Source organism: Coregonus lavaretus (genome assembly GCF_964263955.1).
Source record: "Coregonus lavaretus genome assembly, chromosome: 15".
Taxonomy (NCBI): domain Eukaryota; kingdom Metazoa; phylum Chordata; class Actinopteri; order Salmoniformes; family Salmonidae; genus Coregonus; species Coregonus lavaretus.
Genome location: NC_140002.1, coordinates 7634506 through 7922863, shown reverse-complemented (window position 1 = coordinate 7922863; position 288358 = coordinate 7634506). Strand labels below are relative to the sequence as shown.

Here is a 288358-nt window from a genome sequence, read left to right as displayed (position 1 = left end):
GAGAGAGAGAGAGCGCTGTCTCAGAGAGAGAGAGAGAGAACGCTGTCTCAGAGAGAGAGCGCTGTCTCAGAGAGAGAGAGAACGCTGTCTCAGAGAGAGAGAGAACGCTGTCTCAGAGAGAGAGAGAGAGAACGCTGTGTCAGAGAGAGAGAACGCTGTCTCAGAGAAAGAGAGAGAGAACGCTGTCTCTGAGAAAGAGTGAGAGAACGCTGTCTCAGAGAAAGAGAGAGAGAACGCTGTCTCAGAGAGAGAGAGAACGCTGTCAGAGAGAGAGAGAACGCTGTCTCAGAGAGAGAGAGAGAACGCTGTCAGAGAGAGAGAGAACGCTGTCTCAGAGAGAGAGAGAGAACGCTGTCTCAGAGAGAGAGAGAACGCTGTCAGAGAGAGAGAGAACGCTGTCTCAGAGAGAGAGAGAGAACGCTGTCAGAGAGAGAGAGAACGCTGTCTCAGAGAGAGAGAGAGAACGCTGTCTCAGAGAGAGAGAACACTGTCTCAGAGAGAGAACGCCATCTCAGAGAGAGAGAGAGAACGCTATCTCAGAGAGAGAGAGAGAACGCTGTCTCAGAGAGAGAGAGAGAACGCTGTCTCAGAGAGAGAGAGAGAGAACGCTGTCTCAGAGAGAGAGAGAGAGAACGCTGTCTCAGAGAGAGAGAGAACGCTGTCTCAGAGAGAGAGAGAAAGCTGTCTCAGAGAGAGAGAGAACACTGTCAGAGAGAGAGAGAACGCTGTCTTAGAGAGAGAGAGAACGCTGTCTCAGAGAGAGAGATAGAACGCTGTCTCAGAGAGAGAGAGAGAGAACGCTGTCTCAGAGAGAGAGAGAGAGAGAACGCTGTCTCAGAGAGAACGCTGTCTCAAAGAGAGAGAGAGAACGCTGTCTCAGAGAGAACGCTGTCTCAAAGAGAGAGAGAGAACGCTGTCTCAGAGAGAGAGCGAGAGAACGCTGTCTCAGAGAGAGAGAGCAAGAACGCTGTCTCAGAGAGAGAGAGCGAACAATGCCAGAGAGAGAGAGAACACTGTCAGAAAGAGAGAGAGAGAGAACACTGTCAGAAAGAGAGAGAGAGAGAACGCTGTCTCAGAGAGAGAGAGAGAACACTGTCAGAGAGAGAGAGAGAGAGCGCTGTCTCAGAGAGAGAGAGAGAACGCTGTCTCAGAGAGAGAACGCGAACGCTGTCTCAGAGAGAGAGAGAGAGAACGCTGTCTCAGAGAGAGAGAGAACGCTGTCTCAGAGAGAGAGAGCGCTGTCTCAGAGAGAGAGAGAGAGCGCTGTCTCAGAGAGAGAGAACGCTGTCTCAGAGAGAGCGCTGTCTCAGAGAGAGAGAGAACGCTGTCTCAGAGAGAGAGAGAGAACGCTGTCTCAGAGAGAGAGAGAGAGAACGCTGTCTCAGAGAGAGAGAGAGAGAGAACGCTGTCTCAGAGAGAACGCTGTCTCAAAGAGAGAGAGAGAACGCTGTCTCAGAGAGAACGCTGTCTCAAAGAGAGAGAGAGAACGCTGTCTCAGAGAGAGAGAACGCTGTCTCAGAGAGAGAGCAAGAGAGAACGCTGTCTCAGAGAGAGAGCGAGAGAACGCTGTCTCAGAGAGAGAGAGCAAGAACGCTGTCTCAGAGAGAGAGAGCGAACAATGCCAGAGAGAGAGAGAACACTGTCAGAAAGAGAGAGAGAGAGAACACTGTCAGAAAGAGAGAGAGAGAGAACACTGTCAGAAAGAGAGAGAGAGAGAACGCTATCTCAGAGAGAGAGAGAGAACGCTGTCTCAGAGAGAGAGAGAGAATGCTGTCTCAGAGAGAGAGAGAGAGAGAACGCTGTCTCAGAGAGAGAGAGAGAGAACGCTGTCTCGGAGAGAGAGAGAGAGAACGCTGTCTCAGAGAGAGAGAGAGAGAACACTGTCAGAGAGAGAGAACACTGTCAGAGAGAGAGAACGCTGTCTCAGAGAGAGAGAGAGAGAACGCTGTCTCAGAAAGAGAGAGAGAGAGAACGCTGTCTCAGAGAGAACGCTGTCTCAAAGAGAGAGAGAGAACGCTGTCTCAGAGAGAGAGAGCGAGAACGTTGTCTCAGAGACAGAGAACGCTGTCTCAGAGAGAGAGAGAACACTGTCAGAGAGAGAGAGAGAGAACAATGCCAGAGAGAGAGAGAGAACACTGTCAGAAAGAGAGAGAGAGAGAACACTGTCAGAAAGAGAGAGAGAGAGAACACTGTCAGAAAGAGAGAGAGAGAGAACACTGTCAGAGAGAGAGAGAGAGAGAACACTGTCAGAGAGAGAGAACGCTTTCTCAGAGAGAGAGAGAGAGAACGCTGTCTCAGAGAGAGAGAGAGAACGCTGTCTCAGAGAGACAGAGAGAGCGCTGTCTCAGAGAGAGAGAGAGAACGCTGTCTCAGAGAGAGAACGCGAACGCTGTCTCAGAGAGAGAGAGAGAGAGAGAACGCTGTCTCAGAGAGAGAGAGAACGCTGTCTCGGAGAGAGAGAGAACGCTGTCTCAGAGAGAGAGAGCGCTGTCTCAGAGAGAGAGAGAGAGCGCTGTCTCAGAGAGAGAGAACGCTGTCTCAGAGAGAGCGCTGTCTCAAAGAGAGAGAGAGAACGCTGTCTCAGAGAGAGAGAACGCTGTCTCAGAGAGAGAGCAAGAGAGAACGCTGTCTCAGAGTGAGAGCAAGAGAACGCTGTCTCAGAGAGAGAGAGCAAGAACGCTGTCTCAGAGAGAGAGAGCGAAAACGCTGTCTCAGAGAGAGAGAGCGAGAACGCTGTCTCCGAGAGAGAGAGCGAGAATGCTGTCTCAGAGAGAGAGAACGCTGTCTCAGAGAGAGAGAGAGAGAACAATGCCAGAGAGAGAGAGAGAACACTGTCAGAAAGAGAGAGAGAGAGAACACTGTCAGAAAGAGAGAGAGAGAGAACACTGTCAGAAAGAGAGAGAGAGAGAACACTGTCAGAGAGAGAGAGAGAGGACACTGTCAGCGAGAGAGAGAGAGAACGCTTTCTCAGAGAGAGAGAGAGAGAACGCTGTCTCAGAGAGAGAGAGAGAACGCTGTCTCAGAGAGAGAGAGAGAGAGCGCTGTCTCAGAGAGAGAGAACGCTGTCTCAGAGAGAGAACGCTGTCTCAGAGAGAGAGAGAACGCTGTCTCAGAGAGAGAGAGAACGCTGTCTCAGAGAGAGAGAGAGAGCGCTGTCTCAGAGAGAGAGAGAGAGAGAGAGAACGCTGTCTCAGAGAGAGCGCTGTCTCAGAGAGAGAGAGAACGCTGTCTCAGAGAGAGAGAGAGAACGCTGTCAGAGAGAGAGAGAACGCTGTCTCAGAGAGAGAGAGAGAGAACGCTGTCTCAGAGAGAGAGAGAACGCTGTCTCAGAGAGAGAGAGAGAGAACGCTGTCTCAGAGAGTGAGAGAGAACGCTGTCTCAGAGAGAGAGAGAGAACGCTGTCTCAGAGAGAGAGAGAGAGAGAACGCTGTCTCAGAGAGAGAGAGAGAACGCTGTCACAGAGAGAGAGAAAGCTGTCACAGAGAGAGAGAACGCTGTCTCAGATAGAGAGAGAACGCTGTCTCAGAGAGAGAGAGAGAACGCTGTCTCAGAGAGAGAGAGAGAACACTGTCAGAGAGAGAGAGAGAGAGAACGCTGTCTCAGAGAGAACGCTGTCTCAAAGAGAGAGAGAGAACGCTGTCTCAGAGAGAGAGCAAGAGAGAACGCTGTCTTAGAGAGAGAGCGAGAGAACGCTGTCTCAGAGAGAGAGAGCAAGAACGCTGTCTCAGAGAGAGCGAAAACGCTGTCTCAGAGAGAGAGAGCGAGAACGCTGTCTCCGAGAGAGAGAGCGAGAACGCTGTCTCAGAGAGAGAGAACGCTGTCTCAGAGAGAGAGAGAACACTGTCAGAGAGAGAGAGAGAACAATGCCAGAGAGAGAGAGAGAGAACACTGTCAGAGAGAGAGAGAGAACACTGTCAGAGAGAGAGAGAGAGAACACTGTCAGAGAGAGAGAGAGAACGCTTTCTCAGAGAGAGAGAGAGAACGCTGTCTCAGAGAGAGAGAGAGAACGCTGTCTCAGAGAGAGAGAGAGAACGCTGTCTCAGAGAGAGAGAGAGAACGCTGTCTCAGAGAGAGAGGACGCGGTCTCAGAGAGAGAGGACGCTGTCTCAGAGAGAGGACGCCGTCTCAGAGAGAGAGGACGCTGTCTTAGAGAGAGAGGACGCTGTCTCAGAGAGAGAGGACGCTGTCTCAGAGAGAGAGAGAGAGAACGCTGTGTCAGAGAGAGAGAGAACGCTTTCTCAGAGAGAGAGAGAGAGAACGCTGTCTCAGAGAGAGAGAGAGAACGCTGTCTCAGAGAGACAGAGAGAGCGCTGTCTCAGAGAGAGAGAGAGAACGCTGTCTCAGAGAGAGAACGCGAACGCTGTCTCAGAGAGAGAGAGAGAGAGAGAACGCTGTCTCAGAGAGAGAGAGAACGCTGTCTCGGAGAGAGAGAGAACGCTGTCTCAGAGAGAGAGAGCGCTGTCTCAGAGAGAGAGAGAGAGCGCTGTCTCAGAGAGAGAGAGAGAGCGCTGTCTCAGAGAGAGAGAACGCTGTCTCAGAGAGAGAGCAAGAGAGAACGCTGTCTCAGAGTGAGAGCAAGAGAACGCTGTCTCAGAGAGAGAGAGAGAACGCTGTCTCAGAGAGAGCGCTGTCTCAAAGAGAGAGAGAGAACGCTGTCTCAGAGAGAGAGAACGCTGTCTCAGAGAGAGAGCAAGAGAGAACGCTGTCTCAGAGTGAGAGCAAGAGAACGCTGTCTCAGAGAGAGAGAGCAAGAACGCTGTCTCAGAGAGAGAGAGCGAAAACGCTGTCTCAGAGAGAGAGAGCGAGAACGCTGTCTCCGAGAGAGAGAGCGAGAATGCTGTCTCAGAGAGAGAGAACGCTGTCTCAGAGAGAGAGAGAGAGAACAATGCCAGAGAGAGAGAGAGAACACTGTCAGAAAGAGAGAGAGAGAGAACACTGTCAGAAAGAGAGAGAGAGAGAACACTGTCAGAAAGAGAGAGAGAGAGAACACTGTCAGAGAGAGAGAGAGAGGACACTGTCAGCGAGAGAGAGAGAGAACGCTTTCTCAGAGAGAGAGAGAGAGAACGCTGTCTCAGAGAGAGAGAGAGAACGCTGTCTCAGAGAGAGAGAGAGAGAGCGCTGTCTCAGAGAGAGAGAACGCTGTCTCAGAGAGAGAACGCTGTCTCAGAGAGAGAGAGAACGCTGTCTCAGAGAGAGAGAGAACGCTGTCTCAGAGAGAGAGAGAGAGCGCTGTCTCAGAGAGAGAGAGAGAGAGAGAACGCTGTCTCAGAGAGAGCGCTGTCTCAGAGAGAGAGAGAACGCTGTCTCAGAGAGAGAGAGAGAACGCTGTCAGAGAGAGAGAGAACGCTGTCTCAGAGAGAGAGAGAGAGAACGCTGTCTCAGAGAGAGAGAGAACGCTGTCTCAGAGAGAGAGAGAGAGAACGCTGTCTCAGAGAGTGAGAGAGAACGCTGTCTCAGAGAGAGAGAGAGAACGCTGTCTCAGAGAGAGAGAGAGAGAGAACGCTGTCTCAGAGAGAGAGAGAGAACGCTGTCACAGAGAGAGAGAAAGCTGTCACAGAGAGAGAGAACGCTGTCTCAGATAGAGAGAGAACGCTGTCTCAGAGAGAGAGAGAGAACGCTGTCTCAGAGAGAGAGAGAGAACACTGTCAGAGAGAGAGAGAGAGAGAACGCTGTCTCAGAGAGAACGCTGTCTCAAAGAGAGAGAGAGAACGCTGTCTCAGAGAGAGAGCAAGAGAGAACGCTGTCTTAGAGAGAGAGCGAGAGAACGCTGTCTCAGAGAGAGAGAGCAAGAACGCTGTCTCAGAGAGAGCGAAAACGCTGTCTCAGAGAGAGAGAGCGAGAACGCTGTCTCCGAGAGAGAGAGCGAGAACGCTGTCTCAGAGAGAGAGAACGCTGTCTCAGAGAGAGAGAGAACACTGTCAGAGAGAGAGAGAGAACAATGCCAGAGAGAGAGAGAGAGAACACTGTCAGAGAGAGAGAGAGAACACTGTCAGAGAGAGAGAGAGAGAACACTGTCAGAGAGAGAGAGAGAACGCTTTCTCAGAGAGAGAGAGAGAACGCTGTCTCAGAGAGAGAGAGAGAACGCTGTCTCAGAGAGAGAGAGAGAGCGCTGTCTCAGAGAGAGAGAGAGAACGCTGTCTCAGAGAGAGAACGCTGTCTCAGAGAGAGAACGCCGTCTCAGAGAGAGAGAGAACGCTGTCTCAGAGAGAGAGAGAGAACGCTGTCTCAGAGAGAGAGAGAGAGAACGCTGTCTCAGAGAGAGAGAGCGCTGTCTCAGAGAGAGAGAGAGAGCGCTGTCTCAGAGAGAGAGAGAACGCTGTCTCAGAGAGAGAGAGAACGCTGTCTCAGAGAGAGAGAGAGAGAACGCTGTCTCAGAGAGAGAGAGAACGCTGTCTCAGAGAGAGAGAGAGAACGCTGTCAGAGAGAGAGAGAACGCTGTCTCAGAGAGAGAGAGAGAACGCTGTCTCAGAGAGAGAGAGAGAACGCTGTCTCAGAGAGCGAGAGAGAACGCTGTCTCAGAGAGAGAACGCTGTCTCAGAGAGAGAGAGAGAGAACGCTGTCTCAGAGAGAGAGAGAACGCTGTCTCAGAGAGAGAGAGAGAGAGAACGCTGTCTCAGAGAGAGAGAGAGAGAGAACGCCGTCTCAGAAAGAGAGGACGCTGTGTCAGAGAAAGAGAGATCGCTGTCTCAGAGAGAGAGAGAACGCTGTCTCAGAGAGAGAGAGAGAGAGAGCAAGAACGCCGTCTCAGAGAGAGAGAGAACGCCGTCTCAGAGAGAGAGAGAGAGAGAACGCCGTCTCAGAAAGAGAGAGAGAGCGAGAACGCCATCTCAGAGAGAGCGAGAACGCCGTCTCAGAGAGAGAGAGCGAGAACGCCGTCTCAGAAGGAGAGAGCGAGAACGCCGTCTCAGAGAGAGAGAGAACGAGAACGCCGTCTCAGAGAGAGAGAGAGCGAGAACGCCGTCTCAGAGAGAGAGAGAGGACGCCGTCTCAGAGAGAGAGGACGCCGTCTCAGAGAGAGAGGACGCCGTCTCAGAGAGAGAGGACGCCGTCTCAGAGAGAGAGGACGCCGTCTCAGAGAGAGAGGACGCCGTCTCAGAGAGAGAGGACGCCGTCTCAGAGAGAGAGGACGCGGTCTCAGAGAGAGAGGACGCGGTCTCAGAGAGAGAGAACGCTGTCTCAGAGAGAGGACGCCGTCTCAGAGAGAGAGGACGCTGTCTTAGAGAGAGAGGACGCTGTCTCAGAGAGAGAGGACGCTGTCTCAGAGAGAGAGAGAGAGAGAACGCTGTCTCAGAGAGAGAGAGAGAGAACGCTGTCTCAGAGAGAACGCTGTCTCAAAGAGAGAGAGAGAACGCTGTCTCAGAGAGAGAGCAAGAGAGAACGCTGTCTCAGAGAGAGAGGACGCGGTCTCAGAGAGAGAGGACGCTGTCTCAGAGAGAGGACGCCGTCTCAGAGAGAGAGGACGCTGTCTTAGAGAGAGAGGACGCTGTCTCAGAGAGAGAGGACGCTGTCTCAGAGAGAGAGAGAGAGAACGCTGTGTCAGAGAGAGAGAGAACGCTGTGTCAGAGAGAGAGAGAGAACATTGTCTCAGAGAGAGAGAGAGAACGCTGTCTCAGAGAGAGAGAGAGAGAGAACGCTGTCTCAGAGAGAGAGAGAATGCTGTCTCAGAGAGAGAACACTGTCTCAGAGAGAGAGAGAGAGAGAGAACGCTGTCTCAGAGAGAGCGAGAGAGAACGCTGTCTCAGAGAGAGAGAGAGAGAGAACGCTGTCTCAAAGAGAGAGAGAACACTGTCTCAGAGAGAGAGAGAGAGAACGCTGTCTCAGAGAGAGAGAGAGAGAGAGAACGCTGTCTCAGAGAGAGAGAGAGAGAGAACGCTGTCTCAGAGAGAGAGGACGCGGTCTCAGAGAGAGAGGACGCCGTCTCAGAGAGAGAGGACGCTGTCTCAGAGAGAGAGGACGCTGTCTCAGAGAGAGAGTACGCTGTCTCAGAGAGAGAGTACGCTGTCTCAGAGAGAGAGAACGCTGTGTCAGAGAGAGAGAGAACATTGTCTCAGAGAGAGAGAGAACGCGGTCTCAGAGAGAGAGAGAGAGAATGCTGTCTCAGAGAGAGAGAACACTGTCTCAGAGAGAGAGAGAACGCTGTCTCAGAGAGAGAGACAACGTTGTCTCAGAGAGAGAGAGAGAGAACGCTGTCTCAGAGAGAGAGAGAGAGAGAACGCTGTCTCAGAGAGAGAGAGAACGCTGTCCCAGAGAGAGAGAGAATGCTGTCTCAGAGAGAGAGAGAGAGAACGCTGTCTCAGAGAGAGAGAGAGTAAGAACGCTGTCTCAGAGAGAGAGAAAGAACGCTGTCTCAAAGAGAGAGAGAGAACGCTGTCTCAAAGAGAGAGAGAGAACGCTGTCTCAGAGAGAGAGAGAACGCTGTCTCAGAGAGAGAGAGAGTACACTGTCTCAGAGAGAGAGAGAAAGAACGCTGTCTCAAAGAGAGAGAGAACGCTGTCTCAAAGAGAGAGAGAGAGCGCTGTCTCAGAGAGAGAGAGAGAGAACGCTGTCTCAGAGAGAGCGCTGTCTCAGAGAGAGAGAGAGAGAGAACGCTGTCTCAGAGAGAGAGAGAACGCTGTCAGAGAGAGAGAACGCTGTCTCAGAGAGAGAGAGAGAACGCTGTCTCAGAGAGAGAGAGAGAACGCTGTCTCAGAGAGAGAGAACGCTGTCTCAGAGAGAGAGAACGCTATCTCAGAGAGAGAGAGAACGCTATCTCAGAGAGAGAGAGAGAACGCTGTCTCAGAGAGAGAGAGAGAGAATGCTGTCTCAGAGAGAGAGAGAGAGAATGCTGTCTCAGAGAGAGAGAGAATGCTGTCTCAGAGAGAGAGAGAGAGAGAACGCTGTCTCAGAGAGAGAGAGAGAACGCTGTCTCAGAGAGAGAGAGAGAGAGAACGCTGTCTCAGAGAGAGAGAGAGAGAGAGAACGCTGTCTCAGAGAGAGAGAGAGAGAACGCTGTCTCAGAGAGAGAGAGAGAGCGAGAGAGAGAGAACGCTGTCTCAGAGAGAGAGAGAGAGAACGCTGTCTCAGAGAGAGAGAGAACGCTGTCTCAGAGAGCGAGAGAGAACGCTGTCTCAGAGAGAGAACGCTGTCTCAGAGAGAGAGAGAGAGAGAGAGAACGCTGTCTGAGAGAGAGGGAGAGAGAGAGAACGCTGTCTCAGAGAGAGAGAACGCTGTCTCAGAGAGAGAGAGAGAGAGAAAGAACGCTGTCTCAGAGAGAGAGAGAAAGAACGCTGTCTCAGAGAGAGAGAGAGAACGCTGTCACAGAGAGAGAGAACGCTGTCTCAGATAGAGAGAGAACGCTGTCTCAGAGAGAGAGAGAGAACGCTGTGTCAGAGAGGAGAGAGAGAGAACGCTGTCTCAGAGAAAGAGAGAGAGAACGCTGTCTCAGAGAAAGAGAGAGAGAACGCTGTCTCAGAGAAAGAGAGAGAGAACGCTGTCTCAGAGAGAGAGCGCTGTCTCAGAGAGAGAGAGAACGCTGTCTCAGAGAGAGAGGACGCTGTCTCAGAGAGAGAGAACGCTGTGTCAGAGAGAGAGAATGCTGTCTCAGAGAGAGAGAACGCTGTCTCAGAGAGAGAGAGAACACTGTCAGAGAGAGAGAGAGAGAACAATGCCAGAGAGAGAGAGAGAACACTGTCAGAGAGAGAGAGAACACTGTCAGAGAGAGAGAGAGAACACTGTCAGAGAGAGAGAGAGAGAACAATGCCAGAGAGAGAGAGAGAACACTGTCAGAGAGAGAGAGAACACTGTCAGAGAGAGAGAGAGAACACTGTCAGAGAGAGAGAGAGAGAACAATGCCAGAGAGAGAGAGAGAACACTGTCAGAGAGAGAGAGAACACTGTCAGAGAGAGAGAGAGAACACTGTCAGAGAGAGAGATAGAACACTGTCAGAGAGAGAGAGAACGCTGTCTCAGAGAGAACGCTGTCTCAGAGAGAGAGGACGCCGTCTCAGAGAGAGAGGACGCCGTCTCAGAGAGAGAGGACGCCGTCTCAGAGAGAGAGGACGCCGTCTCAGAGAGAGGACGCCGTCTCAGAGAGAGAGGACGCTGTCTCAGAGAGAGAGAGAGAGAACGCTGTGTCAGAGAGAGAGAGAGAACATTGTCTCAGAGAGAGAGAGAGAACGCTGTCTCAGAGAGAGAGAGAGAGAGAACGCTGTCTCAGAGAGAGAGCGAGAGAACGCTGTCTCAGAGAGAGAACGCTGTCTCAGAGAGAGAGAGCAAGAACGCTGTCTCAGAGAGAGAGAGAGAAAACGCTGTCTCAGAGAGAGAGAGAGCGAGAACGCTGTCTCCGAGAGAGAGAGCGAGAACGCTGTCTCAGAGAGAGAGAACGCTGTCTCAGAGAGAGAGAACGCTGTCTCAGAGAGAGAGAGAACACTGTCAGAGAGAGAGAGAGAGAACAATGCCAGAGAGAGAGAGAGAACACTGTCAGAGAGAGAGAGAGAACACTTTCTCAGAGAGAGAGAGAGAGAGAGAACACTGTCTCAGAGAGAGAGAGAGAGAGAGAACGCTGTCTCAGAGAGAGAGAGAGAGAGAGAACGCTGTCTCAGAGAGAGAGAGAGAGAACGCTGTCTCAGAGAGAGAGAGAGAACGCTGTCTCAGAGAGAGAGAGAGGACGCCGTCTCAGAGAGAGAGAGCGAGAACGCCGTCTCAGAGAGAGAGGACGCCGTCTCAGAGAGAGAGGACGCCGTCTCAGAGAGAGAGGACGCCGTCTCAGAGAGAGGACGCCGTCTCAGAGAGAGAGGACGCTGTCTCAGAGAGAGAGAGAGAGAACGCTGTGTAAGAGAGAGAGAGAGAACATTGTCTCAGAGAGAGAGAGAGAACGCTGTCTCAGAGAGAGAGAGAGAATGCTGTCTCAGAGAGAGAACACTGTCTCAGAGAGAGAGAGAGAGAGAATGCTGTCTCAGAGACAGAGAGAGAGAGAGAGAATGCTGTCTCAGAGAGAGAGAGAGAGAACACTGTCTCAGAGAGAGAGAGAGAACGCTGTCTCAGAGAGAGAGACAACGTTGTCTCAGAGAGAGAGAACGCTGTCTCAGAGAGAGAGAGAGAGAGAGAACGCTGTCTCAGAGAGAGAGAGAGAGAACGCTGTCTCAGAGAGAGAGAGAGAACGCTGTCTCAGAGAGAGAGAGAGGACGCCGTCTCAGAGAGAGAGAGCGAGAACGCCGTCTCAGAGAGAGAGGACGCCGTCTCAGAGAGAGAGGACGCCGTCTCAGAGAGAGAGGACGCCGTCTCAGAGAGAGGACGCCGTCTCAGAGAGAGAGGACGCTGTCTCAGAGAGAGAGAGAGAGAACGCTGTGTAAGAGAGAGAGAGAGAACATTGTCTCAGAGAGAGAGAGAGAACGCTGTCTCAGAGAGAGAGAGAGAATGCTGTCTCAGAGAGAGAACACTGTCTCAGAGAGAGAGAGAGAGAGAATGCTGTCTCAGAGACAGAGAGAGAGAGAGAGAATGCTGTCTCAGAGAGAGAGAGAGAGAGAACACTGTCTCAGAGAGAGAGAGAGAACGCTTTCTCAGAGAGAGAGAGAGAGAGAACGCTGTCTCAGAGAGAGAGAGAGAACGCTGTCCCAGAGAGAGAGAGAGAATGCTGTCCCAGAGAGAGAGAGAGAACGCTGTCTCAGAGAGAGAGAGAGAGAACGCTGTCTCAGAGAGAGAGAGAGAGAACGCTGTCTCAGAGAGAGAAAGAACGCTGTCTCAAAGAGAGAGCGAGAACGCTGTCTCAAAGAGAGAGAGAGAACGCTGTCTCAGAGAGAGAGAGAGAGCGCTGTCTCAGAGAGAGAGAGAGCGCTGTCTCAGAGAGAGAGAGAGCGCTGTCTCAGAGAGAGAGAGAGAGCGCTGTCTCAGAGAGAGAGAGAGAGAGAGAACGCTGTCTCAGAGAGAGAGAGAGAGAGAACGCTGTCTCAGAGAGAGAGAGAGAGAACGCTGTCTCAGAGAGAGCGCTGTCTCAGAGAGAGAGAGAGAGAACGCTGTCTCAGAGAGAGAGCGAAAACGCTGTCTCAGAGAGAGAGAACGCTGTCTCAGAGAGAGAGAACGCTGTCTCAGAGAGAGAGAGAACACTGTCAGAGAGAGAGAGAGAGAACAATGCCAGAGAGAGAGAGAGAACACTGTCAGAGAGAGAGAGAGAACACTGTCAGAGAGAGAGAGATAGAACAGTGTCAGAGAGAGAGAGAGAGAACACTTTCTCAGAGAGAGAGAGAGAACGCTGTCTCAGAGAGAGAGAGAGAGAGAACGCTGTCTCAGAGAGAGAGAGAGAGAACGCTGTCTCAGAGAGAGAGAGAGAACGCTGTCTCAGAGAGAGAGAGAACGCTGTCTCAGAGAGAGAGAGAGAACGCTGTCTCAGAGAGAGAACGCTGTCTCAGAGAGAGAGAGAGAGGACGCCGTCTCAGAGAGAGAGAGCGAGGACGCCGTCTCAGAGAGAGAGGACGCCGTCTCAGAGAGAGAGGACGCCGTCTCAGAGAGAGAGGACGCCGTCTCAGAGAGAGAGGACGCCGTCTCAGAGAGAGAGGACGCTGTCTCAGAGAGAGGACGCCGTCTCAGAGAGAGAGGACGCTGTCTTAGAGAGAGAGGACGCTGTCTCAGAGAGAGAGTACGCTGTCTCAGAGAGAGAGAGAGAGAACGCTGTGTCAGAGAGAGAGAGAACATTGTCTCAGAGAGAGAGAGAGAACGCTGTCTCAGAGAGAGAGAGAGAATGCTGTCTCAGAGAGAGAACACTGTCTCAGAGAGAGAGAGAGAGAGAGAGAGAGAGAGAATGCTGTCTCAGAGAGAGAGAGAGAGAACACTGTCTCAGAGAGAGAGAGAGAACGCTGTCTCAGAGAGAGAGACAACGTTGTCTCAGAGAGAGAGAACGCTGTCTCAGAGAGAGAGAGAGAGAGAACGCTGTCTCAGAGAGAGAGAGAGAGAACGCTGTCTCAGAGAGAGAGAGAGAACGCTGTCCCAGAGAGAGAGAGAGAATGCTGTCTCAGAGAGAGAGAGAGAGAACGCTGTCTCAGAGAGAGAGAGAGAGAACGCTGTCTCAGAGAGAGAGAAAGAACGCTGTCTCAGAGAGAGAAAGAACGCTGTCTCAAAGAGAGAGAGAGAACGCTGTCTCAAAGAGAGAGAGAGAACGCTGTCTAAGAGAGAGAGAACGCTGTCTCAGAGAGAGAGAGAGAACGCTGTCTCAGAGAGAGCGCTGTCTCAGAGAGAGAGAGAGAGCGCTGTCTCAGAGAGAGAGAGAGAGAACGCTGTCTCAGAGAGAGAGAGAACGCTGTCTCAGAGAGAGAGAGAACGCTGTCTCAGAGAGAGAGAGAGAGAGAGAACGCTGTCAGAGAGAGAGAGAACGCTGTCTCAGAGAGAGAGAGAGAACGCTATCTCAGAGAGAGAGAGAACGCTATCTCAGAGAGAGAGAGAACGCTGTATCAGAGAGAGAGAGAGAACGCTGTCCCAGAGAGAGAGAGAGAACGCTGTCTCAGAGAGAGAGAGAGAACGCTGTCTCAGAGAGAGAGAGAGAACACTGTCTCAGAGAGAGAGAGAACGCTGTCTCAGAGAGAGAGAGAACGCTGTCTCAGAGAGAGAGAGAGAACGCTGTCTCAGAGAGAGAGAGAGAACGCTGTCTCAGAGAGAGAGAGAGAACGCTGTCTCAGAGAGAGAGCGAGAGAACGCTGTCTCAGAGAGAGAGAGAGAACGCTGTCTCAGAGAGAGAGAGAGAACGCTGTCTCAGAGAGAGAGAACGCTGTCTCAGAGAGAGAGAGAGAGAGAGAGAGAGAACGCTGTCTCAGAGAGAACGCTGTCTCAAAGAGAGAGAGAGAACGCTGTCTCAGAGAGAGAGAACGCTGTCTCAGAGAGAGAGAGCGAAAACGCTGTCTCCGAGAGAGAGAGCGAAAACGCTGTCTCCGAGAGAGAGAGCGAAAACGCTGTCTCCGAGAGAGAGAGAGAACGCTGTCTCAGAGAGAGAGAGAACGCTGTCTCAGAGAGAGAGAGAGAACGCTGTCTCAGAGAGAGAGAACACTGTCAGAGAGAGAGAGAGAGAACAATGCCAGAGAGAGAGAGAGAGAACACTGTCAGAGAGAGAGAACGCTGTCAGAGAGAGAGAGAGAAAACTGTCAGAGAGAGAGAGAGAGAGAAACGCTTTCTCAGAGAGAGAGAGAGAACGCTGTCTCAGAGAGAGAGAGAGAGAACGCTGTCTCAGAGAGAGCGCTGTCTCAGAGAGAGAGAGAGAGCGCTGTCTCAGAGAGAGAGAGAGAGAACGCTGTCTCAGAGAGAGAGAGAACGCTGTCTCAGAGAGAGAGAGAACGCTGTCTCAGAGAGAGAGAGAGAGAGAGAACGCTGTCAGAGAGAGAGAGAACGCTGTCTCAGAGAGAGAGAGAGAACGCTATCTCAGAGAGAGAGAGAACGCTATCTCAGAGAGAGAGAGAACGCTGTATCAGAGAGAGAGAGAGAACGCTGTCCCAGAGAGAGAGAGAGAACGCTGTCTCAGAGAGAGAGAGAGAACGCTGTCTCAGAGAGAGAGAGAGAACACTGTCTCAGAGAGAGAGAGAGAACGCTGTCTCAGAGAGAGAGAGAACGCTGTCTCAGAGAGAGAGAGAGAACGCTGTCTCAGAGAGAGAGAGAGAACGCTGTCTCAGAGAGAGAGAGAGAACGCTGTCTCAGAGAGAGAGAGGGAACGCTGTCTCAGAGAGAGAGAGAACGCTGTCTCAGAGAGAGAGAGAGAACGCTGTCTCAGAGAGAGAGAGAACGCTGTCTCAGAGAGAGAGAGAACGCTGTCTCAGAGAGAGAGAACGCTGTCTCAGAGAGAGAGAGAACGCTGTCTCAGAGAGAGAGAGAGAGAACGCTGTCTCAGAGAGAGAGAACGCTGTCTCAGAGAGAGAGAGAGAGAACGCTGTCTCAGAGAGAGAGAGAACGCTGTCTCAGAGAGAGAGAGAGAGAGCGCTGTCTCAGAGAGAGAACGCTGTCTCAGAGAGAGAGAGAGAACGCTGTCTCAGAGAGAGAGAGAGAACGCTGTCTCAGAGAGAGAGAGAGAGAACGCTGTCTCAGAGAGAGAGAGAGAACGCTGTCTCAGAGAGAGAGAGAACACTGTCTCAGAGAGAGAGAACGCTGTCTCAGAGAGAGAGAGAACGCTGTCTCAGAGAGAGAGAACGCTGTCTCAGAGAGAGAGAGAGAGAACGCTGTCTCAGAGAGAGAGAGAGAACGCTGTCTCAGAGAGAGAGAGAGAACGCTGTCTCAGAGAGAGAGAGAGAGAGAGAGAACGCTGTCTCAGAGAGAGAGAGAGAGAACGCTGTCTCAGAGAGAGAGAGAACGCTGTCTCAGAGAGAGAGAGAGAACGCTGTCTCAGAGAGAGAGAACACTGTCAGAGAGAGAGAGAGAGAACAATGCCAGAGAGAGAGAGAGAGAACACTGTCAGAGAGAGAGAACGCTGTCAGAGAGAGAGAGAGAAAACTGTCAGAGAGAGAGAGAGAGAACGCTTTCTCAGAGAGAGAGAGAGAACGCTGTCTCAGAGAGAGAGAGAGAACGCTGTCTCAGAGAGAGAGAGAGAACGCTGTCTCAGAGAGAGAGAGAGAACGCTGTCTCAGAGAGAGAGAGAACGCTGTCTCAGAGAGAGAGAGAACGCTGTCTCAGAGAGAGAGAACGCTGTCTCAGAGAGAGAGAGAACGCTGTCTCAGAGAGAGAGAGAGAGAACGCTGTCTCAGAGAGAGAGAACGCTGTCTCAGAGAGAGAGAGAGAGAACGCTGTCTCAGAGAGAGAGAGAACGCTGTCTCAGAGAGAGAGAGAGAGAGCGCTGTCTCAGAGAGAGAACGCTGTCTCAGAGAGAGAGAGAGAACGCTGTCTCAGAGAGAGAGAGAGAACGCTGTCTCAGAGAGAGAGAGAGAGAGAACGCTGTCTCAGAGAGAGAGAGAGAACGCTGTCTCAGAGAGAGAGAGAACACTGTCTCAGAGAGAGAGAACGCTGTCTCAGAGAGAGAGAGAACGCTGTCTCAGAGAGAGAGAAACGCTGTCTCAGAGAGAGAGAGAGAGAGAACGCTGTCTCAGAGAGAGAGAGAGAACGCTGTCTCAGAGAGAGAGAGAGAACGCTGTCTCAGAGAGAGAGAGAGAACGCTGTCTCAGAGAGAGAGAGAGAACGCTGTCTCAGAGAGAGAGAGAGAGAGAGAGAGAGAGAACACTGTCTCAGAGAGAGAGAGAGAGAGAGAGAACGCTGTCTCAGAGAGAGAGAGCGAGAACGCTGTCTTAGAGAGAGAGAGAACGCTGTCTCAGAGAGAGAGAGAGAGAACGCTGTCACAGAGAGAGAGAGAGAACGCTGTCATAGAGAGAGAGAACGCTGTCTCAGAGAGAGCAGAGAGAGAACGCTGTCTCAGAGAGAGAACGCTGTCTCAGAGAGAGAACGCTGTCTCAGCGAGAGAGAGAACACTGTCTCAGAGAGAGAGAACACTGTCTCAGAGAGAGAGAAAACACTGTCTCAGAGAGAGAGAGAGAGAGAACACTGTCTCAGAGAGAGAGAGAACACTGTCTCAGAGAGAGAGAGAGAACACTGTCTCAGAGAGAGAGAGAGAACACTGTCTCAGAGAGAGAGAGAGAGAGAACACTGTCATAGAGAGAGAGAACACTGTCATAGAGAGAGAACACTGTCAGAGAGAGAGAGAGAGAGAACACTGTCTCAGAGAGAGAACACTGTCTCAGAGAGAGAGAACACTGTCTCAGAGAGAGAGAACACTGTCTCAGAGAGAGAGAGAGAGAACACTGTCTCAGAGAGAGAGAGCGAGAACGCTGTCTCAGAGAGAGAACACTGTCTCAGAGAGAGAGAACACTGTCTCAGAGAGAGAGAGAGAGAACACTGTCTCAGAGAGAGAGAGAGAGAGAGAACAATGTCAGAAAGAGAGAGAAAACAATGTCAGAGAGAGAGAGGGAGAACACTGTCTCAGAGAGAGAGAACACTGTCAGAGAGAGAGAGAGAGAACACTGTCAGAGAGAGAGAGAGAGAGAACACTGTCTCAGAGAGAGAACGCCATCTCAGAGAGAGAACGCCATCTCAGAGAGAGAGAGAACGCTGTCTCAGAGAGAGAGAGCGCTGTCTCAGAGAGAGAGCGAGAGAACGCTGTCTCGGAGAGAGAGAGAGAGAGAGAGAGAGAATGCTGTCTCAGAGAGAGAGAGAGAGAACACTGTCTCAGAGAGAGAGAGAGAACGCTGTCTCAGAGAGAGAGACAACGTTGTCTCAGAGAGAGAGAACGCTGTCTCAGAGAGAGATAGAGAGAACGCTGTCTCAGAGAGAGAGAACACTGTCATAGAGAGAGAGAACACTGTCAGAGAGAGAGAGAGAGAGAGAACACTGTCTCAGAGAGAGAACACTGTCTCAGAGAGAGAGAGAGAACGCTGTCCCAGAGAGAGAGAGAGAATGCTGTCTCAGAGAGAGAGAGAGAGAACGCTGTCTCAGAGAGAGAGAGAGAGAACGCTGTCTCAGAGAGAGAGAAAGAACGCTGTCTCAGAGAGAGAAAGAACGCTGTCTCAAAGAGAGAGAGAGAACGCTGTCTCAAAGAGAGAGAGAGAACGCTGTCTAAGAGAGAGAGAACGCTGTCTCAGAGAGAGAACGCTGTCTCAGCGAGAGAGAGAACACTGTCTCAGAGAGAGAGAACACTGTCTCAGAGAGAGAGAAAACACTGTCTCAGAGAGAGAGAGAACAATGCCAGAGAGAGAGAGAGAGAACACTGTCTCAGAGAGAGAGAGAACACTGTCTCAGAGAGAGAGAGAGAACACTGTCTCAGAGAGAGAGAGAGAACACTGTCTCAGAGAGAGAGAGAGAGAGAACACTGTCATAGAGAGAGAGAACACTGTCATAGAGAGAGAGAACACTGTCAGAGAGAGAGAGAGAGAGAGAACACTGTCTCAGAGAGAGAACACTGTCTCAGAGAGAGAGAGAGAACGCTGTCCCAGAGAGAGAGAGAGAATGCTGTCTCAGAGAGAGAGAGAGAGAACGCTGTCTCAGAGAGAGAGAGAGAGAACGCTGTCTCAGAGAGAGAGAAAGAACGCTGTCTCAGAGAGAGAAAGAACGCTGTCTCAAAGAGAGAGAGAGAACGCTGTCTCAAAGAGAGAGAGAGAACGCTGTCTAAGAGAGAGAGAACGCTGTCTCAGAGAGAGAGAGAACGCTGTCTCAGAGAGAGCGCTGTCTCAGAGAGAGAGAGAGAGCGCTGTCTCAGAGAGAGAGAGAGAACGCTGTCTCAGAGAGAGAGAGAACGCTGTCTCAGAGAGAGAGAGAACGCTGTCTCAGAGAGAGAGAGAGAGAACGCTGTCAGAGAGAGAGAGAACGCTGTCTCAGAGAGAGAGAGAGAACGCTATCTCAGAGAGAGAGAGAACGCTATCTCAGAGAGAGAGAGAACGCTGTCTCAGAGAGAGAGAGAGAACGCTGTCCCAGAGAGAGAGAGAGAACGCTGTCTCAGAGAGAGAGAGAGAACGCTGTCTCAGAGAGAGAGAGAGAACACTGTCTCAGAGAGAGAGAACGCTGTCTCAGAGAGAGAGAGAACGCTGTCTCAGAGAGAGAGAGAACGCTGTCTCAGAGAGAGAGAGAGAACGCTGTCTCAGAGAGAGAGAGAGAACGCTGTCTCAGAGAGAGAGCGAGAGAACGCTGTCTCAGAGAGAGAGAGAGAACGCTGTCTCAGAGAGAGAGAGAGAACGCTGTCTCAGAGAGAGAGAACGCTGTCTCAGAGAGAGAGAGAGAGAGAGAGAACGCTGTCTCAGAGAGAACGCTGTCTCAAAGAGAGAGAGAGAACGCTGTCTCAGAGAGAGAGAACGCTGTCTCAGAGAGAGAGAGCGAAAACGCTGTCTCAGAGAGAGAGAGCGAAAACGCTGTCTCCGAGAGAGAGAGCGAAAACGCTGTCTCCGAGAGAGAGAGAGAACGCTGTCTCAGAGAGAGAGAGAACGCTGTCTCAGAGAGAGAGAGAGAACGCTGTCTCAGAGAGAGAGAACACTGTCAGAGAGAGAGAGAGAGAACAATGCCAGAGAGAGAGAGAGAGAACACTGTCAGAGAGAGAGAGAGAAAACTGTCTCAGAGAGAGAGAGAGAGAACGCTGTCTCAGAGAGAGAGAGAGAACGCTGTCTCAGAGAGAGAGAGAGAACGCTGTCTCAGAGAGAGAGAGAGAACGCTGTCTCAGAGAGAGAGAGAACGCTGTCTCAGAGAGAGAGAGAACGCTGTCTCAGAGAGAGAGAACGCTGTCTCAGAGAGAGAGAGAACGCTGTCTCAGAGAGAGAGAGAGAGAACGCTGTCTCAGAGAGAGAGAACGCTGTCTCAGAGAGAGAGAGAGAACGCTGTCTCAGAGAGAGAGAGAACGCTGTCTCAGAGAGAGAGAGAGAGAGCGCTGTCTCAGAGAGAGAACGCTGTCTCAGAGAGAGAGAGAGAACGCTGTCTCAGAGAGAGAGAGAACGCTGTCTCAGAGAGAGAGAGAGAGAACGCTGTCTCAGAGAGAGAGAGAGAACGCTGTCTCAGAGAGAGAGAGAGAACGCTGTCTCAGAGAGAGAGAGAACACTGTCTCAGAGAGAGAGAACGCTGTCTCAGAGAGAGAGAGAACGCTGTCTCAGAGAGAGAGAACGCTGTCTCAGAGAGAGAGAGAACGCTGTCTCAGAGAGAGAGAGAGAACGCTGTCTCAGAGAGAGAGAGAGAGAGAACGCTGTCTCAGAGAGAGAGAGAGAGAGAGAGAACACTGTCTCAGAGAGAGAGAGAGAGAACGCTGTCTCAGAGAGAGAGAGAACGCTGTCTCAGAGAGAGAGAGAGAGAGAACGCTGTCTCAGAGAGAGAGAACGCTGTCAGAGAGAGAGAGAACGCTGTCTCAGAGAGAGAGAGAGAACGCTGTCTCAGAGAGAGAGAGAGAACGCTGTCTCAGAGAGAGAGAGAGAACGCTGTCTCAGAGAGAGAGAGAGAGAACGCTGTCTCAGAGAGAGAGAGAGAGAACGCTGTCTCAGAGAGAGAGAGAGAACACTGTCTCAGAGAGAGAGAGAGAGAGAGAACGCTGCTGTCTCAGAGAGAGAGAGAGAACGCTGCTGTCTCAGAGAGAGAGAGAGAACGCTGCTGTCTCAGAGAGAGAGAGAGAGAACGCTGCTGTCTCAGAGAGAGAGAGAGAACGCTGTCATAGAGAGAGAGAACGCTGTCATAGAGAGAGAGAACGCTGTCACAGAGAGAGAGAACGCTGTCACACAGAGAGAGAACGCTGTCTCAGAGAGAGAGAGAGAACGCTGTCTCAGAGAGAGAGAGAACGCTGTCTCAGAGAGAGAACGCTGTCTCAGAGAGAGAACGCTGTCTCAGAGAGAGAACGCTGTCTCAGAGAGAGCAGAGAGAGAACGCTGTCTCAGAGAGAGAACGCTGTCTCAGAGAGAGAACGCTGTCTCAGCGAGAGAGAGAACACTGTCTCAGAGAGAGAGAACACTGTCTCAGAGAGAGAGAAAACACTGTCTCAGAGAGAGAGAGAACAATGCCAGAGAGAGAGAGAGAGAACACTGTCTCAGAGAGAGAGAGAACACTGTCTCAGAGAGAGAGAGAGAACACTGTCTCAGAGAGAGAGAGAGAACACTGTCTCAGAGAGAGAGAGAGAGAGAACACTGTCATAGAGAGAGAGAACACTGTCATAGAGAGAGAGAACACTGTCAGAGAGAGAGAGAGAGAGAGAACACTGTCTCAGAGAGAGAACACTGTCTCAGAGAGAGAGAACACTGTCTCAGAGAGAGAGAACACTGTCTCAGAGAGAGAGAGAGAGAACACTGTCTCAGAGAGAGAGAGCGAGAACGCTGTCTCAGAGAGAGAACACTGTCTCAGAGAGAGAGAACACTGTCTCAGAGAGAGAGAGAGAACACTGTCTCAGAGAGAGAGAGAGAGAGAGAACAATGTCAGAAAGAGAGAGAAAACAATGTCAGAGAGAGAGAGGGAGAACACTGTCTCAGAGAGAGAGAACACTGTCAGAGAGAGAGAGAGAGAACACTGTCAGAGAGAGAGAGAGAGAGAACACTGTCTCAGAGAGAGAACGCCATCTCAGCGAGAGAACGCCATCTCAGAGAGAGAGAGAACGCTGTCTCAGAGAGAGAGAGCGCTGTCTCAGAGAGAGAGCGAGAGAACGCTGTCTCGGAGAGAGAGAACGCTGTCGTGGAGAGAGAGAACGCTGTCTCGTAGAGAGAGAACGCTGTCTAGTAGAGAGAGAACGCTGTCTCGTAGAGAGAGAGACAGAACGCCGTCTCAGAGAGAGAACGCCGTCTCAGAGAGAGAACGCCGTCTCAGAGAGAGAGAAAACGCTGTCTCAGAGAGGGGGAGAACACTGTCTCCGAGAGAGAGGGAGAGGGGGAGAACGCTGTCTCAGAGAGAGAGAGAGGGGGGGAGAACGCTGTCTCAGAGAGAGAGAGAGAGAGAACGCTGACTCGGAGAGGGAGAACGCTGTCTCGGAGAGAGAGAGAACGCTGCCTCAGAGAGAGAGAACGCTGCCTCAGAGAGAGGGAGAACGCTGCCTCAGAGAGAGAGAACGCTGTCTCAGAGAGAGAGAGAGAGAACGCTGTCTCAGAGAGAGAGAGAGAGAGAACGCTGTCTCAGAGAGAGAGAGAGAGAACGCTGTCTCAGAGAGAGAGAGAGAGAGAAAACGCTGTCTCAGAGAGAGAGAGAGAACGCTGTCTCAGAGAGAGAGAGAGAACGCTGTCTCAGAGAGAGAGAGAGAACGCTGTCTCAGAGAGAGAGAGAGAACGCTGTCTCAGAGAGAGAGAGAGAACGCTGTCTCAGAGAGAGAGGGGGAGAAGGCTGTCTCAGAGAGAGAGGGGGAGAAGGCTGTCTCAGAGAGAGAGGGGGAGAAGGCTGTCTCAGTGAGAGAGGGGGAGAGGGCTGTCTCAGTGAGAGAGGGGGAGAGGGCTGTCTCAGAGAGAGAGGGGGAGAAGGCTGTCTCAGAGAGAGGGGTAGAAGGCTGTCTCAGTGAGAGAGGGGGAGAAGGCTGTCTCAGTGAGAGAGGGGGAGAAGGCTGTCTCGGAGAGAGAGGGGGAGAACGCTGTCTCGTAGAGAGAGGGGGAGAACGCTGTCTCGTAGAGAGAAAACGCTGTCTCGTAGAGAGAAAACGCTGTCTCGTAGAGAGAGAACGCCGTCTCAGAGAGAGAACGCCATCTCAGAGAGAGAGAGAACGCTGTCTCAGAGAGGGGGAGAACGCTGTCTCCGAGAGAGAGAGGGGGAGAACGCTGTCTCCGAGAGAGAGAGAGGGGGAGAACGCTGTCTCAGAGAGAGAGAGCGCTGTCTCAGAGAGAGAGCGAGAGAACGCTGTCTCGGAGAGAGAGAACGCTGTCGTGGAGAGAGAGAACGCTGTCTCGTAGAGAGAGAACGCTGTCTAGTAGAGAGAGAACGCTGTCTCGTAGAGAGAGAGACAGAACGCCGTCTCAGAGAGAGAACGCCGTCTCAGAGAGAGAACGCCGTCTCAGAGAGAGAGAGAACGCTGTCTCAGAGAGGGGGAGAACACTGTCTCCGAGAGAGAGGGAGAGGGGGAGAACGCTGTCTCAGAGAGAGAGAGAGGGGGGGAGAACGCTGTCTCAGAGAGAGAGAGAGAACGCTGACTCGGAGAGGGAGAACGCTGTCTCGGAGAGAGAGAGAACGCTGCCTCAGAGAGAGAGAGAGAACGCTGCCTCAGAGAGAGAGAACGCTGCCTCAGAGAGAGAGAGAGAACGCTGTCTCAGAGAGAGAGCGAGAGAGAACGCTGTCTCAGAGAGAGAACGCTGTCTCAGAGAGAGAACGCTGTCTCAGAGAGAGAACGCTGTCTCGTAGAGAGAGAACGCTGTCTCAGAGAGAGAACGCTGTCTCAGAGAGAGAACGCTGTCTCAGAGAGAGAACGCTGTCTCAGAGAGAGAGAGAGAACGCTGTCTCAGAGAGAGAGAGAGAACGCTGTCTCAGAGAGAGAGAGAGAACGCTGTCTCAGAGAGAGAGAGAGAGAGAGAGAACGCTGTCTCAGAGAGAGAGAGAGAGAGAACGCTGTCTCAGAGAGAGAGAGAGAGAGAACGCTGTCTCAGAGAGAGAGAGAGAACGCTGTCTCAGAGAGAGAGAGAGAACGCTGTCTCAGAGAGAGAGAGAGAACGCTGTCTCAGAGAGAGAGAGAGAACGCTGTCTCAGAGAGAGAACGCTGTCTCAGAGAGAGAACGCTGTCTCAGAGAGAGAACGCTGTCTCAGAGAGAGAGAACGCTGTCTCAGAGAGAGAGAAAGCTGTCTCAGAGAGAGAGAGAAAGCTGTCTCAGAGAGAGAGAGAGAACGCTGCTGTCTCAGAGAGAGAGAGAGAACGCTGCTGTCTCAGAGAGAGAGAGAGAACGCTGCTGTCTCAGAGAGAGAGAGAGAACGCTGCTGTCTCAGAGAGAGAGAGAGAACGCTGCTGTCTCAGAGAGAGAGAGAACGCTGCTGTCTCAGAGAGAGAGAGAGAACGCTGCTGGCTCAGAGAGAGAGAACGCTGCTGGCTCAGAGAGAGAGAACGCTGCTGGCTCAGAGAGAGAGAGAACAATGTAAGAGAGAGAGAGAACACTATGAGAGAGAGAGAGAGAGAACACTGTCAGAGAGAGAGAGAGAGAGAGAGAGAAAACACTGTCAGAGAGAGAGAGAGAACACTGTCAGAGAGAGAGAGAGAACACTGTCAGAGAGAGAGAGAGAACACTGTCAGAGAGAAAGAACGAGAGAGAGAGATCAATGTCTCAAAGAGAGAGAAAGAGAGAACACCGTCTCAGAGAGAGAGAGAGAACACTGTCTCAGAGAGAGAGAGAGAACACTGTCTCAGAGAGAGAGAGAGAACACTGTCTCAGAGAGAGAGAGAGAGAACACTGTCTCAGAGAGAGAGGGAGAGAACACTGTCTCAGAGAGAGAGAGAGATAGAGAACACTGTCTCAGAGAGAGAGAGAGAGAGAGAACACTGTCTCAGAGAGAGAGAGAGAACACTGTCAGAGAGAGAGAGAGAGAACACTGTCAGAGAGAGAGAGAGAGAGAGAGAGAGAGAGAACACTGTCTCAGAGAGAGAGAGAGATAGAACACTGTCTCAGAGAGAGAGAGAGAGAGAACACTGTCTCAGAGAGAGAGAGAGAGAACACTGTCAGAGAGAGAGAGAGAACACTGTCTCAGAGAGAGAGAGAGAGAACACTGTCAGAGAGAGAGAGAACACTGTCTCAGAGAGAGAGAGAGAGAACACTGTCTCAGAGAGAGAGAGAACACTGTCTCAGAGAGAGAGAGAGAGAACACTGTCTCAGCGAGAGAGAGAGAACACTGTCTCAGAGAGAGAGAGAGGGGGGGAGAACGCTGTCTCAGAGAGAGATAGAGAGAACGCTGACTCGGAGAGGGAGAACGCTGTCTCGGAGAGAGAGAGAACGCTGCCTCAGAGAGAACGCTGCCTCAGAGAGAGAGACCGCTGCCTCAGAGAGAGGGAGAACGCTGCCTCAGAGAGAGAGAGAACGCTGCCTCAGAGAGAGAGAGAGAACGCTGTCTCAGAGAGAGAACGCTGTCTCAGAGAGAGAACGCTGTCTCGTAGAGAGAGAACGCTGTCTCGTAGAGAGAGAACGCTGTCTCAGAGAGAGAACGCTGTCTCAGAGAGAGAGAGAGAGAGAACGCTGTCTCAGAGAGCGAGAGAGAGAGAACGCTGTCTCAGAGAGAGAGAGAGAGAACGCTGTCTCAGAGAGAGAGAGAGAGAGAGAACGCTGTCTCAGAGAGAGAGAGAGAGAGAGAACGCTGTCTCAGAGAGAGAGAGAACGCTGTCTCAGAGAGAGAGAGAACGCTGTCTCAGAGAGAGAACGCTGTCTCAGAGAGAGAACGCTGTCTCAGAGAGAGAACGCTGTCTCAGAGAGAGAACGCTGTCTCAGAGAGAGAACGCTGTCTCAGAGAGAGAGAGAGAGAGAACGCTGTCTCAGAGAGAGAGAAAGCTGTCTCAGAGAGAAAGCTGTCTCAGAGAGAGAGAGAGAACGCTGCTGTCTCAGAGAGAGAGAGAGAACGCTGCTGTCTCAGAGAGAGAGAGAGAACGCTGCTGTCTCAGAGAGAGAGAGAGAACGCTGCTGTCTCAGAGAGAGAGAGAGAACGCTGCTGTCTCAGAGAGAGAGAGAGAACGCTGCTGTCTCAGAGAGAGAGAGAACGCTGCTGTCTCAGAGAGAGAGAGAGAACGCTGCTGTCTCAGAGAGAGAGAGAGAACGCTGCTGTCTCAGAGAGAGAGAACGCTGCTGGCTCAGAGAGAGAGAACGCTGCTGGCTCAGAGAGAGAGAGAACAATGTAAGAGAGAGAGATAACACTATCAGAGAGAGAGAGAGAGAGAACACTGTCAGAGAGAGAGAGAGAGAGAGAGAAAACACTGTCAGAGAGAGAGAGAGAACACTGTCAGAGAGAGAGAGAGAGAACACTGTCAGAGAGAGAGAGAGAGAACACTGTCAGAGAGAAAGAACGAGAGAGAGAGAACAATGTCTCAGAGAGAGAAAGAGAGAACACCGTCTCAGAGAGAGAGAGAGAGAACACTGTCTCAGAGAGAGAGAGAGAACACTGTCTCAGAGAGAGAGAGAGAACACTGTCTCAGAGAGAGAGAGAGAACACTGTCTCAGAGAGAGAGAGAGAACACTGTCTCAGAGAGAGAGAGAGAGAGAACACTGTCTCAGAGAGAGAGGGAGAGAACACTGTCTCAGAGAGAGAGAGAGATAGAGAACACTGTCTCAGAGAGAGAGAGAGAGAGAGAGAGAACACTGTCTCAGAGAGAGAGAGAGAACACTGTCAGAGAGAGAGAGAACACTGTCAGAGAGAGAGAGAGAGAGAGAACACTGTCTCAGAGAGAGAGAGAGAGAGAGAGAGAGAGAGAGAGAACACTGTCTCAGAGAGAGAGAGAGAGAGAGAGAGAACACTGTCTCAGAGAGAGAGAGAGAGAACACTGTCAGAGAGAGAGAGAGAACACTGTCTCAGAGAGAGAGAGAGAGAACACTGTCTCAGAGAGAGAGAACACTGTCTCAGAGAGAGAGAGAGATCACTGTCTCAGAGAGAGAGAGAGAGAACACTGTCTCAGCGAGAGAGAGAGAACACTGTCTCAGCGAGAGAGAGAGAACACTGTCTCAGCGAGAGAGAGAGAACACTGTCTCAGCGAGAGAGAGAGAACACTGTCTCAGCGAGAGAGAGAACACTGTCTCAGAGAGAGAACGCTGTCTCAGAGAGAGAGAGAGAGAGAACGCTGTCTCAGAGAGAGAGAAAGCTGTCTCAGAGAGAGAGAGAGAACGCTGCTGTCTCAGAGAGAGAGAGAGAACGCTGCTGTCTCAGAGAGAGAGAGAACGCTGCTGTCTCAGAGAGAGAGAGAGAACGCTGCTGTCTCAGAGAGAGAGAGAGAACGCTGCTGTCTCAGAGAGAGAGAGAGAACGCTGCTGTCTCAGAGAGAGAGAGAGAACGCTGCTGTCTCAGAGAGAGAGAGAGAACGCTGCTGTCTCAGAGAGAGAGAGAGAACGCTGCTGTCTCAGAGAGAGAGAGAGAACGCTGCTGTCTCAGAGAGAGAGAGAGAACGCTGCTGTCTCAGAGACAGAGAGAGAACGCTGCTGTCTCAGAGAGAGAGAGAGAACGCTGCTGTCTCAGAGAGAGAGAGAGAACGCTGCTGTCTCAGAGAGAGAACGCTGCTGTCTCAGAGAGAGAGAGAGAACGCTGCTGTCTCAGAGAGAGAGAACGCTGCTGGCTCAGAGAGAGAGAACGCTGCTGGCTCAGAGAGAGAGAGAACAATGTAAGAGAGAGAGAGAACACTATCAGAGAGAGAGAGAGAGAGAACACTGTCAGAGAGAGAGAGAGAGAGAGAGAGAGAGAAAACACTGTCAGAGAGAGAGAGAACACTGTCAGAGAGAGAGAGAACACTGTCAGAGAGAGAGAGAGAACACTGTCAGAGAGAAAGAACGAGAGAGAGAGAGAACAATGTCTCAGAGAGAGAGAGAGAGAGAACACCGTCTCAGAGAGAGAGAGAGAGAGAACACTGTCTCAGAGAGAGAGAGAGAACACTGTCTCAGAGAGAGAGAGAGAGAACACTGTCTCAGAGAGAGAACACTGTCTCAGAGAGAGAGAGAGAGAGAACACTCTCAGAGAGAGAGAGAGATAGAGAACACTGTCTCAGAGAGAGAGAGAACACTGTCTCAGAGAGAGAGAGAGAACACTGTCTCAGAGAGATAGAACACTGTCTCAGAGAGAGAGAGAGAGAGAGAACACTGTCTCAGAGAGAGAGAGAACACTGTCTCAGAGAGAGAGAGAGAACACTGTCTCAGAGAGAGAGAGAGAGAACACTGTCAGAGAGAGAGAGAACACTGTCTCAGAGAGAGAGAGAGAGAGAACACTGTCTCAGAGAGAGAGAACACTGTCTCAGAGAGAGAGAGAGAGAGAACACTGTCTCAGAGAGAGAGAACACTGTCTCAGAGAGAGAGAGAGATCACTGTCTCAGAGAGAGAGAGAGAGATCACTGTCTCAGAGAGAGAGAGAGAGATCACTGTCTCAGAGAGAGAGAGAACACTGTCTCAGAGAGAGAACGCTGTCTCAGAGAGAGAACGCTGTCTCAGAGAGAGAGAACGCTGTCTCAGAGAGAGAGAAAGCTGTCTCAGAGAGAGAGAGAAAGCTGTCTCAGAGAGAGAGAGAGAACGCTGTCTCAGAGAGAGAGAGAGAACGCTGCTGTCTCAGAGAGAGAGAGAGAACGCTGCTGTCTCAGAGAGAGAGAGAGAACGCTGCTGTCTCAGAGAGAGAGAGAGAACGCTGCTGTCTCAGAGAGAGAGAACGCTGCTGTCTCAGAGAGAGAGAGAGAACGCTGCTGTCTCAGAGAGAGAGAGAGAACGCTGCTGTCTCAGAGAGAGAGAGAGAACGCTGCTGTCTCAGAGAGAGAGAACGCTGCTGGCTCAGAGAGAGAGAACGCTGCTGGCTCAGAGAGAGAGAGAACACTGTCAGAGAGAGAGAGAGAGAGAGAGAAAACACTGTCAGAGAGAGAGAGAGAACACTGTCAGAGAGAGAGAGAACACTGTCAGAGAGAAAGAACGAGAGAGAGAGAACAATGTCTCAGAGAGAGAGAGCGAGAACACCGTCTCAGAGAGAGAGAGAGAGAACACTGTCTCAGAGAGAGAGAGAGAACACTGTCTCAGAGAGAGAGAGAGATAGAGAACACTGTCTCAGAGAGAGAGAGAGATAGAGAACACTGTCTCAGAGAGAGAGAGAGAGAGAACACTGTCTCAGAGAGAGAGAGAGAGATAGAACACTGTCTCAGAGAGAGAGAGAGAGAGAGAGAGAACACTGTCTCAGAGAGAGAGAGAACACTGTCTCAGAGAGAGAGAGAGAACACTGTCAGAGAGAGAGAGAACACTGTCTCAGAGAGAGAGAGAGAGAACACTGTCTCAGAGAGAGAGAACACTGTCTCAGAGAGAGAGAGAGATCACTGTCTCAGAGAGAGAGAGAGAACACTGTCTCAGCGAGAGAGAGAGAACACTGTCTCAGCGAGAGAGAGAGAACACTGTCTCAGCGAGAGAGAGAGAACACTGTCTCAGCGAGAGAGAGAACACTGTCTCAGCGAGAGAGAGAACACTGTCTCAGCGAGAGAGAACAATGTCTCAGAGAGAGAGAACACTGTCTCAGAGAGAGAGAGAACACTGTCTCAGAGAGAGAGAGAACAATGCCAGAGAGAGAGAGAAAGAACACTGTCTCAGAGAGAGAACACTGTCTCAGAGAGAGAACACTGTCAGAGAGAGAGAACACTGTCAGAGAGAGAGAACACTGTCTCAGAGAGAGAGAGAGAACACTGTCTCAGAGAGAGAGAGAGAACACTGTCTCAGAGAGAGAGAGAGAACACTGTCTCAGAGAGAGAGAGAGAACACTGTCTCAGAGAGAGAGAGAGAGAACACTGTCTCAGAGAGAGAGAGAGAGAACACTGTCTCAGAGAGAGAGAGAGAGAACACTGTCTCAGAGAGAGAGAGAGAGAACACTGTCTCAGAGAGAGAGAGAGAGAACACTGTCTCAGAGAGAGAGAGAGAGAACACTGTCTCAGAGAGAGAACACTGTCTCAGAGAGAGAACACTGTCAGAGAGAGAGAACACTGTCAGAGAGAGAGAACACTGTCTCAGAGAGAGAGAGAGAACACTGTCTCAGAGAGAGAGAGAGAACACTGTCTCAGAGAGAGAGAGAGAGAACACTGTCTCAGAGAGAGAGAGAGAACACTGTCTCAGAGAGAGAGAGAGAGAACACTGTCTCAGAGAGAGAGAGAGAGAACACTGTCTCAGAGAGAGAACACTGTCTCAGAGAGAGAACACTGTCAGAGAGAGAGAACACTGTCAGAGAGAGAGAACACTGTCTCAGAGAGAGAGAGAGAACACTGTCTCAGAGAGAGAGAGAGAGAGAACACTGTCTCAGAGAGAGAGAGAGAGAGAACACTGTCTCAGAGAGAGAGAGAGAGAACACTGTCTCAGAGAGAGAGAGAGAGAACACTGTCTCAGAGAGAGAGAGAGAGAACACTGTCTCAGAGAGAGAGAGAGAGAACACTGTCTCAGAGAGAGAACACTGTCTCAGAGAGAGAGAGAGATCACTGTCTCAGAGAGAGAGAGAGAGAACACTGTCTCAGCGAGAGAGAGAGAACACTGTCTCAGCGAGAGAGAGAGAACACTGTCTCAGCGAGAGAGAGAGAACACTGTCTCAGCGAGAGAGAGAGAACACTGTCTCAGCGAGAGAGAGAACACTGTCTCAGCGAGAGAGAACACTGTCTCAGCGAGAGAGAACAATGTCTCAGAGAGAGAGAACAATGTCTCAGAGAGAGAGAACACTGTCTCAGAGAGAGAGAGAACACTGTCTCAGAGAGAGAGAGAACAATGCCAGAGAGAGAGAGAGAGAACACTGTCTCAGAGAGAGAGAGAGAACACTGTCTCAGAGAGAGAGAGAGAACACTGTCTCAGAGAGAGAGAGAGAACACTGTCTCAGAGAGAGAGAGAGAACACTGTCTCAGAGAGAGAGAGAGAACACTGTCTCAGAGAGAGAACACTGTCTCAGAGAGAGAACACTGTCTCAGAGAGAGAACACTGTCTCAGAGAGAGAACACTGTCTCAGAGAGAGAGAACACTGTCTCAGAGAGAGAAAACTGTCTCAGAGAGAGAACACTGTCTCAGAGAGAGAACACTGTCTCAGAGAGAGAGAGAACACTGTCTCAGAGAGAGAGAGAGAACACTGTCTCAGAGAGAGAGAGAGAACACTGTCTCAGAGAGAGAGAGAGAACACTGTCTCAGCGAGAGAGAGAGAACACTGTCTCAGCGAGAGAGAGAGAACACTGTCTCAGCGAGAGAACACTGTCTCAGCGAGAGAGAGAGAACACTGTCTCAGCGAGAGAGAGAGAACACTGTCTCAGCGAGAGAGAGAGAGAACACTGTCTCAGAGAGAGAGAGAGAGAGAGAACACTGTCTCAGAGAGAGAGAGAGAACACTGTCTCAGAGAGAGAGAGAGAGAACACTGTCTCAGAGAGAGAGAGAGAGAGAGAACACTGTCTCAGAGAGAGAGAGAGAGAGAGAGAACAGTCTCAGAGAGAGAGAGAGAGAGAGAGAGAACACTGTCTCAGAGAGAGAGAGAGCGAGAACAATGCCAGAGAGAAAGAGAGAGAGAGAGAACACTGTCTCAGAGAGAGAGAGAACAATGCCAGAGAGAGAGAGAGAGAACACTGTCTCAGAGAGAGAGAGAGAACACTGTCTCAGAGAGAGAGAGAGAACACTGTCTCAGAGAGAGAGAGAGAACACTGTCTCAGAGAGAGAGAGAGAACACTGTCTCAGAGAGAGAGAGAGAACACTGTCTCAGAGAGAGAGAGAGAACACTGTCTCAGAGAGAGAGAGAGAACACTGTCTCAGAGAGAGAGAGAGAGAACACTGTCTCAGAGAGAGAACACTGTCTCAGAGAGAGAACACTGTCTCAGAGAGAGAACACTGTCTCAGAGAGAGAACACTGTCTCAGAGAGAGAGAGAGAGAGAGAACACTGTCTCAGAGAGAGAGAGAGAGAGAGAGAACAGTCTCAGAGAGAGAGAGAGAGAGAGAGAGAACACTGTCTCAGAGAGAGAGAGAGAGAGAGAGAACAGTCTCAGAGAGAGAGAGAGAGAGAGAGAGAACACTGTCTCAGAGAGAGAGAGAGCGAGAACAATGCCAGAGAGAAAGAGAGAGAGAGAGAACACTGTCTCAGAGAGAGAGAGAACAATGCCAGAGAGAGAGAGAGAGAACACTGTCTCAGAGAGAGAGAGAGAACACTGTCTCAGAGAGAGAGAGAGAACACTGTCTCAGAGAGAGAGAGAGAACACTGTCTCAGAGAGAGAGAGAGAACACTGTCTCAGAGAGAGAGAGAGAACACTGTCTCAGAGAGAGAGAGAGAACACTGTCTCAGAGAGAGAGAGAGAACACTGTCTCAGAGAGAGAGAGAGAGAACACTGTCTCAGAGAGAGAACACTGTCTCAGAGAGAGAACACTGTCTCAGAGAGAGAACACTGTCTCAGAGAGAGAACACTGTCTCAGAGAGAGAACACTGTCTCAGAGAGAGAGAGAACACTGTCTCAGAGAGAGAGAGAGAACACTGTCTCAGAGAGAGAGAGAGAACACTGTCTCAGAGAGAGAGAGAGAACACTGTCTCAGCGAGAGAGAGAGAGAACACTGTCTCAGCGAGAGAGAGAGAACACTGTCTCAGCGAGAGAGAGAGAACACTGTCTCAGCGAGAGAGAGAGAACACTGTCTCAGCGAGAGAGAGAGAACACTGTCTCAGCGAGAGAGAGAGAACACTGTCTCAGCGAGAGAGAGAGAGAACACTGTCTCAGAGAGAGAGAGAGAGAGAGAACACTGTCTCAGAGAGAGAGAGAACACTGTCTCAGAGAGAGAGAGAGCACACTGTCTCAGAGAGAGAGAGAACCCTGTCTCAGAGAGAGAGAGAGAGAGAGAGAGAGAGAACACTGTCTCAGAGAGAGAGAGAACGCTGTCTCAGAGAGAGAGAGAGAACACTGTCTCAGAGAGAGAGAGAACACTGTCTCAGAGAGAGAGAGAACACTGTCTCAGAGAGAGAGAACACTGTCTCAGAGAGAGAGAGAACACTGTCTCAGAGAGAGAGAGAACACTGTCTCAGAGAGAGAGAGAACACTGTCTCAGAGAGAGAGAGAACACTGTCTCAGAGAGAGAGAGAACACTGTCTCAGAGAGAGAGAGAGAACACTGTCTCAGAGAGAGAGAGAGAACACTGTCTCAGAGAGAGAGAGAACACTGTCTCAGAGAGAGAGAGAACACTGTCTCAGAGAGAGAGAGAACACTGTCTCAGAGAGAGAGAGAACACTGTCTCAGAGAGAGAGAGAACACCGTCTCAGAGAGAGAGAGAACACCGTCTCAGAGAGAGAGAGAACACCGTCTCAGAGAGAGAGAGAACACCGTCTCAGAGAGAGAGAAAACTGTCTCAGAGAGAGAGAGAGAACAATGTCAGAGAGAGAGAGAACACTGTCAGATAGAGAGAGAGAGAGAGAACACTGTCTCAGAGAGAGAGAGAACACTGTCTCAGAGAGAGAGAGAACACTGTCTCAGAGAGAGAGAAAGAGAGAGAGAACACTGTCTCAGAGAGAGAGAGAGAGAACACTGTGTCTCAGAGAGAAAGAGAGAGAGAACACTGTCTCAGAGAGAGAGAGAGAACACTGTCTCAGAGAGAGAGAGAGAACACTGTCTCAGAGAGAGAGAGAGAACACTGTCTCAGAGAGAGAGAGAGAACACTGTCTCAGAGAGAGAGAGAGAGAGAACACTGTCTCAGAGAGAGAGAGAGAGAACACTGTCTCAGAGAGAGAGAGAGAGAACACTGTCTCAGAGAGAGAGAGAGAACACTGTCTCAGAGAGAGAACACTGTCTCAGAGAGAGGGAGAAAGAGAGAGAACACTGTCTCAGAGAGAGAGAGAGAGAGAACACTGTCAGAGAGAGAGAGAGAACACTGTCAGAGAGAGAGAGAGAAAAAAAACTGTCTCAGAGAGAGAGAGAGAAAAAACACTGTCTCAGAGAGAGAGAGAGAGCGAGCACACTGTCTCAGAGAGAGAGAGAGAGAACACTGTCTCAGAGAGAGAGAGAGAGAACACTGACTCAGAGAGAGAGAACACTGTCTCAGAGAGAGAGAGAGAGAGAACACTGTCTCAGAGAGAGAGAGAGAGAACACTGTCTCAGAGAGAGAGAGAGAGAACACTGTCTCAGAGAGAGAGAGAGAACACTGTCTCAGAGAGAGAACACTGTCTCAGAGAGAGGGAGAAAGAGAGAGAACACTGTCTCAGAGAGAGAGAGAGAGAGAACACTGTCAGAGAGAGAGAGAGAGAGAGAACACTGTCAGAGAGAGAGAGAGAAAAAAAACTGTCTCAGAGAGAGAGAGAGAAAAAACACTGTCTCAGAGAGAGAGAGAGAGCGAGCACACTGTCTCAGAGAGAGAGAGAGAGAACACTGTCTCAGAGAGAGAGAGAGAGAACACTGACTCAGAGAGAGAGAACACTGTCTCAGAGAGAGAGAGAGAGAGAGAACACTGTCTCAGAGAGAGAGAGAGAGAACACTGTCTCAGAGAGAGAGAGAGAGAACACTGTCTCAGAGAGAGAGAGAGAACACTGTCTCAGAGAGAGAGAGAGAGAGAACACTGTCTCAGAGAGAGAGAGAGAGCACACTGTCTCAGAGAGAGAGAGAGCACACTGTCTCAGAGAGAGAGAGAGCACACTGTCTCAGAGAGAGAGAGAGCACACTGTCTCAGAGAGAGAGAGAGCACACTGTCTCAGAGAGAGAGAGAGCACACTGTCTCAGAGAGAGAGAGAGAACACTGTCTCAGAGAGAGAGAGAACGCTGTCTCAGAGAGAGAGAGAACGCTGTCTCAGAGAGAACACTGTCTCAGAGAGAGAGAGAACGCTGTCTCAGAGAGAGAGAGAACGCTGTCTCAGAGAGAGAGAGAACGCTGTCTCAGAGAGGGAGAGAGAGAGCGAGAACGCTGTCTCAGAGAGGGAGAGAGAGAGAACACTGTCTCAGAGAGAGAGAGAGAGAGAACAATGTCTCAGAGAGAGAGAGAGAGAACACTGTCTCAGAGAGAGAACACTGTCTCAGAGAGAGAGAGAGAGAGAACACTGTCTCAGAGAGAGAGAGAGAGAGAACACTGTCTCAGAGAGAGAGAGAGAACACTGTCTCAGAGAGAGAGAGAGAGAGAGAGAACACTGTCTCAGAGAGAGAGAGAGAGAACGCTGTCTCAGAGAGAGAGAGAGAACGCTGTCTCAGAGAGAGAGAGAGAACGCTGTCTCAGAGAGAGAGAACACTGTCTCAGAGAGAGAGAGAGAGAACACTGTCTCAGAGAGAGAGAGAGAGAACGCTGTCTCAGAGAGAGAGAGAGAGAGAGAAAACACTGTCTCAGAGAGAGAGAGAACACTGTCTCAGAGAGAGAGAGAGCACACTGTCTCAGAGAGAGAGAGAACCCTGTCTCAGAGAGAGAGAGAGAGAGAGAGAAAACACTGTCTCAGAGAGAGAGAGAGCACACTGTCTCAGAGAGAGAGAGAACCCTGTCTCAGAGAGAGAGAGAGAGAGAGAGAACACTGTCTCAGAGAGAGAGAGAACCCTGTCTCAGAGAGAGAGAGAGAGAGAGAGAACACTGTCTCAGAGAGAGAGAGAGCACACTGTCTCAGAGAGAGAGAGAACCCTGTCTCAGAGAGAGAGAGAGAGAGAGAGAACACTGTCTCAGAGAGAGAGAGAGCACACTGTCTCAGAGAGAGAGAGAACACTGTCTCAGAGAGAGAGAGAACGCTGTCTCAGAGAGAGAGAGAGAGAACGCTGTCTCAGAGAGAGAGAACACTGTCTCAGAGAGAGAGAGAGAGAACGCTGTCTCAGAGAGAGAGAGAGAGAGAGAGAAAACACTGTCTCAGAGAGAGAGAGAACACTGTCTCAGAGAGAGAGAGAGAACACTGTCTCAGAGAGAGAGAGAACACTGTCTCAGAGACAGATGGAGGGGGAGAGAGAGCGCTTTGTCTCAGAGAGAGAGAGAGAAAGAGAACACTGTCTCAGAGAGAGAGAGAGAGAACACTGTCTCTGAGAGAGAGAGAGAGAGAGAGAACACTGTCTCAGATTGAGAGAGAGAGAACACTGTCTCAGAGAGAGAGAGAACACTGTCTCAGAGAGAGAGAGAGAACACTGTCTCAGAGAGAGAGAGAGAACACTGTCTCAGAGAGAGAGAGAGAGAGAACGCTGTCTCAGAGAGAGAGAGAGAGAGAGAGAGAGCGAACGCTGTCTCAGAGAGAGAACACTGTCTCAGAGAGAGAGAGAGAGAACGCTGTCTCAGAGAGAGAGAGAGAGAACGCTGTCTCAGAGAGAGAACACTGTCTCAGAGAGAGAGAGAGAGAGAACGCTGTCTCAGAGAGAGAGAACACTGTCTCAGAGAGAGAGAGAGCACACTGTCTCAGAGAGAGAGAGAGAACACTGTCTCAGAGAGAGAGAGAGAGAGAGAGAGAGAGAGAGAACACTGTCTCAGAGAGAGAGAGAGAGAGAACACTGTCTCAGAGACAGATGGAGGGGGAGAGAGAGCGCTTTGTCTCAGATAGAGAGAGAGAGAGAGAACACTGTTTCAGAGAGAGAGATAGAGCTCTAGTATAGTACTCCACTCCCCTGCCTCTCTCCCCCCTCTCACTCTCGCTACACATGCTGTAATGTAGTAGTTGGCATACCATGCTTTGCATCGTGGCCCAGATGGATTACATTACTGCGGTGTGACTCCACTACGCCCCCCTTTTCAAGCATGCCTCAAATCGCCTACCTGTGAATGACGGCAAGGGATAGCGAAACTGGTAGTGCCAGTCAATCTGTTGTTGCAGTAGCAGCAGCAGTAGCAGTAGTAGTAGTAGTAGCAGTAGTAGTAGCAGTAGCAGTAGTAGTAGCAGTCGCAGTGCATTTCCATCGAAAAGGACCCATGAGCACCAACATGTGAAGTTCATAGGAACATATAAAATTGGGTGTCAAATGAAAGCTAAGAGCCTATATATTTGGAAAATGAAGGCATAGATATATTTTCCATCTTCAAAATTAGGCATAAGTAAAGGCTTTGATTTCTGGATAAACAGACGGAAAATAGGTCTTAGAATACATCTACCAGAAAAAGTATTAAAAAAGGTATTATAAATACATCAAAACACAATAATGTTGAAGTAAAGACCCCTGCCAACTAATATCAGTGTTTTCCACTAGCACTTGCTGTCGGCTATACAACCGATTACAGAGTACTTATTCCACTTAAATTAACTAGGCTACTTTTCAATTTGCTAGTCAGAAAAAAAATCTGCAGAGCCCTCTCCAGCATCTTCTAGCGATCTATTGATAGGACAAACACCTGCCAGTCACAAAGGTAGCAATGACATGGAAACACTGCTGGTTTGACAGTCTGCTCGGTACCTGGGTGTGTGTGTTGTGTGCACCGTGGTTGCAGTCAAATTTCTACACGGAAGGAGAGAGCATGAATTTGCACGTCCCATAATTTACATTTGACATTTTAGTCATTTAGCAGACGCACTTATCCAGAGCGCCTTACAGTATTAGTGCATACATTTTCATACTTTAATGCGGTAACGATGAGTCGAGATCCACTTAGCCTATTGTTTTCTGGCATATTAAATTGTTTTCTTCCACATGCAGGGTCCAAAATTAACGATGTCCAGCCGGGGTAAGTATAAACATATGTCGGGCCAGTGGATCTTGTGTCGGGCTAGTAACTTTTCAGCGCATTTTTGCATTCCAGTTCAACATTTACCTGCTCTGTCGCAGTCTACCATTGAAAACCATTGAAGACTACACGCATAAATGTCATGCTATTTGTATCTGAGCAATATGATTGGCCATTCTTTCAAGCACCACCACGCTCCTGCAAGTCACAACTTCTCAAGCAGTACATGAGTTGATGCCTTCACACAGCACACCCGAGCTGTCCAGAGCAAAAAGAAGTGTCCATCAATCTACTCGCTGAGCCTATTTATTTTAGGGAAAGTGATTTACTGAAGTAAACCTTCAATAGTGAACATACTAGCAATATGCTGGCTACTGTTGATAGTCTGCAACAACAACAAAAACACACCTAGCATTCGTCTTGACTAGCCTATTGTAGCCGTGTCGATATCTCTTTTGGGACGTTTGTCTTAAAAAGGGCCAGCGTATTATTTTCAAATCTCAAAATGACATACTGCATGCAATTAATACAATGCAATTCTAAAGAATATAGTAATGACTAGCATTGGTAAATTATATTACACAGCTTTTTAATACATATCAAAATAACCAAAGTGTAGCCTATTAATAGCTGAATATAGAGAAAGGGCCTGCCAACCTATAGGCCCTGCATGACCCCAATGCATTTAACAACTAACAGTGTCCAGGCCAGTAGAAATTCTGCTCGGGACAGTAGATATTTGGCCAACTGGGCCGACCGAGAAAGTTTGGAAAAAAAGTTTACGTTGGACCCTGCTGTGATTCATATGCATCCAAGGAGTTGTGGCGCATAGGCTATTTACTGTGTGCTTTGATTGACGAACAGCAAGCGTGACTACGTTATAAAATATGTGGAACTGACTGAATAAAGTAAATCTCCTATTTCCCTTTTCCATTCATAAATCACACAACGTAGTTATATGTCCATGGTATCGCATCGGGACAAGTCAACTAAACAGCTTGTTTGCATTAGAGTTATCATCACAATTTCAAACAATTACGCCGATCAGAATTGGATCAGAGGCCAACATTGGAATAACATTCAAATCCAAAAAAAATGATGTAGATAAATAAAAACGCCTACATGTCAAAGTGTAGGTGATATGCATACAGGCTACAGCCTCATGTCCAAACCCATGCTGACATGTGGGAGGCACCAGAAAATGGGGCCAAACTTTAAATTAGACTTTTAATTACATATACACTACCGTTCAAAAGTTTGGAGTCACTTAGAAATGTCCTTGTTTTCGAAAGAAGGCAATTTTTTCGTCCAAACACCAGTCTCAACGTCAACAGTGAAGAGGCGACTCCGGGATGCTGACCTTCTAGGCAGAGTTGCAAAGAAAAAGCCATATCTCAGACTGGCCAATAAAAATAAAAGATTAAGATGGGCAGTCTGAGATATGGCTTTTTCTTTGCAACTCTGCCTAGAAGGTCAGCATCCCGGAGTCACCTCTTCACTGTTGATGTTGAGACTGGTGTTTTGCGGGTACTATTTAATGAAGCTGCCAGTTGAGGACCTGTGAGGCGTCTGTTTCTCAAACTAGACACTAATGTATTTGTCCTCTTGCTCAGTTGTACAACGGGGCCTCCCACTCCTCTTTCTAATTGCAAAAGGGTTTTCTAATGATCAATTAGCCTTTTAAAATGATAAACTTGGATTAGCAAACACAACGTGCCATTGGAACACAGGACTGATGGTTGCTGATAATGGGCCTCTGTACGCCTATATAGATATTCCATTAAAAATCATCCGTTACCAGCTACAATTTCCATTTACAACATCAACAATGTCTACACTGTATTTCTGATCAATTTGATATTATTTTAAATGGACAAAAAAAATAGCATTTCTTTCAAAAACAAGGATATTTCTAAGTGACCCCAAACTTTTGAACGGTAGTGTATATATAGGCTTAACGGCAGTCATGTTTGACAAACATAGGCTTAATGAAGGATAATTAACATGAAGGTCTAAAGGCTTGATTCTGTCGACTGGAGAGAGTAGGACAGTGCCTTGTTGTGCACCGCACATCACACAACCTGAATCTGAGCGGAGGCATTCAGCATTTTGAAGCCATTTAACCATAAACTTAATTATGGACGTTTTGTCATTTTATGAAGCATGTCTTACCTTGTTTCAAAGTAGCCTTGCCAAAATACGACCATAGAAAGTTGAGGGAATTATTTTATTAACACTTAATATGCCATTGAAACCAGCATTTTTCTCATGTTCTATTGGTTTTCAAATGTTTATTGTCCAGCAGCCAAATACACAATCCTAGTCACAATAGTAACCAATGCTAGCTGATGAGTCTTTAGATCTCCCTTAATTTCTAACGGATATTTTTCATCTCTGTCACATGAAACCGCTCACCCATGCAGTGCGCTTTTGAGAACAGTGTTTTCCCTCCAATTGCATTTTGGAACATTCCCGCATGGCCTACAGCCATGTGCGCATTGTTGAGCTTTTAATATGAAGAAACAAAACATTATCAACATTTTAAGCTAAAACGGTCTGATCTATATGCAGATATCCTCAGTCTCACCCTTCCCCTGTGCTATAGGCTAACTACCTCTCTCTCTCTGTCCGTTTTGACCCATTGACATATTTTATCGTCACAGAGATGACAGGACGCCCTTACATCTTTAGCCCTGAAGGGAATTATTTTATAAAAGACATAAAAAGTATTTGGTTGTAATTGTAATTTTGCAATATTTTATAGGCTACCAAAAGTTGGCCAACCATCCTCCAGGAGAGCCTTAAAGGGGCAGTGTTGTATTTTGAGACAGGTTTGAATATGCAAAGAAACCAATAGGCCAACAAGATCTCACTGCAGAACTAGACGTTCATCCAAGTTCTCCAAAACGTCAAATTTCGAAGTGTTTTTGTTGCTCCTGGTGCCTTGTACTGTTCCATTTCTCCAAATGTAAAAATGTGGAGTTAAGGGTTAAGTTTTGGCATTCATTCCGAATGGTTAAGGTTTGGAACAGGGTTAAAGAAATTAAAAACGAGTGTCCACGACTGGGATCAAACACACAATCTTCTGATCCAGAGTCATGGGATTACACCCATCCACCACCCCTGTCCACAATGCCCTAGCAAAACCCAAGCCTACTTGATGGCAATAGTGCTCACTGTTGCCCCCTAGTGGCTGGTTTTGAAGGCATTTTCCGACATTCTCAGGACATGGATAGACGTTGTCGTGACGTGCCTTTCATTATTGTGATGACTATTATTTATCAAATAATTACCAATATGGACAAAAGCTGCATCTTGAGGTCCATCTAGTCTGATAATGCTTATCTCAGTCTTTTATGCACTCTGGTAAAGAGGGGCGTTTCCGTCATACTGACACGCTCTCTGAGCTCCCTCGGGCGTGGTTACGAGGCAAAAGTATTATCATCACTATTATCATCACTATGATCTTGTTAGAAAGCTAAAATCACATTCCTATCTTCACGGAAATATTGTCTTCCTCCTTGATATTTTCTACACAAGGCAAAGGATGTAAACCTGATATACAGTCGTGGTCAAAGGTTTTGGTCTTCACAAAGTTCGCTGCTTCAGTGTTATGAGATATTTTTGTCAGATGTTACTATGGTATACTGAAGTATAATTACAAGCATTCCATAAGTGTCAAAGGCTTTTATTGACAATTACATTACGTTTATGCAAAGAGTCAATATTTGCAGTGTTGACCCTTCTTTTTCAAGACCTCTGCAATCCGCCCTGGCATGCTGTCAATTAACTTCTGGGCCACATCCTGACTGATGGCAGCCCATTCTTGCATAATCAATGCTTGGAGTTTGTCAGAATTTGTGGGTTTTTGTTTGTCCACCCGCCTCTTGAGGATCGACCACAAGTTCTCAATGGGATTAAGGTCTGGGGAGTTTCCTGACCATGGACCCAAAATGTTGATGTTTTGTTCCCCGAGCCACTTAGTTATCACTTTTGCCTTATGGCAAGGTGCTCCATCATGCTGGAAAAGGCATTGTTGGTCACCAAACTGTTCTTGGATGGTTGGGAGAAGTTGCTCTCGGAGGATGTGTTGGTACCATTCTTTATTCATGGCTGTGTTCTTAGGCAAAATTGTGAGTGAGCCCACTTCCTTTGCTGAGAAGCAACACCACACATGAATGGTCTCAGGATGACACAGGACTGATGGTAGCGCTCACCTTGTCTTCTCCAGACAAGCTTTTTTCTGGATGCCCCAAACAATCGGAAAAGGGATTAATCAGAGAAAATGACTTTACCCCAGTCCTCAGCAGTCCAATCCCTGTACCTTTTGCAGAATATCAGTCTGTCCCTGATGTTTTTCCTGGAGAGAAGTGGCTTCTTCGCTGCCCTTCTTGACACCAGGCCATCCTCCAAAAGTATTCGCCTCACTGTGTGTGCAGATGCACTCACACCTGCCTGCTGCCATTCCTGAGCAAGCTCTGCACTGGTGGTGACCCGACCCCGCAGCTGAATCAACTTTAGGAGACGGTCCTGGCGCTTGCTGGACTTTCTTGGGCGCCCTGACGCCTTCTTCACAACAATTGAACCTCTCTCCTTGAAGTTCTTGATGATCCGATAAATGGTTAATTTAGGTGCAATCTTACTAGCAGCAATATCATTGCCTGTGAAGCCCTTTTTGTGCAAAGAAATGATGATGGCACGTGTTTCCTTGCAGGTAACCATGGTTAACAGAGGAAGAACAATGATTTCAAGCACCACCCTCCTTTTAAAGCTTCCAGTCTGTTATTCTAACTCAATCAGCATGACAGAGTGATCTCCAGCCTTGTCCTCGTCAACACTCTCACCTGTGTTAACGAGATAATCAGTGACATGATGGCAGCTGGTCCTTTTATGGCAGGGCTGAAATGCAGTGGAAATGTTTTTTTGGGATTAAGTTCATTTTCATGGCAAAGAGGGACTTTGCAATTAATTGCAATTCATCTGATCACTCTTCATGACATTCTGGAGTATATGCAAATTGCCATCATCAAAACTGAGGCAGCAGAATTTGTGAAAATTAGTATTTGTGTCATTCTCAAAACTTTTGACCACGACTGTACACAGTGTAAAAGCTCTTCAAGTTGCAATGTTTTCGTTATAACACCTTTATACCATTTTTAATAACATCACAAAATATACATTATTTTTCCATATTCCATTTCTCATCATTCCCAACATTTAGATGTTGAAGCATATTGTCCCAATGTTCATTGTTGGATGTTGAAGTTTTGGGCGGCAAAAGTCTCTGAAACAAAGGACATTCCTTTCACCATACTAGAGGCCAGAGATATCTCATCTCTAATGTATGGCAGTATTAAGGTGTCAAGACCAGCACAGCCCCGTGGGTAAGAGGGTCTGGTTGTTGTCGGCCATTGTCTTGGCTGACATGAGGCCTTTGATCCTCACCCAGGGAGAGTCATGACAACGTTCAATTTTGAACGATCTCCCTGAATAGGCAGAGAGTAGCCTACATTTTTGTCTGATTCTCTATGGTAAAACATATAGTAATGAATCTTATTTTGTAAAGTGGTTCCTTGCATCATACAATTATGTAAAAATGGTGTTTGAGACCTTTTGGTTTTTGTTGGGACAAGCTTTTGGACAAGTAAAAAAAATCTGTCCTACTTTTCAGAAGATCAGGGACCCATGATTTAATTCCGTTACTGTAGTTCCGTTACCGGATGTAAATCCACTTCACTTACTGTAGTTCAATAACTAAAATAGTTTTTTTCAAACTCAAGGTGTCATGTTAAAGCTGACACCCCATTCATTCTGCAGACATCTTTGAATCTTAATTTGGAGCAGATATTTAACTGAGTTTTTGTAAAATGTGGTCCCATAAAAACCTGAGGGAGATTACCATAATTCCATGTATTTTTTTATTCCGTGGAAATTGTTCAAAGAAGTCCTTGTACATAGAGTTTTTGGTTTGTTGAACTTTGAAATCAATGGTTTTTGTTAGGCAAACATTTAAAAGTAAAAAACTGAGTCAAAGCGTAATTCCATTTCCGTGGAATTGCCCAGTAGTAGTGTGTCCCCATGCCTGCTCTCTCTACACAGAGGAAAGGAGACAGGCCAAAACATGCCTGGTCATTCCCACAACAGTCTCTTCATGGTGTCACTACACAGGGCCATGGCTCTGCTGCCCCTGGCCTCATTGACAGGGTCACGCGTGAGTGTACACACACACACTATCTGACTCACTCACTGGGGAGGGCTGTGTGTGATGACTGAGCTGCATGGATGCCGTAGGCTAAAAAGGCTGCATCCCAAAACTGTCTGCGAGTGCCAAAGTGAGCTGCCTGGTCATTTCCGTGAGAGTGTGTTTGTGTGTCTGCCTGGTCTTTCAGAGTGCTGAGAGATGACTGCAAAGCTCATTAGAAGGCTAATTCTGACACAGAGCCTCTGGAATGGATACAGTTACTGCCTGCCTGTCTGCCGGCCTGGCCTGTCTGCCTGCCAGCGTGCCTGGCCTGTCTGCCAGCCCGCCTGTCTGCCAGCGTGCCTGTATGTCTGCCTGCCTGGCCTGTCTCTCCATCAACAAGCCTCGCTCTCCATCAACAAGCCTCTCTCAGGTCCCAGGATACACACACACACAGCCAGGGAGGGGGCACAGAGAGCTCCTCCAGGACCTGGTAGGTCAGGCTGTTTGATAAAGAATCCCTGCATATAAATTGCTTCATAACAACACATCTCTCTGAAGCTGGCTGCTGCAGAGGCAAGTGTGTGTGTTTGTATATGTGTGTGTGTGTTAGGGGAAGATGCAGCAGTGCCATTAGTGGCATAAACCACCAGAGAGCCGGGCAACCAAGCTCCACTATCGCCCTCTGTTTGTTCCTATTTTATTGACAGTCCTTTCCCTCCCCTCTCTCCATGGAAAAAGCAGAGGGGCGGGGAGAGGAGGGAGGATGTGTGCAGTGTTAATGCCATTTGTGCAAATCAAGGCAGCAACAAGGCAGGCAAGGACCAGCGTGTCACTGCAGTACCCCTGGGAGGCAGATCCCCGCCCGCTTCCCCTCTGCTGCTCTGCTCTTAGGGCCCTATAAAATCTGCGATACGGAGAATGTGGACGGAATCCAGATATTAAAACGGAGTTCAACAATATAAAAAAACGTACTGAACTTAGTAGGGAATCATCTAAATTAGTGATGCACTGAAACTTCAGTACAGATATGATCAGTCTTTTAGAGGTTAGCATGTCTTGGGGGTATGATATTTGTGCGTCTACCTTTCGCACTTATCACTGTCCCAATACTTTTGGAGCTCACTGTATATAGAGTGTACAAAACATTAAGAACACATGCTCTTTCCATGACAGACTATCCAGGTGAAAGCTATGACCCTTTATTGATGTCACATGTTCAATCCACTTCAAATCAGTGTAGATGAAGAGGAGGAGACAGGTTAAAAATGTTTTAAGCCTTGAGACAATTGAGACATGGATTGTGTATGTGTGCCATTCAGAGCGTGAATGAGCAGGACAAAATATTTAAGTGCCTTTGAACGGGGTACGGTAGTATATCAAGAATGGTCCATCACCTAAAGGACATCCAGCCAACTTGACACAACCGGGGGAAGCATTGGAGTCAACATGGGCCAGCATCCCTGTGAAATGCTTTTGACACCTTGTAGAGTCCATTCCCCAGCCAATTGAGGCTGTTCTGAAGGCAAACGGAGGGGGTGCAACTCAATATTAGGAAGGTGAGATCGATAGAGAGATTAAATAACACACATGGAATCATGTAGTAACCAAAAGTGTTAAACAAATCAAAATATATTTTATATTTGAGATTCTTCAAAGTAGCCACCCTTTACTTTGATGACAGCTTTGCACACTCTTGGCATTCTCTCAACCAGCTTCATTAGGTAGTCACCTGGAATGCATTTCAATTCCTTCTTAAAAGTTAATTTGTGGAATTTATTTCCTTCTTAATGCGTTTGAGCCAATCAGTTGTGTTGTGACAAGGTAGGGGTGGTATACATAAGATAGCCCTATTAAAAGACCAAGTCCATATTATGGCAAGAACAGCTCAAATAAGCAAAGATAAGTTCATTAGAGTTACCAGCCTCAGAAATTGCAGCCCAAATAAATGCTTCACAGAGTTCAAGTAACAGACATCTCAACATCAACTGGTCAGAGGAGAATGTGTGAAATCAGGCCTTCATGGTCGAATTGCTGCAAAGAAACCACTACTAAAGGACACCAATAAGAAGAGGGGACTTGCTTGGTCCAAAAAACACGAGCAATGGACGTTAGACCGGTGGAAATCTGTCCTTTGGTCTGATGAGTCCAAATTTGAGATTTTTTGTTTCCAACTGCCGTGTCTTTGTGAGACGCAGAGTAGGTGAACGGATGATCTCTACATGTGTGGTTCCCACCGTGAAGCATGGAGGAGGTGTGATGGTGCTTTTCTGGTGACACCGTCTGTGATTTATATAGAATTCAAGGCACACTTAACCAGCATGGCTACCAGCGAAACCATCCCATCTGGTTTGCGATTAGTGGGACTATCATTTGTTTTTCAACAGGACAATGACCCAAAACACACCCCCAGGCTGTGTAAGGGCTATTTGACCAAGAAGGAGAGTGATGGAGTGCTGCATCAGATGACCTGGCCTCCACAATCACCCGACCTCAACCCAATTGAGATGGTTTGGGATGAGTTGGACCGCAGAGTGACGGAAAAGCAGTGTCATGACTTGCCCTCATGGGCTGAGGATCAAACATACCGGCCAGGCAAAGGTTTGAAGACCCCCTTTCCAGTGTGGCAGTTTTATGACCGGTCGTAAATACCGTGCAGACTTTCTCTTCCTTGCCATGAAGTATTGGGAGAAAGGACCCATTTGTTAACAAAGGAAGTCTTCCCGCCAAGACTCCAACATCCAAAAGTGGATAATGAAACAATATTCCTACTTAAAAGAATGTGTGAAATGGTTGGTGGCGACTAAAAGAACAATCATGTCAAATTCGTTACTATGTTGTGATGTCATTAAAGACGGTGGTACAACATAACTGTATCTCTGGGGTGGTATACTTCCCAGTTATGAGGTTTGCATCTAATTGTGGTATAAAATGAATGATTAAGTATTATAATTATTTTGTGAAGATAACAATGTGATTGTAGCATTCTAGATGAGATGATTGTTTTCCATATTGATTTGTTCTCAGTCAGTGGCCACGCCCAGATGAGCACAAACATGATGGAACGCCCCTTTTACCCCGAGTGCATAAAAAGCCTTGAAAAACATTTAAACAAAAGACCAAGAAGCGTGAAGCGTGAGCTAAACGTTACAAAATGGTTTAAGACTAAAACTCCATTACCAAAGGAAGACCAGCAGACGTGAAGCGTGAGCCAAACGTTGCAAATGGTTGAATTTCTACCAGACCTGCAAGCCCCACGGTTTAAAATGGTTGAAACGCTACAGACCAGCAGACGTGAAGCGTGAGCTAAACATTGTAAACTGGTTGAATTTCTACAAGACCAGAAAACGTGAGATGTTAGTCCACACGTTTGAAATGGAGAAACTCTGAAACTCTCAACCTCTACACGAGGTGCAGAAGAAGACAATGCACTAGACCTTATCATTTCAGTCTGCAGCTGGCATGTATAGTCGTCTAGAGAACTTTCACTAAAGACAAGAAGTGGGAAGGACAATCGCGCTCAGACAACCGCTGGTACATCTGAAAGTATCCATTCTAACCAGCACTACGACCAGAAACTCTACCAAGGACATTGGGATCGCTGGTGGGCAAACCAGAGTCCTACATCATCAACTCAACTATCGAGGACAGCTACACGTAAATACATCCTGCATTTCTAATCCGAATTAGCGTTATTAGGGTGCATAAGTATTATGATTATTGTGAGCATAGTCTCCAAAGTAACCACGATAGTTTGAATCTCTGTCTCTCCCTTCCACTCTGACTCTCCTTAAACCCAAACAGTCATGTGATTGTTAGTACAGTCCACTAGGGACCTGTTTTCATTGTATTACGTTAGTAATCAATAACCTGTGTGTTTGTATTGTGTTATTATTTAGTTAGTTAGTAAATAAATAATTAAGCCAATTTGTGTATTGCTGATTCATCAATAAGGTTAGGGTTCTTGCAGGTTCAAGGATTATGCGACATTCAGAATGAGACTGATAAAAGGTAATTATTTGATAAGTGACTGTTATCGATATATAACATATCTTCTAAGAGTTTAATTCGGGAGATGGTAACTCGTTAAACAACTTATTCCGTGTTGCCCCAAATTCCTAATGTGTTAATTGTTACATGATTAATTTCATCGAGTGATAATTAAACAGTTAGGTGATTCGATAAATAACAGTCATACATTAAAGTAAGTCATGTCACGACAGCAGCCAGCTGAGCTTTGCTCAGCATATGTGGGAACTCCTTCAAGACTGTTGGAAAAGCATTCCAGGTGAAGCTGGTTGAGAGAATGCCAAGAGTGAGCAAAGCTGTCATCAAGGCAGCTGTCACCAGACAAACGAGCAACAAAAATATAATGGATTTCCATCATCATCATCTCCACGGCTCCGGTCCAGCCACAAATGAATTAACACAATATTTTTTGACTTGACGCTGCTGCATTATGAGAAAAGGCAGGAGGAGGGAGGTGGAAGAGGGGAAAAAAGAGAAGGGAAGGCCGGGAACACATCCTTTTCTAGTCTCCCTCTCCTGAAACTGCTGACAAACAATCAGAGGTTGCGTCCAAGGGACCTGAGCATCTGCCTGCCAAAAACAGGGAATAAGAAGAGCAAGAGAGAAGGAGAAGAGGAGATTAAACCCCCTGCTCTCACCTCCTGCCATCAGGAGTTCATTAGCCCCAGGGAGGGATGGAGGACTGTATTGTACCCTTCACTGACACTGCCAGCTACAGCCCTGTTCATCTCCTCTCCCTCCCTCCATCACATTGACCTGGCTACCGCCCTGTTCATTTCCTCTCCCTCCTTCTCTCCCTCCCTCACATTGACCTGGCTACTGCCCTGTTCATCTTCTCTCCCTCCCTCACATTGACCTGGCTACCGCCCTGTTCAACTCCTCTCCCTCCCTCACATTGACCTGGCTACCGCCCTGTTCAACTCCTCTCCCTCCCTCACATTGACCTGGCTACCGCCCTGTTCATCTCCTCTCCCTCCCTCCCTCACATTGACCTGGCTACCGCCCTGTTCAACTCCTCTCCCTCCCTCCCTCACATTGACCTGGCTACCGCCCTGTTCATCTCCTCTCTCTCCCTCCCTCACATTGACCTGGCTACCGCCCTGTTCATCTCCTCTCCCTCCCTCAAATTGACCTGGCTACCGCCCTGTTCAACTCCTCTCCCTCCCTCCCTCCCTCACATTGACCTGGCTACCGCCCTGTTCATCTCCTCTCCCTCCCTCCCTCACATTGACCTGGCTACCGCCCTGTTCAACTCCTCTCCCTCCCTCACATTGACCTGGCTACCGCCCTGTTCATCTCCTCTCCCTCCCTCAAATTGACCTGGCTACCGCCCTGTTCATCTCCTCTTCCTCCCTCACATTGACTTGGCTACCGCCCTGTTCATCTCCTCTTCCTCCCTCACATTGACCTGGCTATCACCCTGTTCATCTCCTCTTCCTCCCTCACATTGACCTGGCTACCGCCCTGTTCATCTCCCCCCCTCTTCCTCGTCCCACCTACCCGTTTATCTCCCCCTCTCCCTCCACTAACACGGACCTGGCTACCTCCCTGTTTATCTCCTCTCCCTCACTACTCCCACCTACCTGTTTATCTCCCCCTCTCCATCCCCTCCCCTCCACTCACACTAACCTGGCTACCTCCCTGTTTATCTCCTCTCCCTCACTACTCCCACCTACCTGTTTATCTCCCCCTCTCCATCCCCTCCCCTCCACTCACACTAACCTGGCTACCTCCCTGTTTATTTCCCCCCTTCCTCCTCCCACTCACACCAGGGACCCAGCGAACATCGGTCAGCATGTCCATCCATTTAAGTTTCCTGGCTGGACGCTTGTTGTGCTAACCTACCTTGAGATGAATAAAGAGTTCAAACCTGGTGGACTGATTGTTGTTTATAGTTTCCTTTCAGTCTTAAAATGTGGCCTTGACTGTTTGTTGCCGTCGGTGAATGAACACTACTTTTCGGGATGTTTATCCTTGCAAGGGTTAGCTGTGTGTTTATTAGCTGACAGCAGTAAATACAGATACAAGCACAAAGCTTGGTGCTTTTGAAAGACGACTTGCTTTACAAAGGCCACTGACTGGTGTAATCAAGCACTGCTGGCAAGCATGAAATTTACTGTTTTTCAAGCCTTTTCATGGGCCAGGAAACTAGAGAGGCTGGGTAATCTACCTGGCTTTGATGCAAGGTGAAAAGGGCAGGGGGAGAAAGGGAGCCTGACAACCACCAACTGTATCTATCACCATCAGCAAAACCCCTGATTACCTTCTAGAGCAGGAAGGGGACTAGCATTCTATCCCAAAGTCTGGTACATAGTTTGCATCCCCAGTGGAAACCTATTAAATTTATAGTGCAATATTTTTTACCATTCTATTCCTCCTGCATGATACCCTGCTTCACAATTATATTTCTATAACATTTTAAGTCACCGGGCCGGGTGAAAGACATTCATCTCCTGGTGTTCCAGAGACGTCGTCCACCCACTGCCCACTGAACAGCAGAATTCCACAGAGACCTTGACAGGCTGTGTTAATGAGCATTCATTCCAGGCCACAGCAGGGTCATCCGCAGCAGAAAACACACGGATACACACATGCGCGCACACAGACTCAAACATACAAGCACACAAATACACACACAAACAAAAGTATAAATTTAACACCCGCCAAATGCGGGTAGATTTAGGTATTGGCGGGTAAGAATGTCTATTTCACCAGCCACGTTGGCAGGTGGTCAGTTTGCAGTGCTCTACAGTGTGAGCATTACATTTGCGAATACAAATTGTCAAAAGTATAAGCACATGTGCGAGTTAAGAGTTAGAAAAATGCTGCAGTAGCTGTTTTCAAAGTATTTCTGCTGTTTCGTTGCATAGCTGCTAATTGCACAAATAAATACTAATCCTATATCCCACCTCGCGCTGCAACACTGCCTGGCAGGGGAGCTGTGCGCACTGAGTGAAGTGCTGATAGATTCATTTTAGGAGGCGCTGCACACATAAAAGTCAGTCTAATTTACTTTATCATATTTATACACCAGTTCGCCTCGACAAATTAAGGATTCTTCATTACCTCTAATATTTTGCATTGTGTTCCTAAATTTCTTTGTGTGCACCTTCATTTTTCAACTTAGGCGCACACGTGCTCCTTGTAAAAAAGGTAAGCGTAGAGCCCTGATAAACATGATGTAAGCACACGCTTACACACAAACAAGCACATGTATGCACACACAAACATGCAAGTACAGTCACACATGCACAAGCAGACAAAACAAACATGCACACCAAGGTTTCCGTTAGCCGGTAATAGCCAGCTTTTGGACAAAAATACCAGTCGATGTAAATGTATTTGACCGATTAATTTGCATACTTTAGTGGAATTATACAGACACAGAGCCTAGTTGTCAGCGTAAGAGCTACTGCTACAGCTCTTCAAACAGCTTGTTCATTGCTGCTGGATTTAAACATAAGCCCAATCATTGCGCAACAATTCTAAATGCAATCGTGTGTTAAAAGCTGTTTTGATGGCCATGATTAAAGAGAGCTACTATTTTTATTTCTTAACTGGTAATTGAAGTGTGCTTCCCATTCGCTATTCAAGTGCATAGGCAACGTAGGCAGGCTTTAGTGCATCATACACCACTTTGCAATGAGCTGGAGGCAGTATGCATTTTGAAAACATATACTTAAATTGTTTTAAACCTGAACGTTTTACTTCATATGAGGCATGTCTTTCAATAGAAACGTGGAGGCAATTATTTTGTAAAGACTTCCATATGCCATTGAAACCAGTAAGCTATTTTTCTCATGTTCTATTGCTTTTCAAATCAACTTTCTTTCATTGTCCAGTAGCCAAAGGCACAATCCTAGTCATATTAGCAACCAATGCTAGTTGTTGCATCTTTAGATTGCCCCTCTTTCTAAATTTCAAACAGATATTTTCTTCTCTGTCAGATGAAACCACTTGCATGTGCGGTGTGCTTTTGACAACGGTGTTTTCCTACTAATTGCGTTATGGAATCAACTTTCGCACATAGCCTACTGCATTGCTGTGCTTATGTGAAGAAATAATAGTTTATCAAAATGTTAAGCTAAACGTTCTGATCTGTTGCATCAGCCTCATTGCTTTTTAGTTTTCTTGATGTAGTCTAGGCCTACTGGTTGTATGAATTTTAGTGATGGACATTTGACATTTTTTGTCAAGTTCCACACTGGAAAAAAAGATGTGTACAACAATGCCTACATTTATCATAACCCTTGTAGATAATACATTCTAATTGCCATACATACATACATACATACATACATACATACATACATACATACATACATACATACATACATACATACATATACATACACATATATATATAGGGTATTCCTCAACCTATGTCATTCAAATGTTTTCAGAGACTAAAAAAACATAGCAGTTACAATGTAGCGCAACGTAACTACGTTTAGATGTATGGGTTCATTGTAACTTGTCAGGGACTGGTCTGGACCAAATTCACATTTCGCCACCCCCATTTCCATGATGAGTGCTAAAATTGAGCTTTTGGGCTATCAAGGAAAACGCTATGTCTGGCACAAACCCAACACCTCTCATCACCCCAAGAACAGCATCCCCACAGTGAAGCATGGTGGTAGCAGCATCATGCTGTGGGGATGTTTTTCCATCGGTAGGGACTGGGAAACTAGTCAGAATTGAAGGAATTATGGATGGCCCTAAATACAGGGAAATTCTTGAGGGAAATCTGTTTCAGTCTTCCAGAGATTTGAGACTGGGACAGAGGTTCACCTTCCAGCAGGACAATGACCCTAAGCATACTGCTAAAGCAACATGAGTGGTTTAAGGGGAAATGTAAATCTGTGGTATGACTTAAAGATTGCTGTACACCAGCGGAACCCATCCAACTTGAAGGAGCTGGAGCAGTTTTGCCTTGAAGAATGGCCAAAAATCCCAGTGGCTAGATGTGCCAAGCTTATAGAGACATACCCCAATAGACTTGCAGCTGTAATTGCTGCAAAAGGTGCCTCTACAAAGTATTTACTTTGGGGGGGGGGGGGGGGGGGGGGGTGAATAGTAATGCACACTCAAGTTCTGTTTTTTTGTCTTATTTCTTGTTTGTTTCACAATAAAAAATATTTTGCATCTTCAAAGTGGTAGGCATGTTGTGTAAATCAAATGATACAAACCCCCCAAAAAACATTTTAATTCCAGGTTGTAAGGCAACAAAATAGGAAAAATGCCAAGGGGGGTGAATACTTTCACAAGCCACTGTATCTCTCCCTGCGTCCCCCTTGCGTGACCGTAATGCCCCCTAAAAGTATTTAAACAAAAAAAAAAATGTATGCACTCACTAACTGTAAGTCGCTCTGGATAAGAGCATCTGCTAAATGACAAAAATATATATATATATATAATAAATCCATGCCTTGCAACCAAAGTGCCCATTGTGCCTTTGTGCTGAATATAATACACTGAACAAAAAATATAAACGCAACATGTAAATTGTTGGTCCCGTGTTTCATGAGCTGAAATAAAAAAATCCCAGAAATATTCCATACGCACAAAAAGCTTATTTCCCTGTTTGTGAGCATTTCTCCTTTGCCAAGATAATCCTTCTACCTGACAGGTGTGGCATATCAAGAAGCTGATTAAACGGCATGATCATTACACAGGTGCACCTTGTGCTGGGGACAACAAAGTTCCACTTCAAAATATGAAGTTGTGTCACAACACAATGCCACAGATGTCTCAAGTTTCAGGGGAGCATGCAATTGGCATGCTGACTGCAGGAATGTCCACCAGAGCAGTTGCCAGAGAATTGAATGTTCATTTATCTACCATAAGCTGCCTCCAATGTAGTTTTAGAGAATTTGGTGCTGAGGAGTATTTCTGTCTGTAATAAAGCCCTTTTGTGGGGAAAAACTCATTCTGATTGGCTGGGCCTGGCTCCCCAGTGGGTCAGCTGCTAAGTGGGTGGGCCTATGCTCTCCCAGGCCCACCCATGGCTGCACCGCTTCCCAGTCATGTGAAATCCATAGATTAGGGCCTAATACATTTATTTAAATTGACTGATTTCCTTATATGAACTGTAACTCAGTAAAATCATTTAAATTGTTGCATGTTGTGTTTAGATTTTTGTTCAGTATAATTAGAATTCCCTTCTCCCGGCTGCCAATCGCCCTGCTCAGAAGCACCTCTCACTCACATGGCTCTCTCAGATATCTCAATTCTTATCAGCCAATGCCTGTCACGTGATCGGGTCTTTCTCACAGGCGTCGCAGCTCCGAAGTAGGCTACTAATGAAGACAGATACATCGGGGATGCAACGGCGAGCGTCCTTCTTATCGAATTCCGAGGTGCATATTGAAGATGTTAGAAGAACTGTCCACATTTACTTTGTCAGCCAACAAGATAAGTAACGAACAGCAAAAGCACTAGCCTACTCTCCCCCATAGTAAAAAAGTTTACTTATTCTATTGGTCAGCTTGTCGTTCTGTGTGAGAAATAAATATTCCAAACAGACTCTGGGTTTTAAAATCAATTTAATTAGCTATTTTGGTTAATGGCCTTGGTGCCCTAGCAGATTGGGCACCTCTTGGAGGCCTACATTCCAGTCCTGCTTGTAAACAAACAACTTTGCTTTTCTAGGTAAGAATAGCTGGCCTCCAGGGAGAGAGAGAGAGAGAGAGAGAGAGATGTGCCCCCACACCATGACTCATCTCCTGTTTCATGCCCAGCGGGAGGGGGGGAAGGGGGTTGGAGGGAGCTGTCACAACTGGGAACATTTAACAAGTCCCCAGATGATTCAGACTTAATTGATTCAAGGAAAGAACCACTTCAATTACATCTGTGCAAAAAGAGAAGCAGGATGGATTGTTCAGTATACTATTCTAATCATGGGTGCCGGTAATGGATTGTAAGTAACAATATTTTACTGGTTTGTTTGTTATTAAAGAGGACCATAATATGGAGTAGCTATAAGGAATTACCTCAAGAGCACATTTGAATGTAATGTGCTTTAAAAGTAAACTTCACATATATTGGAAACCCCCCCAAAAAACTCCTCGTAAGAATTGAAATATCAATGGGAACCCCCCACAACTGTCAAAGATATCAATGTGGGGCACCCCCAAGAGTCAATGTGTAATTTGAACCCTGGAAATTCTCTATCCAAAACTTTTTTTATTTTTTATGTTTTATTTCACCTTTATTTAACCAGGTAAGCCAGTCGAGAACAAGTTCTCATTTACAACTGCGACCTGGCCAAGATAAAGCAAAGCAGTGCGGAAAAACAACAACACAGAGTTACATATGGAATAAACAAAACGTACAGTCAATAACACAATAGAAAATCTATATACAGTGTGTGCAAATGTAGTAAGTTATGGAGGTAAGGCAATAAATAGGCCATAGTGAAAAATAATTACAATTATAATTTAGTATTAACACTGGAGTGATAGATGTGCAGAAGATGATGTGAAAATAGAGATACCGGGGTGCAAATGAGCAAAATAAATAACAATGTAAATAACAATATGGGGATGAGGTAGTTGGGTGGGCTAATTACAGATGGGATTGATGTTCATATATCTGACTATGAACATCAAGTTCTCATTTCTTAAAATGGGAACATCAAGATGCTGATCTGTCCCTCTACTAACATTGCGCAGCACGAAATCTAGTCCCACCCCCTGCTCTATGAGCGCAGAGTTTCTGAAGGTAAACAAGAGCCACTCCCCCCTACAGTATTTCTGCACAGCATGCAGCGAGAGCCAGGGAGGGAAGAGTACCAAGCTTGTTCTAATTCTTAGATATGTGCGTGCTTAGCCTTCCAAAATACCTCACCTTTTTGGGAGCGTAATTCACATGCGCCCATAATTTCAAATCCACAGTTGAGCGAAACTGGATGACAACAGTAACTTTTGCCAACTGCAGTTTTATAGCACAATCGTTATTACCAAAATGATCCTCCTCTGTTGTAATCTTTTCAACAGGCAGATAATTTTCGATCACATTCGCTAAGTGTATTTTCAGCGCCATACGTTGGCGAGCCCGCGGTCCCTCTTCGCGACAACATGCACACACTTGCGCGACTCTTGCATAAGTAGCCAATAATTTATTAGAATTCAACAAAGAATGAAATAATTTATTTCACTGGCGAATGTAATGTAACAGCACCTCGGGAAAAAATCCCGCTACCCCTGGCTACCAAAATTATTTAATAACAGCGGTGAACATGACCGCCCGTCTATAAATAATACTCGCTGCGTAGTTGGCGTTGCAAACATTGCTCGTGACCTGGGACCTGACATTTTCATATTTTATTCAATAAAAAAAGTTGCATGATGTTCTTCCCGTGTTCGCTAGTTATCACAACCATTAGACCCATGTACACTACACATTTCCCTACCCGCTCTGGAAGTGCGTGCTTCTCACCCTGTGCTACATGCTACTGTACTGTACTTCTTGGGGGAAGCAATAAACCAAAATCCAACCCACCTTTTTATCTTGATTGCAGTCAGTGTCGGGTGGTGAAACGTCCTCGACTCTGGACGATGATGAGAAATTACGATATCATTTGAAGCTAACCACATGTAGTAAGCGACAGTGAATTTCACGGTGGTCAAATTCCAGTGTAGCCAACTTACCCCTAGCTATCCACGTTGGTGACACGACTATGCCTGCGAGGCTGTATGGTGGTGACAGCACGTCAGATGCTCTCCCAAGAGTCCAAATAAAAAGTACCAATTAACAAATTTACTCCATGATAGTCTATCCGACAGCATAATATAATATTCAACAAACCTGCGACATCCGCCTTCGCAGTTATCAGCTAAATACAGTTAGCTACATTTAGCTGACTTTAGGAGTGTCATCCTTAAATCCAAATTCTCGAGCTAGCTAGCTAACGTTAGCTTGCAAAATAGCCGCAGCCAGTAAGTCAGTTCTACTGTACGCTAGCTATGGTACAGCAAGGTAAGCTAACAAATATAATTTTGAAAGCCATGTCGCATTTCGAAAATAGTCCAAATCCAATGTGGTATCCCCCAGGTCCCGATTTGTCATGTGAGTATGTTTTCCTCAGATCCAGTAGAAAAAAGAAGATGCCTAATTTTCAAAGAATGATTCATGAAAGATTGCAAGCTGGCTAGTTTGGCAACGTTCCGCCTAAATACATATCGCCTGCTAGCTAGTTTGGCAACGTTCCGCCTAAAAACATGTAGCCTGCTCATTCGCTCCCGCTTTGCCCGCTCGTGTTCTTCTCTCTCTTGTGCGATTGCACTGGCGGGTGCACAACCTTATAACAAATAATAAACTCACGCTTTAAACTCTTTTGGCGCCATATTAATGACGTACTTTAAATTTGCGGTTACTGAAATCCGATTCTAATATCTTTAAAATGGGTTACTTTCGCCAAACATCATGCATAGGCTACAACCTGAAATAGGAAAAAGGGATTATATTCTTCACCTGTCACTCTTTTGAAAGTGAAAGCTACCGTTTAGTGGGCGGTTTGTTTGGGCGGGTTCATGATAGACATTGAACAAACATATACATGGAAATAAAGTTAGGTTTACTTGCAAACGTTTTACTCAATATTCAGTCCACTCCAATCCATGATATTGGTTCACACACAGACAAGTGATAGACCTATCAATCCACCTCATTTGCTACAATGACATGTAAGTAAAGAGTGAGCTGTACTTTGTAGATTTACAGTGTAGGTTATTGTATCAAGTAGTAATCGCACGCGCCTTCATGTGGCGAGCCCGCATCCTACTTGCAGCTCCGCGGGCACCTGCAACAGCCAAGGATGCATCGCAGGATTTTACATCAATGCTTGTTGTGTTTCTGACATGTGAACAAATACTTTGCCACGCATTTCTATAACAAAAAAAATAAAATACAAATGGTGCAGTTCTTTCTTTACCCATCTCATCCTCAGCAAGGGCAGACTATCTGACTATCACCCAATGTTCATTCCCCAATGCCCCTTACTCCCCTTTCCCTCATGACCACTAATGAAAAATAACTTGATACTGTATGTAGTTCATCATGAAACCCTATTCAGGAGACAAGGCGAAGAGGAGGGCATTCAGATGAGTATTGGGACACAGATTACAGTTTGACATTTTCATCATCAGCACACACTATGCTGGAAGGTGCAAAAATGCTCATTGCTATATCAGGGCCCATATCCTCAAAGCGTCTCAGCGTGGTCCTCTGTAGCTCAGCTGGTAGAGCACGGCGCTTGTAACGCCAAGGTAGTGGGTTCGATCCCCGGGACCACGCATGACTAAAGCGTCTGCTAAATGGCATATTATGATTACTGATCTAGGATCAGTTTGGCCTTTTATATCATAATGAATTAGATTAGATGTACAGATCCTAGATCAGCACTCCTACTCTGAGACGCTTTGTGGATAGGGGCCCTGGTGTCACTCCATCAGTAATGGGGGAATGCTCTCTTGCACAAAGTGAAATGAGGCTGTGAAGGATGCTGGATTTTTCTGGCACAGATTCAAATGTGCTGTAGCAGCCTTCCTGCCTCACACCGCAAGTGCCTTGAAAAAACATGCAATGCCTCTCCATGGCCGTTTGATTGAATGCTCCGTTAATTTACTATCTACTGGACTCATCATTTATTTAGCAGATATTCAGCCATGCTGCAATATATCTTGTGTACATCCCAAAATGGCACGTACCCTTTTCCCTATGTAGTGCACTACTTTGGACTTGGGCCCATAGGGCTCTAGTCAAAAGTTGTGCAATTTAAAGGGAAAAGGGTGCTAATTTATATACAAGACCCTCATAAGCAAGTCCCCCCTCACCCTCAGCTCACTCCTCAACATCTCCACTACCAATAGCAACCTGTGCTCTGGTAGATGTATCACTCAGGTCATTCCAAAGCCAGCACTTGCTTTGGCCTTCGTTCATTTCAGTTTTTCTGCCGCCAACGACTGGAACAAGCTGCAAAAGACCCTCACTCACATTCATCCCACCAGACTCCTTCAAAAATATATATTAACTGAGCTGCTATCTGATCAATGTACCTGCTGATCATTAAGTCTGCTGTGTTGCCTTGAACTTTTCTGCTCTAACACACTATGAATATTTCTTATTGTTGTATATTTGATGAATTTGTACCACAGGAGGTTGGTGGCATCTTAATTGGGGAGGACGGGCTCGTGGTATTGGCTGGAGTGGAATCTGTGGAATGGTATCAAATACATCAAACACATGGTTTCCAAGTGTTTGATGCCATTCCATTTGTTTCTGTTCCAGACATTATTATGAGCCGTCCTCCCCTCAGCAGCCTCCACTGATTTGTACCTTTCCTCTGGATAGTGTGTTTTATTCATTTTTAGTGATATTGTGTGTCGTCCTGTTCACTGTTGCAATGTTATGCCTCTTGGCCTAGTCGTTATTGTAAATGAGAATTGGTTCTCAATTCACTTATTTAGTTAAATGAAGGTTAAATAATTTTGTTTTTAAAAATTGGGATCCTCTCTTTAGAAGACCCTGTGGTTAGTGTAAGTTGTCGTTCTCTTTCACTCAAGGCCTATCCTTTGGGTTTGATTGTGGCTTCCAATAGTCTTTTGATCAGGCCAGGGCATCCACATGTCACCTACAGTTGAAGTTGGAAGTTTATATACACCTTAGCCAAATACATTTAAATTAAGTTTTTCACAATTCCTGACATTTAATCCTAGTAGAAATTCCCTGTCTTAGGTCAGTTAGGATGACCACTTTACTTTAAGAATGTGAAATGTCAGAATAATAGTAGAGAGAATTATTTATTTCAGCTTTTATTTCTTTCATCACATTCCCGGGTCAGACGTTTACATACACTCAATTAGTATTTGGTAGCATTGCCTTTAAATTGTTTAACTTGGGTCAAACGTTTCGGGTAGCCTTCCACAAGCTTCCCACAATAAGTTGGGTGAATTTTGGCCCATTCCTCCTGACAGAGCTGGTGTAACTGAGTCAGGTTTGTTGGCCTCCTTGCTCGCACACACTTTTTCAGTTCTGCCCACAAATGTTCTATAGGATTGAGGTCAGGGCTTTGTGATGGCCACTCCAATACCTTGACTTTGTTGTCCTTAAGCCATTTTGCCACAACTTTGGAAGTATGCTTGGGGTCATTGTCCATTTGGAAGACCCATTTGCGACCAAGCTTTAACTTCCTGACTGATGTCTTGAGATGTTGCTTCAATATATCCACATAATTTTCCTTCCTCATGATGCCATCTATTTTGTGAAGTGCACCAGTCCCCCCTGCATCAAAGCACCCCCACAGCATGATGCTGCCACCCCCGTGCTTCACGGTTGAGATGGTGTTCTTCGGCTTGCAAGCAACCCCATTTTTCCTCCAAACATAACGATGGTCATTATGGCCAAACAGTTATATTTTTGTTTCATCAGACCAGAGGACATTTCTCCAAAAAGTATGATCTTTGTCCCCATGTGCAGTTGCAAACCGTAGTCTGGCTTTTTTATGGCGGTTTTAGAGCAGTGGCTTCTTCCTTGCTGAGCAGCCTTTCAGGTTATGTTAATATAGGACTCATTTTACTGTGGATATAGATACTTTTGTACCTGTTGCGTCGTCCCATGGTGTTTATACTTTCGTACTATTGTTTGTACAGATGAACGTGGTACCTTCAGGCGTTTGGAAATTGCTCCCAAGGATGAACCAGACTTGTGGAGGTCTACAATGTTTTTTCTGAGGTCTTGGCTGATTTCTTTTGATTTCCCCATGATGTCAAGCAAAGATGCACTGAGTTTGAAGGTAGGCCTTGAAATACATCCACAGGTACACCTCCAATTGACTCAAATGATGTCAATTAGCTATCAGAAGCTTCTAAAGCCATGACATCATTTTCTGGAATTTCCCAAGCTGTTTAAAGGCACAGTCAATTTAGTGTATGTAAACTTCTGACCCACTGGAATTGTGATACAGTGAATTATAAGTGAAATAATCTGTCTGTAAACAATTGTTGGAAAAATTACTTGTGTCATGCACAAAGTAGATGTCCTAACTGACTTGCCAAAACTATAGTTTGTTAACAAGAAATTTGTGGAGTGGTTGAAAAATGAGTTTTAATGACTCCAACCTACGTATATGTAAACTTCCGACTTCAACTGTACCTACATCAATGCCACAGTATCTCCTGATGGTTAATATTGCAACAACCTACTTGTCGGGAGTGTAGACTTGGTGCCAATTACATGCCAATTCTGGTAATTCAGAAATTATTTAGGGTCATTTTCAGTCTGACAAACCTGGGAGAGTGGCAGACTGAAACACCTGCAGAAAGAGAAGCTATACATCAAATGAGGTTCATTATGGTCTAGACTCTCGACTCCTAAAATTATCTAGGCTATTTCATTGATTACAGCTCTTATCACGAATTCAGCCGAGGCTTCCCCTCCTCCTTGCTCGGGCAGGTTTCGGCGTTCGTCGTCACCGGCTTACTAGCGGCTTACACGTTGTCATCCCGAGTGGCGCAGTGGTCTAAGGCACTGCATCGCAGTGCTAGCTGTGCCACTAGAGATCCTGGTCTGAATCCAGGCTCTGTCGTAACCGGCCGCGACCGGGAGACCCATGGGGCGGCGCACAATTAGCCCAGTGTCGTCCAGGGTAGGGGAGGGAATGGCCGGCAGGGATGTTGGTAGAGCATGGCGTTTGCAACGCCAGGGCTATGGGTTCGATTCCCACAGGGGGCCAGTATGAAAAATATATATAATGTATGCACTCACTAACTGTAAGTCGCTCTGGATAAGAGCGTCTGCTAAATGACTAAAATGTAAAAATGTAGCCACTACTGCTCCATTTATCATCACTCCATTTGTCTTGTCTTGTCTTGTCAATCACACACACCTGGTACTCATTCCCTCATTAGTCTGTGTATAAGTGTTCCCTCTGCCCCCTTGTCCTTTGTGAGTCAAGGTGGATTTTTCCCTTGTGCTAGTTTCGTTTTGACGCTTGCAGCGCTTTATTCTTGTACACTGAATAAACTCTGGATTTCGGTGTTTTACCTCCTGCGCCTGACTCCGTCATTCACACCTCATCACAGAATCACTCACCTCTATGGAGTCAGCAGGAGAGGAGTGCATGCCTGGAATAGTGGCAAGGGTCCAGGAACATTCCACTATGCTGGCCAGCTTGGGGAAAGCGATGGATCGGGTTCTTCAGGTCGTCCAACGCCTGGAGAGAAGAGGAACCGATCCGTCGAGACCAGCTGGCCAACCGGATCCAGCCACCTACATCACAGCACCCGGAGGGATCCAGATATCTCGACCACGGGCGTTCGATGGGACGCCGGCTCTGTCAGGGATTCCTTCTCCAACTGGAGCTGTACTGCTCCAGTGTCAGGCCGGCGCCATCAGATCGAGAGCAGGTGTCCGTCCTCATTTCCTGCCTCTCGGGGAAAGCCCTGGAGTGGGCCAACGCAGTTTGGAGAGAAGGAGGAGCCGCGTTGGAGGACTACAGGGAGTTCGCCCGCCTATTTCGGGCGGTTTTCGATCACCCGCCCGAGGGTCGAGAGGCGGGTGAGCATCTGGTCCACTTGAGGCAGGGGACGAGGACAGTACAGGAGTTCTCGCTGGAGTTCCGGATTCTGGCAGCAGGATCCGGGTGGAATGAGCGGGCCCTGATCAACCAGTTCCGGTGCCATCTACGGGAGGACGTCCGACGGGAGCTAGCCTGCCGTGACACCAGTTTGTCTTTTACCGAACTGGTGGACATAGCCAATAGTCTGGATAACCTGCTGGCAACCAGAGGACGTCCTGGAGGAGGTCTACCCGTTCCCGCCCCGACCAACGTGGATCCAGAGCTCATGGAGCTGGGTGGTACCGTGCACCGAGAGAGCGGAAGACGACAGCGCCAGTGCCAATCGGATGGCACAAAGGGACATTCCACCACACGTTGTCGTCAGCGCTCTTTTGGGTCAGGAGGCGGCCGGCAGGGCACTCTCGCATCACCCCAGGTATTGAGCACCCACACTTGTTCAGAGCCCTCTGCTGCGCACTATACCATACCCATATACTTCCCTGATTACATGAGAGTTCCCAAGTGTAAGGCGCTAGTAGATTCAGGCGCAGCTGGGAACTTTATGGATAACATTTCGCACGCCGCAAGGGCATTTCATTAGTTCCCCTATCCATTCCACGCCCCATCAGAGCACTTGATAGTCGACCATTACGGTCTGGGTTGATAAAGGAAGTCACGGTACCAGTCACCATGATCACACAGGAGACACATTGTGAGTAGGTCACTTTTTCCATCATTGAGTCTCCTGCTTTCCCTGTGGTGTTAGGTATTCCGTGGCTAGCACTCCACAACCCCACTTTCTCATGGCCGCAGAGGATTCTCACGGGGTGGTCGCAAGAGTGTCAGGGTAGGTGTCTGGGTGTTTCCGTTGGTGCAACCACGGTGGAAAGTCCAGACGGTGCGCATTCCCCCCGAATACCATGATCTGGCACAAGTTTTCTCCAAGAATAAAGCAATCCGAGAGGGAGATGAGTGGAAGACAGCATTCAGCACAACCACGGGGCATTATGAATACCTGGTGATGCCCTATGGTTTGAATGCTCCCTCAGTCTTCCAATCCTTTGTGAACGAGGTGTTTCGGGACATGCTTGGTCGCGGTGTAGTGGTCTACATCGATGACATCTTGGTGTATTCCGCTACGCGCGCCGAGCATGTGTCCCTGGTTCGCAAAGTACTGGCCCGACTGTTGGAAAATGACCTTCATGCTAAGGCAGAAAAGTGTATGTTTTTCCAGCAGTCCGTCTCCTTCCTCGGATACCGCGTTTCTACCACAGATGTGGAGATGGAGGGCGACCGCATTGCAGCCGTGCGTAATTGGCCGACTCCAACCACGGTAAAGGAGGTGCAGCGCTTCCTTGGCTTTTCCAACTATTATCTGAGGTTTATTTTACATTTTACATTTTAGTCATTTAGCAGACGCTCTTATCCAGAGCGACTTACAGTTAGTGAGGGCATACATTTTCATACTTTATCCGGGGCTTTGGCAAGGTCGCAGCTCCCATTACATCTCTGTTGAAGGGTGGGCCGTCCCGGCTCCGCTGGTCTGCTGAGGCTGACAGGGCCTTCAGTAACCTGAGCGAACTGTTCACCTCGGCCCCGGTACTGGCCCACCCCGATCCATCACTACCGTTCGTAGTGGAGGTGGATGCGTCCGAGGTTGGGATGGGAGCAGTCCTGTCTCAACGCTCGGGCACGCCACCCAAGCTCCGCCCCTGCGTTCTTCTCAAAGAAGCTCAACCCGGGGGGGAGCAGAACTACGGCGTTGGTGATCAGGAGCTGTTGGCTGTTGTCCGAGCTCTGACCATGTGGAGACATTGGCTCGAGGGGGCGAAACACCCATTCTTCGTCTGGACGGACCACTGTAACCTGGAGTACATCCGGGCAGTGAGGAGGCTGAACCCTCGCCAGGCCAGGTGGGCCCTATTCTTCACCCGGTTTGATTTCACACTGTCATACATTCCGGGTACGAAGAACGTGAAGGCAGACGCACTGTCCCGGCTGCATTACGCACAGATCCATCTCCACCGCAGTGTCCAGCTGGGCTGCAGTACGTGCCTGCGCTTATCCGTGATCGTCTGATCTACTGGGCACACACGTCACCCAGGTATCGGTCGTACAGTGCGCTGCCTGACCGAAAAGTACTGGTGGCCTACCTTGGCTAAGGACGTGAGGGTGTATGTCTCCTCCTGCTCGGTGTGTGCCCAGAGTAAGGCACCTAGGCACCTACCAGCGGGTAAGCGTAAATGTAATGTAATGTAAGTTAAAACCTTTACCAGTTCCACAATGACCATGGTCTCATTTGAGTGTAGATTTTTTTTTTTGTGGATGACTGGTTTCGGCGTGCGGAGGAGACGTGGAACGCTGCCCATGTTCACCTCCAACGCGCTGTGCGTCGTCAGAAGGCCAACGCTGACCGTCACCGCAGTGAGGCCCCTGTCTTTGTACCGGGGGATCGGGTCTGGCTCTCGACCCGGAATCTGCCCCTCCGCCTGAGCTAGTGGTTTGTAGGGCCGTTCAAAGTCCTGAGGAGAATCAACGAGGTCACATATAGGTTATTACTCACAGCTGAATACCGTATTAACCCCTCGTTTCATGTGTCTCTCCTCAGGCCGGTGGTGGCTGGTCCGCTCCAGGAGTCTGAGGTGCGGGAGGTCCCTCCACCTCCTTTGGACTTCGAGGGGGCGCTGGCGTACTCTGTCCGTTCCATACTGGATTCGAGGCGCCGGGTGGGGGACCTTCAGTACCTCGTGGAGTGGGAATGGTACGGTCCGGAGGAACGGTGCTGGGTCCCGGTGAGGGATATCCTCAATCCCTCTCTGTTGAGGGACTTCCATCGTCGCCATCCGACTCGCCCTGCTCCGCGTCCTCCTGGCCGTCCCCAAGGCCGGTGTCGGCACGCTGCTGGAGCTGCGCGTCAAGGTGGGGTACTGTCACGAATTCAGCCGAGGCTGCCCCTCCTCCTTGCTCGGGCAGGTTTCGGCGTTCGTCATCACCGGCTTACTAGCCACTACCGCTCCATTTATCATCACTCCATTTGTCTTGCCTTGTCCTGTCAATCACACACACCTGGTACTCATTCCCTCATTAGTCTGTGTATAAGTGTTCCCTCTGCCCCCTTGTCCTTTGTGAGTGATTGTTCATTGTGAGAGTGAGTAGCAAGGTGGATCTTTCCCTTGTGCTAGTTTCGTTTTGACGCTTGCTGCGCTTTATTCTTGTACACTGAATAAACTCTGGATTTCGGTGTTTTACCTTCTGCGCCCTATAGAGATCTTCAGCACTCTGCAGTATTGTATAATGATATGGTACAGGCCTCAAACAAAAAACTGTGATTCAAAAGTGTGCAATGTTTTAAACCGAGGTGTGAAGATGTTGTTATTATTATTATCTCCTGAGGTAAAATAAGCTGAGCATCAAAAATTATGATTTAGAATAGATCTACTATAAGAGACTATCAACATCTGTATATAATTAATTAAAGTCATAATTTGTTTTCCTCTACAAGCCTAGCTAACTGTACTTCTCTCATACTTGTCCCATTTGTGAGGCATTGACCTTGTTGTAAAAAGCATTTCAAATTATGTACCAAATGGCACCCTATTACCTATATAGTTCACTACTTTTGACCGGGGATTTGGGGTGCAACCCCAGTCAGTCATATTGGAGTGGGGGTAATCCTTCTTCCTTGGCTCATCACAAGCATGATGCTGAAAAGGATACCTGTTGTCTCAATGGATCCCAATTATAGTTTTCTCCTGACTAAGCATACATTAGATGACTCATCAAAAAGATTTGTTGCCAAGCCTCTTGGAACAGTGTATTATGTCAGCACCAGTGTATATTTCATGCTGAGTGAGGGGGTGCGCTATGTGGTGGCTATAAACATAATGGTTTATTTCACTCTATAAAATGGGGGCTCGTATGGGTTGGAAGCTGCCCATATATAACATAACCAAGATTACCGATATTTTGATTGAGATTGTAATATAATTCCTTGGCTCATCACAAGCATGATGCTGAAAAGGATACCTGTTGTCTCAATGGATCCCAATTATAGTTTTGTACATATGAAGAACACAATGTCCTCTGCACCTCATTATATTTCAACCACTGGGATTTCCCCTTGTACTGAATGCACACACACCTAGAAGCAGAAGTGGCAGAGGACATTGTGTTCTTCATATGTACATCTACATATACAGTATACTTAGCTCTGTGTGACTGCCTGTATCAATATGTAAGGGTGTGTGCAAACAAAGCATTTTTCAGTGCTTTGCATTTAAACTGGGACTAGCCTTTTTCCAGGTGGTTCTATGGGTTTTTACATTTCTCTGATAAATCCCTTACAGCACTTTCCACTGCAAGTCATTTACAATACTTGACACTGCATAGATAATAGGGGGAGGATGGGCGAAGTTTGTAACACTTCACATTTTGGGGTATACTTACAATATAAGGATTTATAAAGGGTATAAGTAGTTTATAAGCTGTTCATTATTAGTAGATAGTTTATCCATCTGTAATCAAAGGTTATACCATTTTGTGATTGTCATTTTGGTGCTTGCCACTTATTTGTGGTTGATGATTCCTTCTGTTATTTTTTACTTTCTCAGGAAGATGTGAGAGAGCAGTAGTGCATTGTACTTTCACCTCGTGAATGGTTGTGTTAAAATATCTCTACATGGTGAATTACAAATTAAGGGGTAACCACTAGGCCTACTCAGCAATACAAGTCCTACACATGTTTTATTACACTTTTGCCCCCATCCCATCTTGTTCCATTCATACTTGTCAGGGTGTTGTCCCAACCTGTTCATATAGACAGAGTCAGGTAGTGTGGTCTGTGAAACACCTTTTTGGCTTGCATGCCCCTGGAATCTTACAGCATATCAATGACTTTGTGTCAAAACAAGCCCCCAACGGCTCCCTCCTTAGAAATGATGGGAGAGCGTAAAGTATTTCTCTCTGATCTTGTTCCAGGCATGTCTGTAAAGAAAAAGGGCCCCTGGTTACATGAAGAGGAAGCCAAAGAGGTGTCAGTATGTTCTTGGAGGTTTTCTATTCAACCCTGCCTTTGAAAAAAGGCCTTTATTTTTATGGGCAAGTAGCCTGGGGTACTTTTGAGTTGGGAGGATGTCATATTTTATTTTTGATAAATCACAATGTTCATTTATAGTATCTTTCTCTCTGTAGTGTCAAGTGACAAAGAAGATTATAGCTTCTTACTGTATCTGGTGTTTCTCTGTCAAAGGGGTAAAGGAGTGATGTACGTCCAGTGGCGATTTTAGCATGTAAATCTTGGGGGGGCAAACTCCCAAAATATGTTTTTTGATGCATGCCAGCAAAGCCACTGCACAACACAACACAACATTAAACAATACATTAATTGCACTATAACAGTGACAAACGGTGCCCACAATCTGTTAGGGCCTACATAAAGCTGTCCCAACAGCAGAGTCCCAACAGCAGTCCCAACACCTTACCACTACTGCATCTGGCTATCAGCGAAGCCTTGTCTGGCAGCGAAACAGTTCATTCAACCTCATTTACTGCCTTTTAAAAAAACATAGCTGATATGGCTGACTTGCTTAAACAAATGTGGTTTCTACTGACAATTGAGATGTACAAACTATGGCATAAGGGGACAATGAGCGGATAAGAGGCAAGCCGTAATTTCGATTAAGACATTAACGAGCGAGCTAGGACGGATGTAGTCAATATAACTATTTGTTCAGCACTTTTGAAATGTACAGCGTCAGAATTCAGAACATGAGCCGTTCCTACAGTATTCTTCCTGTACACCAAGTCAGAACTGTAGGATAAATAAAGAGGGCATATAAGCAGACAATGAAAACTCTTACAATATTCAATGACATTTCTCTAAAACAGGCTATAGGCTACATGTGCACCACCAAGTCAGAACAGTAGGCTAAATTATGAGGGGAAAATTGACTCAATTATTAGGGTGAGGCACATGGGCTACTAACAGCTTACTACACACTTAGTATTACTTTCTTAGTTACAGAATACATATCTCCCTGGCAGATTACATCATTTATGCAGCAGCATACAATACATTTTTGGACTGACCTTGTTGTGCTGTGCTCACTTGAACCGGAAGGAAGCGCAGCGGTCATTGTTGGCAAATTTTGTCATCAAACTGTCATCGAAGTCTGACATTCTCTGGATTTATGGTGCTTTCAAGACAACTGGGAACAAAAAAAAAAACAAGGTCGAATCATGATGACGTCAGTGATCTTCAGGTCGGAGCTCTAGAAAGAGGCCAGAGTTCCCAACTTGCAATTCCGAGTTGGATGACTGTTCAAAACGTATTTTCCCAGAGTTCCCAGTTGTCTTGAACTCACTGAAGTCTGAGATTTCCCAGTTCTAAGTTTCCAGTTGTTTTATGCGTGGCAGAAGTCATGCTGGATTGACAGCATGGCCAATGTTGAATGTTTATCCTTTTAAGCTTGGAAAAGCTAGTGATTGCTTGTCAGTGTTTGCAGTTAGCCACTGATTCCTTCCCAACCACTCATTGTTGAATTTGCAATTTCCAACTTGTGTAATATTTATGTCCAATGGCCGATGAGCACCAATATGTTTTATCTATAATTTCTCTTCATTATTTATCTTTATATGACAAGGATTGAAAATGATTTGCCAGTAGATTGTAGACTTGATTCATGATGATGACTGCTAGCTTGCTAGCTAAGATTTTGAAAGTATGATGTTGACATGATCAGTCCAATCAAAGCTACTGTAGATATGTGATATGACGTCATTTTATCTGTGGCCAATGACCTTGAGCCTTCTTGGATGGGCACTTCTAATGTAACTCTATGGCAGCACCCAAGGGGCTTGAATTTTTTAGCTCTACCTGTAGATTTTGCGGTGAGGTAGTGTCCCCATGAGTGACAGAACACTTAGCCAATCACGGCGCAACTAGAGAACATTACCAACCCCTATGCTCCGTATTTTCCGCTGGCTGCTCCACCACCACAGAAATCATTGAGCTGCCTTACTCAAGAAAGCAAAAAAGAGACGATGTTTGTATGCGGCTTTATTAACTCAATTATATATTTTTTTACATTGTTTGCAAACTTATATGTGACACATATTAATGCCAAAATAACATGCAAAACACGTTTTCTTTGTTGTTTTTAAAGCTAAACAGGTGGGGCTCAAAACAGGTAGGGCTCTGTCCCACCTGCCCTGAATGACGGGTCACCACTGTATACTTCATAAACAGTATGCTTTAGAAGGCATAGATTATTATACCAGGTATGTTGCATAACAAATAATATTTGTTTCATTTTCAAAAAATCTTAATCCAACCTCCAAACATTCTCCTACTTTCTGTTGATACTCAGACGTGATGTTTCTCTTGCCACAACAAATTAGAACGTCACAATTCCTATGTGCCCTGTCATGCCAAACAATGTCCCCCAGCCAAAAAGTGTCCCCCCGCGTCACAATGGGATTCGATACACTATTAGAGTCCGTTGCTATATAAACGGAGTGATGACCTAATTATAAAAATTTTGGAGATCATTACAGCCTAAAGTACGTTATTTTCATCATCGCTATGCAAACAAGGCTGATTTCCTCTACAATTTCGCTGTGTAAACAAGTTTTGTTTAGCTAATAAAATGAAAAGATTAGTTCAAACAACTTTTGTGTACTTTGTTAACATTACAACATGAAATCCATGTCTTAAATGTTGCTACGTTTTGGAAATAGCAAAGAAAACGTGTAATCTGCTTGACACATTAAAGTTACTTACCTTACAGATCACAAAGTCAGCTAATTTCCACTCCATTCATATCCCTAACTCACAATTAACTTACTAATTGCATTGCAGAGTTGAATTGGATAAATCCCGACTGTTCGAATAGAGTGGGAGCAGCTAAATTCAGGGTTGAACCTATAACCCTGCAATGTCAGGGCAAGTGTGCTACATCATGTGCCAAAAAAGTCCAGACTTATTAGCAAAGGCTACAGGAAGTCTGTGACCGTGTCCAGAAATCCCTACCCCCTATATATCTGAAAAACATGGATAGCAAATGGTCGCAATATATATAATGCCGAAAGGAAAACAACTAGAATTAAAGCAAGGTATTTTTGTACACAAAATAAAAAAATCCCTCAGTACCAGCAGTAGCCTACAGTCGTGGTGAAACGTTTTGAGAATGACACAAGTATTGGTCTTCACAAAGTTCGCTGCTTCAGTGTTATGAGATATTTTTGTCAGATGTTACTATGGTATACTGAAGTATAATTACAAGCATTCCATAAGTGTCAAAGGCTTTTATTGACAATTACATTAAGTTTATGCAAAGAGTCAATATTTGCAGTGTTGACCCTTCTTTTTCAAGACGTCTGCAATCCACCCTGGCATGCTGTCAATTAACTTCTGGGCCACATCCTGACTGATGGCAGCCCATTCTTGCATAATCAATGCTTGGAGTTTGTCAGAATTTGTGGGTTTTTGTTTGTCTACCCGCCTCTTGAGGATCGACCACAAGTTCTCAATGGGATTAAGGTCTGGGGAGTTTCCTGGCCATGGACCTAAAATATTGATGTTTTTTTCCCGAGCCACTTAGTTATCACTTTTGCCTTATGGCAAGGTGCTCCATCATGCTGGAAAAGGCATTGGTCATCACCAAACGGTTCTTGGATGATGTGTTGGTACCATTCTTTATTCATGGCTGTGTTCTTAGGCAAAATTGTGAGTGAGCCCACTCCCTTGGCTGAGAAGCAACCCCACACATGAATGGTCTCAGGATGCTTTACTGTTGGCATGACACAGGACTGATGGTAGCGCTCACCTTGTCTTCTCTGGACAAGGTGTTTTCCGGATACCCCAAACAATCAGAAAGGGGATTAATCAGAGAAAATGACTTTACCCCAGTCCAATCCCTGTACCTTTTGCAGAATATCAGTCTGTCCTTTATGTTTTTCCTGGAGAGAAGTGGCTTCTTTGCTGCCCTTCTTGACACCAGGCCATCCTCCAAAAGTCTTCGCCTCACTGTGCGTGCAGATGTACTCACACCTGCCTGCTGCCATTCCTGAGCAAGCTCTGCACTGGTGGTGCCCCGAACCCGCAGCTGAATCAACTTTAGGAGACGGTCCTGGCGCTTGCTGGACTTTCTTGGACGCCCTGACGCCTTCTTCACAACAATTGAACCTCTCTCCTTGAAGTTCTTGATGATCCGATAAATGGTTGATTTAGGTGCAATCTTACTAGCAGCAATATCATTGCCTGTGAAGCCCTTTTTGTGCAAAGCAATGATGACGGCACATGTTTCCTTGCAGGTAACCATGGTTAACAGAGGAAGAACAATGATTTCAAGCACCACCCTCCTTTTAATGCTTCCAGTCTGTTATTCTAACTCAATCAGCATGACAGAGTGATCTCCAGCCTTGTCCTCATCAACACTCTCACCTGTGTTAACGAGAGAATCACTGACATGATGGCAGCTGGTCCTTTTGTGGCAGGGCTGAAATGCAGTGGAAATTTGGGATTAAGTTCATTTTCATGGGACTTTGCAATTCATTGCAATTCATCTGATCACTCATCATGACATTCTGGAGTATATACAAATTGCCATCATCAAAACTGAGGCAGCAGACTTTGTGAAAATTAGTATTTGTATCATTCTCAAAACTTTTGACCACGACTGTACTGCACAGACATTTGGAGAATGTTGTTCTATCTTCAGCCACAGGATGGCACTTTATTCAATACTGGTACAGGACTTTCACACAAGCTTTGTGCTGGGCAGCGTGTTGAAACAGAGGTGTCACAGTCTGTCCTTTTGAATCAGAGTCTTTACCTGACAAAGTCATGTTAGGGTATATCAGTTATCCTGTTAGAGCTTTTGTGCCGAATCCACTGCAGTGATTCAGGTGCCACGTTTATGATCATGTAGCAGCAGTGTGTAGGAGAGAGATTCCAAGATGTGGGAAGTGATCAGAAGGGCATGGGACAGAAGATTGTGTAGTTTCTGTGGAAAAAGTTGTCTGTGTAAACTGTAGGGGTGCCCATATTGCTGGGGATCGGAATCGTCCGGAGCGAGAGAGGCAGGTTGAGGTGGCCAGAGTCAGAGTAGTGCAGAAGGTGTCGTATGCCGAGGCAGTGAAGAAAGTAGAGGAGGATGGGTCAAGGGTGAGGGATCCCTGTGAGTAGTAGATCTGTGCCAGCACAGAGGGATAGGCCAACAAGTGATATATGCTTCAGTAAGGTTGGCTTCTTAGCGTTTATAGCAATGGTTATCAACTGTACTGCAGAAATGGAACATAAATCACAGAAAATATATGTTGTGGTGGCAGCTGCAGAGAAGTACTTGTGTGTACAAGATTTGACTTCAGAAGAGTTACAAGGTGTGTTGTGTGGTGGTGTCCCATCCTCCCAGGCCGTTGGCATGGTGCAGGAGCAGATAGGGTCAAAGTAGTGGAATGGGGTACTGGGTTTTTAATGAGTGTAGGGTTAGTTGGAAGGGTGTATTATTTACAATATTTCTATCACAAAGTATAATGGATTTATACTATAGTCCAGTTGGGGGCGGTAATGCAACATATTGGATGTCAACTGCTGTTTGTGAGGAGTACTGAGGATACGAAGAGGCAGACGCAGGAATCAACAAGGTAAAGGTTTACTTAACAATGAGAAAGAGAATAACAAAGAGCGAGTAAATGACAAGACACTAACAATTACACACAACAATGACTGAACAGTCCAGGGCTATATAGTGGTGATGATGAGGTGCAGGTGCGCTGGAGTTGATTAGGGTGCGTTGGGTTTCCATTCCTGTGTTGCCGAGGTGGTGCGCTCAGACCGGTGGCTCAGTAGACCCGCGAATCAGAGCGCCGGAGGAGAGCAACGGGAGGAGACGTGACACTGTTAAAACCCACCGAAGAAGAAGCTTCCTTCATGGGTCGCGGGTTTAGAAGCAATGGCGGAAGCATTGTGCGATTCTGTTGGCGTGAGTAAAGTTGCTGAGAATGAGTGGACGATGGTGAAGAAGGGTGGAGTAAAAAGGGCTAAAGTTGGAAATGAACAGCAGGTTATGGTTGGAGTGAGATTCACGAGCAAGGATGGTTTTTTGGGTGACCCGTTTGCGGTCTGGAAGATGTTGAAGGACGACTGGGAAAAGTGGAAATGGTCCGAGTGACCAGGAGCGGTATGATGTCAAAAAGAGAAAGCTCTGTGTGGCTCTACAAGCTATCAACGTATGATGTGGAAAGCTATGATTTTCAGAGTAGGGCACCGGTAAAATGTGTCATTGCTGGCGTCTTGTTGGACATAGAGGCTGTGTGGTTTAGGGATAACATGCCAGGGGTGGTAGACGCACGTCGCTTGACCCGAATGATAGGAGGAAAGCCTATCAGTTTTACTGTCTTGATTAAATGGTTCTCCCGACTTATGTAAAACTTGGGTATGTGAGATTTGTAAAACGTTTGGGCACTTGGAAAGTGTTTGTCGAATGAATAAATATCACCTAGTTGAAGAGTCTGAAGCGCGTTGCTGTAATTGTGATGGGAATGACGTTCCCGGAGTGCCCTAAGATGGAGGTCGCAGTAGCTAGGATCAGGGCTATCTAGCAGGTCTCCTACGTGGAGGCAGTGAAAATAGCTGAAGGAGTGAGTAGAGATGAGATGGTAGTGGATGTCCCACAGCCTGCAGTGAATGCTGTTCAGGAGAAGGATCCCGACACACTAAAGCCCAAATCAAACGAAAAGCATTATTTTACTAGAGTATGCACGCTGGAATTAGAATGCACGGTTGTGACCGAGAGAAAACAGAGGGCCTCGAGCGTCAATGGCGTGACGTGCACAAAGCGCTTCAAATTAGAAAGCAAGTCTGAAGGAGGCCGAGATGGCGTCGCTGTGAGAGGGAGTGTTTTCTCACTTGTCCAAGCAACTTTGAGGGTTAGGTGGTTAACAGTCTAATATTGGCTATCAATGTAGCAAGAAACTAACTATAACTGGTTTTAGCTACATATGGCAAGTTTAGAGTTAGTTTTTGTCAAGTTGAATGGGAAGAACACGACAGATAGACAACAGAAGACGGAATATCCAAGCCTCACAGAAGACAGCAGATATCCATCTAGCTACAACGAGAGCCAGAGCAGCATGGATACACAAGATGCCGCGAGCTCAAGCAAGAGAAAGAACAAGACGGACCAGGACGAGATCCTTGCAACCTCTTTACCTCAGACACCAATTAAAAATCCACTGGAGAAAAAAGTGAAAAAGGACATTTCCATGTCTGAAATTCTCACTGAAACAATGGGAGGTGTAAGTGAAAAACCAGAAACAGGTGGTGCAATACAGAGGAATGTCCACTGATTGGTCCACCTCAGCAATCAGCAGCCAAACGGATGTCGGACAGGTGGGACACCCCAACGACCACCAATCAGGAACATAAAGGACACCTGTGATTAGGGCAGAAGGAGAGGAAAAACACAAAAATACACACAGGCTACCTGTATCCGTAACACTCCCACCCTTAAAAGAGCAAACCACAAGGGTTTGCGACACACGTACCATCACAACACCCAAAATTCAAAGATCAACCGCATCCTGACGGGATAACAAAAAAAAACGAATTCTCTAAACACGAGACAAAGCATCTGCCAACACATTATCCGACCCCTTTTTGTGGCGGATCTCCAAATTATAATTTTGCACTACAAGTGCCCAACGCATAAGGCGTTGGTTCTGGTTGTACATCTGGTGGAGAAAAACTAAGGGGTTATGGTCAGTATACACTATCACTGGTAATGCACTGGAACCAACATATATTTCAAAGTACTGCAGAGCTAACAACAAAACTAGAGCTTCTTGTTCAATGGTGGAATAGTTTGTCTGACATTTGTTAAATTTTTGTGAAAAATAACAGACAGGATGGTCCACTCCACTCTGGTCCGACTGCAGTAGAACAGCACCAGCACCTCTGGCACTTGCATCTACCTCCAGTTTAAACGGTCGTTCAAAATCTGGCGCAGCAAGAACAGAAGTACTACATAAGAGTGCTTTAGCAGTGTTGAAAGCAGTACGACAATCTTCAGACCATACAAATTTTCTCGCCAGACTGAGCAAATCCGTTAATGGAGCAACTACCGCAGAGACATTTTTACAGAAACTACGGTAGTAGCCAACCATCCCTAAAAAGCGGCGTACCTCTCTTCTGGTGGTAGGTGCGGGAAATGCATTTATAGCTGAGACCTTGGCATCTACAGGGCGCACCTGACCATGGCTGACCTGTTTACCGAGATAAGTAACAGTGGCCTTCCCAAACTCGCACTTTGCTAAGTTCAGGGTTAGAGAAGCGGCTGCTAGACGTTCACACACTAGCCTTAGAGTGTTAACATGATCAGACCACTCAGTTGAATAAATTACCAGATCATCAAGGTAAGCACTACAATTAGGAACTCCAGCCAATACTGTGTTAACCAGGCGTTGGAAAGTGGCTGGTGCGTTCCGCATCCCAAATGCCATGACAGCATATTGTAGGAAGTGGTCTGGGGTCACAAAGGCAGAGATGTCGGAGGCACGTGAGGTTAACGGCACCTGCCAGTAACCTTTTAGAAGATCTAGTTTGGTTACATAAGTAGCAGCACCAACAGTGTCAATCACTTATGTACAGTCATCCAGTCTGGGTAACGGGAACAAGTCGGGCACTGTGACAGCATTGACCTTCCGATAGTCCGTACATAACCTGGATGTCCCATCAGGTTTAGGAACCAGAATGCATGGAGAACTCCAAGGACTTGAACTTGGCATAGCCAGGTTATTCTCCAGCAAATAACCGACCTCATCCCTCATTATCTTTCTTTTAGAGACGTTGACACGATAAGCATGTTGCTTGATAGATGCAGCGTTTCCAACATTAATGTCATGTTCTAACACATTTTCTTTCACACACAACTCTTGTGATAAAAACTGATCCTTAAGGACTTTCATAGGTCCTCTCATGGTGTGTCCAAACACCAGTTCAGCTGGGTTGAACCATAGGGATTCCTGTACTGTCTCACGGACAGCAAACAAAACTAGAGGAACTCCCTCATCCCAATCCTTCTCAGATTCCAAGCAATATTTACGGAGCATAGACTTCAGTGTCTGATGCCAACGTTCAAGCGCACCCTGAGACTCTGGGTGATATGCGCTTGACATGCGGTGTGTAACTGACAAGGATTTTAACACTTGTTTGAAAAGCTTAGAAAGGAAATTCGTACCCTGATCAGTATGTACCACCTTAGGTAACCCAAAAGTTGAGAAGAATTTGATCAACGCTTTACTCACCACCGGAGCAGTAATCCTTCGCAGAGGAATGGCCTCTGGGTACCTGGTGGCCACACACATAATCGTCAACAGAAACTGGTTACCAGATTTTGTCTTTGGTAATGGTCCAACACAATCAACCATCACATGTTCGACTGGTTCACCTATGGCCGGTATGGGACAAAGAGGCGCGGGGGGAATAACCTGGTTCGGTTTCCCAGTTACTTGACAGGTGTGGCAAGTCCGACAGAACTGAGCCACATCTTGTTTTAAACCAGGCCAAAAGAAATGTCGTAAAACCTGATCATAAGTCTTGGTGACTCCCAGATGTCCGGACCACTGGTGATCATGAGCGAGGGATAAAACATTTTGTCGAAAGGCTGTAGGAATCACTATTTGGTAAACACCATTCCAATCTCCGCCAGCGTCAACATGGGATGTCCATTTACGCATGAGGAGATTACCATCAATGAAGTATGCCATGTTTTTCTTCTTTAGCTCCTCCTCTGAGACAGCACTAGAAAAACATTTAGCCAGGCTAATGTCAACCTTCTGGTTAGCGATCAGCTGCTCACGAGTGACTGGTAACTGTATTGCCTCAGCAACAAGTTCCACATACTTCTTCCTTTCCCTGGGCTGTTGGTCAGACTGCACCAGCTTACCAGAGGTAGCACCCGAGCTATCCTCTGGGTCACACTCTCTGAATAGAATCGTGTTCGACAAATCTATCACGTAACCCACTTGTCGTGCTTGAGCACGTGTGACAGCACAAGCGGGGAACACATCTGGATAACCCTGTGCCAGCTCCTCGGAGAGAGACTGGTCACTGTTATCCATTACCTCCAATACGGGTATCACCTTTCCTCCGGCAATATCGTTGCCCATTATAAATGTCACACCCTTTACTGGCAACATAGGACGTACTCCAACTCTGAACAATCCACTGACTAACTCAGAGTGTACGTTCACAAAGTGCAATGGCACGAATCCCATTTCAATTCCTTGTACTAACACACTGGAACCACAATATGTATTATTGGACAAGGGCAACACATCAGATAGTATGAACGACTGCGCCGCACCAGTATCTCTGAGGATTCTAACCGGACGCTGAGACGCTTCGTCATCTGATATGGAAACAAACCCCTCAAAAATGAACGATTCATAGCTGTGATCTGGGACTGGGACTTTCAAACCACATTCACTATGAGGCATCTGCTTTGATTCCGGCCTTACAACTGTACAAATCAGCCCAACACCCGTTGGCGGCCTGGCGTGCTGAGGCATCCCCTGTTTGCATTTTAGCAGAAAGCAATCATTAACCATATGTCCCACCTTATGACAATAGAAACAGTGACGCACATCTTTTGGGCGTACTGGATGTACTGCTGGTCGACTAGGACTAAAAGTTAGCAACTTTGCGGCCCTGCTCTCCGTACGAGCTGAAAACACGCTCTTATGCGTCAACAAAAACTTGTCTGCCAATACAGACGCTTCCGACAGTGAGGATACTTTCTGTTAGTTCAGATAAACTACAATGCGTTCGGGTAAGCAATTTTTAAACTCTTCTAACAAGATTAACTCCCGTAGAGAGTTAAAATCAGTTACCTTACTAGCAGTATGGCACGAAGAACAGTAGCTTTGACCACGTCATAATTGAGCCACATCTAAACAAAACTAAACACAAAACCACGTCATAATAAAATGTAAATTTAAATAATTCAAGCTGTCTTCAAGAGGTAGCGCTGACAGAACCTCTTGGGCTTTACCTGTTAATTTACACTGAAGTAATAGGCACCATACCTCTTAGGGCCATTTCAATGCTACTGCTATACGCTCAAAAACACTGAAATAGGAATCAACCTCTGACTCCCTAAACACAGGTACCAAGGTGATCTGTCTACTAATATCAAAAGTAGCAGACGACACAGCTGGTGAGGACGGCTCACTAGCAGGCATAGTATGAGCAGAGACTAACCTTTCTGTTTCTGCCTCCAGCTCCATTTTACGCATCTCCAGGTCCATCTTACGCGTCTCCAGTTCCTGATCAAGTCTACGCGTCTCCAGTTCCTGATCAAGCCTACGCGTCTCCAGTTCCTGATCAAGCCTACGCGTCTCCAGTTCTTGATCAAGCCTACGGGTCTCCAGTTCTTGATCAAGCCTACGCGTCTCCAGTTCTGCCTCTAGCTTATGCGTTTCCAGCTTGTCTTGCCTGATTTGTGCCCGCTCTTCCGCCTCCATTTGGAGCCGTGTCGAGCGGACATCCATCTTGGCATCACTGTCGGACAGTGGGGAGAGTGGGTCAAAACGGGGCAATGTGGCTGGAGCCTCGTCCTCAGACACCGACGGGCTTACAGGAGCAGCAGCCACATCTCAGGCGGCGGTAACTCAAGCACTTGCTCGTTCAATAATATCTCTAATACTGCTTTCCTAACTTCTGCTTTCACTAAAACCCTTGATATGGGTACAGAAAAGTGGTCAGCCAAAGCCTGTAGATCCACTCTACGGCAATTCTGAAAAACCTCCCACGTAGGGTTTTCCAAAAATGCATCCAACTCAAAAGTAGCCATCTTAAACTAGCAACACGAGCCGACGAATACTAAACACAAAACCAGTTAGTTACAGCTGCCAAGCTCAACACTGAACCAGACACTAAACCAATTTGCATGAGTAGCATGGGTATCACTGAGAATGATCCCAGATGAGCCCCCACGTTATGTTACGAACCCCGTGGCTTTAAAAGTCTAGGGTGGATGGAACAGAGACCCGTAACATAATTCATGCAAATTAGAATCATGACATGGAAACAGTGAGAACAAAAACTACACCGACAACCATAAACTACCGTCAAACACAAGATGTTTATTTTGAACACACTGTAAAAGTTTGGGAAAAAGGGCTGAGCAGGACCCAAGAAATGAAACAATAATGTAAAAAAAACCTAAACTGATCTTGCCTGCCTCAAGAACCGCTAAGCTACTGCTAATCATACAAAAATTACAGTGGGTGGTCCGCTCAGGTCTAACTAGTGTTTTTAGACAATTTTCTTCCTACGGGTAATGTATGCCCATGGGCAACTTGCTTAAATCCCCCTTTTCCCAGAAACACACAACAAAGTTACCAAACAGATTAACCAGCAAATGAGTCAGTACACAAAACACAGGACACCACAGTATCCATACTCACATACGGAAATAGTCTCTCCCAACAAACACAACTGACTGGCTTTTAAAACAATGGGAGGTGTAAGTAAAAAACCAGAAACAGGTGGTGTCCACTGATTGGTCCACCTCAGCAATCAGCAGCCAAACGGATGTCGGACAGGTGGGACACCCCAACGACCACCAATCAGGAACATAAAGGACACCTGTGATTAGGGCAGAATGAGAGGAAAAACACAAAAACACACACAGGATACCTGTATCCGTAACAACATCCATAACAATGAGCTAATGAGGCACGATTCTGCTTGGCATAGAAAATGTGCTCTCTCGTCAGGACACTGTTGTTTAGAGGAGCTACAGTAGCCAACACAGCTAACACAATAACTTCAAACGGAAGCTGGAAAGACTGCAAACTAGCTGCACTTTGTTTCGTTTTACCTTTTTACAATTTACATTTCTTTGTATATAGCCATAAAAATGATGCCAGCTGATTCATGATTTCGACTGGCTGAGAAACTCTGCCTGTCTGTCTCGTCCCGACTCCCAACAGGTGCATTACTATGGGACCGCTAGAGATCGAATTTGAATATTGAAACAATGTTGCAAATGTTGGAGAGACAGACAGCAAGGTTTATACAAATCTCCGCTGTTGAAAACTAAATGTTAGTCTAAAAGAAATGTGAGATAATGTCTAGATGCTTTTTATAGTGGAGATCAAGTTGATAAATTACTTGGCTGGGCTGATGAGACAGTGGATTGCGCAGTCAAATGGAACAGAGTAAATAGGCATTTTAGACCACTGCTCCCGAGGGGCGCAGTGGTCTAAGGCACTGCATCGCAGTGCTAGCTGTGCCACCAGAGATCCTGGTTTGAATCCAGGCTCTGTCGTAGCTGGCCGCGACCGGGAGACCCATGGGGCGGCGCACAATTGGCCCAGCATCGTCCAGGGTAGGGGAGGGAATGGCCGGCAGGGATGTAGTTGGTAGAGCATGGCGTTTGCAACGCCAGGGTTGTGGGTTCGATTCCCACGGGGGGCCAGTATGAAAAAAATAAAATAATGTATGCACTCATTAACTGTAAGTCGCTCTGGATAAGAGCGTCTGCTAAATGACTAAAATGTAAATGTAACGTCATAGATTTAGCCAGTGGTAACTTGTGGAATAGACACGGGCTGGAATGCACTTTTAACCAATCAGCATTCAAGATTAGACCCACCAGTTGTATAATATACTGTTAACCACCGCTACCTCAGTTGAGCGTAGTTTTCCGTCGGAGTAACCCTCTCAAGGTTAACTGTTTGTTTTATTGTTCACATTACTACATCTGTTGTCTAGTTTGTGTCTTTCCTTCTTTTTTATGGAAGAGTTTGTAGCTTAGTGGTTAAGAGCGTTGTGCCAGTAACCGAAAGGTCGCTGGTTCTAATGCCCGAGCCGATAGGTGAAAAATCTGTCGATGTGCCCTTGAGCAAGGCACTTAACCCTAATTGCTCCTGTAAGTCGCTCTGGATAAGAGCGTCTGCTAAATGACGTAAATGTAAAATGTTTTCAACTCACTCAATATCGTTAGCCTGAATGCTAGGGGTTTGAGAGCAGTGGCGGCTGGTGAAAAATATTCTCGGTGGGGCTGTGCCATACTTTTTTTTTCCTGTAACCATCGCGATATATTTTAACACAAACTGCAGGACAGCAGTGCTCAGTGAAACATTCAGTAATTATTTAATGCCAATATTAAAAAGTTGAGGCATTCTTACACAAAAACATATTACACAAACCCAAGCCTTTCATTTGCATTTAAAGTGAACTTTTCACCATTGGTAGTAAACAGGCAACGCAACAGGCATGCTGTCAGAACAGAGTGGAAAGTGGACAATAACATGAAATTATTATAAAGTTTATAGGAAATCTTACACTGTATAAAAGGATGTATAATATAGAAATGGATATCAAGTGGATGAACTCAAACCTTTGACTGGAAGAATAGCATACAGTATTTTATGATCATACTAAATGTGACTAATTGTTAATGTGCTCCAGAACTGCAACAATTAATTGATACAAAACAACATATATACAGTAATATTAGCAAAGACACTATTAAGACTTTCTAGAGTACCATATATAACTGGATTTTTTATGCTAAGGTCAACTATATACAAAGAAACATGCGGCCAGAGCTGCTCTGTGTGTGTGTGTCTGTCATCTTATTTGTACAGGAATTTTGCCCGTCTGTCCTTCTGAGTGGCAAACCTCTCAATGACCCTTTGATTAAAGTCAGGAATGTCCCTGACAAGTTTCTTCTCCATGGAGAGCATGGCCAGAGCGTTCAGGCGATCCTGTGTCATGCTGTTTCTCAGGAAGGTCTTGATCCTTTTCAGTGTAGAGAAGCACCTTTCTGACTCAGCAGTTGTCATGGGTGTGGTGATGAGGATCTTGAGGAGGCTGGCAGTCTCTGTGAAAGTGCTCTGAAGGTTGTTCTCCATGAAGAACTGGTACAGGGGCACTGCACCACTACAAGCCTTGAACTCACTGTTCTCATAGATGAGGGACAGTTCGGTTTTGAGCTTGGCCTTGTTCAACATGGGGTACGCCTCCACGGTTGTTTCAAGCGCTGTATCGGGGAACTTCACACTGTGTTGTGGGAACAACTCTCCGTGCAATAGTGTTGCGCTGATGAGGTGCTGGGTGAAGGAGAACCTCTCTTTGGCATGACTCAGGATGGTATCACATACCTGTAAAAGATACATCATCAGCTTTAATTTGCAATTAAGCTATTTTGATGCAAGTGATCCTGACTGACACATGCCTATGTCCAACTCAAGTATATGATTACCAAGGTGCTGATTGTTCAGGGTTTTGGCTACATACTACCAGGCCTGAAAAAAGTTCTAGGGGGAAACACTGACAATTACATCACAACTTACCTCTATAGCCAACCTCTGTTGTTCTCCTGGTCCCAGCATCCTCCGTCGCTTGATGGGCTGTTGCTGCTCGTCAGATGCGCTGTCCCCACACAAAGAGGGAATTGAGGCCCTGGGTCCAAAAAATAAAGTTTAATTTGATAACTTGCAATCAGACTTCTTAACTCACTGTAATTCCCCCTCAACACACAACCAGTGACTTTTATATATATATATATATATATATATATATATATATATATATATATATATATATATATATATAGACAGACAGACAGACAGACAGACAGATAGTGTGTGTATATACACAAACTATGTCTAGTAACTGCTTTTAACCTGTGATGTACATAATTAACTGATGTTATTACGTTTTAAAGCCTTTTTCTATTACATTTGTGAGAGGGATGCAACATCATTTTGTTCTGCTGTGCACTTAGCAATAAAGTTAATCTTCAATAACAACTAGGCCTCTTCTAGAAATTGACCTGGTGGACACCTGAATAATTATTACAAACTGTGTAGTACTTTCCTGCATTATTATCAACGTCTGATTGTGTCTTCTCTTTCCTTTTAAAATACTAAAACAAATATAATTGTGACGGCTCTATGATAATCACTCACTTTGATGACCAGACACATTTAGGCTTTTAAACTGTTGTAAGTGAACTATTCATCTTTCTAACAACATCTTTATCAGCCAATAGTAAATATAGTTATTTACCTGATTGTTAGCATGCTGTCTGTGAACCTCTGGACAAGTGCTTTAATGAAGACAGGGTCGATGTTCCTCTTCTGCAGCTGGCTGAAAAGCATGTCCACATTTGGCATGATCTTGTGGAACAGTGCCAGGAAAAAACAGAAAGCCTCGTCTTCGAGCATCCTCACAAAGCCCCCCGCCTCTCTGACAGTCGGGGCATCAAAGTTCCCAGAGTCTCTGATGGTCTGGAAACACGTTAGGAGGTCATCCCTGTACTCGTACACAGTGTTTACAGCGCGACTGTGGAAGTTCCACCGTGTTGTAGAGGCTCTGGGGAGTCTATGCGCAACCACTTCGTCAAGCACGGTGGTTCGCTTGGGAGACCTGGAGAAGAAAGCAGAAAATCCTGCAAGGTCGGAAAAGAAAGTGCCGATCCTGGGGATGCGTGAAGTAGCCTGCTGCATGATGAGGTTCAGCTGATGTGCATAGCAGTGGACGTAGTGCGCATTTTCGTACACATCCACTATTTTACGCTGCACTCCGCCCGTGGCTCCCCTCATCACACTTGCTCCGTCGTAAGCCTGGGCAATAAGTTTGGCCTTTTGTCCATGTGAGAGTATGGTGCTGAGCCTCTCCAGCAGCGCTGTAGCGATGGTGTCGGCGGTTGCGTTCTCGATCAAAATGAACTCGAAAAAACGCTCTTGGACGTTACTTTTAGCATCGATGTAGCGTATCACAAGCACCAACTGGCAGTGGGTGGAAACGTCAGTCGTCTCGTCAGCTTGAATGGCGATAAAATCAGCACTCTTTACTTCCTCCAGGATGTAATCCTTAAGCACTGACAGCATACAGTCCAACAGCTCGTTCTGTATCATCTTTGACGTGCCCTTAAAAACGGTAGCTGTCTTCAGGTGCTCCTCCAGCACACTGTCGAGGGAGGCAACAAAATCCACTAAGCCCCGGAAAATGCCGGGGTTGTCCGAGGAGTCAGTCTCCTCGTGCCCACGCAAGGCCAACTCAAAAGCCCCACAGAACTTCACACAATCGATAATTTTGGATAGAATGTGCCTGTTTTTATCCACCTCCTCATTGTGTTTCCTCACCGCAATCCTGTGGCCGTCATCCAGCTGCGTAGCAATGTTCACCCTTCCTAATACAGCTAGCTTTACAGAGTTGTCCATGTGTGCCCTGGTGTTCTCATGTTTCTTTACCTTCTCTGACAGGTGCTTCATATCCCTCACTCCGGTACCTGTCCATGCTGAATCTGACCCCGTCGTTTTAAAAAGCAAGCACGGAAAGCAAAATAAAGCATTAGCATCAGTGCACCCAGCTAGCCAAGCCTTCCTGGTGTACCAGCTACGGGAGAAGCCGCGCATATACTGCTTCCCTTTCTCGCTAGCCTGCTGTCTGATTGAGAGGTCAGGTTGATCTGGGCCCAGCTCTTTCACCCGAACTTTCTCTGACAAAGTTCTCCTCTCAAACGGATCTTGGAGGAGAGATTTCACCGAGTTAGGGTTGGGTCTTGGAGGAGTAACGTTTGCGCTCGCCATTGTCGTCTAGTAAAAATGGCGCCACTGGAGCCCGGTCCTTATTTTATCAGGGGCGAGCTTGGGGCGATAAAATAATCGCCCTCCTTGGATTCGATTTAAGATCGCTGATTGGCTACATTTTATGTCATACATTCATATCTTAAATTAGCAATTGGCTTAACTGCTACGTAGACCCGCCTCCTCGGGGCACTTTCTGTATCGCCCAGAGCTGACGAGGCGTTTGACAGGCAGAGGAAAGGTTGCGAATATGATTTTCTATCATATCTTACACATATTACTGTGTGCATTCCATATTTCAAACACACAAATATTGACATACTGATGTTTTTATTATTATTATTATTATTTTTATTTATTTTTTATTTTATTTTTTAAAATAATTTTATTTAAGGGGGCGGCGCCCTAGCGCCCTCTATCGGCCAGCCGCCACTGTTTGAGAGATCTTACAAAAAGGAAAGCCTTATTTTTATATTGTACACGCAGTAACGCAGATTCTGTCCTTCTTCAGGAAACTAATTTGTGTGAAAGTGACTTGACATTTTGGAAGTCACAATGGGGAGACATGGCCTATCTCAGTCATGGATCAAACCATTCTGCTGGTGTTTTGATGCTTATCCACATTCTAGAATCCACATCTTCACAGGATGGGAGATGGGTCATAGTAACTGTTAAAACTTGACAGTGCTATTTTCATCATCTGTAACGTGTATGGACATAACTCCACACTATCAACACCGATAAATCTACAATAATCGAGAATTTCAACAAGAATTTTGCTACGGCTGGCCATGCTTTCCACCTGGCTACCACTACCCCGGCCACCAGCTCTGCACCCTCCGCTGCAACTTGCCCATGCCCCCCCGCTTCTCCTTCACACAAATCCAGACAGCTGATGTTCTGAAAGAGCTGCAAAATCTGGACCCCTACAAATCATCTGGGCTAGACAATCTGGACCCTTTCTTTCTAAAACTAGCCGCCGAAATTGTCGCAACCCCTATTACTAGCCTGTTCAACCTCTCTTTCGTAACGTCTGAGATCCCCAGAGATTGGAAAGCTGCCGCGGTCATCCCCCTCTTCAAAGGGGGTGACACTCTAGATCCAAACTGTTACAGACCCATATCCATCCTGTCCTGCCTTTCGAAAGTTTTTGAAAGCCAAGTTAACAAACAGATCACCGACCATTTCGAATCCCACCGTACTTTCTCCGCTATACAATCCGGTTTCCGAGCTGGTCATGGGTGCACTTCAGCCACGCTCAAGGTCCTAAACGATATTATAACCGCGATCGATAATAGACAGTACTGTGCAGCCGTCTTCATCGACCTGGCCAAGGCTTTCGACTCTGTCAACCACCGCATTCTTATTGGCAGACTAAATAGCCTTGGTTTCTCAAATGACTGCCTCGCCTGGTTCACCAACTACTTCTCAGATTGAGTTCAATGTGTCAAATCGGAGGGCCTGTTGTCTGGACCTATGGCAGTCTCTATGGGGGTGCCACAGGGTTCAATTCTTGGGCCGACTCTTTTCTCCGTGTATATCAATGATGTCGCTCTTGCTGCTGGTGACTCTCAGATCCACCTCTACGCAGACGACACCATTCTGTATACATCTGGCCCTTCATTGGACACTGTGTTAACAAACCTCCAAACGAGCTTCAATGCCATACAACACTCATTCAGTAGCCTCCAACTGCTCTTAAACACTAGTAAAACTAAATGCATGCTCTTCAACCGAACGCTGCTTGCACCCGCCCACCCGACTAGAATCACTACTCTCGACGGGTCTGACCTAGAGTATGTGGACAACTACAAATACCTAGGTGTCTGGTTAGACTGTAAACTCTCCTTCCAGACTCACATTAAGAATCTCCAATCCAAAGTTAAATCTAGAATCGGTTTCCTATTTCGCAACAAAGCCTCTTTCACTCATGCTGCCAAACATGCCCTCGTAAAACGGACTATCCTACCGATCCTTGACTTCGCCGATGTCATTTACAAAATTGCCTCCAACACTCTACTCAGCAAATTGGATGTAGTCTATCACAGTGCCATCCGTTTTGTCTCCAAAGCCCCATATACTACCCACCACTGTGACCTGTACGCTCTTGTTGGCTGGTCCTCACTACATATTCGTCGCCAAACCCACTGGCTCCAGGCCATCTATAAATCACTGCTAGGCAAATCCCCGCCTTATCTTAGCTCATTGGTCACCATAGCAACACCCACCCGTATTATGCGCTCCAGCAGGTATATCTCACTGGTCATCCCCAAAGCCAACACCTCCTTTGGCCGCCATTCCTTCCAGTTCTCTGCTGCCAATGACTGGAACAAATTGCAAAAATCTCTGAAGCTGGAGACACTTATCTCCCTCACTAACTTTAAGCATCAGTTGTCAGAGCACCTTACCGATCACTGCACCACTGCACAGCCCATCTGAAATTAGCCCGCCCAACTACCTCATCCCTATATTGTTATTTATTTTGCTAATTTGTACCCCAGTATCTCTATTTGCACATCATCTCTTGCATATCTATCATTCCAGTGTTAATACAAAATTGTAATTATTTCGCACTATAGCCTATTTATTGCCTTACCTCCATAACTTGCTACATTTGCACACACTGTATATATATTTTGTTGTATTTTTGACTTTATGTTTTGTTTTACCCCATATGTAACTCTGTGTTGTTGTTTTTATCGCACTGCTTTGCTTTATCTTGGCCAGGTCGCAGTTGTAAATGAGAACTTGTTCTCAACTGGCTTACCTGGTTAAATAAAGGTTAAATAAAAAAATAAAATAAAAAATAACTCACATGCTCCAAATAAGACCCAATTTACCAGAAAATTATAGGATTTATGCAACAAATACTCAGATGCTTTTCTAATTCTCTCAGGGGATTTTAACGAAACACCTGATGACTGCTGATCATTTTCCTCCTAGAATGAGTCAAAGCTCTCAAAATAGCAATATCATCACAACGTTATGCAAGGATCTCTTTGTTGATGATGCCTGGCGTTATTTCAGTCCGGATGCAAAGGGTTATACCTGGACCAACAAAACTATGTCACGTAAATCTGGAATAGATTTACTCCTAATTTCCCCGTTTTTGTTACAATTTGTTATAGATATAGATCATCAGTTGGCTCCCTTTTCTGATCATCATTTGATTTCCCTGAATTTACAAGCTGCTAAAAAATCTAAAAGATCCTATCAAATCGTTAGCCAAATTAGGGTCATGGAAGTAGATGGGAATTCTTCAAATATATAGTCAGAGTTGTAGCCATTAAATGTGCCAAAGAGTTGAAGCACCTGAAGAACCTTAGAGAAAAAGATTTGATGAGCAAGCTTGACAGTTTTCTAAAGAAAGATAATCTATCTCAAGAAGAAGAGTCTGTATTTCAATCTTTACAACTAGAATTAGAGCAGTTTTACACGGATCTGGCAAAGGATGTCTTTGTCAGATCAAGAGCAAATTGATTGAAGAGGGGGAAAGAACACCAGTTATTTATTTGCACTTAAAAGAGAAACTAGAAAAGAAAATCTATAACGGCACTCAAGGTTAATGTGTTATGCAAAGAGCCCATTACAATATCAACATTTGTCAATTCCTTTTATGAAAACCTTTACAACTCACAATTTCAGGAAGATGGTTGTGAAAGCTAAATTTGCCACATTCAGAATTATGTCCCTGTAAATGATGATGATTTCCACTCAGTTTGCGAATAAACTGTGTCAATCGAAGAAATTAGAGAGGCTCTGAATTCAGTGAGAAAAGGGAAATCAGCTGGCCCTGATGGCCTGTCAGTTGAATTCTATAGACAGTTTGGGGAGTTACTAGAGCACCCTGTTTTTAGTATGTTTCAAGATTGCATTGAAAATTGTGAAATGGTTTCCACTATGAAACGGCATTATTTCACTGATTCCGAAGCCTGATAAAGACCCTTCTCTCAATGACAATTGGAGACCAATTACTTTACTAAATATTGATTACAAATGTATTGCTCTGGTTTATGCCAAAAGATTAAAGAAAATAATAGATACCATAATAAATGAGACTCGAACAGGATTTATGAAGGGCCGTCACAAGTTCCAACATTCGTTTAGTCTTGGACCTTTTAAATTTGTCAGGTGTTGCTGTAGATTGGTGTGGTGTGGAATCAGGCGCAGGACGCAGAAGTTAAGTCCAACAAAGACTTTTAGTAGAGCACACAAAAATACAATCCAAACAGCCCGGAGGCGAGAAAAGCGCACATAGGCGTAAACAAACGAGCGCACAAAACAAGTGCGAAAATCCTCTCCTAAAATAAACAAGGAGGAAAGCTACAAATAGCGCACCGAAACGGGTAGCGCAACAACACGACAACGGGAACAATTACACACAACACCTAAACTCACAACAAGGAACTAAATAGGGTGCTTAATGAGACATAACACAAAACAGGTGTGACAAACAGACAAAACCAATCAAACATGAAACATAGAACGGTGGCAGCTAGTACTCCGGAGACGACGACCGCCGAAACCTGCCCGAACAAGGAGGAGGGGCCGCCTCGGCCGAAACCGTGACAGTACCCCCCCCCTGACGCGCGGCTCCAGCCGTGCGCCGCCCCCGGCCTCGGGGACGACCAGGAGGACGCGGAGCAGGGCGCGTAGGATGACCACGATGGAATTCGGTCAGAAGGGACGGGTCCAGAATGTCCCTCCTCGGCACCCAGCACCGCTCCTCCGGGCCGTACCCCTCCCACTCCACGAGATATTGGAGACCCCCCATCCGGTGTCTCGAATCCAGGATGGTCCGAACAGTGTACGCCGGAGCCCCCTCGATGTCCAACGGGGGCGGAGGAGTCTCTTCTATCTCAAAGTCCTGGAGTGGACCAGCTACCACCGGCCTGAGGAGAGACACATGGAACGAGGGGTTAATATTCTTGTAATCAATGGGCAGTTGTAACCGGTAACACACCTCGTTCAATCTCCTCAGGACTTTAAAAGGCCCCACAAACCGCCGACCCAGCTTCCGGCAGGGCAGGCGGAGGGGCAGGTTTCTGGTTGAGAGCCAGACTCGATCTCCAGGTGCGTACACTGGCCCCTCACTGCGGTGGAGGTCGGCGCTCGTCTTCTGTCGACGGATGGCTCACTGCAGATGGACGTGTGCAGCGTTCCACGTCTCCTCCGAGCGCCGCACCCACTCATCCACAGCAGGGGCCTCGATCTGGCTCTCATGCCAAGGTGCCAGAACCGGCTGGTACCCTAACACACACTGGAAAGGGGTTAGTTTAGTGGAGGAGTGGCGGAGAGAGTTCTGTGCCATCTCGGTCCAGGGCACATATCTCGCCCACTCCTCCGGCCGGCCCTGACAATATGACCTCAGAAACCTACCCACATCCTGGTTGACTCGTTCGACCTGCCCATTACTCTCCGGGTGGTAACCCGAGGTAAGGCTCACCGAAACCCCCAACCGTTCCATAAAGGCTCTCCAGACTCTGGAGGTAAACTGGGGGCCTCGATCAGACACTATATCCTCGGGTACCCCGTAATGCCGGAAGACGTGAGTAAATAGAGCCTCAGCGGTCTGTAGGGCAGTAGGAAGACCCGGCATGGGAAGGAGACGACAGGCCTTCGAGAACCGATCCACAACGACCAGGATGGTGGTATTCCCTTGTGAGGAGGGAAGGTCGGTAACAAAATCCACCGAGAGGTGAGACCAGGGTCGTTGTGGAACGGGCAGGGGTTGTAATTTACCCCTGGGCAAGTGTCTGGGCGCCTTACACTGGGCACACACTGAGCAGGAGGAGACATAAATCCTCACATCCCTGGCTAACGTTGGCCACCAGTACTTTGTACTAAGGCAGTGCACTGTCCGGCCAATACCTGGATGTCCAGAGGAGGGTGACGTGTGAGCCCAATAAATCAGCCGATCCCGGACCTCGAGCGGGACGTACGTCCGACCCACCGGACACTGTGGAGGGCTAGGGTCGGTGCGTAATGCCCGCTCGATCTCTGCATCGACCTCCCATACCACCGGTGCAACCAGACAAGACTCCGGTAGTATGGGAGTGGGTTCCACGCACCTCTCCTCCGTGTCATACCGCCGAGACAGGGCATCTGCCTTCCCGTTCTGGGACCCAGGGATGTAAGTGATCTTGAACACAAACCGGGCGAGAAACATAGTCCATCGAGCCTGGCGAGGATTCAGTCTCCTAGCTGCCCGAATGTATTCCAGGTTACGGTGGTCAGTCAGAATGAGGAAAGGGTGTTGAGCCCCCTCAAGCCAATGCCTCCACACCTTTAGGGCCTGTACTACGGCTAACAGCTCCCTGTCCCCTACGTCATAATTCCGCTCCGCCGGACTGAGCTTCTTAGAATAAAAAGCACAGGGGCGGAGTTTAGGTGGTGTGCCGGACCGTTGTGAAAGAACTGCCCCGATACCGGCCTCAGACGCGTCTACCTCTACTTGGAAGGGTAAAGTGGGATCCGGGTGCGCCAGCACTGGAGCCGAGGTAAACAGGTCCTTCAGTCTCCCAAAAGCCCTGTCCGCCTCAGCCGACCACCGCAAGCGCACAGGACCCCCCTTCAGAAGAGACGTTATGGGAGCTGCCACCTGTCCAAAACCCCGGATAAACCTCCGGTAGTAATTTGCAAAACCCAAGAACCGCTGCACCTCTTTAACCGTAGTTGGGGTTTGCCAATTACGCACGGCAGACACACGGTCAACCTCCATTCTCACCCCTGACGCAGACAACTGATAACCCAAAAAGGAGACTGACTCCTGAAAGAACAGACATTTCTCGGCTTTGACATACAGGTCATGCTCCAACAATCTCCTCAATACCCTGCGCACCAGGGCTACATGCTCGGCCCGAGTAGAACTGTATACTAGAATATCATCTATGTACACCACTACTCCCTGCGCCTGCATGTCCCGGAAAATCTCATCTACAAAAGATTGGAAGACTGATGGAGCATTCATTAAACCATATGGCATGACGAGATACTCGTAATGGCCGGAGGTAGTACTAAATGCTGTCTTCCACTCATCGCCCTCCCTAATGCGCACCAAGTTATATGCGCTCCTGAGGTCCAATTTTGTGAAGAACCGTGCCCCGTGTAAGGACTCCGTCATGGTCGCAATCAGCGGGAGTGGATAACTATATTTCACAGTCACCTGATTGAGACCGCGGTAATCAATACACGGACGCAAACCTCCATCCTTTTTCTTCACAAAAAAGAAGCTCGAGGACGCGGGAGAAGTGGAGGGCCGTATGTATCCCTGTCTCAGAGACTCGGCAATGTATGTCTCCATTGCCCCTTTCTCCTCCTGTGACAAAGGATACACATGGCTCTGCGGGAGCGCAGCTCCTGCCTGGAGGTCTATCGCACAATCCCCCTGTCTATGAGGCGGCAACCGTGCCGCTCTAGTCTTACTAAACACGAGTGCCAAATCCTCATACTCAGGCGGAATGTGCAGTGCTGGCATCTGGTTCGGACTCTCCACCGAAGTCGCCCCTACGGAAACACCCAGACATAGCCCCTCACACTGAGCAGACCACCCTTTAAGAGCCTTCTCTCGCCACGAAATCGTAGGATCATGGGTAATCAACCAGGGAAGCCCCAGTACCACCGGATACGCAGGAGAGTCGATCAGATAGAGTTGAATCGTCTCCTCATGACCCCCCTGCGTCTTCATCCTAAGTGGCGCCGTGACCTCCCTAATCAACCCAGATCCCAACGGACGACTATCTAGGGCATGTACAGGGAAAGGCTTATCAACCGGAAGGAGGGGAATCCCTAACTCAACACAGAATTTACGATCTACAAAATTCCCAGCTGCGCCTGAATCGACTAGCGCCTTATGCTGGGAACGAGGTGCAACCTGTGGAAAACAAACAGGTATAGTTATGTGTACGACAGAAAGCTCTGGGTAAGTAGGGCGCCTACTCACCTGGGAGGACTCCCCAATGTGTGACCTGCCGTTTCCCTCACCAGGGGACCCTCCCCAGCACCTAGCCGCGGTGTGCCCTCCGCGGCCACAGTTGGTGCAGGAGACCGCCCCCCTCGGGCTCCTTCTTCTCCCCCCTCTAGCGCCAGCACCTCCGAGCTCCATTGGGCTCGGCTCGGAGGCGCTGGAGGGTGGAATGGGCGACCCCCACCTGGGACGTCCGCGGGTCGCGAGCAGGGTGTCCAGCCGAATGGCCATGTCCACCAACTGGTCAAATGATAGTGTAGTATCCCTGCACGCTAACTCTCTGCGGACGTCCTCCCGAAGGCTGCATCTAAAGTGGTCTATGAGGGCCCGCTCATTCCACCCTGCATCTGCCGCTAGAGTCCGGAACTCCAGCGCAAACTCTTGAGCGCTCCTCATCCCCTGCCGGAGGTAGAATAGACACTCACCCGCCGCCTTCCCTTCTGGTGGATGGTCGAAGACCACACGGAAGCGGCGGGAGAACTCCGCATAGGTGACAGTGGCGGCGTCTATTCTCCTCCATTCGGCGTTGGCCCACTCCAACGCCTTGTCGGTGAGACAGGAGATGAGGGCGGAAACGCTCTCGTGTCCCGAGGGCGCCGGGTGTACGGTGGCAAGGTAGAGTTCCACCTGTAACAGGAACCCCTGACACCCGGCAGCGGTGCCGTCGTACGCCCTCGGGAGCGAGAGCCAAATCCCACTGGGTTCCGGTTGTTGGACGGGCGGGCTGACCGATGGTGATGGTGCGGTAGGTGGAGGTGTGGGTACATCGCTGGTCTCCCATCGATGGAGAATGTTCATCACCCGGTCCAGGGCGTGCCCGATCTGGTTAATCCGATCGTCCTGACCACGGAGACGCTCCTCCATGATGTCGGTGGGTGCTCCTGCTGATTCCATGCGATGGTGTGTAATTCTGTCAGGTGTTGCTGTAGATTGGTGTGGTGTGGAATCAGGCGCAGGACGCAGAAGTTAAGTCCAACAAATACTTTTAGTAGAGCACACAAAAATACAATCCAAACAGCCCGGAGGCGAGAAAAGCGCACATAGGCGTAAACAAACGAGCGCACAAAACAAGTGCGAAAATCCTCTCCTAAAATAAACAAGGAGGAAAGCTACAAATAGCGCACCGAAACGGGTAGCGCAACAACACGACAACGGGAACAATTACACACAACACCTAAACTCACAACAAGGAACTAAATAGGGTGCTTAATGAGACATAACACAAAACAGGTGTGACAAACAGACAAAACCAATCAAACATGAAACATAGAACGGTGGCAGCTAGTACTCCGGAGACGACGACCGCCGAAACCTGCCCGAACAAGGAGGAGGGGCCGCCTCGGCCGAAACCGTGACAAAATTATTCACATGCTGTTCTTTTATTTTTGGACTTCTGTAAAGCCTTTGACACAATTGAACATGAATTTCTCTTTAGGTCTCTTAAAACTTTTTGGTTTCGGTGAACATTTTATCAAAGTCATTCGCATGTTTTACAAATATATAAATAGTTCTGTGATACTAAACCTTAACACATCCAAGAGATTCAGTATCAACGGAAGTGTACGACAGGGATGCCCAATTTTGTTAGTGGAACTTGTATCTCTAGATATTCTGAATAATGCAAATCTGCATGGCTTATCCATTTTTAACAGAGAAATCAGAATTTCCCAACTGGATGACGATAATACTCTTTTTTTTTTAAGACAAATACCAGGTCGCCCATTACCTTAATGCTATCACTGCATTCTCTATTGCATCTGGATTAAAACTGAATGTTTCTAAATGTGAAAGCTTGTGTTTATATGAAAATATTCCTGTAAAGGACTGTGTTAAATATTTAGTAATACGTCTATCAAAAAACGACTTAGTCAGACAACATATGAATTTCTCTCCTAAAATTAAGAAAACCAAGAATATAAATATATTTAATAATTAGCTACAAAGGGATCTTTCTATACTTGGGAGAGTGCTTCTGTCCAAGGCAGAGGGACTGTCTCGCTTTGTGTACCCCTCATTATCTTTATTTGTAAATCCCTCTACCTGTAATAAGATCAACAAGACCTTTCTTTACTTCATCTGGAAAAATAAGTCTCACAAACTAAAAAAGTCAGTCCTCTCAAGTAAAAGATCTGAAGGAGGTCTGGAAGTGTTGGATTTTGTTGACATAAATAACACTTTCAATATCAATTGGTTGAAAATATGTTGGGTCAATACAGAATCAATTTGGTATTTCATTCCAAACAATGTGTTTAATAAGTTGGGAGGTCTTCAATTTTTACTGAAATGTAATTATATTCCTGAAAGATTACCCGCTAAATTGGCTAGGTTTCACCAACAAGCTTTAAAGTCCTGGAAAATATGTTTCCTGCACAACTTTTCCCCACATAAAGCTATTTTGTGGAATAATTCCGACATTACTGTAAGGAATAAGTCATTGTTCTACCCTAGCTGGCATGAGAGGAATATTGACTTTGTTCTTGATGTTTTCGACAACAGGGGTAATATTCTTTCATATGAACAATTTATAACATTGAATGAGTTTTCAATATCTTTCAGAGAGTTTATTTCAGAGTTTATCCAGAACTCAGCTTGGAAGGCGTGGGCTTACTTGAGAAATCTTGTTTTAACAAATACACAAGACACATTTTGCATTCACGGAACCAACTTATGCCTAGAGGAAAATATTTCTGGAACATGCTTATTCCTGACATTGTCTGGAAAAAATCTTAGTTGATGCCTTACAAATATTGTATACAAAACACATTTAAGGAAGTGCACTTTAAGATTCTACATAAGATATATCCATGTAGTCCAAATGTGTTGATATTTACACACTTGTTCTATTAATGTAAATCTGTGATAGATTTTTGGGAAAACTTTGCAGAATACTTATTTACCTTTTTGAACACTACCCATGTTTTTGACATGAATGATATAATATGTTACTATTACAATGATAACAAGACCATTGAAATGATTGTGCATTTTTTTATTCTTGTTGCCAAATACTTTATACACAAACAAAAATTACAGAATTCTATACCAAAAGTATAAATATTTTTGATTGTATTGAATCATCTTGTTAAGGCATTATCGATAGTGAATAACAAAAAGAATAACATGTTCCTGAATTATTATGAGATTTATTTCTGAGTGAATACAATTGCACTTCAATTTGTTCATATTTTATTTATTTATTTTAATTTTTTATGCATTTAGTATTTTCTTGTTTATACCTGTGTTTTGTTTTGTTAGACATGTTTAATGTAAGGATGTAAGTTGTTTATTGCTGATCATTTTGTATAATAATAATAAATAAACATAAAAAGCTATTTTTTATTTTTAAAGCATTGAGGTGGAAAATGGTGTTTCATAAAGAAAGTATGCATATTTTCCCCATTTCTTTCCACCATCTAGCCAATAAAAACGTTGTTATTGTGTCTACGTGCAGCAATGCTGGTAAAATAAGCGGATATATTGCGTGGGTCATTTGTAGCAAAGTAATTTGAGTAATTGTTATGATCTTCCCTATGCTAAGTAGACTAGTGAAATATGTACAGTTGAAGTCGGAAGTTTACATACACCTTAGCCAAATACATTTAAACTCAGTTTTTCACAATTCGTGACATTTAATCCTAGTAAAAATTCCCTGTCTTAGGTCAGTTAGGATCACCACTTTATTTTAAGAATGTGAAATGTCAGAATAATAGTAGAGAGAATGATTTATTTCAGCTTTTATTTCTTTCATCACATTCCCAGTGGGTCAGAAGTTTACATACACTCAATTAGTATTTGGTAGCATTGCCTTTAAATTGTTTAACTTGGGTCAAATGTTTCGGGTAGCCTTCCATAAGCTTCCCACAATAAGTTGGGTGAATTTTGGCCCATTCCTCCTGACAGAGCTGGTGTAACTGAGTCAGGTTTGAAGGCCTCCTTGCTCTCACACGCTTTTTCAGTTCTGCCCACAAAAGTTCTATAGGATTGAGGTCAGGGCTTTATGATGGCCACTCCAATACCTTGACTTTGTTGTCCTTAAGCCATTTTGCCACAACTTTGGAAGTATGCTTGGGGTCATTGTCCATTTGGAAGACCCATTTGCGACCAAGCTTTAACTTCCTGACTGATGTCTTGAGATGTTGCCTCAATATATCCACATAATTTTCATTCCTCATGATGCCATCTATTTTGTGAAGTGCACCAGTCCCTCCTGCAGCAAAGCACCCCCACAGCATGATGCTGCCACCCCCGTGCTTCACGGTTGGGATGGTGTTCTTCGGCTTGCAAGCGTTCCCCTTTTTCCTCCAAACATAACGATGGTCATTATGGCCAAACAGTTCTATTTCTGTTTCATCAGACCAGAGGACATTTCTCCAAAAAGTACGATCTTTGTCCCCATGTGCAGTTGCAAACCGTAGTCTGGCTTTTTTATGGCAGTTTTGGAGCAGTGGCTTCTTCCTTGCTGAGCAGCCTTTCAGGTTATGTCAATATGTCACGGATTCAGCCGAGGCTGCTCCTCCTCCCTGCTCGGGCAGGCTTCGGCGTTCGTCGTCCCCGGAGTACTAGCTGCCACCGATCTATGTTTCGGTGTTTGAGTTGTTGTGTCTGATTGTGTACACCTGTTCCCCATTATGTTGTATTGTATTCCCTATTTAACCCTCTGTCGTGCATTGTGTTTTGTGTGTTATTGTTTGTGTCATCGGCAGTGTGCGGGTTGGTAGTTTTCTCCGTTGTTTTGGAGACTGTTTATTTTCACTGGCGACGTTTATTAAAGTACGGTTTCCAGTAGCTCTGTGTCCTGCGTGTGACTTCGCCTACCGCATTTCACTGTCGCCGTTCTGACAGAATAACACACCCCCATGGAGTCAGCAGGATCGGTTGTGCCTAGGGGATCACTGGAGGAGCGCGTAATCCTCCAAGAGGCCAGGATCCAGCACCTGGGTACCACCATGCAAGAAGTGATGGACACTTTGAGGCAATGGGAGAGGGGAGGTCCATCTCCGGAGTCCAGTGGGATTCGGCTCTCGCTCCCGAGGGCTTATGATGGCACCGCGGCCGGGTGTCAGGGGTTCCTACTCCAGGTTGAACTCTACCTTGCCACCATTCACCCGGCGCCCTCGGGATACGAGAGCGTGTCCGCCCTCATCTCCTGTCTGTCCGGCAAGGCGCTGGAGTGGGCCAACACCGAATGGGGTGGGATAGACGCCGCTACGGTCAGCTATGCGGAGTTCACCCGCCGCTTCCGGGCAGTATTCGATCATCCCCCAGAGGGTAAAGCGGCGGGTGAGCGTCTATTCCACCTTAGACAGGGGAGGAGGAGCGCGCAGGAGTTCGCGCTGGACTTCCGGACGCTAGCCGCCAACACGGGATGGAATGAGAGGGCCCTCATCGACCACTTCAGATGCAGCCTGAGGGAGGACGTGCGTCGGGAATTAGCCTGCAGGGACACCAACCTCAGCTTTGACCAACTGGTGGACATGTCGATTCGCCTGGATACCCTGTTGGCTGCCCGCGGACGTCCGGATTCGGGGCCGTCCATTCCATCCCCCAGCACTTCCGAGCCGACCCCTATGGAGCTCGGGGGGGATGGTGCTAGGGAGACTAGTAGGGAGACCAGGAGAGAGGCTGTCCCCTGCACCAACTGTGGCCACAGAGGACACACTGCTGGTCGGTGCTGGGGAAGGTCTCCTAGGAATCGAGGCAGTGGGCGACGCACTGATGAGTCTTTCCCGGTGAGTAGGCACCCAACTCACCCAGAGCTCTCTGCTGATCATATGTGTATTAAAGTGGTGTTTCCCGAGGTTTCTCCTCACTCCCAGCATAAGGCGCTAGTAGATTCAGGCGCAGCTGGGAATTTCATTGATTGTCAGTTCACCTATAAGTTAGGGATTCCTATCGTGCCTGTTGATGTGCCCTTCCCCATTCATGCCCTAGATAGCCGCCCGTTGGGGTCTGGGTTAATTAGGGAGGTCACGGCGCCTCTCCGGATGAAAACGCAGGAGGGTCATGAGGAGATAGTACGGTTGTATTTGATTGATTCTCCTGCGTTTCCCGTGGTATTGGGGCTTCCCTGGTTAACAGCTCATGACCCCAACATTTCATGGCAGCAGAGAGCTCTCCAGGGATGGTCTGATCAGTGTACTGGGCGGTGTTTAGGCGTTTCCGTAGGGGCAACGACGGTGGAAAGCCCGAACCAAGTTCCCGCCTTGCATATTCCACCTGAGTACGCCGATTTGGCTCTCGCTTTCAGTAAGAGGAAGGTGACTCAATTACCACCTCATCGACAGGGGGATTGTGCGATAGACCTCCAGGTAGGCGCTGCGCTTCCACGTAGTCACGTGTATCCTCTATCTCAGGAGGAGACGGCCGCTATGGAAACCTACGTCACCGAATCTTTGAGACAGGGTTACATACGGCCGTCTACTTCCCCTGCTTCCTCAAGTTTCTTTTTTGTGAAGAAGAAGGATGGGGGTTTAAGCCCGTGTATTGATTACCGTGGTCTAAATCAGATCACCATCAAATACAGCTATCCTCTTCCTCTGATTGCTAGTATGACGGAGTCATTACACGGGGCGCGATTCTTCACAAAATTAGATCTCAGGAGCGTGTACAACCTGGTGCGCATTAGAGAGGGAGATGAGTGGAAGACAGCATTTAGTACCACCTCGGGTCACTATGAGTACCTCGTCATGCCATACGGGTTAATGAATGATCCTTCAGTCTTCCAATCATTTGTGGACGAGATTTTTCGGGACTTGCATGGACAGGGTGTTGTGGTATATATTGATGACATCCTAATATATTCCGCTACACGAGCCGAGCATGTGTCCCTGGTGCGTCGAGTGCTTGGTAGACTGTTGGAGCATGACCTGTATGCGAAGGCGGAGAAATGTCTGTTCTTCCAGGAGTCCATCTCCTTCCTGGGACATCGGTTGTCCGCGTCAGGGGTAGAGATGGAGATTGACCGCGTTTCTGACGTGTGTAATTGGCAGATTCCGACCGCGGTAAAGGAGGTGCAGCGCTTCTTGGGTTTTGCCAATTACTACCGGAGGTTTATCCGGGGCTTTGGACAGGTAGCGGCTCCCATTACCTCTCTGCTAAAGGGGGGTCCGGTGTGCCTGCAGTGGTCAGCTGAGGCTGATATGGCGTTTAAACGCTTGAAGGACCTGTTTACCTCGGCTCCGGTGCTGGTGCATCCGGATCCCTCTTTGGCATTCCAGGTGGAGGTGGACGCTTCCGAGGCTGGGATCGGCGCTGTGCTGTCTCAGCGCTCGGGTACTCCACCTAAACTCCGCCCCTGTGCTTTCTATTCTAAGAAGCTCAGTCCGGCAGAGCGCAATTATGACGTGGGGGATAGGGAGCTGCTGGCTGTGGTTCAAGCCCTGAAGGTGTGGAGACATTGGCTTGAGGGGGCTAAACACCCTTTTCTCATTCTGACTGACCATCGTAACCTGGAGTACATCCGGGCAGCGAGGAGGTTGAATCCTCGCCAGGCAAGGTGGTCAATGTTCCTTTCCCGCTTTGTATTTAAGCTCACATATATACCAGGGTCCCAGAACGCTAAGGCAGACGCCCTGTCCCGACTATATGACACAGAGGAGAGGTCTTTTGAGCCCACTCCCATACTCCCGGAGTCTTGTTTAGTGGCACCGGTGGTGTGGGAGGTGGATGCGGAAATCAAGCGGGCGTTACGTTCCGATCCTAGTCCTCCACAGTGTCCAGAGGGTCGGAGGTACGTGCCGCTCGAGGTTCACGACCGGTTGATATACTGGGCTCACACGTCACCTTCCTCTGGTCATCCGGGTATTGGTCGGACAGTGCACTGCCTTAGTGAGAAGTACTGGTGGCCAACCTTAGCCAAGGACGTGAGGGTTTATGTTTCCTCCTGCTCGGTGTGCGCCCAGTGTAAGGCGCCTAGACACCTGCCCAGGGGGAAGTTACAACCCCTACCGTGGTCTCACCTATCGGTGGATTCTGTGACGGACCTTCCCCCCTCTCAGGGGAACACTACGATATTGGTCGTTGTGGATCGGTTTTCTAAAGCCTGCCGTCTCATTCCCCTGCCAGGTCTCCCTACTGCCCTACAAACTGCTGAGGCCCTGTTTACACACGTCTTCCGGCACTATGGGGTGCCTGAGGATATAGTGTCTGATCGGGGTCCCCAGTTCACCTCTAGGGTCTGGAGGGCATTTATGGAACGTCTGGGAGTCTCGATTAGCCTTACCTCAGGTTTTCACCCCGAAAGTAATGGGCAGGTGGAGAGAGTTAACCAGGATGTGGGTAGGTTTCTGAGGTCATATTGCCAGGACCGGCAGGGGGAGTGGTCGGGATATATTCCCTGGGCAGAGATAGCCCAAAACTCCCTCCGTCATTCGTCTACTAACCTGACCCCTTTCCAGTGTGTGTTAGGTTACCAGCCGGTTCTGGCACCTTGGCATCAGAGCCAGATCGAGGCCCCTGCGGTGGACGAGTGGTTTCGGCGCTCAAAGGACACTTGGAATGCTGCGCACGTCCATTTGCAGCGTGCCATCAGGCGGCAAAAGGCGAGCACCGATCGCCACCGCAGTGAGGCTCCGGTGTATGCACCAGGAGACCGGGTCTGGCTCTCGACCCGAAACCTGCCCCTTCGCCTGCCCTGCCGGAAGCTGGGTCGGCGGTTTGTGGGGCCCTTTAAAGTCCTGAGGAGATTGAACGAGGTATGTTATAGGTTACAACTGCCCAGGTATTATCGCATTAACCCCTCGTTCCATGTGTCTCTCCTCAGGCCGATGGTTGCTGGTCCACTCCAGGAGAATGAGGTACGAGAGGCTCCTCCGCCCCCGCTGGACATCGAGGGGGCTCCGGCGTACTCAGTCCGGTCCATCTTGGATTCGAGGCGTCGGACGGGGGGCCTGCAGTATCTCGTGGAGTGGGAGGGGTACGGTCTGGAGGAACGGTGCTGTGTCCCCAGGAGGGACATTCTAGATCCCTCCTTGTTGAGGGACTTCCACCGGAGTCATCCGACTCGCCCAGCTCCGTGTCCTCTTGGCCATCCCCGAGGCCGGGGTCGGCGCACGGCTGGTACCGCGCGTCAAGGGGGGGGTACTGTCACGGATTCAGCCGAGGCTGCTCCTCCTTCCTGCTCGGGCAGGCTTCGGCGTTCGTCGTCCCCGGAGTACTAGCTGCCACCGATCTATGTTTCGGTGTTTGAGTTGTTGTGTCTGATTGTGTACACCTGTTCCCCATTATGTTGTATTGTATTCCCTATTTAACCCTCTGTCGTGCATTGTGTTTTGTGTGTTATTGTTTGTGTCATCGGCAGTGTGCGGGTTGGTAGTTTTCTCCGTTGTTTTGGAGACTGTTTATTTTCACTGGCGACGTTTATTAAAGTACGGTTTCCAGTAGCTCTGTGTCCTGCGTGTGACTTCGCCTACCGCATTTCACTGTCGCCGTTCTGACACAATATAGGACTCGTTTTACTGTGGATATAGATACTTTGTACCTGTTTCCTCCAGCATCTTCACAAGATCCTTTGTTGTTGTTCTGGGATTGATTTGCACTTTTCGCACCAAAGTACGTTAATCTCTAGGAGACAGAACGCGTCTCCTTCCTGAGCGGCTGTGTGGTCCCATGGTGTTTATACTTTCGTACTATTGTTTGTACAGATGAACGTGGTACCTTCAGGCATTTGGAAATTGCTCCCAAGGATGAACCAGACTTGTGGAGGTCTACAATTTATTTTCTGAGGTCTTGGCTGATTTCTTTTGATTTTCCCATGATGTCAAGCAAAGAGGCACTGAGTTTGAAGGTAGGCCTTGAAATACATCCACAGGTACACCTCCAATTGACTCAAATTATGTCAATTAGCATATCAGAAGCTTCTAAAGCCATGACATCATTTTCTGGAATTTTCCAAGCTGTTTAAAGGCATAGTCAACTTAGTGTATGTAAACTTCTGACCCACTGGAATTGTGATACAGTGAATTATAAGTGAAATAATCTGTCTGTAAACAATTGTTGGAAAAATTACTTGTGTCATGCACAAAGTAGACGTCCTAACCGACTTGCCAAAACTATAGTTTGTAAACAAGAAATTTGTGGAGTGGTTGAAAAACTAGTTTTAATGACTCCAACCTAAGTGTATGTAAACTTCCGACTTCAACTGTAGTTTAAAATGTATTGGGCAGTAAGCTAAGGTTTCAGTCAAATAGGCTATATATTTGGAGAGAAAAATTGCAGCCTACCTGTGTTGATTTCGATCACATATAGCCTAGGGCAAGCTGGGCTGGAAAACTTGATGACTCTGATTTCAAGAGGTAATACTGTTAAGTAGAAAGAACGAGACTAGCTAAATTCTTTATAAACTGCTTGGGTGTACAGTGCATTCGGAAAGTATTCAGACCCCTTTTTCCACATTTTGTTACGTTACAGCCTTATTCTAAAATTGATTCAATAGTTTTTCCCCCTCATCAATCTACACATAATAACAAAGTAAAAACAGGTTTTTATTTTCTTTGTGCTAATATATTTAAAATAAATAACTGAAATATCACCTTTACATAAGTATTCAGACCCTTTACTCAGTACTTTGTTGAAGCACATTTGGCAGCGATTACAGCTTTGAGTCTTCTTGGGTATGACGCTACAAGCTTGGCACACCTGTATTTGGGGGGTTTCTCCCTTTCTTCTCTGCATATCCTCTCAAGCTCTGTCAGGTTGGATGGGGAGCATCACTGCACAGCTATTTTCAGGTCTCTCCAAAGATGTTAGATCGGGTTCAAGTCCGGGCTCTGGCTGGGCCACTCAAGGACATTCAGAGACGTATCCCGAAGCCACTACTGCGTTGTCTTCGCTGTGTGCTTAGGGTCGTTGTCGTGTTGGAAGGTGAAACTTCGCCCCAGTCTGAGGTCCTAAGCGCTCTGGAGCAGGTTTTCATGAAGGATCTCTCTGTACTTTGCTCCGTTCATCTTTCCCTCGATCCTGACTAGTCTCCCAGTCCCTGCTGCTGAAACACATCCCCACAGCATGATGCTGCCACCACAATGCTTCACCGTAGGGATGGTGCCAGGTTTCTTCCAGACATGATGCTTGGCATTCAGACCAAAGAGTTCAATCTTGGTTTCATCAGACCAGAGAATCTTGTTTCCCATGGTCAGAGAGTCCTTTAGGTGCCTTTATGCCAACTCCAAGCGGCCTCTCATGTGCCTTTTACTGAGGAGTGGCTTCCGTCTGGCCACTCTACATTTTACATTTTAGTCATTTAGCCGACGCTCTTATCCAGAGCGACTTACAGTTAGTGAGTGCATACATTTTTCATACTGGCCCCCCGTGGGAAACGAACCCACAACCCTGGCGTTGCAAGCGCCATGCTTTACCAACTGAGCTACAGGGGACTCTACCATGAAGGCCTGATTGGTGGAGTGCTGCAGAGATGGTTGTCCTTCTGGAAGGTTCTCCCATCTCCACAGAGGAACTCTGGAGCTCTGTCAGAGTGACCATCGGGATCTTGGTCACTTCCCTGACCAAGGCCCTTCTCCCCGATTGCTCAGTTTGGCCAGGCGGCCAGCTCTAGGAAGAGTCTTGGTGGTTACAAAAATTATTTCATTTAAGAATGATGGAGGCCACTGTGTTCTTGGGGACCTTCAATGCTGCAGACATTTTTTGGTAACCTTCCCCCAGATCTGTGCCTCAACACAATCCTGTCTCGGAGCTCTACGGACAATTCCTTCGACCTCATGGCTTGTTTTTTTCTTTGACATGCTCTGTCAACTGTGTGACCTTATATAGACAGGTGTGTGTCTTTCCAAATTATGTCCAATCAATTTAATTTACCACAGGTGGACTCCAATCAAATTGTAGAAACATCTCAAGGATGATCAATGGAAACAGGATGCACCTGAGCTTAATTTCGAGTCTCATAGCAAAGGGTCTGAATACTTATGTTAATAAGGTATTTCTGTATTTTATTTTGTATACATTTGCAAAAATGTCTTAAAACCTGTTTTCACTTTGTCATTAGGGGGTATTGTGTATAGATTGATAATGGGAAAAAACAATTTAATCAATTTTAGAATAAGGCTGTAACGTAACAAAATGTGGAAAAAGGGAAGGGGTCTGAATACTTTCCGAATGCACTGTATCTACAACTCTCCTCACGTTCATGAGCTAACATAACTGTTTAATGCAGGCATGCAGGTATGGTGGCTCCCATATGACATATAAGGTGAGTCAAAAGGAACACACAACAACAACAAATATATAAGGGCTACATAGCGAACATAGCAAATACAACTGTTTATTATGGATTCTCATGACAATTCAGTTGGCATACGCTACACAGTGTATTTGAATTGACACTCTCTACTCTCGCACGCAAGTTTTGACGTGGTTTCGGCTTAACAGTGAAGAAGGTGGACTTTGTAGCATTTATTAAGCAAGTGATAAATTGAATTACTCAAACTAATAATAAAATCAATCAATCATTGTGAAGGCAGCAAAAAGATTTCTGGATCTCCAGGACAGGCAAAATTGTTACAGGGAATACTGAATGAAGAGGTCCCCCCTCCCAGGTTCCTGAGCCTGTGTAGGGATCTGAATATACCTTTTAATCTGACTGAAGGAGTACAGTTTTTGTTTACTTTAGAATATTAGAAGTATCTTTTTTCACCTTTACCTTCTCACTATTATTTTGAGTAAAAATGTATCACTTTTCACCCCATCCAGTATGTTGCGGCAGGCACGTCTAAAGTTGTTTGCGGACCGCCATACTACCATAGAAGAAGAAGGAAGAACTTCCTGCCCTCTGCTGTGCTTCTGCGCACAAGCATTTTGTATTAGGAAGTCTTGTTTACTTGTCGAAATGGCGGAGGGGGATATCGAGGAATTCATTGAACAAAACAGGCATTTGTCCGAGCTTGTAGATACATATCGTGGCATCTCAGAAAGTGAAAAACATTGGAAGGCCAGGAGGGCATTCCTATTCAGAAATATAAACGACTTTGAGGACCCACACATTGATCAGCTGCTAGCTTTGTCCATGGTATGGGCCAACAACGTGTTTCTTGGCTGTCGGTGAGTTAACAATAAATACACATCACGTGCATTGACTACTTGACTTGCTATTTAGCTAAAATGCCTTTTAACAAAATATACCAAATGTATGGCATGCAATATAGGTAGCTGACTAACTAACTGCTGTTCCTTTATGTTCTCTCAGATACAGTCCAGACCTCTTGGAGAAAGTGAATGAAATGGCTGAAGGAATTGTTGTGGAGGATGCCCCTGTTTTCAAAACCAGAGATGAGATCATGAAAAATCAGGTAGGTTATATATCATACCAAAGTAATGCCTCCTCTTCCTGTCTTGCCTTCTTTCATGAACATAAATCTAAAAAAGCTAGACAGGTGAAAGCAATTAGGCCGGTGTCTAGTCTCTAGCTATGCCTTCCAAAACATTGCTTTCTGCTATCTGCTTCATTCAGGTCAGTGATCAGACACAGACCAAAGGAGGCAAGGTAACAGTGTAAGGACACACAGCCATAACCATGTTGTTTCCCTCTCCTTCAGAAACGATGATTGGATGACCTGCTCAGTTATGGATGGATGACCTTATTGTCTAACTTTACTCAGATGCATATGGTTTTAAAATGTTAGTTTTAAAATGTTATTCTCTTAACATGCAAGCTTCTTATTGTTTCTTAATCATGTATTACAACAAATGTAACACAAGCTAAACATTTTATACATTAAAATCATTTTAGCTGACTTGCCTGATTTTAATATCTAATTAAAAAAAGAAGGCCCATTATGAGAATAACATGAGTGGGAACATGTTGCAAGAACAAAGCATGGTAAGGCCAGGAATATGCCATGTGATGAGTTACGCTTTTTACATGTTCAATCAATCTCCTGAGTCTGCATCTGTGCACCTCACATTCAAATACAATTTTTGAAGGTGTCCAGAAAAGGGCTTTCCATGTGGTCTTCACCCGTTCTATCAATTATCCCAGGGTGAACCTCATTGTATTTCCTTGATTCCTCCCCTTGCCTCCTCCTCAAAATGCATTGAACCAGAAGACCAGAGGGGATAAACCTCAGATCTTCTGCTCCAATGTGCTTTCTACAGTCTATGCTCGGATGTAATTATTAGTCCAAATCGTAGGAAACTGAAAACCATTTTGCAACAAACTAGTTTCTATTGGACAAATTCAGGTAGGTCCATTCCCGTTCTGTTTAAGAAACGTTTTGCAACAGAATTGACGTAATGAATACACTCAAGGGGTGTATTCAATTCATTACGGAAACCGTTTAAGAACCAAACTGAGCATACGGAATGAAACCGGGAGGAACCTACCTGAATTTGTCCTATAGAAAGTCAAAATTGTTTTCTGCAAAACGTTTTGCAACAGAATCGGCATAATGATTACACCCCATGGGCTACTATAATCATTAAGAAACAGGGATGGACCTACTTGAATTTGTCCAATAGAAACACGTTTTGCGCCATTTGGTTCTATAAACGATATTCATAGTGAATTCACCCCATTTATCACGCCCTGGTGCTTGCCCACTGGGCATTAAGGCGAACACTGCCCCCTGCCTGCCAGTCTTATCTACCTCTGGTTGCCCATTCTCTCATTCCCACGTATCCCCGGTCTACTAGCCGGTATTTATTTGGCTATTGTGAGAAAGCCGAACTTGGAGGTTCCTGGTGGCCTGCTACTCCCCATCGAGGATGCAGTGATAAGGATTATTTACCCTAGTCCCCTCAACTCTGGACCTCTAAACCAGTTCCACTCCTTTTTGTTGTTGTTCCCCTCTGATCAGAGACTGACTTAGACCTGGGACACCAGGTGGGTGCAATTAATTATCAGGTAGAACAGAAACCAGCAGGCTCTGGACCTCATAGGGTAAGAGTTCAATACCCCTTTCCATAAAACCATCAAAGACACACACAATGCCACAGCTACACTTTTCACTTAAGTAAAACAAATTAGCTGAAATCGAAATCATCTCAAAGTCTGAAAAATGTGTTTTATGTTTATACAGCATATAAGTATACATTGTTTTTAGAGTAAATTCACAAAAATGTATAACATATCCCTTCTCCTTATAAGGTGAAATAAACCACTAGCCAAAATATGACCCATACTGTCTGTCACAAAAAACATGACTTCCATAATTATTTTGTATATGGACAGTGTGCTCGTTATTGTATAAGCATCTCAAGCTAGCTACCTTTCATTGGGTACCAGATACACTGAAGAGACAAACGCAAGCGTGAAAAAAAGAACTATGTCCAGGCTCTGAGAAAAAGCAGATGCATTGATTTTTGTTGGAATCAGCCCTTATTCGGTAGTCCTGATGTGTCCATTTTCCTAAATGAGCCAAACTCCAAATGTCCTCTTAGTACAAGTGCCACTGTACTTGAACTCGATAAAACTGTTACAGATCATATCAGCCATCTTAAAAAAAAAAAAGAAGGTTTGCCACCAGTTTCTTTAATCATCGACATGCAGAATGCCATAGTTATCGTGATCAATAGTACTGACTCCTTTCATTCAGGGAGGTAATTTGAAACTACTACCGGGATGGGGGCAAGAGAAGCGGTCTGCTTTATAGCTGGACAATTGGTTTTAAATTTATGCTACATGACAAACAATGCAGAATTTGAGGAAGCCATTCGCTCAACAAATAATATTTTATGGATTACTACCAATATGACAACATACTCTCCAACAGTCCATTCTGTTCAAACCAAGAGATGTTGAAAAATAAAACATTCTGTAGAAACTAAACAATAACAGCATCAATCCAACAAAAAATATATATTACAAATTCTGCTTGCAATAACTTATTTCACATCATGCAATAAAAAAAATAAGAACAAGAACACAAGTATCAGATTTTCCTCAATTGTATTGGCAAGCAAGTAAAAGTCCCTACTGATTTTTATTATTTTCTAGTGGCACTTTAGTTCTTCTGATGTTGACTTCTTTTCTTGAGGAGCTAAATGAAAGATTGAAGTATTTGATAGGACTGATGAGAAGCTGGGGGGAAGATGCGTTAGGAGTCTACCCAGCTCTGCTCCACAATGGCAGAAACTCTCTTCTCGTACTCCCGCTTGTTTTCTTGATAAAGCTGTGCAGCCTGGCTATTGGCTGGACTGTTAGGATTCGGCTCATCCAACAGCGACTGTAAACACACAAAAAAGTGATTGAATGCACCGGTATGAAAGTGTGTGGTTCTTGAACCCTACACCAGTATGAAAGTGTGTGGTTCTTGGACCCTACACCGGTATGAAAGTGTGTGGTTCTTGGACCCTACACCAGTATGAAAGTGTGTGGTTCTTGGACCCTACACCGGTATGAAAGTGTGTGGTTCTTGGACCCTACACCGGTATGAAAGTGTGTGGTTCTTGGACCCTACACCGGTATGAAAGTGTGTGGTTCTTGGACCCTACACCGGTATGAAAGTGTGTGGTTCTTGGACCCTACACCAGTATGAAAGTGTGTGGTTCTTGGACCCTACACCGGTATGAAAGTGTGTGGTTCTTGGACCCTACACCATTATGAAAGTGTGTGGTTCTTGGACACTACACCAGTATGGAAGTGTGTGGTTCTTGGACCCTACACCAGTATGAAAGTGTGTGGTTCTTGGACGCTGAGTCAGTATTATGTATATCCAGGAGCAGAAATACCACGACAACGCTACAACAAAGGTAGGTAACACTTTTTGGATAGTCCATTTGTAGATGCTCTACAGACTATCTACTAACCCTTATTCTAAACCTAACTCTAACCTTAGCAAGCAGTTTGCTTATCAACAGATAGTCCATCTGTAGATGGTCATACTATCTAAATAAAGTGTGACCCAAAGGTTGCTGCTATGATCAGATAAGTACTTTGCAGTGGATTTTTTTTCTCACAGAATATACTGCAAAACAACAATGAAGTACACTACATAAAGAAACTTACATTTTTTTAAATATAGGAACACAAAGTAATCTATTATGACATCAGACTGATAGAGAAGAGAAGGATTACAAACCAACCTGGATAGACGTCAGAATGGACGACACATCATATGTTGGGCTCCAACGATTCTGAAGGATGTCTAGACATATACTTCCATCTGCATAGACTACAAGATCAAAAGGATTGTTTTAATTTCAAATAAAAATGTATACACAATCACGAAACAGAATAGCTTACTCACTATCCCATCAGAATTCACTATCCCATCAAGAACATGGCTAAAGTATTTAGGACATCTCGAATGTGTCCATAAGGACTATTTCTTACCATTTGGGTGAAACATTTTGGAGATAAATCGAACCGTGGGTGGCTTGTTAGGGTACTCTTCTGAAAATTCTATCACAAGCTTAAAAGTTCCTGCGGAGATAGAGACAATTATGTCACATACACCGGATAAGTGCAGTGAAATGTGTTGTTTTACAGGGTCAGCCTTTATGGAGGCAACAATAATGTATTGTCCACCCCACAGGTAATAGTCTGTGACATGACTAATATATGAATATGAAGGCTGACCCAGCATATATGCATAATTCAAAGGCAGCAGAGTCATGAACCTGTTCAAATGTATCACACTTTAGAATACAAAGACTGACTTTGCTCTTGGCTAGGACGATTGCAAAAAGTAAGAAAGCCAAGTTCATTGTTTTTAACCAGTTCACGAGTTACAGTAATGTTATGATAGATTACGTTTAGTTAATTGATTTAGTAAAACATTTTTACTTACCATCCTCAAATGGTGTACCCACAGGCCTGCAAATAAAGAGGAACAATTACTTGCACTGTAACAAACTCATATCAGCGATTAGACCCTGACTAGCAAAACAAACATATTCCCACAATACCACTCCTTATACACTGCCCCGTTATAACAAATACAATCTTGATACGGACTATTAATAGCACATCACATTACAATAGAAGGTTAATTAATGAGTATGACAATGCAATACATTACTGGGATTGATACAAATGCTCTCATTTCTAATTAACTTTATATGTGGCAACTGGCCTTCCACAGTTCAACAACTACATGTCACCATCTAACCTAACCCCCAGCCAACACACACCTCTCCCTCCCTCTAACTAAACCACAGCTCAACTTGCCCATATCCACCTAATCCATACGGTCCTGGTGCCCATGCCAGGATGATCACACTGGCACAATGAGAAGGGTGGCTTTAGAACACTCACCCAAAAATAACCGCGTTCCAAAGCATGATGTTATTCTCTGATGGAGCACCACTCACGCCAGTTGGGGGGTCTTCTTGAAGTCTGAGGACAGAGAAACGGAGAGGAAACAATATAATTCAACTTAAAACCCAGACGACTGTTTTAGAAACGTTGTAATATTTTGGGCCAAACAAGAAGATACCCATGTGCCTTCTACCATGAGTGCAAAAGTTATGTGAACAAGATAATAAGGAAGTGCCATTGCTAGGTTTCCATCCAATTGGCGACAGATATTAATGCTAATATTATAAAATCTGCATAAAAACAATATGTACATTTTCCCACCAATGATGTTTCCATCAAATTGACGTGTTGCAGATAAAAGGCTGTGCGTGATGACGTAGTGCATATAAAAATAACTTGCGGTTAAATTCCCATGTATTTAACACTACTGATTGTTTTGTAACAAAAAAATTGTTATAGGGAATGTCCCCAATTTGGTCTTGGCATGTGCGCTCTAGACAACAGCTCGAAGATACAGTGTGGGTAGGCCACCTACATGAGATTATTATGGACAAAAGAGCGAGATTATTTTTATTTTGTCAAATGGCAGCCAAGCATCGATCATCATGTCACCAGAATAAGACCCTCAATATTTATTGGCTCATCACTTTGCACTTTCACCACCCTGTGTTCATAACTTATTTCATCTGTAGCCGAATAAACTGAATGCTTTCGTAGTGGGAGGATCACACAACATATCATCGCATACTACGATATGATGGTTATTATAGCAATATTTGCACATAAAAAAGTTGGTTGCACTGCCATTACTCGCATAATTAATTTTACCGACAAAAAGATCCCACTGTGTCAAGCGTATTTTGTCACTAAATCCAGCAGTACCGTTCCAAAACTCACCACAATAATAAAAAAAAGCTCACTAACAGCTTTCCTTCATGCACAAGGTAGACTGTATTTTTGCAGATCCATCTACAAGTCTCTACAGAGAATACCACTGCAATTAACCCCATTTACTGTTAGCTCCCTACCCACTGTAAACTGAAAGGCTACTGCACGGTGCTGCTATCCATTGTGAGTCACATTTTAATTATGCTTTATTAGGCTAATACTTGAAATGTTGCTGTTCCCTGCAAGGAAATCTTGATGTTGCCAGATACGAATAAAGATCTTATGAACAACGTAGTTCTACCAGTATGCGTTCTGTGAGATTGAATTCAACAAACCATTGATCAAAGCCACAATGCTTATCAAGGAATGCTCCATTGTTCTCTTGTTCTCAGTTGGTGGCAGAGGCAGCCAGGTAGGGTAGGATTACAATGTTACTATATATGCGCATCTCCAAGAGTCAAATCAAATGTTCTAATCAAAAGTCTCCATGGCGTTTCTAAGCATCTCCTTTTTCCATTGACAGGTGTGCTACAGACTATATCTGGGGACAGACATTGAGCTGCTCTAGTGTAACTAATTTGCTTGCCCAGGCTGATGCCATCTGGAATCAAACAACAGACGGTAGCTGCAGGGGCTTTACATGAAGCCCTGGCCAGGTGCGTTTGTCCTCTATAGGAATAGAGGCCTACTTCTGAAATCCATGCCTTACCCCAACTTTTGGAGTTTCTCCTTTCACATAACTGAATACTTATAGTATTGCCTAGATAAAATGTTGCTGAATGTTGTCCCTAAATACATAGTAGGTCAGGAAATACGGCATACAAGAGCAGGGCAACACACCCAATCAAACGTTAGGGTTGTGTAACACCTGTCCCGGCCATCAATACGCTCACCTGTCCCGGCCATCAATACGCTGAGATTAGCTAACTAACTCGTTTTACTAGTTGTAGAACTAGTAAATTAGGTAGCTATTTAACGTTAGTTAACCAAATATAAATTATTAAACTTGACTGTGTTTCATTTCCTTACTAAACTTAACTAGTTAGCTAAATGCATAGTGACTGACTAGTTTGCTAAATGGCATATTATTATTATTAGTTTGATTTAGCAAGATAACGTTAACTTACTGTAGGTAGCTAAAAAAAACAAGTTAGCTGGCTAACGTTAGATAGCCTCAAATAGCTAACATCTGTATGGCAATGTAGCTCTAGTATGCATGCTAGTTGGCTATCTGAACTGGCTAATTGAAGCAACATTATTGACCTCTTACCATAACTAGTTAGGTATCAGACAGTACAAAGTCCTCAATTAATGACTGGCTCTATGATTACCTACCTACAAACAACTGTGTACATGTACTGCAGGCCTCAAATTATCTAACGCGTTAGCTAGCTAAAGCAAAGTGGCTAGCTAAATACAACACACGAAAGCAGAGCCAAAACGTTGCACTACCTTTTGAAATCTCTCATAAGTCGTCTTCTAGCAGGAGTAGACATGATTCAAAACGTAAATAATTATACTTTGGTCATAAAAATCTGTCGAAACCGGTATTATTTGGGGTAAATCTTCCGTCTGTGCCGTTTTCTTCTCTCCAAAACAACTACAGTGACGTCATGTACTTCCACAGGGGAAACAAGCAAGAACATTCGTTTGGAACAGTCCACTTTCACTATGCGTAGTGTGAATGTTATCTAATTAACACATTTCATCCAATATGTAAACAGTACATGCAATTTACACGACACCTATACTTGGTTAGTATTCAAAGTCTCGTCTATCATACATCACATAAACGGCTGCTTGTTTTTATTTAACGAGCTAACCCTTTCCTCAATGAATAATGGTTTAATCCCAACTTCATCACTTCATCATGCCCTCGACCAGTTGCAACAGGGATACCTGTGCAAAGAACACATGCTGGTGTAGTCTCTGAAGCATTATTTACATTTCATCAAGTCATGTGCAGCAAAGGATGCATATATCAAGTTGACCATGTGTCCATGGTTATGGTCATTCCTTGGTATAAAGACTAGTTTACATGTCAGCTCAAATTTAATTATTCACTTGGTTAATAATAACACTATTCATCCAGTGTCTTTCAGCTGTATGAAGTGTCCACTGTATCCATTTGGAATGTTCTAGAACGCCTCTCAATTGTCATGTTGTTTGCCTGTTGTTATGGTAACCACATTCTAATTTCTCACTTTTTTGTTTGTGACAGAATTATTCTGGGGTGGATAATCCTGGGAAGAAAAACTGAAGTGTGTCTTGCAAACATGAAGTGATCTGTCAGTTTGAGGCAATGTTTATTCCAACCATGAAATTGTGTAATTTATGAGAGCAGTAAAGTCAGGAGAAAAAAATAAATAGATTAATGTAGTCTTTGTATCTACACAGCAGTAAGTATTTTGACCACATTGTGTTGTGTAGTCAAGTTGTAGGCTATATGACCCTGTTTTCACTGTAAATGTGAAAGTATTACACTAGATGTTGTATGTATTTTGCCTTTATATCTGTTTATGCTTTGAAATGAATATGAATACATTTATCCATATGTGCTCAAGGACAGCCCACTGAAGGAAGATGGATATGTATGAGAACCTTGGCGTCGTGGGTGAGGGGAGCTATGGTACAGTGATGAAGTGTCGACACAAGGAGATTGGACACATTGTGGCCATCAAGAGGTTCAATGACAAGGAAGAGGACAAAACCATGAAAAAGGTTATCATGAGAGAAATACAACTTCTGAGGGTGAGGAATTTATTGATCAGTTCCACTTAAAGCAGCAGTGTTACAGTGACTGTCTCAAATATTGGGTACAATTCACTCATTGGCTACAGTCCAACTAATGTCACAGATCTGATAACAGCATATTACAACAACGTTAATTATGTTCTTATATGTCTTTACACAGCAATTTCGCCATGAAAACCTTGTGAACATGCTGGAGGTATTCCGGTTCAAGAAGCGCTTGTATGTTGTCTTTGAGTACATTGACCGCACAGTTCTGGAAGACCTAGAGAGATACCCTCGTGGTTTGGACAGCAAGCGCCTCAGAAAGTACATGTTCCAAATTCTACGTGCCATGGATTACCTTCACACCAGCAATGTAAGTATTCATCTGTAGCTCAGTTGGTAGAGCATAGTGCTTGCAATTTCAGGATAGTGAGTTTGATTCCTGGGACCACCCGTGCGTAAAATCTATCGCTTTGGATAAAATCGCCTGCTAAATGGCATAAACAGTGCTGCTGGAAAGTATGTGAACCCTACAGACCTGTTCATTATTTTGCTATAAAATATTAAAATAAACAAAAGCCTAATCTAAACCTCAATTCGTAATAAAGACATTACAAGTAAATGACAGAAACAAAGACATATGATATATTGTAATTGTTTATTTAACAAGTGGTTTATTTAACAGAAACTCAGATTTGATGTGTGCAAAAATATGTGAACCCCTTCAGTCAATAGCTTGTGGCACCGATAACTTGGACTAAATGTCTCCTATAGCCAGTAATCAGTCTCTGACATCTGTTTTGAGAGATTTTTGCCCACTTCTCCTTACAGAACTCAGCCAATTGAGTGAGGTTTGAGGGGTGTCTGGCATGAACTGCCCGCTTCAGGTCCTGCCACAGCATCTCGATTGGATTTAGGTCAGGACTTTGACTTCCAATCCAAAACACAAATCTTCTTTCTCCTGAGCCATTCTTTGGTAGATTTGCTTGAATGCTTTGGGTCGTGGTCTTGTTGGAAGACCAATTTTCGACCCAGATTTAGCTCCTTGTGTAACACCCTGGCTCTGGGACTCTATATGTTGAGCCAGGGTGTGTTCTTTCTATATGGTGTATTTCTATGTTGGGAGTTCTAGTTTGTTTATTTCTATGTTGGCCTGAGTGACTCCCAATCAGAGGCAACGAGTGTCAGCTGTTGGCTGGTTGTCTCTGATTGGGAGCCATATTTAAACTGTCTGTTTTTCCCTTTGTGTTTGTGGGTTCTTGTTCCGTGTTGGTCTATGTTACCTAGGACGTTACGAGTCGTTTGTTGTTTTTGTTTACTGTCCGTGTTTATCGCTAATGATAAATAAACATGTTCGTTCATCACGCTGCGCCTTGGTCCTCCTCTCTTAACGACGATCGTGACAGAAGAACCCACCATACAAGGACCAAGCAGCGTGTCCAGGAGCAGGCAGACTGGACATGGGAGGAAGCGCCGGGAAAGGAGATGGAGAGGTTGGCGATGGCCCAGGTGGGCAAATCGTGGTCCTGGGAGGACATGCTCGGGGGCAAAGGGCCATGGGCTAGGATTAAGGCCCTGGCGAGAGAGGAGCAGCGGCGTCAGCAGTGTCATCGTCGGACGGACGAGAGGCAACCCCAAAAAATGTTTGGGGGGGGCACACGGCATGGGCGGCTGGGCAGCAGGAGGCTGCCACAGGGCGATTTGGAGAGGAGGCCACCGGGTTTGGGGGGCCAGAAGGCAGGTTGGCGGAGCCTGGATGGAGAGCAGAGCCAACTCCCCGTACTCAGGCATGGCAGCATGAGACTGGTCAGGTTCCGGGGTATGCGGAGCTGCGTACTGTGCCACGAGTGGTCCGGCATAGTCCGGTACGTCCTGTGCGAGCACCCCGCACGTGTTGTGCGAAGGTGGGCATGCAGCCAGGACGGAGTGTGCCGGCTCAGCGCTCGTGGCCTCCAGTGCCTCCTCGGTCCCGGATATCCTGCGCCAGTGTCACGTGCTGTTATGCCAGTACGGGTACACAGCCCTGTACGTCCTGTGCTGATGCCTCACACAGAGTGTGTGAAGGTAGGCATTCAGCCAGGACGGGTTGTGGCAGCTCTTCACTCCAGGTCTCCTATCCGTCTCCACAGCCCGGCCCGGCCTGTCCCTGCTCCTCGCACCAAGCCTACGGTGGGCGTCGCCAGCCCGGCCCGGCCTGTCCCTGCTCCTCGCACCAAGCCTACGATGTGCGTCGCCAGCCTGGTCCGGCCTGTCCCTGCTCCACGCACCAAGCCTACGGTGTGCGTCGCCAGCCCGGTCCGGCCTGTCCCTGCTCCTCGCACCAAGCCTACGGTGTGCGTCGCCAGCCCGGTCCGGCCTGTCCCTGCTCCTCGCACCAAGCCTACGGTGTGCGTCGCCAACCCGGTCCGGCCTGTCCCTGCTCCACGCACCAAGCCTACGGTGTGCGTCGCCAGCCCGGTCCGGCCTGTCCCTGCTCCACGCACCAAGCCTACGGTGTGCGTCGTCAGCCCGGTCCGGCCTGTCCCTGCTCCTCGCACCAAGCCTACGGTGTGCGTCGCCAGCCCGGTCCGGCTTGTTCCTACTCCACGCACCAAGCCAGGGGTGCGCATCGTCAGCCCGGTCCGGCCCGTTCCTACTCCACGCACCAAGCCAGGGGTGCGAGTCGTCAGCCCGGTCCGGCCCGTTCCGGCTCCACGCACCAAGCCAGGGGTGCGCATCGTCAGCCCGGTCCGGCCCGTTCCGGCTCCACGCACCAAGCCAGGGGTGCGCATCGTCAGCCCGGTTCGGCCCGTTCCTACTCCACGCACCAAGCCAGGGGTGCGAGTCATCAGCCAAGTCCGGCCCGTTCCGGCTCCACGCACCAAGCCAGGGGTGCGCGTCGTCAGTCCAGCACAACCCGTGCCTGGGTCACCGGTGCCTGGTAAGGTACCGGTCAACTGCTCCACTACGGAGCTGAAGCTAACCGCTCCTGCTACGTCCAGTTCAGCTCCAGCCAGCGGGGCCAGACCGGACCAGGGGCGCTATGGGGGGTTTATTGGAGGGTGGTGGGCAAGGCCGGAGCCAGAACCGCCGCCGAGGAGGAATGCCCACCCAGCCCTCCCCTGTTTTGCTCTAGTTGAGGCGCGGTCTCAGTCCGCGCCTTTAGGGGGGGGTACTGTAACACCCTGGCTCTGGGACTCTATATGTTGAGCCAGGGTGTGTTCTTTCTATGTGGTGTATTTCTATGTTGGGAGTTCTAGTTTGTTTATTTCTATGTTGGCCTGAGTGACTCCCAATCAGAGGCAACGAGTGTCAGCTGTTGGCTGGTTGTCTCTGATTGGGAGCCATATTTAAACTGTCTGTTTTTCCCTTTGTGTTTGTGGGTTCTTGTTCCGTGTTGGTCTATGTTACCTAGGACGTTACGAGTCGTTTGTTGTTTTTGTTTACTGTCCGTGTTTATCGCTAATGATAAATAAACATGTTCGTTCATCACGCTGCGCCTTGGTCCTCCTCTCTTAACGACGATCGTGACACCTTGACTGATGGCCTGACGTTCTGTTCAAGAATCTCCTGGTATACCTCAGAATTCATGGTTCCCTTAATGATGTGGAGTCGTCCAGGTCCAGAGGAGGAAAAGCAGCCCCAGATCTTGACATTCCCACCACCATGCTTGACTGTTGGGATAAGGTTATTTTGGTGGTAGGCAGTGTTGGGTTTTCGCCAAACATAGCGGTGTTGATTGTGACCAAAAAGGTCAATTTTGGACTGATCGGTCCAGAGAATGGACTTCCAGAAACCTTCAGGTTTGTCCAGGTGGTCTCTGGCAAAGTTAAGACGGGCAGTTTGGTTCTTTTTTGACAGCAGAGGCTTCTTCCTAGCAACCCTCCCATGAATGGCATTTCGATTCAGTGTTCTTCTTATTGTTGTTGAAGCATGCAGTTTGTCAATGCTGAGGTGTATGCGGCGGTGAAGTCAGGCGCAGGACACAGAGGATCAGTAACGACTACTTTACTTTCCAAAGTAAAATACGCACAAAACAAAAGCCTCCAAACACAAGAGGAGAAATGTACGCGGAGTGCGTAATAAACAAGATGGTCAATGCCGAACATACATACAAGAGACGCGGACAATAACACACAAAGGCAAACATAAAACAAGGGAACTTATATGGTACATAATCAATACAGAATACGAAACAGGTGTCCCAACTAGACAATACAAGACAAACATCGAAACATCGAGCGGCAGCAGCTAGTACTCCGGGGACGACGAACGCCGAAGCCTGCCCGAGCAAGGAGGAGGAGCAGCCTCGGCGGCATCCGTGACACAGTTACCTGAGATGCAGCAAGAGAGGTCTGCAAATCTCTAGATGTTATGTTTGGGTTGGCTTTTACCAGATGTATTATTGTTCTTGTGGCTCTTGGGAATATTTTGGAAGGGTGTCCACTTCTAGGCCAAGTTGCTGTCATGTTAAATGCTCTCCATTTGTAAATGATTTGCCTCACAGTGGACTGATGGAGCTCAAATCTTTTTTAGATGATTTTATAGCCTTCCCCAGACTGATATGCTCTCACTACCCTCGTCCTGATGTCCTCTGCAAGCTCCTTTCCTCTTGTCATGGTGTGCTTTGCATTCACCTGGATGGGTAACAGCAAACTGACCAGGTTTCTTATCTCTATTTATCAGAGTCCCGCCCAAACTCTTTCCTAACGATCTCTCCTTTGATTGGTTCATTTGGTAGCTAATTATTTACCCACCTGATTCTACTTACCTACTTGATTTAACCAATGCAACTTGGGGTTCACTTATTTTTGCACCTGCACTAATTCCTTTTTAATTAAGTTTTTCTACTACACGCATGATTTCCTCTACACCAACATATGGTATTGGTAAATATAAACCTGTTATCTAAGATCAAAAAGACTGGTACTGATTAAATGAAGATTTCATGATAAAACTGAAAAAATCTGTAATTGCACATACTTTCAAGCAGCACTGTGTGTATATACAGTGAGGGAAAAAAGTATTTGATCCCCTGCTGATTTTGTACGTTTGCCCACTGACAAAGAAATGATCAGTCTATAATTTTAATGGTAGGTTTATTTGAACAGTGAGAGACAGAATAACAACAAAAAAATCCAGAAAAACGCATGTCAAAAATGTTATAAATTGATTTGCATTTTAATGAGGGGAATAAGTATTTGGCACCCTCTCAATCAGAAAGATTTCTGTCTCCCAGGTGTCTTTTATACAGGTAACGAGCTGAGATTAGGAGCACACTCTTAAAGGGAGTGCTCCTAATCTCAGTTTGTTACCTGTATAAAAGACACCTGTCCACAGAAGCAATCAATCAATCAGATTCCAAACTCTCCACCATGGCCAAGACCGAAGAGCTCTCCAAGGATGTCAGGGACAAGATTGTAGACCTACACAAGGCTGGAATGGGCTACAAGACCATCGCCAAGCAGCTTGGTGAGAAGGTGACAACAGTTGGTGCGATTATTCGCAAATAGAAGAAACACAAAATAACTGTCAATCTCCCTCGTGGAGTTGCAATGATCATGAGAACGGTGAGGAATCAGCCCAGAACTACACGGGAGGATCTTGTCAATGATCTCAAGGCAGCTGGGACCATAGTCACCAAGAAAACAATTGGTAACACACTACGCCGTGAAGGACTGAAATCCTGCAGCACCCGCAAGGTCCCCCTGCTCAAGAAAGCACATATAGAGGGCCGTCTGAAGTTTGCCAATGAACATCTGAATGATTCAGAGGAGAACTGGGTGAAAGTGTTGTTGTCAGATGAGACCAAAATCGAGCTCTTTGGCATCAACTCAACTCGCCGTGTTTGGAGGAGGAGGAATGCTGCCTATGACCCCAAGAACACCATCCCCACCGTCAAACATGGAGGTGGAAACATTATGCTTTGGGGGTGTTTTTCTGCTAAGGGGACAGGACAACTTCACTGCATCAAAGGGACGATGGACGGGGCCATGTACCGTCAAATCTTGGGTGAGAACCTCCTTCCCTCAGCCAGGGCATTGAAAATGGGTCGTGGATGGGTATTCCAGCATGACAATGATCCAAAACACACGGCCAAGGCAACAAAGGAGTGGCTCAAGAAGAAGCACATTAAGGTCCTGGAGTGGCCTAGCCAGTCTCCAGACCTTAATCCCATAGAACATCTGTGGAGGGAGCTGAAGGTTCGAGTTGCCAAACGTCAGCCTCGAAACCTTAATGACTTGGAGAAGATCTGCAAAGAGGAGTGGAACAAAATCCCTCCTGAGATGTGTGCAAACCTGGCGGCCAACTACAAGAAACGTCTGACCTCTGTGATTGCCAACAAGGGTTTTGCCACCAAGTACTAAGTCATGTTTTGCAGAGGGGTCAAATACTTATTTCCCTCATTAAAATGCAAATCAATTTATAACATTTTTGACATGCGTTTCTCTGGATTTTTTTTGTTGTTATTCTGTCTCTCACTGTTCAAATAAACCTACCATTAAAATTATAGACTGATCATGTCTTTGTCAGTGGGCAAACGTACAAAATCAGCAGGGGATCAAATGCTTTTTTCCCTCACTGTATATATTATTCTCATTTCATAGACTCTGCCTAGTGAGTGTACAGGACGATATACAATACATTACAGTATGTGCCAACTGCCAAGTTTAAAACTAGGAGGTCAATCAGCTATTATGAAGGGGGTTGAACAATCTTAAAGAAAGAAACTTGTTGACAGTAAAACAGTAGTTCTTCACTGGCCTGAAACATGCATCTTTTCTCAACAGATCATTCACAGAGACGTCAAACCTGAGAATGTGCTTGTGTCTAACTCTGGGGTGGTGAAGCTCTGTGACTTTGGGTTTGCCAGAACCTTGCCACCGACTGGGGAGCCTCTCACAGACTATGTGGCCACGAGGTGGTACAGAGCCCCAGAACTTTTAGTGGCAGACAACACTTACAGCAAGTTGGTATCAAGCAGAACCACAGATCTCAGGGCAGTGTTGAATCTTGAATGTGTTATGGAATAAGACCGCAGTAATTATAATGTCAAACCTTCTAAGGGTTGCTCATCATTTTGGTACAGATATATCATATTTATACCACAGCATCGTTGAATAATAGTTTCTGATTGGCTAGAAGGACATTTTAGAATGATAGATTCTCTGAATCTTCTTTACTAGACCTGTAGATGTATGGGCCATTGGCTGCTTGATTATAGAGATGGCTACCAGCAATGCTTTTCTGATGGGGACTTCTGACCTGGACCAGGTGCACAAAATAGTCAGCAAAGTGGGTAAGTACAATCCAATGGGTGTGTTATCCTGAGTGCCAGTCTGTTTATGCTATCATCAACTCCTTGTCACTCATTGTCATGCCATGTTTCGCTTAATAATTACTAATGAGCAATGGAGTTGGCAAGAGCACAAACAGATCTGGGACCAGGCTAGGGGTGTGGGCATCAATGATGGAAATATGGACTTAATAACATCTGAGGCCTCTAATATTGTGAATGTAATTCAAATAACTATTTACACTGGCTTAATCAAACTGTTGTCCATTCTCCTAAGGGAACACAGATAACCGAAAGCTTTTTCAATATAAGTAGGGCAACAGGCCTGCTAGGATTTCACCATTGTTGAAAAGTAGGTCACGAAGGGACAAAAAGGTAGTGTAATCTGTATCCCAAATGGCAGCCTATTCCCTTTATAGTGCACTACTTTTGACCAGGGTTTATAGGGCTCTGCTCAAAAGTAGTGCACTATATAGAGAATAGGCTGCTATTTGGAACATCATAATTTTTTCCTGGCTCCCTCAAGAGCCCCCCAATTAATTTGTCCCTTTCGTAATGCTTAACACAATCATATGTCGATTTGTGGCTTACTACAGAGGCAGAGAGGGACAATTGGCTTTGCTCTATAAATAAACTTTATTCAATCCCTGGCCAGCAGTGACAAATAAACCAATGCTGAAAATGAACTGTGGCATTTTGGCTTTTATCCAGGCCTGCACAAGGAAAACCCCAATGATCCTTTTGGCATTTTGGCCCTGGACATACTGTAAGCGCAAGCTAAATAGAGGGGAGCGAGAGAACATTGCTGTTTTTGTTTTTTCCTTGGGTGTTTTCATTAGGATAACTGACTTGGCGGAGATACACATGCCTAATACTGTGAGAGAGAGATAAAAGTGAGCCCTTCCGTATTAGAGAGTCTTTTAGCAGGTTCAATCTGTGGTTCATTAATTCTCTGTGGTGGAATGGGATACTCAGGCTATTTGACTCTCTAATCCGCCCCAGTGTGTATCTCTCTGTCTCCGATGAGAGAGGCTCTCTGGCGGGAGCTAATGGCAGAATGTCAGTGAAGATTGAAGACATTAGCCACAGTGAAGGGTAGGGAGGGACGTGGAGAGGCTGACATACTGTCTCCTCTCCTCCACCAGCGGTCTGTGGACAGAACTCATCCTCCCAGCAGACTGAAAGAGCTATTTACAACACTCTGTGTGTCACACTAATGATTCATTACACTTCATAGTGATGTGATCGCTGCCACCACTCTGAGTGCAGGGGATGTAACCAGTGCCGTGTACTGTCCATCAATGCTAATCAGAAGTGAAGTTATGTGATTGTACAGCCAATTAGCTCGTTATAGTGGTGTCGTTTTACTGCTGAATGTGTGATGGTCATAATTGGATTACATAGATAATTGAGGTACTGTACAACGATTTTAGGAATGAGATGACCTCAGGATGCCTCCCCTTCTATTATCTGTTATGTAATGGTACATTGACACACAGTTGCGTGCTTTGTCTTGATAGGGCCTTTGTCCCACCATCAGCAGGACCTGTACTTCCAGAACCCCATCTTTGCTGTGGCCAGCCTCCCTGAGGTGCAGCTCCTCAGGGACCCCAGGAGGAAGTACCACAAACTCCACTTCTTAGTGGCTGAAATAGTGGATGTAAGTCTACAGAGAGATAGTCAAGAATGTGTAGGGAGTGTGACAGGAGTTTGTCTTGACAATGTGAGTTGAACAGGAAGAATTCAAGGAGGATTTCCAGGTCAGGTCACATGGTCAGGAAAAAGCCTGGCCCTAAGAATGGGACATGGGTTGTTTACTTTTACAGTAAAGGTCTCCTTTGTTTTAGTCATGCCTACAGATCGATCCGGCTGACAGGGCTATGTGCTCCATGTTGCTCGTTCACCGGTACTTCACCAAAGACGGGTTCGCTGAAAGGTGAGTCGGGTCCGGTCAACCTTGCATATCTAGTGTACTTGGAGAAGCAATTAGCCTGTAAGAGAGTGGAGTGAGACTCTTGACCTATATTCTGACCTGCTTACGAATGAGATGGGAATGTGATATTACATTGTCACAGTGTCATAGTCTGGCCACACACATGTTTTGCCTTGTGTTGCTAGCCTTTAACTTTCCTTGAAATTGTCTAATGTTTATGAGATACTGTTTAGTAGTTATAATAATGTAATGAACTGCAATTGACCTGAATGACTGCTACTTCCTGCTCCAGATTCATACCAGAGATACAGTCATTGATACTGAAAGATGCCAAGGTCAACAGCATGCACTGGATTCATAGTAGCTCATGGGAATCACCAGAGGACCAAGGAACAGGAGTATTGTCCTCATCCTCATGTAACAGAAAGCCAGTGAAGGTATAAACTACATGGACCCTTAGTCAGGGCCCAAAGCACTAAGATAGCAATGTATACTACATTTTACAGGTCTGTTCGTTTAGCATATGCTCGTACCCATCTGTATGTGCAGTAAGTGGGCAGAGCAACTAAGTAAATACAAGTCAAAGCCTATATACGGTGCTGTAGAAATATAGTTTTACAACATCCATACCAGTCGACTGCTTCTTGTTTTAGGACACTGAGAAGGACCGACGTGGGAAGGAGCCTGAGCAGAAGCATTCCAGGGCAGGCAGGAGGTCAGAGATCAGGATGACCGGCAGCACTGTCTTATCTCAGACAGACAGACAGCCCTTTACCTCCACCTCTACCTGCATCTCCATCCCCGCTCACTCTCAGGACAAGGCTGTAGCCTTTACCATGCCCCGCATCAACGCCAGCAACAATCTTTTCGCTGCCGTCCCCTGCTGTATGGAAGTCACTAAGTCCCGGTCAGTGGCTCTCAGATCAGCGTGATATAGGACGCGGCTTTACAGTTTTATCTGGTATAGTGTTGTTCAGAATACCTCCCAGTCATTTCAGTGTAGCTATATCAGACTCACTAGATCCAGTTCTTCCAAAGTGTATATTCTTAAACATATTTATATATTCTGGACATTCTGGCATTTCATTCTGGCAGTTCTTGAAAAGCATGTTTTAGTAGGGTATACAGTGGCTTGCAAAAGTATTCACCCCCCTTGGCATTTTTCCTATTTTGTTGCCTTACAACCTGGAATTAAAATAGATTTTTGGGGGGTTTGTATCATTTGATTTACACAACATGCCTACCACTTTGAAGATGCAAAATATTTTTTATTGTGAAACAAACAACAAATAAGACAAAAAAGCAGAAAACTTTAGCGTGCATAACTATTCACCCCCCCCCCCCCCCCCCCACAAAGTAAATACTTTGTAGAGCCACCTTTTGCAGCAATTGCAGCTGCAGGTCTCTTGGGGTCTCTATAAGCTTGGCACATCTAGCCACTGGGAATTTTGCCCATTCTTCAAGGCTAAACTGCTCCAGCTCCTTCAAGTTGGATGGATTCCGCTGGTGTACAGCAATCTTTAAGTCATACCACATATTCTCAATTGGATTGAGGTCTGGGCTTTGACTAGGCCGTTCCAAGACATTTAAATGTTTCGCGTTAAACCACTCGAGTGTTGCTTTAGCAGTATGCTTAGGGACATTGTCCTGCTGGAAGGTAAACCTCCGTCCCAGTCTCAAATCTCTGGAAGACTGAAACAGGTTTCCCTCAAGAATTTCCCTGTATTTAGCGCCATCCATCATTCCCTCAATTCTGACCAGTTTCCCAGTCCCTGCCGATGAAAAACATCCCCACAGCATGATGCTGCCACCACCATGCTTCACTGTGGGGATGGTGTTCTCGGGGTGATGAGGTGTTGGGTTTGCGCCAGACATAGCGTTTTCCTTGATGGCAAAAAGCTCATTTTGAGTCTCATCTGACCAGAGTACCTTCTTCCATATGTTTGGGGAGTCTCCCACATGCCTTTTGGCGAACACCAAACGTGTTTGCTTATTCTTTTCTTTAAGCAATGGCTTTTTTCTGGCCACTCTTCCGTAAAGCCCAGTTCTGTGGAGTGTACGGCTTAAAGTGGTCCTATGGACAGATACGCCAATTTCCGCTGTGGAGCTTTGCAGCTTCTTCAGGGTTATCTTTGGTCTCTTTGTTGCCTCTCTGATGAATGCCCTCCTTTCCTGGTCCGTGAGTTTTGGAGGACGGCACTCTCTTGGCAGGTTTGTTGTGGTGCAATATTCTTAAACAATTTTAATAATGGATTTAATGGTGCTCCGTGGGATGTTCAAAGTTTCTGATATTTTTATAACCCAATCCTGATCTGTACTTCTCCACAACTTTGTCACTGACCTGTTTGGAGAGCTCCTTGGTCTTCTTGGTGCCGCTTGCTTGGTGGTGCCCCTTGCTTAGTGATGTTGCAGACTCTGGGGCCTTTCAGAACAGGTGTGTGTGTGTGTGTGTGTATATATATATATATACACTGCCCAAAAAAATAAAGGGAACACTTAAACAACACAATATAACTCCAAGTCAATCACACTTCTGTGAAATCAAACTGTCCACTTAGGAAGCAACACTGATTGACAATACATTTCACATGCTGTTGTGCAAATGGAATAGACAACAGGTGGAAATTATAGGCAATTAGCAAGACACCCCCAATAAAGGACTGGTTTTGCAGGTGGTGACCACAGACCACTTCTCAGTTCCTATGCTTCCTGGCTGATGTTTTGGTCACTTTTGAATGCTGGCGGTGCTTTCACTCTAGTGGTAGCATGAGACGGAGTCTACAACCCACACAAGTGGCTCAGGTAGTGCAGCTCATCCAGGATGGCACATCAATGCGAGCTGTGGCAAGAAGGTTTGCTGTGTCTGTCAGCGTAGTGTCCAGAGCATGGAGGCGCTACCAGGAGACAGGCCAGTACATCAGGAGACGTGGAGGAGGCCGTAGGAGGGCAACAACCCAGCAGCAGGACTGCTACCTCCGCCTTTGTGCAAGGAGGAGCAGGAGGAGCACTGCCAGAGCCACAACCTCCAGCAGGCCACAAATGTGCATGTGTCTGCTCAAACGGTCAGAAACAGACTCCATGAGGGTGGTATGAGGGCCCGACGTCCACAGGTGGGGGTTGTGCTTACAGCCCAACACCGTGCAGGACGTTTGGCATTTGCCAGAGAACACCAAGATTGGCAAATTCGCCACTGGCACCCTGTGCTCTTCACAGATGAAAGCAGGTTCACACTGAGCACATGTGACAGACGTGACAGAGTCTGGAGACGCCGTGGATAACGTTCTGCTACCTGCAACATCCTCCAGCATGACCGGTTTGGCGGTGGGTCAGTCATGGTGTGGGGTGGCATTTCTTTGGGTGGCCGCACAGCCCTCCATGTGCTCGCCAGAGGTAGCCTGACTGCCATTAGGTACCGAGATGAGATCCTCAGACCCCTTGTGAGACCATATGCTGGTGCGGTTGGCCCTGGGTTCCTCCTAATGCAAGACAATGCTAGACCTCATGTGGCTGGAGTGTGTCAGCAGTTCCTGCAAGAGGATGCTATGGACTGGCCGCCCGTTCCCCAGACCTGAATCCAGTTGAGCACATCTGGGACGTCTCGCTCCATCCACCAACGCCACGTTGCACCACAGACTGTCCAGGAGTTGGCGGATGCTTTAGTCCAGGTCTGGGAGGAGATCCCTCAGGAGACCATCCACCACCTCATCAGGAGCATGCCCAGGCGTTGTAGGGAGGTCATACAGGCACGTGGAGGCCACACACACTACTGAGCCTCATTTTGACTTGTTTTAAGGACATTACATCAAAGTTGGATCAGCCTGTAGTGTGGTTTTCCACTTTAATTTTGAGGGTGACTCCAAATCCAGTCCTCCATGGGTTGATAAATTTGATTTCCATTGATAATTTTTGTGTGATTTTGTTGTCAGCACATTCAACTATGTAAAGAAAAAAGTATTTAATACAATTATTTCACTCATTCAGATCTAGGATGTGTTATTTTAGTGTTCCCTTAATTGTTTTGAGCAGTGTATATACTGAGATCATGTGACAGATCATGTGACACTTAGATTGCACACAGGTGGACTTTATTTAACTTCTGAAGGTAATTGGTTGCACCAGATCTTATTTAGGGGCTTCATAGCAAAGCGTTATTAATTTTTTAATAAAAATCAATTTAAATTACAGGTTGTAATGCAACAAAATAGGAAAAACGCCAAGGGGGATGAATACTTTTGCAAGGCACTGTACCAAGTCAGAGATGCTCATGCTTGTGTCTGTGTTTGTAGCACTGATAAGGTAAAGAGACGGCCGAGCCCTACTGACCTGGCCATGGGGAGTAGTCAGCTGGTAAGTAAGGAAAGGTGTGAGCAGCAACACGGACACATGGAAACCAGCAAGTGAATAAACTAAAAGATAAAATACAAAACCTTCTTTTATATAACATGCTTGACATCTGGCCCAAGCCTACAATATATCTGTAACAACATGTGGGTGAGGTGGTGTCTGTACATGCAACAGGCATTGGGCCTTCCACTCCCAAATGAATGCCTCTCTGACTCACCCCAACGTAATGTTGTGGTTTTCCTAACATCTCGCCCAGTATGTACAGAACAGAACGTAGTGTCTTAGGTGTTTACACCCTTTCTGTCGTCAAGTTAAACCACATGGAAGACAATGTTAATCCACATGGAATGCATCGGTGACTACCATATAAAATTGTTGGGCGCAATAAAAATGCCATAGCTTACATTACGTATATGCAGGCTTTTATAATATGGTAGCAAACAACTGTTGCGTTCGTCTATTGTTCAAAATACCTCATGACCTCTACACATATATATATTGTTGATTTGCCCTAACAAGTGTTTATGGTAGTCATCGTAGTACAGTTACGGACAAATAGCCTAATGTAAATTCCTGATAAGTATGTGATTTATATTTACCACAGGTCGTATATATAAAGATATTTAATCAATGTATAAGGTAAAGAGACGGCCGAGCCCTACTGACCCGGTCATGGGGAGTAGTCAGCTGACTGATGCACCATTGTTAATGAGAACATGAAGGTATTGCTTTTGTGTTTATGTTTATGATTGTGTTGTGTTGTGTTTGGTTGTATTGCAGAGTGACAGCCATAATAACCTGCAGCTTCAGATGTCCAGTCTGGCTAAAAATAAGGTGAAGTCAGTGAGAGACATGAGAGATGTGCGCTTCCCTGGACTTCCTGTGTTCGGCCACCAGATAGAGCTGAAGTTTACAGATGGTAAACCACGTTGTCATGGTTTCTGTACCTCTACCTTCTATTTTACTAGTCATTCTACTTAATCCTGTGATCCACAGTAAAGCTTTGGGTAGAAGTTGTCATTTTGCTCAGATCTAGGATCATCTTACTCTCACCAAATCTTAACCATAACTGATAGAGGTATTAGGAAAACACAAAATTGACCTTAGATCAGTGTCTATGGCCAACTTTACCGTACTCCCACAGTAAGTCAACTCCCACAGTAAGTGTCTAAGGGCAACTTTACCCTACTCCCACAGTAAGTCAACTCCCACAGTAAGTATCTAAGGGCAACTTTACCCTACTCGCATGGTAAGTGTCTAGGGGCAACTTTACCCAGCTCCCACGGCAAGTCAGCTCCCATGGTAAGCCGACTCCCAAGGTAAGTCAATTCCCCAAATTGAATCTGATCCTAGACTGAGCCACCGGCATATCTCTATCTCTCTGGGATTAGGCCTAAGCTTCTCTTCCTTTACATAGGCTATACAGTTGAAGTCTGAAGTTTACATACACTTAGGTTGGAGTCATTAAAACTTGTTTTTCAACCACTCCACCATTTTTTTGTTAACAAACTATAGTTTTTGGCAAGTCGGTTAGGACATCTACTTTGTGCATGACACAAGTAATTTTCCAACAATTGTTTACAGACAGATTATTTCACTTATAATTCACTGTATCACAATTCCAGTGGGTCAGAAGTTTACATACACTAAGTTGACTGTGCCTTTAAACAGCTTGGAAAATTCCAGAAAATGATGTCATGGCTTTAGAAGCTTCTGATAGGCTAATTGACATAATTTGAGTCAATTGGAGGTGTACCTGTGGACGTATTTCAAGGCCTACCTTCAAAATCAGTGCCTCTTTGCTTGACGACATGGGAAAATCAAAAGAAATCAGCCAAGACCTCAGAAAATAAATTGTAGACCTCCACAAGTCTGGTTCATCCTTGGGAGCAATTTCCAAATGCCTGAAGGTACCACGTTGATCTGTACAATTAATAGTACGCAAGTATAAACACCATGGGACCACGCAGCCGTCATACTGCTCAGGAAGGAGACGCGTTCTGTCTCCTAGAGAGGAACGTACTTTGGTGCGAAAAGTGCAAATCAATCCCAGAACAACAGCAAAGGACCTTGTGCAGATGCTGGAGGAAACAGGTACAAAAGTGTCTATATCCACAGTAAAACAAGTCCTATATCGACATAACCTGAAAGGCCGCTCAGCAAGGAAGAAGCCACTGCTCCAAAACCGCCATAAAAAAGCCAGACTACGGTTTCCAACTGCACATGGGGACAAAGATCGTACTTTTTGGAGAAATGTCCTCTGGTCTGATGAAACAAAAATAGAACTATGTTTGGAGGAAAAAGGTGGGGCTTGCAAGCCAAAGAACACCATCCCAACCATGAAGCACGGGGGTGGCAGCATCATGCTGTGGGGGTGGTTTGCTGCAGGAGGGACTGGTGCACTTCCCAAAATAGATAGCATCATGAGGAAGGAAGATTATGTGGATATATTGAAGCAATATCTCAAGACATCAGTCAGGAAGTTAAAGCTTGGTCGCAAATGGGTCTTCCAAATGGACAATGACCCCAAGCATACTTCCAAAGTTATGGCTTAAGGACAACAAAGTCAAGGTATTGGAGTGGCCATCACAAAGCCCTGACCTCAATCCTATAGAAAATATGTGGGCAGAACTGAAAAAGCGTGTGCGAGCAAGGAGGCCTACAAACCTGACTCAGTTACACCAGCTCTGTCAGGAGGAATGGGCCAAAATTCACCCAACTTATTGTGGGAAGCTTGTGGAAGGCTACCCGAAATGTTTGACCCAAGTTAAACAATTTAAAGGCAATGCTACCAAATACTAATTGAGTGTATGTAAACTTCTGACCCACTGGGAATGTGATGAAAGAAATAAGAGCTGAAATAAATAATTATCTCTACTATTATTCTGACATTTCACATTCTTAAAATAAAGTGGTGATCCTAACTGACCTATGACAGGGAATTTTTACTAGGATTAAATGTCAGGAATTGTTTAAATGTATTTGGTTAAGGTGTATGTAAACTTCCGACTTCAACTGTGTGTGTGTGTACATATACATACATACATACATACATACATACATACATACATACATACATACATACATACATACATACATACATACATACATACATACATACATACATACATACATACATACATACATACAGTACCAGTCAAAAGTTTGGGGTATACAGAAGATAGCCCTATTTGGTAAAAGACCAAGTCCATATTATGGCAAGAACAGCTTGAATAAGCAAAGATATACGACAGTCCATCATTACTTTAAGACATGAAGGTCAGTCAATAAGGAACATTTCAAGAACTTTGAAAGTTTCTTCAAGTGCAGTCGCAAAAACCATCAAGCGCTATGATGAAACTGGCTCTCATGAGGACCGCCACAGGAATGGAAGACCCAGAGTTACCTCTGCTGCAGAGGATAAGTTCATTAGAGTTACCAGCCTCAGAAATTGCAGGCCAAATAAATGCTTCACAGAGTTCAGGTAACAGACACATCTCAACATCAATTGTTCAGAGGAGACTGTGTGAATCAGGCCTTCATGGTCGCATTGCTGCAAAGAAACCACTACTAAAGGACGCCAATAAGAAGAAGAGACTTGCTTGGGCCAAGAAACACGAGCAATGGACATTAGACCTGTGGAAATGTGTCCTTTGGTCTGGAGTCCAGATTTGAGATTTTTGGTTCCAACCGCCGTGTCTTTGTGAGACGCGGTGTGGGTGAACGGATGATCTCCGCATGTGTATTTCCCACCGTAAAGCATGGAGGAGGAGGTGTTATGGTGTGGGGGTGCTTTGCTGGTGAGACTGTCTGTGATTTTTTTGAATTCAAGGCACACTTAATCAGCATGGCTACCACAGCATTCTACAGCGATACGCCATCCCATCTGGTTTGGGCTTAGTGGGACTATCATTTGTTTTTCAACAGGACAATGACCCAACACACCTCCAGGCTGTGTAAGGGCTATTTTACCAAGAAGGAGAGTGATGGAGTGCTGCATCAGATGACCTGACCTCTACAATTCCCCGACCTCAACCAAATTGAGATGGTTTAGGATGAGTCGGACCGCAGAGTGAAGGAAAAGCAGCCAACAAGTGCTCAGCATATGTGGGAACCCCTTCAAGACTGTTGGAAAAGCATTCCAGGTGAAGCTGGTTGAGAGAATGCCAAGCGTGTGCAAAGCTGTCATCAAGGCAAAGGGTGGCTTTTTGAAGAATCTCAAATATAAAATATAGTTTGATTTATTTGACACCTTTTTGGTTACTACATGATTCCATCCATATGTGTTATTTCATAGTTTTGATATCTTCACTATTATTCTACAATGTAGAAAATAGTAAAAATAAAGAAAAACCCTTGAATGAGTAGGTGTGTCCAAACTTTTGACTGGTACTGTATATATAAATATATATAGTTTTGGTAATTCCCCCCCAAATTCGTGATATCCAATTACGATCTTGTCTCATCGCTGCAACTCCCCAATGGGCTTGGGCGAGGTGAAGGTCGAGTCATGCGTCCTCCGAAACATGACCCGCCAAACCACGCTTCTTAACATCCGCCCCTTAACCCGGAAGCCAGCTGCACCAATGCGTCGGAGGAAATACCGTTCAACTGACAACTGAAGTCAGCCTGCAGGCGCCCGGCCTGCCACAAGGAGTCTCTAGAGCACGATAAGCCAAGTAAAGCCCCCCGGCCAAACATTTACATTTACATTTACTTCATTTAGCAGACGCTCTTATCCTGAGCGACTTACAGTTAGTGAGTGCATACATTATTTTTCATACTAGCCCCCCGTGGGAAACCCTCATAACACTGGGCCAATTGTGCACCGCCCTATGGGACTCCTGGTCACGGCCGGTTGTCACGCCACAACACAGCTATGCAGTGCCTTAGACCGCTGCGCCACTCGGGAGGCCCTGATCCTAGATTTGAAGACACATCATTTAAAAATGAATCTGTCTGACTTAATTGAAATCGAAAAGAAATTGGCCCAAGCCCCTATGAGCACTGAACGAGAATGAAACTACAGGGCTGTGTAGTAGCCTACAGCACTTGTATTATTATTACATTTAAATAACCTTTATCATTGAATCACATTAGGACAGAGATAAACATCCATTGATTTATTCAAGGCGTTTGGTGTTGTTGAAAAATGTTGATGTGCCCAGTTTATACTTAATGGGGTGGTGCGGCTCAGTTTGGCTCCAGGACATTAGAGCATGTGGCCGGAGTAATGTTACTCTAGGATTAGGTCCGGAGTAATGTTACTCTAGGATTATGCTCACCGCTCCTCTGTATTGTGTTACGCGCCAATGTCTCCTGAGGGTCTGCTGCAGAGAAGGTCATAAATTCTGGGATACAGCCTAAAACCACCCACATACAAATAAATAAGACGCTGGCCAGGCCTCTGTCATTATAGGCTGTTTCCCAAACCCTATTCTCTAATGCACTAATTTTGACCTGGGCCCATAGGTCAAAAGTAGTGCATAGGGCTCCGGTCAAAAGTAGTGCACTATATAGGGAATATAGTGCCATTTCGGACGCAGGTATACTGAATCTCCCTCTGTCACATGATGTGGCTATATCTCTGATTGCTAATTTGGAACGATGCCCATCTTGGGGAAAAGACAAAGCGGGGCTCCTTATCCAGGAAGATTATATTTCTTAAATATAAGCTCTGTTGATCATTTTTACAGAGAAATGTACTGTGGGTGTCACGTTCGTTCAATGACGGGTCAGACCAATGCGCAGTGTGATATGCGTACATGTTTATTCAACTTAATAAACACACGACAAAACAATAAACGAAACGTGAAGTCCTAAGGTAGACACACAACAAACCTTAACAAGATCCCACAACTAAACAGTGCCAATAGGCTGCTTAAGTATGATCCCCAATCAGAGACAACGAGCGACAGCTGCCTCTGATTGGGAACCACACCGGCCAACATAGAACTACACATACTAGATATACAACATAGAAAATACACAAAGAAAATACACACCCTGACTCAACATATACGATTCCCCTGAGTCAAGGCGTGACAGTACCCCCCCCCCCCCCCCCCAAAGGTGCGGACTCTGACCGCACAACATAAACATAACAGGGTAGGGGCCGGGTGGGCATTCCGCCTCGTTACTCTCCGCCTCCCTGTTGCGCCCCTGGTCTGGTCTGGACCTCGGCATGGGAGACCCCGAACCTGGAGAGGGGCTGACGTCATGGTCTGGACTGGAGCCGCTGACCGGAGCTGGACCGGGCACCGGTGGAGCGGACTGCTCTGGCTCCGGAGTGGAGCAGCTGACCGGAGCTGGAACGGGCACCGGTGGAGCGGACTGCTCTGGCTCCGAAGTGGAGCCGCTGACGGAACTGGATCAGGCACCGGTGGAGCGGACTGCTCTGGCTCCGTGCCGGACAGGACAAACGCACCACTGGTCTGGTGCGAGGAGCAGGCACGGGCCGTACCGGACTGGGAACACGCACCACAGCGTGAGTACAGGGAGTTGGCTCTGCTCTGAACCCAGGCTCCGCCAACCACCCCGTGAGCCCCCCCCAAAAAAAATTATTGGGGCTGCTTCTCGGCCTTACGTCGCGACCGCATCCTCGAGTCGCCGTTTCACCTCTCCTGCCTGGGCTTCCTCCTTCGCCCAGGGTCCGCTCTCGGCTCATTTCTCCTCCTTCACCCTCATCCCTTTCAGGGCCTCCATCTGCCTGGCCAGATCCTCTCTTATCTCCCCCCAAGTCCATGATCTCTGCTCCACTACCTGTGTCCAGGGTGTCTGCTGCTCCTGGGCAAGCTGCTTGGTCCTCGTTTGGTGGGATCTTCTGTCACATTCATTCAATGACGGGTCAGACCAAGGCGCAGCATGATTTGCATACATGTTTATTCAACTTAATAAACACACGACAAAACAATAAACAAAACATGAAGTCCTAATGTAGACACACAACAAACCTTAACCGGAACAAGATCCCACAACTAAACAGTGCTTAAGTATGATCCCCAATCAGAGACAACGAGCGACAGCTGCCTCTGATTGGGAACCACACCGGCCAACATAGAACTACACATACTAGATATACAACATAGAAAATACACAACAAAGAAAATACACACCTTGACTAAACATATACGATTCCCCTGAGTCAGGGCGTGACAGTGGGATTGCAGGAAACATAAAGATAGGACAGAGAGAAATATACTGAACAAAAATATAAACGCAACATGTAAAGTGTTGGTCCCATTTTTCATGAGCTGAAATAAAAGTTCCCAGAAATGTTCCATACGCACAAAAAGCCTATTTCTCTCAAATGTTGTGCACAAATTAGGTTACATCCCTGTTAGTGAGCATTTCTCCTTTGCCAAGATAATCCATCCACCTGACAGGTGTGGCATATCAAGAAGCTGATTAAACAGCATGATCATTACACAGGTGCACCTTGTGCTGGGGACAATAAAAGGCCACTTTAAAATGGGCAGTTTTGTCACACAACACAATGCCACAGATGTCTCAAGTTTTGAGGGAGCGTGCAATTGGCATGCTGACTGCAGGAATGTCCACCAGAGCTGTTGCCAGATAATTAATTTCTCTACCATAAGCCGCCTCCCACGTCGTTTTAGAGAATTTGGCAGTACATCCAACCGGCCTCACAACCACAGACCACGTGTAACCACGCCAGCCCAGGACCTACACATCTGGATTCTTCACTTGCAGGATCGTCTGAGGAGGAGGGGTGCTCAGGAGTATTTCTGTCTGTAATAAAGCCCTTTTGTGGGGAAAAACTCATGCTGATGGCTGGGCCTGGCTCCCCAGTGGGTGGACCTGGCTCCCAAGTATGTGGGCCTATGCACTCCCAGGCCCACCCATGGCTGCACCCCTGCCCAGTCATGTGAAATCCATAGATTAGGGCCTAATGAATTTATTTAAATTGACTGATTTTCCTTCTATGAACTGTAACTCAGTAAAATCTTTGAAATTGTTGCATGTTGCGTTTATATTTTTGTTCAGTATAGTTTGCCCTTTGTATTGATATAGTAAAAAAGAACTGAATCAGAAGACTAATCAGTAGGACTCACTGTGCCCTCCCACTTGTCCTCAGCCCTTTATTCTGGTGTCTTGTCATTGCAAAGACAAAGCTATCGAGCAGAATTAATTTATGATAATAACCAACATTGCATGTGATACATACAGTGGGGAGAACAAGTATTTGATACACTGCCGATTTTGCAGGTTTTCCTACTTACAAAGCATGTAGAGGTCTGTCATTTTTATCATAGGTACACTTCAACTGTGAGAGACGGAATCTAAAACAAAAATCCAGAAAATCACATTGTATGATTTTTAAGTAATTAATTTGCATTTTATTGCATGACATAAGTATTTGATACATCAGAAAAGCAGAACTTCATATTTGGTACAGAAACCTTTGTTTGCAATTACATAGATCATACGTTTCCTGTAGGTCTTGACCAGGTTTGCACACACTGCAGCAGGGATTTTGGCCCACTCCTCCATACAGACGTTCTCCAGATCCTTCAGGTTTCGGGGCTGTCGCTGGGCAATACGGACTTTCAGCTTCCTCCAAATACTTTCTATTGGGTTCAGGTCTGGAGACTGGCTAGGCCACTCCAGGACCTTGAGATGCTTCTTACGGAGCCATTCCTTAGTTGCCCTAGCTGTGTGTTTCGGGTCGTTGTCATGCTGGAAGACCCAGCCACGACCCATCTTCAATGCTCTTACTGAGGGAAGGAGGTTGTTGGCCAAGATCTCGCGATACATGGCCCCATCCATCCTCCCCTCAATACGGTGCAGTCGTCCTGTCCCCTTTGCAGAAAAGCATCCCCAAAGAATGATGTTTCCACCTCCATGCTTCACAGTTGGGATGGTGTTCTTGGGGTTGTACTCATCCTTCTTCTTCTTCCTCCAAACACGGCGAGTGGAGTTTAGACCAAAAAGCTCTATTTTTGTCTCATCAGACCACATGACCTTCTCCCATTCCTCCTCTGGATCATCCAGATGGTCATTGGCAAACTTCAGACGGGCCTGGACATGCGCTGGCTTGAGCAGGGGGACCTTGCGTGCGCTGCAGGATTTTAATCCATGACGGCGTAGTGTGTTACTAATGGTTTTCTTTGAGACTGTGGTCCCAGCTCTCTTCAGGTCATTGACCAGGTCCTGCCGTGTAGTTCTGGGCTGATCCCTCACCTTCCTCATGATCATTGATGCCCCACGAGGTGAGATCTTGCATGGATCCCCAGACCGAGGGTGATTGACCGTCATCTTGAACTTCTTCCATTTTCTAATAATTGCGCCAACAGTTGTTGCCTTCTCACCAAGCTGCTTGCCTATTGTCCTGTAGCCCATCCCAGCCTTGTGCAGGTCTACAATTTTATCCCTGATGTCCTTACACAGCTCTCTGGTCTTGGCCATTGTGGAGAGATTGGAGTCTGTTTGATTGAGTGTGTGGACAGGTGTCTTTTATATAGGTAACGAGTTCAAACAGGTGCAGTTAATACAGGTAATGAGTGGAGAACAGGAGGGCTTCTTAAAGAAAAACTAACAGGTCTGTGAGAGCCGGAATTCTTACTGGTTGGTAGGTGATCAAATACTTATGTCATGCAATAAAATGCAAATTAATTACTTAAAAATCATACAATGTGATTTTCTGGATTTTTGTTTTAGGTTCCGTCTCTCACAGTTGAAGTGTACCTATGATAAAAATTACAGACCTCTACATGCTTTGTAAGTAGGAAAACCTGCAAAATCGGCAGTGTATCAAATACTTGTTCTCCCCACTGTATGTATTCCTGAGCTCTTTCTTCGAATTGAACTACTAATTAAAACTTTGATGTGGTGTGTGTGTGGGCCTCAGTGAGGAGGGAACTTGAGGGACATGGCGGTGGTGATTGAGGGCAAGGGTTATGTTTTTGTCATGGATAGTGGTCCAGCTGGGCAAAACAGACAGTGCTGACACGCACACACACACACACAGGGGCAGAGCAAAATAGAAAAGAGTAGCCTGTAGGGAGGGATGGACAGCTGTGATAACATTCAAATGAATTCTGTTTATTCTAGATGTAATTCTTAGAAAATGGCCATATCTGTTTGCCTAAACAATCCTTTCTGCTTACTGAGGAATAAATCAGATCTGAGAAATATATTCCAAAGCAGATGTTCGATTCTGAAAATGTGGTACAGATAGAACCTGTTGAGTGAACTCATCTGTGATGACAACATGCTGTTTGATACAGAATGTTTTACTCTCCTATGTAAATGTCATGTGTAACGTTAACATTTACCCTATGTGTAACCAAAGTATGGTTTTCTCTGTGCAGATTAAGGATGGTTTCTAAGTGTAGATTAATGTATGTGTTCAGAAGAAACATGATTATTGTTTTATTCCAAACAGTCAAGGCAGCAAAGCACTCGAGGAAGGAGCCGAGGAGCAGAGGAAGAGAAGACGGCTCCAGAATACCATCATTGCCGTCATCTGATTTCACGGACCAGGGAAATAAGTAGGTAAGATTCTGACAAAGATGTGTCAAGCGTTGCATAGGGACAGACATGTATTATAGAGACTGTTGTTGTTATTAACTCTCTAGGAGGCCTTACTCAATTAAGGACTATGTCAATCATTTTAATGTTTTTTTTCTTCAGGTTTTGGAGGGAACAGTATTACCATTGAGAGGTGATCTGAATTCTTAACTGAGTCCTGGCAGTGGATGGTTTCTGTCCCTAACCAGCATTTGACTGAAGATAATAAAAATAATAACAATAAATGTTTTAGACAAACTTGGTTATTGTGATAACAGAGAATCTTTCACTTCAACTTCAACACTGCTCCAAAACCGCCATAAAAAAGCCAGACTACGGTTTGCAACTGCACATGGGGACAAAGATCGTACTTTTTGGAGAAATGTCCTCTGGTCTGATGAAACAAAAATAGAACTGTTTGGCCATAATGACCATCGTTATGTTTGGAGGAAAAAGGTGGTGCTTGCAAGCCGAAGAACACCATCCCAACCGTGAAGCACGGGGGTGGCAGCATCATGCTGTGGGGGTGCTTTGCTGCAGAAGGGACTGGTGCACTTCACAAAATAGATGGCATCATGAGATCATGATCATGAGAAAATTATGTGGATATATTGAATCAACATCTCAAGACATCAGTCAGGAAGTTAAAGCTTGGTCGCAAATGGGTCTTCCAAATGGACAATGACCCCAAGCATACTTCCAAAGTTGTGGCAAAATGGCTTAAGGACCACAACGTCAAGGTATTGGAGTGGCCATCACAAAGCCCTGACCTCAATCCTATAGAAAATGTGTGGCCAGAACTGAAAAAGTGTGTGAGCAAGGAGGCCTACAAACCTGACTCAGTTACACCAGGTCTGTCAGGAGGAATGGGCCAAAGTTCACCCAACTTATTGTGGGAAGCTTGTGGAAGGCTACCCGAAACGTTTGACCCAAGTTAAACAATTTAAAGGCAATGCTACCAAATACTAATTGAGTGTATGTAAACTTCTGAGCCACTGGGAATGTGATGAAAGAAATAAAAGCTGAAATAAATCATTTTCTCTACTATTATTCTGACATTTCACATTCTTAAAATAAAGTGGTGATCCAAACTGACCTAAGACAGGATTAAATGTCAGGAATTGTGAAAAACTGAGTGTAAATGTTTTTGGCTAAGGTGTATGTAAACTTCCGACTTCTACTGTATATATACGTAGCCTATGTAAAGGAAGAGAAGCTCAGGCGTAACCCAGAGAGATAGAGATATGCCGGTGGCATGCTATGACACTGACATTAATTTATTTATGTCAGATGGCTATTGCGTCTGCTATACAGATATAGACGTACAGAAGGAGGGTAATTCGTACATTTTTTATCTGAATATTTTGTATAAAGATAAGCATTATATTGTTAGATTATAGGATTAACTCAGATAGGCCTGAAATAGTCTTGAACTGCCAGGGTTGTGGGTTCGTTTCCCACGGGGGGCCAGTATGAAAAAATAATAATAATGTATGCACTCACTAACTGTAAGTCGCTCTGGATAAGAGCTTCTGCTAAATGACTAAAATGTAAATGTAAACTGTCGTAGTCAGCTGCAGGGCCAGGGCGCACTGCCTTGATATCATAGGCCTGCAGTAGGTAAAGCTTAAAAATAGCCACAACATACCAAACCTTCAAAAACGTTTCTAAACTTTACATTTTAGTCATTTAGCAGATGCTCTTATTCAGAGCAACGTACAGTTAGTGCATACATTTTCTTTTCATACTGGCCCCCCGTGGGAATCGAACCCACAACCCTGGCGTTGCAAGCACCATGCTCTACCAACTGAGCTACATAGGGCCTTTATTAGGGTAATATCAAAAGTAAGTCAAGCCATTGTTTATAGGGAAAATACGAGCAGAAGAGCAAATGTAAACCAGGGGAAAAAATGCATTACGCTCCCCTGTGCACCCCTAAAAAACGCTCCCCTATTTTGGACCACCCCTCCCCCCAGTACATTTCGATCAGTCCCTAACCATGAATAGGCATAGTGAAAATAACTTATTTCAAATATGACCTCATTAATTACAAACATTAACAACGGGTTACAATGTACCAACCGCTGGGCCAGTTCGTTTTACTTGGCCCGGTTTCCAGGGTGGATGGAGATTTCATTTTAGAACCAATGGAAGGGTGAAATGTGCATACACGGCGTTGTGTGGCACCGGGCCATGCAAAACGAATTTGCCCAATGTATCTAACTTTTACAATCTAAGCCAATAAGAATGCAAGGATTCTACTGGGAGACCAATAATAATGCTGCATTTGCCTGGCGCACCCAGTCCTACTTGTGTTGAATGGATCACGGCCTAGGGTGGGACAAGAGCTTCTGACGTCTCCACATTTCCTAGTCCGCTCCCCTTCATATACTTTCAGCAATATATGTGTCAATTGGAACCGCATGCAACTCTGGGGGAGGGTTCCGAGTATTTAGGGAAATAACAATTTCTGTGCTATTGAATTATCCGAAATGGACGAGAAGTGTTTTACAAAGGAGATCGACCTATGGATCGAACAAATCAACGACTGCAAACAGCTGTCAGAGAGCCAAGTCAAAACTCTTTGCGAAAAGGTAAGGTAAACAGAAATAAAACTTTCCATCTAAAAATGTTTCAGTGTAACATTCAGGGGGATGATACATATTGCGCAGTTTATCGCTGTCAGCACTTGCCAAATAGTTTACAACGTAATCCTGTCTAGTTTCAAGAGCGATTATTTATATTTATATAGCCTACTTTCTCGTGTAGGCCTATCTAAAACGCTCGTCAACCTTTCAGAAATACTAACATGTATGGCTTACAAATGATCGAACTATTCGAGTGTGTCTTTTTGACCCTTCCATTCGACGCCATTTTAAGAATGTCAGAGGATGTAAGTAAAACATTAACGTTACATTGCTCAACTTCTCATTCTGCTGAGCTGTAAGACTGGTTTAGCATTTTACTGCAGCAATGTATGGTTTATTTTGGAGAAGCCAAACCGTTGCATTCATTCGTATAAACATGTGTTTGTCTGGAACATCTTTTAAATGTCAGTAGTGGTCGCCCAGCTTTCTTGAAGGCCAGCTAAAGAATGCAAGGCTCATACCTGGTTTACTACCAACTCATTCAGACTGCCTGTCTGACTGATTGAGTGTCTCATTTAGTTATGGGATGCCTGGGGTATGTTATTAGCGTCATAATGTATGTCCTGATGGTATGACTGAGTGTCCTGTGGCAAAATCACTGCGGTTGTCCAAGAAATGTCAAGCATTTTCATTTATTTGTTGGGTATAGTCAAACTATACACATCTGAGTACAGTTGTAAAACACAGACATACATACAAACACACATATCCTGGATTCCCACCCTGAGTGAACTGAACTGTGGGACTGGACAAGAACTAGGGCAGACAGAAGTTACACTTTATCAAGTCATCAGTGCATCATCAAGGGTCTGAGCAGGGATTTAACCTCAATCTTCATTGATACCCTTTTCACTTGACTGTTACACTTATGTATGGGCTTAAATACTTATTTTTTAATAACCCAGTGCGTCTACTCACGTACTTGTTTGGCTTGTTTACTAATAGGTGATTATTATCCTGAGATGATTTGAAGGTTAGAGGCCAGGATTACGGTACGGATGAAAATGGTACCCGGCTAGAATTTCGCATCATTGGCAAATATTTACCACTAGGCTACAAGGTGTCAGCGATCACATTCTATTAGCCTGTGGAGTTCAGTCTCAAGCGAGTAGAGGGGTTTTGCCACTTACTCAAGTCAAACTGTGAGTTGTCAAATGGTTACCATTTTGTTGTTGTAATCAGTGGTCTCACAAACCCCTGAGCACGTGATTGACCAGCTCCTTCACAGCTCTTAAAAGGTAGGTTTTAGAGCACATATTTGCTCATGTGTTCAGCAGAATGTGCAGCCAGAGTAAAAATAGCCTTGGATGTGATTGATTCTGAGTTGCATCACCACCACATAATTGCTTGTCTCTGTGACTCAATACAACACTGGAGAAATCACCTCTTGCTTGTCTCTGTGACTGAATACAACACCGGAGAAATCACATTTTAGTCATTTAGCAGACGCTCTTATCCAGAGCGACTTACAGTTAGTGAATGCATTTTTCATACTGGCCCCCCGTGGGAAACAAACCCACATCCCTGCCGGCCAAACCCTCCCCTACCTTGGACGACGCTGGACCAATTGTGCGCCGCCCATGGGTCTCCCAGTTGCCTGGACTCGAACCAGGATCTCTAGTGGCACAGCTAGCACTGCGATGCAGTGCCTTAGACCACTGCGCCACTCGGAAGTCACCTCTTGCTTGTCTCTGTGACTCAATATAACAATGGTGGAATGGCCTCTGTCTTGGGATACAAATTACAGAACGGGGGGAGAGTGTGATTTACTGATGGGAAGATGAGAACTTCACTTCACACTGTTTGTTCATTCAGTGAAATCATTCTAGGTCAAAGGTTTATAATTATTACTGCACATTGTCTAGCCTATTTATTATTGCACTATTAATTATCTATTGCACAATTTCCTGTTCTGTCACATGTAAATATTTGACATAAATTAGTTTGAGCGTGTTCTTGTATCATATTATTGCTCAATGACTATTCTATTTTTACTTCATTGAATTTTTATTTTTACTACTCTTTGTATTCAGTTACTTACTTTTTGTATTGTTGCATTGTCGAGAGGTGAACCTGCAAGTAAGCATTTCATTGCACTGTGTACTCTGTGTATATGACGAATAAACAAACTTGAGGTTTTTAGCTGATGCCAGCAAGGCATATCTTTAGTAGGTGCGGCAATGAGGGGTGAGGCATTTATGTCATCCATTCAATATAGACATGCCTAGATCAGTTGTCTTAGGATACTGATGAAAGACGATCCATGTTCTGAGGTCATACCATATTGTAGGCTGTATTGACTCTGTTCTATACTATATTATGTTTACCAATGTTCTGAGTCCCACTGACCTACTCTAGTTTGTCTGGCTCTGGCCTCTATCTGACTCTTTTTATTTGTAATATCCACTCAAATAAATTTGGAAAAATATCAGGTTTGTTTAATATGGCCTGGTTGCTCTGTTTCTCTCCTCCATCTGCCAGTGTGTCTCTCTCCCTTGCTGTCTCTCAGGGCGTTGCTGCCTGGAGCAGATATCACTCTCGCTCATCTCTGACACACACATCCCTGCTCTACTCTATGCCTGCTGCTCTCAAAATGGGATTTATGCTCAAAAAGCTCCTTACACCCCCAACCCCCAGTGTAGTACTGCCAACAATTTATAATCCCAGCCAGACACCAAGGATCATCTCTACTGATTTTAGGCCCTGGAATGGTCCGGAGACGGGCCTAGGCATATGTGTGTGTTGCCACTTTGTTTAACCTAGAACTTGTTTCAAAGACTAACACTGATGCTTTTTGAGAGAGGGGGAAGGAGGGAGAGATTGCATTGGCAACAAATATAGCCCTGCATGCAATCAAGTGAATTATAGAAGAGAAGTGGAGTGTTTCCCCCTATAATCTCATCTGCTTTGCCCCCAGCAGGCAGCACTGTTTTTCTTAGAGCTGCACTACACAGTCCACTGGTTTCTAGACATTTACATTTTAGTCATTTAGCAGACGCTCTTATCCAGAGCGACTTACAGTTAGTGAATACATATTTTTTTATACTGGCCCCCCATGCTCTATCAACTGAGCTACATCCCTGCCGGCCATTCCCTCCCCTATCCTGGTCAACGCTGGGCCAATTGTGCGCCACCCATGAGTCTCCCGGTCGCGGCCGGCTGCGACAGAGCCTGGATTCGAACCAGGATCTCTAGTGGCACAGTTAGCACTGCGATGCAGTGCCTTAGACCACTGCGCCACTCAGGAGTTCTAGGAACTGCATTGCCGTTCAACTAGCTTGCCAAATGTCATTAGTCTATTTATTTTCTTGGGGAAGTTAAGGGTGGGAAGGGAGGCACTCAAACATAGCCTTATGTTTGTATGTGTTTTGTCCAGGGTAAGGAGAAACCTAGCCTAATTTTGTGTGTGTGTGTTGTCCAGGCGAAGGAGATTCTGACCAAGGAATCCAACGTGCAGGAGGTCCGATGTCCGGTCACAGTGTGTGGAGACGTCCACGGCCAGTTCCACGACCTCATGGAGCTCTTCAGAATCGGAGGGAAGTCTCCAGACACAAACTACCTGTTCATGGGAGACTACGTGGACCGAGGCTACTACTCTGTAGAAACTGTCACACTACTTGTAGCACTTAAGGCAAGTGTTATTATTGGTCACTTGGAGTTTTGAATGACCTTTCACATTTTGAATTTGCCCTACAAGAGTGCTCAATGATAAGTTACACAGGGCCTTGTGATGCCAAAGTAATGTAATGCTAAGACACACTCTCATTCACAGAATGCCCTGGAAGGCTATTCATTCAACAGTGCTGTTTTGTAATCCCCTGTATTTTTAACATTGATCACAGGTTAGGTACCGTGAACGCATCACAATCCTTCGGGGGAACCACGAAAGCAGACAAATCACACAAGTGTACGGCTTCTACGATGAGTGCCTAAGGAAATACGGCAATGCAAACGTATGGAAATACTTCACAGACCTCTTCGATTACCTTCCTCTCACAGCCTTGGTAGATACTCAGGTAAGAGGTTTCACACATTTAATCCATATGACGTTGAAGATGCGATGCTTTACCTGTTGTATGCTGTAAAGACAAATTCACTCAAGGGTATATATCTTTCTTATGTCTCAGTCAAACTGTTACTCAGTCAGAACCAATATTTAAATTCTCAGGTAAAATGTTCTGTTTTCTTTCCCTTCTAAGATATTCTGTCTTCACGGAGGCCTGTCGCCGTCCATAGACACGTTGGATCACATCCGAGCGCTGGACCGTTTGCAGGAAGTGCCACACGAGGTACATGGCTCAACTCAACAACCCTGCTTCTGAGCATGCTCTGCTGTCTCATTGCTGCTAGTTAGAAGTAACTTTTAGGCACAGGTCCAGGATAAGTTTGTCTGTTCCTAATCCTAACCTCAACCATTAGGACAAAACTGACCATATCAACTTTCCATCCTCCCCTGCTCTCAGTGACCCTGTTCACCATATAGATCCGTATCTTTATTACTATGCTGCTTACACACATCTCCTCTCTTCCACAGGGCCCCATGTGTGACCTGCTGTGGTCAGACCCAGATGACCGGGGGGGCTGGGGCATCTCCCCCAGGGGGGCCGGCTACACCTTTGGCCAGGATATATCTGAGACATTTAACCATGCCAACCGCCTTACCCTGGTCTCCAGAGCTCACCAGCTGGTTATGGAGGTAAGCTGCCTGTCGCTGATTCTCCATGCTTGAAATCTCAAAGGTGATCACAATGTGAAATGTATGAGTATGAAAGCTTATCTGAATGCATTTCATGTTACCCCCTCATTCAGGTTAATGCACATGTCCTGTAAAATGTTATGTCTGTAGGACTGTCTCAGATTTCTGCATTCACTATTACTTCACTGTTCTCCTGTTTTTTTCTATAGGGTTACAACTGGTGCCACGAGCGAAACGTGGTAACGATATTCAGTGCACCAAATTACTGTTACCGTTGTGGTAACCAGGCAGCCATCATGGAACTCGACGACACCCTGAAATACTCCTTGTAAGCATATTGATTACCATTCCATAAATTGCCAACCCTCCTCAGTTTGTTGCTCTACCTGCAAGGTCCTCTATTCTTTCTGGAGGATGATGATGGTGAAGAATGTCTGCTAAATGACCTAAATGTGATCTAATGATGATCCATTAACTCTCAACAGGATTTTAGTTTAAAAACAAGATGTGTGTTTGTTTTGTTTCTCTTTTCCAGCCTGCAGTTTGACCCTGCGCCTCGTAGAGGGGAACCCCATGTCACCCGTCGCACCCCAGACTACTTCCTGTAAAACCTCACCCCTTGTACAGTATTGCCATGATTTATGAAAGTACCTTCAGCATCCAACACCGTGGGGGCGGGCAACACAGCAAAATGTCAATGTACATAATTGTATTCACACAAACCACTATTTAAGCACTCACAAAACGTCTGTACATGGACCACAAAGTGTGTGCCATATATGTATTACAAAATGCTGATCTTGATGTCCAAGATCACAACTCTAATTCCTTACTCCTCTAGCTCTTCTCCTCTGTTCCAAATCTCAAGGTCAGCGCAGTAATCAAGTTTTGTTAATTGAAAAGTTTTCAATCCAATGCACCATGCATTGCTTATTTTGTGAATCCCCACTTTTTGTATTATTATTATAATATTTTTTAAAACCTGTTTGCACTTTTTTGTTTACGTTAAAGGTTCAATGCAGATGTTTTTATCTCAATATCAAATCACCAGGCTGGTCAAAACAGCATGAAATGTCAGGTGTTTTTTTTCAAACAGCTCTTACACTAAAAAGGGTATTATCACCATTTATTATTCCAACCTCATAATGTGGAAATGTATATAAAACACAGGAAAATCACATTTGACTCCACTGGGCCTTTTTTGTTTTTACAAGTCAGAAGATGGCTGTTTCACTCTACAGAAAGTTTTATTTTGGGTCTTTTCCTTTTTGTTGTCACCAGCTTTTTGCTGGGTTAAACAGACGCCCATCCAATTGTGTATGGTAGACAGATTGAGAAATGCCATTGTGGAAATAGTCACTCACAATCCTCATGATGATGATGATTTTTAGTGTCTGTATTGAGGGATCCTGTTGAATAAAGATAGAAGTTGCTTCTTGACTTGTGATGTGTTTATTCAATTGATTTTATGGCTTCATCTGACATTGCTGATGTACTTGATGACGAATTACCATGACTAATGTTTCTGTTATCTAAGTGATGGCACAATATGCTGACATCAAATGATGAAAATTATGATTTGATTGTAGGAGAAATGGTGAAGAAAGAAAGCTTCCATGGATGCTGAGGATATTTTGTTGCTTCTTCATTACTTCTCTTATTCTCATTTTCACATAGCTAAGTAATAACTGCACTGATAATTATTTGTATCATACTGTAGGGATAAATACTTCTGATCCAACAACCAGTGTGTGTAACTGTTGATAGGTGTAGAAGATAGAACAAGGAAATATACAAATGATGGGGAAAGCGTGCCATCTCTTGGCAGGACAACCCGGAATGTGTGTCAAGGTAAAGATTTGTAGCTACATGCGATAGATGGAAAGGCCTACTTTTCAAGTAAGGCGCAACAAAGGGTAGGCCTATTTACATTAGTACAGTTACACAATTACTGTAATGGCATTTAAAAAATATTAACATCTCTGCTACTTGGCAAACAATAGGACTGCACAAAGAGTAAAACAATTACGCTGATTTGTTTTATTTGTTTTTGCTGGGACCATTGATTAACAGAGCCTACAGCATGAAAGAGGAACATGCGCAGATAATATAATTTTATCCATTTTGCACCCAAAAATGTACAGAATGTAACGGTACAAAATATTAAAATATTAGCATTAAAATACACTTGTTAATAAATACTGGGTGAAATTCTGTTAATGTCGCTAAATGGGGAAAATCACTCATACTGTACAGGCATATCAGAAGACTACTCATTTGCTTCCCCCAATTTGACAAAGCGAAAGCATAGTTGGCTGGCCAGCTAAAATAGTTCCAGTGGCTGCCTGTGCTTCTGTTGGGCCCGGTTGACGTTGACATTTTTTCCCCTCTAGATTTGCTTTAAAACATTCACAGTAAGTAACGACCATGTACAAAGGATGTAGTTATGTCTTTGTGAATAATGGCTGTTTTGAATGTATTATTCGTCTGTCTAGCTAAATGGAAATAGGTTAAATATTGTTGCTAGTAAGACGGGGCCTTGCTGACAACGCTAAGTTAGCTAGCCGCGTTAGCTTCGTTTTCTGGCTGTCGTTAGCACGGGCTACTAACTAAGGTTAGCTAAGGTCAGTTACTGTTACCAAAAAGTATTATTGTTAAATGTAAAGCGTAACGCTAGCATTGAGTCCAGCATCTTATTTCAGCACTGGACTGTTTCAGACTCCCTGTTTTGTTGACAGTTGCCCAGCCAATAACGTTAGCTTGAATCGAAGTTAGTTAATGTAATATTCAACCTGTACTATAATGGTAGCTAGCTACTGTATCTAAGTTAGCGCGTGAACTGGTAGCTAGCTAATTAGCTTGCTACCGTTAACTAGCTAACTTACCTGTCTACCAAAACAGGTTTTCTCTATGTTTAAAATCTTCCCTTTCAAGTGTTTCGGTAACGTTAGCCAGGTCCCTACTGGCGTTAAGGTACTTCGCTAGTTAGTTAACGTTAGTAGCTAAAAGCATCTAAGGAAATTGCCTTCTAGCTAACGTTAGCTAGCCACCTTAACTAATGTCGCTAACTGTTCGCTACTTTGTCAGTTAGCCAAATAGGTCCCCCGTGTCACCTAGCTATATAACATGTACTTTGTGGCCCCCGTATCAGTCATCACTCTGCTACTAGGTACGCCTGAAGCTGACAACCGTTTTCCTGTTGTTTTACAGATGCCAACAATTAAACTGCAAAGTTCAGATGGAGAGATCTTTGAGGTGGATGTGGAAATAGCAAAGCAGTCTGTGACAATAAAGACAATGCTGGAAGGTATGTAGCTAGCTATGTACTCATTAGTCATGCGGTTGTAACATGAGGTTGAACATCTTTGACGTAGCCTACATAGCTATCAGTACATATTGCACAGTTCAGACGGTAAAATACATTTATCAAAAATGTCTGGCAGCATCTGTGTGCATTTGTCTAATGGTTGTCTTTGACAGATTTGGGTATGGATGATGAAGGAGATGATGATCCAGTCCCCCTTCCGAATGTGAATGCAGCCATCCTCAAGAAGGTAAGTGGACTCACTGTCACACATCCCATATCTGGTGCAATGGACTGAGGGACAGGTAAACTGTGGGGAGATGGACATGGAGAACCTTAGTAAAGGGCCTCCTCCCAACCAGAGCTTGCTTTATTATCTAAATTTCCATTCTTCTCTGTTGAATTGTACATTCATTCAATCCATAGTGGCACAATTCAATTTAACCCAAACCAGGCTTGGCACAATTTGAAACCGATAAAAGTCAAACTTGTAGGCAGAAAGACGCTCTCAAACCTGTAACAGAGATCCTTACCTATGAGAGAGTCCACGCTGATGGTAGGGATAGTTGTCCTTAGGGATGAACACTACAGTCCAGTGTTCATGTGGTCAATGGATGATTTGAAGGGTATAAAATAACAAATGCATAGTCACCAGTGCCTCTCATAATCACTATAAACTACATGGTGGGATTGTCTGCATCATGTGTTTCGTCCATCCAACCAGTACTAGTTGGATTTATTTACCATGTGAAGGGTTGTAGGATTAAAGTTGACTTTTGTTATTTCCTTCTCCCTGCCAAATTGTACAATGATGTGTTGTCCATGCGTCTCTCCAACTGAGAGACAAGCTGCTTTGTTCAGCAACTGTATCCATGTAATTAATGAATTTAATTTTGTTTGGGGAATTACATTTTTTGGGGAAATGTGTTTGCATAGTAGACAACTTACATGTTCTGCCTGGTTGTGGTGAAACCTGTACTGAAACCTGAAGTTCAAGTAATAAGGAAAACCAATCTAGATGTCTGTCCTTAGGCTATGTCAGTTTGGTTCTTACATCTGTAGAATAGCATTTCTATCTCTCAGCCAGAAGCATGAAGCTCCAAACAGAAACCTTCCTGTGTGCTCCGTGACCTCCTTCCTCGACTTGGGCCCTTTGAAACGGGACTGGATGGAAGATGGACGCCTGGCATGTCTGACTGTTGATTCACTCACTGTTCCTGGACTAGTTGTTCTTCCCTTTGCTCCCTACAGGTGATCCAGTGGTGCACCCACCACAAAGACGATCCCCCTCCCCCCGAGGATGACGAGAACAAGGAAAAGAGGACGGATGACATCCCTGTCTGGGACCAGGAGTTCCTCAAAGTGGACCAAGGGACCCTCTTCGAACTTATTCTAGTGCGTACCTACCGCCCCCCCTCCCACTCACAGGTAGCCTAGTGGTTAAGAGCGTTGGGCCAGTAACCAATAAGTTGCTGGTTGGAATCCCCGAGCTGGCAAGGTGGAAAAATCAGCCGTTCTGCCCTTGAGCAAGGCAGTTAACCCCCAACAACAACAACTGCTCCCCGGGCGCCGATGACGTCGATTAAGGCAGCCCCCCGGACCTCTCTGATTCTGAGGGGTTGGGTTAAATGCGGAAGACACATTTCGGTTGAATGTATTCAGTTGTGCAACTGACCAGGTGTCCCCTTTCACACTCATATAATCAGTTTGACACCTGCACACAGGAGGAAGTGTCTCAGAATGTAATTTAGGCAATGGTTAGCTTGCTGAACATACTGTTGTACAGCACTAGTAAAGTGCTTTGAGTGACAAGTAGGTGCTTAATAACATGTTATAATTAGAGGTAGTAGGTGATTACTAAAGGGCCTTGCAGACAGGGAGTCAATAACGCCAGCGAAGCCGCCCACAGTTTATAACACAGGGAGTCAATAACACCGGCGAAGCCACCCACAGTTTATAAAAAATCTTAAACTCTGGTGGTACAAAAAGTGGCTGTTATGACACCTGGATTATCCCAAAAAACACAACCCAGAAAAAGGCATCCAGCCCCTGTAATTTGATTGGTCAACGAGGGAAGGCAAAAGTTATATTTGTTATTTATTTTTTACCTTGAGTGTCAAAGAAATTCCCTATATGGGCGGCAGGTGACGCCCCTCCCTGTGCTGCTGCCGAGGTGCTAATCTCCTGCCGGCTTTGCATAGAAACACATGGAGGCGGCTGCGTTTTCTTTTCCTGTGTGTAAGCGGCTCAGGAAGTATCAGGTATGTGCATATGACATGAAACAAGCACCCTTACTTACATGGTTCTTTTGCAGGGATTGTGCAATACATTCTTCTAGTGCTGGGGGCTTCTAGGAACTGTGACACAAGTCTATCATTTGAGCAGCAGGTTTGACCTAGCTCCTGAAACCTGTTTACATGGCCTAAGCTTAGGGCTGCAGTAGTTCACGTGGAAGGCAGGCATGTCAAAGCAGTTGCACTTGCTTTCATTCATCCTCATCCTCTTTTTTTATTGATTTTTATGTTTAGGCCGCAAACTATTTAGACATCAAAGGACTTCTAGATGTCACCTGCAAGACGGTGGCCAACATGATCAAAGGAAAGACCCCAGAGGAGATCAGGAAGACGTTCAACATAAAAAATGACTTCACAGAGGAAGAGGAAGCCCAGGTAATACGGCCTTCTGTGGTTCTCAGGATGCCTCCCAAATGGCACTCTATTCCCTATACAGTGAGGGGAAAAAACTATTTGATCCCCTGCTGATTTTGTACGTTTGCCCACTGACAAAGACATGATCAGTCTATAATTTTAATGGTAGGTTTATTTGAACAGTGAGAGACAGAATAACAACAACAAAATCCAGAAAAACGCATGTCAAAAATGTTATAAATTGATTTGCATTTTAATGAGGGAAATAAGTATTTGACCCTTCTGCAAAACATGACTTAGTACTTGGTGGCAAAACCCTTGTTGGCAATCACAGAGGTCAGACGTTTCTTGTAGTTGGCCACCAGGTTTGCACACATCTCAGGAGGGATTTTGTCCCACTCCTCTTTGCAGATCTTCTCCAAGTCATTAAGGTTTCGAGCCTGACGTTTGGCGACTCAAACCTTCAGCTCCCTCCACAGATTTTCTATGGGATTAAGGTCTGGAGACTGGCTAGGCCACTCCAGGACCATAATGTGCTTCTTATTGAGCCACTCCTTTGTTGCCTTGGCCGTGTGTTTTGGGTCATTGCCATGCTGGAATACCTATCCACGACCCATTTTCAATACCCTGGCTGAGGGAAGGAGGTTCTCACCCAAGATTTGATGGTACATGGCCCCGTCCATCGTTCCTTTGATGCGGTGAAGTTGTCCTGTCCCCTTAGCAGAAAAACACCCCCAAAGCATAATGTTTCCACCTCCATGTTTGACGGTGGGGATGGTGTTCTTGGCAGCATTCCTCCTCCTCCAAACACGGCGAGTTGAGTTGATGCCAAAGAGCTCGATTTTGGTCTCATCTGACCACAACACTTTCACCCAGTTCTCCTCTGAATCATTCAGATGTTCATTGGCAAACTTCAGATGGGCCTGTATATGTGCTTTCTTGAGCAGGGGGACCTTTCAGTCCTTCACGGCATAGTGTGTTACCAATTATTTTCTTAGTGACTATGGTCTCAGCTGCCTTGAGATCATTGACAAGATCTTCCCGTGTAGTTCTGGGCTGATTCCTCACCGTTCTCATGATCATTGCAACTCCACGAGGTGAGATCTTGCATGGAGCCCCAGGCTGAGGGAGATTGACAGTTATTTTGTGTTTCTTCCATTTGCGAATAATCGCACCAACTGTTGTCACCTTCTCACCAAGCAGCTTGGCGATGGTCTTGTAGCCCATTCCAGCCTTGTGTAGGTCTACAATCTTGTCCCTGGCATCCTTGGAGAGCTCTTTGGTCTTGGCCATGGTGGAGAGTTTGGAATCTGATTGATTGATTGCTTCTGTGGACAGGTGTCTTTTTATACAGGTAACAAGCTGAGATTAGGAGCACTCCCTTTAAGAGTGTGCTCCTAATCTCAGCTCGTTACCTGTATAAAAGACACCTGGGAGCCAGAAATCTTTCTGATTGAGAGGGGGTCAAATACTTATTTCCCTCATTAAAATGCAAATCAATTTATAACATTTTTGACATGCGTTTTTCTGGATTTTGTTGTTGTTATTCTGTCTCTCACTGTTCAAATAAACCTACCATTAAAATTATAGACTGATCATTTCTTTGTCAGTGGGCAAACGTACAAAATCAGCAGGGGATCAAATAGTTTTTTCCCTCACTGTACAGTGCCTTACTTTTGATTTGACCAGAGCCCGTTGGGCCCAGGTCAAAAGTAGTGCACTATAGGGTGCCATTTAGGGCGTAACCTCAGTCCTGAACACAGAGCTCCTGTGATAATATACATCTGACTGATGTGACACTGTGTGTTGCCTTTCCATTGTCCCCCCTCAGGTACGCAAGGAGAACCAGTGGTGTGAAGAGAAATAAAGGAGGATCCTGCCAACACTAACACGCTGAAAGGATTGTTCCAGTAACTGGTTGCACTGCGTTGTTCATACTTGTTAATATTACATTTAGTCTATTAGAGCGACAGATCCCCCTGTGTACTCGTAGCATGACCATTTCCATTGCTTGTGTGGTGCAAAATAATAGAAATAGCTATTACATTGTGTTTACACATTTTACTTCACTTCACTTTATATATTCACGAGTCTGGGTTTTCTTTCCTATTTCAAGAGTAGATGCACCACTCTCCCCGTTTTGAATTGCTATAGGATTTTTTACTGAACATGTTTACATATTTTTTGTTGTTGAGTCAACTGAAATGACTCAATGCTGAATTTTGTAATCGCAGCCTCTTCTGTGCCGTTGTCTTAACGTCATGTTAGGGAGGACATTTGAAGTGGGGGTGAATGTGTGAAAAATGTCCTGTGGACTGGAAATACTTGTTGAAGAAGTAAATGTGTGTTGTCTGTCACACAACTTATGGTATTTACCTATTAAGATTGGATTGGGGTCTTTTCTCAGTTCTGCTCTGAAGATGACATTTAGGATTATCAACCATTAAATTCTAGGAGTGAATAAATAAATTAAAAGAATGTCTGTCTGCTGCTGTTTGTGATTGCTTGTACATCTGATGTGAAATAGTGAGGAAACTTGATCCAGATTTTCAAAATACTTTAATACACAAAACAAAAATGAGTATTACATCAAAGGCAAAAGTCTTTGAATGTGTAAAAAAAAAAAAATACAAAAGCCAGACTGTTAAGTACACAACTTTTTCGTGTGGTCATTATTCTGATATCCCGAGTGGCGCAGTGCTAGCTGTGCCACTAGAGATCCTGGGTCGAGTCCAGGCTCTGTCGCAGCCGGCCGCGACCGGGAGACCCATGGGCGGCGCACAATTGGTCCAGCGTCGTCCAAGGTAGGGGAGGGTTTGGCCGGCAGGGATGTGGGTTCGTTTCCCACGGGGGGCCAGTATGAAAAAAAAATGAAAGATGCATTCACTAACTGTCAGTCGCTCTGGATAAGAGCGTCTGCTAAATGACTAAAATGTAAAATGATGTGAGCAGTGTGTGGTAGCTTTAGCATCCTCTGATGGAGTATCTGTCTACAGTATCTGCCTGCAGTATCTCCAAAGATGCTTGCAAGCAGTAAATTAACCATTATTTTTTCACATTAATTTTTAGTACACAGGTGGAACATGCACACACTGAAAATGACATCTGTGGTAACTTCGATGAAAGGCAAAGCTAATGCAAAACTTCTGCACAAAATGTGTTTTCTCTGAGAAGACAAATGTAAAAAAAAACATGTATTGCTTCAGAAATGGTTCAGAATTAAGAGGAGACTAAAGATAACTTTTTAAAACCCTTTACATAACATATAAAAGTTTATATATATATTTATATATATAGGGAATTCAACAAAACTTTACAACACAATGAAATATAGTACCCATTTGGTCTTTAGTTTACAGAATAGCACGTTCATTCAGACTGTGGCAGTCCAGAGACTGCTTAATTTATTGTCCCCCACGATGAAATCTGTTAATGGCTTTGTCTACATCCGTTCGTTAGTACGTTAGTCACGCGATACTTCAGACACCACTGGCTCAATTTTTACGGAACTTGGGTGAATGATGCGTCTTGCCATAGAGATCCGGCATTTACAAAATTACACTGATTGGCCCAAGGGGGGCGCTATAGTAATCAACAAAAATTCTAAACTTTAAACAAGCATATCTCCTGTCCCGTTCGATCCACAGTCATAACATTTATTTTATTTTTTTACATTTATGCATCTCCTTATGAGCAACACGTTTCCCATAAGAACCTATAAGCTCGGTCCATTACATACAGCGAAGGATATATATATATTTTATTCTCATTAATCCACAGAACATACGTTCGAATTGTCACTAATTGGGGGGGGGGACATGTTTACTGTTGCCTTGTTTTTTGTTATATAATGGAGGATTTTGACACCAACAAACAAATTAATCTCCCAAACGGTGTGCATCTATATGAACAAACACCAAGAATGTCTTAATTCTGTGTGAGTGACCTACATCAAAATAATATATCAAGAATTTGACTGACAAGCAGGAAGTGCCTAAAACAAATTAATATAACATAGAGATGATTCTCTCCGAGGGGAGACAATAACATGTTAACTCAGCAAAAAACAATATCCCTTCTACCTTGTAGTTTCAACCTTATACCACATCGTTAATCAATATAAATACTATCTATGTTGGAAAAGGTTCCTTTGACATATCTGAATGTAAGTCTTATGAAAAGGAGGAGCACAGTACTCCTCTGTAAAAATCTTTGGAAAAGGAATACATTTGACTTGAGGCAGTTTGAATAGAAGCAGTCATCATCCCTGTACATACAGTACTGCCTTCAGTACAGCAATGTTAAAATGACATGAGCACTTAGTAAATCAGTCAGGTGTCAGTCAGTCATATTGATGTGAATGTCATCCTTGATCCTCTCCCAGACTCATTGGCTCCCTTATTGTTTTGGGATATTTGTGGTGAAGTTCTGTCTCCAGTGTGTTGCTCCCCACTCCAGGTCTGGTCCTGGTTACGTTGGGTTGGGCTATGTCTGTCTGTGTGTGTGTGTGTTGGAATGGTGGGAGGCAGTGTGAGAGGGGACAGGGCAGGTGAGGCAGCTGGCTAGTGAGACTTGGGCAGGGTACAGTCATGATGATGATGGAGATTGTCGTGCTGTTGGGATGATTCTATTAAAGCTTTGAGAGACAGTTCTGTGGTCTTGGATTTTGAGAGGATACAGGGTGTGTGTTTGCTGGGCTGGGATTGCAGGGGGACGTGCGAGGGGGAAGCAGGCAAGGGAGAGCTGGGGTGCTGAGGGGGGACGCCGTCAACAGGGGAGAGGGCCGAGTCTATAGCGCTTCCATCGGAAGAAGTGGGGCTGGCGCACCGTCCTCCTTGAAGGTATCGAATGCACTTCTTTTTCCTCCTAGGAACAGTCAAGAGAGTTATCTGTGAATAAAGCGTGGATGCAAAGTGTCACCAGAATGAACTTTTTACTGTTTTCAACATTATTTAATTGAGTTCTCTAAGTCGAGATATATTTATGCGCAAATCCATTGAATACATCGAATATGTATTCATAGATCATTCAACGCCATTTTCCTTGATTTCTGTGGTTGTTGTAATGAACATTACAAATGTTGTGTTCTAAGCTTAATTATTAACAAACAGCAGCTGTTTGCCTCTTCTTCAACCAAATACAAACCAAAGTAGCACACCTTATCTCATGATCAATACCAGAATACAACATGAGTCACTTAGTGCCACCGCAAGAAAAGGCGCGAGGACATATTTAGAGGAAGAGAGGGAGAGAGAGCAATTCTAAATGTCAGAGTTCACCATCAAAAGCTGCACTGCCTGACCACATCAATGGAGAAAGTTGAGGGCAGATGAACATGAGAAATGCCATCAAAGTGCAGAGCAGCGGTGCAAGAGAGAGAGAGGTGTGTTCGTCTGCGGTGATCAGGATTCGCTCTAACCACATTCACCTCCCTTTGTTCTCTCGCAGCACACACACACACACACAGTGGTAAGGAGATTTCCATGATGTGACGGCGTGGTGGGGAAGACACTGTGGCATGATGGAGTTGGGGGGAGGGGCAGGCTTTCTTCACACATCTACCCTGATGTGAAAATATTGAGTTGGTTAAAAAGGTGCTGATGATGAGCATGACTGATCATCCATCCACTGGAAATGTAAAAAATGACTGCTTTGTTATTTCTACCAATAGCATAACCAAGACATTGCTGTTTTAAGCAGAGAGCTTCACTGTGTGAAACCCCTTTCTTCCCTCAGACCTACAGGACCCCCTCTCCCACCTTCCTTTGATCAGCATCACCCAGCATCCCCACCTTTTCACCCACCAATCCCTGAGGAGACACCCCATCACCAGCCAGTAAAGCAGCTTTAGTGCCCCCCCCCCCCCCCCCCCCCCCCCACCCCCTTGCTGGGGTTCTCTACCTGTAAGGGGCGATGTGGGTCACAAAGCACAGAGTTAGTGAGATGAGTGCATGCAGAGCGGAGCACAGCAGGGGGCTGAGGCACGCTCACAGAGGAGGGAGAGAGGGGTAGCAGACCAAGAGGTACACACCTGCAGGGACCGCACCAGTCTGTTTGTTGGTTGAGGCCGAAGCGAGCTCTGCATTTCTTAGGAGAGCCAGGGTCTGAGCACAAGGCAGCATGCGCATACGAAATAAGTTAGGAAAGAGAGGGAGAGATGAAGAAAGAGAGGGGATGATGGAGAGAGAGAGATAAGGAGAAATCAGATCAAGAGGTCAGAGCAGAAGTTGAAGCATTGACAGAGATGGTAAATCAGAAAGCCATCAAACCAGACTGTTAATGCCCAACTACTGAGTAGGGGTTAACACCAAAAACTCTAAACGTGCAGCCAGAACAGAGGAGATGGAGCAGGACTCCATTCACAACAGGCATTCAGGACACAGGCCATTAGAGAGGAGAGGACAAGCTTTCACACTCTGTTAGTTAGAGCAGCAGTGACCCAGTCAGAGTACAAACCAATAATGGAAGTGGGTACGGCTAGGGGATAGTCGACCAGTGAAGTTGTTTCAAACGATAGAATAGGGGTTGAATGGAAGTATATTGTATTGAAGCTCAGGGTAGGTCTGGGAGTTTGGTAGAGAGGAGAGAGAGAACATTGAAGGTGCACAGTTGGACATTACCTGTGGAGGAGTCCTGATGCTTCTCTCGTTTTCTTCTCTTCTTCTTGCCCTGTTGGAACACAACCAGACACACAGAGAGTCAGTAGGGGGAACACAATCAGACACACAGAGAGGCAGTAGGGGGAACACAACCAGACACACAGAGAGTCAGTAGGGGGAAACACAACCAGACACACAGAGAGTCAGTAGGGGGAACACAACCAGACACACAGAGAGTCAGTAGGGGAAACACAATCAGACACACAGAGAGACAGTAGGGGGAACACAACCAGACACACAGAGAGTCAGTAGGGGGAACACAACCAGACACACAGAGAGTCAGTAGGGGGAACACAATCAGACACACAGAGAGACAGTAGGGGGGAACACAACCAGACACACAGAGAGTCAGTAGGGGGAAACACAACCAGACACACAGAGAGTCAGTAGGGGGAACACAACCAGACACACAGAGAGACAGTAAGGGAAACACAACCAGACACACAGAGAGTCAGTAGGGGGAACACAACCAGACACACAGAGTATCAATAGGAGGAAACACAACCAGACACACAGAGAGTCAGTAGGGGGGAACACAACCAGAGACACAGAGAGTCAGTAGGGGGAAACACAACCAGACACACAGAGAGTCAGTAGGGGGAAACACAACCAGACACACAGAGAGTCAGTAGGGGGGAACACAACCAGACACACTGAGAGTCAGTAGGGGAAACACAACCAGACACCCAGAGAGTCAGTAGGGGGGAACACAACCAGACACACAGAGAGTCAGTAGGGGGAACACAACCAGACACACAGAGAGTCAGTAGGGGGGAAAACAACCAGAAAAACACAGTCAGTAGTGGGGAACACAACCAGACACACAGAGAGTCAGTAGGGGGGAACACAACCAGACACACAGAGAGTCAGTAGGGGGAAACACAACCAGACACACAGAGAGTCAGTAGGGGGAACACAACCAGACACATAGAGAGTCAGTAGGGGGGAACACAACCAGACACACAGAGAGTCAGTAGGGGGGAACACAACCAGACACACAGAGAGTCAGTAGGGGGAAACACAACCAGACACTCAGAGAGTCAGTAGGGGGAACACAACCAGACACACAGAGAGTCAGTAGGGGGGAACACAACCAGACACACAGAGAGTCAGTAGGGGGAACACAACCAGACACACAGAGAGTCAGTAGGGGGGAACACAACCAGACACACAGAGTATCAATAGGAGGAAACACAACCAGACACACAGAGAGTCAGTAGGGGGAACACAACCAGAAAAGCACAGTCAGTAGTGGGGAACACAACCAGACACACAGAGAGTCAGTAGGGGAAACACAACCAGACACACAGAGAGTCAGTAGGGGGGAACACAACCAGACACACAGAGAGTCAGTAGGGGGAACACAACCAGACACACAGAGAGTCAGTAGGGGGGAACACAACCAGACACACAGAGTATCAATAGGAGGAAACACAACCAGACACACAGAGAGTCAGTAGGAGGAACACAACCAGACACACATAGAGTCAGTAGGGGGGAACACAACCAGACACACACAGAGTCAGTAGGGGGGAACACAACCAGACACACAGAGAGTCAGTAGGGGGGAACACAACCAGACACACAGAGAGTCAGTAGGGGGGAACACAACCAGACACACACAGAGTCAGTAGGGGGGAACACAACCAGACACACAGAGAGTCAGTAGGGGGGAACACAACCAGACACACAGAGAGTCAGTAGGGGGGAACACAACCAGACACTCAGAGAGTCAGTAGGGGGAACACAACTAGACACACAGAGAGTCAGTAGGGGGGAACACAACTAGACACACAGAGAGCCAGTAGGGAGGAACACAACCAGACACCCAGAGAGTCAGTAGGGGGAACACAATCAGACACACAGAGAGTCAGTAGGGGGGAACACAACCAGACACACAGAGAGTCAGTAGGGGGAACACAACCAGACACACAGAGAGTCAGTAAGGGGAACACAACCAGACACACAGAGAGTCAGTAGGGGGGAACACAACCAGACACTCAGAGAGTCAGTAAGGGGAACACAACCAGACACACAGAGAGTCAGTAGGGGGGAACACAACCAGACACTCAGAGAGTCAGTAGTGGGAACACAACCAGACACACAGAGAGTCAGTAGGGGGGAACACAACCAGACACTCAGAGAGTCAGTAGGGGGGAACACAACCAGACACTCAGAGAGTCAGTAGGGGGAACACAACCAGACACAAAGAGAGCCAGTAAGGGGAACACAACCAGACACACAGAGTCAGTAGGGGGGAACACAACCAGACACTCAGAGAGTCAGTAGTGGGAACACAACCAGACACACAGAGAGTCAGTAGGGGGGAACACAATCAGACACACATAGAGTCAGTAAGGGAGGAACACAACCAGACACACAGAGAGTCAGTAGGGGGGAACACAACCAGACACACAGAGAGTCAGTAGGGGGGAACACAACCAGACACACAGAGAGTCAGTAGGGGGGAACACAACCAGACACACAGAGAGTCAGTAGGGGGAAACACAACCAGACACACAGAGAGTCAGTAGGGGGAACACAACCAGACACACAGAGAGTCAGTAGGGGGGAACACAACCAGACACACAGAGAGTCAGTAGTGGGGAACACAACCAGACACACAGAGAGTCAGTAGGGGGGAACACAACCAGACACACAGAGAGTCAGTAGGGGGAAACACAACCAGACACACAGAGAGTCAGTAGGGGGAACACAACCAGACACACAGAGAGTCAGTAGGGGGGAACACAACCAGACACACAGAGAGTCAGTAGGGGGGAAAACAACCAGAAAAGCACAGTCAGTAGTGGGGAACACAACCAGACACACAGAGAGTCAGTAGGGGGAACACAACCAGACACACAGAGAGTCAGTAGGGGGAACACAACCAGACACACAGAGAGTCAGTAGGGGGGAACACAACCAGACACTCAGAGAGTCAGTAGTGGGAACACAACCAGACGCACAGAGAGTCAGTAGGGGGGAACACAACCAGACACTCAGAGAGTCAGTAAGGGGAACACAACCAGACACACAGAGAGTCAGTAGGGGGGAACACAACCAGACACTCAGAGAGTCAGTAGTGGGAACACAACCAGACACACAGAGAGTCAGTAGGGGGGAACACAACCAGACACTCAGAGAGTCAGTAGGGGGGAACACAACCAGACACTCAGAGAGTCAGTAGGGGGAACACAACCAGACACAAAGAGAGCCAGTAAGGGGAACACAACCAGACACACAGAGTCAGTAGGGGGGAACACAACCAGACACAAAGAGAGTCAGTAGGGGGAACACAACCAGACACACAGAGAATCAATAGGGGGGAACACAACCAGAGACACAGAGAGTCAGTAGGGGGGAACACAACCAGACACTCAGAGAGTCAGTAGGGGGAACACAACCAGACACACAGAGAATCAATAGGGGGGAACACAACCAGAGACACAGAGAGTCAGTAGGGGGGAACACAGCCAGACACACAGAGAGTCAGTAGGGGGGAACAAAACCAGACACAGAGAGTCAGTAGGGGGAACACAACCAGACACACAGAGAGTCAGTAGGGGGAACACAACCAGACACAAAGAGAGTCAGTAAGGGGAACACAACCAGAAATACACAGTCAGTAGTGGGGAACACAACTAGACGCACAGAGAGTCAGTAGGGGGGAACACAACCAGACACACCGAGAGTCAGTAGGGGGAAACACAACCAGACACACAGAGAGTCAGTAGGGAGGAACACAACCAGACACTCAGAGAGTCAGTAGGGGGAACACAACCAGACACACAGAGAGTCAGTAGGGGGAAACACAACCAGACACACAGAGAATCAATAGGAGGAAACACAACCAGACACACAGAGAGTCAGTAGGGGGGAACACAACCAGACGCACAGAGAGTCAGTAGGGGGAAACACAACCAGACACACAGAGAATCAATAGGAGGAAACACAACCAGACACACAGAGAGTCAGTAGGGGGGAACACAACCAGAGACACAGAGAGTCAGTAGGGGGGAACAAAACCAGACACAGAGAGTCAGTAGGGGGGAACACAACCAGACACACAGAGAGTCAGTAGGGGGAACACAACCAGACACTCAGAGAGTCAGTAGGGGGAACACAACTAGACACACAGAGAGTCAGTAGGGAGGAACACAACCAGACACACAGGGAGTCAATAAGGGGAACACAACCAGACACACAGAGAGTCAGTAGGGAGGAACACAACCAGACACACAGAGAGTCAGTAGGGGAAACATTACCAGACAAACACAGAGTCAGTAGGGGAAACACAACCAAACACACAGAGAGTCAGTAGCGGGGAACACAACCAGACACACAGAGAGTCAGTAGGGGGAACACAACCAGACACACAGAGAGTCAGTAGGAGGAACACAACCAGACACACATAGAGTCAGTAGGGGGAACACAACCAGACACACAGAGAGTCAGTAGCGGGGAACACAAACAGACACACAGAGAGTCAGTAGGGGGAACACAACCAGACACACAGAGAGTCAGTAGGAGGAACACAACCAGACACACATAGAGTCAGTAGGGGGAACACAACCAGACAAACACCGAGTCAGTAGGGGAAACACAACCAAACACACAGAGAGTCAGTAGGGGGAACACAACCAGACACACAGAGAGTCAGTAGCGGGGAACACAACCAGATACACTGAGAGTCAGTAGGGGGGAACATAACCAGACACACTGAGAGTCAGTAGGGGGAACACAACCAGACACACAGAGAGTCAGTAGGGGGGAACATAACCAGACACACTGAGAGTCAGTAGGGGGGAACACAACCAGACACACAGAGAGTCAGTAGGGGAAACATAACCAGACACACAGAGAGTCAGTAAGGGGGAACACAACCAGACACACAGAGAGTCAGTAGGGGGAACACAACCAGACACACATAGAGTCAGTAGGAGGAACACAACCAGACACTCAGAGAGTCAGTAGGGGGAACACAACCAGACACTCAGAGAGTCAATAGGGGGAAACACAACCAGACACACAGAGAGTCAGTAAGGGGAACACAACCAGACACACAGAGAGTCAGTAGGGGGGAACACAACCAGACACTCAGAGAGTCAGTAGGGGAAACATAACCAGACACACAGAGAGTCAGTAGGGGGGAACACAACCAGACACACAGAGAGTCAGTAGGGGGAACACAACCAGACACACAGAGAGTCAGTAGGGGGGAACACAACCAGAAACACATAGATACCGTAGGGGGGAACACAACCAGACACACAGAGAGTCAATAGGGAGAACACAACCAGACACACAGAGAGTCAGTAGGGGGAACACAACCAGACACACAGAGAGTCAGTAGGGGGGAACACAACCAGAAACACATAGATACCGTAGGGGGGAACACAACCAGACACACAGAGCGTCAGTAGGGGGGAACACAACCAGACACACAGAGAGTCAGTAGGGGGGAACACAACCAGACACACAGAGAGTCAGTAAGGGAAACACAACCAGACACACAGAGAGTCAGTAGGGGGAACACAACCAGACACACAGAGAGTCAGTAGGGGGGAAAACAACCAGACACACAGAGAGTCAGTAGGGGGGAACACAATCAGACACACATAGAGTCAGTAGGGGGGAACACAACCAGACACACAGAGAGTCAGTAGGGGGGAACACAACCAGACACTCAGAGAGTCAGTAGGGGGAACACAACCAGACACACAGAGAGTCAGTAGTGGGAACACAACCAGACACACAGAGAGTCAGTAGGGGGGAACACAACCAGACACACAGAGAGTCAGTAGGGGGAACACAACCAGACACTCAGAGAGTCAGTAGGGGGAACACAACCAGACACACAGAGAGTCAGTAGTGGGAACACAACCAGACACACAGAGAGTCAGTAAGGGGAAACATTACCAGACACACAGAGAGACAGTAGGGGGAAAACAACCAGACACACAGAGAGTCAGTAGGGGGGAACACAACCAGACACACATAGAGTCAGTAGGAGTGAAACAACCAGACACACAGAGAGTCAGTAGGGGGGAACACAACCCGACACACAGAGAGACAGTAAGGGGAACACAACCAGACACACAGAGAGTCAGTAGGGGGAACACAACCAGACACACAGAGAGTCAGTAGTGGGGAACACAACCAGATACACAGAGCGTCAGTAAGGGGGAACACAACCAGACACACAGAGAGTCAGTAGGGGGGAACACAACCAGACACACAGAGCGTCAGTAAGGGGGAACGCAACCAGACACACAGAGAGTCAGTAGGGGGGAACACAACCAGATACACAGAGCGTCAGTAAGGGGGAACACAACCAGACACACAGAGAGTCAGTAGGGGGGAACACAACCAGACACACAGAGCGTCAGTAAGGGGGAACGCAACCAGACACACAGAGAGTCAGTAGGGGGGAACACAACCAGACACACAGAGAGTCAGTAGGGGGGAACACAACCAGACACTCAGAGAGTCAGTAGTGGGAACACAACCAGACACACAGAGAGTCAGTAGGGGAAACACAACCAGACACACATAGAGTCAGTAGGGAGGAACACAACCAGACACACAGAGAGTTAGTAGGGGAAACACAACCAGACACACATAGAGTCAGTAGGGAGGAACACAACCAGACACACAGAGAGTTAGTAGGGGAAACACAACCAGATACACAGAGAGTCAGTAGGGGGGAACACAACCAGACACACAGAGAGTCAGTAGGGGAAACACAACCAGACACACATAGAGTCAGTAGGGAGGAACACAACCAGACACACAGAGAGTTAGTAGGGGAAACACAACCAGATACACAGAGAGTCAGTAGGGGGGAACACAACCAGACACACAGAGTCAGTAGGGGGGAACACAACCAGACACACAGAGAGTCAGTAGGGGGAACACAACCAGACACACAGAGAGTCAGTAGGGGAAACACAACCAGATACACAGAGAGTCAGTAGGGGGGAACACAACCAGACACACAGAGTCAGTAGGGGGGAACACAACCAGACACACAGAGAGTCAGTAGGGAGGAACACAACCAGACACACAGAGTCAGTAGGGGGGAACACAACCAGACACACAGAGAGTCAGTAGTGGGAACACAACCAGACACACAGAGAGTCAGTAGGGGGGAACACAACCAGACACACAGAGAGTCAGTAGGGGGAACACAACCAGACACACAGAGAGTCAGTAGGGGGGAACACGTTTCTATGTTATCTGTCAATGACATCTCTATGAAGACATGGTAGAACCATGTTATGATATTCACCATGTTCATGAGCCTCGTGTAGCAGAGACGCCCAATTCACAAGTCATGGAATGGGGTCTGAGGACACTTCATGATCATTCAGGCCACAAATGACTATATATAAGTCTAACTATCCACAGTAATGGATTCCCCTAGCACCACCATACTGCTTTAAACTCCATGGGCTATACAGTGGGACCGTAATGGTAGCACAGACATGGTCGGGGTTGTTATTCTGAAGAGAGTGATTAAGTCTGAAATGTCACATTGGGGAGAGGATGTGGGAACAGCTCTTTGATGCCTACGCAGAGACTCGTCTACCCTCGCTGCTCCCTGAAGCAGTGTGTGTGTGTGTGTGTGTGTGGTTATGGCCCATGGGAGAAAACCCCACGACTGCGTGGGTGGCCTTCCTTTTCCTGTTCTGATAACTGATCACATGACTACCCTTGTTTTCTGGCTTGTGTTTGGGAAGGGTAGACTATAGCAGGGGGTAGACCAGAGCTGCAATCAGTTTTAATGTGTTTTGGGACAGCATTTTCTCAGACTATTTTTTCCATCTTTGGTGAAATCAAAAGAAAGATACACGGAACTAGAGATTAAAGTGTTAAAGAGTAAAATGTATGTTCACATGAAACAAACTTCATCCACAGTACATTGCGTCATATTAATCTGATTTATACTAAATCAGATGCAGTCGTAAAAGCTTCATGCACAACCTCATTGACAATGCCACCACAGCTCATAACACTCTTTACCCTAACCAGCTAATCTCACAACTATCCACAGCCAAGAGAGAGAGAGAAATGAGAGAGCCAAGTCCCTATTGTGTGTTATGATACAGAAGCCCAAACTCTATCAAGCCAAGGAAAGGAAATAGGCCGTGTAAAAGATCTCCAGGAAGGCAAGAAAGTGAGCTCTTTCCCTTTGAGACTCATCCTGTCTGTTTTCATATGGGGTGAGAGAAGACTGGCAATTATAGTCCAGGAAAACCACCTTCCATAGAAACACATCCAGATACATAGCTAGCTAACATAACATAAGCCACCTCCACCCCTCAGTGCCTGCCCCAAGGGAGGGTATAGCCTAATAGTGGTCCCCCCAAAGCCCAGAAAGCCTCTCCAGCCCAGCTCCCAGCTGTCCTCTCCCTCTCAACAGTCCGAGCCTCACCGCCTGAGGAGGAGAGCAAGCCAAAGCCACCCTGCTGTTAGTAGAGCGGTTAGGGGGGTAAAATGTGTGCCCTACCCAATCAGCTTTACTCTTTTCCCCCGCGCACTCTCTAAGGCCTGCATCCTGGAAGAGTTCAACAGCAACTTAACAATTGAGCATAGCACAGAAGAGTAGTTAAGCAGCAACAGACATTACATAGAGACGTTAACATGTCTCTCTACTACACATCATATTTATCTGCACAGTATTTGAAGCAATTCTCTTAACTACTTATTAACTCATTTTACAAGCAAGCCCACTATTAATTACAGATTTCATAGTCAGTGCACTTATACTAGGGTCCAGTTGCAACAGTACAAGGCTGCCCTCCATGCATATAACTACCAGTGATATAAAAAGCTATTAGAGTAATACAGAGATGAGAGGGGAGCTGACTGTGTAATGCTATGTGTAATAAAAGCAAAGCTCGTCATGCGTCCCTAACAGCGAAGCACTCAACAGCCAATTAAATCACCTCTCTGAACAGCACTGAACAGCCATTAATGACCAACTAATGTCTAGTATGCCCTATCTCATTCTCAAAACCCACTCTAAAGGAATGGCATGCCAAGAGGTTATAACACTGGTCATAGAGGTTATAACACTGGTCATAACACTACAGTCATAGACTAGTCCAGGGTTTCCAAAACTCTGTCCTCTGGACCCTAAGGGCTGCATGTTTTGTTTTTTTCCCTAACACTACACAGCTGATTCAAATGATCAAAGCTTGATGATTAGTTGATTATTTGAATCAGCTGTGTAATGCTAGGGCAAAAAACAAAACGTCCACCCCTTGGGGTCCCCAGGACCGAGTTTGTGAAACCCTGGACTAGTCTCTCTAACATCATCTGCACTGATACATGACCAACTCTGGAAATGTGCCAAATAAATACTGTATAGATTGGATAGAATAGGTTTATATTTCTATGTGTAGACACTAGCCTTATTGATTGACAGTTGGCAGGGTGTGGTGATCATGCTGTGTGTGTGTAAGCAGAAGAGGCGGGCCTTACGTAGTTGTCTCTGGCGGACCAGCTGGGGTAGAGCTGCATATGTAGCTGCCGTTCCTTTCTGGCCAGCTCATAGTACTTGGCCTGCTCCTCCCGGGTCAGGGCGTGCCACTGCAGGGGAGACACACATGCACAAACACACAAAACAAAGAAACCATTTAGATTTTGTTCCTTAGCCTAGACAATGATGCAGAGACAATGATGAGATCAGAACTGTGACATCAGTTCCCATGACTAGAACCTCTGTGTTGATCGTCTCTAATAGGTGACACTGGATGCATTTGTTGGGATATAAACACAATTATAAACTATGGTATTATTCACATTGAGATATTTCTGCATCTTGGTTAATGGTATAGTGTCAGCAGTCAGTCAGGTGCAGGGGGTAACTCACAAGGTAGTAATTCACATTACTGAGATATTCCTCTCAAGTCCATCTCTCATGTGTGAAATCAACAGCAGGGGATGAGATGAGGGATTTGGGAATGAATCTGTCTATGCTGCGTGAGTATTCATGGGTGTGTGTGTGTTTCAGCAGTGTGTGTGTGTGTGTGTGTGTGTGTGTGTGTGTATTTCAGTGCGAGTGTGTATGTTTCATTATGTGTGTGTGTGTGCTCGCTGCTCACCCTTCTACCCAGTATCTGGTTGATGGCAGCGCTCTCTTTCAGGGTGCACTCAGCGATCACCTTGGCCCTCATCTCCTTCATGTACAGCATGAAAGCATTCAGAGGCTTCTTGATCACCGGCTTCTTAGGCTCCTTCTCCCGCTTGGGCTCCTGGTGAGGCTTACTGAGAGAGAGAGAGAGAGAGAGAGAGAGAGAGAGAGAGAGAGAGAGAGAGAGAGAGAGAGAGAGAGAGAGAGAGAGAGAGAGAGAGAGAGAGAGAGAGAGAGAGAGAGAGAGAGAGAGAGAGAGAGAGAGAGAGAGAGAGAGAGAGAGAGAGAGAGAGAGAGAGAGAGAGAGAGAGAGAGAGAGAGAGAGCATTAGACAGAGGGAGACACAGAGAGAGAGTTAGACAAAGAAAGAAAGAAAGAAAGAAAGAAAGAAAGAAAGAAAGAAAGAAAGAAAGAAAGAAAGAAAGAAAGAAAGAAAGAAAGAAAGAAAGACAGAGAGGGAGAGTTAGACAGAGAGAGAGAGAGAGAGAGAGAGAGAAAGAGAGAGTTTGACAGAGAGAGAAAGAAAGTAAGAAAGAAAGAAAGAAAGAAAGAAAGAGAGAGAGAGAGTTAGACAGAGAGAGAGAGTTAGACAGAGAGAGACAGAGAAAGAGAGAGTTTGACAGAGAGAGAGAGAGAAAGAAAGAAAGAAAGAAAGAAAGAAAGAGAGATAGAGAGAGAGAGAAATAAAGAAAGAAAGAAAGAAAGAAATAAAGAAAGAAAGAAAGAAAGAAAGAAAGAAAGAAAGAAAGAAAGAAAGAAAGAAAGAAAGAAAGAAAGAAAGAAAGAGACAGAGAGAGAGAGGGAGGAACAGAAGATCAACAGGGACACCCATGGTGAATATGTACAAAATAACATTCATCCATCTAAGCTTTTGATACACTTTGCATGCCATGTAGCAACCACACATAGATCACACATTTCCTAATATTATTTTCTATTATAATTTTTTGATCACACATTTCCTTTGAAAGTCACGTGTCTAGCTCTTGGAGGCAGTGTAGAGGTGTGGGTGCACCATGGGAGTACTTACACGTACATGTTCCTGTCGTAATAGTCGTGATGGTCCTGTTTCCCTGAAGGGGGCATGATGGCTGGGTGGGGGATCCCTGTGGGGTGCATGCCTGGCCCCAGCATCAGAGAGTGAGAGAACCTAGAGGGAGGGAGAGAGAGAGAGAAGGGAGGAAGAGAGAGGGGGGAAGGCAGCAGAGAAAGAGAGAGACAGAGACCATAGCATCAGAAAATATGTTTCATCTTTATATATGGCTGCGTGGCCATGAAGCGCTTAAGCACGAGAGTGGTTGGCCCTGTAAGCATTGGCTTCCATACAGTCCTCTCAGGGCAGTAGGACTGTGAGCAGTATCACTCAACGCCAGCAGATGGAGCCCTAGTCACACTCAGAATAAAACTAGGAAGCGCTGGTAGATACACTTCCTCTAAGTTTCATTAAATACTTATTTTCACTATGTGGTTCCTTGAGGTAATTTTTTACATTCATATGGTTGATTATACACTACATGAATAAAAGTATGTGGACACCTGCTCGTCAAACATCTCGTTCCAAAATCATGGGCATTAATTTGGAGTTGGTCCCCCCTTTGCTGCTGTGGCTGAATGGAAGCAAGACCCCGCAGCAATGTTCCAACATCTAGTGGAAAGCCTTCCCAGAAGACTGGAGGCTGTTATAGCAGCAAAGGGGGGACCAACTCCATATTAATGCCCATGATTTTTGAATGAGATGTTCGATGAGCAGGTGTTCACATACTTTTGGTCATGTGGTGTATCTATTCTGATTTATTCAATTCCAAGGACATTGTCATTCTGGTGATTATTCTTCCAGTATAAGATAATGTTTTCTTCAACCTACTAAACATTCAAGTTCTACAGTCTCACTCTGAACTGATGGGAATAAAAGAAAACGGTGTGACATAGATGTTTGGTGACATTTAAATGTGAACCATGTCCCCAGCTTGGAGTTATTGCTGAAACTAAGTGAGCAAGCACGTTTGGCTCTCCAGCTGCATGTTTGGCTGTCCAGTTACAGTGACAGAGGAGAGATTCCATGACTGAGCTTTTGCCTAATCAGTAAAGCAACAACAGTCAACTGCAGGCAGTTTACAGTGGTTTATAGCATCTCTCTTTGTCACAGCAACAGGAGACACCGCTGCACTCACTGTTCCGTCCAGGAGAACAGAGGGTTTGTCTCTTCGTGTGTGTCCCCACACAGTTGCAGGGTATAGCAGTTGGCACACACAAAGCCAGGACACACATGTTACGGAGGCCCCTGTACAAGGCAATAGCAAAGGGCACATGGGGGGAGCAAAAGCATTGGTCTGGAATAATGGTAAGGGGTATGTATGATGCGATGCCCTCCCCAGACTGAAGTAGCTCAGCTCATACTGTACCTGGGGTAGGAAGAGCTGTTGGGGAGACTGGAAGAGTAGGGCTGTCTGAATCCACATGAGGACAGGGGATAGACAGGCTGACTTTGCCTGTGGTTGGGGGGGACAAATAGGGATGCAACACGGGTCAACTAGGCTGCTGGCCAAATCCTCACTGCCTGACTTCCTACCATTTTTTTTAGATGTCTCTCTCTGACTGGTAGAGTGCCATACGTATAATGGAAGTCTGGGTCAGTCTACTAGCTAACCAGTCAGTCTACTAGCTAACCAAATGAGAGGCTTGATCATGACTGGTTAAGGAGTTAAGCCCATCCTAATAAGGTCACCTGGGGAAGGAGAGTTGTTTGTTTAAGAGATAAGAGAACCCCATCCATGAGCTTCCTGTCAGTCAGAGCTCCATGTGGGGCTGTGTATGGGCCTGCTGCGTCCCCAGCTAGCAGGGGATCTACGTCCGGACGAGGCATGACCGGGTTAACCTCACTGAGGGTCCTGATGTATGTATGACATGACTGTGTGGAGGGTGGCGGATGGATGGATGGGGGGTGGATTTGAACAGGAGCCTTTGATATGCAGCCCCAGCTCCATGCTTCCCCTTCCCCAGCCCTCCTCAACCCCAGGAGGTCCCTGGAATCAAGGTAGGCAGAGCAGGCTCAATATCAGGGAGGCTCCCAGGTCCATAGGCCTCTCTCAGGGAGGGATTATCTTGCTAATCCCAGCCAACAGGCCCATTAGGAGCAACATTCAGATCCAGGACCCAACTAACACCTCTCCTCTCCACAGCCCTGTCCGTCCTCCACTGGAGAGAACATTTCCTGTTTTGCTTGTGGTACGGATGGGGTTTTGCTGTGTATTTGCGTTCTGATAGATGTGTGATTTGTTCTTCTCCTGTCCCTGTAACTATTCAAACCATATGAGTAATCTTGATCCCTTTCTTGCTTAACCCTGTATCTGAACTTCTTTGAAACAAATTAACTGTGTATCTTAGTGCAGTCTGCTAAAGTAGGCTATCCCTACAGTAGTCTGTCCCTACAGTAGGCTGTCCCTACAGTAGGCTATCCCTACAGTGGGCTGTCCCTACAATGGGCTGTCCCTAGAGTGGGCTGTCCATACAGTGGGCTGTCCATACAGTGGGCTGTCCATACAGTAGGCTGTCCCTACAGTAGGCAGTCCGTACAGTGGGCTGTCCCTACAATGGGCTGTCCCTAGAGTGGGCTGTCCATACAGTGGGCTGTCCATACAGTGGGCTGTCCATACAGTAGGCCGTCCATACAGTAGGCCGTCCCTACAGTGGGCCGTCCCTACAGTAGACTGTCCCTACAGTGGGCTGTCCCTACAGTGGGCTGTCCCTACAGTAGGCTGTCCATACAGTATGCCGTCCCTACAGTAGACTGTCCCTACAGTAGGCTGTCCATGTCCCTACAGTAGCCTGTCCATACAGTAGGCCGTCCCTACAGTGGCCCATCCCTAAAGTAGACTGTCCCTACAGTAGGCCGCCCTACAGTAGACTGTCCCTACAGTGGGCCGTCCCTACAGTAGGCTGTCCCTACAGTAGTCCGCCCTACAGTAGGATGTCCATACAGTGGGCCGTCCCTACAGTGGGCCGTCCCTAAAGTAGACTGTCCCTACAGTAGACTGTCCCTACAGTATGCCGTCCCTACAGTAGACAGTCCCTACAGTAGGCTGTCCATACAGTAGGCCGTCCCTACAGTGGGCCATCCCTAAAGTAGACTGTCCCTACAGTAGGCTGTCCCTACAGTAGACTGTCCCTACAGTAGGCCGCCCTACAGTAGACTGTCCATACAGTAGGCCGTCCCTACAGTAGACTGTCCATTCAGTAGGCTGTCCATACAGTAGGCTGTCCATACAGTAAGCCGTCCCTACAGTAGACTGTCCATACAGTAGGCTGTCCATACAGTAAGCTGTCCCTACAGTAGGCTGTCCATACAGTAGGCTGTCCATACAGTAGACTGTCCATTCAGTAGGCTGTCCATACAGTAGGCTGTCCATACAGTAGGCTGTCCCTACAGTAGCCTGTCCCTACAGTAGACTGTCCATACAGTAGGCTGTCCATACAGTATGCCGTCCCTACAGTAGACTGACCCTACAGTAGGCTGTCCATGTCCCTACAGTAGGCTGTCCATACAGTAGGCCGTCCCTACAGTGGCCCATCCCTAAAGTAGACTGTCCCTACAGTAGGCCGCCCTACAGTAGACTGTCTATACAGTAGGCCTCCCCACAGTAGACTGTCCATACAGTAGGCCATACAGTAGACTGTCCATACAGTAGGCCGTCCCTACAGTGGGCCATCCCTAAAGTAGACTGTCCCTACAGTAGACTGCCCTACAGTAGATTGTCCATACAGTAGACTGTCCCTACAGTAGACTGTCCATAAAGTAGACTGTCCCTAAAGTAGATTGTCCATACAGTAGACTGTCCCTACAGTAGACTGTCCATACAGTAGGCTGTCCATACAGTAGGCTGTCCGTACAGTAGACTGTCCATACAGTAGACTGTCCATACAGTAAGCCGTCCCTACAGTACTGTCCATACAGTAGGCTGTCCATACAGTAGGCTGTCCATACAGTAGGCCGTCCCTACAGTAGACTGTCCATACAGTAGGCTGTCCATACAGTAGGCTGTCCATACAGTAGGCCGTCCCTACAGTAGACTGTCCATACAGTAGGCTGTCCCTACAGTAGCCTGTCCATACAGTAGACTGTCCCTACAGTAGGCTGTCCATACAGTAGGCTGTCCATACAGTAGGCTGTCCATGCAGTAGGCCGTCCCTAAAGTAGACTGTCCCTACAGTAGACTGTCTCTACAGTAGACTGTCCCTACAGTAAGCTGTCCATACAGTATGCCGTCCCTACAGTAGACTGTCCCTACAGTAGGCTGTCCATGTCCCTACAGTAGACTGTCCCTACAGTAAGCTGTCCATACAGTAGGCTGTCCCTAAAGTAGACTGTCCATACAGTAGGCTGTCCATTCAGTAGGCCGCCCTACAGTAGACTGTCCATTCAGTAGGCCGCCCTACAGTAGACTGTCCATACAGTAGGCTGTCCATACAGTAGACTGTCCATACAGTAAGCCGTCCCTACAGTAGACTGTCCATACAGTAGGCTGTCCATTCAGTAGGCCGTCCCTAAAGTAGACTGTCCATACAGTAGGCTGTCCATTCAGTAGGCCGCCCTACAGTAGACTGTCCATACAGTAGACTGTCCATACAGTAAGCCGTCCCTACAGTAGACTGCCCATACAGTAGGCTGTCCCTACAGTAGGCTGTCCATACAGTAGGCCGTCCCTAAAGTAGACTGTCCCTACAGTAGACTGTCTCTACAGTAGACTGTCCCTACAGTAGACTGTCCCTACAGTAGGCTGTCCATGTCCCTACAGTAGACTGTCCCTACAGTAAGCTGTCCATACAGTAGGCTGTCCCTAAAGTAGACTGTCCATACAGTAGGCTGTCCATTCAGTAGGCCGCCCTACAGTAGACTGTCCATACAGTAGGGCTTCCCTACAGTAGGCCGCCCTACAGTAGACTATCCATAAAGTAGGCCGTCCATACAGTAGGCCGTCCCTACAGTAGGCCGTCCCTACAGTAGACTGTCCCTACAGTAGGCCGTCCATACAGTAGTCTGTCCATACAGTAGACTGTCCCTACAGTAGACTGTCCCTACAGTAGGCCGTCCATACAGTAGGCTGTCCATACAGTAGGCTGTCCCTACAGTAGACTGTCCATACAGTAGGCTGTCCATACAGTAGGCCGTCCCTACAGTAGACTGTCCATACAGTAGGCTGTCCATACAGTAGGCCGTCCATACAGTAGGCCGTCCCTACAGTAGACTGTCCATACAGTAGGCTGTCCATACAGTAGGCTGTCCCTACAGTAGGCTGTCCATACAGTAGACTGTCCCTACAGTAGGCTGTCCCTACAGTAGGCTGTCCATACAGTAGGCTGTCCATACAGTGGGCTGCCTAGCTTCACGGGGCCAGAAGACAATACACATCCTCCCAGGCCCCAGTCATATGCCATATGGCTAGGGAGGGACACACCACACCACACAATGAGTCCTGTCCAGCTGTTTGTCATGACAAAGGAGTCCCAGTGGCTGACTTCTCCTTTCTTTGCTCTCTCTTCCCCAAACAAAGAGGGACACAAGAAAACCAAACAAACACAATCTGCACTAAGAAGATTACAAGTTTGTAAACAAGATTATTTTTTGACAATACCACAGAAGGTCTGCTGTGACCGTTAACTTAAGTGTCTGAAAGAAAAGGCAGTGGGCTCGGTGGTGGAGAGACAGACCAGGAAATATCAGCAATCTGCCTCGTGCAGCCTGTTTAGGGAGTGGCAATGTCCTCCACCAGCTTTAAAGACACACAGCACCGATGTGAATAGACGTAGTCTTAGCTGCCATTCCATTAGAGTAAACCAAATCCCCATCACATTTAAGATAAGCCCACAACTGTTCAGGAGATTTGCACAAAGTTATTCTGCCAGTTACAGATTTCTAATAAAATGGATTTGTAAAGTTGAACTCAAGTCAATTAATGGATTGATAGCCAGAGCGTGTGTTCGAACAATACCGTCTGAGATTATGGGTGTTAAAACATGCTCTGATTTGGCATCGTATACACTTTCTGTGATGTTGGGAAGGCAATAGCTTAATTTTGAAGAAGGAACTCTAGACTAGATATGACCACTGAATCCAAGGCAGGGCATTCATATCCTAGGAAGTGACCTGTTCACTACTGTATGTGTAACCCCAAGACAACAGCTATAGAGGGATGAAGTGGTTGCCATGCAACAAAAGGCTTAGGTGGCTTAGGTGAGACTGGACTGGTTGATGTAGCTAGCAGGGGTCAGTAGTGCAGGTCAGTGTAGTGTATGTGTGTATGTGTATATGTGTGTATGTGTAAAAAAGAATAGTAAAATAATAATGTTTTATTGTCACACACACAGATAGGTGCAGTGAAATGTGTTGTTTTACAAGGACATCCATAGTAGTAAGGCACCCCTGGAGCAAATTAGGGTTAAGTGCCTTGCTCAAGGGCACATCCACAGATTTTTCACTTTGTCGGCTCAGGTATTCGAACCAGCGACCTTTTGGTTACTGGCCCAACGCTCTAACCGCTAGGCTACCTGCCGCCTGTGTGCCCACGCGTTTGTGTACGAGAGAGTGTGTGTGTGTGTGTGTGTGTGTGTGTGTGTGTGTGTGTGTGTGTGTGTGTGTGTGTGTGTGTGTGTGTGTGTGTGTGTGTGTGTGTGTGTGTGTGTGTGTGTGTGTGTGTGTGTGTGTGTGTGTGTGAGGGTGTGTGTGTATGTGTGTGTGTGTGTGTGTGTGTGTGTGTGTGTGTGTGTGTGTGTGTGTGTGTGCATGACACTTACCAGCCCATGGAGGGGGGCATCTGTCCCACACCGCCAGGGGGTAGGGAGTAGAAGCCTGAGATATCCTGGGACTGGGGCCTGTGAACGCCTGGAGGGGACACGCAGGAGAAGACAGCCTCGTTAACTCAGGGCCCCTGACTCAGCAAGGCCCTCATTACCTGGCTGAGCACCTACCATTACACACACAGGTCACACACACAGGTCACACACACACACACACACACAACCACCCCATTCTCATACACCCCTACTGTGTGTGTGTGTGTGTGTGTATGTATGTGTGTGTGTGTGCTCACTAGCTAATTGGAAGGGTCAAGGGGGTGTTGATGTAAGATGTACGAGAACTAAGGTCAAAGGTTTCCACCAGAGGCCCCCAGTCCATCTGACTCACTACTCAGAGCTGTGAACTACGTCTTTGTAACAGTCAGCCTCCTGTGAAAACTACATTGCTATTCTGAGCTTCTGTCGTCTTCTCCTTGGGCCAGCTGTTTTACTGTTTGGTCCCTGCTGCCTGCATCGCACCACCAACAATAGCTTTATGACAAAGGGAGCTTGATCCAAGCTACAAGTTCCTTCCCATGATGTGTCAGTCAGTCAGTCAGAAGCCTGTGAGAAAACGTGATGTTTTCCATTATCGAGATGGGCCCACATAAAAGAACAGCGTCCCGAAAAAAACAAAATGGCTCTCTCCGTGCCTTTCAAAGGAAGTAATTTGTCAACAGAGAGCACCTAGCACTTAAGCACAACCCGAAGGTAACCTATATTTGTTCCAGAAGAATGCTGCAGATGACTGTAATTTGCCGTTGCTGTACGCCTGCTTCTGGACTGGACCATCTATAAATCTGAAGGTCTGGAATGTGATTGAGTCAACGTGATTCTCTCATCCTTTCCCCCAGACCTGTCCCTCCCTCTCTCCAGACCCCTTCCTGAAAAAGCCCCTGTCCTTCGTGTACAGAACAGCTTGTGGTCTCAGTCTCTACTCTCCCGAATCCAAACACAGTTACATCACACAAAGAGGTCTCCAGAGGCAACTTTAACCACACTATATTTCTGATGAGTTTGCACTAATAATACCTACATTTAACTTGAAGTTTTCCAGTTATTTATTTTTTGCCTTTTGCATATTAATTTGTTAATTATTTTGTTGCTCTACTAATTCTTACGGTAAATAACAATGTTAAATACTCCTGGAATGACCATTTAAAAACATATGTGAAATTACATTAGACCCAAGATCATTCAGCTAACTGTATCAGTCACCAGTGAAAGATACAACCGGTTTGTCAAATAACCCCCCAAGATGTTGTTAGGATACACTGTTTAAAATAGCATTTCAATACTGATAACCTTTTCCTGTAGCCAAAACCACCATAAGTGAAACTGCTATCATATCACTGTTCTAAATGACTGTACAGTAGCTCATGTGCTGTGCCCCGAAAACAACCCAAAGAGAAACACCAGTAGAGACAGAACAGTACATTACAGTAGCTTTGGTTTCTACTGTACTTTTCTCTTTTTCACTCTTGTACTTCACCCTAATGCAGCAAAACAGTCACATCTGACGACTGCACACGTGAACAAATGTGACAACATGGTGTGACTTTGGTTCGGTATGATGTTTGACACACTGAATGACTAATAGTACATGTCTGTCCTGAATGCACTGACTGACAGATGAAATGATAGACTGACTGACAGGTTGAGTGACGTGCAGGCTGACTGGTTGAGTGACGTGCAGGCTGACTGGCTGAGTGACGTGCAGGCTGACTGGCTGAGTGACGTGCAGGCTGACTGGCTGAGTGAGGGAAAGGAAGACGGATGGAGGGTATGTGAAGGGCCTATTGTCAGAGAAGCTGCTGGAAACTCAGACTGACTGAAAGCTGTAGTCTCTGTACACTTTATTGTGAGGTATTATGTGAAATGTGAGCTTCCTGCAGTAGGCCTGCAGTGTAAGGTGTGAGGTAAGAGGGGTGTGATGTGATGATGTGTGAGCTAAGTGGATGTAGCTCAGTAATAGGGTTGAGGTGAGATGGTGTGAGAAGGGGGTAAGGACTCGGAGGTATCAGGTGTGTACAGGGAGGCGCAGACCTCTCATTATGGGGTGAGTCACTGGCATCAACTCTCGCATCACCCCTGGGCATTGTCATGTTACTTAGCTACTACACTGCCCAGCCCCAGTCTAGACAAGGAGTGGCAGAGCAAGGGGAATGTCTGGGCTGGGGCCTGCTACCCTGCACTGCTCTGTGAGAGAGGCTTTGACTCTCTGTCCCTGTCTCTCTGAGTGGTCAGAGTACGGCCCTGACACAGGCAGCAGTACTGACAGACAGACAGAGTCTTGGCCACAGTCCAACACTGACCACTATTCAGCCCTGGTCAGTCTTCATCAGATCGCTACAGGAGGACATTTTCATCAGCTCCTTAATTAAAGCTGTGTTTGGGTTACAATTTAGTTTTTCCCTTCCACTGAAAATGAATCAGATCTATAGAATTGATAAAGATGAAATTGAACACGTGTGTCCATCGCTATCTCTCTGTATGTGAGTAGTAAGCTCGTGTGAGGAGATGTTGAGGAGAGTGATGGAGTGCTTGTGGTGTGTGTGGGTCTGGGAGTGACTATGCGAGCCAAGTGTGCGAGCAACGGTGAGAGCGTGCTAAGCAGAACCTTGTGGATGGCCCTGTGTGATTGTCACCCTAATTGCTTCCAGCTCTCTGTGTGTGTGTGTGTGTGTGTGTGTGTGTGTGTGTGTGTGTGTGTGTGTGTGTGTGTGTGTGTGTGTGTTTGTGCTTGCATGTGTGTGTGTGTTTGAGGGGGGTTGTGTGGCAAGCAGCCCCTCTTGGGGATGGGACCACTTCAAGTGCGGTGGTGGGACAGCCGGAGGCTCCCTGGAAAGGTTGGCCTGTCTCTAGCCTGCATTCCAAATGGCACCCTTTTCCCTACATAGTGCACTACTTTTGACCAGGGCGCATAGGGCTCTGGTGAAAAGTACTACACTATACAGGGAATAGGGTGCCATTTGGGATGCAACTCCTGTCTCTGGGCTGCAGCTGCTGCTCGGCTCCACACGGCTCCACTGCTGCAGCTCAGGAATCAGGGGTGGAGTGGTGGGTGTGTGTGTGTGTGTGTGTGTGTGTGTGTATATGTGTGTGTGTGTGTGTGTGTGTGTGTGTGTGTGTGTGTGTGTGTGTGTGTGTGTGTGTGTGTGTATGTGGGGGAAAGATGGCAGCAGCACGAACACAGGGCCAGGAGTTTTCTCTGACTGCATGAACTGACCAGGAAAATCTCCAGATCCAAGTAACTAGCTTTGAATTAGGGTCCAGAGTTTTTCATGGTAAGGTCACAGCAGTGGCACAGTACAGTGAGAGACTTCGGCCCAGGTAGATGGTGAAAGGGGACTATATTATTATTTTGGTGTGTACCTAATCTTCAGGATTAAAATTCAGCAGGAAGTACCACTTCATGTTGGTTCAGGTGAAAAAATGACCACATACAATGGGAATCGAGAAGGCTCGAGGACCATTGTACTACTCTGCTGTGGTGACTGACAGGATAAGTTTGAGCTTCCCACTGGCCTGGCTAGTGTGTGTTAGGATGAGGGAGATGATTGGGTGACCTACCTTTCTGACTCATGTCTGTGGGCAGGTGAGGGGGGCTGGGGTTGAAGTGGTCGTTGCTGTAGGGCAGGAGGGACGTCAGGGGGTGCATCCCGTGAGACTGCTGGACCACTGAAACTTTGTTGGACTGCAACAGAGGGTGAGGGGGAGAGAGAGAGAGGCGGTCGTCATTTTAAGCATGGCTTGGAAAAAAACAGATATGCTTTGGAGGCTGAATACATTTGCTCCCATTGGTTTGGCTGGGGATTCGGGGAGGGGTGAAGGGGGTACATTTGATCGATAGGCCTTTGATGATCAAGGGAGGCTGCGTGAGAGCTTGTTTGCTTTCATGTTTCTGTTTACAAATGGCTTTCAATAACTTACGTGAAATCCAGTTATTTCTAATGCTAACAGCATGCTGTGTGACATATGATATGTCAGAGTGGTTGCCATGTTGGAGGTATTCGCCCGTTCTTGGACACAGTTCCAATAGCAGAGCCTTTCATATTTTGTCAGTGAGTGTGTGTGTATGTGTTTGAAAGTTTGAGGCATTGATTTTCATGTGTATGTACATATTTCTGAAAACTTTTTTTGCTCTGAAGACTCCAGCAGCAGCACTACTGAGAGAGGCTGAGGCTCGCCTGGCCGCTTCACATTGGCCCCTTGCTGTTTTATATAGTGAATGCCTTATCACTTTAAGGCAGTCCTTCCACACGCGCCGACACACATTACTAAAACACACTTTCAACATTCCCCCTATCCCCACCTGATTACGTCAAATCTAAATCTCCTAACACAGGATCTATTGAGTATGTTGCGGGAGAGCTAAATCAAAATACTACCACTGCTTTTAATGTTCCATACACATGCAGACAAAACACACCTCAACACAACATCAGAGTTGAGAGAGAGAGGGGGGGATTTCTGCATCTGACAGACCAGGTGGTCTGCAGTATATTCAGGAGCAGAGCATCTCTCTCTCTCTCTTTCTGTATCTCTCTCCCTTTCTCTTTCTGTATCTCTCTCCCTTTCTCTTTCTCTCTCTCCCTCTTTCTCTCTCTCCCGCTTTCTCTCTCTTGCTCTCTCTCTCTCTCTCCCTCTCTCTCTCTGTGTACCGCTCTCTCTCTGTATCCCTCTCTCTCTTTCCCTCCAGGACCACTGGTTCCGTTCCAAGGTCTGAGGGTGATGTACCATCATAACATTACAATTGAATATGTATGTTCCTTGAAAATCTCTCTCCCTTCCTAAAGGCAATTAGCCATCCTTTAAGTGGTTTTCTATGTGCGTTCCTTTTTTACACACACTCGCAGAGACCAAATGAGGGCACTCGTTTAACGTATAATTATCAGCCTCCCTCTATTTAAAAGCCCCCCACACAACTTAGACATAATTGTGTTTCTGTCGTTGTAACGGAATACACGCACAGGAGCGAGTGCACACAAATATGCGCACACACACGCACCCCCCCCCCACCCCACACACACACGCACCCCCCCCACCTCCCCCCCACCCCACACACACACGCACCCCCACCCCACACACACACGCACCTCCCCCCCACCCCACACACACACGCACCTCCCCCCCACCCCACACACACACATGCACCCCCCCCCCACCCCACACACACACGCACCTCCCCCCCCACCCCACACACACACATGCACCCCCCCCCCCACCCCACACGCCCCCCCCCCCACCCCACACACACACATGCACCCCCCCCCCCCCCCCTCCACCCCACACACACACGCACCTCCCCCCCACCCCACACACACACGCACCACCCCACACACTCACAGAGAGGTGAATTAACTCAAGACTTCAATCTAACTCTAATCTAAATCGTTGGTCTCCGATAACATCAAAGACAAAATTCCAATTAGATATTAAACCTTTTAAAGTACGGCAAACACACTGTGCTCATCTTTCAGTAATCTAATTTCACTTAAAAGGACATATATTAGCATATTGATATTGCCTTTTATCTGGCGGGGTTGTGTTTGAACAGGAATCCGGTGTTAAATAAAAGAGGTAATGGTGTTTGAGACATCACTGGGAATTAATGATGGATGATGACCTTACCCCCCCCCCCCCCCCCCCCCCCCGACGGCCAATAGGCTACACCTTGACCCAAGTCTCTGCCGCTTCATTCCCTATGCTGATGAAACACTTTACACATAATGTATTCTTTGGTTTTCACAGACCTAAGTAGGTTTTTTGAAGCGGAAATTAGGGGTCCTGTTCTGAGCACGGCCGGAGTGCTTTGAGAGTAACGTCTTTAATCTCTCTATTTCATTGTTGATACATTAAACACATCATCTAGGCCCTCTGCTGTACAGTGGCTTGCGAAAGTATTCACCCCCCTTGGCATTTATCTTATTTTGTTGCCTTACAACCTTGAATTAAAATTGATTTTCTGGGGGTTTGTATCATTTGATTTACACAACATGCCTACCAATTTGAAGATGCTAAATATTTTTTCTCGTGAAACAAACAAGAAATAAGACAAAAAAACAGAAAACTTGAGCGTGCATAACTATTCACCCCCCCCCATCAATACTTTGTAGAACCACCTTTTGCAGCAATCACAGCTGCAAGTGTCTTGGGGTATGTCTCTATAAGCTTGGCACATCTAGCCACTGGGATTTTTGCCCATTCTTCAAGGCAAAACTGCTCCAGCTGCTTCAAATGGGATGGGTTCCGCTGGTGTACAGCAATCTTTAAGTCATACCACAAATTCTCAATTGGATTGAGGTCTGGGCTTTGACTAGGCCATTCCAAGACATTTAAATGTTTCCCCTTAAACCACTCAAGTGTTGCTTTAGCAGTATGCTTAGGGTCATTGTCCTGCTGGAAGGTGAACCTCCGTCCCAGTCTCAAATCTCTGGAAGACTGAAACAGGTTTCCCTCAAAAATGTCCCTGTATTTAGCACCATCCATCATTCCTTCAATTCTGACCAGTTTCCCAGTCTCTGCCAATGAAAAACATCCCCACAGCATGATGCTGCCACCACCATGCTTCACTGTGGGGATGGTGTTCTCGGGGTGATGAGAGGTGTTGGGTTTGCGCCAGACATAGCGTTTTCCTTGATGGCCAAAAAGCTCAATTTTAGTCTCATCTGACCAGAGTACCTTCTTCCATATGTTTGGGGAGTCTCCCACATGCCTTTTGGCGAACACCAAACGTGTTTGCTTATTTCTTTCTTTAACAAATGGCTTTTTTCTGGCCACTCTTCCGTAAAGCCCAGCTCTGTGGAGTGTACGGCTTAAATGGTCCTATGGACAGAGAATGGTCCTATGGACAGAGACATGTGGCGGCGCACAATTGGCCCAACGTCGTCCAAGGTAGGGGAGGGTTTGGCCGGCAGGGATGGCGTTTGCAATGCCAGGGTTGTGGGTTTAATTCCCATGGGGGGCCGGTATGAAAAAAATAATGTATGCACTCACTAACTGTAAGTCGCTCTGGATAAGAGCGTCTGCTAAATATGTAAAAAATAAAAAAATAAATAAAAAAAAGATACTCCAATCTCCGCTGTGGTCTTTTAATTTTTAAAAATGTATTTAACCTTTATTTAACTAGGCAAGTCTGTTAAGAACAAATTCTTATTTACAATGACGGCCTACACCAGCCAAACCCGGATGACGCTGGGCCAATTGTGCGCCGCGCTATGGGACTCACAATCACGGCCGGTTGTGATACAGCCTGGTCTGTAGTGACGCCTCAAGCACTGAGATGCAGTGCCTTAGACCTCTGCACCACTCGGGAGTCCTCCTTGCCTGGTCCGTGAGTTTTGGTGGGCGGCCCTCTCTTGGCAGGTTTGTTGTGGTGCCATATTCTTTCCATTTTTTAATAATGGATTTAATGGTGCTCTGTGGGATGTTCAAAGTTTCAGATATTTTTTTATAACCCAACCCTGATCTGTACTTCTCCACAACTTTGTCCCTGACCTGTTTGGAGAGCTCCTTGGTCTTCATGGTGCCGCTTGCTTGGTGGTGCCCCTTGCTTAGTGGTGTTGCAGACTCTGGGGCCTTTCAGAACAGGTGTATATATACTGAGATCATGTGACAGATCATGTGACACTTAGATTGCACACAGGTGGACTTTATTTAACTAATTATGTGACTTATGAAGGTAATTGGTTGCACCAGATCTTATTTAGGGGCTTGATAGCAAAGGGGGTGAATATATATGCACGCACCACTTTTCCGTTATTTATTTTTTTGAAATTTTTGAAACCAGTTATTTTTTTCATTTCACTTCACCAATTTTGACTATTTTGTGTATGTCCATTACATGAAATCCAAATAAAAATCAATTTAAATTACAGGTCATAATGCTACAAAATAGGAAAAATGCCAAGGGGGATGAATACTTTTACAAGGCACTGTATATCAAGGTTGAATGAGCTACAATCATTTGGATTGAATGGTCTTGTTTGGACCTTTCAAGTAGGTGAAAAAATACATGTTGTAAAGTGATCATTCACTTTCAATGACAGGTCGTCATTGTAAATAAGAATTTGTTTTTAATCGACTTACCTGTATAAATAAAAGTAAAAAAAGAGAGATAAAATCCAAATCAGTCATGTTGTTTATTAGTATTTTTGTAACATTGTCATGAATTGAGATAAAATATATAATAACACTAATAAAACACTCACTTCCCACGTGAATCAGTCGCAAGTTACCATGAATTGCCGTTGTGTTAAGTACAGAAAACAACTATGGTTGTAATGTACTGTTAATTACTATACAGACCCTGTTCCCACTGTAATGTATACAGTGTAGTCTATCTGTGGCCCCTGTGAAATCCCAAGTTGAGTGGCTGGGATGCAGACACAGACAGGCAAGTACACAGATGAGCAGGAGGGGAGACAGTTGTGACTGTTAACCCATCCACTGTACCACCGCCACACTGAGCCAGAGCCTCGCTGTGGTGGGGCTGTGGGATAACCTGCGCTAGGCATTACTCATACACACACACTGTCAACAGTACCCACACACCCAAACACCCTCAGGTTTGTGTGCGAGCAGAGGTATAGAGGGGAAAATTACCCACACCTGACTGAGTGAGAGTGAAAGGGCTGGCTGAAGCGGCACAGGAAGACGTCAGAATGAGACCTGAGACTTTTACATTCTGTTTGATCCTGTAACTGGCTATGTGTTATATATGGGTAAAGGCCAGCTAGGGATGGAAATCATTTTAAGAGTGTTTCAGGATGACTAAGTTTAAGGTTTCTATAAAAAGACTGAGCCAGTAAAAACAACAACAACAAAAAGTAGAACGCTGTCCTGGATAAGAGTGATCCTGTTTGGACGTTTGTATGTGTGTGTGTATGCGTGCGTGTGTGTGCTTGAGTGTGTGTGCTTGCGTGGATGTGTTTATGAATGTGTCCCACTGGGCACAAACTGGTTGAATCAATGTTGTCAACGTATCGTGATGTGGAATCCACGTAAACTTTTGTTTTGAGGGTGAAATTTCAACCACAGGACTATGTAATTGTGGTAATCAAATTTCAACATAGGCAAAACTTATGTTGAATTGGTACCTTTAAAACAATGTCAGATCTTCAAGGTTATATCCACTATCAGAAGAAAAAAATGGTCTGGGCAGCACCTCCTACTGAAGAATGTATCTATCTACAGCTACCCTTTGGTCTCCCATCCAGGGTTTTAACCAAGCCCAGCCCTGTTTAGCTATGATATTTGTCACTGACTATTACCAATGTGCGTGAGAATGATTGATAAGAGATCTCCACTTAAAAATTAAATAGATTGCTATCGAAGTCAATCCAAAGGGTAGGTTTAACAGAGCAAATGAAATGTGACCATACTTTATCAGTCATATATCATCAATGATGCTTTTTAGGCCTTTATACTGCCTTCAGAAAGTGTTCACACCCCTTGACTTTTTCCACATTTTGTTGTGTTACAGCCTGAATTTGAGATTTTATGTCACTGGCCTACACACAATACCCCATAATGTCAAAGTGGAATAATTTTTGTAGAAATGTTTACTAATTCATAAAAAATTAAAAGCTTGAGTCAATAAGTATTCAACCCCTTTGTTATGTCACGCCTAACTAAGTTCAGTAGTACAAATGTGCTTAACAAGTCACATAATTAGTTGCATGGATTCACTCTGTGTGCAATAATAGTGTTTAACATGATTTTTGAATGACTTCCTCATCTCTGTAACCCACACATACAATTATCTGTAAGGTCCCTCAAACCAGCAGTGAATTTCAAACATTCAACCACAAAGACCCTTTTTCCAATGCCTCACAAAGAAGGGCACCTATTGGTAGATGGGTTAAAAGAAAAGCAGACATTGAATATCCCTTTGAGCATGGTGAAGTTATTAATTACACTCTGGATGGTGTATCAATACACCCAGTCACTACAAAGATACAGGCGTCCTTCCTAACTCAGTTGGCAGAGAGGAAGGAAACCGCTCAGGGATTTCACCATGAGGCCAACGTTGACTTTAAAACAGTTACAGAATTTAATGGCTATGATAAGAGAAAACTGAGGATGGATCAACAACATTGTAGTTACTCCACAATACTAACCTAAATGACAGAGTGAAAAGAAGGAAGCCTGTATAGAATAAAAATATTCCAAAACATGCATCCTGTTTGAAATAAGGCACTAAAGTAAAACTGCAAAAAATGTGGCAAAGACATGTACTTTATGTCCTGAATAAAAAAAAATATGTTTGGAGAAAATCCAACACAACACATCACTGAGTACCATGCTTCATATTTTCAAGCATGGTGGTGGCTGCATCATGTTTTGGGTATGCTTGTCATCGGCAAGGACTATGGAGTTTTTTAGGATAAAATTAACGGAATAGAGCTAAACACAGGCCCAGCCAGAGAATTAACCAAATAGCCTATAGCTACAGACGGGGATTCAGTAAAACTAAATCCCATTGATTGAGACAAGTCAGTGAGGGTTTGGTTGGGAGTAGACCTAGGCTACTAAGTGACTGCGAGTGAAGTGCAAAATAATCCACTTGTTAAACTACTTATATATCATGCTAGCAAAACGTTCTAATAATTTGAGCCAATTAGACAAGATGATCAGAGCAGCACTCACCTCAACTTAGCTAACATTTCCCCAGCCTAATTGTAGCCTAACCAATATCCAAATGGAGATTTAGTGAAAACAAAAATCTGTCATTGATTGATTTATCAAGACGAGTCCCCACACTTGTCTCAAAGCAGCGTGATGGTACTGTCCCAATCAAAGCGGTGCTGAAATGATCATCTAGTTGACCACAAGCAGCCTGACGCAGGTAGGCTATTGCTTAAAAATTATTACAATGATTGAATAACTTTGGGTGTTTCAGTAAACAACAATTTGATACCTTAAATTGCATTATCCTACTTTATTCCAGTATGTTCATCATTCAGTGATATTTATTCCTACAGTAATTCTTTATGGTCCATCCAGTTGTGGTTAAGAAAACAGTGCATGCTTAATAGTGGGCTATGTGAAGAGAAGTGACATGCCTTGCAAAGTTTAGGATGGTTAACGGGCACTGCCTAACTGTGCCAACTACGGCTACGTTTCATACTAAGCCGTAGGAATAACTTTACCGAAATGATTACTAGGTTGTTACGCGGAAATCAAAAGTTTTGGCTTTGATATCGCCAATACCTTACAGATATAAAGAAAAGGCCGAAAAAAGTTGGTATGGTAAAGTTGGCGGGAAAACGTCTTAGTATGAAAGGGATATAAGACCGAGGAGGAGGAACTGCGCTGCTTGAGTGACAGGGGGGCGGGGCTTGGTGTGTGTGAGGGAAGCAGCCACAAGAGGAGAACAAAAACGGAGTAAACTACAAAAACTGACGTTACGGTTGAGAGACGTTTCAAAATATTGAATGCGATATGGATCTCTTGCGATATGGATATTGCACATGCCAATATTAAGATTTTTATGTGAATTTGATTAATTGTGCAGCCCTAATTCAACCTTAAAATGAGTAACACATCCATGGCCACATTTTGAGGTTACTGTAACTATAAATGTCTTCTTATGCACTGTAATCATAAAGCATGGATGTTCAAGAGAGCATGCATAGGTCGTTGCAGGTCTGTGGAGGGCTTCACAATTGCTGTAATAATCTGCGCAGAATCTCGAACGGCACTGATCACCATGTACTTGTAATGTAATCTCAACTGCAATCCAGGTCATTTGGTTCTACTTTTAGATGCACAGTGATAACACATTAATCTGTTGTATAAATAAACCAAAAATCTTACATTTATTTTCCAATGAAATTTGGTTGTGCTTTTAGATGGTTGAAAGCCTAGTGATAACACATTGGAAATTCAACTAACTTTTGGCTCTCTTTTTGATTGAGTAAATATAGGTTGTAATCTCATTGATCAACATCTCAACCAAATTTTACCCAATTATCCACGTTGATATGACATAGTGTGCCCAGTAGGGTGTGTTTGTGCATACATGTGTTCAACAGGAGGCTGCTGAGGGGAGGACGGCTCATATTAATGGCTGGAACGGAGATGCCAATGGAAACCATGGAAAACATGTGTTTGATGTATTTGATTCCATTCCACTGATTCCGCTTCAGTCATTACCACGAGCCCGTCCTCCCCAATGAAGGTGCCACCAACCTCCTGTGATGTGTTCTCCATATGTGTGTGTGTACCCTATTTCTATATCCAGTGCCCAGGGCCCATGTCCAGTGGCTGATGGTCAGGCAGAAGTACTTCTAGCATCCCTTCCCCCTGTCACTGACACTCCCTGCCATTATAGCCCCAACAAAAGCCAATCACACAGAGTGGGAGGCCCAATCTGGAAGTGATTGTGCCTCTCCAGAGTTACCCAAAATGAGCACCACTTAGTTGGAGGTTTGAGAACATCAAAGCCCAGGCAGACATAACAACGCACTGAACACAGGCAAAATACTAACACACACACACACACACACACACACACACACACACACACACACACACACACACACACACACACACACACACACACACACACACACACACACACACACACACAGACACACACACACACACACACACACACACACACAGACAATACACAACACTGTGGACATCTATGCTATGCTGGTGGGCAGAGGCTGGGCTATGTTGGTGGGGCACTTCTGTGCAGCACTATGGAAATGCTCCATTGCAGAGCCATGCTGTCTCTAACTTAACAATAGATGGGACTGAGGGACAGACGGACAGGCCAGGCCAACCCACTGGACAGACATGCAGAGGAACCATCTCAATCTAAATGAGCACAGACAGACAAACAATAAAGATGTGTTCAGCTCCACTGAAATAGTATTTAAGGATCATGCTTTAAAACTTCACTAACATAGCCGTAGGAAGTAGGGGTGCTGAGGGTGCTGCAGCACCCCCTGAAAAATCGAAAAAAGAAATATATATACAGTACCAGTCAAAAGTTTGGACACACCTACTCATTCCAGGGTTTTTCTTTCTTTTTACTATTTTCTACATTGTATAAAAATTGTGAAGACATCAAAACTATGAAATAACACATATGGAATCATGTAGTAACCAAAAAAGTGTTAAAGAAATCAAAATATATGTTATATTTTAGATTCTTCAAAGTAGCCACCCTTTGCCTTGATCTTGGCATTCTCTCAACAAGCTTCATGAGGTAGTCACCTGGATTGCATTTCAATTAACAGGTGTGCCTTCTTAAATGTTAATTTGTGGAATTTCTTTCCTTCTTAATGCGTTTGAGCCAATCAGTTATGTTGTAAAAGACCAAGTCCATATTATGGCAAGAACAGCTCAAATAAGCAAAGAGAAACGACAGTCCATCATTACTTTAAGACATGAAGGTCAGTCAATCCGGAAAATCTCAAGAACATTGAACGTTTCTTCAAGTGCAATCAGAAGAACCATCAAGCGCTATGATGAAACTGGCTCTCATAAGGACCGCCACAGGATAGGAAGACCCAGAGTTACCTCTATAATGTTTTTGAAACATATTTTTTGGAGGAAAAAAAGGTTTTACAAAAGTCGTGCACTGAGCCTTTACTAGTCCTGTATTAGTGGACCGATATAGCCGTCTGAAGCGCGACCTCCCAAAAATATTTGGCCCCCCCAACTCAAAACGACTTCCCGCGGCTACATTAACTAATGGTCTTCTTGTTCATATCATCAGAGGAGTCATCCGTAACCAATATATTGACGCAGAATTAAGGGAAATGAGATGACCACAGAAGTCATAAATCCTGGTGAAAACACACACTTCCTCCTCTTTATGGTTTATCAACACAATAGATAAACCGTTTAACACACAGAACCAGACATATTTCTTTGTCTAGTTGCGTTCTGTACACAGAACCAGACCATAAGCGGTGAAATAAGAGCATTGTCAAAGCTGCTTGAAAGTATGACGTGTCTGGTTATTCTTGGGTGTTCATTGTTTGTGTGAAATGTCAAGACTTCCATATGGACATTGGTCGCTGACCTTGTTGGGTGCTGTGATAGGGAATGGGTTTGGAACCACAGTCTGCGTCCCATACAAGACGCGTGACCTATTGTGAATCCCCTTTTTACTTCACAGGGTAAAGACCCCCTTCAAAATGTTCTTAAAGATCCCCTTTTAATCAAATCCCGTCAGTCAGTGGTTGAATGGTCTGACTGTAATGGTGCTCAACAGACTATAAATTCAGCACCACGTGATTCATAGTGAAACCTGTCCTCTACGGCGGCTGGGACAGCTTTCACTCACAGGTTGTTTCTGAAAGCAGACCTGGCAGCCCGCTGGGAAATACCACAGCATATCCAAAAACCTTGACATCTGGCTTCCATTTTTTATCTGTGACAAATTTCTGATATATGAACTAAAAATATACTATTATCATTAGACTTATTGATTTCTAAAACTGATCACAACTTCCTTTGTCAATGAAAACCCCCTCTATACTGTATCACTGTCATCCCTGTTCTAGAAAAGTACAAGAAAGCTGAGGGCTCTGGCATTAGAGGAGAGAGAAATGGAGAGGAGAGGAGAGGAGAGGAGAGGAGAGGAGAGGAGAGGAGAGGAGAGGAGAGGAGAGGAGAGGAGGAGAGGAGAGGAGAGGAGAGGAGAGGAGAGGAGAGGAGAGGAGAGGAGAGGAGAGGAGAGGAGAGGAGAGGAGAGGAGAGGAGAGGAGAGGGAGAGGAGAGGAGAGGAGAGGAGAGGAGAGGAGAGGAGAGGAGAGGAGAGGAGAGGAGAGGAGAGGAGAGGAGAGGAGAGGAGAGGAGAGAGAGGAGAGAGAGGAGAGGAGAGGAGAGGAGAGGAGAGGAGAGGAGAGGAGAGGGACAGGAGAGGAGAGGAGAGGAGAGGAGAGGAGAGGAGAGGAGAGGAGAGGAGAGGAGAGGAGAGACAGGAGAGGAGAGGAGATGAGAGGAGAGGAGAGGAGAGGGGAGAGGAGAGGAGAGGAGAGGAGAGGAGAGGAGAGGAGAGGAGAGGAGAGGAGAGGAGAGGAGAGGAGAGGAGAGGAGAGGAGAGGAGAGGAGAGGAGAGGAGAGGAGAGGAGAGGAGAGGAGAGGAGAGGGGGGTGAGAAGAGAGGGAGAGACAGGAGAGCGAAAAGAGAAAAGACAGAGAGGGGTGATCTCATCTCTAAGAAGGTGAAATAATACCCAGAGGTAAGGCATGGTAAGTAAGGCACCTGTCTTCTATCTGATTTACCAGTCAGAACTTCCCTCAGCATTGGTTCTGCTTGGCTATGTCCCTATCCTCAGTGAGCTGCCCGCCAACAGGCTAATTACAGAGTCACACGACAGCCCTCTGCAGCTCCCCTCACATGAAAAGACCTAGTGCGGTCTGCTACTGGGTCTCCAGGAGTGTGTGTGTGTGTGTGTTGTGTGTGTGTGGGTCACACACAGGGTGGGTGGGTTGGGGATCTGTCAGGGAGGGTTGGTCCAGTGCACCGCAGGGCAGGGTAGGGGTGGGGTGTGCCAGAGTGAGTGTCCTCTCCTCTACACACCACTTACTGGGCTCTTTATTAAATGGTGGGAACATCAAAGAACTGAGAAAAGAGAGGAGTGTCTCTGAGGGGGGAGGGGGGTCGTGGGGGAGCAACTGTACTTCCACTCTGAACTTTGGACTACATTTGGTGCCATATGGAAGTGATAACTGTTTCAGTCCAAGAGGTCACTTTCAGTTCAGACATCTCAACACCTCCCCTCAGAATGGCATGACCGAATTGTGTAAACTCCACCCCAAGTTTCCGTGCCATGAATCAGTCTATTAAGTGTAAATGGTATACTCTGCTTTCCCGTGTTTACAAACAAAGCAATGTCAATGTCTCTGAAGTCTATCTTTCTAGTCAGAGAGCTCCACCCCTCTGATTTGAGATTAGAGATGAGCCTCTTCCTTCTTGATTGATTGATTGAATTTATTTGACAATTTGTAAAATACATACATAAGGGCACTCCATCCGGTGACGCCTCCACATTCAATTTAAGAAAATCATCAAGGATAACACAATAAAGCTTAACAGCTTATTTCCATTGTGGTCCTTTCTGTCCGAGAGGGTGATAGAGGAGTGTGATAGAGGAGGGTGATAGAGGAGTGTGATAGAGGAGGGTGATAGAGGAGGAGGATAGAGGAGGGTGATAGAGGAGGAGGATAGAGGAGGGTGATAGAGGAGGAGGATAAAGGAGGAGGATAGAGGAGGGTGATAGAGGAGGAGGATAGAGGAGTGTGATAGAGGAGGAGGATAGAGGAGGAGGATAGAGGAGGAGGATAGAGGAGTGTGATAGAGGAGGGTGATAGAGGAGGAGGATAGAGGAGGAGGATAGAGGAGGAGGATAGAGGAGGGTGATAGAGGAGGAGGATAGAGGAGGGTGATAGAGGAGGAGGATAGAGGAGGAGGATAGAAGAGCATTTGCGCTGAGTTGCCATCTTAGAGCAACAACAATGAGCAAACAGTCTGGTTGTATTTGATTAACGTTTATTTAAAAAGATCTATCTATCTATCTATCTATCTATCTATCTATCTATCTATCTATCTATCTATCTATCTATTTATCTATCTATCTATCTATCTATCTATCTATCTATCTATCTATCTATCTATCTATCTATCTATCTATCTATCTATCTATCTATCTATCTATCTATCTATCTATCTATCTATCTATCTATCTATCTATCTATCTATCTATCTATCTATCTATCTATCTATCTATCTATCTATCTATCTATCTATCTAATCTATCTATCTATCTATCTATCTATCTATCTATCTATCTATCTATCTATCTATCTATAGTGCCTTGCAAAATAATTCATCCCCTTTGGCGTTTTTCCTATTTTGTTGCATTACAACCTGTAATTTAAATAGATTTTTATTTGGATTTCATGTAATGGACATACACAAAATAGTCAAAATTGGTGAAGTGAAATATAAAAAATAACTTGTTTAAAAAAAATTCTAAATAATAAATAACGGAAAAGTGGTGCGTGCATATGTATTCACCCCCTTTGCTATGAAGCCCCTAAATAACATCTGGTGCAACCAATTACCTTCAGAAGTCACATAATTAGTTAAATAAAGTCCACCTGTGTGCAATATAAGTGTCACATGATCAGTCACATGATCTCAGTATATATACACCTGTTCTGAAAGGCCCCAGAGTCTGCAACACCACCAAGCAAGGGGCACCACCAAGCAAGGGGCACAACCAAGCAAGGAGCACCACCAAGCAAGCAGCACCATGAAGACCAAGGAGCTCTCCAAACAGGTCAGGGACAAAGTTGTGGAGGAGTACAGATCAGGGTTGGGTTATACACAAATATCTGAAACTTTGAATGGAAAGAATATGGCACCACAACAAACCTGCCAAGCAAACAAAGAAAGGCACGCAACTACGCAAGCCTGGTCTCTGCTCCACTCTATCTATTACATTTTAGTCATTTAGCAGACGCTCTTATCCAGAGCGACTTACAGTTAGTGAGTGCATACATTTTCATACTGGCTCCCAGTGGGAAACGAACCCACAACCCTGGCGTTGCAAGCGCCATGCTCTACCAACTGAGCTACAGTTGTAGTTCTATCTATCTTATCTATCTTATCTATCTTATCTATCTTATCTATCTATCGATAGTTGGATGGGGGGGATTCTCTCCCTTCATATCATAATTTAGTCTGTCTGATTAATTCCCTTTGCCCCTGTGGCTGAAGTTATTCCAGTGGATATGCCCCCCTCCCTTCTCCCTCCTCCCCTTCCCTCCCTGCCTCCTACCCCCCACCTTCCTCCATACAGCCCCCAGCCCGCTCTTCTCTCCTCTCTCTCAGAGCCCACCTGCTGGGCTGGGGCCTCTACATGCCCGCCCATGGCACCAGGAACAACGAATGACGTTCCCATGGTTACCACCCCTGCACTGTGTGTGCCGTCCACAGCTAGGCCGTGAGGCCCGCTCAGTGGAAATCTGTGCCGACTCACTCCTCTCAGTTGTCAGCCCTGAGTGTGTGTGTGTGTGTGTGTGTGTGTGTGTGTGTGTGTGTGTGTGTGTGTGTATGTGAGAGAGAGAGAGAGACAAACCCCTTTGCACTGCACTGCACTGTTCTGAAGCATAGTCTGCTGCTCCCGGACAGACAGAGGAGATGAGGTGGAGCTCCACTCACCAGCCAGAGCATTTAGACTGGGTGTGAGTGTGCTGCTGCATCATCAAACCACTTAATTTGACTTAATTAAACTTAAACTTAAGCCTGTGAGGAACCTCCTGTTGAGAAACATCCTAAGCCTCTGGATTCTCCTGAAGTAAGACCTTGGACGTACTGTATCTATTCGTTGTCCTACCAATATGATCAAACCCTATGCTTGATACACTACATATACATTGATTAAAGGTTTAGAGCTTATTGGCAAATCCTATAAAGTTTTGAACATGCCGTTCCTTGTATTTAATTTGATTCCTAAGAAGCGTCTTGACGGTTTGTTAAGCATTAAACACACCTTGAATCTCACTGACGATAGACTGCCGATAGGTCCTTCTCTTGCAAGAATAAAAGCGGTACCTACTGCATGCTGACCCGTTAGCGACAAACCTACCGATTCTACTTGTAGAATCGCAATGCTTGTCAGTGGCCAACAACTTGACTTTGAGCCAATCTGACAGCACGAACCCCCACGTGGGGAGCCAACAAAAAAATGAAAAGAAATAGGGCATTTTCTCCGTACATCCACGGGTGAGCCTGTCACACTTCATATGCAATGTAGGCTATGGGATGATAGCTAGCTAAGCGCACCGACACAATGCACACAACACTAAATACTTCCTCCAAGCTAGCTAACCAAGCTAATATTGACATTATAATTAAATAACAATGGATTAGCTAGTTTCCATGAAACAGCTGCCTGCGTTAGCGCCGAGTTAGTGCAGTGTCCTTAGCTAGCTAGCTATATTGTGCTAGCTAGCGAATATGCTAACATTAGCTAGCTAAACATTTGTCTATGGACTGGCACAGGCAGTATGGGATTATGGAGAGTAAATACAAAATTGTTTCTTTGTCATCTAGATGTGGCCACCTGGCTAGTATCAACAAGAGCTTTTTACAAATTACCAACATTATCGCAGATAGCTTGGAATCTAGACCACGGATATGCATTGCCAAACAACGCTAATGCCACCTTCTGGTTTGGAGTATTTTAACAAGGCTGAGTGGCTGACGACTTCCAAGGTCTTTGCTCTGTGAACACAAAAGAGATTGACTGCCAACACTCTGTTCAGAGGTGCTAAGTACTGTCAGCAGTTTGACAATCCTACCAGTATGGCTGAGCTTTTAGGAAAACATTCTTAGTAGTTCGCTGGTTTGAATTATAGATTTGAGACTCAAACCCCTTCTGTTTGTTTGTTTGTTCAACCCTTTGAGTGAGGAGAGAACAGCAACGCAAGTCGAGAGAGAAAGAGACGGAAAGAGAGAGAGAAAGAGAGAGCGAGCTAGTTCCCTCCGTGGAAATGGGACCGTTAAAAAAGACGTTGTGAGCTAATGGTTTGTTATTGAACGAGAGTTAGATCATTGACCAGTCTCCCAGAGCTGGAACGCATGTTAGGCTTTAAATCCACCAGCCATTCCGATTTAAGCAACCAGGCTCAGATATCACAGGGCCCAACGCTCTGATGTGGCCACAGATATAATTCGAACTTAACCGAGAAGAAGCCAGCTTGAATGTATATTTGCTAACCAGAACTCCCCTTAGCTGGGACCGACATACTGTTCCCATTTTCATATGAGCGGAAAAAAACATTGCCTGACATCACTCCAGATTAGGAATATGTTTGATGAGTAGTTATGACAAGTTAGTCAAAGTGATGCATACAGTATTTCAGCAGTTTTCACTCTCGGGCTGGAGAGTTTCGCAAAGGCATATAGTGGCTTTCGTGCTAGATAACTAGTGTTGGTTCGGTTTTAGAAGCTATGTTGAATGCATGGAAGGCCCCTAAACAATTGAATTGTGGAATGGGGATAATGAAAAACCTTTGATCTGTCAAATGATCTTCACCACATTCATGCATTCAGCTAACCCCAGGCAGGGGGTTGAAGTGAAGTCGGACAGCAGACAGGCCTTTTAGATCACTCCTCCAGGGATACAATACAAGCTGTATTCAGCCTAGGGTTGCAAATGGAGGATATATTACTGGTAACTTTCAAAGTTTACCAGTAAACTACCAGAATTCTGGTAACTTTGAAGGATTTTATGGAATCTTATCACATGACATGTTGTGGCCTTTTTGGGTACTTCAGATTATCACAGTTTTCTGTAATTCTCTCTGGCCCTCTGTGTGGCCTTATCACATGTAAAAAAATTTAAATTAATAAAACAAGTAAAACATTATTGTGTGTGTGTAAAATATTACTGTTCTCAGATTTTTTATTAATAGATTTTAGATGTGTATTAAAATGTTGTTGCACATCGCTATATATCCATTGTTTAGCTAAAATGGAATGTTCGTATCCTGTATATTTGACTGTGATATGTGGTTGTCTCACCTAGCTAACTTAAGATGAATGCACTAACTGTAAGTCCCTCTGGATAAGAGCATCTGAGTCATCCACCAATTCGGTGCCTTTTGAGGTGAAAACATTTTGTCATAAAGAGCACATATTCAACTTCATAAAAAACATGTTTTCCCCATCTGAAGAGGTAAAACAAGTATAAATGACCATAGTAAGTGCCTATTAAGTGTCAAATAAAGTAACAGGGTTGACCGTAACAGGGTTGATTTCTTCTTAAATCAGCCGTAAATCCCCTTGTGACAGGGGGAATGGAAGCTTGTTGTGTGCAACAGGGAGTGAGTGGCAACTGAATGCAAGCTTCACAAAGAATAATTAATTGTGAAAACATTTCTAACCTGTCTATGTATGGGTAACAGGGTTGACATGTTATGCTTGACCTGCTCAGTTTTCCACCACAAAACACCAGAAAATGGCCAAAAAGAGTAGAACCAGCTCACCTGCTTTTACTCTATGATTTGACTATTAGATGTTCAATGTTTCTTTAAAAAAATATTAAAACAAGAGTTAAGTTCACGTAACAAGGTTAACCTTAAAATGAGAGACAGATGTAAATGGATCACTAATCAGATGAAATAATAATAATCTTCAGAAATGATTGTCAAAGCAACAAAATCACTTTGGCTTTGCAATGATGGTGAAACCTGGGAGAAATTCTGGGATTAGGTGGGTTAAAATCTTCCTAGAAGTGACACAGGGTTGATGGACAGACATGTCAAAATGCTGAATTTTTGCACTTTAGTACACCCTTATTCATATTAAAAATCTCATTGATTGAATTCTCCATGTGGCCTATATTAAAGGGCACTTAATTTAATATAACAGGCTTTAAAAATTCTACATTGGTGCAAAATGTTTAGTTAAAATATCAAAAGGCACTATTTTTGTGGAATGACCCATCTGCTAAATTACTAAAATGTCAAATGTAAATATTTTACATACAGATCTCATATTACTGTATTGATTAATTTTGTATGTATAATTTGTACAGTCCTTTATAAAAAATGTAGCTTTTTATCACATTTGACTGTGTAAGATCATCCGTTCACCTACTCTGCGTCTCACAAAGACAAGGCAGTTGGAACCAAAAATCTCAAATTTGGACTCATCAGACCAAAGGACAGATTTCCACTGGTCTAATGTCCATTGCTCGTGTTTCTTGGCCCAAGCAAGTCTCTTCTTCTTATTGGTGTCTTTTAGTAGTGGTTTCTTTGCAGCAATTCGACCATGAACGCCTGATTCACGCAGTCTCCTCTGAACAGTTGATGTTGAGATGTGTCTGTTACTTGAACTCTGTGAAGCATTTATTTGGGCTGCAATTGGAGGTGCAGTTAACTCTAATGAACTTATCCTCTGCAGCAGAAGTAACTCTTTCCTGTGGAGGTCCTCATGAGAGCCAGTTTCATCATAGCGCTTGATGGTTTTGCGACTGCACTTGAAGAAACGTTCAAAGTTCTTGACATTTTCCGGATTGACTGACCTTCATGTCTTAAAGTAATGATGGACTGTCGTTTCGCTTTGCTTATTTGAGCTGTTCTTGCCATAATATGGACTTGGTCTTTTACCAAATAGGACTGTCTTCTGTATACCACCCCTACCTTGTCACAGCACAACTGATTGGCTCAAACGCATTAAGAAGGAAATAAATTCCACAAATTAACTTTTAACAAGGCACACCTGTTAATTGAAATGCATTCCAGGTGACTACCTCATGAAGCTGGTTGAGAGAATTCCAAGAGTGTGCAAAGCTGTCATCTAGGCAAAGGGTGGCTACTTTGAAGAATCTCAAATATAAAACATATTTGGTTTGTTTAACACTTTTTTGGTTACTACATGATTCATTATGTGTTATTTCATAGTTTTGATGTCTTCACTATTATTCTACAATGTAGAAAATAGTAAAAATAAAGAAAAACCCTGGAATGAATAGCTGTGTCCAAACGTTTGACTGGTACTGTGTATATATATGAATACATTTTCCAAAACGTTATTCAAGTATAAATTACCAAAATTACCATAGATTGACGTAAATTACAGGTCATTTTGCAACCCTAATCCAGCTCCATACATAACAGGAGAAAATAAATATGGAGTGTGTGAAAATGACATAATACAGCCAGGCCTTCAGTATATTAGATCCAAAAAAAAAAAAGATCCCTTGAAATTCAGGACCAGGCTATCAAACAACTCATATTATCATGGGATTTAGTAAAACCTTTCTGTTCTTAGTGCTCCACATAAAACAACAACTATGACGAGATTGAGCAGACTTCAGAGCAACACAGAGAAGACCCAGACCACACACAAAGCAGAGGTGACACTACCTACTGATAACTCCTTGTAATTTGATGTCTCTGTTCTATCCAGTGAGCACATGAGCCAGTAATGCCCCTAATCATATTGCATTTAAAGCCAGAGAAGATCATATTTAATTTAGACAAGATTAAGAATGTCGCCTCTCCTCTTCGTTACTAAATCTACAAACGTATTTGACACTCCATAAAAGTTAGTTACAGCAGAAAATGAATATACAAGATGTTGCCATCTACAGCTGGCTGGGCTATGAAGAAGAGTGGACTACTTTTCTTCTTCACCATGTCTTATAACCAACAAGTCTTTTACAAAATCTAATATGTAATAGAAAATCCACACAGGTACTCTATGAGCACTCAGAAAATCCTCTAATTTTTATACCAAATAATAGCATAAAAACAGGCCACCAACCAAACAGAGCTATAAAAGGTGCATGGGGTGGAACCTTAATGCATTTGGAGTGGAGAGAGAGAGACAGATCAATTGATTAAAGAGATCAATGGCACCGCTACACCGACCGGACACACAGCTCGTTCTGAGGGTCCGCTGTTCGTCACGAGGGTGTGTGTGTATGTGTCTGCAACGTACCATTATACCACCTTCGCCCCCCCCCCCCCCCCCACACACACACACTTCTGTATCATCCACCCCACACACATCACACATCAATTAAAGCCTTTCCATTTGCCTGCCCTTGTACACTATTAGCACCCGACTCGCCATCGCTGTGTGTCTTTAATCTCCAGGAGATGTTCCCATTGATGCTACTATTGATTTGATGTTCAGGCTATTCCTTTCATCTTGTGGAACTCAAAGACCTACAGAGGAGAGTCATCCCATCCCCATCCTCAGTATGTTGGGAGAGCTTTAACCCTCTATTGGCTGTCTATGTTGCATTAGATGACAAGCTACATCTATCACATCTATCCAACCGCCGTCCTCAGAGAGAGATGCTGCTGATGATCCTCACTGATTTATAGACTGAGGGGATTCACAGTTTCAGATTAGTGCATCCAGTGGTGTAATGGAGGGTATATGCAGGTATACACCGTATAACCACTTCCTTTCAGTCGGCATTGCATATACTCACTTCTTAATCCCCACTGACAAGTATCAATGTAGTGTTGTGGAGGTATATGCCGTATCAATGTAGTGTTGTGGAGGTATATGCCGTATCAATGTAGTGTTGTGGAGGTATATGCCGTATCAATGTAGTGTTGTGGAGGTATATGCCGTATCAATGTAGTGTTGTGGAGGTATATGCCGTATCAATGTAGTGTTGTGGAGGTATATGCCGTATCAATGTAGTGTTGTGGAGGTATATGCCGTATCAATGTAGTGTTGTGGAGGTATATGCCGTATCAATGTAGTGTTGTGGAGGTATATGCCGTATCAATGTAGTGTTGTGGAGGTATATGCCGTATCAATGTAGTGTTGTGGAGGTATATGCCGTATCAATGTAGTGTTGTGGAGGTATATGCCGTATCAATGTAGTGTTGTGGAGGTATATGCCGTATCAATGTAGTGTTGTGGAGGTATATGCCGTATCAATGTAGTGTTGTGGAGGTATATGCCGTATCAATGTAGTGTTGTGGAGGTATATGCCGTATCAATGTAGTGTTGTGGAGGTATATGCCGTATCAATGTAGTGTTGTGGAGGTATATGCCGTATCAATGTAGTGTTGTGGAGGTATATGCCGTATCAATGTAGTGTTGTGGAGGTATATGCCGTATCAATGTAGTGTTGTGGAGGTATATGCCGTATCAATGTAGTGTTGTGGAGGTATATGCCGTATCAATGTAGTGTTGTGGAGGTATATGCTGTATCAATGTAGTGTTGTGGAGGTATATGCCGTATCAATGTAGTGTTGTGGAGGTATATGCCGTATCAATGTAGTGTTGTGGAGGTATATGCCGTATCAATGTAGTGTTGTGGAGGTATATGCCGTATCAATGTAGTGTTGTGGAGGTATATGCCGTATCAATGTAGTGTTGTGGAGGTATATGCCGTATCAATGTAGTGTTGTGGAGGTATATGCTGTATCAATGTAGTGTTGTGGAGGTATATGCCGTATCAATGTAGTGTTGTGGAGGTATATGCCGTATCAATGTAGTGTTGTGGAGGTATATGCCGTATCAATGTAGTGTTGTGGAGGTATATGCTGTATCAATGTAGTGTTGTGGAGGTATATGCCGTATCAATGTAGTGTTGTGGAGGTATATGCCGTATCAATGTAGTGTTGTGGAGGTATATGCTGTATCAATGTAGTGTTGTGGAGGTATATGCCGTATCAATGTAGTGTTGTGGAGGTATATGCCGTATCAATGTAGTGTTGTGGAGGTATATGCCGTATCAATGTAGTGTTGTGGAGGTATATGCCGTATCAATGTAGTGTTGTGGAGGTATATGCCGTATCAATGTAGTGTTGTGGAGGTATATGCCGTATCAATGTAGTGTTGTGGAGGTATATGCTGTATCAATGTAGTGTTGTGGAGGTATATGCTGTATCAATGTAGTGTTGTGGAGGTATATGCTGTATCAATGTAGTGTTGTGGAGGTATATGCCGTATCAATGTAGTGTTGTGGAGGTATATGCCGTATCAATGTAGTGTTGTGGAGGTATATGCCGTATCAATGTAGTGTTGTGGAGGTATATGCCGTATCAATGTAGTGTTGTGGAGGTATATGCCGTATCAATGTAGTGTTGTGGAGGTATATGCCGTATCAATGTAGTGTTGTGGAGGTATATGCCGTATCAATGTAGTGTTGTGGAGGTATATGCCGTATCAATGTAGTGTTGTGGAGGTATATGCCGTATCAATGTAGTGTTGTGGAGGTATATGCCGTATCAATGTAGTGTTGTGGAGGTATATGCCGTATCAATGTAGTGTTGTGGAGGTATATGCCGTATCAATGTAGTGTTGTGGAGGTATATGCCGTATCAATGTAGTGTTGTGGAGGTATATGCCGTATCAATGTAGTGTTGTGGAGGTATATGCCGTATCAATGTAGTGTTGTGGAGGTATATGCCGTATCAATGTAGTGTTGTGGAGGTATATGCCGTATCAATGTAGTGTTGTGGAGGTATATGCCGTATCAATGTAGTGTTGTGGAGGTATATGCCGTATCAATGTAGTGTTGTGGAGGTATATGCCGTATCAATGTAGTGTTGTGGAGGTATATGCCGTATCAATGTAGTGTTGTGGAGGTATATGCCGTATCAATGTAGTGTTGTGGAGGTATATGCCGTATCAATGTAGTGTTGTGGAGGTATATGCCGTATCAATGTAGTGTTGTGGAGGTATATGCCGTATCAATGTAGTGTTGTGGAGGTATATGCCGTATCAATGTAGTGTTGTGGAGGTATATGCCGTATCAATGTAGTGTTGTGGAGGTATATGCCGTATCAATGTAGTGTTGTGGAGGTATATGCCGTATCAATGTAGTGTTGTGGAGGTATATGCCGTATCAATGTAGTGTTGTGGAGGTATATGCCGTATCAATGTAGTGTTGTGGAGGTATATGCCGTATCAATGTAGTGTTGTGGAGGTATATGCCGTATCAATGTAGTGTTGTGGAGGTATATGCCGTATCAATGTAGTGTTGTGGAGGTATATGCCGTATCAATGTAGTGTTGTGGAGGTATATGCCGTATCAATGTAGTGTTGTGGAGGTATATGCCGTATCAATGTAGTGTTGTGGAGGTATATGCCGTATCAATGTAGTGTTGTGGAGGTATATGCCGTATCAATGTAGTGTTGTGGAGGTATATGCCGTATCAATGTAGTGTTGTGGAGGTATATGCCGTATCAATGTAGTGTTGTGGAGGTATATGCCGTATCAATGTAGTGTTGTGGAGGTATATGCTGTATCAATGTAGTGTTGTGGAGGTATATGCCGTATCAATGTAGTGTTGTGGAGGTATATGCCGTATCAATGTAGTGTTGTGGAGGTATATGCCGTATCAATGTAGTGTTGTGGAGGTATATGCCGTATCAATGTAGTGTTGTGGAGGTATATGCCGTATCAATGTAGTGTTGTGGAGGTATATGCCGTATCAATGTAGTGTTGTGGAGGTATATGCTGTATCAATGTAGTGTTGTGGAGGTATATGCCGTATCAATGTAGTGTTGTGGAGGTATATGCCGTATCAATGTAGTGTTGTGGAGGTATATGCCGTATCAATGTAGTGTTGTGGAGGTATATGCTGTATCAATGTAGTGTTGTGGAGGTATATGCCGTATCAATGTAGTGTTGTGGAGGTATATGCCGTATCAATGTAGTGTTGTGGAGGTATATGCTGTATCAATGTAGTGTTGTGGAGGTATATGCCGTATCAATGTAGTGTTGTGGAGGTATATGCCGTATCAATGTAGTGTTGTGGAGGTATATGCCGTATCAATGTAGTGTTGTGGAGGTATATGCCGTATCAATGTAGTGTTGTGGAGGTATATGCCGTATCAATGTAGTGTTGTGGAGGTATATGCCGTATCAATGTAGTGTTGTGGAGGTATATGCTGTATCAATGTAGTGTTGTGGAGGTATATGCTGTATCAATGTAGTGTTGTGGAGGTATATGCTGTATCAATGTAGTGTTGTGGAGGTATATGCCGTATCAATGTAGTGTTGTGGAGGTATATGCCGTATCAATGTAGTGTTGTGGAGGTATATGCCGTATCAATGTAGTGTTGTGGAGGTATATGCCGTATCAATGTAGTGTTGTGGAGGTATATGCCGTATCAATGTAGTGTTGTGGAGGTATATGCCGTATCAATGTAGTGTTGTGGAGGTATATGCCGTATCAATGTAGTGTTGTGGAGGTATATGCCGTATCAATGTAGTGTTGTGGAGGTATATGCCGTATCAATGTAGTGTTGTGGAGGTATATGCCGTATCAATGTAGTGTTGTGGAGGTATATGCCGTATCAATGTAGTGTTGTGGAGGTATATGCCGTATCAATGTAGTGTTGTGGAGGTATATGCCGTATCAATGTAGTGTTGTGGAGGTATATGCCGTATCAATGTAGTGTTGTGGAGGTATATGCCGTATCAATGTAGTGTTGTGGAGGTATATGCCGTATCAATGTAGTGTTGTGGAGGTATATGCCGTATCAATGTAGTGTTGTGGAGGTATATGCCGTATCAATGTAGTGTTGTGGAGGTATATGCCGTATCAATGTAGTGTTGTGGAGGTATATGCCGTATCAATGTAGTGTTGTGGAGGTATATGCCGTATCAATGTAGTGTTGTGGAGGTATATGCCGTATCAATGTAGTGTTGTGGAGGTATATGCCGTATCAATGTAGTGTTGTGGAGGTATATGCCGTATCAATGTAGTGTTGTGGAGGTATATGCCGTATCAATGTAGTGTTGTGGAGGTATATGCCGTATCAATGTAGTGTTGTGGAGGTATATGCCGTATCAATGTAGTGTTGTGGAGGTATATGCCGTATCAATGTAGTGTTGTGGAGGTATATGCCGTATCAATGTAGTGTTGTGGAGGTATATGCCGTATCAATGTAGTGTTGTGGAGGTATATGCCGTATCAATGTAGTGTTGTGGAGGTATATGCCGTATCAATGTAGTGTTGTGGAGGTATATGCCGTATCAATGTAGTGTTGTGGAGGTATATGCCGTATCAATGTAGTGTTGTGGAGGTATATGCCGTATCAATGTAGTGTTGTGGAGGTATATGCCGTATCAATGTAGTGTTGTGGAGGTATATGCCGTATCAATGTAGTGTTGTGGAGGTATATGCCGTATCAATGTAGTGTTGTGGAGGTATATGCCGTATCAATGTAGTGTTGTGGAGGTATATGCCGTATCAATGTAGTGTTGTGGAGGTATATGCCGTATCAATGTAGTGTTGTGGCGGTATATGCCGTATCAATGTAGTGTTGTGGAGGTATATGCCGTATCAATGTAGTGTTGTGGAGGTATATGCCGTATCAATGTAGTGTTGTGGAGGTATATGCCGTATCAATGTAGTGTTGTGGAGGTATATGCCGTATCAATGTAGTGTTGTGGAGGTATATGCCGTATCAATGTAGTGTTGTGGAGGTATATGCCGTATCAATGTAGTGTTGTGGAGGTATATGCCGTATCAATGTAGTGTTGTGGAGGTATATGCCGTATCAATGTAGTGTTGTGGAGGTATATGCCGTATCAATGTAGTGTTGTGGAGGTATATGCCGTATCAATGTAGTGTTGTGGAGGTATATGCCGTATCAATGTAGTGTTGTGGAGGTATATGCCGTATCAATGTAGTGTTGTGGAGGTATATGCCGTATCAATGTAGTGTTGTGGAGGTATATGCCGTATCAATGTAGTGTTGTGGAGGTATATGCTGTATCAATGTAGTGTTGTGGAGGTATATGCCGTATCAATGTAGTGTTGTGGAGGTATATGCCGTATCAATGTAGTGTTGTGGAGGTATATGCCGTATCAATGTAGTGTTGTGGAGGTATATGCTGTATCAATGTAGTGTTGTGGAGGTATATGCCGTATCAATGTAGTGTTGTGGAGGTATATGCCGTATCAATGTAGTGTTGTGGAGGTATATGCCGTATCAATGTAGTGTTGTGGAGGTATATGCCGTATCAATGTAGTGTTGTGGAGGTATATGCCGTATCAATGTAGTGTTGTGGAGGTATATGCCGTATCAATGTAGTGTTGTGGAGGTATATGCCGTATCAATGTAGTGTTGTGGAGGTATATGCCGTATCAATGTAGTGTTGTGGAGGTATATGCCGTATCAATGTAGTGTTGTGGAGGTATATGCCGTATCAATGTAGTGTTGTGGAGGTATATGCCGTATCAATGTAGTGTTGTGGAGGTATATGCCGTATCAATGTAGTGTTGTGGAGGTATATGCCGTATCAATGTAGTGTTGTGGAGGTATATGCCGTATCAATGTAGTGTTGTGGAGGTATACGCCGTATCAATGTAGTGTTGTGGAGGTATATGCCGTATCAATGTAGTGTTGTGGAGGTATATGCCGTATCAATGTAGTGTTGTGGAGGTATATGCCGTATCAATGTAGTGTTGTGGAGGTATATGCCGTATCAATGAATAAGGCTGATGTAACAGATCAGAATGTTTAGCATAAAATCTTGATAAACTATTATTTCTGAACATTATTAGAGCAGCAATGTGCACACAGCGGTAGGCCTATGCGTGAATATTCTAAAATGTTCCAATGTGTAGGAAAACACTGTTAAAAAATGCGTTAACATACGACCTGTTTCTTGGACAGAGATGGAAATATCCATTCAAAATTTTGCAAGAGTGGAGATCTTAAGATGCAACAACTATCATGGGTTGCTAATATGACTAGGATAATGCCTTTGGCTGCTAGACAATGAAAGAAAGTTGATTTGAAAACAAATAGAACAGTCAGGAGAGCGCATATGAGGAAGTGTTTATAAACTATTTCACTCAACATTTCTATGGTCAGATTTTGGCTTGGCATTCCTCATAATATGAAGTAAAACGTCCAGGTTTCAAACAATGAAGGAACAGGAAAAATATAGAGGCTCATAATAGGCCTAAACGTCTTCTGGTAGATGGAAAGGCTTTCCCAAAAACCTTCTCAATTAAATGTTAACTAGCTACAAAGTAGCCTATGCCTACCAGGCAGAATGATATCATGATTATTTGCATCAATCCAGTGGCCATTTGTTTTGCAAACTCCATCTCATGGGCGTTACAGAAACACCAGTAATCAAACAGTGCTAGGTGCCTGCACACTTCAATTAAAGGCTAACTATACTCAAAAATCTACCTTTCTAGATTTTTTCCAGACCTCAAAAGTGGTCTCCTGATGTGGTTTAATCATTTTTGTGGACTTAGAACATCCAATTTAGTAGTTTTTCTATAAAACAAGTGTGACTTTTAGAGCGAAAACCAGATTATTTTTGTTTTTATAATCAGAAACCTGTGAATTTCTGACTCAATTGACAGCCTCAATTATCTGTTTCAATAGTATGCCTACTATTATCCTACTAGCACAGTACAGCTTGGGTTGGCCTGACTGTGAAAGACAAATATGGGATTTATCATTTTAGGTCATTCAGAGTACATAACTTTTCACACTGGGTGCAGTTTCTTCGCCGGGTGGGCCATTTGGGAAATTACAGTACACCCACTTCTCCAGGCACCACTACACACTGAGTGCATCAGTGGAAGTGACGGATGCTAAGACACTGTAGACAAGACAGAGTTCGCTGGGCAAAGTTTTGCATCTGAGCAGGTGAGGAACTAATTACTGTTCTGCTTGTGAAGGCAGACAGGCCAGCTTCTCCCCAGAGCTCTGTGTAAAAGGAGTGACTCACACTGGGTGCATCCCAAATGGCACCCTATTCCCTATATAGTGCACTACATTTGACCAGGGCCCATAGTGCCATCTGACTGGCCACTTCTGAAAGAGTCAGCTTCTTCAGCAGCAGTCAGTGTGCCAGGAGCCAGGAGTCAACAGAGCTCTGTGAGAGCCAGCAATGAGCCAGTAATGAGCCAACCCAGTGAGGGCACAACCACAGAGCAGCACTCCCAGCCCCAGGGGGGCCCCCTGCGGCCAAGCATCACATAGAACCACTGTCATCACTGGGTTACTACTCTTGGCCCGGGCCACTTGGCTGGAACGCTCCCCTCCGCTCCACCTGGGTTTTTTAGAGAACATGGTTGCCAGCGGTTCTGGGGTCGCTGCCAAGCTGCCTAGCAAGAGGGTGGTATTGGGCAATCGATCATCTGTACAAATAACATAGTAAACCTCCTCACTGTATAATTTTCACCCCAAAATAAAGTGCCATGCAGGGCCCTTCTCCTTTGCTCTGCCTCTCTCAATCTCAACCTAAAATAGTTGCTGAGAGGGCCGGAGGGCACTGCATGGCTCGGACATGGTCTCGCACGACCCCGTGCACTCCCTCCATCCCTTCTGAAAAAATGGGCCTTATTTGTCGCGCGGTCGGTGAATTGTTTGGCGATGATTTGTAATGTAAATATGCGGTTGCACATGTGAACACAGCACCCCCCGAGTGAGCTCCACGGCCGCTGCTGCATCCCATAATTGCTCCCTGACTCTCGTCTTCCAGCGTGGGGCTTAGCGGAGCCAAGAAACTAACCAGAAACAGCCTCCCAGATTCACGGCAACAGTGAGGTCCTCACATGCAGCCGTAGATATGTCCCCCGGCCTTGTTTCATCGCAATCCAACAGAAACATGGAAAAGACGAGTGTGTGTGCCTCGGCACCGCCGGCCGAACCCGCTCCTTCCAGGCAGGCTTCCCTCCCTGCTACTGCGCCTGGGACATGGTATGTGCTGGGAGGGAGGGAGGCTGCTGGGGAGAGGGGATGGTGCCGGCACGGACCTATCGCTCCCTCCTCACATCACATTATCCATCACGCAGCTAAGACCCCCCACTCCTGGAATCAAACCATGACCACAGCACACAATGCCACAATTCTAACATCTGACATTGTTGCCTTCTTATACATGGAGTTTGTGTTTACCCTTCTGAACTAACAACTCTCTGAATTTAAGGAACATTTGTATTCACTGCATCTAATTCAGTTCTTAATTCAGAGCTGAGGGTTCACAGCTGCTGGGATGAGGTCGAAGAGAGAATAATGTATCTGACAACTGTGGTTTAAAATAAATATAGCTACCTGCAAAGGTTAAACATTTGTTATTTTGCTCCATTTGTGACAGCCGCAGTAGGAAAGAGGATATATTTTCATACTGGCCCCCCGTGGGAATCAAACCCACAACCCTGGCGTTGCAAACACCATGCTCTACCAACTGAGCTACACGGGACTACAGTTGAGACTGAGAGCGGGTCGGACCCTTAAAGTTTCCATCGCACTGCGCCCTGTAGAGGAACTGCTGTGTTGTGTTGCTCAGGTGACACACACTAACAAACCTGAGCTTTATTTTCCATGGTAAACCACAAGAGGTTTACCCTCGCACAACTGTACACAATGAGACGAGACAAGCTGCAGACAAAACCATCTACAGTGTACCTGGAATCTACTCTTAACACAACTTCCTAGCAACAAAGCACAGTTTTCAGTAAATTAGAAAGGTAACATTTACTGGGTAATACAAATACCAGAGATCACAATCACATAGAAACACGTCTTATAGAGGAAAGTCCTTTCTTCATGCATTTCATCTCATGGTACAGTTGTTTAATAGTGAGGATATCATCTGTGTCCGAAATGGCATCCTATATGGGCCCTGGTCAACAGTAGAGCAGGTAGCTTAGTGGTTAAGAGCGTTGTGCCAGTAACCGAAAGGTCGCTGGTTCTAATCCCCAAGCCGACTAGGTGAAAAATCTGTCGATGTGCCCTTGAGCAAGGCACTTAACCCTAATTGCTCCTGTAAGTCGCTCTGGATAAGAGCGTCTGCTAAATGACTGAAAAATAAATAAAAAATATAGGACATGCTACGTGCACATTCTGTACAATACTGACACGCATACATGGAACAGAGGCATCTTTTTCTCATCAATATAAATCAGTTTAAGATGTGCTGTGTTAGACTGCATAACATTGATTAGCCTATGTCCTCATCCATGTCGCCCATGCAACTCCCTTTAAGGCAGCTCCCTCTGTAAAATGACTGGAGAAGTAACCCAGAATCACATCTAACAAAAGATGCCCTGAAACAAATGCTATAAAAGTTGTCAGGTTTTAAGAAATAATAATAATAAACATTAGTTTATTATATTGGTTAAGTTAGGCTTATTAAATAACATTACACTCCCTATAGATATCATATCCACTTCTAAACTTTGCATTAGAAGCTGACCGTACTACGGGCAAAAGGGACTTTCGGGGACTTTCTTCCTTCCTTGTGGTAAAATGAACCCCCCAAAAAATCAACAGTCATCACCCTAGTTTTCCCTCATCAAAAATGTTGGCCTGAATTAATGAGAAGGGACATCTATTTGAGCTGGGATGGTTCTCTGCTTTTAATGAAGACAACGTTTTGGCAACGTCTAATTCGACACATTAACTTGGAGCCCTCTTTGTACAAAAAACCCCCCACAGAGGATGGGAGGAGGACGAGGATGGCGTCCCTTTGAGACTTGGACCACAGAGAGAGGAGAGGGGGCCCTGGGTCCTCTGTCACAACATTCTAATACGACTAGCTGCTGTAAATCTCCCAGGCTGGACGCGTTCTGGAGAGGAGATGGAGCAAGGGTAGCATAAAACGACAGGGGGTCGATGCATTCCCAAATGACACCCTATTCCTTATATAGGGGCCAGGGCCCTGATCAAAAGTAGTGCACTGTGTAGGGAATAGGGTGCCATTTGGGGCGTAACGTCCTCTGTGCTTCCAGTCAGTTTGACTTGATAAAGACCATCCACTCTCTGTCTTCCATTCAGAAAAGACAGCCAACCACAGTGAGTGGCCTATTCCTCCAGGAACACAACAGCTCTCTCTCTCTCTCTTAGTCACCCATGGCATCTGCTGCTCCTCTTAGGGGGGCTGATGACTGTTTCCTTTCTGCTAATACACACATGCTCTACCAATGCATTCTAAACATCCGTCATGTCTTGAACATCAGTTAACTGCCCGGACGGACCCTTCTTATATTTCATCTTTAGATAGGATAAAGGGAGGAACATAATGATCTCACAGACAGACAGACATGCAGACAGACAGACATGCAGACAGACATGCAGACTCGGTACCAGTACCCCCTGTATATAGCCTCATTATTGTTATTATTTTGTGTTACTTTTTTATTTTATTTAATAAATATTTTCTTAACTCTATTTTTCTTAAAACTGCATTGTTGGTTAAGGGCTTGTAAGTAAGCATTTCATGTTAAGGTCTACACCTGTTTGTATTCGGCGCATGTGAAAAATGACTTATGTTTACAATATGAGAGAGTGTGAGTGGCCAGAGAGAGGCATTAGCTAGTTAGTTAGTTAGTGAGTGTGTAAGGCTGGGCTGTATGTGGGGCTGTAGGACGGTTAGGGTGTGTCTGACAGGGGGGTTACGCTCTGGCCTCTGCCTTAACGGATTAAGGTTACGGTTGTTCCTTGAATGCTGCCTGCCGTGGACGGCCGTGAAATGGTTAAGGTGCTGCGAAGGTGCCTCTGACTGTTTCAAGTCGTTCGCGGTGAGGTGTACCAGGTGCACACGCGGTTACCGGCTTCTCATTGTTTACTGCTAACTCTCTTCCGCTAGCGCTCTGTTTCACACTCTCTCTCTTTACTCCCCCTCCCCCCCCCCTCTAGAAATCAGATAAGGTGCTGAGAGAAAGGAGAGGAGAGTGAGAAAGAGGCTTGTTTTACGCTCTCTCTATCCTACCTCCCTCACTGTCTATGTTGAGTATTTCCCGCATGCATATACGTTAACGCACACACTAACACAAAGAGTAGATAAGTCGTCTAACCACACTACACATCACCATCACTGTATTCACACAAGCTCTTCGACTTGGCATTGATATACAGGATGTATGTCAGAGGCCCAGCCACCACAATGCCTACGCACACACCCACACCCACATAAACACACTAACACACACATTAACGCTATGAAACCTGCACATCAATGTCCCAAACTACAGTGATACGTGAACTAGGTCTCACATCCTAAATGTGAACCAAAATGTTCCCTAACAAACAGAGGTGTGACAGAGGTGAGTGGGAGGGACTTCAAACAGGTGTCATTACATCTGAGGCAGGAAGGGTCTCCCTCTGTATCCACAGCACACAGCTGCGTCCCAAATGGCACCCTATTCCCTATATAGTGCACTACGCAGGCCCTCTGTATCCACTACACACAGATGTTCCCTTAGAACCTCCCTTTAAGCTCAGGCACTAAAGCACAGCTCCGTGGCAGAGCTCTGCGGTTTCAGCTGAAATGGTGGAGCGTTACATTAATAACTTTCATGTCCACCATTAAAAATGTCTATGCTATTTTTTGATGCGAGATTTTCATTTTTTCCTTCTACCCGCCTCAGCTTGTTTGATATCTACAAAGACCTTGCTCTCGATCCCATAAGCAAAGCCCTATTTTTAGACATGAAATGGTTTCCAGTTGGCTCCAGACAATCATAGAGGGAAAACCACAGAGAAAACCACATTCCATAACATTTGAAAGGAAGGCAGCGAGCAGCTCGGCGGAACTGGGATGCCTCTTGTTTAACTGGTGGAGCGACTGAGATGAAATGGCTTTTACATCCTCACTCACTCACAACGCTGGGGTACAGCATTGCCTCAGTAACTACCACCACAACCACCTACTCTCTCTAAAGACGGCCCAATCTAAAGTGTGTGTGTGTGTGTGTGTGTGTGTGTGTGCGTGTGTGTGTCTGTAGGAATGTGTGCTTCCCCTTCTAGGAAAAAGAGAAAAAGAAAAGAGTAGAAATTAGTTTCTTTCTTTCTTTTTTTCTTTCTTTCTAGCTCTTTCTCTCTCTTTCACACACCTGCTTTTATATGGCTGTGTGTGTCTGGGAGCCCTCCCTGCCTGCAGTAGGAAGTGCATCATTATCTCAGGGCCCCTGTCTCAGGGATGAGTACACACTCCGGCTCTGACAAAACATATCAGCTTACTCTTCAGGGACTGTCTGAGACTGAGACCTACAGGAATGATACAGCTCAACGCTGCTTCAAACAAACCACAGTCTCACCTTGGAAAACAATCCAGCCAGGCATATATACTCATTTCATTGTCTTCTTCACACAGTGGAATGAAGTTCACAATGTGTGGCCGATTATCCTTTCCCTAACTAAACATTGTTTCAGAAACATTGTGATGACAAAAAACTGTTTGAAATAAACATGGTAATGGGTGGATATAAGATCGTAAGAGATGTTAGCTGAAAATGTTAGGGGACATTGCTATTAATGTTGAACAAAGACTGACTGAGTTACCCTTTGGAGTCAAGGATGGAAAAATAAACGAACAAATAAATTCCATTCATGAAAGAAAAATAGGACAGATGATGTGATTGGAGAAATGTTAAGCCTGGAATCTTTCTCTCTTTCTCTCTGATTTATCTTCAGTCTGACTCCCTTCGGCAGTTAGATGCTCTTCCAAACACTCAAACTTTTATAACTCAATAAAAATACATCTAAAATATCTTTCAAATTAAGTTATTTTAATGTTGGTAAGTATTGGGCTGACTGGCCCCAGCCCTCCAACTGCCTTCCTCTCTACCAGAACCCACACTTAGCCAAGCAAAACATATGGCCATATGTGATTAGATGCTACAGATACAGTACATACCCTAACATGCCTATTCTTCTTGGATGGCTAAGCGGAACCCCAAAAATCCTACATGTTTGCTTGTCAACACAGATTTCACTCCCAACCTCCCAACCTCCCCTTCAACACAATACAGTTCAACATTCAACTTTCAATGCCAGTGCAGTATCTGTGTAGTACGTCTCTGGAAGTGGTCCTACAAGGCACCCTATTCCTTATATAGTACTACCTTTGACCAGGACCCATAGGGCTCAAAATAGTGCACTGTATAAGGAATAGGGTGCCATTTGGGATGCACCCAAGGAGTGGTCGCACAAGGCCTTGGGCTGAACCTTCCTTTTGCTGGGGTCAAGCCACGGCCCACCACCACCCCGGCTGCCCAGCCCACCCTCTAACCCCCACCCACCCATCCACCCAGCCCGGCCCCTGAATGAGCCAGTTCCCAGCCCCAGACGTGGTGGAGCCACCCCAGCCGCATGGGCAAGGCACACATGGGCATTATCACAGCGGCTTAATCCTGTCCCATCTGATACCCATCTACCAACAGCCTTCACCAACAGCCTCACCCACCACCGCCGCTCAGCTCTGGTTCACTCCTGCTGCTGTTGTGTTTCTCCCGCTCTGCTTTGCCACAGCTGGGCCTGTCCCTTGCAGCAGGGGACAAACGTCACATGACCGTCCATATATTTATTTATATATTCTTAATTCCATTGCTTTACTTAGATTTGTGTGTATTTGGTATATGTTGTGAAATTGTTAGATATTACTTGTTAGATATTACTACACTGTCGGAGCTAGAAATACAAGCATTTCACTACACCCGCAATAACATCTGCTAAACACGTGTATGTGACCAATAAAATTGATTTGATTTGAGAAGTGGGCAGCACAACCTGTGACTGAAGGCTGTGTTCCTGTGTGGCCTCTTGAAAGGCACCTACACAGCTTGTAATCATTTACAGTCATTTATAATCATGTTACAGAATTTGTTTATGTAACGTATGCATTTCCTGTCACCTACCCCTTCGGTCTAATTATAACCATTTATAAACTGGGTTGTTCGAGCCCCGAATGCTGATTGGCTGACAGCCGTGGTATATCAAACCGTATACCACTGGTATGACAAAACATTTATTTTTACTGCTCGAATTACATTGGTAACCAGTTTATAATAGCAATAAGGCACCTCAGGGGTTTGTGGTATATGGCCGATATACCACGGCTAAGGGCTGTATCCAGGCAATCCTCCTTGCTTAATTAGAATACACCCCCAGACCTAAACACATAATAGTCCTAATCTAACACTGTGACACACACCTTTTATAACATGCCTAATCCACACTGGACAGGAAGCAGGAACACAGTATACGTGGCCAACACAGCCCAATACAGTACCACTGTTACAAGGCATAGGACTGTGTTTATCCTGACCTATTCAAAGGGAAACCAGAGCAACAGTCAGTCAGTCATGTGTGTCACTGTGTGATGCTACAGCTAACTCTGAAACGACAGTGATTAAGGCAGAGGTAATAAAGGGACACAGTTTCATGTTATGGAGGAAAATTCCACTGCAGCAGGCCTGCACAAAGAAAGCGTATCAAGATGAAATTTCCACCCTGCTCTAAGAACACATGGTACGGCCCGTCGACAGAAGACACACATGGTACGACCCGTCGTAGCCGGAGAAGACAGAAGACACACAAGCAAAAATAGGTCGTAAAGTTTCTTACAAAGCCAGATGAGAGAGAGAGCACATGGCAAATCATGCACACACCAGTCAGTCACCCTGTCAACAAGACAATAAACAACAAACACCACAATAACAAACACACTGTCTCACACTCAAATAGGCTTGTGAATGGTCACACCCCATCATCCAACACACTTCTATTTCATAGTGGAAAAACCAATGACTGATTTCCTATTCTAACCCAGGCCCAGATGCTATAGATGAGATGACATCACAATGGACGGCGCGAGAACAGCGGCTTAGTTCACAAAGGAGGCCTCCACTCACTCACTCGTGTGCTGCTAGCTAGCGCCCAGGAAAACAATGGTAACCTGCTTGAATGTCACACCTCTGAGGGGTGATCTCCTCCAACCCTCTCTCCAGGGCCCAGCTTCCCACTAGCAGCCCCCCACCACCCTCCTCCATCTCCCCCTGGCCCTCTTCCAGTGGTGGGTCACGCTGCTGAGTTCCCAACCCAGCCTGACACATACCAAATGGCCAGGGAGCTAGACACAACAGGGTGAGAATGTGACAGCTGTGGCCCAGGCAGGCCGTTAAAGCTGAAACCATCAGCCCAGTGGCACAGGAGACAGTCACTCACTCTATCCAGGATACAGTGTCCCCAGCCTGGACACCCCAGCTCCAGAGAGCCCCATCACAGACATACACTGCCTCCTCCCTCCCTCCCCACCCACCCACCCACCCACCCACCCATCTATCTAGCTATCTATAGTCCCCTATAGAGCAGAGGCTCGGCGAACTCAAAGGTGCCCACATGTTTTGTTCTGCCATCTTCACGCTCTCTTTCCACTTGCTTTTCCTGCACAGCAATCAAGTTTTTTCATAAACATCATCCTAAAACATCAAAGCGATACCACCCTCTGACATCAATAATCTAAAGTCACGGTTATATAAGCGGGGGGATTTTTCTCTCCCTTTTATAAAAAAGTACAGGCTGTATATCCTTTAAAATATGATTCATCTGGGGGAGGTGATGCTGTATGAAGACGACGTGGCGACACTGTGAAATACAGTAACAAGAAATGAAACAAAACCTGCTTCCCATATGTCACATGGTCACCCTAGTCATTTAATTTCAATTACGTAAACAGGAAGCCATATGAACATGTCTAAAACTACAGTGTCCTAGTAACACAAGTACCTCAGCCCCAGATTGGAATTTGGAGAACTCAATGTTTCGATAATTACACATCAAATGGGTAAAAAGCAGGTTACCTTGTGTTCCTGTACTTTGTTATGCTTCGGTAACCCCAGACAAGACTATATTTATACCTATTTGCATAGTGGAGACTTAGAAGGAAGTCGTTCTATTTCAACCCCCTGTGCTGTGCTGTGCCTGCCTGAATGATCAACATGTTCCTGTAGTTTATTCACTGCAATCTGAGAAGCTGAGCATCTGGGCTGGATGGGGGACGACACTGCTCTCCCTCCTGCTTCATTCAGTCCGGCTCTGCAAACAACACCAATGGAGCCGTCGTTTGGTTTGCTCCCGTCAGCCAAAGAGACACCTGGGTGCAACACCCCCCCCCCCCCCCCCCCCGCCCCCCCTCTCCTTACCCCCCAGCCCACCTGTAAAGACCTTGCAGACAAACACAAACAGATGCCCAGGAAGAAACAAGTAGAGCTGAGCGGCTCCTGGCGGAAGATTCTAGATTTAGAAGACTGAACAGGAGTGTTTATTAGAGATGTGCTCTGCTCACTGCCGAGCCTCTCTCCTCGGTGAGTGGCACTCTTGTAATTTTTTAAAAATAAAACCTTTCAGTGAAACTGAGATTTTGAGTCGAAGACTATAAAAGAGAAACCTCAGGAGCAGATGCTGGAACATCCACCTTTCAGGAGAGCTCTTTAATGGACTCAAAATTGGGGGGAAAACAAGGAGCGTGTCTTTTAAGTGCCGTGTGTGATGGGCAAAATATCAGTCAGAAAAACACACACTTCCTCTCCAACACCTGTCTTTTACTCTGCTTCTGCTTCTTATTTTTCTTCTTCTTCTTCTTCTTCTTCTTCTTCTTCTTCTTCTTCTTCTTCTTCTTCTTCTTCTTCTTCTTCTTCTTCTTCTTCGCCCACCAGAAAATAAATAAGAGCATGAATAATTACAGCTATAAACACCTCGGGGGATTCAACTGGTTTTTGATATTTTCTAAATGTTTCGGCCTCTTAAAATAGGCTCCTACACATTTTCTCTGGAGGCTTCTTTACAGCCATCTACCTCAGAGCTCTGAGGATGAAGGCCCCTTATCATTGTTTGTATTAAAATCTGCAGCCTCTCTGTCATTTCCTGCTGTTCCTTTTCAAAGTGTTCGCTAACTCTCACCTGAGGCTCAGAGAGAAAGAGAGAGTGTGGTCTCACCCTCTGCATCCCAAATGGCACCCTATTCCCTGTATAGGCCTGGTCAAAAGTAGTGCACTATATAGGGAAACGGTTGCCATTTGGGACACACACACTCCCTCACTGTTAGCCTGCCCTGTCCCTGTACAGGACTGCATTGTATTGTCAACATCACCACACAATGTGTACCAGTATGCTTTAGTTGGTCTCAAAGTCAAAGTTCAGGACATAATGTACAGTATGTACATTCTCTGACTGACACGGCTTTCTCTGAGTGTTCTGCTATGGTCATTACATCTATTAGGCTACTCCGCCACCACCAGCCATCATCCTTGTTAATTTCAATCATCTCCTGCTTACATGTTAAATGACAACAAGGAGCAGTTTTGGGGCCATCGCAAGTTTCCAAGTAGCTTGTTCGCACACACACACACAAGCGGGCGCAAAGCCGCTTTTCTTTAGCGGAGCATAATCCAGCACCACTGCTTCTTATCGTTGTCAGTCAGAGGCACAGAGCCCCAGCCCGAGGGCTTGTATGCAGGGATTACAGGGGCTAAACCAGTGTTCCTGCTAGTGTTACCCAGGGACTAGGGGCTGGTTAAACAAGTCAGTGTTCCTGCTAGTGTTTATCCAGGGACTAGGAGCTCTAGTGTTTATCCAGGGACTAGGAGCTCTAGTGTTTACCCAGGGACTAGGAGCTCTAGTGTTTATCCAGGGACTAGGAGCTCTAGTGTTTATCCAGGGACTAGGAGCTCTAGTGTTTATCCAGGGACTAGGAGCTCTAGTGTTTACCCAGGGACTAGGAGCTCTAGTGTTTACCCAGGGACTAGGAGCTCTAGTGTTTATCCAGGGACTAGGAGCTCTAGTGTTTATCCAGGGACTAGGAGCTCTAGTGTTTATCCAGGGACTAGGAGCTCTAGTGTTTATCCAGGGACTAGGAGCTCTAGTGTTTATCCAGGGACTAGGAGCTCTAGTGTTTATCCAGGGACTAGGAGCTCTAGTGTTTACCCAGGGACTAGGAGCTCTAGTGTTTATCCAGGGACTAGGAGCTCTAGTGTTTATCCAGGGACTAGGAGCTCTAGTGTTTATCCAGGGACTAGGAGCTCTAGTGTTTATCCAGGGACTAGGAGCTCTAGTGTTTATCCAGGGACTAGGAGCTCTAGTGTTTATCCAGGGACTAGGAGCTCTAGTGTTTATCCAGGGACTAGGAGCTCTAGTGTTTACCCAGGGACTAGGAGCTCTAGTGTTTACCCAGGGACTAGGAGCTCTAGTGTTTATCCAGGGACTAGGAGCTCTAGTGTTTATCCAGGGACTAGGAGCTCTAGTGTTTACCCAGGGACTAGGGGCTGGATGAACAAGCCAATGTCAACAGCACTTCACAATGCCAGACAATGGTGTGTGATCTGGGGAGTTGCAATCATGGGCTTTGCTTGTAATGAATCCATTGATCTGGGGAAGGACAAACACTTAAGGCACAGATAGTTCAGCACAGAAGCACTGCCGAGACACACACACGCACACACACAAACAGAGAGAGGGAGAGAGAGCGAGAGAGAGGGAGCGAGAGAGAGAGAAAGATTTTATCCTGTTTTCTGCATGACGATACTCAAAAAGTTCACTGACAGAATTTAAGCGGAGCACCCAAAAGTTCAGTTAAGAGCATTAAGCCGCTCATGAAAACTCACTTCGATATATTTGAAACAAATAATTGGCCTTTTAAATGTGTTCACTGCTTAGCTCTATGCAAGTCCTCAAGTTTCAATACAACAAAGAAACAATGTGAACACATCCGTGATGAACTGTTCTTTACATTCTAACTGAACAGGGTAAGTGGGATATGATTTAAACCTGCCCCAGTCTGTCCGCTAGACAAGTTAGCGCCTGTGATCCACAAAGTTAACCACATCTTCCACATCACAGGCTCTCTTGGCTCTGATGATTGTCCTGACTGTCTAGCCCTCCATGAGCACAGCCCACCGCAAACATCCTCCTCCTCCTCCTCACCCCTCCAGGACTCCCCCACGAGAGGAGAGAGATAGGTAGAGAGGAGAGAGATGGAGAGAGAGAGGTAGAGAGGAGGCAGAGAGAGGAGAGAGAGGAGAGAGAGGAGGCAGAGAGAGGAGAGAGAGGAGAGAGAGGAGGCAGAGAGAGGAGAGAGAGAGAGGTAGAGAGGAGGCAGAGAGGGGAGAGGTAGAGAGAGAGAGGTAGAGAGGAGGCAGAGAGGGGAGAGAGGTAGAGAGAGAGAGGTAGAGAGGAGGCAGAGAGGGGAGAGAGGTAGAGAGAGAGAGGTAGAGAGGAGGCAGAGAGGGGAGAGAGGTAGAGAGGAGAGAGATGGAGAGAGAGGTAGAGAGGAGGCAGAGAGAGGAGAGAGAGAGGTAGAGAGGAGGCAAAGAGGGGAGAGAGGTAGAGAGGAGGCAGAGAGAGGAGAGAGAGGTAGAGAGGAGGCAAAGAGGGGAGAGAGGTAGAGGAGGAGAGAGAGAGGTAGAGAGGAGGCAAAGAGGGGAGAGAGGTAGAGAGGAGGCAGAGAGAGGAGAGAGAGGTAGAGAGGAGAGAGGTAGAGAGGAGAGAGGTAGAGAGGAGAGAGGTAGAGAGGAGAGAGGTAGAGAGGAGAGAGATGGAGAGGAGAGAGATGGAGAGGAGAGAGCAGGCAGAGAGTGGAGAGAGATGGATTGGGAGATGAGGATGAGGGTATTGTGGTGAGGATTGAGCTAGAGAGGAGGCAGAGAGAGGAGAGAAATGGAGAGATTCTGGTGGCTCTCAGTCAGAATCCTCCATCCACAGGGCTTTGACTCTTTCAGGCGAACCTCTTCTACTGATCCCCTCAAATTAAACAATGTTTTCTGGTAATCCAGAGCATTACTAACCCTATTCGATTCACAGCTACACACTCAGGAGGAAGCTTTATTCAGAGAAAAGCTAAGGGAAATCTAGTACAGAATCTGGGATCGTCTCAAATCGCCTTCTTTAGACACTGTCTCTGGAAGGACAACTGATATCTACATTAATGTTAGATCCAGAACATAATTCCCTGGCATGTCCCATGAAACAATTCTGTAATAAGGGTATTAGGACACACTCGGCTTAGGAGAAACACGCTTTCCAGCCGCATGCGTTTTGTTTTGAGACATTGTAAAATGATTTCTGTGAACAGAATAGATGTGCGATGTTTGTGAAATTCTTTTGAAGAGTTTAATAACTTTAAGCCTGAAATAATGATTGTTATTCAACTATCTGGGGGAAGAATTAGCTAATTAAACTATTTGTTTAGTGAGGCCTTTGAACTCATTGAAGGAAATGTAATGTTTTAGAATTCTCCATTCAATAGTCTAATACTAGTCTTATAATAGTCTTATGTATTCTTATAAAAAGCATTCTTACCCCGTGGATACTGTAAAAAGTATTGTTTTTACTAGGACATTTGGCATGACTAAACAACAGACAAAAAAATGAATACTATTTCTTTCATAGTTTCTGGGAGGTAAATTCACTAATTGTAACCAAACCCCCCCTATATAATACACATAATCTGCCAATTAAAAATAACAAAGATAAATTAAAGCAACAAATGAACCCCTGTAAAGATGATAGACCACCTGAGCTGAGATAGAAGCAGAGCGCCTGCCTGCGGGTGAGGGGAAGTGAAGACAGACATCACCTTGTTCAATGTAAACATTACAACTGGAGAACCAAACAGGAGGGGATCCACAGCCCTGTTTCCCCTCCCGCCCTATTGCCATGTCCCAAGCTATAATCACCATCTGCACCATCCTCCCTTCCTTTCAAGTGGTAGGTCGATAGATCTGCAGCTACAGTGATGCTCCCGGGTAATTACAAGGGAAGCAACAAGTGAGCATTGTATGGAGCCGTGGAGACTCACTCACACACAGAAGAAAGTGCTCTTTATTCCCAAAACAATCTTTGAGAACCTCCGTGCTTTGCGCTGCGAGGCAATTAAGGATAAGAAGTGGGGGATGCATTCATAAGAAGAAATGAATGCACATTCATTTCAGGACATAACAATGGGAATAGTTAAGAGTAGTTTTCACAGTGTGTGTTTACTATGTAATGATAACTGATGTCTATGTAATAATGGCTCAATAAAATGTGTTAATTATTTTATAAATGATCTGATGCATTTGGAGACAAATGTAGCCATTACTTATAATACAAACAGAAGACTGTTTTTGGTCTGTATAAAATTTGTCTCACAGACGTGCATACACATATACACACACAAACTGACACTTTTTTAGGTAATTTGAGTGACAACATGACTAGGTCTCATATCTGACCCCATTTGAAACAGAGCTTCTGATTGTGCTAGCGTTTCTTCCAGAACACATCAAAGAAAGACTGTTGGAGTAGAATTAATGATGACAGAAACGTACGACCAAAAAGTATGTTTTTTTAAAACACCATGCTTAATATGGGAGTGCTTGCTGTTATTACAGATTTAACATCGCAGAATGTGCTTCACCTGATGAAAGATGCATAGTTCCTTGTTGATAGGGGCAATCAGCAGTTCCTACATCCATTTTTGGACTAATACATTAATTATATGTACCCATTGATTATTGAAGAATATAACTTAAAAATACCTCATGAGCTTAGTTCAACTGTCGTACCCCATCAGAACCCAAAATATAACCTTGTTTTACTCCAATGTTTGTAAACAAAGTAAATGTAAACAAACACTGTATAGCCTAAAACGGCTTAAAATAGCTTTAAAGAATACTTTTGAGATCATGGATGGTCAGTCCTTGCATCCATAGCTCTGTCTTTGAATTTGAGAGTGGTTACTTTTCTCCAGCCCTATCCCCCCTGCTTTTTACCTAAACAGTGGTGGGGAGTACACTTTGCTATTGTTTCAACTGCTGATTGCAGCTTTATGTTATATGTTATAAGCTACCAACCAATACACAGACAACATACAAAAGTGTAAGCAAAATGAGGGACTCACCACATTGAGCATGTTCACAAGCACATTTATATTTAACTGATTATGGCAGTAGGCCGAGTATGGCATTAGTCATGTAAACACCTTACTCTGCGATCTTAATCAGCGTACGGTCATAATTGAATTTGCATACGCCGATTAAAACACCTTGTTTTCTGAGCTATCTGTCGTATTATTAGGACATGTAAACACCTTAATCTGAGTTTCAGTTTGTATTTGTATGTATTATGGATCCCCATTATCTGGGGTCCAGCAAAATTAAGGCAGTTTATACAATTTTAAAAACATTACAATACATTCACAGATTTCACAACACATTGTGTGCCCTCAGGCCCCTACTCCACCAGTTGTGTATTTGATCTGCGCATGTGATAGCACCAGCCGAGCGAGCCTCTCTCTTTAGCGATTGTGAAGTGAATTCGGAACAACTGAAAGTATGCATCTTAAAAGTAGTTTTCCCATACAAACGTTATATCCAAACTCAGAATAACATGGTCACTGTGATAGAAGGTTTATTTTGATTGGTGATTTTCTGCATTTATCAAAAGTCCCATCAGGTAGCCTGATTTCAGATGTGTCCATGTAAACGTATTAGTCGAGCTATTATAGTAATCTGACTATCAATAATAATAATATTATTGTGTGCATGTAACCGTTCTCAGTGTCAGTTAGTCACGCCTTAAAATAGGTTTTGTTTTCGATGTGCTACTGGTTCCAACCATATTCAAGGTTGTATGCGGATGTAATTCACATCAGACACGTATGACTTTAGATTGTTGTTTTTTTACTTTCTAATTTCCTTCGTTTGTTGTCCTTGCATTTCACTTCAGGTATAATAGACTTTTAAACGAAGACGCATCTGATATCGCAAATTGTTTCATTCAGAGACCTGGAATAATGAACAATACTGACCCAACAGAGTGAGGAACTCTACATTGGGATGTAGAAGGTAAAGTGATGTGGACTTACAGATGGTGACACTGATCCATTGGGGATGTATGGGTCGGGCAGCATGAGAAACGGGTACCCTGGATACGGTGTTTTGTACATTCCTCCATCTTGATGTTTGGACACTGTGGAGAAAGACAAAGATGTGAGATTAGATGTTTTCTGATATTAATTTACCTTCAAAGAATCATTCATATTTGTTTTTGCTTTTTGTTTAACTATTGTAGTTATAAAGGTTATAATAAGCAGTTTTTTTACTATTAGAAAAAGTATTTTCGACAAATAATGATAGAGCTCTTCGAGAGATTCTATGTTACAGACTTGTTTTACTACTGTCACATATTTGTGAGACAAAGTGACAGCCGTAATCTTGCATCACAAAAACACAGGCAAACCCCAATCCTTTGTTGTTTGTCACCCACTACAATGGCTAGCCACTGATCTCTCTAGTCTAGAGTGTTGATGGTAACTTAAAATGTGCAATGCATCTTTACAGCCTGTCCAAACAGAGGGTCATTGATCCACATGGCTTGTTTTCAACCTTTCAGTTGAATGCATAAGTGGATAAAGTTTTGTGAGTTACTTGCCATATTCAAACATTGTTAATGAACATTTCTAACTTTAAATAACTTTTAGCTGCCCTGAAATTTGAGGTTCAGCACAGCAAGCAAACATTTGTGTTTTTGGCAGATTTGGCCCCATAGGGACAATAAATAAACCTAATGTTAAGTTAAAGCATGCTTTTATTTAGATTTTATTTAGGTCTTTCAGAACGAAGCTACCTGAACCCTTATTACCATGGTATAACCTATGTAGCCCAGGGAAGGCAACACCTTCCTTTTATAGTCAGTCTATGATGCAACAGCACAGTATTGTCAGAAATCACAGACAACTTGTTTCACTGAGATACAATTAGCCTAATTCAGCTACTGTCTCGTTCTTAGTTCTTACCGCTGTCGAGATGCTCCCGGTGTTTCTCTTGATAACCTCTATGTTCGTTTTGCTGACCCCGTCTGACCGCCTGAGTGTCCAAAGCAACAGTAAACATAGATTAGTAACCTGAGAATTACTTTGAACAAGATGCAAAAGTTTCATACAAAGAACCTTTTCAATCTTACCAACAGCGCTTAACATAAGAACTCTCTCTCTCTCTCTGTAACCTACCGCTGCGTTCGGACTTTGATTTGTCTCCGATTCATTCACCAGAGACGACTTGAGGTCAGCTAAGTCCCTTTCTGTGAAAGCGTTTTCTTGAATTTTCTCATCTTGTTCGCCTTCATCCTTGAAGGATATCATTTCATCGTTTGCTCCTTGATCATCTCCTCCACCACTACTGAGCTGAGGCATGTTGCTTTGAAAATTACCCTAATCAGCGGTGCGCTCCTTTGAAAAAATAAAGGAAACTTCCTATAAACCTAAACCTCCCTAGCTTGTTGCACTCAGGTACGGCCAAAGAATAAAACAAAACAAAAGTTGCTCTGCTGCGGAGCGGCCCTGCAAGTTGAAAGTAATGTTGCCCGGCAGCAACAAATAGTGCATTTGAGCTCGAAACAAGGCGAGGGCTCCCAACATCAAAGATCGCCGACCGGTGATTGACAGATTCAATGACTTGTTGGGGGTTGTTTCAGCAGAGGGTTCCGCTCTTAAAGATACATCACCTCAGAGCCTGTTGGCCTTATTCATGACTTTTAACACTTCATCATGGATAAAGTTGCTTGTTTTTAACAAAGACTGAATCGAAGTCCTGGATAAAAGACACGTGAGCGAACGGTCTTTCAGATTCTTGTGCATTGATAGATATTTCCCACAACGCTATCTAGTGTGTAACATTGTTATAACATTGTTATACATTGTTGAACACACACACACACACACACACACACACACACACACACACACACACACACACACACACACACACACACACACACACACACACACACACACACACACTGCTACCAGACTCTTAATATGATTGCTAAATACTGCACAATTTAAACACTTGCCCCCCAATCCCCCCTTCCACAAAAAAGGTGTAAATATTGGACTATAAATTGTGCCTTTCTGTATTATACTTATGCAAAAAAAAAAGATTAAATTCTACGAAGCCATTTACTTTATGTTCGTATTCTTATCTTTTATTATTTCTTATTGTTGTTGCATTGTTGAGAAGGAACCTGCAAGTAAGCATTTCGTTGGATGCACATTTCGTATATACCGTACATAGGACTAATAGAGAGAGAGAGAGAGAGAGAGAGCGAGAGAGAGAGAGAGATCAAGGATGTAGAGGGAAAAACATAATTCCTTCATATACAGTACATATTTAGAAACAAAACCATAAACCATGTTCGCCCAACTTTTGTGAAGTTGTAGAAATATTTATGTGAGATTTGTATTGACATAGTGAGAACATCAGAGACATGTAGGACATCCCCTGTAAACCATCAGAAAATGAGTCAAGCTCATCAATAAAAGAGGCATGGCATGTCGCAGCTAGTCTCTAGAGCACTTGGATTTTGTTGTAATCTCAAAAAACAGCAACTGGCTGGAATGAAAATATTTGATTGATGCAAAACAATATTTGGAGGGGAAAATAGAATGTAGTTCAGAGATGTAGACTTGGTGTCTGGTGCCTTGTCAAACAAGTAGGGGAGACCGGGGTTGGTTGTCACTTTTTAGACTCTTTTCTACATTAATAGAAATACCAAGGTATTGGGTTGAAATAGGAGTTATAAGCCATCAAACACACTCTGTCCACTTGTGACAAGCAGCCCCATCGCAGGGTTGGTTGTCACACAGTATGTGGTTGGTTGTCACAGTGTTTGCTAGTAGCTTATTCCTTTTGTAACAGGAAATGAAGCAATATAGCAAACAGTCTTAGAAATAGCCTTTCTTAGATTGAACGATATTCCTAACAAAATTCAGCATTTTATGCCTTGAGAACAACATATGTGTGTGACAGAAAACATTGTGTGAGAGAGAGGCAACAAAACCAGATAGCACAGATACCTCTGGCCATAAGTTGTACATACAGTATATACATGATGCATCGGGAAGATGCAGTTCAGACATCGTTTGCTAATTGGAAAGACATTTCACAGAGACTTATTTCGAATACCTGCATTCTACAGTTCTACATCATTTATACATCGCCCAGGCATCTACATTCTATTCTGGTGTCGTGGCGACGTCTTCCAAATATGCAAACCGTCTCCACACTACATATTCCCAACACATTTTGATATGTCGGCCAAAGGTGTTTGTGTTTACTGGGAAGAGAGGTCTCTGTAGCAACAGCACAAAAGAGCTTGGTATTTATTGTATACTGGCAGTTGCAATGTCCCTGAACAATATGGTTATAATGGAGTTGACAGTGACAACCAACCCCACATTCCATGTGATAACCATCCCCAACCACCCCCTAAATGCTAATTAAGATGCTAGTTACCACATGGCTTGACCTAGCAACTCAGAAATAGGTTTGGAATGTAGCTCTCCCTTTCCTCTTTTCAACAACATGTTTCATGTATACTCCCATAATTCAAACGTTCATGAAGAAAATACCAAGACATCTTATTTTTACCTTCACCTATGAAAAACACATAAATCCCCTCACCGCAATGAAGTGGTGGAGTGATTAGCTGAAATCTAGTTTCTCTTGAGTGATAAATCAGATCCAGCCTTAACTGTGCGATGTAGTAAGGAGTTGTAGTTTTCAACAGGCCAATATTCTACATAGTTTAGCACATAAAACTTGGTAATTAACTACAATGACCATAATCCATTGCGCATCTACTTGTCTGGTCTGTGTTTCTTTTATGCCTGCTTCAGAAGAGTTTCAAGTTTCAAGTTTCAATGTCACTTGCACAAGTACAGTGAAATGCCTTTCTTGCAAACTCAAAACCCAACAATGCAATAATTAATAACAATGTATTACTAGAAAAAAAACACATGAGAAATAAGAATAGGAAATATGAGATACACAATAAAGTAAGTAAGCATACTATATATAGGAAATAGTTAAAAAGTCAGTTCCAATACCATATTCACATGTGCAGGGAGACTGGAGTGATGGAGGTAGATATGTATGGGGCTACGGGGACTAGGCAACAGGATATAAGATAAACAGAGTGGCAGCAGCTTGTATGTGAGTGGGTGTGCGGGTGTGTAGAGTCAGTATAAATGTACGTGCAGATTATGTGTGAGTGAGAAAATGATGGAGTGAGAGGCAGAAGAATGTGCGATGGTGAGGGGATCTAGAGAGCAGCTGTTGCTTTGCGAGGTATCTCTACCTGAAAATACATGATCTAAGTGATTAATAGTTGGTATTCAGCAGTCATAAAAATATGCCTTATTTACTTTGAAGAACTACAAAATAGTGATTTTGTCAGACAGCATAGACAGCAGCTCTATAGAGATGAGATGACTTGGAATGAAATAATAAAGTCATCAAATAAAATAAATGTAATATATACAAGTGAAATATACTATTAAATTAATGTGAATAAATGATGGTTAATAAGTGATAAGCAGTACATGGGCAGTCACTACCATCATCAGACTTTTAATTGTTTTATTCTATGTTGTTACAGTATTCAACCCAAATAATCGAAACCGAAATCGAAAACCGTGATCATTTGTTAATAATCGAACCGAAATTGAACCAACCTCAAAAAGCACTAATTGCTCAGCACTACCTCCCTGTTTTTTCATGCTGACACGAATTGACCAGGTGGATGAGTTCTTTCAAAGAATTCACACAGTTTAATCTTACAATTATTACACAGCACCCTCTAGATTAGGAGTAATAAGCACCATGGTAACCAACCCGTGAGACAACCAACACACGGTCTCCCCTTACTGTTTTTTAAAATATTTTTTTACTTCATGCATTTTTTATGCTGATACAGTAGCATGGTCTTCTGAGTTTTAATAGAGAAATATTTATACGCTCCCATGCTGTGACTTAATATTTGGTTTAATCTGTTGCCTTGAAAGAAAATGATGAACCACAGCTGGGAAATAGAATTAAATACAAACAGAAAATGTGCCTAGTATTTGCATAAAGCTGCATATTTATACAATATCAGCCATGCATATTAATAAAAAGATTAAAATGAGCAGTTTAATGTATGCAAATCTAAATTATAAATGAGTTGTTTAAACTCCTTGTTTATTCGCATTGATTAAATATAGACAGCTGTTTTTCGTAGAACCAGTTTCTCTATGTGGCTTACTTCACAAGTTCTCGATTCTTTGGCACTTTTTGTGTGTCTCTCTCTCTGTGCTCACATTGGTTTCACATATCCTTGAGGTGGTGTCTGTACTTGTTCCTTCATTGGACTTGACTGTGTGTGAGTTTTGGATTTGATGAATATGATCTATCTTTGTCGGACTTATCAGTCTGTGCGTTTGCATGACTCACTCATACACCAGCCCCTGTTTCCTCATCTCTTATCTCCTCTATGGTAATTGCAGCCATGACGTCAGATGTCAGTAAATTATACTCTCTGCTCTCTCTGCCTTAGGGGCAGGAAACCAAAAAAGGAAATAATTTTTTTTGACAAAAAACACTGCCTGCAAACACTAGCACTTCACGTCGAGAGAAAAATATACCATTGGTAATATTGCTTCAGGCAACAGTTTACAGTAACCCAATGCAAATATTATTATTATTTTTTATTTTTTGGGGGGGATGGATCAGCTTAATATTGCAGATAGATTGTATCTTCTATCAATGTAACTGTCTGCATCACTTCCAATCCCCCATGTTTTTTATATATATACTCCCCTTTATTACTTTTCAACCCCGCCATCCTTTCCCTACTTGGAGTAAATTAGTGAACAACAATGCCCAGGCCTCTACTTCCGGTCTATACTTACTATCTACACCTTATGGACACAGTTAATTTTACAATAATTATATTATATATATATATATATATATATATATATATATATATATATATATATATATATATATATATATTGCTCCTGAACTTCTTCTACTCTTAACCTCTCCGATCATTTTCATGATGTCCATCCGGTTTGCTTCTATATGCCATATCTTTCTAACTGTGCTCTTTCCCAAAAGCTCCCAACATACAACCTATATACTTATTATGGACACAGTATGCTTACATTATTAGCTATCTTTGTTATTATTTGTTGTTATTTATTATTAGTCCCATCCTTCAACTCTATTCAATACCTCCCATCTATCTCTTAACACCATCCATATAGGATTTCTATTTGCCATATATATTTCAAGTTCTGAACCTTTCTATTCTCATTGCTTCTACAGATTGTGAATTAAAAATAAACATTTTTGCTAAAAGTATTATTATATTATTGATTGATTGACTATGACTTTTCAGATCACCCAGTAATGCTATCTGCAAGGTTAGCTCCAGGTAAATATTGCAATCCTTTAGCCATTCCTGGACCTGTGTCCAAAAACAAGCTACAAATGGACAGAACCAAAACAAATGATCTAATGATTCTGTCTCTTCACAGCAAAATCTGCAGAGCTGGGAAGATTGTATCCCCCATATAAATAACATTCTATTGGTAGCAAGAATTTTATATAATAATTTAAATTGAAAGATTCTAATTTTTGAATCCGGTGTCGTTTTGCGTGTCAGTTCATAAACACTATGCCATGGGATCGGTACGTCAAAAATCTCTTCCCAACTATTTTGCAATCTATATGGGACGGCTGTCAATCCTTTGGTCCTTAAGTGAAACTGATATACTTTTTTATTTATCACAGTTTTCCTTAACCAATTATGTTCTTTAATGCAAGGCCGACAGACAAGTTCCTTACTTTCTCCCCCTTCCACTTTCCTCTTCCACTTTTGCGGTAAGGCTGCAATTATTTGGTTGTAATTTTGGGTAGAGCAGACATTTCCATATGTTTTTGTTAGCTGCATGTGCGACATAACTCCACCAGTCCTACCGATGATATCATTTACGAAGATTATACCTTTTTTAAACATTCTGTCAAAAAATAAAGGTTTTTTGTCATTTAGTATATTTGAATTTAACCACAATATTTGTTGCATTATTTGTTCTGTCGTTTCTGGAGGATTAAATTGAAATTGCAACCAACTTTCTATGGCTTGTTTAAGAAATAGTGATATTTGGGAGATGATTTCCTTTTCAAATAACTGCAAATGAGTTGTTGTAATCTGAATAAAGGGAAAAAGGCCTTTCTTGAACATTGGGTGAGACAATCTTACTAATTTTCTTGAGAACCAGTTCGGATTTAAGTATAACTTTTGTATGACTGAAGCTTTTAGTGATAGGTCTAATGCTTTAATATTTAATAATTTCTGTCCTCCGAATTCATATTCATTATATAAATATGCCCTTTTAAATTTTTGTCTGGCTTGCCGTTCCAAATAAAATTGAATATTTTTTTCTCATATAATTTAAAAAACTGTTCGCTAGGCGTAGGCAAGACCATAAGCAAATAGGTAAACTGGGATAATACTAAAGAGTTAATCAGGGTGATTTTTCCACAAATTGACAGGTATTTTCCTTTCCATGGTAGTAAGATCTTATCTATTTTTGCTAACTTTCTATTAAAATTTATTGAAGTGAGATCATTTATTTCCTTTGGGATATGTATTCCGAGTATATCCACATCACCATCAGACCATTTTATTGGTAAACTACATGGTAAAGTAAAAATTGTATTTTTTTGTGATCCAATACGTAATATAGTACATTTGTCATAATTTGGTTGTAATCCAGAGAGGTTAGAAAATGTATCTAGATCCTCTATGAGGCTGTGGAGGGATTCTAGTTGTGGATTTAAAAGAAAACATGAATCATCAGCGTACAATGACACCTTTGTTTTTAAGCCCTGGATTTCTAATCCTCTGATATTATTATTGGATCTGATTTTAATAGCTAACATCTCGATGGCCACAATAAATAGATATGCCGATAGTGGACAACCTTGTTTCACTCCTCTTGACAGTTTAAAACTTTCTGAGAAATAGCCATTATTTACTATTTTACACCTAGGGTTACTATACATGATTTTGACCCATTTGATAAGAGATTCTCCAAAATTGAAATGCTCCAGGCATTTATATATAAACCCCAGTCGAAATTTATCAAATGCCTTTTCGAAGTCTGCTATGAATAGCAGGCCTGGTTTCCCATATTTTCCATAGTGTTCTATTGTTTCCAATACTTGCCTTATATTATCTCCAATGTATCTTCCATGTAACAAACCTGTCTGATTAGAATGAATAATATCCGACAATACCTTTTTAATTCTATGCACTATATATTTTGCTAGGATTTTTGCATCACAACACTGAAGTGTAAGGGGCCTCCAATTGGAGGCCCCTTAACTGGATCTTTATACACTGCTCAAAAAAATAAAGGGAACACTTAAACAACACAATGTAGCTCCAAGTCAATCACACTTCTGTGAAATCAAACTGTCCACTTAGGAAGCAACACTGATTGACAATAAATGTCACATGCTGTTGTGCAAATGGAATAGACAACAGGTGGAAATTATAGGCAATTAGCAAGACACCCCCAATAAAGGACTGGTTTTGCAGGTGGTGACCACAGACCACTTCTCAGTTCCTATGCTTCCTGGCTGATGTTTTGGTCACTTTTAAATGCTGGCGGTGCTTTCACTCTAGTGGTAGCATGAGACGGAGTCTACAACCCACATAAGTGGCTCAGGTAGTACAGCTCATCCAGGATGGCACATCAATGCGAGCTGTGGCAAGAAGGTTTGCTGTGTCTGTCAGCGTAGTGTCCAGAGCATGGAGGCGCTACCAGGAGACAGGCCAGTACATCAGGAGACGTGGAGGAGGCCGTAGGAGGGCAACAACCCAGCAGCAGGACTGCTACCTCCGTCTTTGTGCAAGGAGGAGCAGGAGGAGCACTGCCAGAGCCCTGCAAAATGACCTCCAGCAGGCCACAAATGTGCATGTGTCTGCTCAAACGGTCAGAAACAGACTCCATGAGGGTGGTATGAGGGCCCGACGTCCACAGGTGGGGGTTGTGCTTACAGCCCAACACCGTGCAGGACATTTGGCATTTGCCAGAGAACACCAAGATTGGCAAATTCGCCACTGGCGCCCTGTGCTCTTCACAGATGAAAGCAGGTTCACACTGAGCACGTGACAGACGTGACAGAGTTTGGAGAAGCCGTGGAGAACGTTCTGCTGCCTGCAACATCCTCCAGCATGACCGGTTTGGCGGTGGGTCAGTCATGGTGTGGGGTGGCATTTCTTTGGGGGGCCGCACAGCCCTCCATGTGCTCGCCAGAGGTAGCCTGACTGCCATTAGGTACAGAGATGAGATCCTCAGACCCCTTGTGAGACCATATGCTGGTGCGGTTGGCCCTGGGTTCCTCCTAATGCAAGACAATGCTAGACCTCATGTGGCTGGAGTGTGTCAGCAGTTCCTGCAAGAGGAAGGCATTGATGCTATGGACTGGCCCGCCCGTTCCCCAGACCTGAATCCAATTGAGCACATCTGGGACATCATGTCTCGCTCCATCCACCAACGCCACGTTGCACCACAGACTGTCCAGGAGTTGGCGGATGCTTTAGTCCAGGTCTGGGAGGAGATCCCTCAGGAGACCATCCGCCACCTCATCAGGAGCATGCCCAGGTGTTGTAGGGAGGTCATACAGGCACGTGGAGGCCATACACACTACTGAGCCTCATTTTGACTTGTTTTAAGGACATTACATCAAAGTTGGATCAGCCTGTAGTGTGGTTATCCATTTTAATTTTGAGGGTGACTCCAAATCCAGACCTCCATGGGTTGATCAATTTGATTTCCATTGATAATTTTTGTGTGATTTTGTTGTCAGCACATTCAACTATGTAAAGAAAAAATTATTTAATAAAATTATTTCATTCATTCAGATCTAGGATGTGTTATTTTAGTGTTCCCTTTATTTCTTTGAGCAGTGTATTTTCCACTTGTATCCTGTTTCAGTAATAATGAGATCAGACCTTCTTCTTGAGTGTCAGATAATCTACCATTTACATAGGAGTGGTTAAAACATGCTAATAACGGTCCTCTTAGTATATCACATTTTTTTGGGTATACCTCGACTGGTATGCCATCCAACCCTGGAGTTTTCCCAGACTTAAAGTCTTTAATTGCATCCAGAAGTTCCTCCTCTGTAATTTCACCTTCAAATGAGTCTTTCTGTGTGGCTGTTAATTTGACATTATCGATAGAAAAAAAATCTCTACAATTAGCTTCAGTTAGAGGAGATGGAGGCGACTGAAAAGAAAACATATGCTTAAAGTACTTTGTTTCTTCCTTCAAAATATCATTTGGTGAATTATGGGTGACTCCGTCAATTGTAACCAGTTTCATTAAGTTCTTTTTGGTAGCATTCCTATGTTGAAGATTAAAAAATAATTTTGTGCATTTTCCCCCATATTCCATCCAGGTTGCTTTATTTTTATAATATTACACTTGATCTTTCTTGAATAAGGTTCTCCAATTCTTTTTGTTTTTCCTCTAATTTATTCTGAGCCTCTATGTTACAGTTTTTATTGCCATCTATCTGTTCTGTTAGACTTTCTATTTCCTTTCTTAGTATAAACTCTTTTGACCTAAATTGCTTTTGTTTTCGAGATGAGTACTGAATTGCATGGCCTCTAAAGGCACATTTAAAGGTGTCCCATACAATAAGGGGATTCGCTGTACCTATGTTATGTTGGAAAAAGTCAGTTATAAATTCCTTTGTTCTAATTATAAATAAATTGTCATCCAATAGGCTTTGATTACATTTCCAATATCCTCGCCCACGTGGAAATTCAGTAAGAGTAATGTATATGCCTATTATATGATGGTCCGACCTCATTCTGTCCCCTATCAACACTTTTTTTTACTTTTGGTGCCATCGAGAATGAGATAAGAAAGAAGTCAAGACGACTAGCTTGATTCAGTCTCCACCATGTATATCTCACTAGATCAGTATATTTAAGCCTCCATATATCTACTAGTTCTAATGTATCCATGACATTCACAATTTCCTTAAGAGCATGTGGGTGATTGTTTGTGGTGTGATTTCCTTTACGGTCCATTGAGCTATTTAAAACAGTATTATAATCCCCCACCATAATAATATTGTCTTGAATTGCTTGCAGGGTTGATAATGTATTATATATATTGTCAAAGAATTGTGGATCATCATTATTTGGTCCGTAAAGGTTAATGAGCCATATCTGTTTATGGTCCAATAACATATTTACAAATAATCCATCTACCTTGCGTATCTATTTGGACAATTTGCACATTCGGATCGAAATTACTATTAATTAATATCATCACCCCTTTTGAATTTCTTTGCCCATGGGAGAAGTATATTCCAACCCCCCCCCCCCCCCCCCCCCCCCCCCCCATTCTTTTTTCCAAGCTACTTCATCTCGAATTGTTGAATGAGTTTCCTGTATACAATAGATATTATATTCCTTCTCTTTGAGCCATGTAAATATTGTTATTCTTTTGTTATTATCAGCTAAGCCATTACAATTATAACTGGCTATACTTATTTCACCATACACCATAATGAGATACAAGTTTCAAGTCTGTTTATCATTATATATGTTTGTATATTTACCAATAAAAAATACTGTAATGATTGAGTGTCCATATAAAAGTACCGTGATATTTGCATTGCTACGGAGTAACCCTTCAATTGTTCTCCACTAATTCCCCCGCTAAAGCCCCTCCCCATCCCAAGTTGAGCCGTCATCCCAGTGATCAGCATCCCACCCACGTCCCTCCGGATCCCTAAGGCCCCGAGAGGCCAGGACCCATCCATCGAAAACAGCACACAGTGCCACCAACAAAACAGAAGCAGATTAACCGCCAAAAGCATTTCCAATGCTTTCACCTCTCTATATATATATCTATATAACTATTTAAAAAAAATTATGCATATCCTATTTTCCATCATTATCAATTAATATGCGTAATAATGTCGGCAGTTCACGCGTAGGATTCTAACATATAACCCGGATTGCCATTGTATTACATTTAATTCATTGACAAGCAATTATTATCCTAGCAAATAATTCCCGTGGTCCATCCTATACATTTACATTTTAGTCATTTAGCAGACGCTCTTATCCAGAGCGACTTACAGTTAGTGAATACCTTTTTTTTTATATACTGGCCCCCCATGGGAATCGAACCCACAACCCTGGCGTTGCAAACGCCATGCTCTATCAACTGAGCTACATCCCTGCCGGCCATTCCCTCCCCTGCCCTGGACGACGCTGGGCCAATTGTGCGCTGCCCATGAGTCGGCCGGCTGCGACAGAGCCTGGATTCGAACCAGGATCTCTAGTGGCACAGTTAGCACTGCGATGCAGTGCCTTAGACCACTGCGCCACTCAGGAGCCAGGAGCCAGGAGCCTATACCCCCCCCCCCCCCCCCCCCCCCCCCAACATCCCCCCCCCCCCACAACAGATGCCAGACAAGCACACACGCACATACTCACATACTCCAACACACTCAACCCCCCTCCTCCACAATCCACCATAAAATCAGATACTCAACGGCTGTTATATCCCAGAGCCCAACTCGAGAAATAACCTGATTTACGAGTGCACATACAATTAAAGCTGATTGAGAAAGCATGCAGATTGAGTAGAAATTGATAACAATGTGAGACAATTAATTTACTTAATCTTTGTCAAGTCCTAGGTGATGGAGATCAGATCCACCCTCTTCACCTGAGACACAAACACTCTGATCCCCTGTTGTAACCATTTTCCCAAGCATCTCCGTGCGGTCAGACCTTTGATTATTTTGTGCCACCTGGGCCACAATGATAAACCCCCTCTCTGATTGTCCGAGTGTGACCCCCTCCCCATGGGTTACTGCAGCCAGTGTTGCCAGCACTGCCACTACCTGGGTGGGCATACCCCACCGGAATCCCCACCGGCTAGGTAAAAGGTCGTCAAGGTTCCCAATGCAAATATTAAAAGGCACATAAGTAGTTACTATAATGTTAACAGGTTGAACTCAGAGCAAGTATGTAAGACAGAACTACACCACCGTTCAAAAGTTTTAGAACACCTACTCATTCAAGGGTTTTTCTTTACATTGTAGAATAATAGTGAAGACATCAAAACTATGAAATAACACATATGGAATCATGTAGTAACCCAAAAAAGTGTTAAACAAATCAAAATATAGCCACCCTTTGCTTTGATGACAGCTTGGCATTCTCCCAACCAGCTTAATGAGGTAGTCACCTGAAATGCGGTGTGGGTGAACGGATGATCTCCGCATGTGTATTTCCCACCGTAAAGCATGGAGGAGGAGGTATTATGGTGTGGGGGTGCTTTGCTGGTGACACTGTCTGTGATTTATTTAGAATTCAAGGCACACTTAACCAGCATGGCTACCACAGCATTCTGCAGCGATACGCCATCCCATCTGGTTTGGGCTTAGTGGGACTATCATTTGTTTTTCAACAGGACAATGATCCAACACACCTCCAGGCTGTATAAGGGCTATTTTACCAAGAAGGAGAGTGATGGAGTGCTGCATCAGATGACCTGGCCTCCACAATCCCCCGACCTCAACCAAATTGAGATAGTTTGGGATGAGTCGGACCGCAGAGTGAAGGAAAAGCAGCCAACAAGTGCTCAGCATATGTGGGAACTCATTCAAGACTGTTGGAAAAGCATTCCACGTGAAGCTGGTTGATAGAATGCCAAGAGTGTGCAAAGCTGTCATCAAGGCAAAGGGTGGCTACTTTGAAGACTCTCAAATATTAAATATATTTTGATTTGTTTAACACTTTTTTGGTTACTACATGATTCCATATGTGTTATTTCATAGTTTTGATGGCTTCACTATTATTCTACAATGTAGAAAATAGTAAAAATTAAGAAAACCCCTTGAATGAGTAGGTGTTCTAAAACTTTTGACCAGTAGTGTATATATATACATATAGCATGCCACCGGCATATCTCTTTCTCTGGGGATAGGCCTAAGCTTCTCTTCCTTATATATATATATATATATATATATATATATATATATATATATATATATATATATATATATATAAATAAAAAGTAAGCCATTCCATTGTTTATAGGGAAAATACAAGCAGAAGAGCAAATGTAAACCAGGGAGAAAACGCACTACCCTCTCCTGTGCCCCCCAAAATATGTCTAGGGGTGATGTTATACACATGATATGGAATCCTGCAACATTTCTCTAGTTCCACGGAAGTTAAACCTGGTCGCTATACTTGTTGGTGCATTGGCATCTATTGTGAGCAATATTGACAAATCAAGTGACATTTAATTTACATCTTGCCATTAGCAGACCAGACATGGATATGGAACCAAACCCCTCCCACCCTGCACGCCAGTCAAAGATCTTGTGACCAGTTCTCTCTTAAACAAAGTAATGTTATAAACCGTTCATTTAAGGCTTTTGTATTTTCTTGTCCTTTGCAAGGAGAGGGAAATTAGAGAATGAAAATAAAAGGTTCCTCAAAGAAAAGGAATACCAACCAGAAACCCAAACTTCTTCACTTTTCCTTCTCAGATATCACTAAAGCCTGAACAATTGGAATCATGGAATGATTTCAATAATATAATAATAATATGCCATTTAGTGAGGTTTTTAGTAATTCCTTTTCCATTTCTTAATCATTGACAAGGGAAACCATTCTCTTTTGTACATATTTTTACGGTACAAAGGATCAATTGCAGTTCCTACAAAACAAATTATATGCTCTGCTTTCTAAATAAACTTCAGGCACATTAAAGCAGCAAACTAATTAAATCATATCCTTTCATTGAGGCTAGGCCACATCGAAGGGAACAGCTCTTAACTGGAACCACTTGTGTGCGTTTTATTGGTAGTTTCCCTCCAACCAAAAACATGTTCTCTCAAGCAGCATTCAATGTGCAATACTGAACCTTAGCAAATATTTTCGACAGCCTCATTTTATATATGTTTTCCCCCATGAAGTATTCCATCATTCACCAAGTATGACGCGCCCTTAAATGTGCAACCCTGTAAATGAGAGTAATGAATCAGATGTATGAGGTTGCTATTCCCAATATAGTGCACTACTATTGAGCAGAGCCCTATTGGCCCTGGTCAGAAGTAGCATGCTATAAAGCAAGGTTGGGGTCAATTCCATTTTCATTCCAGTCAATTCAGAAATTTGAAAAGCATTGAAGAGAATTAGAATTTCAGTGTACTTCCTGAATTGATTTGGATTGAAACGGAATTGACCCCAACCCTGCTATAAAGGGCATAGGGTGCCATTTGGGACACACCCATATATTTGACCTGGATAGTTCTTTCTCCTTCTGAACTAGAGTTTGATGAAAAATATGTAAAAAGGCATTTCTGTCTGTTATCTCCTCTATAATTATCTAGGACTTTTACACAAACACTATTTGAATACATCTCCGAGGTCTACATAATTGATGTGTCCCCTCTGAGTGCGTTGTGAGGCGGAGTCAAACTGAGGATAATAAGCACAGAAGAAAAGGAGACTTTAGGAATGCAATATTGATTCTGCAATGTGCGCTTGTTTCTACGAAAGGCTAAATAAAGTTAGGTTACTTTGAATGCTACATTTAAGTTAAGATGAGCTAAATTGCTAAGTAAAAAGTAAGTTAACCTTGTGCCTCATTTTGAGTAAAGGAAGGAGTGTATTGAGGAGAAGAAAGTGGCAAAGCATTATTGGAAAGGGTCCATCTTCTCTCACGACTGCTTTAGCTCATGTGCTTTTAAAGTTGTTAGTTAAAAGAGCTTGACTGGCTCATGAAAAATGCTCTCTGATGGGACCTACCATACAGAGACAAATGTTGCATCCCAAATGGCATTCTATTTCCTATATGGTGCACTACTTTTGACCAGGGTCCATAAGTGGGGTATTGTGATGACTGTTCTATCCTAGCCCTCCCCTACTCTGTAGGGTTGGCTGTTACTGAGGACAAGGCCTTGGTCCTGAGGCTACTGTGTCCTCCCCTCCCTAGCAGAGCCTGAACCTTGGCAGTGGAGGGAGAAACCTGTTGTAATCTGTGAGGCAGGAAACAAAAGGCCTCGTTAATGCAGAGACTTGCAGGGACCTTTGATGTGGAGCCAAGCCATTCACTCCTCGCTTCTTCCATATACGCAGGCGTGTGCGCACACACACACACACACACTCACAAAGGCACACACACACACACACACAGATGCACGCACAAACACACATACACACACACATGCAATTACACGCACACAAAAAAATAACTGTAGAAACAAATGTCATCTCTTTTTCCCCTGCCCCTGAGTTGGAGAGTGCCTCTGCTATTTAGAGATACACTAGATTGAAACAACGATGTACGTTTGTTCAAGATGCACCACGAGGCAGCAGGTTGCTTCAGTGGAAAGATGATTTTTTTCCTACTGCACCTTTTTCACCCGTTGACTTTATTCCACTGCTTGTTGATCTTATGCCAACATGCCAATGTTGCAATTATTTAAAACAACAGTGCAGCCTTATTTGGCATCACCACACAACTTCACAATTGTATTAGTGTAACCCTAAAATTGTTGACATGCAAAAGCAAGTTTTAGCTTGGATTTGTGCTACAGTGAGTGAAGTGCCCAGTCTCTGTACCTAATATGATATTAGCGGTTTGGCTGATATTGGTTGTTTGTTACCACAGTCCAGCAAGGTCTGCTGTGGTTGAGTAACACACTCTCTGATGAGGTTTTTACCCAGGCACAGTCTCTCTCTCACAGAAAGTACAAATCTACCCTCCCCAGTCTCTGCTAATAAACACTTCAGATTGTTGCTTAATTGAGTGTCATTGACTCAAATGAGCGTGATTCAATTGCTATTCAATCTTCAAAGTCACATCTGATATGGTTTTGATATGTTCTCTCTACAGTCTGTCCCTCTGGATTTAGGTCACATTTTATAGGAAGAAGAAACAGTATGAGTGTGTGTGTGTGCAAGCTCCTGCATGTGTGTGTGTATGTCTGTATGACCTTGTGTCATATTTGTGTGTGTGTGTGTGGGTGTATGACTTGTGTGCGGTGTGTGTGTCTGTGGCCAGAGCGCTGGACTCCATAGGTAGACTAGCGTGAGAACCCCGGTGGGAAGGCAGCAAGGTCTGACCACAGCGGTAGGCAGCTGAAGGCTGATGTCTGAGGCCCCCCTGACTCCCTGCCCCAGTTAGACCATAAATGGGAGGGGTTAAAGACGTGACAGGAAATCCAAGAGGAATGAGTGTACTTCAGCAAGTTAGTAGAGTGGCAGGAGCGGTATGGTGAGAACAAGGAACAAACAAACATACACACAAGTGTGCGCGTGCACGCACAAATGTACTTTTGTGATTACTTCAGCTTATGAAACTGCATGGATATGAATATGACGTCACTCAGAAAGCCACCTCAATACAGTACACCACAATGAATTAAATAATGACAGTTACAAATTCTACCATTGTTTTGTTTCTTTTTATTGGTTTGGAGAGTGAAACAAAATGAATGTCATAGATAGAGAAAGATCAGTGGCCTTCACCAGGACTGATGACACAGCTATTAAATGTGTGCATTCACAGTGGTTGCTTTCTAGTGGTGAGTGGGCGGGTTGGAGATTTGAGTTGACAGTTAACAGCAAATTCCGGGATCAGTTTTTCCGCTGTTAGTGGGCTGATGTGGCCGAGTAGAGGATGTGGATTCTCATGATGGATCATTGTTTAGGTTTGAAATGTGTATGTGCGTAGCCATGTATCCATGTATTCATGTATCAAGGGGATGGCAGGACGTTAAATACATGCTTACGCACACACGCACACACATTAATGTACAGTGGGGTCCAAAATTATTGACACCCTTGATAAAGATGAGCAATAATGTCACGATGTCCACCAAGGCTGCCCCTCCTCCTTATTCGGGCAGGCTTCGGCGTTCGTCGTCACCGGAGTACTAGCTACTGCCGATCTCATTCTCATCACTCCACTTGTCATGTCTTGTCAATCACACACACCTGGTGCTCATTCCCCTAATTAGTATGTGTATAAGTGTTCCCTCTGTTCCCCTTGTCTTTGTGAGTGATTGTTTATTGTGAGAGCATGTTAGCTCAGTTGAGCTACTAAACATTGTATTTATACCAAGGTGGATGTTTTCCCTTGAGCTTGTTCCTTTTGATGCTTGGGGCGTTTGATATATGTGAACGCATTAAACTCTGGACTTTGGAATTTTAACCTCCTGCGCCTGACTCCTTCATTTCACCTCGTCACAAATAATGACTGTATAAATAAATAATTCAAATACTGAGCTATATTGTATGCTCCAAAAAATTGGGAAATTATATTATTTATACTAAAACAATTGCTCAGAGAAAGATATTTTGTTTAACAAGTAATAAAACAAATATTATTGTCCCCCAAAAACATTGACACCCTAAAGATTCTTATAAATAAAGTTTAGTATTTGGTCCCATATTCCTAGAAGGCACGAACACACGTGCATTGATGATCTGGGTACCAATGTTTCACAAGACCCATACAGAAGCCACCAATTGATACCTGCCAAGATACAGACAGGCAAGAAAGCAGTTTGTGTAAGTATGTTCAGACTGAGTGCTGTTATTCCTGTGGATGACTTGGCAGACCACATGCAAATCCTCATGGGGACATCCCAATTAGACTCCTGCTCACAGGGTCTCGCTTCAAGACAAGACATCCACAAAGATCAGACATGAGCACCAATCAACATGAAAGGAAATAGAGGTAATTATATATAATAATAATAACAAAGCTCATAAGTACTAGAATGGCCAAAGTCTTACATCACTTGATACATATCAATCAAACAGGGTTTATAAACAACAGACACTTACAAACAAATACAATAACATGTTTCAGTATAATACAATTGATATAGATTTATCAATAATATGGGTGGTCCTCTGTAGCTCAATTGGTAGAGCATGGCGCTTGTAACGCCAGGGTAGTGGGTTAGATCCCCGGGACCACCCATACGTAAAAATGTATGCACACATGACTGTAAGTCGCTTTGGATAAAAGCGTCTGCTAAATGGCATATTATTATTATAATAATGGCTGTTGATGCCAAAAAGGCTTTCGACCAAATATAAATATCCTAAAGCAAAAATATACACAAATAATACTGTACATTATCTGATTAAACTGCTTTAAAAAGGGGCACAAGACAGGTATGTCCTCTCTCCCCCCTCCAGTTTGCACTGGCAAATGAACCGCTTGAAGAAAGAATTAGACAGGACCCAAACGTAACAGGTATCAGTATTGGTAAACATGAATATAAACTAAGCTTATTTGCCAATAATCTCCTGATATTGGCAATAATCTTCTGATATGGGCCTCCCGAGTGGCGCAGTGGTCTAAGGCACTGCATCACAGTGCTAGCTGTGCCACTAGAGATCCTAGTTTGAGTCCAGGCTCTGTCGCAGACGGCCGCGAGACCCATGGGGCGGCACACAATTGGCCCAGCGTCGTCCAGGTTAGGGGAGGGTTTGGCCGGCAGGGATGTTCGTGTCCCATCGTGCACTAGCAACTCCTGGGGCGGGCCGGGCACGGTCGCCAGGTGTACGGTTTTTCCTCCGACACATTGGTGCGGCTGGCTTCCGGGTTAAGCGGGCATTGTGTCAAGAAGCAGTGCGGCTCGGTTGGGTTGTGTTTCGGAGGATGCACGGCTCTCGACCTTCGCCTCTCCTGAGTCCATACAGGAGTTGCAGCGATGGGACAAGACTGTAACTACCAATTGTATACCACGAAAAGGGGTAAAAAAATATTATCCTGATATACCTGACCAATATTGAAAATTCAATGCCCCTCTTGCAAAAAAATATTTTCAGAATAAGAAAAAGAATAACATGATCTACAGCAATCCTTTAAGTGGACCACAAAACGATCAAATACTTAGGATGCTAATAAGTGACAACAAACAACAAATATATAAAGATAATTTCATCCCATTACTCAACAATATGAAAGCAGATCTATTTAAATGGAACAATCTTCCCATAAATCCAACAGGTAGAATAAACCTCTTCAGAATGGCATGGGACCCAAATGTAACAGTTCCTAAAGTTTTTATATTTATTCTCAGTAATACCAATTACCCCACCAAAGACATAAAAAAAGTATACTCGGATATAACAGACTTTATATGGGCAAATAAAAGTAAAGTTTTACATCTCCCTAAGTCTGAGGGTGGTTTTACTTCCCAGACTTGGAATTATGTCAACTTGCCACCCAAGGCTTTTACTTGAGATATACAGTGGCTTGCGAAAGTATTCACCCCCCTTGGCATTTTTCCTATTTTGTTGCCTTACAACCTGGAATAAAAATTGATTTTGGGGGGGTTTGTATCATTTGATTTACACAACATGCCTACCAATTTGAAGATGCAAAATATTTTTTATTGTGAAACAAACAAGAAATAAGACAAAAAAACAGAAAACTTGAGCGTGCATAACTATTCCCCCCCCCAAATCAATACTTTGTAGAACCACAGCTGCAAGTGTCTTGGGGTATGTCTCTATAAGCTTGGCACATCTAGCCACTGGGATTTTTGCCCATTCTTCAAGGCTAAACTGCTCCAGCTCCTTCAAGTTGGATGGGTTCCGCTGGTGTACAGCAATCTTTAAGTCATACCACATATTCTCAATTGGATTGAGGTCTGGGCTTTGACTAGGCCATTCCAAGACATTTAAATGTTTCCCCTTAAACCACTCGAGTGTTGCTTTAGCAGTATGCTTAGGGTCATTGTCCTGCTGGAAGGTGAACCTCCATCCCAGTCTCATATCTCTGGAAGACTGAAACAGGTTCCCTTCAAGAAATTCCCTGTATTTAGCACCATCCATCATTCCTTCAATTCTGACCAGTTTCCCAGTCCCTGCCGATGAAAAACATCACCACAGCATGATGCTGTCACCACCATGCTTCACTGTGGGGATGGTGTTCTCGGGGTGATGAGAGGTGTTGGGTTTGCGCCAGACATAGCGTTTTCCTTGATGGCCAAAAAGCTCAATTTTAGTCTGACCAGAGTACCTTCTTCCATATGTCTGGGAAGTCTCCCACATGCCCTTTGGCAAACTTATTTTTTTCTTTAAGCAATGGCTTTTTTCTGGCCACTCTTCCCGAAAAGCCCAGCTCTGTGGAGTGTACGGCTTAAAGTGGTCCTATGGACAGATACTCCAATCTCAGCTGTGGAGTTTTGCAGCTCCTTCAGGGTTATCTTTGGTCTCTTTGTTGCCTCTCTGATTATTGCCCTCCTTGCCTGGTCCGTGAGTTTTGGTGGGCGGCCCTCTCTTGGCAGGTTTGTTGTGGTGCCATATTATTTCCATTTTTTAATAATGGATTTAATGGTACTCCGTGGGATGTTCAAAGTTTCAGATTTGTTTTAAATAACCCAACCCTGATCTGTACTTCTCCACAACTTTGTCCCTGACCTGTTTGGAGAGCTCCTTGGTCTTCATGGTGCCGCTTGCTTGGTGGTGCCCCTTGATTAGTGGTGTTGCAGACTCTGGGGCCTTTCAGAACAGGTGTATATATACTGAGATCATGTGACAGATCATGTGACACTTAGATTGCACACAGGTGTGGACTTTATTTACCTAATTATGTGACTTCTGAAGGTAATTGGTAGCACCAGATCTTATTCAGGGGCTTCATAGCAAAGTGGTTGAATACATATGCACGCACCACTTTTCTGTTATTTATTTTTTAGAATTTTTTTAAACAGGTTTAATAAATAAAATAAAAATCAATTTAAATTACAGGTTGTAATGCAACAAAATAGGAAAAACGCCAAGGGGGATTAATACTTTTGCAAGGCACTGTATTGTTAAATGCACTAAAGAAGAACAATGAGTAATTATTGAAGATGCGCATGCTCACCCCCAGAATATTTTAATGTGTCTATTTTCAAAGGATAAAGCTAAGAACAACCTCATAGTTAAGAATACTATAACATTATGCATAAAAATGAAACGGATTCTACAAGAACCAATATCACTCCCAAAAAACACAAACCTATGGAACAATCCTTGGATAGCTTTTCAGAATGAACCGATAAATTGGTCCACATGGAAAACTAAAGGCATTGAAACCATAAAATTACTTTGTAATAGGAAATACAGATTTTTCCATAACAGAATTAAAAAGCAATTTTAGACTGACCAATGTAGATATTTTCAAATACATCCAACTTAAAAGTTTCATGTCATGAAATTTCGATTTGAAATCTTTTGGAAATCAGAGCAATTTTGAGGGAAACCTATTTGAGTCAGAAAATGATATTCATATGATAGGTAAGATATCAGTGGAGGCTGCTGAGGGGAGGACAGCTCATAATAATGTCTGGAAAGGAGTAAATGGAATGGCATCAAACACATGCAAACCATGTGTTTGATGTATCTGATACCATTCCACAGATTCCGCTCCAGCCATTACCACGAGCCCGTTCTCCCCAATTAAGATGCCCCCAACCTCCTGTGTAAGATATACACAACCTTGCAGAGAGCCTATCCAACTGACAACCTCTTAGAAAAAAATATTAACTATTGGAACTAACCAAATGACAGTTGCCGAAGATTTACGGTTAATCTAGTATAAATGTATGTATAGAATGTATTATACAATAGACAAAATCCACAAATTCTACATCACAATGACAGAGTCATGTCTTAAGTGCAAAACTAACAATGGCTCAATAATCCATGCCTTCTGGGAATGCTATAAAGTCCAGAAGTTATGGGCGGAGTTACAAAGTTGGCTGTCAGAAGTAATGTAAAATTACTTTTAATCCTTCTGTCTGCATGTTTCAAGACGTCATATGAGGGTGCAGTGAGATACCCGATGGGTTGGTCGATACTCTTCTCGTCAATTATCGAAAAAACATCTACTTAAAAACTTGAAATCAACTAATCCTCCATTGTTAAGACAATGGAAAATCATAAGCTTCATTATCTAAATATTGAAAGAGGGTTGGCGATGGAGAGGAACAAAATGGTGCAATTTGAAGACGTGGCGGAGAGTAGTGCAGACACTGGAGATAGGGATCAGAGCAGGTGGGTCTGGGCAGGTGTGATGATGTTTGTATGCGTCTGTATGTGATTAATAAATTGATGGATTTTCAGCTCTTAATCCCGGCAGCACCAGCAGCATTTACAAGTGAATGGAGGATAGAAAATGTGTTGACGAGTGCTAGGATAATAAAGAACACAGCGAAAACTCCTCTGTCTGATCTTGTTCATTTCCAAGCATTATGAGAGCCAAACAGCCTCTCTGAAGCCAAGGTCAAAAGTGGGGAGTGTCGCACAAACAAAACAAAAAGAAAACAAGCTTTTTTTACAAGCTGGCAAAATCCATGGAAATAGAGGGACAATACTTTGAGCTGTTGCTAATTGGCTGCCTGAGGAGTGGTGAAAGCTGAGGATCAGACTTGACTTCTCACTCAGAGACAGAAAGGGAAAGGGGAAGGGAGATACCTGAAATGTGTCTTTGCATTTAACCCCTCTGAATCAATTAGTGGTGTGATGGTTAAGTAAATGATGGTGAGATGTGTGATGAAATGAAAGCACTGTAGCTACATATACTGCACATGGGACAGTGTGGAAATGGTGTTAATGCATGTAGGCTAACAAGAGCACTTTTGTATTACATATTATTTACAGAGTAATTATATGGATTACACCATTGCAACAACATGTCAACCAATTGATGAGTTTATGCGAGAAACACTATTTTCTGCTGCTTCTAACAGAACTGCAGAACACTTTTCTTTTACCAATGCACTGTGTGGAATTGGCCAGTAAGATACTTCATAATCGATAGGACCAAGGACTCAGCAAAGTGACTAAGGCTGACCCCTTGAGGAACAAGAAGGGAATTAGTGGAAACAGTTGTTCTACAGTAACCTACAGGACCAGTCTGGTCTTGTCTATCGGTGGACAAATGCATGATTTTTGCCCCTTTATCTGACTGTAAAATCCCAGCTCAGACTCAGAGAGCACAATGCCAACTTTCAACTTCACCATACCTGTCTATTTTCTGTCTATTGTCTGTCTATAACTCTGTAGCAGCACCATTTCACAAAGCCAAAGTCCTGTACATGTAAATGTTTTTGGCGAATAAAGGTGATTCTGATTCTCATTAAGGTTTCTAATGAAAATATGTGACAAAAAAACTATAATAATACTTAGAATCAGATCAGTGCGTTACAGTCTTAATTCTTTTTATTGTCTGTGTCACTGCCAGAGAATTCTACAGGTGTAAGGAACATTCTCTGAAAACTAACTAGCATGTCCTATACTGCTATATCAGAATCCACGACTCATTTTACAACACAAAATGATTTGGTCCCGTCTGGGATTGATCCCAACTCCCTGCAACAGATGTGTTTTTACCCATGGGAGGAGATATAGTATGAAATAGAAAACCACTGGATTTATCAGCCATTTTACTATGGTTGGAACCCTAATATATTACATACTCACACATCATTTTTATCATGACATCTGTCAAGTGAAAAAATACTGACGCCAGAAGAGTTATGCTTCAATTCGATGAGTCTGCCTTTGTTTATTATCCCGCAACTTATTTTCTCGATGGTGAATTTCTTTCCAAGACAATAACGTAATGACAACAGTCTGTGGTATTTGATTTGTCTATTACCAAGACACTTAAATCATGCACTTTGTACATGAAATCATCTCCACATTTCCCCCTCAAAGAAAACATCTATAATTCATAATTTCATCATGTCTAATACACTTTTCAATTGATGAGAACAGTAAAGATATCATTATAATTTTGCCACAGTGACACCAACGGTACACTATATATACAAAAGTATGTGGACACCCCTTCAAATGAGTGGATTCAGCTATTTCAGCCATACCCGTTGCTGACAGGTGTATAAAATCAAGCGCAAAGTCATGCAATCTCCATAGACAAACATTGGCAGTAGAATGGCCTTACTGAAGAGCTCAGTGACTTTCAAAGTGGCACCGTCATAGGATGCCACCTTTCCAACAAGTCAGTTCATAAAATGTCTGCCCTGCTAGAGCTGCTCCGGTCAAGTGCTGTTATTGTGAAGTCGAAACTTCTAGGAGCAACAACGGTTCAGTGGCAAAGTGGTAGGCCACACAAGCTCACAGAACGGGACCGCAGAGTGCTGAAGCGCGTAGCGCATAAAAATTGTCTGTCCTCGGTTGCAACACTCACTACCGAGTTCCAAACTGCCTCTGAAAGCAACATCAGCACAATAACTGTTCGTCGGGAGCTTCATGAAATGGGTTTCCATGGCCGAGCAGCCGCACACAAGCCTAAGATCACCATGTGCAATGCCAAGCGTCGGCTGGAGTGGTGTAAAGCTTGCGGCCATTGGACTCTGGAGCAGTGGAAACGAGTTCTCTGGAGTGATGAATCACGCTTCACCATCTGGCAGTCTGACAGACTAATCTGGGTTTGGCGGATGCCAGAAGAACGCTACCCTGAGATCGTGTGAAAGAACTTGACTGGCCTGCACAGAGCCCTAACCTCAACCCAATCAAACACCTTTGGGATGAATTGGAACGCAGACTGCGAGCCAGGCCTAAGTGCCCAACATCAGTGCCCGACCTCACTAATGCTCTTGTGGCTGAATGGAAGCAAGTCCCCGCAGCAATGTTCCAACATCTAGTGGAAAGCCTTCCCAGAAGAGTGGAGGCTGTTATAGCAGCAAAGGGGGGACCAACTCCATATTCATGCCCATTATTTTGGAATGAGATGTTCGACAAGCAGGTGTCCACATACTTTTGATCATATGTGGTGTATGTAGGCATGTACTAATGGGAACTGTCAGCTCAGTGGGCGATTGATTTACTTGTAAAACAAAAACAAAATATTATCCAGTGATATTAAATATTTTTCCATTGTGTATGGGACAATACGGTCATTGAGCTGGATTTATGAGGGAGGGCCTTGTAATTGTTTCACTGTGGCTGGTGCTAGTCTGAGTGACACTGGGAAAGGCGGGGTTAATTAAACCAATCCAAAACAAATAAACGTCTGGCAAACCATGAAAGGCTGTGGGAAACGGTCTGAGATTGAACCGACTTTAGAGTCCTAAACCTCAGGCTTTGATTGTTTTGACTTGATTTAGAGACTGAAAACAGAGATTGGATGTCCCAACTGGTGCTGAACTGTTTCACCCTCTTTTTATAACCAAACAGGGATGGGTATAATGCACACTGATGCCTATTGTTAAATTTGTATTTCTTTCAGCAATTCATGAAATGTAAAATGCTCACACTGTATTTTCCTTTTTACGACATCTGGATTCATGTAGCTGAGATTTTCCTTAATCCGGGATAATGTTATTACATGGAACTACTATCAGGAGATAAATCTAGCTACTGTATTATACAGGAAGCTGCATGATGATGTTGTGATGATAGTGTGGTAGTTATAATCTTGCAGAAAAGAAACCATGACCCCTGAACAAGGTGATTCATAGTCAACTAACCCTGTCCCTGTAATGACAAGGAAACCCAACCCTAAACCATACTTACTCATGTATTTGGGAGAGTGAGGGTTTGGTGAGAGTTTGTCTGTATGTGTGAGAAATAGATGTGAATGGGCTGCTTCTCACAGTATATCATCTAGTTGTGGATAAATCTAGGGAACAAACATTATTCTCCCAGGCCTTCTGATCGGCTACATTTAATTTACAGTGATGGCACCCTGGAAGCGCTACACAATCAAATCTGTTCTGGTTTCATGATGGGCTAGATTACAGGCTTAGTCTGGCAATGACGGTAAAAGGTTCTCAAAACATACTGTATATCAATCAACTGTTGTTATTTCTCTAGAGTTTCTAAACTAGAACAACTGAAAACATTCATTGAGGCTAGATTTGATCTTATATCTATAACACTGTAAAAATAGAAAGGCTCAAAACACAGAGATTGTGTAATGAAACCATGAAAAGTAGTGCATCTAACCTGAGATCTGGTGTTTAGAGGGTGTTTGAATGTAAACCCACTGTAAGTGTTATGATACACAAAAAGTATTTTAAAACAGAATAGAAGTACTCTGAAACACCCAAAGTGGTTCTTCAATCTGAATATTGAAAACACGTTTGGGGGGTTTCAGTGCATGTAAAAGGCAGCATCAAAACATACAAAACAATGTTGTTTTGCAGACTGTGTCTCTCATACAATCAATAGATTAAGAAATGCAAATAGTTTATAGCCTAAATATTGATTGATGATAAGGTCCTATGGAAAATATTTATTGTGAAATTCCACGTTCATTAGGAAGGTGTTCATTGCTTTATTTAGACAGATTAGAAACAGGAGGAGACAGAGAAGGAATGAAAGTGGGACAAGCAGAAGCGGGAATTGGACCACCGACTTCTGGGGCAGTAAGAAAAAAATGATTCTGGGTTGAATTGAAATGGAAATGTATTTAATAAAAATGAACGTATATCAAAACCGTCAGAGGGTGTCACGGTTTCGGCCGAGGCTGCCTCTCTCCCTTGTTCGGGCAGGCTTCGGCGTTCGTTGTCTCCGGAATACTAGCTGCCACCGTTGTATGTTTCATGTTCGTTTGCTTTTGTCTGATTGTTGTCACACCTGTTTTCATTTAGTGTCATTAGTGTCCTATTTAGTTCTCGTTGTGTTTGTCAGGTGTTGTGTGTTATTGTATTTTGTCAGACGTGTATTTCGCTCGGTTAAGCTTCTCTCCACTGCGCTGGAGTTATTACGCACCTGTTGTGTGCGCTGTCGTTTCATTTTCGCCTTCGTGCGTATTTCGCCTTCGGGCAAGTGTTGTCCGTTTGCCGTGTTTTGGCATTAATACAAGTCTGTTGGATTATCCGTCTGCGTCCTGCGTTTGATTCCACCACTGCACCTACAGCACGCCTTGACAGAGGGCCTCCCGAGTGGCCAATGACTACTCAAAACCCGTCCACAAGGCCTGAAAACAATCTTTGAACAAAACAAAAATCAGCAAAGAGGAGTTGCCACATTTAGCCAATAAACCCTTTTCCCATAACGTTATCGAGCAAATTAACAAGGAATCTCGATTTAACTTCTAACGACCTAAGAAGAAAAATTAAGCTTTCCATCAAATGAATAATAATTGCGAGCTAATGTAACTAATAAATGAATTAGAATTTGTCGCAAGATAAAATATAATTCACCCTTATTAAACTCAAAAAAATGCATGTTAGGCTATTTTCTGGTAATTGTGCCATTATCATGTGCCAGATGTTAAGACTACAAACCGTTATAAATGGCCTATTTGCGAGATTGACTTGTCATTTCAATAGGCATAGGCTAAAATAGGCATACTGACAAAAATGTGGGTTTATGATTGTAATTCAACTTTGCCATGGTTTGGTTAGCTAGATGCAGATAGCCTATAGCCCCTGATAGGCCTACATCTAATTTCAGATAGCCTACAGTAGCCTAGGCAAAACGATTTAACAGCTTACTTACTTCAAATTGACAGACTAATTTATTCAAAATTAATAACGAGGCAATTTCGGGGTAAGAAGGGCTTCCGTTGCCCAATAGCCTGCTGGAATAGGCTACTGAGGATGGGGTAGAGGGACGGATGTGACCCTCGACGAGTGCCTCGTCAATATACTCCCTCATGGCCAGCGTCTCCGGCCGGGACAAGGAAACAATCGCCCTCGTGTGGGCATGGCGCCCGGCAGGAGATCGATGGCGCGTCCACTGAAACAAATATTAAAATATCAATATGAACTGAATAGGCCTACAACTTGTCAACAACAGCCAGTGTTTTTTAAAAACTTGTAGCCTAATCTGAGGGACTGTTACCTTCAATCTAATGCATTCTAACAACAGCTGATCGCCAACTGTGACCATGATCACAATTGATAACTTCCAATTTCATTAACTAAACATGGCCATTAATAATCGCATAATAACACAAGGCTACAACAACAATAAACTGAAGTTATAGGCTATTTATTAACCAATAAAATTCTAAGCCCTGTCTAAGCCGGGGAGAGGGTGTTACAGGAGGGGGTCGCAGTTCCGGAGCGACCCACTAGGCGTCATCCTCCGACAACCTTAGGCATCTCCTCACTCACAGTCGGGACTAATCATCATCCTATTGGTGTCACCTGTGTCTATCTGTTCACCTGTGTATTTATGCCCTCACTTCCCTGTGTTCACTTGCTCAGTTTTCTCTGCTAGTTTCTCTATGACCAGCAGTACTACTCAGTGTCTGATTGGAGACCTATGTACAGGTACTTGAGAAGTGTTCTCCCTGTTTCGTTATTTGTTTCAGTCTTAGGTAGTATTTCGTATTTTGGCTGTCAGCCGGTTTTTGGAGACTTATTTGCTCTGCCTTTCTTTTATCGTGATAAGTCCGTTATTTTGTACTTTGGCTTCAGGACCACCAGTAAAGATCCTTGTTTCACCATCTCTGCCTACTGCCTACTGTATATCCTGCACCGCACCTGGGTCACACCTCACCCCAACCCTTACAGAAAACTGAGCCAATACTGACCCAGCGGAGGCAGCACAATATCGGAGCGCATTGGCAACACAGGGAGCTATGCTAAACCAACACGACCGCAGCCTGCAGCAGATCACCGCCAGCTGACGATCGCCGTGCAGAGCCGGGTGGACACCCGACCAGCCCCGGCAGCCGGCGGAGCGGAAGCTGCGGCAGTGGCATCTCCAGTCTCGCCTGCGACATCGCGGGAACCCCGCCTACCACCTCCGGAGAGTTATGATGGACGTCCAGAGGGCTGCAGGGAATTCCTCACCCAGTGTTCCCTGGTATTCCTCTCCCAGTGTTCCCTGACGGAGCAGGGCCGGGTGGCCTACATCATCACTCTGTTGACGGGTCGGGCCCTTTCCTGGGGAACCGTGGAGTGGGAGAGCCAAACTCCGGCGTGCTCCGACTCCAATTCACCCGGGAGCTACGCAAGGTGTTAGGCACCTCTCGGGTGGTGTCGGGGCAAGAGGCCGGGAGGCGGCTCACGGCCTGTCGGCAGGGTGACCGTTCGTGGCAACTACTCTGTGGAGTTCCGGACCCGGGCTCGAGAGGCTTCCTTTACGCCCAGGGGCTATCGGAGGGGATGAAGGACGAACTCTCCTTCAGGGAGCTGCCTGAGCGACTGGACGGCCTCGTCGAACTCTCAGTGCGGGTAAACGATCAGCGTCGTGAGAGAGCGCATGAGAGAGGGATGACGCAAGGCGCGCCACCGCGTCCCCCTATCAACCCGGAGGCTTTCCACCGATTTAGGGAGGAGACACCTCAGGAGGAGGCTATGCAGCTGGGGGCAGCGCGCTTGTCCAGGATGGAGAGGCAGCACGCTCGGCAAATCCTCCAACGCCTTCTCCGTCACCAGCTCTACGTCAAGGCGGAGAAGTGTGTGTTCCACACAGAGACAGTCTCCTTCCTGGGGTTCATTGTCACCCAGGGGGACCTACGGATGGACCCAGCCAAGGTCAGCGCGGTACTGGATTGGCCCCAGCCCTCATCCCTCAAGCAACTACAACGGTTTTTAGGGTTTGCTAATTTTTATAGGCGATTTATTCGTAATTTTAACTTCCTAGCCGCTCCCCTGAGCGTGTTCTTGAGAAGTGTTCAGCCCTCACCCAGACGAGTGTACGCTCCTTCACCTGGACCCCGGAAGCGGGGAACGCATTTGATGCACTTAAGCGGCGCTTTACATCGGCCCCGGTCTTCGGGCATCCTGATCCGTCCCTGCCGTTCATTGTGGAGGTGGATGCTTCAGACGTTGCGGTGAGCGCAATCCTGTCCCTCACGGACCGAAAGACTCACCCCTGCGCGTTTTTCTCCCGTCGGCTGTCACCGGCGGAGCGGAATTACGACATGGGGACCGTGAGCTGCTAGCAGTCAAGCTCGCCCTGGGGGATTGGAGGTATTGGCTAGACGGGTCCGCCCATCCATTCGTCGTGTGGACTGACCACAAGAACTTAGCTTACATTCAGGGGGCCAAGAGGCTCAACTCGTGCCAGGCCAAGTGGCCGTTGTTCTTCACCAGGTTCTGGTTCACCATCTCATACCGGGTCAAAGAACACCAAGCCTGACGCGCTCTCCCGGCAGTTCGACCCCGTGGACCTGGTGGAGAGGGATGACCCCATTGTCCCCAATGCCCTGATTGCTGCCCCAGTTTCGTGGGGAATTGATAGGCTGGTCAGAGCAGCGCTACGGCGGGAGCCCGATCCGGGCAGAGGTCCATCAAGGAGGATGTACGTTCCCAAGGCTGCACGCTCACGACTGCTTCAGTGGGCGCACGCGTCCGACCTCACCAGCCATCCGGGGGGCGCCAGGACGTTGGAGTTCCTGCATAGGAGGTTCTGGTGGCCATCTGCTGAGGGGGATACGCGGGCCTTCGTGGCTGCATATTTATCCCCCAAAAATATATACAAATAAAAAAAATCTAAAGGAACTTTGTTCTGAAGTGTCTGTCCTATATCTGAGAGATATAAGAAAGATCAGGAAACATGATTTATTTGTATTTAACCCCTTATGGCACTAAACAGTCTAAACCCAGAAGAGGGGGTAGTGTCTGTTCTGTAGTGTCTGTCGGCAATTGCAATAGAACTGTGACCATGATAACAATTGATAACTTCCAATTTCATTAACTAAACATGCCCATTAATGATTGCATAATAACACAAGACTACAACAACAATAAACTGAAGTTACAGGCAATTTTTGTTATCCATTTGCCAGCTCCAGGTAGGCTAGACAAGTGGCACGCCCCATCCACATCGACGGGGCTGCAGTGGAGTGGGTCGAGAGCTTCAAGTTCCTCGGTGTCCATATCCAAACTTAAAATGGTCCACACACACGCGCACAGTTGTGAAGAAGGCGCCGCTTCCCCCTAAGGACGTTGGAAAGGTTTGGCATGGGCCCTCAAATCCTCAAAAAGTTCTACAGCTGTACCATTGAGAGCATCTTGACTGGCTGCATCACTGCTTCGTATGGCAATAGCACCGCCCTCGATCGCATGAAGCTACAAAGGGTGGTGAGGACAGCCCAGTGCGTCACTGGGGCCAGGACCTCTATATCAGGCGGTGTGAAAGGAAGGCCCGGAAAATCGTTAAAGACTCCAGCCACCCAAACTGTTCTCTCTGCTTCCGCATGGCAAGCGGTACCGGTGCATCGAGATGTGACAAGGCGTTCGTTATTGAGAGACGCAAGCCTCCTCAAAGCTATCATATATGCCATGCTTTGAAGTAGACAACATCTCCTTTTGTTGTCTGAGTTCTTCACACTTTCCATTGAAAAAGCAATAGATTGTAGATAGAAAAGCTGCACATTTCTCAGTGGTGTTACACAACAAGCAAAAGATACAGCAAGTTTCCATTGCGTAACGGTCTGGAAGTTATCGTCCATTATGGCCTCTCAGTTGCTGTTTGCTGTTTGAAAATATGTTCATTTCAAAAGGGTTGAGTATGATTGATTCAATTCTAATTTCTCTGCGCTAGGCTACATCTTGTCAAGGTAATGTAGTACTAACTTTATAATGAATTTTAACTAGGGCTTTGGTTCTTTGTTTCTTTTGTGGTCCAACCTTACCTAAAGGTGCAAATGGCACCAACACACCAACCAGAGTTACTTGCCAGGCAGCAGTCGAGTCATGAAATTAAATGTCCTTGGCTTTTCCTTGGCCATGTCTAGGGGTTGAAAACCAGGGTTGTTCACAGTAAGTGCAGGCATAGAGATACCATTCCATTCTTTGCCCCTTTGATGTGCAGCAGACACCTGGGGGGAGAATATGGAGGATCTGTTGATTAGATGATCACATATTCAGTACACATGTTGCTGAGGTGCAGGCCTCTCTGATATAGTGGCTGTTCAATAGCTTCAATACTGCAAATCTCTCACTTCTCTGAGCCAAACCTCTGCTGTGATTATCAATGGAAAAAATATCTAAATTGTTTGACAAAATTGTTTTGTGTTGAATTTTTTCGATTAGACACCTTGGCCATTGGTTTATATTTAGTAAACCAGACATATTGATAACATATCTACGGAATGCTAAATAACCCATGCAATGATTAGCCTACCACAGTGGTACACTTTAGGGCAGGGATCATCTGCTAGATTCAGCTGTGGGCCGATTCTTTCTTTAGTGGATGGTCAGGGGGCCGAAACATAATTACAAATCACCAAAGCACCATCGAGAGCATCCTGACTGGTTGCATCACTGCCTGGTATGGCAACTACTCGGCCTCCGACCGCAAGGCACTACAGAGGGAAGTGTGTACGGCCCAGTACATCACTGGGGCCAAGCTTCCTACCATCCAGGAACACTATACCAGGCGGTGTCAGATGAAGGCCCTAAAAATGGTCAAAGACTTCAGCCACCCAAGTCAAAGACTGTTCTCTCTGCTACTGTACGGCAAGCGGTACCGAAGCGCCAAGTCTAGGTCCAAAAGGCTTCTTAACAGCTTCTACCCCCAAGCCATAAGACTCCTGAATAGCTAATCAAATGGCTACCCGGACTATTTGCATTGTCCCCCACCCTCTTTTACGCTGCTGCTACCCTCTGTTTATTATCTATGCATAGTCACTTTAACTCTACCTACATGTACATATTACCTCAATTACCTCGACTAACCTGTGCCCCTGCACATTACTTATTTATTTTTTACTCAACACATAAAACTGCATTGTTGGTTAAGGGCTTGTAAGTAAGCATTTCACTGTGGTATTCGGCGCATGTGAAAAATACAATTTGATTTGATTTGACAAATAATTAGTTAAGGGCTTGTAAGTAAGCATTTCACTGTTGTATTAGGCGCATGTGACAAATACAATTTGATTTGATTTGACAAATAATTAGTCAACTGGAAATTGAGAGCAAGAAGTCCAAAAAGTAATATTTAACTAAAACATAATCATTTCAAACCATGCTTACCTTTGTATACGATCACATACACTGAGTATACAAAACATTCCAAGACAGACAAGGTGAATCCAGGTGAAAGCTATGATCCCTTATTGATGTCACTTGTTAAATTCACTTCACTCAGTGTAAATGAAGGTTAGGATATACACTAACAGTCAAAAGTTTGGAAAGACCTAGTCATTTTTACTATTTTTTACATTGTAGAATAATAGTGAAGACATAAAAAAAAGTTCATTTGTGGAATTTATTTCCTTCTTAATGCGTTTGAGCCAATCAGTTGTGTTGTGACAAGGTATACAGTAGATAGCCCTATTTGGTAAAAGACCAAGTCCATATTATGGCAAGAACAGCTCAAATAAGCCAAGAGAAACAACAGTCCACCATTACTTTAAGACATGAAGGTCAGTCGCAAAAAACATCAAGCGCTGTGATGAAACTGGCTCTCATGAGGACCACCACAGGAATGGAAGACCCAGTTACCTCTGCTGCAGAGGATAAGTTCATTAGAGTTACCAGCCTCAGAAATTGCAGCCCAAATAAATGCTTCACAGAGTTCAAGTAACAAACACATCTCAACATCAACTGTTCAGAGGAGACTGTGTGAATCAGGCCTTCATGGTGGAATTGCTGCAAAGAAACCCCTACTAAAGGACACGAATAAGAAGAAGAGACTTGCTTGGGCCAAGAAACACGAGCAATAGACATTAGACCGGTGGAAATTTGTCCTTTGGTCTGGATTCCAAATTGGAGATTTTTGGTTCCAACCGCCGTGGCTGTGTGAGACGGGGTGTGGGTGAACGGATGATCTCCGCATATGTATTTCAAGGCACACTTAACCAGCATTGCTACCACATCAATACACCATCCCATCTGGTTTGCGCTTAGTGGGACTATCATTTGTTTTTCAACAGGACAATGACCCAAAACACACCTCCAGGCTGTGTAAGGGCTATTTGACCAAGGAGAGTGATGGAGTGCTGCATCAGATGACCTGGCCTCCACAATTCCCAGACCTCAACCCAATTGAGATGGTTTGGGATGAGTCGGACCGCAGAGTGAAGGAAAAGCAGCCAACAAGAGCTCAGCATATGTGGGAACTCCTTCAAGACTGCATTCCAGGTGAAGCTGGTTGAGAGAATGCCAAGAGTGTGCAAAGCTGTCATCAAGGCAAAGGGTGGCTATTTGAAGAACTCAAATATAACATATATATTGATTTGTTTAACACTTTTTTGGTTACTACATGATTCCATATGTGTTATTTCATAGATTTGATGTCTTCACTATTATTCTACAATGTAGAAAATTGTAAAAATAAAGAAAAACCCTGGAATGAGTAGGTGTGCCCAAACTTTTGACTGGTACTGTAGGTCAAAGCAGGATTTTTAAGCCTTGAGACAATTGAGACATGGATTGTGTATGTGTGCCATTCAGAGGGTGAAAGGGCAAGATAAAATATTTAAGTGCCTTTGAACGGGGTATGGTAGTAGGTGCCAGGAATGGTCCACCACTCAAAGGACATCCAGCCAACTTGACACAACTGTGGGAAGCATTGGAATCAACATAGGTCAGCATCCCTGTGGAACGATTTTGACCCCTTGTAGAGGCCATGCCCCGATGAACTGAGGCTGTTCTGAGGGCAAAAGGGAGTGCAACTCAATATTAGGAAGGTGTTCCTAATGTTTTGTACACTCAGTGTATATCTCTCTATTATGCGTGGGAATACTTTGGAACAGATTTCCAAAATTAAAACCACTTGGATCTGATATGCTGGCATTTTCATAGTCTTTTATGTCCAACAATTTATCAAAACACTTTAACAAAATTTTCTCTGAAAATTTGGGGGGCCAAATAAAATCACCTGCGGGCCAAATTCGGACCGCGGTCTGCCAGTTGTGGAACCCTGCTTTAGGGGGCTTATGCACCTGCGAGGCATATTGGGAAATAGAAATTGGGCGATTGCAGCAATACTTTAGTTCCCACAAGAAAGCTTGTTCTATACTGGCAGCAGGTGCCTCTGAGCATACATACATGATTATCAGCACAGATCTCTCCACTACTGAGAAACTGTCTGTTACCCATCTTACTATATTTCCTTGGAATACAGTGTATGGCAGCTAGATAAAGATCAGTCTCATACTGACAACAAAACAAGACAACACAAACAGGGGTGCCTGTGGAGTGACTCAAGGCTCAACTGTGTGCGTATGTGTACACGTATGCGAGAACAGCTTTGACCACAGTCAAGCCTAGACATTTCTCATGCCTTCTAGCAAAGTTCAGACAGGAAACACACATCTATTTTTTTCCCTATAATGCCAACTTCTGTGACGCTAAACTGACGAAAACCAAAGGCTTTCAAAGTACCCCTTTCATATTGTTTTGAGCTCATCTGTGACATCACTAACGTTGTGTGCCAGGGCAGGGCAGCCAATATTGGACAATGGGGATTTCAAAAATGTCGAGAAGTACAGAAAAGGACTGAATCATCCACTCTCTAAATAACATTTCCAATCATTGATATAAATTATGTTTTACTTAGAAGAGTGGAGACAACAAACCATCGCATCTTCAAAAACGTCAGTTACCATGTTCCATTATTGCCTAAACCCACTGGGCAAAAACAGTTGGACTCAATGTTGTTTCCACATCATTTCAACCCCAAAATGTAATATGATGATGTTGAATCAACATGAAAAACTGATTGGATTTGAAAAAGGTCATCAATGTAAGGGAGCAGTCGAAATGTACACAATTGTTACCCGGAGGAAAATGGGGGTGGGTCATGCTTTTACAATTTCAGTCAGGGGGAGGGTTTAGTATTTTTTTATTTAGTCCAGGGGAGGGTCATGTTATCGATTTAAATGTCATATTGCTCAGTGTTAAAGAATTAGTTGCTCATTGTACCTCGATGTGTGCCTGATGCTGCCCCTCATCCCTGATTCTTTGCTGGGGGCGCAATATCAAGCGCGCCTAGTGTGGTCTCAATCAAATGATCCATAGCCTATACTTAAGCAATAAGGCACGAGTGGGTGTGGTATATGGCCAATATACCACGGCTGAGAGCTGTTCTTACGCACGACGCAATGCGGAGTGCCTAGATACAGCCATTAGCCGTGGTATATCGGGCTCCCGAGTGGCGCAGCGGTCTAAGGCACTGCATCTCAGTGCTTGAGGCGTCACTACAGACCCCCTGGTTTGATTCCAGGCTGTATCACAACCGGCCGTGATTTGGAGTCCCATAGGGCGGCGCACAATTGGCCCAGCGTCGTCTGGGTTTGGCCGGTGTAGGCCGTCATTGTAAATAAGAATGTGTTCTTAACTGACTTGCCTAGTTAAATAAAGGTAAAATAAAAATATAAAATAAAAATATACTACAAACCCCCGAGGTGCCTTATTGCTATTATAAACTGGTTACCAACGTAATTAGAACCTAAAGATAAATGTTTTGTCATACATGTGGTTTACGGTCTGATATACCACGGCTTTTAGCCAATCAGCATTCAGGGCTAGAACCACCCAGTTTATAATATAGGCTATAGGCCTAGGCTGTATGAAGAACATGCACGGAGAAGCACAGGGCAAAGTTATATTTCCAGGAAAATGTACTTTTTTCCCGAGTTTTTGCGCTGCTGGGATGGTGTATATAAAACTAGGCTAGACTGCATTACACACTGCAATGGATAGGCTATCCCAATCATGAGACCTGGCCAAAGAATTCAATATCTGTGCGTGTGGACTAGGCCTGCTGATGTCCTGTTCAGTTTGAGAGGGAGAGTGCAAAAATGAGGAGGACCGGAGGTAAGCTTGCTACTGCTATAATTTATTTTAATAAAAACAATATGTTAATGATGCTATTTATCAGAGTTATTGACCCCACAATAAGCTATATTCTAGTAATTTACATAACTTACATTACTATGAAGCGGCAGCCGCGGAGATGGACACCGCATGGGTGCTGAAAGTAGGGTAATTCGAAGAAAGCCTAACTAATTTAAACAGTCTTCATTTTAATTTGACTTTAGGTTACTAACAACAAGAGGGCTTTGTGTTGTATTCTATTTCTCCCTATTCAAGAAATATGAGGTAGGCCTACCTATTTGACAGACAGAATTATAGCCTACTATCCATATACTTTGCCAGTCAATTCCATCAGTCACCATGCACTCCTTAAATATCTCAGTGTCAGTGAAGGGCTTGGTGTATTAAGTTAAGTTAAAACTAGGGCTTGAATTGAGGGGGTATGTGAGAGTATGTGAGAATATTGTGTCTTTTGTTAAAGAAAATGGCTAAAAGCATAGGCCTACCCCTTGTTAGTTTAAGATCTTAAAAAAAAAAATTACGGACCGGATAATATAAAGCGATCTATCATGACTATAGTCCGCAATGCTTTATGCTAGAAACTAGCTGTAAAATGCCGGGGAAAGACAGGAAATGGCAGGCTATAGCCTTGAAATAATAATAATATTATTAGGCTACCTGGCTTGCTTCTGGCTTATTTAGAGTTAATATGTTGTTTAATAGCCTGTTGAAATAAATGTTGAACGTCAATTGATGGTGACAGAATCACATTACTTCCCAAGTCAATTTTTTGTTTCCTTGGCTGTAGTGCAGCCTCTGAATGTCATACAGACAAACCGAAGATATCCCATATGCGTTGGAGTCACGTCTTTCCCCGGCATTTTACAGCTTGTTTCGAGCATTGCGGACTAAAGCGTCATTATACAGTAGATCGTTTTATATAATCAGGTCCATAAAACATTTTTCAAATCTTAAATGATCAGATATTTCAGATATTGTAACTGTAACTGGTTCTGTTGCGCTCAATTTTTACAGTTGATAGACAACTTTACCACTGTTCCAAACTTTTTAACAATAACCTGTATAGAAATAAAAACATATCCGGTGCTGCAGCATGCCCTCATTCGTTGTCTGTCACGATCGCTTAAGGAGGAGGACCAATGCGCAGCGTTGAATGCGTACATATTATTTATTAAACAGATCACCCGATCAAAACAACGAACGAAACGTGAAGTCCTTCGATACACACAAACCAAAAGGAACAAGAAACCACAACACAAAGTGAAAAGACCGATAGTTAAATATGGCTCCCAATCAGAGACAACCAGCTGACACTCGTTGCCTCTGATTGGGAGTCACTCAGGCCCACATAGATATACAAACATAGACTACATACCCTGGCTCAACATAACATAGTCCCCAGAGCCAGGGTGTGACAGTACCCCCCCCCAAAGGCGCGGACTCCGACCGCGCCAAACAACCACAACAGGGGAGGGACCGGGTGGGCACTCCGCCTCGGCGGCGGATCCGGCTCCGGACATGACCCAGGCACGGGTTGTGCTGGACTGACGAAACGCACCACAGACTTGGTGCGGAGAGCAGGCACGGGCCGTGCCGGACTGACGACGCACACCACTGGCTTGGTGCGGGGAGCTTGGATGGGCCGGACTGGGCTGGCGACGCGCACCACAAACTTGGTGCGGAGAGCAGGAACGGGCCGGGCTGGGCTGTCGACGCACACCGTAGGCTTGGTGCGTGGAGTAGGAACGGGCCGAACCGGGCTGACGACGCGCACCACAGACTTGGTGTGGAGAGCAGGAACGGGCCGGACAGGGCTGACGAAGCGCACCCCTGACTTGGTGCGGGGAGCAGGAACGAGCCGAGCCGGGCTGACGACGCACACCACTGGCTTGGTGTGGGGAGCAGGAGCGGGCCGAGCCGGGCTGTCGAAGCGCACCCCTGACTTGGTGCGGGGAGCAGGAACGAGCCGAGCCGGGCTGACGACGCACACCACTGGCTTGGTGTGGGGAGCAGGAGCGGGCCGAGCCGGGCTGTCGAAGCGCACCCCTGACTTGGTGCGGGGAGCAGGAACGGGCCGATCCGGGCTGACGAAACGCACCACAGACTTGGTGCGGGGAGCAGGAATGGGCCGGACCGGGCTGGCGACGCGCACCACCGACTTGGTACGGAGAGCAGGAACGGGCCGGACAGGGCTGAGGACGCGCACCACAGGCTCGGTGCGAGAGGCAGGAACAGGCCGAACCGTACTGGGGACACACGCCACTGGCCCTATGCAGGGATCAGGAACGGGCCGGACCGGACTGGTAATACACCCCAGTACCTCTCGCCGTGCCTCCACACTTTCCCTCTCCTCTGTGACCAGTGGCCCCCTTAACCTGGCGGCCTCCTCTGCACACCCGCTGGACCGCTCCATCGCGGCCTCCGGCTCCCCCATCGTCCACGTCGTGAGCCCCCCCCTAAAAATTTTCTGGGGTTCTCTCCTCCCCGTGGACCAGGCCTCCCTAGTTCTCGCCAGACTCTCACTCCACTGCTTCAAAGTCCAACCTTTCTGCTCTTCGCTTGGCTGGGCCCAGTTGAGACTCCTACTCCACTGATCCCAGGTCCATCCACTCTCCTCTTCACGCTGCTTGGTCCTGTCTTGGTGGTTTCTTCTGTCACGATCGCTTAAGGAGGAGGACCAATGCGCAGCGTTGAATGCGTACATATTATTTATTAAACAGATCACCCGATCAAAACAACGAACGAAACGTGAAGTCCTTCGATACACACAAACCAAAAGGAACAAGAAACCACAACACAAAGTGAAAAGACCGATAGTTAAATATGGCTCCCAATCAGAGACAACCAGCTGACACTCGTTGCCTCTGATTGGGAGTCACTCAGCCCACATAGATATACAAACATAGACTACATACCCTGGCTCAACATAACATAGTCCCCAGAGCCAGGGTGTGACATTGTCATACTCTATTGTGCTATTAAAAAAGATTCTGCTTGACTCCAGTCATGTAAAATGACGTACAATTGCATGAAATGCGTTTATTAAAGGCTATGTTTTCTCAGACTGCAAATAAGATGATACAGTGCCTTCCGAAAGTATTCATACCCCTTGACTTATTCCACATTCTGTTGTGATACAGCCTGAATTCAAAATGGATTAAATAAATAAAAAATCTCAGCCATCTACACACAATACCTTATAATGACAAAATGAAAATATGTTTTTAGAAATGTTTACAAATGTATTGCAAATGTATTATAGAAATATCTAATTTACACAAGCAGTCACACCCCTGAGTCAATACTTTGTAGAAGCACGATTACAGCTGTGAGTCTTTCTGGGTAAGTCTCTAAGAGCTTTTCACACCTGGATTGTGCAACATTTGCCCATTATTCTTTTCAAAATTCTTCAAGCTCAAATTGGTTGTTGATCATTGCTACACAACCATTTTCAGGTCTTGCTATAGATTTTCAAGTAGCTTTAAGTGAAAACTGTAACTCAGCCACTCAGAAACATTCACGGTCTTCTTGGTAAGAAGCTCCAGTGTTTTGTGTTTTAGGTTATTGTCCTGCTGAAAGGTGAATTCATCTCTGTGTCTGGTAGAAAGCAAACTGAAACAGGTTTCTTCTAGGACTTTGCCTGTGCTTAGCTCCATGCCGTTTATTTTTTATCCTGAAAAACTCCCCAGTCCTTAACGATTACAAGCACACCCATAACATAATGCAGCCACCACTATGCTTGAAAATATACAGAGTGGTACTCAGTAATGTGTTGTATTGGATTTGCCCCAAACATAACACTTTGTATTCAGGACAAAAAGTGAATTGCTTTGCCACATTCTTTTGCAGTATTACTTTAGTGCCTTGTTGCAAACAGGATGCACGTTCTCGAATATTTTTATTATGTACAAGCTTCCTTCGTTTCACTCTGTCAATTAGGTTAGTATTGTGGAGTAACTACAATGTTGTTGATCCATCCTCAGTTTTCTCTGATCACAGCCATTCAACTCTAACTGTTTTAAAGTCACCATTGTCCTTGTGAAATCCCTTAGCAGCTTCTTTCCTCTCCGGCAATTGAGTTAGGAAGGACGCCTGTATCTGTGTAGTGACTGGGTTTATTGATACACCATCCAAAGTGTAATGAATAACTTCACCATGCTCAAAGGGATATTCAATGTCTGCTTTTTTACCAATAGGTGCCCTTCTTTGCGAGGAATTGGAAAACCTCCCTGGTCTTTGTGGTTGAATCTGTGTTTGAAATTCACTGCTCGACTTAGGAACCTTACAGATAATTGTGTGTGTGTGGGGTACAGAGATGAGGAAGTCATTCAAAAATCATGATAAACACTATTACTGCACACACAGTGAGTCCATGCAACTTATTATGTGACTTGTTAAGCACATTTTTACTCCTGAACTTATTTAGGCTTGCCATAACAAAGGGTTTGAATACTTATTGACTCAAGATATTTCAGCTTTTCATTTTTGGTTAATTTGTAAAAGGTTTGAAAAACATAATTCCACTTTGACATTATGGGGTATTGTGTGTAGGCCAGTGACAAAAAATCTAAATGTAATCCATTTTAAATTCAGGCTGTAACACAACCAAATGTGTAAAAAGTCAAGGGGTGTGAGTACTTTATGAAGTCACTGTAGATTCATGCAGTGCTTTATTATAATGGAGATCTTTTCACCCCTACTTTTGTCTGCGGTGGTCTGCGAAATTACAACCTTCTGGTTACTTTGCCATGTAATGCTTACAAAATGAATAACAGTTTGTAAAACTGCATATCTAAGGCTCTGGTCAGTCCTAGGAGGGAGGGGAAACATAGGCATGTCCTCTGCTATCCACTTTATATTTTAATTATTATTTTAATTTACATTTACAACTTCACGTTAGTTGACAACTCAACCAAATGTAAATCAAAACTAGACGTTGAACTGACGTCTGTGCCCAGTGGGTAGTTTATGGAGGGTAGAAGGTCTTTGGAGAGTGACTGTTTGAGTAGCAGCAGGAACATGGGGGAACAGCCTGGTCTCATAGACTTGACGTAATATAGTCAATGTAAACACTGCATTTAGTTTGATATGTTACATTTGGAATGGGTACATAAGACAGATGGTTACGTAAGGCAAAAATGAAAGTAATATGGTTGGTTGGGGTGGATGGGTATAGCAAACCAAAGGTTGTGAGTTCAAATCTCATCATAGAAAACTATAGAATTGTAGCTAATTAGCAACTTTTCCATTACTTACTACTTTTTAGCTACTTTGCAACTACTTAGCATGTTAGCTAACCCGTCCCCTAACCCTGACCTTAACCCTTTTAGCTAACCCTTCCCCTATCCCTAACCTTAACCATTTTAGCTAACCCTTTCCCTAACCCTAAAACCTTTTAACCTAACTCCTAATCTTAACCTTAACCCCTAGCCTAGCTAGCGTTAGCCAGCTAGCTAACATTAGCCACCTAGCTAACGTTAGCCACCTAGCTAACGTTAGCCACCTAGCTAGAATTCGTAACATATCATACGTTTTGCAAATTCAGAACATATTGTATGTTTTGCAAATTCGTAACATATGTTCCGAATTGTAATTTGTAACATATCATACAAAATGGGTGATGGACATCCACAAAATAATACATCTCATACGAAACTTAGCATACAGTTGAAGTCAGAGGTTTATATACACCGTAGCTAAATACATTTAAACTCAGTTTTTCACAATTCCTGACATTTAATCCTAGTAAGAATTCCCTGGCTTTGGTCAGTTAGGATCACCACTTTATTTTAAGAATGTGAAATGTCAGAATAATAGTAGAGAATGATTTATTTCATATTTTATTTATTTCATCACATTCCCAGTGGGTCAGAAGTTTACATACACTCAATTAGTATTTGGTAGCATTGCCTTTAAATTATTTAACTTGGGTCAAATGTGTCGGGTAGCCTTCCACAAGCTTCCCACAATAAGTTGGGTGAATTTTGGCCCACAGAGCTGGTGTAACTGAGTCAGGTTTGAAGGCCTCCTTGCTCGCACACGCTTTTTCAGTTCTGCCCACAAATTTTCTATAGGATTGAGGTCAGGGCTTTGTGATGGCCACTCCAATACCTTGACTTTGTTGTCCTTAAGCCATTTTGCCACAACTTTGGAAGTATGCTTGGGGTCATGTATCCAATATGGCGTAGCAGTGCGGTCGCGTTTATTTTTTGTCCTGTGTAAATATCCCGTTTCTTGTTTTTGTCTATATTTCTCAATTTTTTACTTTCATTCTTTAACTAAATATACTTTCCTGCAACCCGCCTCACCCAACGTGGAAAGGATTCTATTATTTCTTTATAACTTTCATCAAGAATCGTAAGCTGATTCTAGTGTAGCCGCAACTGAATGGCTACCTGTTATTAGTCACCGTTAGCGTCTTCCCCACTGTCCGTGGCCTACACTATCCACCAGCCAGCTCTAGCCTGGACAATTCGTCGGCCAGTCTGCACAGCGTGCTATCGACCCAGCGTGCTATCGACCCAGAGCTTATTGGACTTTCTGCCGGAATCACTGGACCCTGGCGCCGGATCATCACAACCAGCTAGCTAGCTAGCTTCAACCTGTTGTTGGCTGATTACCATTACCATTGCCCTATAGCAAGCACCAGTTAGCCTTGAGCTAGCCTCAGGCCCATCTCCCGGCTATCTACCTCTCTGTCAACCGGACGGGACCTCCTAGTGTTGACACTGAGCCCCGCCGATCCAACACGACTGGTTTCCCGACGAAATAGTCTGATGTGGTTTCAACAGGCTTCCCGTTGCGACGACCACGAAGATCCATCTGCCACCCCCGGCCCGCTAGCACACGCAAACCACAACTGTGCTCCCTGCTAGCTGTGCCGAAGCACCAATTTGAACTGCTCTCGGACTCACATATTGCTGTTCACTGGACCTTATGATCACTCAGCTGCACAGCTGATGCCTGCTGGACTGTTCCTTTACACGGTACCCTGTCCTGTTTATTCTGTTTAGTCTTAGCCCAAACGTTATCGCTATTTCCAGTTGTGTCTTAGCTCTCTCTAATAACACATGTGACTGCTTTATGCCTCTCTCCCATGTCAATTATGCCTTGCCTATTGCTGTTTGGGTTAGTTCTTATTATACAATTTCAATGTAGAACCCCTAGTCCCTCTCAAACTGCCTCATACAGTTCCTTTGTCCCCCCCCCCCATACACGCCGAGACCGGCTCAATCGATGCCTCCAATGACGCTATCTCTTTCATTGTTACACAACGCTTAGGGTTACCTGAACTGTACTCATATCCTTCCATATCCTTTTCTGTACATAATGCCCTGAATCTTTTCTACAACGCCCGGAGAACTGCCCCCTTTATTCTATGTACCCAACGCACTAGAAGACCAGTTCTTAAAGCCTTTAGTCGTATCCTTATTCTAGTCCTCCTCTGTTCCTCTGGTGATGTAGAGGCTAACCCAGGCCCTGCAGCCCCCAGTATTACTCCTACTCCCCAGGAGCTATCATTTGTTGACTTCTGTAACCGTAAAAGTCTTGGTTTTCTGCACATAAATATCAGAAGCCTCCTTCCTAAGTTTGAGTTATTCACTGCGTTAGCACACTCCGCCAACCCTGATGTTCTAGCAGTGTCTGAATCCTGGCTTAGGAAGGCCACCAAAAATTCTGAAATTTCCATCCCCAACTATAACATTTTCCGTCTAGATAGAACTGCCAAAGGGGGTGGAGTTGCAATCTACTGTAGAGATAGCCTGCAGAGCTCCATCATACTATCCAGGTCTGTGCCCAAACAGTTTGAGCTTCTACTTCTAAAAATCCACCTTTCCAGAAATAAATCTCTCACTGTTGCCGCTTGCTACAGACCCCCCTCAGCCCCCAGCTGTGCCCTGGACACCATATGTGAATTGATCGCCCCCCATCTATCCTCAGAGTTCGTACTGCTTGGTGACCTAAATTGGGATATGCTTAACACCCCGGCCATCCTACAATCTAAACTAGATGCCCTCAATCTCACACAAATTATCAACGAACCTACCAGGTACAACCCTAAAACCGTAAACATGGGTACCCTCATAGATATCATCCTGACTAACTTACCCTCTAAATACACCTCCGCTGTCTTCAACCAGGATCTCAGCGATCACTGCCTTATTGCCTGCGTCCGTAACGGGTCCGCGGTCAAACGACCACCCCTCATCACTGTCAAACGCTCCCAAAAACACTTCAGCGAGCAGGCCTTCCTAATTGACCTGGCCCAGGTATCCTGGATGGATATAGATCTCATTCCGTCAGTAGAGGATGCCTGGTTGTTCTTTAAAAGTAATTTCCTCTCAATCTTAAATAGACATGCCCCATTCAAGAAATACAGAACTAAGAACAGATATAGCCCCTGGTTCTCCTCAGACTTGACTGCCCTTGACCAGCACAAAAACATCCTGTGGCGTACTGCATTAGCATCAAATAGCCCCCGCGATATGCAACTTTTCAGGGAAGTTAGGAACCGATATACACAAGCAGTTAGGAAAGCAAAGGCTAACTTTTTCAAACAGAAATTTGCATCCTGTAGCACTAACTCCAAAAAGTTTTGGGACACTGTAAAGTCCATGGAAAAAAAGAGCACTTCCTCCCAGCTGCCCACTGCACTGAGGCTAGGAAACACTATCACCACCGATAAATCTACAATAATCAAGAATTTCAACAAGCATTTTGCTACGGCTGGCCATGCTTTCCACCTGGCTACCACTACCCCGGCCACCAGCTCTGCACCCTCCGCTGCAACTTACCCATGCCCCCCCCGCTTCTCCTTCACACAAATCCAGACAGCTGATTTTCTAAAAGAGCTGCAAAATCTGGACCCCTACAAATCATCTGGGCTAGACAATCTGGACCCTTTCTTTCTAAAACTAGCCGCCGAAATTGTCGCAACCCCTATTACTAGCCTGTTCAACCTCTCTTTCGTAACGTCTGAGATCCCCAGAGATTGGAAAGCTGCCGCGGTCATCCCCCTCTTCAAAGGGGGTGACACTCTAGATCCAAACTGTTACAGACCCATATCCATCCTGCCCTGCCTTTCAAAAGTTTTTGAAAGCCAAGTCAACAAACAGATCACCGACCATTTCGAATCCCACCGTACCTTCTCCGCTATGCAATCCGGTTTCCGAGCTGGTCATGGGTGCACTTCAGCCACGCTCAAGGTCCTAAACGATATTATAACCGCGATCGATAATAGACAGTACTGTGCAGCCGTTTTCATTGACCTCGCCAAGGCTTTCGACTCTGTCAACCACCGCATTCTTATTGGCAGACTAAATAGCCTTGGTTTCTCAAATGACTGCCTCGCCTGGTTCACCAACTACTTCTCAGATAGAGTTCAATGTGTCAAATCGGAGGGCCTGTTGTCTGGACCTATGGCAGTCTCTATGGGGGTGCCACAGGGTTCAATTCTTGGGCCAACTCTTTTCTCTGTGTATATCAATGACGTCGCTCTTGCTGCTGGTGACTCTCAGATCCACCTCTACGCAGACGACACCATTTTGTATACATCTGGCCCTTCATTGGACACTGTGTTAACAAACCTCCAAACGAGCTTCAATTCCATACAACACTCCTTCAGTAGCCTCCAACTGCTCTTAAACACTAGTAAAACTAAATGCATGCTCTTCAACCGAACGCTGCTTGCACCCGCCCACCCGACTAGAATCACTACTCTAGACGGGTCTGACCTAGAGTATGTGGACAACTACAAATATCTAGGTGTCTGGTTAGACTGTAAACTCTCCTTCCAGACTCACATTAAGAATCTCCAATCCAAAGTTAAATCTAGAATCGGTTTCCTATTTCGCAACAAAGCCTCCTTCACTCATGCTGCCAAACATGCCCTCGTAAAACTGACTATCCTACCGATCCTTGACTTCGGCGATGTCATTTACAAAATAGCCTCCAACACTCTACTCAGCAAATTGGATGTTGTCTATCACAGTGCCATCCGTTTTGTCTCCAAAGCCCCATATAATACCCACCACTGTGACCTGTACGCTCTTGTTGGCTGGTCCTCACTACATATTCGTCGCCAAACCCACTGGCTCCAGGCCATCTATAAATCACTGCTAGGCAAATCCCCACCTTATCTTAGCTCATTGGTCACCATAGCAACACCCACCCGTAGTCTGCGCTCCAGCAGGTATATCTCACTGGTCATCCCCAAAGCCAACACCTCCTTTGGCCGCAATTCCTTCCAGTTCTCTGCTGCCAATGACTGGAACAAATTGCAAAAATCTCTGAAGCTGGAGACACTTATCTCCCTCACTAACTTTAAGCATCAGTTGTCAGAGCACCTTACCGATCACTGCACCTGTACACAGCCCATCTGAAATTAGCCCGCCCAACTACCTCATCCCTATATTGTTATTTATTTTGCTCATTTGTACCCCAGTATCTCTATTTGCACATCATCTCTTGCACATCATTCCAGTGTTAATACTAAATTGTAATTATTTTGCACTATAGCCTATTTTATTGCCTTACCTCCATAACTTGCTAAATTTGCACACACTGTATATATATGTATTTCTGTTTCTGTATTTTTGACTTTGTTTTGTTTTACCCCATATGTAACTCTGTGTTGTTGTTTTTTATCGCACTGCTTTGCTTTATCTTGGCCAGGTCGCAGTTGTAAATGAGAACTTGTTCTCAACTGGTTTACCTGGTTAAATAAAGGTGAAATAAAATAAATAAATAAATAAAAAATTGTCCATTTGGAAGACCCATTTGCGACCAAGCTTTAACTTCCTGACTGATGTCTTGAGATGTTGCTTCAATATATCCACATAACTTTCCTTCCTCATGATGCCATCTATTTTGTGAAGTGCACCAGTCCCTCCTGCAGCAAAGCATCCCCACAGCATGATGCTGCCACCCCCTTGCTTCACGATTGGGATGGTGTTCTTCGGCTTGCAAGCAACCCCCTTTTTCCTCCAAACATAACGATGGTCATTATGGCCAAACAGTTCTATTTTTGTTTCATCAGACCAGAGGACATTTCTCCAAAAAGTACGATCTTTGTCCCCATGTGCAGTTGCAAACCGTAGTCTGGCTTTTTTATGGCGGTTTTGGAGCAGTGGCTTCTTCCTTGCTGAGCGGCCTTTCAGGTTATGTCGATATAGGACTCGTTTTACTGTGGATATAGATACTTTTGTACCTTTTTCCTCCAGCATCTTCACAAGGTCCTTTGCTGTTGTTCTGGCATTGTTTTGCACTTTTCGCACCAAAGTACGTTCATCTCTAGGAGACAGAACGCGTCTCCTTCCTGAACGGTATGACGGCTGTGTGGTCCCATGGTGTTTATACTTCCGTACTATTGTTTGTACAGATGAACGTGGTACCTTCAGGCGTTTGGAAATTGCTCCCAAGGATGAACCTGTCACGCTTGTTGAAGGACGGGTCAGACCAAGGCACAGCGTGAAATGCATACATGTTTATTATTCCAAAATAAACACACGAACAAAACAACGTAATGTGAAGTCCTCAGGCTGAACACAATACAAGCCTCTACACGGAACAAGATCCCACAACTAATGATAGCAAACAGGCTGCCTAAGTATGATCCCCAATCAGAGACAACGAGCGACAGCTGTCTCTGATTGGGAATCACACCCGGCCAAACAGAAATACAACACCTAGAATGAGAACATAGAAATAACAACATAGAACTCCACACCCTGACTCAACATACTAGAGTCCCATAAGTCAGGGCGTGACAGTACCCCCCCCCCCCCAAAGGTGCAGACTGTCTGGACCCTGGTGTGGGGGACACCGAACCTGGAGAGGGGCTGAGTCTGGACTGGAGCCGCTGACCGGAGCTGGACTCGGCACCGGTGGAGCGGACTACTCTGGCTCCGGAGTGGATCCGCTGACCGGAGCTGGACTGGGCACCGGTGGAGCGGACTGCTCTGGCTCCGGAGTGGAGCCGCTGACCGGAGCTGAACTGGGCACCGGTGGAGCGGACTTCTCTGGCTCCGGAGTGGAGCAGCTGACTGGAGCTGGACTGGACCCTGGTGGAGTGGACTGCTCTGGCTCCGGAGTGGAGCAGCTGACCGGAGCTGGATCAGACACCGGTGGAGCGGACTGCTCTGGCTCCGGAGTGGAGCAGCTCACCGGTGGAACGGGCACGGGCCGTGCCGGACTGGACACACGCACCACTGGTCTGGTGCGAGGAGCAGGCACTCCACACCCTGACTCAACATACTAGAGTCCCATAAGTCAGGGCGTGACAGAACCAGACTTTTTTTTCTGAGGTCTTGGCTGATTTCTTTTGATTTTCCCATGATGTCAAGCAAAGAGGCACTGAGTTTGAAGGTAGGCCTTGAAATACATCCACAGGTACACCTCCAATTGACTCAAATGATGTCAATTAGCCTATCAGAAGCTTCTAAAGCATGACATAATTTTCTGGAATTTTCCAAGCTGTTTAAAGGCACAGTCAACTTAGTGTATGTAAACTTCTGACCCACTGGAATTGTGATACAGTGAAATAATATGTCTGTAAACAATTGTTGGAAAAATTACTTGTGTCATGCACCAAGTAGATGTCCTAACCAACTTGCCAAAACTATAGTTTGTTAAAAAGAAATTTGGTGGTTGAAAAACGAGTTTTAATGACTCCGACCTAAGTGTATGTAAACTTCCGACTTCAACTGTATCATACGAAAGGGCAAATCGAAATGTACTGGGGGGAGGGGATGTCAAAAATAGGGGAGAGTTGTCAAACCTTTTATTTTGCTTTGGGTAGGTTGTGGGCAGAGGTGTAGTCCAGGGTATACGCTGGTATACGGCGTATACCTACTTATTTTTCAGTCAGCATTGCGTATACCCACTTCTAAATCCCCCCTGATGCGCATCATTCAGTAATATCTGTGAGTCAGATTGCCTATTTTCTTCCTCGGGGATAGTGAAGCCATGACCCACCCTCCTCTGCCTCTAATTGGCTGGTACTCGCTGCTTTCACTGATTAGATTGGTTAACTTTAGGCATGAGGACTGATGAGCCAATCAGAGGCAGAGTAGGGCGGGTCATGCCGAGGAAAATATCGCTAATACCTCAGGTGCCAGTGAAAAAAAAAAAAAAAAAAACTCAGGTGCCGGTGCCACTTGACTACGATAACGGCAGCAGACCAAACAACGGATGAAGAAAGGACACAAGCGGCGGTGTGCCACCCCAGTTGATGGAAGACATCATTCTGAGGTAAGTTTTAAGGTGGTTTCCAAATGAATCATTATTTTAAACTACTGGCAAATTGCCAGTGACTGCACATTTAGAGGAGAAGAGATGTTGCCGCCAATAGTTAGTGCGAGTCGGCTAACGTTATGAAGCTAGCTACGTAGATTGGGATAATGTGGGGAAACCGGGGCATTGTTGGTTTTCAGTAAGTGTTTAATCAACCCAGTTCATAAGAATTTCATACCAGACTGATGAAACTGATTATCTCAATGTTTATGAAGCTTGTTTATTATTGTAAAGGTCTAAATTATAACGTTAGCCAAGTTACTAAGCCCTAAATTATAACATTAGCCAAGTTACTTAGCCCTAACTAACCTATATGATCTAGTTTAATTGCATAGTAGCTAAGCTGGTAGTTGATTTTTAAGTAAGTTAAAACACAAGAATGGGGACAAATAGTTTAAGATTCAGCCTAAAACAATATTGAGGTCTAATCAGGCTGTCTTATTTTGTATAGGGACAGGTAACCATGAAAAGGAAGGGAGATATTGCAGACTTTTTTGTAAAGAGGCACAAATCAGGCCCAGATCAGGCCCAGGCAGACCCCACCCCTAAAACCAGCAGCCCTGGCAGCTCTCAACCGGGAGCTAGCCAGGCAAGTCAGTGTGAGCATAGAGAAGGATCCAGTCTACCACCACCAGGTCAGAACACACAGGCAGTAAATTGCATCTCCAGTTTATTGAAAAGTGAAGCCTCACACTGTAACAAAAGGTGATTTTGACAGATTAAGCCTCATTTTGAATTTCTGTGTGATGTTATTTATTTTATTGCCCTTCTATTTATTTTGTCTGTATCCATGTTTGTTTTTTACAATGCTACTGTTATATAACATTTTGTGTTAAATTTGTTGTTTTTTTGTTAAATAAACTCTCCCAAGTATTTCACTCACTAATCTCCTGTATGCTTCAGCTTCACTTGCTGAAAATATTTCCACTTGGTTATGCAGATTGTTAATGTAAAGAGGGGGACCCATGTCTTGCTGATGACTATTGTGATCACAGTAGTGTGTGTGTGTGTGTGTGTGTGTGTGTGTAAGTGTGTGAGAGAGAGAGAGACAGGGAGATGCATAATTAGTTTTGTTGTTGTCTGTAGACATCAATAATGACTGGCCAGACCTGTGGAGTGCTAAACAAACAGAAGACTTCAAATCCAAGAACCCCTGGTTGGGATCCAAAAACAAAAAATTGGGTAAGTTTAGGTAGATTGCTAGTTTGGGTAACTTCTGAAACAGTGGGCACAGATAACTTTGTGTGTGTGTGTGTGTGTGTGTGTGTGTGTGTGTAAAGGACCATGCACACGTACAGCTGTGGATACAGGAGTAGTTACATTGTTTGTTTATGCTTCGCAGGATGTCTGGTCTGTAGCAGTGTGAACTCCATTGGGATCGACAAGGAGCAAGGACAAGGTGTATCGCTCTCAAGAGAATGGATGAACTTTGAAATTCAAGTGTCTGGCCAGGGAAGTAGAACAACAAGTTTGTCAATCTTGAGAAATAAGGTGAGGAAACATGCGTTGTCCAAGGCCCACACTCAGGCTGTGAAGGTGGCAGAGCAACAGAAAGAAGCTGCCATTGAGAATGCAGTGGAGACTATGACTGAGTCCTACATGAAGGAAACTGAAGCTGTGTTTCGAACAGCCTACCATCTGGCCAAAAAGAACCGACCCTTTTCTGACCATGAGAGCCTCATTGAGCTGCAGGAACTGAATGGTGTAAAAATGGGCTCAATACTTCATTCACGTTACAGTGCAACACAAATAATACAACATGTTGCTAGTGAGATGCAGAGCAAAATCATCAGTAGCATTATAGCATCATCCAGTAAGTTAGCTGTCCTAATTGACGAGGCATCTTCTTTAAGTCACAAAGCTGTCATGACAGTTTCTATTAAAGCATCAATTCAAGAAGAAAGCCCTGAGTTCATATTCCTGGAACTTGTTGAACTGGAAAATCAGAGAGCAGATGGCATATTACAGGCGTTACTCACCTGTTTAACTAATGCTGGCTTTACAGAAGAGTGGCTTCATGAAAACTGGGTAACATTTGTATCTGATGGAGCCAGTGTCATGCTAGGAAAGAAGTCAGGAGTAGCAACCAGACTGACTTTGAGATTCCCAAAGCTTTTTGTATGGCACTGCATGAACCATAGACTTGAACTTGCTGTGTCAGATGCAGTTGATGAGGTAAACTCTGTCAATCACTTTAAAACTTTTATCCAGAAGCTATACTCTCTGTATAGTGTGTCAAACAAAAATGAACGTGAACTTGTTAATGCAGCAGCTGAAGTAGGCTCACAACTTCTTCGCATTGGCAGAATCTTGGATGTACGCTGGGTGGCCAGTAGCTTTCGGACTGTTCGTGCTGTTTGGACATCCCTGGGAGCTCTTGTGCAGCACTTTAAAAATGCTTGCAGTGATGAGATGAGGTCCACCAAAGAGAGGCAGATGTACAGAGGTTTGTTAGACCGTGTTCAAAGTCCAGAATTCATTTGTGACCTTGGCCTCATGTACGACACTCTCCATGAACTAAGTCTCCTGTCACAGGAGCTTCAGTCTCGTTCTATAACGCTCCTCAGAGCAGAGCATCTGCTGAAACGCTCAATCAGAGTGATCCAGTCATTCAAAGAGAGTCCAGGTGAGAAATATAGTGAGGCTTTAGAAGCAAAACAGACTGGGGAGTATCGGTCTATAGCCCTGAAAACAAATGCAAAGCTGAAGTCTATCAATCCAGGCCAGTTCTTACAAAGCCTTGTGAACAATCTGGAGAAACGCTTGTCTTTTGAAGATGAGACCATCATGGACCTCAGCATCCTTGATCAGAGTAAGTGGCCATCAAAGCCCAGCATCCGCCATGGTGAAGAACAAGTTAAGCGACTGTGCAAGCGATTTAACTTGTGCACAGACCAAGCACTGAATGGGATGCGGGACCTACTGGAAGAGCCCAGTAGTGAGCCCAAGGACCTAAAACCACTTATGAACTGTATGAAAACATTCCCTGTCGGTACAGCAGAGTGTGAGAGGAATTTTAGCCTTATGAACAATATAAGCTCAGACAAGAGGGCTGTCCTTCTGATCTCAAACATATCAAACTTGATGATGATTAATATCAACGGCCCACCAACTTCCAAGTTTGATCCTAGAAAATATACAAGGACCTGGTTGAAGAGCCATCGTGCTGCCTCTTCGGTGCGTTCTAGACAGTGCAGTGTGAAAGCTCCTGCAGAAAGCAAATTTGTCTGGAATATACTGTAGTATGAGCAAAGGTCAGAAACCCAGTGCTGGGTTGAGAGAGTATATCACTGTTGATGTGTTGTTAATGCATATATTTTTGTTAATTGTTAACTAAATATTGTTGTAACATATTTTGTTGAATGATTTACCGGTAAATGAACATGTTCAAAACAAAGCATATAGCAATATGAACAAGGATGCATTGTCACCTTCAGATTTGAAGTATTTTATTTAAATAAATGTGCAAAAAATAATCGAAACACCATTTCCTGTTTGCCTCATGATAAATACATTTTACATTCATCCAGGCTGCTCTTGTGACCAGTAGTAACTACAAACTGCTCCTAATCAAGTCATGATCATTTTATAATAGTGTGCAAGTAGAAATTACATATTTTTGGGTAAACTAAATCATAGTCTTACATGTCACTGTTTCTAAAACAGGGCTTTTTTCTGGACTACTTAAAAAAAAAAAAGGTGAATACTGAGAGTATACCCACTTCTCCAGGGACCACTACACCACTGGTTGTGGGGTATTTTGGGGGGCACAGGAGAGGGTAGTGTGTTTTTTCCCTGGTTTACATTTGCTCTTCTGCTTGTGTTTTCCCTATCAACAATGGAATGGCTTACTTTCTTTTTCTTTTATATATATATATATATATATATATATATATATATATATATATATATATATATAAAGGAAGAGAAGCTTAGTCCTAACCCCAGAGGTAACTCTGGGTCTTCCATTCCTGTGGCGGTCCTCATGAGCGCAAGTGTCATCATAGCGCTTGATGATTTTTGCGACTGCACTTGAAGAAACTTTCAAAGTTCTTGAAATGTTCCGTATTGACTGACCTTCATGTCTTAAAGTAATGATGGACTGTCATTTCTCTTTGCTTATTTGAGCTGTTCTTGCCATAATATGGACTTGGTCTTTACCCCCGGAATTCATTAAGAAGGAAAGAAATTCCACAAATTAACTTTTAAGAAGGCACACATGTTAATTGAAATGCATTCCAGGTGAGATGGTTTGGGATGAGTCGGACCTCAGAGTCAAGGAAAAGCAGCCAACAAGTGCTCAGCATATGTGGGAACTCATTCAAGACTGTTGGAAAAGCATTCCAGGTGAAGCTGGTTGAGAAAATGCCAAGAGTGTGCAAAGCTGTCATCAAGGCAAAGGGTGGCTATTTGAGGATTCTCAAATATAAAATATACTTTGATTTGTTTAACACTTTTTTGGTTACTACATGATTCCATATGTGTTATTTCATAATGTTGATGTCTTCACTATTATTCTACAATGTAAAAAATAGTAAAAATAAAGAAAAACCTTTGAATGAGTAGGTGTGTCCAAACTTTTGACTGGTAGTGTATATACAACAGTAATATGAATATGAATATCATACAGTAGACACCTACAGTGCCTTGCAAAAGTATTCACCCCCCTTGGCGTTTTTCCTATTTTGTTGCATTACAACCTGTAATTTACATTGATATTTATTTGGATTTCATGTAATGGACATACAATTGGTGAAGTGAAATGAAAACAATACCTTGTTTCAAAAAAAAATTAGAAATAAATAACGGAAAAGTGGTGCGTGCATATCTATTCAACCACTTTGCTATGAAGCCTCTAAATAAGATCTGGTGCAACCAATTACCTTCAGAAGTCACATAATTAGTTAAATAAAGTCCACCTGTGTGCAATCTAAGTGTCACATGATCTGTCACATGATCTCAGTATATATACACCTGTTCTGAAAGGCCCCAGAGTCTGCAACACCACTAATCAAAGGGCACCACCAAGCAAGCGACACCATGAAGACCAAGGAGCTCTCCAAACAGGTCAGGGACAAAGTTGTGGAGAAGTACAGATCAGGGTTGGGTTATAAAAAAATATCTGAAACATTGAACATCCCACGGAGCACCATTAAATCCCTTATTAAAAAATTTAAAGAATGTGGCACCACAACAAACCTGCCAAGAGAGGGCTGCCCACCAAAACTCACGGACCAAGCAAGGAGGGCATTAATCAGAGAGACAACAAAGAGACCAAAGATAACCCTGAATGAGCTGAACAATTATGCACGCTCAAGTTGTCTGTTTTTTTGTCTTATTTCTTGTTTGTTTCACATAAAAAAATATTTTGCATCTTCAAAGTGGTAGGCATGTTGTGTAAATCAAATGATACAAACCCCCCCAAAATCAATTTTAATTCCAGGTTGTAAGGCAACAAAATAGGAAAAATGCCAAGGGGGGGTGACTACTTTCGCACGCCACTGTAAGCCTATAGGCCTTTGCATGTAATGCTCTGATACATTTAGTGCTCAAGTCTCTGACAGCTGAACCGTGAGGTGGACAATTATTGTTTTAGGAAAGTAGCCTAAAACCCCCCAAAAAAAATTGGCTATAAAGTTTTGCAAATGCTACACATTGAAACAAAAGGAATAGTGTTTTTGTAATTTGTTATAGGCTGTTTTTAAGGACACGTTAATGTGGCTAATTTGGCCAACATCCTTCGTTTTTTGATGGCACTGGCTTTGTCGGGTTGGATCTGAATGCATATGGATGTCCATTACATTTCTCAAATGTCCGGTAAATTAAAATCTTCCCTGTCAAATTATTTTTTTTTTTTTTAGAATATTCACATGAAAATCTGTAGCCAATTGGATGTAAACCTTGCTATAGACCCCCTAAAGACACTGGCAAGTGCGCTAGTCCAGTGTCACTTGGATTATGCCTTCACATCTGGATTATGCCGCAAACATCTAAAGAATAAGCTACCAGCCAAACAAGCTTGTAAGAATTGTAGTTAAACTCCCCCCTCATCCTCATCTGGAGGTTGAGCATTTTTTTTGTCTCTATCTGTAATGTGTCTGTATCTATGTAATTGTATATGTATTTATGGAAAAATTAGGGACACAATTGAAATAAGTCCCCGACTTTATTGTGCAAACCCGGTCACTTAAAAAATATTTGTGTATATACAGTGGGGAGAACAAGTATTTGATACACTGCCGATTTTGCAGGTTTTCCTACTTACAAAGCATGTAGAGGTCTGTCATTTTTATCATAGGTACACTTCAACTGTGAGAGACGGAATCTAAAACAAAAATCCAGAAAATCACATTGTATGATTTTTAAGTAATTAATTTGCATTTTATTGCATGACATAAGTATTTGATCACCTACCAACCAGTAAGAATTCCGGCTCTCACAGACCTGTTAGTTTTTCTTTAAGAAGCCCTCCTGTTCTCCACTCATTACCTGTATTAACTGCACCTGTTTGAACTCGTTACCTGTATAAAAGACACCTGTCCACACACTCAATCAAACAGACTCCAACCTCTCCACAATGGCCAAGACCAGAGAGCTGTGTAAGGACATCAGGGATAAAATTGTAGACCTGCACAAGGCTGGGATGGGCTACGGGACAATAGGCAAGCAGCTTGGTGAGAAGGCAACAACTGTTGGCGCAATTATTAGAAAATGGAAGAAGTTCAAGATGACGGTCAATCACCCTCGGTCTGGGGCTCCATGCAAGATCTCACCTCGTGGGGCATCAATGATCATGAGGAAGGTGAGGGATCAGCCCAGAACTACACGGCAGGACCTGGTCAATGACCTGAAGAGAGCTGGGACCACAGTCTCAAAGAAAACCATTAGTAACACACTACGCCGTCATGGATTAAAATCCTGCAGCGCACGCAAGGTCCCCCTGCTCAAGCCAGCGCATGTCCAGGCGCGTCTGAAGTTTGCCAATGACCATCTGGATGATCCAGAGGAGGAATGGGAGATGGTCATGTGGTCTGATGAGACAAAAATAGAGCTTTTTGGTCTAAACTCCACTCGCCGTGTTTGGAGGAAGAAGAAGGATGAGTACAACCCCAAGAACACCATCCCAACCGTGAAGCATGGAGGTGGAAACATCATTCTTTGGGGATGCTTTTCTGCAAAGGGGACAGGACGACTGCACCGTATTGAGGGGAGGATGGATGGGGCCATGTATCGCGAGATCTTGGCCAACAACCTCCTTCCCTCAGTAAGAGCATTGAAGATGGGTCGTGGCTGGGTCTTCCAGCATGACAACGACCCGAAACACACAGCCAGGGCAACTAAGGAGTGGCTCCGTAAGAAGCATCTCAAGGTCCTGGAGTGGCCTAGCCAGTCTCCAGACCTGAACCCAATAGAAAATCTTTGGAGGGAGCTGAAAGTCCGTATTGCCCAGCGACAGCCCCGAAACCTGAAGGATCTGGAGAAGGTCTGTATGGAGGAGTGGGCCAAAATCCCTGCTGCAGTGTGTGCAAACCTGGTCAAGACCTACAGGAAACGTATGATCTCTGTAATTGCAAACAAAGGTTTCTGTACCAAATATTAAGTTCTGCTTTTCTGATGTATCAAATACTTATGTCATGCAATAAAATGCAAATTAATTACTTAAAAATCATACAATGTGATTTTCTGGATTTTTGTTTTAGATTCCATCTCTCACAGTTGAAGTGTACCTATGATAAGAATTACAGACCTCTACATGCTTTATAAGTAGGAAAACCTGCAAAATCGGCAGTGTATCAAGTACTTGTTCTCCCCACTGTATGTATTTTTTTTACTGACAAATAAAATCTATCAATCCAAACTGTGCAGCAGCCAATTTATGAATGGAAAGAGACATTTGTTACAAAACACCAACAAGTTTAATGACATTTGGAGATTGTCAAGCCTTCGATACTGGGTAAGCCTACAAGGTATGGAGGGATCTATTTTCTGTTTGTCGAGATTGACATAGTCTATTCATTGTGGTGTTGAAAACGTAAACCATGATATTGAAGTGCCCGAAGTCGGCATGCTTTGTTTATTGGTTGTTTGGTGCATTGGCACAGAAACCTGTTGGTGGAAAATTCGTTGCATATTTTATATAATTATAAATATGGCATCAAAATGTTGAAAATCAGATTTCCCCCTAGCTGATCATTGTCTGCAGCTGGCTCTGATCGTAGTGTAATGAAACAAGCAGGGAGAGTGAGCTCGTCTGTGGTGGTCAGTGAAACCTTAACCTTCTGGCCCATAGCCCTGCGTGACATCGACTGTGCCACAAAAGCATGCTGAAGTGGCAAAGTCGATATCCACATTTATAAACACAGGGTCGCTACAGTTATTGTTATTTGTGGACATAAACATTATTTTCAGTTAATTCTATGAGGGTGGTGGGTGTCCAATTTATTTTAGAGTACAAGGGGAGGTTCATGAGAAAACATGTTTTACTTTGGGGAGGGGGGTGCATTTTCTTTAATGACACCTTGAGTTGGACCAGCCCCCCCCCCCCAGTAAATTTAGATCTGCTCCTAAATGGAGTGTCTCGGATCTACATACAGAATAATACGAAATTCTCTGAGACCAAGTTGCAGGAAATGGGTGATGGACATCCACAAATGAATACATATCATACTAAATGGAGTGTCGAATTTACGTACAGAATAATACGAAATGCTCTGAGACCAGGTTGGCGAAAGAATATGATTTATACAACCATAACCAGTCTGGGTTGTGCCAGTATACACCAGGCTCCAGTGAAGTCATTGACTCATAAGAGGCTTGATTGGATGGGAGGGGTTTGGACCTCGCTTGAACCACTGTTTTGAAAAAGATGACATAGTGCCTTATTTATCCATATGTTGTAAATTATGGCATCTGTTTATAATATCTTTATTTACTTTGTAGATGCGGGCCCTGGGTTGATTTGCACTTTCTGTTGTGTTTGTCTTCTTTGGGAACATGATTGGCAGTTGGTGATGGCTGTTTGAAGTTTGCATTGGTTGGCTTTGATGCGTGGGGATGAAAGGAGCATCCAGATATTACTTGAGGATAATGTAAAAATGAATTTGGCTGCATCTTCAAGCGACTGACAGGCGACAAATGTGATGTTGTCGATAAAATGTTATTCAGGATACAATGACACTTTTGCATGTTCAAAAGAGCAGTTCAAAAAGTTAAAGAAATACCTTAACTTTAATTGATTAAAACAATCAGATAAAGAATAAAGAAAATAGTCTCTGCGTCAGTGACAGACTGTTTCTTGGTTATGAATTATGCTGTTTATAACTGCTCTACTGTTATAATTCATATAATTGATTATCGTTTTCTGTCATGACTTACTTCAAGCCATTTTAAGGAAAATAAAATTACAATCATAAACACTTCATCTTGGAATGAATCGATTATAACAGAAATTCAATGACAAAAACAGTCCCTGAAGAATTAGCTCAAATGAAATAACATACCACTCAAAGTATTATCAATTAAAATAATAATTGAAATGTTGCAAATAAAACAGATCCATCAGATTGTTAGTTATGTACATGAGATGTAAATATTTTTCATAGGTAGTAGTTCTTTTTGGGCCAACTGTATGAGTGCTTTAACATCAATTATTTCAAAAATGCTGAGGGATTTCATTTAATTCAGGTGTTGCTATTTTATGTGATATTAATATGTTTATTAGTCTGAGAAATACAACATGTTTAGTCTTACTTTTTTTTACTGAGCTTAACTGATGTTTTTTTTTATCAGTATATTGATCTTATGATTGACATCGAAACCAAATTTAAAATAGAATAAAAAAATACTAATTGTTTTAGTTCATACACTAACTAACTTTTTCTAATCAAACAAATAACTTCAAGAAAATACTAAATAAAGACTTTGAGAGTGTCTGAATACCACAAAATATCAAATTATTAGGGAAACAAATAATAGGTTCAGTACAGGGACTGCTCATTACATAAGCAGCACATTTGGCCCACATTTTCAGATATCAAAATACGTGAAAAAACGAATTGTAGGCCTAGTACTTCTGTCATGAGGGACATCTTCCACCAGAGAACAAAATTAATTTGATGTTCTTAGTTGTCTTTTATTTTATTTGAGGAGAATTGTTTCAATGTGCTTTCTGGAAACAGAGAGGAGTCACAGAACACTGCTTACACTGTCATCTACTGGCCAAAACAGCTCAAAGCATCTCCCATGCCCTCTTTCAATGGCTGTAGTGCTAACCCACTGGGCACAGATGTCAGTTCAACGTCTAGTTTTGATTTACATTTGGTTGAGTTGTCAACTAATGTGAATTCAAAGTGATATCAACCAAAAATGTCACCCTGTCATTTGATTTAGGTTCGAAGTTTTCCATGTTGATTCAACGTCATCACATATACTTTTTTGGTTGAAATGATGTGGAAACAAGGTTGATTTAACCCGTTTTTGCGCAGTGGGAACCTTCCTCCCCCCTAGAAGCCACTCTAGCACAGTTGGGATTGCAAATGTTCATAAACGCGTGTAAAACAAACCACTTTCCAAACATCGTTATTTGGTTGGGTCTTTTGCCCATTTCGTAGCAGCAAAGATAAAATCATAGCAATCGTTGTATAAAGACAGATATAATTACCGTAGGCGCATATCATAGTTCGAAAGATGAGCATTGTACTGTATGCTCTCCATAGGACTACCTGCGCATTTCTACTGTCTGGGTCACCTGTGCCCTACTGCCTATTGACAGAGAGGAAGAGGCAAAGTGAGAGGGCTTACTCCGCCCAAAATCTGTACAGATTAAGCAGATCATTAATTATTAAGCAAGTGAGGAGTTGTTGTATGGGGGTCAAAGAGAGAGTGTTGAATTTAGTCAGGATAAAAATGAATTGCTATTTTGATAGGTGAGGCTTATTTCATTAATTAGAAGTTTTGTAATGCTTAGGTTGTTACACGTGCACTGATATAAGTGTGATGCACGTGACATCCCAGAAACTTTGAGAAAAACTTGAGACGGTCTTTGCATATGTCACGCCCTGACTGAGGGGACGCTTATATGTTGAGTCAGGGTGTGTATATTCCTTGTTGTGCTTTTTCTATGTGGCTTGTCTAGTATGTATAGTTCTATGTTGGCCGGTGTGGTTCCCAATCAGAGGCAGCTGTCGCTCGTTGTCTCTGATTGGGGATCATACTTAGGCAGCCGTTTGGCACTAGTGAGTTGTGGGATCTTGTTCCTGGTAAGGTTAGTTGTGTAGCTACCTTAGGACTTCACATTTCGTTTCCGTTGTTGTTTTGTCGTGTGTTTATAGTTCAATAAACATGTACGCATATCACGCTGCGCCTTGGTCTGACCCGTCATTCAACGAACGTGACAGGAGATCCCACCAAACAAGGACCAAGCAGCGTGCCGAGAAGGAGCAAACGCCTGGGACTCAACAGGAAGTAACATGTTACGGGGGCTGTTGGCTCAGAGGGAGCAGGAGTTATTCGGTCTGAGGGAGGTGCTACAGGAGGCTAAAAGGGAGAAGGAAAAAGTAGAGGCACGGCGAGAGGAGCTGGTTAGGCAGCAGAAGGAGCGGGGGTTAATAAAGGAACCCAGTCCTGCTCCTCGCACCAAGGAAGTGGTGCGTGTCGCCAGTCCGGTCTGGCCCGTTCCTGCTCCCCGCACCAAGCCAGTGGTGTGCGTCGCCAGTCCGGCCCGGCCCGGCCTGTTCCTGCTCCTTGCACCAAGCCTGTGGTGCGCGTCGCCAGCCCGGCCCGGCCTGTTCCTGCTCCTCGCACCAAGCTAGTTGTGCGCGTCACCAGTCCGGCCCGGCCTGTTCCTGCTCCTCGCACCAAGCTAGTAATGCATGTGTCCAGTCCGGCACGGCCCGTGCCCGTTCCACCGGTGCCTGGTCCGGTACCGGTCAGCGGCTCCACTCCGGAGCCAGAGCAGTCCGCTCCACCGGGGTCAAGTCCAGCTCCGGCCAGCGGTTCCACTCCGGAGCCAGAGCAGTCCGCTCCACCGGTGCCTGATCCAGCTTCGGTCAGCTGCTCCACTCCGGAGCCAGAGCAGTCCGCTCCACCGGTGCCTGATCCAGCTCCGGTCAGCTGCGCCACTCCGGAGCCAGAGCAGTCCGCTCCACCGGGGTCCAGTCCAGCCCCGGTCAGCGGCTCCACTCTGGAGCCAGAGCAGTCCGCTCCACCGGTGCCTGATCCAGCTCCGGTCAGCGGCTCCACTCCGGAGCAGTCCGCTCCACCGGTGCCCAGTCCAGCTCCAGGCAGGGGCTCCAGTCCAGACCATGACGTCAGCCCCTCTCCAGGTTCGGGGTCTCCCACACCAGGGTCCAGACAGGGCCTGGCGTATCGTGGGAGGAAGGAGAGGGGAAGCAGCGCGCCGAGGTCCAGACCAGACCAGGGGCGCAACAGGGAGGCGGAGAGTGAGAGGTCGTCACGCCCCGAGCCGGATCCGCCTCCGAGGCGGAATACCCACCCGGCTCCTACCCTGTTATGTTTATGTTGTGCGGTCGGAGTCCGCACCTTTGGGGGGGGGGGGGGTACTGTCACGCCCTGACTCAGGGGACGCTTATATGTTGAGTCAGGGTGTGTATATTCCTTGTTGTGCTTTTTCTATGTGGCTTGTCTAGTATGTATAGTTCTATGTTGGCCGGTGTGGTTCCCAATCAGAGGCAGCTGTCGCTCGTTGTCTCTGATTGGGGATCATACTTAGGCAGCCGTTTGGCACTAGTGAGTTGTGGGATCTTGTTCCTGGTAAGGTTAGTTGTGTATCTACCTTAGGACTTTACGTTTCGTTTCCTTTGTTGTTTTGTCGTGTGTTTATAGTTCAATAAACATGTGCGCATATCACGCTGCGCCTTGGTCTGACCCGTCATTCAACAAACGTGACAGCATATTCATGAGGCTAGCATATCATCTCACTCTCCATTGAATACAGGCGTTTGATGTCAACCCCCCTCATCGAATATTCCCAAAAATATTCAAATAACGAGATGTATCCACCAATCCAAAGAGAGGAATAGGCAGGAGCTTGACAGCCAGCCGTACTGCTCTGTGGACAACGAATCCCATTGTTAGGGCGGAGACTCATGCATCTCGTCATTACTTTACTTTACTTCAGGCAACAGCAGAGGGTGCACCCCCCTATCCACATCGACGGGACCGCAGTGGAGAAGGTGGAAAGCTTCAAGTTCCTTGGCGTACACATCACCGACAAACTGAAATGGTCCACCCACGTAGACAGTGTGGTGAAGAAGGCGTAACAGAGCCTCTTCAACCTCAGGAGGCTGAAGAAATTCGGCTTGGCACCTAAAACCCTCACAAACTTTTACAGATGCACAATTGAGAGCATCCGGTCGGGCTGTATCACCGCCTGGTACGGCAACTGCACCACCCGCAACCGCAGGGCTCTCCAGAGGGTGGTGCGGTCTGCCGAACGCATTACCGGGGGCAAACTACCCACCCTCCAAGACACCTACAGCACCTGATGTCACAGGAAGGCCAAAAAGATCATCAAGGACATCAACCACCCGAGCCATTGCCTGTTCACCCCGCTATCATCCAGAAGGCGAGGTCAGTACAGGTACATCAAAGCTGGGACCGAGAGAATGAAAAACAGCTTCTATCTCAAGGCCATCAGACTGTTAAATAGCCATCACTAGCACATTAGAGGCTACTGCTGCCTATTGAAATCACTGGCCACTTTAAGAAATGGAACACTAGTCACTTTAATAATGTTTACATATCTTACACTACTCATCTCATATGTATATACTGTATTCTATTCTATAATATTCTACTGTATCTTAGACCATGCCACTCTGTCATTGCTTGTCCATATATGTATATATTCTTAAATTCCATTCCTTACTAGTTTTGTGTGTATTGGGTATATGTTGTGAAATTGTTAGATATTACTTGTTAGATATTACTGCACTGTCGGAGCTAGAAGCACAAGCATTTCGCTACACCCGCTACACCCGCAATAACATCTGCTAAACACGTGTATGTGACAAATACAATTTGATTTGATTATATCCAGCATCTCTGATATAGACATGTAACCAGTGACCCATGACCCAACAAATGACTTGGAATATTTTTAAAGAAATAGTTTATGAAATATGTAAATATATTCTCTTGAGCATAATAGAACTCATTTATATGACATTGAACGTGAACTGGTATAGACTTGCCTAGTTAAATAAAGGTTAAAAAAGGTATCACATTGTAGTTATTTTCACTAGATAACCTGAAGGTATATGCTGTCAGCGGCACCCTAACTATGACAGAGGAAGTCATGGGGTTTGGCAGGGTTCCACACAACCACTTCTACACTATTCTTTGAAAATAT

General features: G+C 44.9%; 6 protein-coding genes and 1 pseudogene across 7 annotated transcripts in view; 3 read left to right on the top strand and 4 right to left on the bottom strand.

Moving 5' to 3' along the window:
* LOC311142614 (E3 ubiquitin-protein ligase Jade-2-like) overlaps positions 1 to 56273 on the bottom strand; it is a 185326-nt pseudogene extending 129053 nt beyond the window's left edge. The window contains exon 1 of the transcript XR_014615531.1: positions 55324 to 56273. The product of XR_014615531.1 is annotated as an E3 ubiquitin-protein ligase Jade-2-like (transcript). The remainder of the gene's footprint in view (positions 1 to 55323) is intronic.
* A 24245-nt stretch (positions 56274 to 80518) lies between these two features.
* Positions 80519 to 81848, bottom strand: LOC311142394 (zinc finger MYM-type protein 1-like). Its single transcript, XM_084178042.1, has 2 exons — positions 81746 to 81848; positions 80519 to 81553 (listed from the first exon to the last, which is right to left on the bottom strand). Exons 1-2 carry the CDS (start codon positions 81782 to 81784, stop codon positions 81026 to 81028), a joined length of 567 nt encoding a protein of 188 aa, XP_084034168.1. The 5' UTR covers positions 81785 to 81848; the 3' UTR covers positions 80519 to 81025.
* Positions 81849 to 106940: 25092 nt separating this feature from the next.
* On the bottom strand, positions 106941 to 112662 carry LOC311142850 (ubiquitin-conjugating enzyme E2 B). The gene is made up of 6 exons (XM_084178548.1): positions 112498 to 112662; positions 110155 to 110235; positions 109688 to 109713; positions 109231 to 109320; positions 108981 to 109069; positions 106941 to 108121 (listed from the first exon to the last, which is right to left on the bottom strand). Exons 1-6 carry the CDS (start codon positions 112539 to 112541, stop codon positions 107993 to 107995), a joined length of 459 nt encoding a protein of 152 aa, XP_084034674.1. The 5' UTR covers positions 112542 to 112662; the 3' UTR covers positions 106941 to 107992.
* An 8291-nt stretch (positions 112663 to 120953) lies between these two features.
* LOC311142849 (uncharacterized protein) lies at positions 120954 to 138902 on the top strand. The gene is made up of 9 exons (XM_084178547.1): positions 120954 to 121060; positions 122578 to 122717; positions 122905 to 122993; positions 123283 to 123427; positions 123644 to 123897; positions 127277 to 127337; positions 128115 to 128253; positions 137743 to 137852; positions 137991 to 138902. Exons 1-8 carry the CDS (start codon positions 120988 to 120990, stop codon positions 137850 to 137852), a joined length of 1011 nt encoding a protein of 336 aa, XP_084034673.1. The 5' UTR covers positions 120954 to 120987; the 3' UTR covers positions 137991 to 138902.
* A 1267-nt stretch (positions 138903 to 140169) lies between these two features.
* LOC311142912 (serine/threonine-protein phosphatase 2A catalytic subunit alpha isoform-like) lies at positions 140170 to 146651 on the top strand. The gene is made up of 7 exons (XM_084178652.1): positions 140170 to 140461; positions 143937 to 144146; positions 144358 to 144531; positions 144715 to 144804; positions 145050 to 145211; positions 145421 to 145539; positions 145747 to 146651. The coding sequence occupies exons 1-7, from the start codon at positions 140360 to 140362 to the stop codon at positions 145817 to 145819; spliced, it is 930 nt and encodes a 309-aa protein (XP_084034778.1). The 5' UTR covers positions 140170 to 140359; the 3' UTR covers positions 145820 to 146651.
* An 867-nt stretch (positions 146652 to 147518) lies between these two features.
* skp1 (S-phase kinase-associated protein 1) lies at positions 147519 to 153641 on the top strand. Its single transcript, XM_084178546.1, has 6 exons — positions 147519 to 147625; positions 148422 to 148518; positions 148692 to 148765; positions 149767 to 149910; positions 151044 to 151184; positions 152995 to 153641. The coding sequence occupies exons 2-6, from the start codon at positions 148422 to 148424 to the stop codon at positions 153028 to 153030; spliced, it is 492 nt and encodes a 163-aa protein (XP_084034672.1). The 5' UTR covers positions 147519 to 147625; the 3' UTR covers positions 153031 to 153641.
* Positions 153642 to 155521: 1880 nt separating this feature from the next.
* Positions 155522 to 224258, bottom strand: LOC311142185 (transcription factor 7-like 2; the record flags this gene model as incomplete). Its single annotated transcript, XM_084177779.1, has 13 exons — positions 155522 to 156029; positions 157195 to 157267; positions 157784 to 157832; positions 166338 to 166385; positions 167315 to 167422; positions 167938 to 168100; positions 168997 to 169116; positions 170369 to 170455; positions 175755 to 175842; positions 179370 to 179493; positions 222933 to 223036; positions 223863 to 223932; positions 224076 to 224258. 13 exons carry the CDS (start codon positions 224256 to 224258, stop codon positions 155726 to 155728), a joined length of 1521 nt encoding a protein of 506 aa, XP_084033905.1. The 3' UTR covers positions 155522 to 155725.
* Positions 224259 to 288358: the final 64100 nt, after the last annotated feature.

What these genes read in the sequence shown, in the direction of transcription:
- LOC311142394 (XM_084178042.1), bottom strand. Translation starts at nt 81,784, where the DNA reads ATGCTGGGACCAGGAGAACAACAGAGGTTGGCTATAGAG. An exon ending in AACAGAGGTTGGCTATAGAG is followed by an intron (nt 81,554 to 81,745) that starts GTAAGTTGTGAT and finishes TATCTTTTACAG; the next exon opens with GTATGTGATACCATCCTGAG.
- LOC311142850 (XM_084178548.1), bottom strand. Translation starts at nt 112,541, where the DNA reads ATGTCTACTCCTGCTAGAAGACGACTTATGAGAGATTTCAAAAG. An exon ending in TGGAACGCGGTTATTTTTGG is followed by an intron (nt 109,714 to 110,154) that starts GTGAGTGTTCTA and finishes CTTTATTTGCAG; the next exon opens with GCCTGTGGGTACACCATTTG. An exon ending in GGGTACACCATTTGAGGATG is followed by an intron (nt 109,321 to 109,687) that starts GTAAGTAAAAAT and finishes CTATCTCCGCAG; the next exon opens with GAACTTTTAAGCTTGTGATA.
- LOC311142849 (XM_084178547.1), top strand. Translation starts at nt 120,988, where the DNA reads ATGGCTACCAGCAATGCTTTTCTGATGGGGACTTCTGACCTGGACCAG. An exon ending in GTAACAGAAAGCCAGTGAAG is followed by an intron (nt 123,428 to 123,643) that starts GTATAAACTACA and finishes TTCTTGTTTTAG; the next exon opens with GACACTGAGAAGGACCGACG. An exon ending in ATGGAAGTCACTAAGTCCCG is followed by an intron (nt 123,898 to 127,276) that starts GTCAGTGGCTCT and finishes CTGTGTTTGTAG; the next exon opens with CACTGATAAGGTAAAGAGAC.
- LOC311142912 (XM_084178652.1), top strand. Translation starts at nt 140,360, where the DNA reads ATGGACGAGAAGTGTTTTACAAAGGAGATCGACCTATGGATCGAACAA. An exon ending in TCAAAACTCTTTGCGAAAAG is followed by an intron (nt 140,462 to 143,936) that starts GTAAGGTAAACA and finishes TGTGTTGTCCAG; the next exon opens with GCGAAGGAGATTCTGACCAA. An exon ending in CACTACTTGTAGCACTTAAG is followed by an intron (nt 144,147 to 144,357) that starts GCAAGTGTTATT and finishes CATTGATCACAG; the next exon opens with GTTAGGTACCGTGAACGCAT.
- skp1 (XM_084178546.1), top strand. Translation starts at nt 148,422, where the DNA reads ATGCCAACAATTAAACTGCAAAGTTCAGATGGAGAGATCTTTGAGGTG. An exon ending in AATAAAGACAATGCTGGAAG is followed by an intron (nt 148,519 to 148,691) that starts GTATGTAGCTAG and finishes TGTCTTTGACAG; the next exon opens with ATTTGGGTATGGATGATGAA. An exon ending in ATGCAGCCATCCTCAAGAAG is followed by an intron (nt 148,766 to 149,766) that starts GTAAGTGGACTC and finishes TGCTCCCTACAG; the next exon opens with GTGATCCAGTGGTGCACCCA.